Here is a 288,358-nt window from a genome sequence, read left to right as displayed (position 1 = left end):
CATAATCTTGTAAACAATGTGCTAGTGTGGATGGAGATAATTTTCATTTATAAATGGCATTTTTAAATTAAAATTTAGAAATTTGGACATAGCCAAAGATATCTGTCAGCTCCAGCAGCCACACCACATCATTTCAGAAGAGGTCATCCACCTAAAACTAAGCATGTTTGGGCCTGGCTAGTATTTTGATTGGAGACCATTTAGGAAAGGGTTGGGTTGCTGCTGGTGTTGGTGAGCCCAGCAGGGAGTGTTTACCCTGTGGACTGAATGTGGATCCCAATGCCCCAGGTGTAGTGACAAGGACTCTGTACTATAAAATTGGTGCCATCCTATGGATGAGATGTAAATCCAAGGTCCTGACTCTCTTTGGACATAAAAGATCCCTGGGCATCCTTCATAAAGAGCAGGGTGTATCCCGATGTCCAGGCTAAATTGCCCTCAATGGCCTGGTCATTCTGGCCCACTAATCATCCCCTGCCTCTAACTGGCTATTTCTCACCCCTTTACCACCTAACAGCTAATGTGTGTGGTGAGCATACATACACATATACTATAGAATATAGAATTGTATATATATATACTAGCTGTCCCCTGCAGCTCCGCCCACATAGTAGTGAAACAGGAGAAACTTTAAAAATCAATTAAAAAAAAGTAATTCTGGCCAAGCAGAAGGTAGGCGCACTCCAACTTCAAATGCTGGCACTATATCTGATCGTGTTCAGCTCTGACAGGAGAGCATCCCCAGCGTGGGGAGAAAAGCATGTGGCCGTGATATCTCCAGCAATCAGCACCTACCCTCTGAAACACAACGTAGCTGTGATCTCTCTCTCAAAAACATCTTATGTTACTCCTTAACAATCTGCAGATGATAATGTGTGTTGAATAAACAGGTATCGCTAGCTAAGCTGAAGCAAGGTATGCTCCAACACATTGTGAGAGGTAGACTGACTTGAACAGAGGCTGGTGTGTGAGTGAGTAGGGCCCCACCACCCTCCCCTCGGCCTGCATCCTCTCTATCAGATTTGTGCAAAGAAATCTTTACCGCAAGTAAACTTTAATACTTAGCGCGATGAGGGAAGTCACGAAATCAACCCGAATGTTCAAGCAAATTATAGAAAAAAACCTGATCTAAGTCATTAAGTAGTTCTCTCATGAAAAGTGGACAGACAGACAGACAGACAAAAACTGGATTATATATATATATATATATATATATATAATATATATATATATATAGATGTATATATCTCTCTGTTATAAAAAAAAACTTTTGAAGAGAGACAGAGAGACATTTTCATGTCCCGCAAGAGGGGCAAGTCACGTCATACTTACTTTGGAAGCAAGTCCTGTGATACACATGCAGAGCAGGTTAGCGATACAGTAATGGAAGTAGGAAAATTCAAAAGTCTCATGAAAATGAGAGTAAAGATCACTTTAGCGCAAACAAACGGAAAATATTACTCTGTGAAATAACAGCGAAAAGAGATCGAATAGTGTTTGAGGATGTCTGGGGGAGAAGAGAGACAAGACAGTGACTTTAAAATATTTGAAGCGCTGCACGAAATGCAGCTCACGTGGCACAGCAGCAGCAGCAAGCCAGCAACTGATTGAGCAAAGAGGAGGTCAAAAAAAAGGAATTTGTTTCCCATTGTATCACTGTTTAAGAGAGGTTTCGGAGGAGCGGCTGCATGTCCTTGGGGTGCATTCAGCCCCCTCTTCACAACGGCGTGTAGCACTTAGCGGGGGGTAGGGAAGGGGTTGGCGAGCAAAGCGAGCAGGGGAAAAAGTCCATCCATCCATCCATCCATCCATTTTCCAACCCGCTGAATCCGAACACAGGGTCACGGGGGTCTGCTGGAGCCAATCCCAGCCAACACAGGGCACATGGCAGGAACCAATCCCGGGCAGGGTGCCAACCCACCGCAGGACACATACAAACACACCCACACACCATGCACACACTAGGGCCAATTTAGAATCGCCAATCCACCTAACCTGCATGTCTTTGGACTGTGGGAGGAAACCGGAGCGCCCGGAGGAAACCCACGCAGACACAGGGAGAACATGCAAACTCCACGCAGGGAGGACCCGGGAATCGAACCCAGGTCCCCAGGTCTCCCAACTGCGAGGCAGCAGCGCTACCCACTGCGCCACCGTGCCGCCCGGGGAAAAAGTCCCCTAGTATATATACATATATAGATATATATAAATTGATAAATAATAGTTGTTAACACATCATCCAGATGAATGCTACACATTAGTGGTGGTTTAAATGGCTCCCCATTCAATCTGAAATTCACTTTGCATTTTGAGAAAGCAGATACATAAATGTAAAGAATTCTTCTTATTATAGCTCACTGATAATTATTTTTTTCAAAGCACACACAAGACCAAAAAATTAAGGGGGGATTTGTACATAAACATGGACAAACAAAATCTTCAATAAATTTTAAAAAAATGTGCAACTACCCAGCATGCATATGTCATGAGAATGGACAGGAGTAGCCAGCACATGACTACCTCATGCATGATAAGAAGTGGGGAAAACAGACGTTAGACTACTAGGCATTCACTCAATGTAAGGAGCATTCTAATAACACCAGAAGTCTACAGGAATACAACACACTCACAACCCAAGTTTCTAAAGGCTCTGACATACCAAAAATCTAAGTATCAGTCAGCAACTTGTAATTGTTGAGATGTGTCTTTGACAAAAGACAATCTGGAAAAGGTTTCTGCCATTCAAGATCTAACTACTAACTGTCATGTCAGAGAAGTCATCAGATTATAATTATGTATCTCAGAATAATTATGAAAACTCCTCAAGAACTCCTCATCAATAAAGATCAAACATACTCATAGGAATCAAAACACCAGTTGGGCCTGCTTGAGTGGAAAGAACATTACTGATGAAGCACACAATTGCTTATTTTGATCAAGCTTAGCATTCAGTGGTATTGGTTGACCTAAGTACAGCAGGACTAGGAATTTCTACCTAACCAATACCTTATTAATGAAAACGAGAAACCTATTGTTACCTATGATCTTACTATGGTAGAACAACGCTATTCACATAGATAGGCATTTAGTAATAATTTGAAAATGCACAAAGTTTCTTATCTATTGGCATGGATGACACTTGTATCACAACCAGAAGCACCTTCCGGGTCTGCCTCCGCTGTGTGGTGTGGACGTTTAACTGTCGTTGTTTCCGCCTTTATATTCTGTCCCTCGCTTTGCATATGTTTCGTGCCTAGGTTTTTTTGAAGCTGTTGCATTCCAGTTTTCATCATCTGTAACCTGCTCTCCATGTGTTTGGCCCCGTTCTTTAACCTCTTTATGACGTTTTACTTTGTTTCCTACTCTGTCTTTTATTTCTGACCTCGCTTTATCCTGCTTGCGGCATGTCAGACGGTTCGTAGTCTGTCCCGTTTCGGTCTGGGGCAGGGGGGCTTTGTGTGGCGCCTGCACACTATGTCTCCTGTGTCCATGGGCAGGTCCCTGCGTCCATATCCGGTTTACCATTCTCGTTTAGTAATATGGATAACTGTCTTTTAGCAAAACTAAATACACACGAGGTGACATGTGATTCAATTGACTCAGTAGTAGAGGTTGAAGAGTCTGTACACTATGCAGTGGAGCTCTTGTATACGCTCAATCCTCCAGGCATTCCTCCACACAAACTTATTTTGAAGATAGGAGCACCAGTTGTGCTTTTGAGAAACTTCACACTCCTAAACTGTGCAATGACACAAGACTGCAAAAAAAACTTTACAAAAAAATGTAATTGAAGATTGTATCTCTACTGGCTCTGGTCAGGGAGAAACTGTGTTTATACCACGTATCTGTTCCTCTTATACCATCTGACTTTCCTGTTCAATTCAAACGCCTCCAATTTCCAATTAAGTGTGTTTTGCAATGACTATGAATAAAGCACTATGTCAGTCTCTAAAAGAGGCAGGAGTGGATTTGAGGGATGATTGTTTTTGTCATGGCCAGCTTTATGTGGTGTGCTCCAGAGTGAGTTCATCTCACTCTCTTTTCATATCCTGGGGAGTGCTACTGTACATCTAATGTTGTATACAGAGACGTACTGTAGTTGCTTGCCCAACATATTTGCTCCTTTAGTGTGATTTTCAGATACAACACACACCTAGTACAAAATCAAAAACTGAAATAAAATTGTGTCCATATACAGTATCACCCAATTTATTAAAAGAGATCTTTGCAAATGAAGTCACAGGTATTAGCTAGTAAAATATATAAAGGTATCAACTGGAACAGTATTTGAGTGTGGGTGTATGTGTGCACCTGTTACTGTTAAGGTACACTTCAGGCCCACTTCAACCAATTGAGTGGGTGGGAGAATTATATTTCATAATATATATTGAATGATATTTTTTCTTTTGAAGTTATAGTATATGTTCTGATTTAGTTGTTTGTCATTTTTTGTATTAAACTACGTTATATTCATAATTAGTGTATTATGTTGTGGATTTATAAGTGGGAGTGTGCTTCCTAAAACTAAATCAACCTGAAAATAAAAGCGGTTGTTCGTCAGCAAAATTCTAATTTACTGCTCCCCGCGTCTGGATACCTTTTGTAACTGTAGATCCTTAGTGCAAATAAATGCTACAGTAAAGAACTGTGACACTGCACAAAATAAACTCAACAAAAAAACAGTAAGACTGGAAGTGTTACTTTAAATGAAGTTGCCTGTAAGAAATGGTAATCCACTTTACGACTATATAAAAACTGAAAAGGCAATTGTAATACAGTAATGTCAAACAGATCCACATGACAATACTAAAAATACAACTTACCTCACAGATTTGCAAACCCAGAATGAGAACAAGTGCTTTGGATGAGTCCTTAGTGTAGTCAGGAGCTACCAACTGTGATATAACCAAGGGGAAAATGGCAGCAGATGACTGCCAACAATGGTTAGCTGTCAATAAAGGCAAAACAACTGATAGTGCATTAAAAGAGACTGCCATGTTACATCTTCAGATGGTGTCTCTATATTCCTTCATTAGGTGACTGTTGAATTTTCTACATTGTGTCAGAGCATTTACCTTTCACACTCACAATAATATTGTCAGACTTGCCAATCTTTGACTCCATAGTTCTTCCACAGCTTCCATAAGTCCATTACAAATGTTAGAACTATTGACAAGCAAAGCACAAAATTGGCTTCTACAGTTAATGAGTTCACTGTGATGTAGTACAGTGACAGAGCTGCTAAATTAAACTCTTCTTGCCGTACATCAGTATTTCTTGCTGTGGACAATAAAATTTTGGCATCTCTTCAATACTGAAGCATGAATCTAAGGGATGAAAACAAAGATTTCTCCTTGTCACTTTATAAAAAATCAAATAGAACAAGTCAAATTTTCCGTTTGAAAAAGTTTCAGCTGAAAGCTTTGGTACTGTTGAAGTGAGCATCATCACTGCTATAGCGAGCGAGTTGCCAGCTCCTGCTTTCCTACATTGATATTTGTGCGAGTAGTATGGAAAATGGCTGTTCTGCGTATGTCTAGCTAGAAGTACAGGGTAGTGTGTCTTTTCGTTTTATGAATTGTGTATCCATGTGTGGTTTAATATTTCTGCTTGAGATATGTATATCATAAATGTAAAGGGCAAGCAAAATTACATTAGCCATTACTAATTGTATGTTCAATAGAACCAAGGAGTATTTTGCACATTGTGCCCATTTTCAATTTTTGGTGGATTTTCACTGTGGTGCACCTTTATATCATTTGTATAAGATCTCCAGCTTGTCCACAAGAACTTTATGGTAAATTGAAGCATCATGGAGACTACAGGGAAAAGGGCTATGTAACTTTTTTTTTTTTACAGTTTTGTCCTTTATCACCTTTGGCTATAATCCAAGAAGTCTTCTGCTTCCGAGCCTTTTGGACGTTTCTTTATTGCTTAGAAACAGGAAAGAAGCTGAGCAGTAATTTCAAGTAATGATGTATCACGAATGGTGGAATAGATGCTGTCAAGTGAAAAAATTCAAATACCTGTACTATTCTGATTTGAAAAGTAAGCCATGAGGGTCTGTAGACTGGTATTGCAACACTGAGTGCAGACGAGAATGAATAGATGATATACTTGATTAATTAGTTTGGTAAAATTGCATTTTTTATCACTAGGGGGCTTCGCTCACCCACTCCCAGGTTTGGTTTACCGGATATACAATTTAAAGAGATTGTTATTTTCATGAGAGTTGTTACATATGCATTATTTTCACTATTACTTTAAAACTTTTGTAAAAACAATATTTGTCCTTTATTTCCGGCCCCGGGCATGGTTAAATCTCTTTCTCGCGGGATGTGTAATGCTACTCGCGTTGTGAAGGGGGCGCTGAACGCATGCTGCTGCTTCTGCTGGCAGCTGTGTGTTCTGCTTGTCGGTTGTCGTTGTTTTAAGAGCTGGGAGCACATGAAGTGTGTCTGCCAAAAGCATTCCAACAACTGCTAGGTTAGATGTCAGTGAACTTGCTTTAAATTGTTTCTAAGTAGGGCATGACGTGCAAAAGTCACCGTCTCATGGGTTTTGCTTCCTAAGGTTGTAATGTCTAGTCTCACGTGTCGTCAAAGTGTCTCTCTGAGATGATCAGGTCTCGATCGATTCGTTCATCCCCCGCGGAGGTGCGATGCGCTCCTGCCACTTCGCGTCTCTCCCGCTTGCGTTGTGAAGGCAGGGTAGTTGAACGCTCGCTAAGGAGATGCAGACGGATCAGCTGCTGGCTTTGTGCTGCTGCTGCCGAGGTGCGTGTTCTGCATGTCGCACTGTGCATCGATCATTTAAAAGCCTGTACAGCAGCTGTCCTTTTGTCTCACTGCCTTGTCTCGCATGAAGTTAAAGTGTCTCTAGAGGGATGTCAGATAGTCTTCTGAGAAGATCACGTCTCGTCTCCCTCCCAAGATTTCCCAAGATTTTTTTTTTATAGTAGAGAGATATGTTTGAAGTTAAGGTCCATGTTTGGAAGTAACACTTGCTGATCGTGGTGGCAATGAACAGTAACGTACTGTATGTTGTTCAGACATAACAAACCATACCATTTTCTGAGCCTGCTTAATCCTGAGCAGGGTCATGGGGAGCTGGAGCCTAACTCAGCAAGCAATAGATGCAAAGCATGTGTTTGGACTGTAGGAGGAAGCCCACGCACACATGAGGAGAACATGCAAACACCATGCAGGGAGAACCTGGGGTTGGAAAGACATACAAGTAAGAATTTCATTGTTCTCAGTACTCATAATAATATGTGAACTTGAGCTTTGATTTGAACATAATCTGAAGGACAAGTGGTGAGCAATGCTGGTCCTGGAGGGCCACAGTGGCTGCAGGTTTTTATTCCAGTCCAGTTGCTCAATTAGAAATCAGTCCTTACCAATAACAGGTTTTATTTAATTTTATGGCTTATTAGTGTTTTTATTTTGCCATGTCTTGTCGTTCTTATATTTTGGATTGTTTTTCTTTCCAAGGATGTCATACAAATTATTTGAAGCCTAAAATGGATGAGTAATTCTCAGTCCTTCACTTTTTTTTATTTTCAGTGTCCTTCCAAATATTTTATTAAACCAGATAGTTCATGATGAACACGCGCAGGTGTAAATAGAGATAAATTACATGGAGAATTGCTGGTTCCTTTGTCATTTAAAAGCAATTAAAGACAGAGGGGAATCTTAGCAAGCGACACAACTGAAACAAAGCATAAAAATGTTATTTGAGCAATAAGTGCTTCTTTAGCACTAATTGACTTCTCATTAAGAAATTCGTAGTCACTGTGGTTCTCCAGGACCGATGTTGCTCACCCTTGTTACAGGCAGTGCTTCAAAAACGTTTGGACTGTTTTGTGTAAAAAACATTTTTGTGAGGTATCTCTCTGAGAGTTTTCACCCTTACAAACTTAGCCTGATGGTTCAGTACCCTGCCACTGCTGACATGATTTGCCACTGAGATGTTAAATTTGCTGCACATCAGACATTTTGCAGAAAAAAAACTGAGAAATATTATATAGTTGATGTGGGCATTAGGTGATACAGGAGCTGAAACTTTTTGTATTCAATATGGGGACAAACCTTATCAAAGTGGATGGAAATTCCCAAATATTGTTTAACAAATGTTACACCCTTCAACATTAACCATTAATGAGAAGCAGAAAGAAGCTGGGATCATCATTCTCACCAAAAGAAGATCAAGAATAGAAGAAATCAAACTAAAATTTAGAGACGTCATCAATTAGGTGAAAGAAGTAGTTCCTTGCACTCAACTAAAACACCTCTTCCTGAAGGCATACAGGAGCTTGTGAAGAGCTGACATAATGTGAGTTAGGAGTCTCAACAGCACAAGAATCGTACAAAAACTTCCAAAAATGGCCATTAGTGGAGGATTTGCCATCAAACCCCAGCTAGTAATGAGGGCAAACACAGTATCTTCATAAAATAAAACCTTTATTTACACAGAAAATGACTCTGCTCTGAAGAGCACAAAGGGAATAAAGGAGTTGCCAGCTTGGCAATCCAAGGCAAACAAAGCCCCAGTACAATTATCCAAAAATAAAGTCAAAAAACACAGCACAGGTTCAAAAATCCAGTAGGCACAATAGCATAAGCACAGCAAAAACACAAGAACTGACTAATTCTTTAGCACATTTGAAATGAACTGGAAGGAACTGTGGAGGACCCTCCAGATTTATAGAGCTGAAAGCTATTCCTGGTTTTGATTGGCAGGTGAAAACATCCTTTGCTCCTGGTCATTGCTCATTAATTTTTTTTTTACTGACTAACTTTTTAGTCAGTACAGATGGAGGATAGCAGGCCAGAAAGTCAACCAGAAGGTCCAGGATCAGAAGTTTGATCATCCAAAACACTAGCAGCTACTGTTACCAGAAAGGATAAACTAATGTGTCACAAAATCCAAAATGTGATCAAATGATCATGTTCAAAATTCAACACCAGCAAAGTCAAAATACTAGTAGTCAAAAGAAAAAACACTAGTAGAAGATTTTAGTAATTGTTTGTGTCACGCATGTGTGAGTAGGTACCACCTGGAAGGCTCAGGTAAGCCAATAGACACCACTACCGGGCAGCAGGGGGCGTTGGCACTAAATGTCTCCTACATTTTCTGCAGCACCAAAGGAGAAGAGTGTCAGAGGGGGACACTTTTACATTTTTTTGTGCACTGGGTGGTTCCATTAGGCACCCACTGTTGGGACTGGGGGGTGAGAAGTTAAAAGGCTATCTGTACTTATTAATGGTATTTGCTGTCTTGCCAGGGAGTCACTGCTTTGAAGTCTGGCCTTGATAGAATGTCTGTATTTACCTGGCTTGAAATATTGGTTCCTAATCAGCATATCTGTACTTATTAATGTTTGGTAACCATACATTTTGTCAACTTGTGTTTTTATTAATTGTTAAACCCAGGCAATTTAGATGTGCCATTGATTAAACTGTTTGTCCAGGACTGACAACAGAGGGGTGAAGTAAATATAAACTGCTGGCCAGCAGAAGGCAGGAGGGAGAGTCCACAGGAAACGCTGCCAAGACACTCGGACAGGGCACAGGGGCTCGCAGGCAGACAAGGGTACCTGGCTGGCACGACGTGAGGCACAAGGACGGCAACATTTCCAGGGAGGAAGAGACAGCTCCACAAAGAGACGCCGGATGTGGGTTCAGCGAGAGAGGGAATCTGCTTGAAAGGACCCAGCAAAGCTGACAGACGAGAAATGAGGCGTGCCTAGGTCCCAGCAACACAAGGAGCCCAGAGTGGAAGAAAAAGGAACAACGAAGAGACGCTGACAGGGAGTCAACAATTTGACACAACTTCTGCCGGGGAACAGAGTGCATCCATGAACAATTAAGTGTTGGGGTAACAAAGTGCCCAAACTGGACTCTGCACCACTAAAGGTTGTATCCTCCAATTCTTGTTTTTACGGACTTTTAGAGTGTGGACTGTGTATTTTCCTTTTAAAAAAAGGAAATTAATTCCTGATGTGTTTAGGTTCTGTTATGTTCGTTTATCTTTTTAATGTACCTTATATTGTCTTGTACAATAGAACTTACTGTTGCCTTTTTCTGAAATTACTGTTGTGTCTTTCATTGTGTGTTTACTCACCGCCCAATTTAAAGAAACCTGTGTGCTATTATTGGTAAATTTCAGGAGTTCCCAGTCTCTTAATAAAACTGGGTGGCGTAGTCGGATATTTTAATGGTGTCTAAGTTAGATTACCTATAAGTGTGACCAGACACCTGTGACAAGAGACCTAGCCCTAGCCCTGGTAAGTGATCTAATACCTACTCCTTTCTGGCTTAGGGCCTACAGTATATAATTGGATGATCCAATAAGGACTGTGTCTTTTGACCAAAAAAGGCAAAGGAGAGTAAGCTCTCTGCTTATTTAATGACAGTGCAAGCAGTACTTGCTTTTGTTTGACTGTTTATTTTTAATGAAGAACTAGGGGGCTTTGCCCCCTTTACACTTAGCTAGCCAACCCCTCCTCTCCCCCCGCCTGAGCTACGCACCAACCACTTTGCATCTCTGCCACTCGCATTGTGAAGAGGAGGGCTGAACACAGCCCAAGGACACACGGTCGATCCTCCGACACCCCTTCTTAAACGGTGATACAATGGGAAACACATTCAGTTTTTTTTTACCTTCTCTTTGCTCAATCAGCTGCTGGCTTGATGCTGCTGCCGTGTCACGGAATCTGCATTTTGTGCAGCGCACTTCTGTCATATCACTTATGTCCATATATTCGATCTTTTTTCGATTTTACCTTTTCATCAATATCGCATGGAATTTTGATTCCGTGTTTGGAATTACATCATGACAACGCAACATATAACTGCCTGTGAGTGAATATTGCTTCTTTCTCTCTCCAAGAAATGTGTCTGACATAACCACACAGGACTTTTCCAAATTTCTTTGCATAAGCTCTTGTCTTGTGGGGCTTCCGGCCTCGGGCGTGGTTACATTGCTTGACACGAAGAGTCATCTCACAGGACGTGAAAGTGTCTCTGATACAATCACGTCTCGTCTCCTTCCAAGATTTTTTTTATAATAGAGAGAAATCTTAAATAAGAGGGGTTTTTGCTGGTTTGCCACTCCAACAATTTGCACCTTTGTCTGGAGATTATTCCACAATTGTCAAACTTACGATGTTGACTTATTTACCTGAGGACATCATATGTCATAACTTCTGGGGCAACCCCCCTAGCAATTGTCAATCACGTTTTGACAGTGGAAGCACAAAATTTTATGGCCATAAAAACAAAAACTGTAATGTTAAAATAAAACATCCCAAAATAAAATATATAAACAAAACAGACATATAATTGAATTCAACTAGATTCAAACTTTAAAAGAAAGAATACAAAGGTTGTGTTAAATGGCTGGGGACCTTGCCCCACCGGGAGTCCTAGAGAAGCAGGGGACCGGGACAGGGCAATTCCTATCCCAGGACGTAAGATGGGAGCCCTCCGGGATTGTGTGGGAACCACGGAGCAGGGAAGCTGAACCCTGTGGGGACCCATGGCCACCGCCAGCAGGTGCCTGGATGGTCCTAGAGCCATGGACTGCAGGACTTCCGCCAAACCAGGAAGTGCTGCAAGAAGGTCATCAGGGAGCACCTGGAGCACATCCGGGTGCATTATAAAAGGGGCCGCCTCACTCCATTTGAAAAGCTGGAGTCGGGTGGCAGAGGAAAGAGCTTGTGAGAGAGGAGTGGAGGCAGCAGAAGAAACAAAGAAAGTAAAGGAAAGTAAAAGGACTGAGTTATTGTTGTGACTGTTTTGGGCATTGTGTTGTGTGCAAGAAAGAACTGTAAAATAAAAGCATGTCTTTGGACTTCCATGTGTCCTGGTGTCTGTCTGCAGTTGGGCTGAACGCAAGGTTTAAACACAAATTTATATAGTGAAATTAAATTTTAATAAAGCTGTTAACATTATAAAAACAACAATTTAATTATGTATTTTGATTTTGACAGTTTGATTTATTGATTTTTTTTGATTTTGACTAAGCTTCATCTCTTGGTGTTTTTTCCTCAAAAAGTACAAATAAGACCATTACTGTCACCTTGCATCAGTTCGACTGCATGTTTCCCATACCACTGAGTTGTAATGGAAGTACTAGATTAGCTGTCAGCCATAGTACCCTTGTGGATTTTACACTGCCTTCTACAGGTCAAGATAATATTAATGCTATTAAAAGCATGATCATTTATTTCTGGGAATTATCTAAACCACGTCCACAGTGGCAGAAGCCTCTGCTGGCTAATCTGGGTTTCACTACTCTCAATCCTTAGACATGTGTATATGTTATTAAAATTGTGAGAAGCTACTTCTTTGAGGCTGACCTTCCATAGAGTGAGTTGGGCATTCGTTTGTGTTATGAAGGTGTTGTGACATGAACCTAACTACAGGTAGGCTTTCCCATGTCAACTCTATTGTGTTGCACAGTCATTATAAATAGTTATAGGTGGCTGTCCAGTCAAAAAAGAGCCCATTCCATTGATTGATATTTGGTGAGGGGAAAGTCACAGTATTAAGTAAACTTAGTATCATGCTGAAAGAAACATTGTAGAACTTTTCTACCTACAGTAGATGGCTTGAAGAATTATCCCACAGAAATATTCTTTTGGGTACAGTACTGCCATGAAGGGATGTGGCTGAAGAACAAAAATGTCCAGATATCCTGTGGCATTGAAACATTGCACAAGTTATATCAAGGGATTCAAGGTGTAACACAAAAACACACTCCACACTATTATATCTACACTGTCAATCTGCATTGTCAACGCCTGGAAGGAAAGACTCACAGATTTCAGGGTTTATTTGTCATATTTTGCTAACTTGCCTTAGCATGAATGACTAAGAATCAAGATTCATAGGATCCATCAGATCAGTCAGTGCTTTTCTCTAATCCCTCATTGTTCTGAGTGTATGCCATTTGGCCCACTAAGACTACATTATCTTTTTTTCACTGATTAACTCATTTTGGGTAATTGGCTACCATTTCTCTGTAATTAGGTATATTGAGGTGGGTGTTCTTTCAACATTCAGCAGTTAGATGACACAATGTAACTTTGCCCAAGTCAGGTTAGCCTTCTTCACCCTCCTTAACCAGTTGTCTTCTTCTGCAATAGGGCCATTCTTGTCTGGATGACTTCTGGGCTATGAGCGATTCTCATATTGCCCAAGATACTGTCAGGAATGAAAACTCCAGCTAGAAGATATTTCTGATGTAATCGTGGTGGACCATTAGATGGTGTATCCAGAAGGTGGCACAGTAACCAGCTGTAGACAATAGTAACCAGAAACATAAAACCAGAACATTCCCAATGAGATACACTCATAAACAAAGAAAAACATGTTAAAACCATAAGACAACTGCAAATGTTTTAACCTGTTCCCATTAATGGTGATTGCTAAAATTTTTGAACAAAAACAGCTGAAAGAAGCCCCAGATTAAAAACAGATTATTACGGTATGGTGTGCTTATGATCTTGACACCGATGAAAACAACAAGATGGTTAAATTTGCAGGTGATACCAAGTGAGATGGATTGTCCATTAATCTCAAGTCCATAGAATCACTACAGAATTGGATAAAATACAGGAAGCTGAGGGTTGTGATGAACCTGAAGAACCTTATCAGAAATGGGTGTTGTTAAGACTGGTGTCCCTCCAGGGTCAGTGCTAGGGCCACTGCTATTTTTGCAGATGAAGTGGCAGATAATCTAGAATCCATTGACTCATCATGGTCAGACTTGGACAGTATACAGGCTTGGGGAGATTTGTGGCAGATTAAATTTGGTGTTACATGTAGGAAGTAAAAACGTTAGGTTTAGATACACAATGGAAGGTCTGAAACTTGAAAGTGCACCTTATGAGAAGGATTTAAGAGATGTAGTGGACTAATCTAGGACAGCATTTTTTCACTTAAATATAGCACTTATATATTCACTTATATATTATATATACTTATATATTCACTTATATATAGACCTTTCATAACTTTGCAAGATGCTGAGAAATTAGTTCACGCTTTTGTTTTCAGTCGGCTAAATTACTGTAACGCACTCCTCTCAGGACTACCAAAAAAAGGCATCAATCGATTGCAACTAGTGCAGAATGCAGCTGCTAGAATCCTAACTCAGAAAAGAAAATCCAAGGACATCTCTCCAGTTTTGATGTCACTACACTGGTTACCTGTGTCATTTAGAATTGACTTTAAAATAATGCTTATAGTTTACAAAGCCTTAAATAATCTCGAGCCATCCTATATTTCAGAATGCCTTTCGCCTTACACTCCAAATCATAACCCTAGATCTTCAAAGGAGTGTCTGCTTATTACTCAAAGAGCTAAACTTAAAAGAAGTGGTGAGGTGGCTTTCTGCTGTTATGCACCTAAAATCTGAAATAGCTTGCCAATAGGAATTCGCCAGGCTAATACGGTGGAGCACTTTAAAAAACTGATAAAAACACATTTTAACATGGCTTTCTCATAGCTTCATTTTAGTTTAATCCTGATATTCTGTATATGCATATATATATATATATATATATATATATATATATATATATATATATATATATATATATATATATATATATATATCAATTATGGAGAATCCACTGCATCCACTAAATAATGTCATCTCCAGACAGAAGAGCAGCTTCAGTGACAGACTGCTGTCACTGTCCTGCTCCACAGACAGATTGAGGAGATCGTTCCTCCCCCAAACTATGCGACTCTTTAATTCCACCAGGGGGGGTAAACGTTAATATTTAACATTATACATAGTTATTGTCTGTTTTTTTCACCTGTATTATTATCATTCTTTAATTTAATATTATTTATTGTATCAGTATGCTGCTGCTGAAGAATGTGAATTTCCCATTGGGATTAATAAAGTATCTATCTATCTATCTATCTATCTATCTATCTATCTATCTATCTATCTATCTATCTATCTATCTATCTATCTATCTATCTATCTATAATTATCATTATCATTCATGGTGGCTCCATAACCCATACTAACACCTACAGTACTTTCTCTTCTGTTCTTTTTCTGTTTTTCTATCGCCACCACCACCTGATCAGAGCACCGTGATGTCCCTACACTGATGGATTGATGGCCAGAGGTCCACATGACCATCATCATCAAGTTCTTCCATGTGAAGCCTGAAAACCATGAGGACTGATTGAGGTCATTGATGTTAGGTAGAATGCCTAAAGGGGTCTGGGTGGTCTCGTGGCCTCGGAACCCGTGCAGATTTTATTTTTTTCTACAGCTGTCTGGAGTTTTTTGTTTTTTCTGTCCTCGCTGGCTATCAGACCTTACTTTTACTCTATGTTAATTAGTATTGCCTATTTTTATATTTTGTTTTTTTTCTCTTTCTTCATCCTGTAAAGCCATTTGAGGTACATCATTTTGTATGGAAATGTGCTATATAAATAAATATTGTTGTTGTTGTTGTAATCTCTGTCTTCAAGAAGAAGTCATTAAGAAGGCTAACCGAACACAGGGACACAGTTAGAAACTCAATAATGGTAAATTTCTTGCAAACGTTACCAAGTTTTTCTTCACACAGAGAATCATAGGCATAGAATAAGTTATCAAGTACTGTAGTGTGATATACAGTGAGACTTTAGGGACTTTTAAAACTCGACTTGATGTTATATTCGAAAAATCAGGTGGATAGGATTGACAAGTTTTGTTGGGCTGAATGGCCTGTTCTCATCTATTTTCTTTCTAATGTTCTAATAAGGATTAAGTAAAATGAATTAACATTAGAAAGGAGCCCCATGCTGGTTTGGATTGCATCAGTTATATTGTTGGAGTCTCACAAAATGTCTCCATTTTCCCCTGTAATATTTCATATATGCTCTTCCTTAACTTCTTTCATTTGAAATCTTTCTCTTACTCACTCTCTATCACCCCTTTTTGTCAGTCAGCTTCCATAACTTCATTTTGCATTCTTTTTTTAAGAATCTGGCATTACCAGATACTACACTATTTTAATTTCATACAGTGCTTTTCTCAAGGTGCTTTACAAGATTGAAGAACTCTTTAAACGTTTTTTGGAGCACAGGCTGCATACGTAACTTGTAGGCTCAGACAATGGGTCAGAGAAAGGACTTGAACCACTGCTTTAGGGTTTCTTTGGGTTTAGAAGTCATTTCTTCTCTGTTAAGCCACTCTGTCTGCCAGGTCCTTTTCAACTAAGCCACTCTATCCAGAGCAATATCACTTTTGTCTGATTTAACTTGTATTTTAACTTTTTAACAGTCTATGGGGCTTCGCCCCCTGCTTGCTTTGCTCGTCAAACCCCCGGCCTGCGTTATGCGCCAGCCACTTCGCTTATTGTGGATTTCACTTACACCAAATCTTTTAATTCTCTCGGATACGCGTCTTCATTGGGAAGAAACACTACTTTTCCCTGATGACAACACGAACTAGATGATCTATGAGTCTCCGACTTAAAGTTTAAAGCCGGACAATATCTACATACTTCTGTCATATCACCTATGTCCATATATTCAATCTCTTTTTGCTGTTCCATTATTTCACCGAGTAATAATTTCCATTTGTTAGCACTAATGCGATCTTTACTATCTGTTTTTTGAGACTTTTGAATTTTAGTACTTTCATAATCTCTAACCTGTTCTGCATGTGTATCGTGCCGACGTTTTTGAACCTCTTTACTCAGTAGTATGACAAATTTTGAAAGAGCTCCAGCAGATTACTAAGCATGCAGTTAAAGTTAGTGGGGCTGATGTAGATGATCTGGCCAGTGCTGTGTCAGAGGGCAATGCTAAAAAAACTGGAAATCATCTCAACTGTTTAGGAAGGATAGTCGCTTTGAAAACCCTCACAAATTGCTCCAGAAATTCCTTTCTTCCTAATGCCATATGACTTTTTAATAAGGAATTTTAGAGAAAATTATTGAGTGTTGATATGTATCTTGTAACCATTTTAGTGTAAATATGCACTGTCAAACTGCCTTAACTTAATCTGTCTTGCCTCAGTTTCTTTTGTTTTATTGCTTTCTGTTGTCACAATAGATGGCACTATACCAGCGCTTAACCCGATACACTGACACTGACAACACATTTTAAAAGCACCAAGAAGTTGTTTTTGTCTTTTTGTATAGTGCCCCTCAAGCACCACCGCCACCAATAAACAGGCAAATAAATACAGTACACTAATAATTACAATTCTCTCCTCTACACCTCCCAGCAAGCTCTGTCCTCTACCTCCCAACTCTGGCTCACTTGCCGGGTCTCCAACAGTCCTTTAAATAGTCCTCCTACTCTTCCGTCCAAGTGACTTCTGGGTCAGACAGAGAATTTAAAGTTCTTTAATCGGCACAGAAGTACTTCAGGGCTCCCGTCCACGTGACTTCGTAGTACTTCTAGGCTATGGATGAGGCATGGCTCCTCCGGTCCTCTCACAGCTCCTCCTGGCAGCACCCACAGTACCCAAAAGGGCTGAGCAACTGAACTCCAAGTCCAGAGATGCCCTGTGGGAATCCGGGGCACCATTACACTCCAGGGGAGCTACTATCTAGCGTTTTGGGTGAGGCAGTGTCCTTGAAAATCCTTCCATTGCAGGGGCATCCCAGCCCAGGTTGAGCTGCCAGCCGTCTCTTACACTGTCTTGAGAAGGCAAATTTCATGTGTTCTTGTATAAACATGAGTAAAGAAACCATGGACCCCCTTGAGCCCCTTGTCTCTATATGTTTGTTTCAGGGTCACAACTGGGTAGGGTTTGTGTCACATTCACATACACACATTTACAAGATAATTGTGATTTATATGGGTTAAGGGTAAGTTGTGCGGAAGTGTGCATATAATAATCCATTACATTTATATAGCACTTTTCTCAGTAATCAAAGCGCTATCCGCACAGGGAGGAACCAGGAAGCGAACCCACAATCTTCCGCAGTCTCCTTACTGCAAAGCAGCAGCACTACCACTGCGTCACCTGGATGTACAAATTTGATTGATTTTTTTTTTTTTGGCTTACGCATTTTCCTGTTTTTCGGTGTATGTATATTTTTTTACATTTGTATCCATGCAATTTTTATAAATGAGACCCCTGGAGAAAAAAAAAAAAAATTGGTCAAGGTGCTGGTTCATGGCAGGGCAGGTTCGTTCACACACCCACACCCAGTTTAGAGTCCTCATTTAGGTTAGTTAGTTAACTGGGATGTAGGAGGATCATTTTGGTTTTCCAAGCAAACAAGGGAAGAACAAACTCCTAGAGAGCAACGTGACTGGGATTCAAACAGTCTCCTGGTGCTTTGAACTACCATGGCATCCATGTTTGGTTATTTCCTTTTCAAATAAGCTAAGTTCTTTCTTTAGAGTAATTTTCATGCATAAAGCTGCATTTGCTACATTAGTTTGTAACATTATGTTCTCAAATAAAGTAAAAAGCCACTCTTTTTTCTTGTTTTTTACATTATTCCATGATGGGTATTTGAAAGCTATAGAGATGCCCACTGTAGGCAGCATGTTATGACACAGCAAAATCTAGATATCAATTTAATTATAGATTCAGCACAACAGACTCAATGGCCTGTGTGGAAGTTGACGACTATGTGCTTAAGAATCCATCTCAAGTTAAGAGACTGCTGTGCTCAGTTCAGCAGCTGGACTTTTAACCCTGCCTTGCACATGCTGAATAGCAATGAATGGCAGTAATTGTATAAGAGTAGTTACTTTACCTCAGCTGGGTCTGGCACACGATTAGTGAACAGGAAAACAACTGCATGATGTGTCACTATGAGATCATTAGAAGGTCCAACATTTGGATATATTTCTAAGTTGCATATTAAGAGTATACTAAGTCTGATTTGTGACAGCTAATTGGGGGGGCTTCAAAACTCGAATCTCTTTTCATTGATACAAGTAAGAAGTACCATGTTGCACCAATTTTATATCTCACATGGATCTTCTTTGGCATGACAGTGTGTATTACTATAATGGAATCCAAATTCCTCTACTTGTCCAATGACAGATTGTTGGCAGGATGAGCAAATTTATACTGGCTTGGTGTCACACGTGCCATGATGGTTCACCTAATATTGGCTGTTTGGGTCCATTGCTGAATAGAGTATAAGTGAACCCTGCGAAATTTGTTTCACAGTGACCTTGGTGAAATTGCAGAAATGTTCAAGAACTTTGCCAAAAAATGGTGAAATGCATTGGGGAAGGTGGAAATTAATTAGTTTTGAGTGGATTATAATAGTGTGCTGGTCTTTTAAGTATCATAGAGGGCTAGAAAAGCATCTGCAAACTGTACTGGACCAATTATTGTGGTAAAAAATGTGATCTGAGCTGTTAGGCAGCGCCAACATGCCTCAAACAACAAAAGATGCAGATGGAATAATAACCACTAAGAAAATGCAACAATTGGCCACAAACTACCAATAAGTATATATATATATATATATATATATATATATATATATATATATATATATATATATATATATATATATATATATATATATACAGTGGTGTGAAAAACTATTTGCCCCCTTCCTGATTTCTTATTCTTTTGCATGTTTGTCACACAAAATGTTTCTGATCATCAAACACATTTAACCATTAGTCAAATATAACACAAGTAAACACAAAATGCAGTTTGTAAATGATGGTTTTTATTATTTAGGGAGAAAAAAAATCCAAACCTACATGGCCCTGTGTGAAAAAGTAATTGCCCCCTTGTTAAAAAATAACCTAACTGTGGTGTATCACACCTGAGTTCAATTTCCGTAGCCACCCCCAGGCCTGATTACTGCCACACCTGTTTCAATCAAGAAATCACTTAAATAGGAGCTGCCTGACACAGAGAAGTAGACCAAAAGCACCTCAAAAGCTAGACATCATGCCAAGATCCAAAGAAATTCAGGAACAAATGAGAACAGAAGTAATTGAGATCTATCAGTCTGGTAAAGGTTATAAAGCCATTTCTAAAGCTTTGGGACTCCAGCGAACCACAGTGAGAGCCATTATCCACAAATGGCAAAAACATGGAACAGTGGTGAACCTTCCCAGGAGTGGCCGGCCGACCAAAATTACCCCAAGAGCGCAGAGACGACTCATCCGAGAGGTCACAAAAGACCCCAGGACAACGTCTAAAGAACTGCAGGCCTCACTTGCCTCAATTAAGGTCAGTGTTCACGACTCCACCATAAGAAAGAGACTGGGCAAAAACGGCCTGCATGGCAGATTTCCAAGACGCAAACCACTGTTAAGCAAAAAGAACATTAGGGCTCGTCTCAATTTTGCTAAGAAACATCTCAATGATTGCCAAGACTTTTGGGAAAATACCTTGTGGACTGATGAGTCAAAAGTTGAACTTTTTGGAAGGCAAATGTCCCGTTACATCTGGCGTAAAAGGAACACAGCATTTCAGAAAAAGAACATCATACCAACAGTAAAATATGGTGGTGGTAGTGTGATGGTCTGGGGTTGTTTTGCTGCTTCAGGACCTGGAAGGCTTGCTGTGATAGATGGAACCATGAATTCTACTGTCTACCAAAAAATCCTGAAGGAGAATGTCCGGCCATCTGTTCGTCAACTCAAGCTGAAGCGATCTTGGGTGCTGCAACAGGACAATGACCCCAAACACACCAGCAAATCCACCTCTGAATGGCTGAAGAAAAACAAAATGAAGACTTTGGAGTGGCCTAGTCAAAGTCCTGACCTGAATCCAATTGAGATGCTATGGCATGACCTTAAAAAGGCGGTTCATGCTAGAAAACCCTCAAATAAAGCTGAATTACAACAATTTTGCAAAGATGAGTGGGCCAAAATTCCTCCAGAGCGCTGTAAAAGACTCATTGCAAGTTATCGCAAACGCTTGATTGCAGTTATTGCTGCTAAGGGTGGCCCAACCAGTTATTAGGTTCAGGGGGCAATTACTTTTTCACACAGGGCCATGTAGGTTTGGATTTTTTTTTCTCCCTAAATAATAAAAACCACCATTTACAAACTGCATTTTGTGTTTACTTGTGTTATATTTGACTAATGGTTAAATGTGTTTGATGATCAGAAACATTTTGTGTGACAAACATGCAAAAGAATAAGAAATCAGGAAGGGGGCAAATAGTTTTTCACACCACTGTATGTATGATGTTTTGGCTCTTTCTTACTCTATACGCCGAACCTGACTGCAGCTAAAAACTGTTAATAATCATTTAGGTTAGTTAGCATCTCTGCTGCTCATAAATAAAATAACAGCATCAACATATGCATGGATTGCAGAGAATTAACAGGAGACAGTTTGAGCTGCTTTCAGGCATGAATATCCTACACACATAAGGGTCAAGAAGCTAGAAGGTTCAAGGTAAAGTTACTGTTAACAATGAGAAAGACTTATGCTTTAAGGTAAAGTAGATCTACTCACTAATCTTGGCACCAGGAAGTGTTGACATGTTGCATTTTGATTAGCACATAGAATTTATTTTATATACACAACAAATTCTTTAAACATTTGCATCATATGATAACAGCTAGAGATGGAAAATTGATTATGTGAATCTGTCTTACCAATTGATGCCCACTAGATGGTGCTACAATATCAATCAGGTATGGAGTTTTTATTGCAGTTTTTGCAGTAGAAGATCCAGGGTTAGTGAGGTTGCTCTGATAAGCAGGTCTCCATAACCTTGATTTAAATTAAATGAATGGACAGGTGGATGTGCCGCATACTGTTAATGCACAAAAACTTACTGGAGCACCATTTCCATCTTTTGACTGACCAGTTTTACTTTAGCTTCGTGTTTCCACATATGGATCAGTAGGCACTACTTTATACTTTAAACAGAATAGCCATAACAAGAGGGGGTAACTGAAGACCTAATTTAGGCAGGTTACTGTTTCTGCTCACATTGTATTAAAGAAGAAACAGAAGATTTTGTAGTCTGCTTTTTAATGACATAGCAATGTCTCATTTGTATGCTTTTCACATTTATCTATTTATCTTAAACAGTATCTGTTTTTTGTATTTTTTATAGTGGCTGTTGCAACAGTAGCTTTTACATCTGTTATGTCCCTTTATGTTAATCAATTCATTTCTCTGTCTATGTTCTTGTATTAATTTTTTGATTTTTTTACTTATATACATTGAGTCATTCCATCCATCCATCCATTTCCTAACCCGCTGAATCCGAACACAGGGTCACGGGGGTCTGCTGGAGCCAATCCCAGCCAACACAGGGCACAAGGCAGGAAACAATCCTGGGCAGGGTGCCAACCCACCGCAGATTGAGTCATTCATTTTCCCAAATTGATTATTCCAGTAGAGGATCCAGAACTACACCCACACATGGCATCAGCTCCTCACAGGGCACACTCATGCTCTTTAGAGTGGCCAGTCAGCTTAGCCAGCACATCTTTAGGGGGAGTAGCTGCTGCTGGGCCAGAATTTGAAATCACTTTTGTGCATGTGGAATTTATTTTTGCAGCTGGTTTGATTATCCGAAGTCATTTTCAGTATGTACTGGCTGTATTATCCATATAAGACAGACTGAAATCTAAGTAGTCAACAAAGACCTCATCAATGATGATTAGAGTGCACATATCTCTGTTATATGCCATTTGGTATGGGATTTGTGAAATCTATGCAAATGTTTGTGATGCATCATCTATTGGAATGACAAATGCAATGCATTTTATTACTAAAAATGTTTGCAATGTAGCATATTTATGGAAGGAAACCAGTGAGACACACAACAAGATACACAGACACTTATTCTTTTATAAAGGTGGAAGAAATATATTTAGTCTTTTGCATGCCACTATCATGGGCATTGCCATTTTGAGCTGCTTTGCTTGTAGCTGCTCTGCATGTTGCGCACCACGTGGCAGTGGAGAGGCCACGACCCTTGACATAACTTGAACAATAACATAAATGTCAGTGTCAACCATCTTCTTGTCCGAATTTCAGAATTTGTCGTAGTTCTGCAAGTGGTTTTGTGAGTTTTCTTTATTTGGCAATTAATTCTTGCACGTTATTTTTGACTTTGAATTTGGTTAACAAATCGGTTTAGGTTTGCTATCATTTTGACTTCCCAGTACTTGACCCTAGCCTGCCTCAAAATTTTCTTTCAGTATTTTTAGTCTTCTGGGGCGTCATGTATAACACCGTGCATAGAATTCACACTAAAACATAGCGTACAGACAAAAACAGAAATGTGCATACGCACTAAAAAATCCAGATGCATAAATCTGTGTGTACGCCATCTTCCACGTTCTTCTGCTACATAAATCCCAGTCAGTGTGAAAAGTAATGCACGTGCACACACCTGCTGTCCCGCCCCAACTCCTCCCAGAATTACGCCTCTTTGAATATGCAAATCAATATAAATAGCCCTTAAGTTCAACATTCTGTGAAAAAACAATGGGAAAAACACAGGGAAACAAGAGTTTCAGCGAATACCAAGTGGAGGCAATATTTGTTGGTTTAAACACTGGTATAAATAACAAAAGGAAGTTGATTGAGTGACATAGAGTGTCGGAGAAACTTGAAAGTTCAAGTTCAAAAAGTCACACAGTGCCCAAAATAAAAATGAAGTTGTCAGATATCAAAAAGGTGAGTCGTAGCCCACCATCTGAGTATCATATGGAAGCTTATTAAGGTACAGAGAAAAGAAAAAAAAATAGGAACACAGTGGGGGAAAAAAGAACTTTAATCATGAAATTTCCACTTTAATCACGTAGTTTATTTTGTCATTTAAGTAGAACATCATAAACTTCATCTTAAAATTGTTTACTAGTTTCTCAAATCCATCGTAACTAAAGTAGCACTTTAAATGCTTCATATTCTATATGGTCTTCTATGTACTCTGTGTGTGATTCACTATGTGCTTCTTAAATGGGCTTTCTCTTATGCCAACAGGACACAGACTCCATTACATTCATGATATTACAGCTCTCTGAACAATTTGAATACTAAGGTGTATACTTGATATCAATTTCATGATGATGGGAATTAAAGCATGTATTAAACATGGGGGCATGTTGGTGCAGTGGTAGTGATGAGCGGGCACCCCGTCCAGAGATTGTTCCTGCCTCACGCAAGATGCTTGCTGTGCCATGTGCAACCTTCAATTAAATAATTTATTGCAGCAGTAGTGTCTCTTATAAAACGTACAATTCCTGTCCTTCCTTTTCTTTCTCCAAGTAACCAACTGCCACACAATCGGCTTGTAAGCTTAGAACGCAGATTCTTCAAAACTTTTAAGAAACATTGAAATATCTTCGGAGTACATTTTTAATTATTCCATCCATCTATCCATCCAGGGTCGCACCAGTTCCAACAAACATACAGAACAAGGCAGGAATAATCCCTGAACAGGGCACCAGCTCATCGCTACCGCTGCACCACCATGCCCACACGTTTAATTATTAACAGTATACATTATTTAAATTAAGTTAAAAATGTATCTGCATAATGCTGCGGTGGGTTGGCACCCTGCCCAGGATTGTTTCCTGCCTTGTGCCCTGTGTTGGCTGGGATTGGCTCCAGCAGACCCCCGTGACCCTGTGTTCGGATTCAGTGGGTTGGAAAATGGATGGATGGATGGATGTATCTGCTTAATGTAATATACATACTTTACTGTATTTCATCTTAAAAACGATATCAAGAGCTCAAAGAAGATAACGCTTGGAAATCTAAATCGACTTAGAAGCCAGTCGTCATCATCTGTAAATGTGTGCTCTCTTCAATTGAATTGAATTCCTTTATTGTTATTGTATTGTACAATCAATTTGCAAATCCTCCATAAACTTATTTTCCTATAAAATGATAAAATAACAACAACAATAATAATAATATATAAAAAAATGAAAAATATACACTATGAAAACATAAGTGGCTCAGGTTGTGCAATATTACAACTGCAGTGCAAGTTTACAGTGAGGTAATTGTACTTATAAGTACAAACAGTTCTACAAGGATCACTTGATGGACTGATTGTGTGTTTATAGCTGTTAATAACAGGGAGAAAACAACACTTCAATATATACGGTACCAATTTTGTAGCTATTGTCACAGCTTTTGCACTTAAGAGATGTTCAAGAACAGAAGGGATTCTGCTATTTTATGTGGATACAAATGCTTTTACAATAGCTCATACCCCCAAGAAAATAAATTTTTATCTGGCGATTATTTAAAATTTTCACTTATACTCGATGCTGTCAATTTTGAAGTACAGGTATGCAACCCTCTGAGGACACCTTGTAAGGTAACATAAAATCATTGCAGTGTACTGGATGCTGGCAGATATCCCAGTTACACTGCAATCTGTTTCAATGCCTGTTTATCCAGCCATTCTTTGTAAGGCAAATAATATAAGATAATATAAAAAAAATGTTTACACATTTAAAGAGTTTGGAAAATGAGGGTGTTTTTCTGATAGGTTTGGGTAAAATACTTAAAGACGCTGTGTTTAGTGTGTCTGCTCAAATTCTTGTAGTTCATTTAATTGGTGAGGTTTTTAGGGCAGAATGGTGGCTCTGAGGCTAAGGATCTGTGCTGGTATCCCGAAGGCTGCTGCTTCGAATCTCCGTCACTACCAAAAGAGATGCTACTCTGCTGGGCCCTTGGGCAAGGCCCTTAACCTTCAATTGCTCCAGGGGTACTGTACAATGGCTGACCCTGTACTCTGACCCCAAGGGGTATGCGAAAAACCAATTAATTTCCTTTGGGATTAATAAAGTATAAAAAATAAAAGTTTTATGGAGCCACACTTTTTATTTTTTTTTATTGGAGCGCACTCACAGATTCGGGACCTTGAAGTAAAAACAGCAAGTCTAAAAATGTAATGTTGGTGTAAGACAGCAGACAAACCTGAATTAAGCTTGTTCTTGTCTGTGTTGCTTTTGTAACTCAAATGGCAAGCATGGATAACATTACAAGTCTGTTACATCCAGGGAAATTTATACCTGAAACTGAAACTCTTTATCACATATTTCTTAATCCATTTTATCCATTATAGGATTGTGAAGAACTGGAGACTACTCTGGCAGTGTCAGTTGTAATGCAGAATTCAGCCAGGAATGAAATGCCAATAAACCACATTTTGGAATCTATTTTGTCTGTTTCTGAACCACGAGGTCCCCAATCAAAAGGATCTGAAGTGTTTGTCGAATGGGAGAAGTTCAAATAGACTGCAGCAATGGCTGAGGCAGTGTGTACTAGATGCTGCATCCTAATAATTCTATCCGCTCATGACACAGCCCGCCATAGAGTTTTCTGATCAGCTGCTGTACAGGTGTGATTCCACATTCAGATGAGTTAAAAAAAATTCTGAGTGTTGCACTGAGAGTAACAACACTAAAGCAGCTATGGTATATTGTTACAGGTCGATTACAATCAGATGCCTTAAACTAATAAACAATATTCAGTTAATTTCGGTGTATTTGAGAAAGTCATGTCAAGGATGTGAATATAAAAAATAAAGGGAAACCACACAGGAACCGTAGCATTGCTTTGATGCTAGGTTTCACCAAGTTTGCAAAACCGAGCCAAATACTTGCATACGCAATGAATTGTGCTGGCATGAGAATATGCGTGGCTTTACACCAAGTTTAGTTTTTATACATCACGATGTGAGCATGGAAACGGGCATATGCAACATTTTTGTTTATACATGAGGACCCTGGTCCTTCTCACATCTTCTTAGCTGTCTGCCATGCCAGACAGTACATAAACCTCGACCATTTAAAATGTGGGATCCCTGTATGAAAAAATGAATATCTTTGAAATTAAAATGCAGAACATAAATAAAGAACTAGAGTACCTAAACTCTGATATATCATTTAATGCTGAAAATATTCTGAAATTCAGTAAGAATGTTGCTAAAGAAAGAAAGGGTATGCCATAATTTAGACTCATGAAGCACTGTGAAATAGATTTGGCAGAATGTAATAAATGTTTGAAAAAGGGTAGCCTTTTGTATTGTGGCAGTTTTGGTTATTCTAGTATTTCTTGCCTTAATTTGGAGATACAGCAAGATACATTTTCTATATTACCTGGTGTAGCAGGCACTACTTTACCATACATAATATTATGTTTACAGATTGATGTAGAGTATAATGATCAGGAAACTGAATCAATATAACAACTTTAATAATATTTCAAATACATTGGCGGAGTGATGGCTCTGAGGCTAAGGATCTGCACTGGCAATTGGAATGTTGCCGGTTCGAATCCCGTAAATGCCAATAGGGACTCTGCTCTGTTGGGCCCTTAAGCAAGGCCCTTAACCTGCAATTGCTGAGCGCTTTGAGTAGTGAGAAAAGCGCTATATAAATGCAAAGAATTATTATTATTATTATTATTGGGCCAAATGAAGTAATAGACAGATTGGTAGCTTAATGGCTTTGTGCACATCAGCCTTTAAAGATCTGTTCCTGGTTTGTGTTTTCATCTCTTTCTCTTCATCATCACACATTTGCTCTGGTAGCATTAAGAAGTTCTCAGCTATCTTCACTTATACATTTCTGCGAGAGTATGTGTGAGTTCATATACAAGGGTAATTATAAAAGTAAAGGCAATTTGAAAATTATGCGGTAACCACCATGGATAGGAGGCGACGAAATATGACATGCTTGCTATGGTTTATGGGTAGGTTGAACATGCGCAGTTCAGCACTCAGCTGTTAGTCTAGTTGAAGCCAAGGTCAAATGAATATGGACAATCCGCTGCAGGATTGCACCATTGTTGAATGAGCCTGTAGTGAGATTTCTTTGGACAGAGGAAGAGAAACCTGCTGAACTTCACTAAAAGACGTTGTCTTGTTGATAAGTAAACTGTTTAAGTATCCATCTTGTGCAAACTTTATACTACCCGAAATCGTCATGCACTATGGCATGTACAGATTCATAGCTGATATCCAAATGTGTAGCAACAGCAGCAACATAATGTGTCGGTCTTCTCTGATGAAGGCTTTTGCCATGTCGATGTCGGCTTGTGTGCACAATGGTGATAGTCAACCAGATCGAGCTTCATCAGTTACACTTCTTCCAACTTTAAACCTTTCTACCAATTCATAAACTTTTCGTTGAGTAATTCTGTTTTCGCTTCTGTACTGAGCCAGCATCCTTCAGTGAATTTCAGCGGGTTTACCCACAGAAATCTCACTACACCACGTTGTTCAACAATGGAGTGATCCCACAGTAGAGCATCCATGTTCATTTGACATTAGCTTCATCTTGACTAATGGCAAAGCACTGAAAGGTGCATGTTCAAAATACCCATAAGCCATTGTGAATGTGTTGTGTTGCATCAGCTTCTATTCGTTGCAGTTACTGTGTAATTTTCATATTGCCTTTACTTTTTTGATTTACCCTCATATATTAAATAAATTATATATTTCAAAACCTACTCAAGCAAAATTTTGCAAATCAATAGGCTTGCTTCCAAGAGTAAATGGAACAGAATGCAAAAATTCTGGTTAAATCAAACAATAACAATGGCAATTATTGTTGGTCACAGGTTAAACAGTTTATGAAGGCTATGGAAATAAGTACTGGAACAAACTGGACCAAAAACATTACAGTATGAGCAAACATGATACAACTTGTTTGAGAAAGGTAGGTCAATTTTTTTTTGGAAGTTGTACATAAAGTATGTCTCAGTGTTTTGAGCAGATATCTTTGAAACCGCTTGTTCTAAATTTTTGTTTCTTTGTTTGAAATGTAGTCAACCAGGACCTTTGCAGAATTCAAAAAGATGCATCCTTTTCTAATGAAAATTGTCATTTTAAGATGTGTAAATCACTTCAGTTTTTGACAGACACACACACAGACATACATACAGACACCATGCTAAAATCAACCTTTCTTGACATTTTGAGCATTGTAGAATAAGAATCTGAACTCATTAGCAAATATTTGACCCCATCATTAAACTTCCATTTACATACAGTGGGTGGTCCAATGCATTTGGGAACCTAAAACCTAAAATTCACCTGAAAGGATGTTAGTCTGTTCAGCTCAGTAAGCTGTTTGAGTACCCATCTTGTGCGAAGATGTGATTCTCCTCTTCATCTTTAGCCTTTATCAATCACCCCTGTTGCTGCGAACAGAGTGCACAGTAATAATAATAATAATTCTTTACATTTGTACAGCACTTTTCTCATTACTCAGCAATTTGGTCTGGACATCGTGATACACCCTGCTTTTTACAAAGGATGCCCAGGGATCTTTTATGACTACAGAGAATCAGGACCTTGGTTTTATGTCTCATCTAAGGACAAAGCCATTTTTACAACACAGTGTCCCCAATCGAGGCATTGGGATCCACATTCAGACCACAGAGTAGATACCCCCTGCTGGCCTCACCAACACCTCTGGATGGGACTGAATACACTTACAGTGCATCCAGAAAGTATTCACAACGCGTTACTTTTTCCACATTTTATGTTGCAGCCTTATTCTAAAATGGATTAAATTCATTTTTTTCCTCAGAATTCTACACACAACACCTCATAATGACAACGTGAAAAAAGTTTACTTGAGGTTTTTGCAAATTTATTAAAAATAAAAAAATTGAGAAAGCACATGTACATAAGTATTCACAGCCTTTGCCATGAAGCTCAAAATTGAGCTCAGGTGCATCCTGTTTCCCCTGATCATCCTTGAGATGTTTCTGCAGCTTAATTGGAGCCCACCTGTGCTAAATTCAATCGATTGGACATGATTTGGAAAGGCACACACCTGTCTATATAAGGTCCTACAGTTGACAGTTCATGTCAGAGCACAAACCAAGCATGAAGTGAAAGGAATTGTCTGTAGACCTCCATGACAGGATTGTCTCGAGGCACAAATCTGGGGAAGGTTACAGAAAAATTTCTGCTGCTTTGAAGGTCCCAATGAGCACAGTGGCCTCCATCATCCGTAAGTGGAAGAAGTTTGAAACCACCAGGACACTTCCTAGAGCTGGCCGGCCATCTAAACTGAGCGATCGGGAGAGAAGGGCCTGAGTCAGGGAGTTGACCAAGAACCTGATGGTCACTCTGTCAGAGCTCCAGAGGTTCTCTGTGGAGAGAGGAGAACCTTCCAGAAGGACAACCATCTCTGCAGCAATCCACCAATCAGGCCTGTATGGTAGAGTGGCCAGACGGAAGCCACTCCTTAGTAAAAGGCATATGGCAGCCCGCCTGGAGTTTGCCAAAAGGCACCTGAAGGACTGTCAGACCATGAGAAAGAAAATTCTCTGGTCTGATGAGACAAAGATTGAACTCTTTGGTGTGAATGCCAGGCGTCACGTTTGGAGGAAACCAGGCACCGCTCATCACCAGGCCAATACCATCCCTACAGTGAAGCATGGTGGTGGCAGCATCATGCTGTGGGGATGTTTTTCAGTGGCAGGAACTGGGAGACTAGTCAGGATAAAGGGAAAGATGACTGCAGCAATGTACAGAGACATCCTGGATGAAAACCTGCTCCGGAGCGCTCTTGACCTCAGACTGGGGCTACAGTTCATCTTTCAGCAGGACAACGACCCTAAGCACACAGCCAAGATATCAAAGGAGTGGCTTCAGGACAACTCTGTGAATGTCCTTGAGTGGCTCAGCCAGAGCCCAGACTTGAATCCGATTGAACATCTCTGGAGAGATCTTAAAATGGCTGTGCACTGACGCTTCCCATCCAACCTGATGGAGCTTGAGAGGTGCTGCAAAGAGGAATGGGTGAAACTGGCCAAGGATATGTGTGCCAAGCTTGTGGCATCATATTCAAAAAGACTTCAGGCTGTAATTGCTGCCAAAGATGCATCGACAAAGTATTGAGCAAAGGCTGTGAATACTTTTGTACATGGGATTTCTCAGTTTTTAAATTTTTAATAAATTTGCAAAAACCTCAAGTAAACATTTTTCACGTTGTCATTATGGGGTGTTGTGTGTAGAATTCTGAGGAAAAAAATGAATTTAATCCATTTTGGAATAAGGCTGTAACATAACAACATGTCGAAAAAGTGATGCGCTGTGAATACTTTCCGGACGCAGTGTAGCTTCATGTGGATGACCTCTTCTGAAGTGCACGTGGTATGGCTGCTAAGAACAGAAGAGAAATCGGCTTATAGCAATACTGATATTGCATATAATCATATACCGTATATACTCTCATATTCTCCCAAGGATAAGTCGGGGCTTGATTTTACCGTATAATTTCCGGTATTTTATAATGTTGGTCATATAAGTCGAATGCAGAAAACTCCCGCTATTGGTCCAAGAAATTTTGATATGCTAACACCCACCTGAGAGAGAAACTACGGAGCACACTGCCTTTGTTTTTCATGTGTTGTGCCTACGTGACCACACGGTAATACCCGAACTATCCCAAAGCAGCTTTTGCACTGTTTTGTGTTTTTTGTATCTCACACCCTCATACACCTTTATTGTAAGAGCATCCCTTATCTATGATAGAGCGTTCGATCAGAAGAAAATATGAAGCTGGTTTTAAATTAAAAGTTGCTGAAGTGGTGAAAGAAATTGGTAACTGCACTACTGCAACAAAATTCGATATGTCTGAGAAACTGATGTGAGATTGGAGGAAGCAAGAAGATGTAAAAAAAAAAAAAAAATGAAGTGTCGTATTTTTGAACGGGCGTATAAGTCAGAGTCTGATTTTATGATCGATTTTTCGGGTTTCAAGACTCGACTTATACGCGAGTATATACAGTACATGTTTCTATTTTGTTTGTCTTTTCATTGATATTGCATCATTGCCACTGTTTTGAGGAGACATGCAACTAAGACGTTTATTGTACTTTGTAGACATTACAACAAACATCAACTTGAACATTTTAACCACTAGCACTCCAGAACATTTTTTGGGGTCTCTTTGCTTTTCATTAAAATGGACACAACAAACCATCTGAGGAGTAGACGAATGCAGAAATTTTCAACTATGCACATAAAATATTGCAGAAGAAAATCTATAGTGACTATAACTGTTTGTCATATGAAAAGGTAGTCGAGATTGTATAGGTGAAATAAAAGGGGCTTCACCCTACAAAAGAATTTGAAATGAACACTAATTTATTTCAGGAAATGGAAGTTACTTTCAGGTCAGCTCTATGCCTAAATAGCTTACCTTTTTTTCTGACCCCACCCTACCCTCACCCTCAAAATGGCCAGAGATGAGATTGAAAATTAAGGCATAGCAAACACTATGGAGGCAGAAATGTTTCTGTACCTCTGATTGCTGTGTTTTAGTGAAGACATCTTGAACAAATACATTTAGGCCAAAAGTGTGGCTGACTTAAAGGTCAAATGGTTTAAGCAGCTGTTGCAATAGGAAACGGTTTGTTAGTGCCAGTGCTTACATGCTTTGGAGCACCTGGTTGACAGGCACGACTTCGGACTTCTCTTTTTGGGGAATCATGTGTCCTCCCTTATGATTCTAATCTGCTTTCATTTTCATGTTGCTGCTTACTCATGCTGCTTGCAGTTGCTTGTTTAGTCATGCCAGCCATACACAACCACAAGGCCTTTTGAGTTCATTGAGACTGAAACAGCAGATTCTGCCACTAAGAAAATGACAGTGACGGGACTGACAGTCTTGCTCTGAACTTCAAACCAACATTCAGTTTACAAAATCATTCATTTTGCAGTATGACAGGATTAAAAAAACAATTGTACTTCCTGGAAGACACAATACTGGTTAACGCTCTTTAGATTCACTGGGAGATAATCACTTTTATTTTCCAAATTTACAGTGGGGCTTGAACTAAATTAATCTGGATGATACATCAGTGTAGACACCTGCACATGCAATGGATTCAGTTAGAGGTATCCTTCAGTATTCAGTTATGTTAAGTCTTTGAATTATGGAAGAATATTGTGAGGAACACAAAGAGAAGACACAAACTTCATGCAGAAAGAACTTGCCCAGGACTCAACTGTAGTAGCAAAGTTGTAGTGCCACTCATAAATGTTCTTAATCTCATAAATGTAGTGAATTACGGTTTATTAAAAGCAGATGAAGCTAACTATTGACCCCTTGTTTATATTTCATCGGCTAATAGACAAAGCACTAATCAGTGTTATCCAGCAGAAGACGCTCATATGGATTCTCTTCTTAACTTTAATGGAATAGTCCACCCAAATATATATATATATATATATATATATATACTGTATATATGGAAGTGAAGGTCTGGACATGGTTTGCATATTTGAAGCTAGAGATCCACAAAGGGAGAAACTTAGTCTTGCATCTTTAAAATAGTTTTAAAAAATAGTACCAGGTGTTGTCATCATCAGAGGAAAATGATTAGGCATATAGGAATCAAAGGCAATATATATGTGGGGGGGGGGGGGGTTCGGGGGGGGGTTGGTTGGTTTAGTAAGGTAGGGTTCGGAAGGTGTTTGTCTTAAAGTCTTTTTTATTATTTGAATGTTCTACTTTTTAAGCCTGCATATGCTGGGTTCAAGTCCAAGTGTCTGTTAATGGCATTTTCATTAGAGAGACACAATTCAACCAGCTCTCTGGCACTCTTGGTATTGGCCCTGAAGTTTACTTTCACAGTGTCCCAGTTAAACGTTTGTCCGGTGGAATTTGTATGTGTAAATCAGAGACCGTGAGTTTCTCCTTCTGACGGCATTTTGTGATGTTCGTGTATACGTGTTGCGATGTTTGTCCCACGTATACCACTGAGCATGCACTGCATGGAATGCTATAAACTGCGTTTCTTTTCTCTGTGGTCGATGTTTTGCTTTTGGCATTGAAAAGGACAGTCCATAAAGTGTTTGTGTGCTATCTTGATCCCAGAAATGGACAGGACACGTGCTGTAATTTCTGACATGCCACAGTGATAAGGGAGGGTGTGGTAAGTGCGGTGAAGGACCAAGTTGGAGTCGACTGTTTGCTGACTGTTTATATGCCACTTATTCCACGTAGTTTGTAGTGATGGGCAAGAAAAAACTTTTACCTCATGTTTTGATACAGAACAAGAGAAAAACATTTGTGATATAGTGGAATGTAGTTTTGCAGAATGTAGTTTTGTGATTCTCAAACAAGAAAACACAGCTATGGACAGCTTGTTAAAAATATTGTAGTGAAGAGTGTAGAAATCCACTGCTGCAAAGGCTAGGCCCACAGGTCTTCTTCCTAAAATCCCCACACCCAATCCCTCCAGTCTGTGTGTTTTAATTCCACCCTGGGTGTCTTTGAATGTCAATGTATGATTTGGTGCTAAAGAAAGGCTTTTCCCTTGCAAAAGGTTTTGTTTACTTTTAATAAATACAATGTGTTCTTTGCACATGTGACACACATACTTCCTTAGAAGGCTGGCGTCCTTCAACATCTGCAATAAGATGCTGCAGATGTTCTATCAGACAGTTGTGGCGAGCGCCCTCTTCTACGTGGTGGTGTGCTGGGGAGGCAGCATTAAGAGGAAAGACGCCTCACGCCTGGACAAACTGGTGAGGAAGGCAGGCTCTATTGTTGGCAAGGAGCTGGACAGTTTAACATCTGTGGCAGAGCGAAGGGCGCTCAGCAGGCTCCTGTCAATTATGGAGAATCCACTGTATCCACTAAACAGTGTCATCTCCAGACAGAAGAGCAGCTTCAGCGACAGACTGCTGTCAATGTCCTGCTCCACTGACAGAGTGAGGAGATCGTTCCTCCCCCAAACTATGCGACTCTTCAATTCCACCCGGGGGTGGGGGGGGGGGGGGGGGGGGGGGGTAAACGTTAACATTTTACAATATACAAAGTTATTGTCTGTTTTTTCACCTGCATTATTATTATTATTATCAATCTTTAATTTAATATTATTTATTTTATCAGTATACTGCTGCTGGATAATGTGAATTTCCCATTGGGATTAATAAAGTATCTATCTATCTATCTATCTATCTATCTATCTATCTATCTATCTATCTATCTATCTATCTATCTATCTATCTATCTATCTATCTATCTATCTATCTATCTATCTATCTATGTTTATATGTTGTCTTTTTAGGAGACTCTTCAGCTGTAGACAGTTCATCGCAAACTGCATGAAGTCTGTCAGACCAGGTTAATGAGAGCACCTCTGATCTTGGCAAAATCACCGCCTCTATTTGAAACAGGAGACAACTTATTATTCAAGTGATCAAATGCCATGGACGGGTGTCCCCCTTGTAGTTTTGTACGCATTGTTGAATGAATATTAAATAGAAAAAAGGGAGGATAGCCTTTAAAAAACTGGACACTTGATTATATATTTAAACACAGCACTCCTTTTTTTATAGATTAAAAAGACAGGCTACACACTAAGGCAATTCATATTAAGAGTGTACATTAGGTTTTACTACCAACACTGAAGACAGCTGCATTTAGACATAATAAGTTATAAATAAAAAGTTCAAGAACATTGGAATGTGAAATTGAAATACGCAACAAATGAGATTTTCTGTTCAATGCATTGTCCAGACACCTGGTGTCACTAAAATGTTAACACCAAAGAAGTCTGCATAGGACTTACAGATGTTTGAAACTTTCCACAATGCTAAGCCAATTTCTACGTCAAACTCCTGTTTTATAAATCCTGACTTTTGTGTAATAAATGGCTGATGAATGTTTCACAGCACAAGCAAGCTTTATACGTGAGGCCCCTGGCCTTTAGAAGACTATTAAGAGTTTGAGGCACAAATAAAGCAGGGGACAGAAGGAAGAGTTATAGCCATCTGCAAGCGACTCTGGAAATGACCTTCAAGAGCTTAAAGCCTCCTCAGACCCAAGAGCGCATACGTCTGAAGCTGAGAGGAGAGTTGGGGTGAAGACTTCCTGCTGGGAAAGCGATAGCAGCAGACAGAATCAGACAGGGAGAATGGAGTGGAGAAGAAAGTTGGGAAAGTAGGTCAGCTACCCCATCTAGTCTGTATAGTTAAGTCACAGGCCGTAGCTAGCATTTTCCCTTAGCACTTTTGACATCTTCCTGTTTATCCTTTCTTGTGTTCTTTATTTCAAACAGTAGATGTGGTACACTTTGAGAATTCTGGGCACTATGCGTGCAAGCACAATGGAAAAGAAGTGAAAACTTTACCAAAAAAAATTAGAATATGAACAAAGAACATTTATCAACAACTGGAAATGAATAAATGGTATTTTGTCAGATGAATTGATGCTTTGTGAGCTCACAGAGGTGGATTAATAGTGGATGATACATCACTGTGGTTTATATTATTTTAGCCGCCTAGACTACTACAGGCATATACAGTACAAAGGTATCAATAGAAACCAGCAGCAGTGGGATTTCTTCCCAAAATCACCCAACTATACAGTGTGACATCTGAATAATATGCTTGAGTTGTAACTGAGGGGCGATGAGGAAGCAGAAACTGGCATTTGGCTTAAGGAGAAAATGGACAGTTCTGCCTAAAACTAGAAGACACTGGTGTTTTGCTGAGTTTTTTTGACAAATGTATCCTGTTATTGACCAAGAATTTGGCAGATTTTGGATAATGGAGAGATAAGAATATCTTACCTGACTGAAGATGCAGGCAGAACAAAAATGACAACACAGATTCATAGGATTATCATCCATGAAGAGGATACATAATTGTTAGAGACCCTACTTAGACTAAGGGTAGGAAATGATGCTGTTCTGTGTTAATGGGAGAGTAATCTATGTGACGACACAATAATGGACTCTTCCTTTATTAACAGATTCCCCTGGGCGTTGGTGAGGAATTTCTGCTTTCCTATGGACATAATTCATAAAAGAATCTATTCTCAGGGATTTTTTTCAGCAGCTAGCACTTACCTCTGTGAACAGCACTGTACAGATGTCAGCTATGGATGAACAACTCTCGCTAGTGTAACAAGCCTGCTGTGTTGTCCCATCATTACTTGGGTTTTATCAGTGCTCATGGATTTTGGTCAGTCTTATTTGACACAACAAAAATAATTTGAAACATTAGAAATGCATGTGCCAGTTGAATAGGTGGGTAAAGGCTTTTCCATTGTGTTCATATGCAACATATATAAGGAGGCTGGAAATGATGGCTATATATGAGGGATGTTCAAAAAGTTTTTCGCAATTTTATATCTTCATTGGAAACGTTGAAGGCAGGAGGAGTGGTAATTGGGCATTAAAAATTTGGTATGACTCTGGGAAAATTGCATCACAAAGGAAGGTGGCTATGTAGAAAAGTGATGTAATTTGTTTTTAAAATTCTTAATAGAGTTAAAAAAAAAAGTGCGGAAACTTTTTGAACGTCCCTCGTGTGTATATTGTGGCACCCGGCTGGCACTTCAGGAGTAGGACCCGCTTCGGGGGTGTGCCGCCCTCACGGGGTGTGCCGCTCCTCCCGATTGGTCTTCGCTGGCTGTGGGGCACTGTGGCACCCGGCTGGGATTCCTACCCGGCCGGGATGCCCGGGGAGACAGGAAGAGGGTTTATACCTCCTCCAGAACACGAGGGGGCATCCGCCCTGGTTGTATTGGGGGTCACGGGTACAGTGCTTGGAAGCCCAACCCTGTAGGGGCCCGTGGTCACCGCCAGGGGGCATTCCCCCTGCCTGAAGGACCCTGGACCCCAGTACTTCCGCCACACCAGGAAGTGCTGGGGGGAAGAAGAGAGGGAACACCCGGAGTGCTTCTGGGGAGACAGCCGGCACTTCCGCCACACTGGGGCGTGTTGGGTGGAAGATTGCCGGTGCACACCTGGAGCACATCTCGGTATGGATAAAAGGGGCCGCCTCCCTTCATTCGAGGCTGGAGTCGGGTGGAAGTAGGACAAGGTCAGAGAAGAGAGAGAAGGAGGCGGTCCAAAGAAGAGGCCTAGTGTGGTTGGCCTGGACTTTGGGGAAGATTGGGGTTTGTGGTGCAATTATGGACATTGTAAATATTTAGTAGTGTAAATAAATGTGTGGTGGTGCAAAATAACATGTCTGCCTGTCTGTGTCCGGGGCTCGTTCCACAATATATAACAAAATATCCAGTGTCCACAATAGGGCTGCAGTGTCTGATGAACAAAGGCAACAAGGGACACAAGGACTAGCATTTCTAGTGAACAGGGATTCCCAAATGTATGACGTGACCAAAACAGATGGACTTAGCATTGTACCCATTTAATAAATGGGTGTTTTGCCTATACTAGTATCTATAAATCTGTTCAGCTGCAGCACAAAAAGGCGACTCTCACACTCTTTAGAAGACCTGAATTGCATCAGTAATCATTTAATTTTAGTCCTTTGTTGACCAATAACAATACAAAATTTAACTGCTTGTGGGCCTCATCAGCTAACATAACTCTGTTGGTGTTCCCCAATCATACAGCAGTTGTGATTGCTCTAAGCTGTGCTATTTCAAAGATTTCTTGAACCACTTTAGCAACTTTGCCTTCTGCACAAGCAGATTCACACATTTTCTCTTACTCTGGTATTCCATAACTTTCCATAAAAAAAATTTAATTGATTTGGACACATACTTGCTTGTTTATTTCCAGGTGTTTGACTTCATTTAATTGGCTTTAAAGCCTCATTTAACAGAATTTTGGAACATAACACAAAAGCATTAGTCACTCATTCTCGGGTCCAATATACATTAAGCCCTAGATTCTGGGACACCACAGGAACATTTTTGAATTTATAGTACATGCACTTGGAAGGACCACAAAACCACACAAGATTGCAGTTTACGGCACTCCTGTCAACTTTTAATACAATCGAGCCTCACATTTTAGGAGACAGTGGATATGTTGAAGCTTTATCGACCATCAACGATACAAAAAACAGGATTAAAAACAAATGAACCCTCACCCCTGAGAAAGAGAGCATGGCCAACTGAATAAAACTTAAAGCTAGTAAAAATAAATAAATTGAGTTTAATAGGCAGATAAAGGAAGAGAATCTACTTCCTTCGTGCTTTAAGAGCTTATTCTAAAATATTATTGATTATATCCTGCCAGGTTTTGAAAAAGTTCTAAACAGATCCTCTGAGAATTTTATTTTTTCCAATTTCAAATAATATATAACATCAGTTACCCACTGACTTAAAAGGGGAGAGTTAGGATTCTACCAGTTGAGCAAGATAAGTCTGTGTGCCAATAGTGTAGTGCATGCAATCGCAGTTTGTTTGTCCTTCTCCACTTTAACCCCATCTGGAAGAACACCAACCACAGCTGTTAATGGGTTAGGAGGGATTGTGACACCAAGGCTGTCTGAGAGGCAATTAAAAATTTTGGTCCAGAATGATGTTAATTTGGTGCAGGCCAAAAACATATGAGCCAGTGAGGCTGGAACTTGATTGCAGCGTTCGCAGGTTGGATCTTGCCTTGGAAACATTTTAGACAATTTTAAGTGAGACAGATGAGCTCGATATATAATTTTGAGTTGAATATTTGTATGCTTTGCGTATATGGAGCTCAAATGAATTCTCTGCATTGCTACCTTCCACTCCTTTTCTGATATGATGAGTGAGAGATCCTTTTCCCTTTGTCCTCTTGGATCTTTGAAAGGGAGGGACTGTAAAATAATTTTATATATTGCAGAAATGCTGTCTGAGCACAGAGGAAGGTGGGAGATGGGGAAAATCGGGCAGGTTCTGTTTAACAAAGTTTTTAATTTAAAGATAGTGAAAGAAATGTGTTGCTGGAAAATTAAATTTGGAATGTAATTGTTCATAGGATGCAAAGATGTTGATAACTGGGTAAACTTTGATCTTACCACAGAACAAATTTGCAAGAAGGGGCAGACACAACTTTTTTGTCCTGGGTATGACATTAAACTGCAACCGGCCCTGCAATCGGTCCTTCAACATGCAAGGAAAACATGGGGGTTGGTGGCAGATTTGACACTCCAGCCACTGCAAAAAAACTTCACACAGCTGTGAGACGACAGAAAAGATTCCTTTTTGCTCTCTGTGGGTGTAGCTCTGCTGCAGCCGCCCATAGGAAGGCTGCTTGCATCATGAAGGGGATGAGGGGAAAGCCCTTGGGAACCCCATCCACAGAAATGTCGAAACCATAAGAGATCCAATGGGGTCAGGCCTGTTGAGGATTAGAGCTGGTGTGGTGCTGAGGCGTTGTCCACTGCTCAGCAGCACTTGGGTCCCAATTTGAGGCGGCCCATCCAGGTAGGTGCATGGACTGTCTTGTCGCTCTGATATGATGATCATCTTCCTCTGCTGTCGGAGGAGCTGCATAAACTCTGCATTTCAGTGGCTCTGAAGTGAGCAGACCTGGGACTGGCCAGATCTCTGCAGGTGGACACACATTTTATTGGTCTGGCCACTCTGATGGCGGTCATACTCTGGGAGTAGCTGTTGCTTTAGCAGATTGGCTTATTCTGATGCTGTCCGCTGTAACTCCTTTCAACGAGCGTATTATGAGACTTAGATTACAGCACTCCCTGGGTGCCTTGTCTGTTGTCTCAGTGTATACTCCAACCGCAGTGAGTGATATCTCAGTGAGAGAGACAATTTATTCGCAGCTTCACTCGGTGGTTGATGGGTGCCTGCAAGGTGACACTCCTCTGGTTATGGGTGACTTCAATGCAACCACTGGCACTGACAGGAATGGCTATGAGGATTGTCTCTGATGACCATGGTGAAAGGGGCTCCATGTTCCTTGACTTTGCAAAAGGTCAGGGGCTACGTATTGCTGGATCCTGGTTCCTTTGCCCTGAGTCACATTGTTGGTCTTGGTACTCAATACTGGTGGTGTGGTGAAGGAAAGTGATCACATCTTCGTGGGCAGATGCTGGATGCTCTTAAAAAAAGCTGCAGGGTCTACAGAAGTGCCCAGGTTGTGAATTCTGACCACAGACCTGTTGTTGCTACTTTGAAGATCCAGCTTAGTTCCAGTAGGCTACCACCTACTAGGAAAATGAGGATGGACTTAGCCAAACTCCAAAATCAGGCTGTTTCTAACGAGTTTGCACAACGTTTGTGTGAGGAACTTGTGGATTTGGGTGCAACTGCCAATCCTAATGTGATGTGGGAGACCTTCCATGACAAGATTCGGAAAGTTGCTGAGGGTTGTGTTGGTGGTCCCAGTGTTCCATCTCCAGGGGACCCTGGATATCATCAAGAGGAGTTGCAGCGCACGGCTTAATGGCAACTCTGATCTGTACCGGTAACTGAGAAGGACAGCTGCGAGGGCTCTGAAGGCAGATAAGGAGGCGTTTGTTAGAGGAAGCTGTGAGCAAGTGACACACCATCTGTGGACTAGCGACCCACATCCTGCTTACAGAGGAATCAAACCATTACACACATCTGAATCTGTTAGTTGGAATAGCAGTCAGGGCGGCTGATGGAATGGTCCTTACAGATGACACTACAGTTGTGACTCGCTGGGCTGGCTACTTTGAGCAGCTGTCCAAAGCTGAACCTCCAGCTAGGATGTTGGATATCTCTGGGTCCACGGTTCTTGAGGCTGATCCTCCAATTAGCTGTGAACCATCCAATCTCACTGTGATAGCACAGGTGGTGAAACAGCTGAGGGAAGGGAAGACTACAGGGACCTGTATTACCCAGAGTGAACTTCTCCAAGCTGGTGGTAAGGCTGTCCTCCTGGCATTGCAAGCAATCTTTGCTTCCATTTGGGAGACTGCACTCATCCCAACTGACTGGAAAACGGGACTTGTCATCCCTATCTGGAAAGTAAAGGGTGATTGCCTGGATTGTGACAACTACATCAAATATAAACGTGGAAAACAATTTAGATCAACTAACATCATATTATAATGTGACCTTGAGAGATGCTCTGGACGCTGTGGCTCCCCTTAAAACAAAAGTGCTTAAAGCACATAGAAACTCTCCCTGGTTTAATGAGAACACTTGAGCTCTTAAATTAGAGTGTCGAAAACTGGAGCGCAGATGGTAAACAATAAAGCTATACGTCTTTCAAATTGCATTGACAGAGACTGTTAAAAAATATAAAAAAAGCTCTCTTTAAAGATTGCTCAGAATACTATTCTACAATAATCCATTCATCCATTGTCCAACCCGCTGAATCCGAACACAGGGTCACGGGGGTCTGCTGGAGCCAATCCCAGCCAACACAGGGCACGAACCAGTCCCAGGCAGGGTGCCAACCCACCACAGATTCTACAATAATAGATAGCAATAATAAAAATCCACGGGTACTGCTTAGAACAGTGGCTAAATTAACAAATGGGATTTCAGATCTACAGTGCAAAATACCAACAGATATTAGCAGTACAGACTTTATGAACTTCTTTAATGAGAAAATTAAAAATGTAAGATCCCAGATCTCAGCATCACAGTACAAACCACATACTAGCTTAGCAGACCCTGTCTCACATTGCATTCAGCACTTTAGTAATTTTAATCCTGTAACTGAGCAGGAAGTCTTAACTTTAATTTCTAAAATGAAACCCACTACTTGTTCCCTAGATCAAGTGCCAACAAAACTAGTAAAAAGTGCAATGGATGTTCTTGCAGCGCCTATTCTAAACATAATCAGTAGTTCATTATTGCATGGCACAGTACCTGATGCACTAAAAGTGTCAGTCATTAAATTATTACTTAAACAGTCAGACCTAGACCCACACATTCTTAATAATTATAGACCCATTTCTAATTTACCCTTTCTAAAATACTAGAAAAAGTAGTCGCCAATCAGCTTCAGTCACACCTTACGCATTACAATTTATTGGAGAAATTTCCAGTCTGGTTTCCGCACCGGTCATAGTACAGAAACGGCATTAACGCAGGTTGTAATCCTCTGATGAAGGAAACTCCACTGTAGTTATGTTTTTAGACTTAAGCGCAGCATTTGACACCATTGACCATACTATTTTACTGCACAGGCTAGAAAGTGATGTTGGGCTCACAGGCACTGTGCTCACTTGGTTTAGTTCTTATTTATCAAATCGATTCCAATATGTACAGAAATGTGCGGACAGTACTCCATCATTATACACCGAAGTTCAATATGGTGTCCCGCAGGGCTCAGTACTGTTTTCACTTTACATGCTTCCACTGGGATCTCTCATTAGGAAACATGTTAATTTTCACTCGTATGCAGATGACACCCAGATACACCTTTCTTTTAGATCAAATGAAGTTTCTCCAATGTTGTCTTTAATTGGTTAGTGAAATAAAGGAGTGGATGGATGAGAACTACTTGTCTTTAAACACTGATAAAACAGAGATGTTAATTATTGGAGGGAATGACGCTGATCACAACAATATTTTGTCATCATTTAACTCGGTTGTAATCACCATTAATTTTACTGAATCAGTCTGCAATCAAGGAGTTATCTTTGACTCTAGCATGTCATTTAAAGTGCACATTACAAAGTTGCTCAAATCATTTTTCTTTCATCTTAAAAATGTTGGGAAATTAAGGTGCTTACTAAATAAACAGGATTCTGAGAAATTAATTCACGCATTTATTTCTAGTAGGATTGACTACTGCAATGCAGTGTTCACTGGATGTTCAAACTGTTCTCTATACAGCCTCCAGTTAATCCAAAATGCGGCTGCAAGAATTATTACAAGAACAAGAAAATGCGAACACATAACTCTAGTTCTTAAATCCTTACACTGGCTCCCAGTTAAGTTTAGGGCAGATTTCAAAATCCTCATTTTAACATATAAAGCCTTAAATGACCAAGGTCCGGCTTACTTGTCTGAACTTATCATGACTTACAAACCTGAGCGCACATTAAGATCTCAAGATGCCGGTCTGCTTATGATTCCAAGAATTAATAAAATAACAGTGGGAGGTCGAGCTTTTAGTTACAGGGCCCCTAAACTGTGGAATGGCTTTTTCCTTGTCTTCTTAGAGAGTCAAAGCTGGGAATCTGTCAAGAGGCAAGGCCTGTTAAAGCCCTTTGTGGCACTTTTTGTGTGATTTTGGGCTATACAGAAATAAATTGTATTGTATTGTACAGGGGGATAACACTGCTCTCAGTGCCGGGTAAGGTCCTTGCTAGGATCCATGATCACTTGCTCACCTACCAGCGACTGGAGCAGTCTGGTTTTACACCTAAGAAGTCTACTCCATTGACCGCATCCTGGCACGGAGGGTTCTCATGGAGCACAAATATCGGCAGAGTTTCTTTGCAGCCTTTGTTGATTTTTGTAAAGCATTCAACTCAGTTGATCGAGTTGCCCTGTGGGACATCCTGAGGGTTCGTGGGACCCCCTCAAGGTTGCTGGATATTATGACTAGAGTGTACACTGGTACTGTGAGTGTTGCGCCGAGTGGAGGCAGAACCTGAGTGTTTTTCCCCAGTTGATTCTGGGGTTTGTCGGGTCTAGTGGCTGTAGGGCATCTGTTGGTGATGAAAGATTCACTGATCTTGACTTTGCTGACGATGCTGTGATCTTCACAGAGTCAATGGAGGCTCTGATCAGGGCTCTCGAGAGACTGAGCAAGGAGTCCGAGTGTCTGGGCTTGTCCTGGATAAAAACCAAGATACAGGCCTTTAATGATCTCTTGGGCACAGCCATCAGCAGTGTATCTGTCTGCTGTGAGAGTGTCAACCTTATCAAGAGGTTTACTTACCTCGGCAGTGGTATTCATGTCTCTGGTGACTCATCCTATGAAGTCAGTAGACGGATTGGGAGAGCATGGGGGGGGTGGGGGGTTGGGGTGTCATGAGGATGCTGGAAAGGGGTGTGTAGCGCTCCAGATATCTACCTAAAAGGACGAAGGTACAAGTCTTTAGAGTCCTGGGGCCTCATGTATAAATGGTGCGTATGCACAAAAATGTTGCATAAGCCCGTTTCCATGCTCAAATCGTGATGTATAAAACCTAAACTTGGTCTAAAGCCACGCACGTTTTCACGGTAGCTCAAACCCTAGCATACGCAAGTTCTTTGCTCGGTTTCGAAACTGGCAGCACCCAGCGTCAAAGCAGTGCTACTGTTCCAGTGTGGTTTCCCTTTCTTTTTTAGATCCACATCCCTGACGTGGCTTTATAAATACACTGAAATTAACCGCATATTGTTTATTAGTTTAATGCATCTGATTGTAATTAACCTGTAACAATATAATGGTCCACAGAATGGTCAAACTATTCTAAATACCATAGCTGCTTTAGCGTTGTTACTCTCACTGCACCTTCTTCTTCTTCCAACTGCTCCCATTAGGGGTTGCCACAGCGGATCATCTTTTTCCATATTACTCTCACTGCACCACTCGGAGTATTTATATCACTGTATCTGAGTGGGGAATCACAGCTCTACAGTAGCTGATCGGAAAGAGATTATTGGTATACACTGTATACCAGGGGTGTTAAACTCCGGGCCGCAGTGGCTGCAGGTTTTCATTCTAACCCTTTTCCTAATCAGTGACCAGTTTCCACTGCTAATTAACTCCTTTTCCTATCATTTTAATAGCCCTGTTTTTAAGGATTTGGTCCTCTGAATTGATTCATTTCTTCATTAAATGGCAGCCAAACAGAAATGAGATGTGAAACGAGCCAATAGATGATGAGCAAAACTGGGATTTCAAACTCCAACCAACTTCATTCCAACAAGTTTCTTAATGAGAAGCCAATTCTCTGTGTTAATTAAACTCGTTATTTAATCCCATAGCTTGTTGCTGCTCTCATTCTGCAACAGCAGACATTTACAAAACTGTTGATTTTCTGTTTTTTCTAAAATCACAGTCAAGATATTTTAGTGAGCTGAGACCTTCACCTTTCTTTATTTTCACATATTGGTGTTATGGGCGCAGGTGAACTGGTCATATGGCGGCTTGTTTTGTGTCTCATTATTGTTTGGCTGCTAATTAAAGAAAAATAAACAACTAAGTGGTCTGAGACAAGTTAATTATAACTAAGGCAAAAGAAGTTAATTAGCAGCAAAAACTGGTCACCCATGTAGAAGATGGTCAGAATGAAAACCTGGAGCCACTGTGGCCCTCCAGGACTGGAGTTCGACACCCGTGGTATACAGCATCAAGCACACGCTGCCTCAGCCATGTGGTCTATTAAACTGCTCTCATACGGCAAAACGCTTCAAAGCCTTTCCTCGCGGTACAGAAACAGTTTCATCCCAAGAACTATAAACGCACTCAATCAGTCCATCAAGTGCTCCTTGTAGAACTGTTTGTACTTATAAGTACAATTGCCTCACTGTAAACTTGCGATAGTTATAATATTGCACAACCTGAGCCACTTTATAAAGCGTGTATTTACATATGATGACGATATCATTTTTAAGATGAAATGCAGGAAAATATGTTTATTGTATTATATAGATAAAATGTTAACAGCATTTAAATAATTTATATTGTTAATAATTAAACATGTGAGGACACAGTCCTGCAGCGCTAGTGAGGAGATGGCGCTCCGTTCACGGATTGTTCCTGCCTTGTGCTGTATTCTTGCTGGGGCTGGCACAACACTGGAAGGATAGATGGATAGAATAATTAAACATGCACTACGAAGATATTTCAATGTTCCTTAAAAGTTTTGAAGAATTGGCGTTCTAAGCTTACAGATGGCTTAATGTCTATTACAGGGCTGATTGTGTGGTGATTGGGTATTTGGAGAACGAAAAGTAAGGACAGGAATTGGGGGGTTAGTACGTTTGAAAGAGACAATACTGCTGCAATAAATTATTTCATCGAAAGTCGGCGCAGCAAGCATCTTGCGTGAGGCAGGAACAATCACTGCATCATCGTGTTCCCATGTTTAATAACATGCTTTAACTCCTATCATCATGAAAATGATATCAAGTATACATCTCAGTATTTAAATTATTCAGAGAGCTGTAATATCATGAATGTAATGGATTCTGTGTCCTGTCAGAGGAAGAGAAAGCCCGTTTAAGAAACACGTAGTGATTTACACCTGTAGAGCACATAGAAAATCAAATACAAAACAAAGCATTTACCGTGCTACTCTAGTTACGATGGGATTTGAGAAACTAGTAAATTAAATGATTTTAAGATGAAGTTTATGATGTTCTACTTTAATAACAAAATAAACTATGTGATTAAAGTGGAAATTACGAGATTAAAGTTGACATTTTGTGCTTTTTTCCCCACTGTGTGCCAATTTTTTTTCCTGTACCCTAATAAGCTTTCATACGACACTCAGATGGTGGGCTATGACTCGCCTTTTCACGGCAACTATGATATCTGACAACTTTTTTTTATTTTGGGCACTGTGCGACTTTGTGAACTTGAGCTTTCGAGTTTCTCCGACACTCTGTCACTCGATCAACTTCCTTTTGTTGATTATATCACTGTTTAAACCAACAAATAGTATGTTTTTCCTTGCCTCCACTTGGTATTTGCTGAAATTCTTCTATTTTCCCCTGTGCTTTTGCCATTGTCTTTTCACTGAAGGCTGAGCTTAAGGGCTATTTATATTGATTTGCATATTCAAAGAGGTGTAATTCTGGGAGGAGTTAGGGCGGGACAGCAGGCACGTGCCCTTGTGTTACTTTTCACGCAGACCGGGATTGATGTAGCGGAAGAACGTGAAAGTTGGCAAACGCAGAGATTTATGCATCTGGATTTTTTGTGTACACGAACATTTCCGCTTTTGTCCGTATGCCATGTTATAGTGTGAATTCTATGCACGGCATTATACATGAGGCCCCTGGTGCTTCCTGTCTTGCTATTTGGTTGCAAGACATGGATGCTATCCAGTGACCCAAGACGAAGACTGGACTTCTTTGGTACTGTGTCTATTTGGAGAATCCTTGAGTACCGCTGGTTTGACTTTGTGTCAAATGAGCGGTTGCTCATGGAGTCCCCAATGAGGCACATTACCTGCACTGTGAAGGAGCGTCAGTTACGGTGCTCTTGGCTACGGTCATGTTGCACGATTACCCGAGGGTTGTTACAGCTCACAGGATCCTCATTGTTGAGGACTTGAGTGGCTGGACCAGGCCAAGGGGATGCCCATGCAATACCTGGCAGATAGAGAGTCATTTCCAGAGCGTGGGACTGGACTGCATGTCTGCCCTGAGGGGTTGCCAACCAGGATCCCGAGCTGTTCCATCATGTGGTGAGTGCAGCAACGCACTGTACCAGGGCATGCTCCCCAACCTGACCTGATACATCCAACATTGTGGTCACAACAAAGCTGTTATGAAAGACTATCAGATTTCATCATGGAAACAAAAAGCACCCAAATAGTCACGGACTGATTAATGATGAGCCTTCATAAGGGGTTTGTCATGAAGATTCGACAAAGTTAGGAAAACCTACTCACTCACTACAACAAGATGTGACATCACTTCAGCTAGAAGCTTAAAGCAAGTACAGTGCATATAAAAGCTGCTACAGGCTTTCAGCATTGTTTATTTTAAAACAAAAAAATAAGATAGCACAAAATATAAGTTTGTGTGCATTTATTTGACACTTTTTCAGAGTGACAAACATTTCACATGAATACAATTTTTGCAAAGCACTGGTGGTTGAGTTTGTGTCGGGCAGTTAACCAGCATGTTCAGGTTTATAAAAAGTCTTATAATCCAAAGCTTCTGGTAGCAAGACATGATACTTGCACATTCTGATTTAATCAAAGAGTATATCAGTTTTATTACATTATTAAAATTCCCCACACATTATCACAGAAAAATCACTTTGCCTACAAATACTGAACATCAAGTAAAAAAGTGCACTGTATATTGAGCTGTATACTAGTCACAAAAATTTTCCATAGTTTTACTGTGAAAAAAATGTTTTGAAAGTGGTGGTTTATATTAACTTGTAAAATAACAATTTAAATTAATATTCATGTAAACATGTACACAATCTTATTGTACTCATAATAATAAAAATATTGGACTAAATCACCCCATTCAGGTTCTTTTGTACCTTGCACCCAATGCTACCCTGACCCTGAATTGGATTAAGCAGGTTACAGAATGTGCATCACTTAACATATACATTTGTTATGAATAAAACTGCCCAGCACCTGATGAACACCATATAGTTTGGCCTCTACAAGTGTAACACAGAATGTCCCTTTTTAAGTCCTATGTCAAAGTGAAACAACAGAAACTGTAGTAGCTGCCAATAAAGTTTAACATAATAAAATGAAATTTGACTTTTGCTGGAACAAAACTAGAGAAACTAATAATAATAAATTATATTTATATAGTACTTTTCTTGCTGCTCAAAGCATTTTACATAGAGTAAAACAACTAGAACCACCACTGATGTGTAGCAGCCACCTGAATCATGCGACGGCAGCCATTATTGCACCAGTATGCTCACCACACATTAACTATTAGGTGGTAAATGAGTGAAAGAGTGTTTAATTAGAGACAGGGGATGGTGAGGGGACCAGAATTGATGAGGTTGTGATGCGCAATTTAGCCAGGACATTGGGAAAAATCCTACTCTTTTCAAAAGATGCCTTGGAATCTTTAATGACCAGAAAGAGCTAGGACCTCAATTTTAAGTCTCATCCAAAGGACAGTGTCATATGTACAACACACTGTTCCTGTTCCTGCACTAGGGCTTTGGTATCCACATAAAGATCAAACAGTAAGTGCCTGCTGTTTGCCTCACCAACACCTCTTCCAGCTGCAACTGTAGTCTTTCCTAGATGGTCTCCCACCCACATACTGGACGGACCCAAACATGGTTAGCTTCAGGTGGATGTCCCGCTCTGAAGCACAGGTGGTATTGGCTGCTGCATGAAAAATATGTAAAACTTTTATGATGCATCAGTGTAAGCTCAGTCTGGATCAAGTGCAGCTCCCTACAAAATCAGAATGTAATGTACAAATATTTCTCGTCTTTGCAATTGCACCTTTAAATGTGCAGACATTATCCTTAATGTTGACCATAAAAGAAAAATAAACTTTAATAAACTATTTTTTTGCTAAAGGGTCAATTCTAATTGCCAACATAAACCCTCTACTTGGAAAAGCAGAATGAAAACAAATGAAAGTTCAAATTAATAATATGGTCTATGAATTCCACTTTTGTTACAATGTTACAAAATACTGAATTTTATTTCACATGTATAGAAATGTATGTCATAACCTTAAGTTAAGACTAATAAATGCTTTTTAGTCAATTTCTTGACCAATCAATGAAATGCCTTTGACAGAAACTTCTGTTTAACAAAACTTGTTTTATAGAGAAAGTCGGGGGCCTGGTGTTGCCCCCGCTAGTGCAGTTGGTGTAGCTTTTTTTTTTTTTTTTTTTTTACAACTACGGCATAAGTAACCCTAGGAATCAAAGCATCATATGTAAAAATTTACAAATCTACTTCTTCTCTTTGAGTGAGAAAACAGCCTGAAAATGAGCAAATGTGGGTGAATCTGCTCAGTAATGGAATGAAGCTGCAGGGTTGGTCTGCACTACACACCAAATGCTGAAATTTATAACTTTTGGTAATGGGATAAAAAGGTCATAAAATAAAGAGATGTATGCATTATTTGTTTTTAGCGCACATGCAAATGATATTAAAGTAGTCACAATCCATTTACATATTCACTCAAAATCTGTTATTTAAAGCTTCTACAATATGAATAGGATCAACTCTTAAAAAAGAAAAGCAAAACATCATTAGTCATCTTAATAGACAAAAATGCATGCATCACTGATTCTGAAACATACAAGACAATTCTTCTTAACTGATGATTGTCACTAAATATCACTGCATGATTTATCAAGTAAAACAGCTGGGTCACTGATTTCATATGCTTTGATTCAAGAATATTTGTCATTAAATGACTCTGCAACAGCTGATTATTCATGTTGCTCCCTGAGTATGTTAAAAGAGCTTGGTAAGCCTATCACATAGCACACATTGTTTTCAGTAATAGTAATTGTTGCAACACTGTGTACATGGTGTCAAGAGTAAACACGAACAACTCTGGCAACTTGATGTTTTCCTGAAGACTAAACAACACCTTATTGTTACAATTTAACTCTTAAAGAGATGTTCAGCTGATATCAAGCACCTGAGTCACATTCTGCCATTCCAAGCATCTAAATTTATAGTTACTTAAAAGACTCAAAGCATGGATAACAAAATGTCCAAAAAGATTTATAAAAAACACACTTTATCCAATGCCAAATATTTGATATTGACACCCCAATTGTTAAGTCAAACTAATCCTTGCCTTTTACATGGAGGAAACTTGTAGATTTGTAGAAACAGTGTGCAGATTACAAAAATTATCAAAAGACACCTGCATGTCAACATTTTTAGATGGCATATACTCATCTAAAAAGGATTCGCAAAAATCAAACAATAGAGGAAAAAAAAACATATGTGATACTGCTACAAATAAACCAAGATTAATTACAGTACACTAAAGAAAAACACCAGAAATAATGTGTACGGCCATTAAACATTGATATCGGAGAACATGTCTGGCATAACATACCTCAATGTTTATAGGGGTTGTAGCATGGGGACTAAGGTGGCACAGTACCGAAAAAACCCAAATTTCAAAATGGTATAGTATCAGCATTTTGGGTTATTCGGTACAGGAAGTAAATGTCAGCTTTCCTCTTAGCTTCCACTCCTAATCCTGGGGCACCTGCTATTGCAGTTGTGGAAAAACATTCCTTTTGTAGATATGAAACAGAACTACACACATCAACACAACTGGAAGTTCATGGGTATCAAGTGGGAAGCTGGGTGTAGTGATGAGAGATGGCGAAGCCCACCAGGGAGGCTTGAATAAGACAACGGGTTTGGGAGTTATCCGTTATTTTGTTTAGAACAGTTTTGTACTGGTACTGAAGTCCAAAATCAAAATTTTAGTACCGATTCAATACTAAAGGAATACAGTGGTTAGCACCAGCATCCTAGTTTTGAATAGTTCACCTGGTTGCTGGCTATGGAGTTTTCACCCACTCCCTGGTTCCTGGTTTTTGTTAGAAGCTGCCATGATAAACTCCAGCACACTTCAACTCTGAAATGGATTACGCCGGTTTCAGAATGTACTGCAGTTTTCAAGGAAACTTTAAACTTTCTTCCAGTAGGGTTTAGTAAGCAAACTTTGTGGCACAGAAACTTTTAAGGAGAACACACATCAGGAGACGATTATCCTATGTAACCCCTACCAACATCCCATGACCATTCAACACTGCAAATAGTTCAATATATTTTGAATGAACTTTAAAGACTTGCATTAAAATTTGAATAGTTCAAAATAAGTCAGCTTCATAAACAAGATAAAATACTAGAAAGATAAAAGAACCTTACTAAAAACAAAGTGTTTTAGTAAGTGTCAAATTTGAATTTCAATATTCATTTTCATATGAAACAGACACGTTCTATTCAAATAAATAAAATTTAAGCAGTGACTTTGTCAAATTCATTTGCACCCATAAAGATGTGTGTTGTGTTTATGTCTCAAAGTTATTTTAAACTATTTAGGGAAAACTTAAAATATATAAGTAATATATCTTTCAGTTAACTCCATGAGAAGGTTCAGTGTTGACTCAAATGGAAGTGTGGGTAAAAAGTAAAAATACTAAAATCCCTCAAGTATAACATGATACTTATCACACACACACATTATATGACTTTTTATAACCTAAAATACACTTCTTTGGTTAGCATAGAAATGATGCATGGGATCTGCTTCTTGGTATTGAAGCCAGGAATGTTTGATGCAGACTCAAAATCCATAGCCACTCTGTTGTTAACACGAGTGAGTATCTGCATTAGCTCCAGCTCACTCCCATATTTATTCAGCATTTCACACAAAGACTGTATAAACCATGAGCCAGTGGTGGTGTTCCTCCAAGAATAATATCCTGAAACAAGAGGAACAAGTGTTACTTTTAAAGATCATATTATTTGGCAGGAAATTAAAAACAAGGCGGATCAAGAAGAGAGACATATTTAAGGGAAAAAAATTAAAACACACGACTTATGGTATTTAAATCATGATGTTGCAGGACATCATTGGCTGGGAGAGCAACTTCACTCCTGACGAAGCATTGTAGCACCTCTCCTCTGCACCCTGGGGGTTGGAAGCATTTGAGCAGGTACCCATTATCACCTGGCACATGCAATAACATGATTGCTCTTACAGTGAATAGTTTGGCTATATGGAAAAAAAGTGAGGGTTCAGTCAGTAACCTTACCAAAAAGTCAGTCACCAAATACAGCACCAACAGAAAGTCGTTTGCCAATGCTACTTCATCTCACTAAGCGAGAAAAAACACAAGCCACAAATTTGCCAAGGTTCAGTGCATTAAAGGAATATAACTGGTTAAGGTAAACAAAAGCAGCTTCGTTCTTGCTAGATGCGTTTACTGCAATATGAATGCTGTAAAGTGCTCCAATTACATTAGGAAAACAAGACACTGCTACAAATTGAATTTTGATGTTGGTGAAAACCTGTTATGTTTTAAGTATTTACAATGATACCAAACAAAACCAGAATGTAGTGCCTCATCCGTTGGTTAATGGCTTCCAGCACAAGCGGGCATTATGGAATGAAGCTTGGCTAAGATAATGCTAATCTCTCAGTCAGCTCTCTAAGAAGTGATACCAGGAAGCCAGTATAAACTGGGGGAAAAAAAAAGTTCTTTAATGCATATTTACAGCATTGGCACCCTTAATTACAACATATAGACTCCATTTTAATTACCTTATCACTTTTGCAGTGTAAGGTGTTAGTTATGTCAGCATATATTCTGATAATGACTTAATGATATGAATTATTATACGTGTGATTTGTTATCTGTTTCGGCTTGCATTTATGAAATTGGTCAAGGGGGTTGCCTTTTATCCCAATTTCTCTAAAATGTTGCATACAGATGTGTCAGAGTTGTACATTCTCCTGTCAAATTTTCTTTCATAAATCCTGACACTTGCGTGGAAAGCTCTATATGCACATTTTGAGCCTCTTTTTGTGTGTATGCAAGTTTTATAAATTTGACCTCCGCTGTACACTGAAATGGTTTACAACAGTCAGTAATGATCTCTTGCACTGTAAATGATCAGCTTATTTTTTTTTGCTGTATAATGGAGTTAACACAGCAAATCCCCGATTTATTTTGAGTTTTGTTATTAAAAATAGAATGCAACAGATTTTTACATTTTTAGAAGTGGTATTGTTCAGAGGCAAAGATTCATTTAAAATTAGGTGCAGTAGATCAGCAGTCTGCTTTGAGGTGTGACAAAGAAGAGACACAATGTGTGTCTTAACCAACTTAAATCTGCACTAAAAACTCAAATTTCTTGCCATACAATTGAAATTTGGTAAAGAAAATAAATTTCCAGGAACATATCAAGTTCAATTCTCTCTTGCTACTGGTCCAAAAACGTCCCTATTTTATGAGGTAATTTGCTTTAATTTTTTGTTCGCATTTTACATTTTGGATTTTTTTGGCTTCTTTTTTGTTTGCATTTACAGTAAAATCACAAAATAATATGGTTTAAAGCAATTAAAAAAACACATTCTTCTTTACACTGGTCATGGGATGTCTGACTATAGATTTTGTGTAAATCAGGAGCCTTACATTCCAAAACCTTTTGAATATTCAGACATCTTCAATTAGTTATAGAGACAGGGACTTTTCTATATTGGTTATACTGGATGGAAATAGATATTTAATTGCGCTAGTTCCAACATTGTAAAATGGGGTATGGAATTTAACACTAATGAGCCATTATAGTTTAAAATTCTACCATATTTTAACTCGTTATTTAATTATTATAATCTTAATCTTGCTGATGTTCGTAAATCTGACAGGATCAGCATTATTCATGTTAAGTGGTTCTGATGTTTACAGTAAGGTGCATCTATGATCACCATGGCCAATACAAGCACATGGAAATCCTCTTTACCAAGACGACAAATGCATGTGTGACATCCTACATCTACAAACTCAAACATGAACAGAAATGGGAAAGACTGAGCTATCCAGACAGGAATAAGCTACAAAATTGTTGAAAAGAAGGGTGCTTCATTGATTGTTTGGATTTAAAACTAACACCAAAGCAGAAAATGGTCTTCTGCCAGCTATGCCAGGAAATGATTTTAGCCAGAGACAGTAATACAAATCCTCTAGTGTTCCATGTTCAAGAATTTTAATTATTACATGAACTTATTTAATTTGTGTTCCTAAGTTTATTTTATGGTTTCAGCTCTCCAAAAAATGTTAACATGTTTAACTCCAGACCGTTTAATCTTATTACAGGAGTTTTGCACTGCTTTTCTTTCAAGTTCTATTGAAATTATGTGAAAAGCTACTGTATATCATTGAAGACTGTTACTGTCTGAAATTAAACATTAAATCAAGATATAATTTTTTGACTAGCCTTAAATGAAAGCTAGGTGAATATTACTTAATTTCTATAGCTTTTGTTAATTATTTAGTAAAATGGCTGTCCTAACATGATTCAGTGTTAAAGTATGTTTCCTGTGATGGACTGCTGTCCTATCTAGAAAAGGGATGGATATGTAGGAAAAACGTCCCAATTCTGCCTGAAGAAATGTATGAAAATGAATACTCTAAAATATACACTAAAAAAATAAATATTAGCCCATGTCATGAAGATTTAAAACAGAAAATATTACCTGGAGCAGTAGAAAATGCATACAAGAAGTCTGCCTCCACAGGAATCCTTTGGGCAGGACCATCACTTTCCATACTATCACATTCAATTCCTCCATCCAACTCTGTGCCTCTACATGCCTTAAAATTTACAATACAAAAGAGTATAAAAGATCAACAGGAAAGACATTACTGAATAATCATAGTAAGATAAAACAAAACATTCAAAACTTAAATATTTGTTTTTTTGTGAAGAAGATGGAAAGGTACTGTTGTCAACAAAAGAAAAAAAAATAGAACTATGGGTTTCTAAAATCATTAATCCAAACTAAACAAATCAAAGAAAAACACTGGAAGCACAGTTGCAGTTAAGGCTTACGTTAAGCATTATAACTATTTATTCTTATTTTGTAGATATAACTCCAGGGTTTAGGAGGATTAATTAAGTAGAAAGATGGATAATAATTAGTTGTTAAAAGTATGCATTACATAAAGCAATTTATTTAAACGAAGTCAGTATATTTTAAAGTTTACTTCTAATTTCATGATGGTACTAATAATAACAATTCAATTACTTATATACTTTTCAAGCTAAAAATATTAAGAAGGTAAATGCAGGTGAGAACTTAAACTACCCCAAAATCTTAAATATAACCAGAATGGTACGGTTTTAAATAAGACATAATTCATTGCTTTACCTGTATGAAAAATAGTTTAGGTTTACCAACCAGACTTCTACATTTATCTCCTTTGAAAAAGTCAGTTAGGATTTTAACGTCCAAAAAACCATCTGTGCCATAAATTTTCCCATCATCTCCATGGCTTAGCAGTGCACAGACAAGAGAGGCCTCATTCGTGTGGTCTTCCGAAGCCACTGAAATAAACACAGTACCTGGTTTAAATATTTTCAAAGTCTGTACATGCAAAATTTAAGTCACAAATATATTATCTGATGATGTCACAGTTCTGTGCTAGTGGAGTGCAAAGAAGTCAGAGAGCAGTCAGTGCATGTTTTAGCAACCCCGTAAAACAAGGTCTATAATCTTAAACACAGGATGCAAAATTTCAGTAAGAACCACAGAGAATACAAAGTTTACAGCAACCTAGACTTGATTACTGCATTGTGAGACTTTATGTGCAATACATAACTCCAAGGAGAAAGGTAAAGCTACTAGAGCTAAAAATAAAAACAGAAGACTTTGATGAATTATATTTAAATGACAATTGAGATAAATGCTATGCACTAAATTTGCAAAAAAAAGTTACAAAATACATTTATTCTATAATGTGCTAAACAGTATGTGATCAGACACTGCATTATATTATTTAAGGATTTATAATTTATGTAGAAACTGACCAGTTTTAAGATTAAGACATTTACATCTTTTAATTGAATTTCTATAAAACAAATTTAATTTCTACCTTAAATGAAAGTTATATTTAGGTTGCTGATAGTTTTTTAGACCATAAGAAAATGATCATTTACAATTTATGCTTCCAGCATAACTTTCTCATTCCGTACCCCCTGTGATAAAATCTGCCTAGGTATGCTGCTCATCAGAAAATTGGAGTTTCTTATTATATAAAAAAAAAAAAGAACAATGCTTAGTTTATCAGCATTATTTTTTGGAAAAGACTGTACATTTTAAACATAACTGTATGTAGTGAGATAATATACAATACAAGTTACTGCATAATATTCTAACTCATGACCTGCTTTCAGGGCTGGATGCAGGTTAATGTCATATCCAGGACGAAGTAACTGCAGGTTAAGTGCTTTGCTCAAGGTTCAATTGTGAGTTGGTGGCAGGATTGGCACTCCAGTCACTCTTTTTATTTTTATGTATGTATATTTTATTATATATAATATACACACACACACACACACAGTCATATGAAAAAGTTTGGGAACCCCTCCTAATTCTTTGGATTTTTGTTTATCATTGGCTGAGCTTTCAAAGTAGCAACTTCCTTTTAATATATGACATGCCTTATGTAAACAGTAGTATTTCAGCAGTGACATTAAGTTTATTAGATTAACAGAAAATATGCAATATGCATCATAACAAAATTAGACAGGCGCATAAATTTGGGTACCCCAACAGAGATATTACATCAATACTTAGTTGAGCCCCCTTTTGCAAATATAACAGCCTCTAGACACCTCCTATAGTCCTTGATGAGTGTCTGGATTCTGGATGGAGGTATCTTTGATCATTCTTCCATAGAAAATCTCTACAGTCCAGTTAAATTTGATGGCTGCCGAGCATGGACAGCCTGCTTCAAATCATCCCATAGATTTTCGATGATATTCAAGTTAGGGGACTGTGATGGCCATTCCAGAACATTGTACTTCTTCCTCTGCATGAATGTTTTTGTAGATTTCGAACTGTGTTTTGGGTCATTGTCTTGTTGGAATATCCAACCCCTGCATAGCTTCAACTTTGTGACTGATGCTAGAACATTATCCTGAAGAATTTGTTGATATTGGGTTGAATTCTTCTGACCCTCGACTTTAACAAGGGTCCCTGAACTAGCCACACAGCCCCACAGGATGATGGAACCTCCACCAAATTTGACAGTAGGTAGCAGGTGTTTTTCTTGGAATGCGGTGTTCTTCTTCCACCATGCAAAGCCCTTTTTGTTATGACCAAATAACTCAATTTTTGTCTCATCAGTCCAAACACTTTGTTCCAAAATGAATCTGGCTTGTCTAAATGAGTGTTTGCATACAACAAGCGACTCAGTTTGTGGGGTAAGTACAGAAAGGGCTTCTTTCTCATCACCCTGCCATACAGATGTTCTTTGTGCAAATTGCGCTGAATTGTAGAATGATGTACAGATACAGATGTACATCTGCAGCAAGATGTTCTTGCAGGTCTTTGGAGATGATCTGTGGGTTGTCTGTAACCATTCTCACAATCCTGCGCATATGCCGCTCCTGTATTTTTCTTGGCCTGCCAGACTTGGGTTTAACAGCAACTGTGTCTGTGGCCTTCCATTTCCTGATTACATTTGTTACAGTTGAAACTGACAGCTTTTTGTAGCCTTCCCCTAAACCAGGTTACTGAACAATCTTTGTTTTCAGATCTTTTGAGATTTGCTTTGAGGATCCCATGCTGTCACTCTTCAGAGGAGAGTCAAAGGGAAGCACAACTTGCAATTGACCACCTTAAATACCTTTTCTCATGATTGGACACACCTGTCTATGAAGTTCAAGGCTTAACGAGCTAATCCAACCAGTTTGATGCAAGTAATCAGTATTGAGCAGTTACATGCATTCAAATCAGCAAAATTGCAAGGGTACCCAAATTTTTGCACAGCCAGTTTTTCACATTTGATTAGTTTTTCCCAAACTTTTTCATATGACTGTGTGTGTGTGTATATATTTTATATGTGTGTATAAGAAAAAAAAAAAACCTCATACTGTTCCAGTGTGGTTCCGAGGCATCACCCACTGCACTTGGGTCCCAATACACGTGCTTTGGCATATGGTCGATGTTGCAATGCACCAACAGCACATGCTCCCAACCTCCTCCTCCAATTAACTCAGAGGACAGGTTTATCTGCACTTGATTTCTACTATTGATAGGGTGCTCTATGAGTTGCCTTGTTTTAATTAGACTGAGATGCAAGGAATTATACTTACATTAGATGATTCTAAAGGATATGAAAGACAGCCTTCAAGATGATCCTGGTTTTAGGAACTTCCCAACTATCTGCAAGTTAGCATAAGTGTCTTAATGCTATCCCAAACTGGGGGTTGCAGATATGTTTGTGTGTGCAGGCTACATCTGTTTTTTCTTTCATATACTGTACACAAAGATATGAATTCCTTTTTATATATACATAAAATGCACTGAAATGGATTTATGGGAACAAAACATTGAAACTTTGGGTCCATGGCCAGGAAACTCCCCAGACCATAATCACATTAAGAACTTGTGGTCAATCCTTAAGAGGCGGGTGGACAAACAAAAACCCCAAAATTCTGACAAACTCCAAGGATTGATTATGCAAGAATGGACTGCCATCAGTCAAGGTTAGGCCCAGAAGTTGATTGTCAACATGTGAACTGCAGAGGTATTGAAAAATAAGGGCCAACACTTGGAAATATTGACTGTTTGCATAAACTTAATGTAACTGTCAATAAAAGCCTTTGAAACTTATTATACTTCATTATACCATAGAAACAACTGATAAAAAGATTTAAAAACACTGAAGCAGCAAACTTTGTGAAAACCAATACTTGTGTCATTCTAAAAATGTTTGGCTACAAGTGTACATTTCTATCCCAGTCAGGAGAAACAATTAATGAATGGACAATTCGTCCCCCAGAATGAGAGGGGTCTGTGTTATCTCTGACTGGGTCATGGTTTGGAATACAGAACAGAAACACTTTCTGGGTCCTTGGAGGTCACCAGGGGTCAATATTGGCAGAGGACCTCCCTGTTATGGGCAGCCACTGTGCAACCCGTAAGTGCTTCCACCATGCATTGCCATGGCACAGGAAGAGCTCCCAAATCCAAGGTGACATCTCGCCTCACTCGGGGAGTGGGAGTCAGGAGGTAGAGGACGAGGCTTACCTAGAGGAGAGTGGAGGAAATAATAGTATTGGATTGTGCTTGTAATTACTGGTGCATTGGAGAATAATCTGTGAAAGTAATATAGTGTAATAAAATACATGTCATTTGTACCCTTGTGTTTGTGTACTTGTGTCTGGATCACTCCCTCTCAAAATATTTAATATTATTTTTGGTTTGAAAAGTACTCAACACCAGCTACCTTCTGCACTCACTCCTCCCCTAGTTATTCAGCAGATGCTGACATCTCCTCCCATGTGGTCACTCCTCTCTCTCTGAAACCAGAGTAGAGCTCTTGTTATCCTTCTCAGGTCTCGGCTTTTTCAAGCCCTCGCTCACTTCTCAATTTCATTTTCTCCTTTCTTACTCACTCCTCTCCTATTTGTTTGTGCAGCCAACCCCAGTTGATGCCATGCTCTTGCTACACAGTGTCACAAACGTGCGCATGGGAGGCAGCTAAAGGGCTTGAGTAAGGGCAGTTCCGAGTTATACTGGGATGTGTGTCACAAACGTGCGCATGGGAGGCAGCTAAAGGGCTTGAGTAAGGGCAGTTCCGAGTTATACTGGGATGTGGCAGAGTGCAATGACTCTTTTTCTCCCTTTCCTGCAGACCATTCACGGGAGATTCTACCTGGTCCTCTTGATGTCACTTCTGGGACGGAGCCTATGGAAGGAGTCCTTGCTGGCTCCGGCCCCTGTGATGTCACGTCCAGGCTCGAACCTATGGCTGAAGACCTTCATGAGCCCATCCCCTTTGATCTCACTTTCTGTCTTCCTCTTTAAAAGCCTCCACCTTTTCCCTCAGTTTTGTGCACATCAGTGCTGTATACAATTTTACGACTTTGCAGCCAGGGTAGCAATTACAAGGGTGGCTGCCACAAAACTTTGTGTCTCTGAGTCAAGTTTGTGACAACAACTAAATGGAAATTTGCTCATTATGGCAACTGCATGTGCATTCTAGCACCTGTTGAGCAGCAGGGTAAGAAAAATAAATAAATCAAAAAGCAATTGCATCAGTAAAATATCCCACTGTGACACACACCACCATAGTTGGGAGGCCTAAGTATCATTCACCAGTTTTCACATTTAAGGGGGTGTTCCACCCCTAACCCATGTACAGGTTACCCTTTCACATTCACTACTACAACTACTATATAACAACATTAGCAGATTGATATGATTTTAGGTGGTTGAGATGATTTACTTGCAATGTGCAAAGCTACATATATACATTTATGTATGCATGTGTATATAACTGGAATTTACCTACATTTTGTTAAAAGGGAAATTCACCTTTTCTGACTTATGGTCTCATTTTAACATTTACCCGAGTCTGGGGCCATGCCCCTAAATCCATTTTGTATCCTATGCTTGAATAAAAATATTGAACTTTGTATTCTCAACAGACATTCAATTCTACATTAAAACACTTCTTACATACCTTATAAGCATATTGCACATATCAAACATTAAAACAAACTAATTGAGATTATTTTGAAGTTTCATAATTGTCACAATTTGTGTAATTTGCATTTGGAAATTGTTGTGGTGTGTAATTTTGCATGTAAGTTGAGAAATATTTTGTATGTCTTTATTTGTAATTTAGACAAAACAACTGTAATAGTAACGTTTTACTGGTGAGAAGTTTTCAAGTTTAAAGTCTTTTATTACACATTTGGGGGAAATGCCTAAAACCAATTTGGCAAGATTCAGCTAACCAAATCACTACTTGAGGGTATGTAATAAAAAGGTAGTAAGGGGGTGGAAGTGCCTAAAACCAGTTTGGCAAGAATGACTATATTGGACTAACAGCCTGTGGGCCATCACAAAGCCATAAATACAGCAGTTGATGGATGTGTTGTACCAGAATTCTATTGGTCTAAAGTTGGCTGTTTGGCTTTGAATCAGAAACCATTCTGTAACACAATGCCCTGTTGGCCGTAGGATGTGAACAGAGAATGTATAAATTTGGCTGCTTTACCCCTTCTTCTCTCTCTCACCATTACCATGAAAAGGATAGCACACTGAAGAGCACAGCTCAGCAGCCATATTGACACAGGCGTGTGGCCTGTCTTGAAGAAAGCTAGAAATGATGGCTTAACTAGAGATATTTAAAGTAACTACAAGTCTGTGTGCCTCCTTAAACTACACATCTGCATTTAACAGGCTGTATGGTTGCCAATGTTGACTTGTACTTTGCTTACTGTTATTTTATGAATATTAGCAATAATACATTAACTAAAGTTTCAACTAACTCCTCCTTGTGTGCAATTGCCTGAGGTTATAGATTTAGAATGGTAGGTGGAGAAAATTTATAAAGTACAATACCTTATAAACAGTGGTAAGTCTATGGGATTTGAGGCATTCTGACAAAGGCTACACAATAAAGAATACAAAAGGGGAAAATAAAGTAATATAGAACTCTACCAAGACAAAACAATTGGGGTGGAGTGTTCTGGTGTGCAAAATCTTCAATTTTGTGTCTATATTTGCCAATGTATTTCACTCAAGCCAAACAAGATAAATTTAAATACAAGACACTTGCATGGGCAATTTTAACATCAAGGCATCCTCTTTTACCGAACTGTACTAGTAATCAATGCACAGTAACATCGGTTGCACTTAGGACTAAATTAGTTTGCAGCTTGGGACAGGAAAGTTCTTAAAACATCAAAAACGTTATTGTTTGGGAAACTGACACACTCACACAGATTAAAGAGTTTGAGCAAATTTATTCATCATATTGACAGCCAGCCAATCAGGTGTATGTAACAATCATGTGTTGCGAATTTTAAAATAAACATGATGGACTAAACATGTAGAGGGCGAGAACAGCGCCAGTAGAGGGTGAGAGCAACGTGCGGCAATTTTGATCCAATCGTCAGCTAAAGAATTCTATGAACACTGATTGCTAAATCAACACCGCCCTGGGACATTAATCTTTGACATCTTTATAATCTGTAGAAAAAGTTTATAAAAATATTATATATATATATATATATATATATTTTCAGACTTTGCTATCCACATTTTCTTTTAGGCTTTTCTCTACTATTACTACTATTTTCCTTACTATTATTGTTCTTTAATACATACCACGACCTTGAACTTTGTATACATATCTAGAGTGATTGAAGTAATAAGGTAAATTTAGAGCACCTGGAGCAGTGAGGAAGTGCCATAAGATCCAAACTGCAAGGTTTATCGAGCTGAGGATGAACAGTTCTGTCCAATAATGAACACTGCATTAAAGAATGACATTCATTGGTTGATAAATGGCCTACAGCCAAGGATGTTGAGCCTTTGTATGTTCAAATATATTCTTGGAGACCAAAAGTAACATTTTGGTCCAAGCCATATCTAAGACATTGTATGTTGCTCATGCCAATGATAAGTAAGTCACTTGGAGTACTAGGGAAAGCAGACAGTGCATGTGTTATTAACACGGTACATGTATGGGTTAAAGTGCTAGGGAATAATGTACATATGTATACACCTTTCATACGATATATTTTGTGGTTAGGTTGTGTGTGTATATCTATGTGTGTGTTTGTTAAAATTACGGTACAACAGTAAACCAACCCAGTAATGAACCTGATGAGTACACTTATCCTTGAAGAAAATAGGTAAAGGGTAAGTAGAGGGAAATATCAGGATAATATAGAAATGTAGGCAGAAACAAAACAGTAATGTATGAAACTGGACAGGTTATCTTCCAGTGATACATTTGGCCACCTGCTTCTTATTTCTTTGCTTTGTAGGTCAGTAGTAAAAGATAACTGTTTCAGCCCTCACACATTTATAAAAGATAGGGCTTATTAAATCCTTACATTAAAAATAATTTGACATTAAATAGGCAGTTAATAGAATGATAACTTAATGACTTAAGAGAATTTTTATAATTTTAAGAAGAAAAAAAAAAAAAAAGTTAGCTGACATAATTAAAACAGGTTGTAGTGTTTTGTCCTATATGTTTTCCTTGTGTTTCAGTTTTATTCTCTTTGACCTACAGTTTAATGCACCTGTTTAACAGTTCTCAACAAGGCACAGATGATCATACCATGATTCCAGCTAAACATTTGAAGTCTTCTTCTGATACTCACTGGTATTAATTTATTATTACACATTAAAATTTATAAATCGATTTGGAAGAAATCCTCAGACAGTACATCATTCATCCACCCACCCACTTTCTAAACCCACTTAATTCTGAACAGGGTTGCAGGGGAGCAAGTATAGGGCGCATCACAGAATAAAAATGCACACTAGGGCCAATTCAGCATTTCCAATCCACATTTCTTTGTAATATGGGGGGAAACCCACACATTCTAGGAGAATACACAAACTCCATGCAGGGAGGACCTGGCATGTGATCTATTATTTCCACTCTAAAACTCCAGTACTTAATTCACTCTCAGATAATCAATCAAGGCATGAGCTGGGAGAAGGTTGTGCACGGTCTGCGGCGGTGGCGGATGGAATAGCTGGCTGCTTGCCTTAATCGGCACATTTACAGGACAAAAGACGCTGAGGGAGGGGTGTGAATGAATTTAAGGTGGGCCGTATCTATGAGTTTTTTTGTAGGCTCTGGTAATTCTAGTGTTAATTCTAATATAAATAGTAAGTTATTTTTATTACTTAAGGGGTTAACAGTACCATTCAAGTGAGATCTTTAGAGCACCTCTTTATCTGGTTGTTCTGAAACTATGGAATTCCTTAGCTATAGAATCATCTGTGTCGCATTTGCAAGTTCTCTCTTGGATAAGGTTTCCCCTCAAATTTCAAAGAAATTTTGCTAATTGAGGATTCTAAATTAATCTAGTAGAATGAGTGAGAGTGTCCCATCATGGATGGAAATCCCATCCAGAGTATGCTCATATCTTGAGCCTTATCCTTTTTGGGTACACATCTGCTCTGCAGAATCCTATAATGAAATAAACCAGTTTAGAAAATTAATGGCAGAAGGTATTAAAAAAAAAAAAAAAAAATCAGCAAATTACCAAATATAGTAAAAAAAAAACCAAACAGCTAGACAAATATACATTAAGTTAAATACATTGTTCCAACTGTTCAATATGTCTAAATTAGGTTTCTTACCTTTTTTTAAATTATTTACAATCTCTGCACATTTAAGGTCATTATCAACTTTTACTTTGTACCCCAGCTTTTTAAATGTTTGACGCAGTTGTGCGGCATCTACATCAGTTCCATTTCGAACATTCATTCCTGTACAAAACAAGTTACACAAATATTTAATATCTATAAAAAGACAGACTGGATAAACTTGTATTGGTTTATATTTTGTTGAATTTCAATATAAACAAACAGAGTACATCTTCTTAAATTGCTAGCTGTTTAAAACAGACTTTAGGTACATATATAGGATAAATTCTATTTTAACATTAGATGGTGGTAGCATTTCCAAGGCCACATGTAAAACCCAAAATGTGAAAATTCTATTGCATCGGCAGATATTAAACTCAGATTTGTTCCAGGTTTCTAAGGAGAAAGAATTGCAAGAAAATGCTCATATCAGAAGCTTTTACAAATTTGCTAGGGACTGCAGCTGGTACATTATTTCAAACTTAAGTTATAAAAGCATTTTTTTGATGATAGCGGCCAGTGACGCAACAATGAGGACATTAGTTTATTTAAGATGGTGTCTACAATACTTTGAATACCTTCTGTCACCTTATTAACAGTATTAGTAGAGACTGCATTAAAAAAGGGAAGCAAAGACTTCTGGGGGTGAAAAAAACGAATTCCAAATTAATATACATTCCTTATCATGATATATACGAACCTTAAAATAGACAATCTCAGAAATTATATAAAGAATAATAAGACAAGCATTTAAAAACACACAGAGCACTTCACATCTAAACCTACAAGCACTATTTTCAGAACCTTAATCTTAACTACCTGTTTTAGGGTCAAAGTTCTTGTTGTTTATAATGTAGCACATGCCGATGCTTGGGTAATTCATATTATATCTGTAAGAATCTCCATGAACTGACTTGGCATCCACCTGCATACGCTCATCTCTCCGCTTCTCCGGTGTTCTAAAAGACAGAAATGTACAAGTAAAACAGTTATTTTAAATAATTAGATAATACTGCATATTCCTAACAGAGAACAGAAAAACGTTAATATCTAATTACTTAATTTAACACTAGAATCCCTGAAGCCTACGCAAAAAGTCGTAATGCCGGGTCACCTTAAATTCATTCGTACCTCCTCATCAGCGTCTTTGTTTTGCATATGTGTCAATCAGCACTGGCAGCAAGCAGCCTGCTGTCCCATTCCCCACTGATGCAGCTTAAGTTCTGCCAGATAAAAGGCTCTAAATCTGGTTGTGAGGTGCCTGGAATTGTATAGGGTAAATAATATACCATTATTTGGAATACTTGCATTTCATGTGTGTTCCGTAGTCTACAACGATATGGGTAAATGTTGGGTGACAGGAAATGAGAGGCGAAGAAATGTTGAACGCATAACTAAAACAAAGTTTTTGCATGTTATAGTACTAATGACAAAATGTTGACATGAAGTGTATAATGTGTGAAGACTGAAGTGCAAATATCAAACACACACTTTCACAAAAGGTACAAGTATAGCAAAACAAGTGCACTTTTATTCAAGAAAATAACCAAAGAAAAGGAAATTTGGATAGGGGGATGAGGCTGATACGTCCGCTTGGCTGGTGCAGAGGTAAGAACTGCCGACTCATAATCAAGAGGTTGCCGGTTCGATTCCGGGTGCTTCCTAGATTTTCTGTTTTGAGTAGTGAGCTGTTCTTATTGTTACTATTATAGAATAAAAACATACATTTGATTTGAGTCTGTAACAGCAGGTGTAAATTTATGGAACTCGTAAAGGTTAGCTTTCTTTTTTTTTTTGCATTATTCAGTTTTTTTTCTTTCAGTCACGTTCACACTTCTACCGATCTGACACTGTTAGTTTTCAAATAAAGACGTGGTGGTAGAACAGAGGTGAACTCTGATGAGGATGAGGGTTCTACATCAGAGAAAGAACAGAAGCCCTCCCTGCAAGAAACATCCACTCACACATAAGAACAACACAGCTGCACCAGGCATAAAGGCAAAAGATGGCACCGTTTAGATATAGTAATAGGGTAGGCATCATCCTGCCAGTGAATCTGCCACATACTGTATATGTCCTTCAACAAAAGAGCAGGACCTACAGAGCTCGCCAAGGTATTGTGCAAAGTTCTGTTTGCGATTATGTTTTTGTTGGTCTTTGTATGAAGAATATTTATATGTTACTTATATAAAAGTCACATGAAATGTTGTTTACCTATATTTATTTAGTTATCTTCCTACAGCATAAAGTCACAATAATAATAATAATAATAATAATTCATTACATTTATATAGCGCTTTTCTCAGTACTCACAAGTATACTGGAGAGCTGGCGGTGTTTGATCGACACAGGCATGGAGTGGAATTGCACATATACTTTGTCAGCATGCCTATGTCGATCAAACAGAGGAAGCTCTGCAGTCTACTTGTGACTTTACGCTGTAGGAAAATAACTAAATAAATATAAGTAAACAACATTCGATGTGGCTTTTATATAATTAACATATAAATGTATTTTATATAAAGACCATCAGAAAACATAATCACAAACAGAACTTCGCACAATACCTTGGCAACTTCTGTAGGCCTGCTGTTTCATTGAAGGACATGTATGTGGCCGATTCACTGGCAGAATGACAGCCAACTTGTTGCTGCCTCCAAACAGTGCCACCTTTCGCCTTTATGCTTGGTGCAGCTGCATTGTTCTTATGTGTGAGTGGATGTTTCTTGCGGGGAGGGCTACTATTCTCTTTCTCCGATGTACAGTAGCACCTTCATCCTCATCTCAGTTCAACTCTGCTTTAGCATGTCTTTATTTGAAAACAGCAGTGTCAGATTGGGGGGAGCGTGAACATGACAGAGAATAAAACTGAATTATAAAAAAAAAGAAAAAAAAAAAAGCTAACTTTTAACAAGTACCATAAATTTACACTGGCTGTTACAGGCTCAAAGCAAATTTATGTTTTATTCTATAATAGTAACAATAAGAACAGCTCACTACTCACAATGGGTAATCTGGGAAGCACCCGGAATCAAACCGGCAACCTCTTGATTATGAGTCAGTACTTCTTACTGCTGGCACCACCCAAACGGTCATGTCAGTATTATACCCTAACCTGATATCTTTCTTTGGTTATATTTTTGAATAAAAGCACACTTGTTTTTTATGCTTGTACCTTTTGTGAAAGTGTTTGATATTTGGACTTAAGTCTTCACACATTATACACTTCATGTCAAAATTTTGCCATTAGTACTATAACATGAAAAGTTTAGTTTTAGTGTTCAACATTTCTTGCATCGCATTTCCTGTCATCCTACATTTACCCAGATTGTTATAGATACAAAACACACATGAAATGCATGTGTTCCAAATAACAATATATTATTTACCCTATACAACTCCAGGCATCTCACTCCCAAATAAACAGACTTGAGCTGGGAGAACTTTTTGTCCAAGTTGAGCTGTGGCGGTGGGGGGATGGGACAGCAGGCTGCTTGCGCTGATCAACATATTTGCAAAACAAAAGATGCCAATGGAGAGGTGCAAAGAAATTTAAGGTGGCCCAGGATTACAACTTTTATTCGTAGGAAAAAAGCTCAGTGAATAGGACATGCAGCCAAGGTGATAGGCTGCAGGTTACGTGGTTTAAGTGGTACATTTGTTGGAACAATAGATAAGATACTTTATTAATCCCAAGGGGAAATTCACATACTCCAGCAGCACCTTACTAATACAGTAATCCCTCGCTACTTCGCGGTTCACTTTTCGCGGATTCACGACTTCGCGGGTTTTTAAATACAAGTGATTGTCCGCCTATCGCGGAAGTTATGTTCCAGACCCATCAGCAACAGGAGAAAATCCGCGATATAGAAAGACCATATAAATAAACATTTTTATAGTTTAAGCCTTAAAATACCCATCCCACATGCTTTAAACACATGTAAACTTATAAAACACACTTTGTTAACACATATGATGTGTGGATGTCGGGCTAAGGATATGAGTAACATCTCACTATTATAAAACATTTTAACTTCACGCAAGACAAGACAGTGAGACAGGAAAATTGGTGATGTACAGGCTTTTAAATTATTGACAGGCAGAGCGACAAGCAGCACAAAGCCAGCACAAAGTCCACTTCTCCTTAGCGTTCATTCAGCTCCCCACCCCCTTAACAATGCGAACTGCGCCTCCGGGGAGGGGGGTTTGAGCGAACATGCGTTCAGCCCTCACAAAACCACACCCCCACTCCTCCTCCTCCTTCTGAACGCGCAGAGCGACAAGCAGGCATTTTGGCAGAAGCAGCACAAAGTCCATTTCTGCTCAACGTGAGTTCAGCTGCCCCCCCTTCACAAAGCGAGTGCAGACACATTGACGTCTGATCGCTGCGTGCAGTGTGCAGTGTTGGTCTCCGGTGTTTAAGAATGTAGAAAGTGTTTAAGAGCATAGGAAGTGTTTATAAGAGTGTGGGAAAGGTTAACAAGAGAGTGAGAAAGGTTTATAAGAGTGTGGGAAGGGTTTATAAAGCCTTAAAATATGTATAAATAATAAAATAAATATAGGTCGCTACTTCGCGGATTTTCACCTATCGCGGGGGGCTCTGGAACGTAACCCCCGCGATAGGTGAGGGATTACTGTACAAAAAAACAATATTAAATTAAAGATTGATAATAATGCAGGTAAAAAACAGACAATATCTTTGTATAATGTTAATGTTTACCCCCCGGGTGGAATTGAAGAGTCGCATAGTTTGGGGGAGGAACGATCAGTCTGACATATGACAGTTTTCACCTTCCATTATGTGTAAAGAAATTGCATAAAACGTATGAAAAGTTATTTTTAGAAACAGATTATTTTGTCTTAACCTTCATCTGAGCCATACAATGGACAATAAACTTTAACCATTTATCATTTATTATTACCATGTAATCAAATTTTACGATTAGGATTTTAGGCCAAGTGAGACTCAGCCCTGACAGGAGAGAATACCAGTCCGCTGCAGGTCACACTTGTACACACACCCAAACTCATTCACACTGGAACAAAAATCAGTAGAGATTTCATAAAATGTGGAAAAAGTGATGCGCTGTGAATACTTTCCGGATGCACTGTATGAATGTGCTTTGGTATGTACTTTGAGTATAAAGTGTAAAGTAATGTTGATAATTATAGCCAATGACGATTTTCACTGGCTTGTGCCTGAAATTTAGATAGATAGATAGGATAAATAGAGATACTTTATTAATCCCAAGGAGAAATTCACATAATCCAGCAGCAGCATACTGATACAAAAAAAAAAAAAAAAAAAAAACAATATTAAAGATTGATAATAATGCAGGTAAAAAAACAGACAATATGTTTGTATAATGTTAATGTTTACCCCCCCGGGTGGAATTGAAGAGTCGCATAGTTTGGGGGAGGAACGATCTTCTCAGTCTATCAGTGGAGCAGGGCAGTGACAGCAGTCTGTCGCTGAAGCTGCTCTTCTGTCTGGAGATGACACTGTTTAGTGGATGCAGTTGGATTTTCCATAATTGATAGGAGCCTGCTGAGCGCTCGTCGCTCTGCCACAGATGTCAAACTGTCCAGCTCCATGCCTTCCTCACCAGTTTGTCCATGCGTGAGGCGTCTTTCTTCTTAATGCTGCCTCCCCAGCACACCACCGCGTAGAAGAGGGCGCTCGCCACAATCGTCTGATAGAACATCTGCAGCATCTTATTGCAGATGTTGAAGGATGCCAGCCTTCTAAGGAAGTATAACCGGCTCTGTCCTTTCTTATACAGAGCATCAGTATTGGCAGTCCAGTCTAATTTATCATCCAGCTGCACTCCCAGGTATTTATAGGTCTGCGCCATCTGCACACAGTCACCTCTGGTGATCATGGGGTCCATGAGGGGTCTGGGCCTCCTAAAATCCACCACCAGCTCCTTGGTTTTGCTGGTGTTCAGGTGTAGGTTGTTTGAGTCGCACCATTTAACAAACTCATTGATTAGGTCCCTATACTCCTCCTCCTGCACCCCACGATAGCAGTGTCATCAGCGAACTTTTGCACGTGGCAGGACTCCGAGTTGTATTGGAAGTCCGATGTATATAGGCTGAACAGGACCGGAGAAAGTATAGTCCCTTGTGGCGCTCCTGTGCTGCTGACCACAATGTCAGACATGCAGGTCCCAAGACGCGCATACTGAGGTCTGTCTTTAAGATAGTCCACGATCCATGCCACTAGGTATGAATCTACTCCCATCTCTGTCAGCTTGTCCCTAAGTAGCAGAGCTTGGATTGTGTTGAAGGCGCTAGAAACAGTCTAGAAACAGAATTCTTACAGCACCACTGCCTCTGTCCAAGTGGGAGAGGGATCGATGTAGCATATAGATGATGGCATCCTCCACTCCCAATGACACATCCGTCACAAAATTTGGGGTCAACTGTCTTGCAAATGTAAATGTTATTATGAATCTTGAAATTATAAAGTTTGAAGATGATTTTGTCATGTCTGTTATTTTTGACCATCAGATCTTGCAGAAGGCAATTCCATTCTTTGCAGCATAGTCTGCAGTAAATTGAAATTATTCATAATCTATTGCCGTTGCGCTCCAACAAGCTAATTGGTACCGATGACTTTTGCAAGTATGAAGCACTTAAGAGTATATTAATGGAATGTAAATTAAAAGAAAGTAATTGGAAAAATAATAACTGTGGTGCTATAACGTGAGACTTTGTAAGTAATTTATCTTACGTCTGAGTTAAGCTGCAAGTACTCAATAAGCAAGTCTATGTTTTAAATACTGTTAAGCAATTCACAAGTCACTAAAATTAAGATTCAAGTCTGACAGTAACCAAGATTCCAAACAGCTTACTATTGCTGAATGCAGAAAATACTTTAAGTAGAGACAGAATGGTAGTGTCTCTTTTCTTCAAATATAGGTCTGGAACCAATATTTGTGCTTAGTTCAACCTACTACTCTAGAGCTAAAGTCTCTGTTGATATAAACATAATGTAAACAGGTACTCAACTCTTGACCTCTCATTAGCTAGGAGAACTGATATTGTTATAAGTCAGAGTTTTAGAAGGATATTTCTCTTATTTAGAGTATCATCATGTATATTAACAAATACTTTTTCCAAAACTTACATTCAACTATTAGTCATTCATCCGAATGAAAATGATTAAATATATTAAAAGGTCAATATTATAAAGATCTAAAGCAAAGGGTGGTAAGCCATTACCTAATTTTCAGTTTTACTGCTGGGTTATGAATAAATGTACTTTGAGACAATGAAAGGAATTATAAAGTAGTAGAATAAAAACTGTGGGGTTAGTCATAAAAAAAGGAAGCTGTGATCAAATTCTTCCACTATAAACCTTGCACTCCAGTTGTCAATACCTATTGTCAATTTACCAGCACAAACCAGTGTGTTTCTTTGTGCCGGTCCCAAGCCCCGATAAATGGGGAGGTTATGTCAGGAAGGGCATTCCAGTGTAAAATTTTGCCAGATGAATATGTGGATAACAATACAGATTTCCATATTGGATCGGTCAAGGTCCAGGTTAACAGTGGCCATCACCAATACTGTTAAGCAACGTTGTGCTGGTGGAAATCGGGCTACTGTTGGCCAAAGAACAAGAGGGAGAAGGCGTGTCCAGAGGCAGGAGGAGAAGAGGAAGGTAAAGAGAGTGGAAGTGAGGGCAGGAACTTTGAATGTTGGCAGTATGACTGATAAGGGGGACAGAGTTAGCTGATGTGATGGAGAGAAGGAAGGTTGATGTATTGTGCATGAAAAAGACTAAATGGAAGGGAAGTAAGGCCAGGTGGATCGGAGGTAGGTTCAAATTGTTCTGTTAATGTGTATGGGAGGAGAAACCGGATAATGGTTATCATGAAGGAATAGTATGTCAAGAGTGTTTTGGAGGTGAAAAGAGTGTGAGACAGAGTGATGATTATGAAGCTTGAAGTTGAAAGTATGAAGATGAATATTGTTAGTGCATATGCCCTGCAAGATGGAAGGGCAATAGATAAAGAAAATTTCTGGAGTGAGTTGGATGAAGTGGTGGGGAGTGTACAGAAGGGAGAGACAGAGTGGTTATTAGAGCAGATTTCAATGGACATGTTGGTGAAAGAAACATAGAAGATGAGGTGGTGATGGGTAGGTGTGGTGTCAAGGAGAGGAATGCAGAAAGTCAGATGGTAGTGGAGTTTGCGAAAAGGATGGGCATGGCTGTGGCGAATACTTATTTTAAGAAAAGGGAGGAGCATAAGGTGATGTACAAAAGTGGTGGAAGATGCACACAGGCAGATTATATTCTATGCAAGAGGGTCAGTCTAAAGGAGATTGTAGACTGCAAAGTGGTAGCAGGGGAAAGTGTAGTTAGGCAGCATAGGATGGTCGTCTGTAGGATGACGGAGATAAAGAAGAGGAGGAGAGTGAGGGCAGAGCCAAGGATCAATTAGTTGAAGTTGAAAAAGGAAGACTGCAAGGTTGAGTTCAGGGAGGGTGTAAGACAGGCACTGGATGGCAGTGAAGAGTTACCAGACAGGTGGGAAACTACAGAAGTAGTAAGGTTGACAGCAAGAAAGGTGCTTGGCGTGACATCTGGACAGGGGAAGGAGGACAAAGAAACCTGGTAGTGGAATGGGGAAGTACAGGAGAGTATACAGAGGACAAGGTTGGCGAAGATGATGTGGAATAGTCAGAGAAATGCAGAAAGTAGATATAGCAGGAGTTTAAGGAGATAAAGCTTAAGGTGAAGAGAGCAGTGGCAAAGGCTAAGGCATAAGATGAGCCGTACTAGAAGATGAAAACTAAGGAGGGAAAAATGGACTTGTACCGACTGGCTAGACAAAGGGACCAAGCTGGGAAACATGTGCAGCAGGTTAGGGTAATAAAAGATAAAGATGGAAACATACTCACAAGTGAGGAAAGTGTGTTGAGCAGATGGAAAGAGTACTTGATGAATGGAGAAAGAGAGAGAGAGAGAGAGGGGGAGAGGAAGAGGGAGAGAGAGAGAGAGAGAGAGAGAGAGATGATGTGGAGACAGTGAATCAGGAAGTGCAATGGATTAGCTGGGAGGAAGCAAGGACAGCTATGAAGAGGATAAAGAAAGGAAAGGCTGTTGGTCCAGATGACATACCTATGGAAGCATGGAGGTGTTTAGGAGAGATGGCAGTGGAGTTTTTAACCAGATTGTTTAATGCCATCTTCGAAAGTAAGAGAATGCCTGAGGAGTGGAGAAGAAGTGTACTGGTACCAATTTTTAATAATAAAGGGAATGTGCAGAGCTGTAGTAACTACAGGGGGATAAAACTGATGAGCTACAGCATGAAGTTATGGGAAAGAGTAGTGGAAGTTATGTTAACACAAGAGGTGATGATTAGCGAGCAGCAGTATGGTTTCATGCCAGGAAAGAGCACCACAGATGCGATATTTGCTCTGAGAGTGTTGATGGAGAAGTACAGAGAAGGCCAGAAGGAATTGCATTGTGTCTTTCTGGACCTGAAGAAAGCATATGACAGAGTTGTGATATTGTACGAGGAAGTCAGGAGGAAGTGCTGCGCACTAATCATCACCTCACTTCTTAACCTAGCTTTCACTACTCTTTCCCATAACTTCATGCTGTGGCTCATCAATTTTATCCCCTTGTAGTTAATACGGTCCTGTACATCCCCTTATTCTTAAATATCGGCACCAGTACACTTCTCCTCCACTCCTCAGGCATCCTCTCAATTTCCAAGATTCCGTTAAACAATCTGGTTAAAAACGCCACTGCCATGTCTCCTAAACACCTCCATGCGTCCATAGGCATGTCATCTGGACCAACAGCCTTTCCATTTTTCATCCTCTTCATAGCTGTCCTTACTCCTCCTCTTGCTAATCCATTGCACTTCCTGATTCACTACCTCCACATCATCCAACCTCTTCTCTCTCGTTCTCTTCATTCATCAGCCTCTCAAAGTACTCTTTCCATCTGCTCAACACACTCTCCTCACTTGGGAGTACGTTTCCATCTTTATCCTTTGTCACCCTAACCTGTTGCACATCTTTCCCAGCTCGGTTCCCGTCAAGCCAATCGGTACAGGTCATTTTCTCCCTCCTTAGTGTCCAAACTCTCATACAACTCATCATACACCTTTTCCTTAGCCTTCACCGCCTCTCTCTTCACCTTGCGCCTTATCTCCTTGTACTCGTCTACTTTCTGCATTTCTCGGACTATCCCACTTCTTCCTTGCCATCCTCTTCCTCTGTATACTCTCCTGTACTTACTCATTCCACCACCAGGTTTCCTTTTCCTCCTTCCTCTGTCCAGATGTCACGCTAAGCACCCTTCTTGCTGTCACCCTTACTACATATGTTGTAGTTGCCCAACTGCCTGGTAACTCTTTACTACCACCCAGTGCCCGTTTCACCTTCTCCCTAAACTCAACCTTGCAGTCTTCCTTTTTCAACTTCCACCATTTGATCCTGGGCTCTACCCTCACTCTTTTTCTCTTCTTGATCTACAACGTCATCCTACAGACCACCATCCTATGCTGCCTAACTACACTTTCCCCTGCCACCACTTTGCAGTCTTCAGTCTACTTCAGATTGACTCTTCTGCATAGGATGTAATCTTACCTGTGTGCATCTTCCTCCACTCTTGTATGTAGCCCTACGTTCCTCCCTCTTCTTAAAATACGTATTCACCACAGCCATGTCCATTCTTTTGGCAAAATCCACTATCATCTGACCTTCTTCATTCCTCTCCTTGACACCATACCTACCCATCACCTCCTTGTCTCCTCTGTTCCCTTCACCAACATGTCCATTGAAATCCATTTCAATCACCACTTTCTGTCCCTTGGGTACACTGTTCATCACTTCATCCAACTCACTCCAAAAATCTTCTCTCTCATCCATCGCACACCCAACTTGCAGGGCATATGCACTAACAACATTCATCATCACACCTCTAATTTCCAGCTTCATAATCAATACTCTGTCCGACACTCTTTTCACCTCCAAAACACTCTTGACATACTGTTCCTTCAGAATAACCCCTACCCCATTTCTCCTCCCATCCATACCAAGATAGAACAATTTGAGTCCACCTCCGATCCACCTGGCCTTACTCCGCTTCCATTTAGTCTCTTGTACGCACAATATATCAACCTTCCTTCTCTCCATCATATCTGCTAACTCTCTCTCCTTACCAGTCATACCAACATTCAAAGTTCCTACCCTCAGTTCTACTCTCTTTACCTTTCTCCTCTCCTCCTGCCTCCGGACACGTCTCTCCCCTCATTTTTTTCTTCGGCCAACAGTAGCCCAATTTCCGCTACCACCCTGTTGGCTAACAGTACTGGCGGCGGTCGTTGTTAACCAAGGGCTCGACCTATCCGGTATGGAAATTTGTATTGTCCACATATTGATTTGGCAAAATTTTACACCAGTTGCCCTTCCTGACATATCCCTCCCCATTTATCCGGGCTTGGTTAGCCATGAAGAAACATGTCCATCCCCTGTGGCTGGGTTATAAATCCATATGGTAGTCTGCTCTCCTAAAAGATTTGCAAACTTGCTAGTACAGGTACGCTTTCAGGTAGCCCAGCTTTAGATACAAGGTTGAGGGTTAGCTGCAACATTATGTTTATTTGTAAATAGCACACTTCTACCACAATATAAACACAAACATCTTGAAAGAGAATATTTTAACAAATATATGATTTTTAAAGGATTATATCAAAGTTGATGTGTAGTTGTTTCTCCAATGTACACAAGAATATTTAATCAAAAATGAAATACTGCATTAATATTATATTCTCAAATTTTGTTTTTAGGCCTAAATTAGAACCCACCAATTAGTTTATCTGTCAAAAACCATCATCTGTTTGATGTTTAGGGTAATTTTGAGGTGCAAAATGTCATATACATTGACATAAACCTTTAGCTGACCAAGGCCAGTGATCTGTGTGTACAGTGGTGTTAAAAATGGTCTTGCTTGGACCATTAAGCAGGTCTTCATGATAGTAAAGATAAGATTTAGGCATGAAAAAAAAAAAACAGGTTCACACTCTGCAGTGTTTGGACTACCAGTAAGGAGCATTTTCAGAACCCCAGTATACTGTACCTTTCAAGTACATAATAGTTAATGGTGAGCTCTTTTTTTAATAGGTTTGATTTTTAAAAAGAAACAGCAATAATCTGCCAAGCTATCACATAGCTGTCCAGATGTGCAAATGGTTCATAAGATGAATTTTGAAAAAACATTACACACTGTTCAGGAAAGGATGAGGGGTTTTTATTAGTTATATAATGTAGCAGTGGTGGTCCACCGCTATATTTTCTATGTGGGGGTAAAACTGTCAAGAAAAGGGGGCAAGAAAGGCCATTACTGAAAGAAGAAAATTGTAAGATTTTGTAAGTGATTTATTTGGGTCTTTTTCTTACCACTCATGGGTATCCAGCTAATACAAAGCAGAGAAAAAAAGCTGCATAAATCAATGATTTTATTGATTACCAGGACATCTTACATATTAATTCAACAGCTATTTTCTGTATATATATATATATATATATATATATATATATATATATATATATATTGTGGCACGCGGCTGGGGGTGGTGCCCAGCCGGGACGCCCAGGAGGACAGGAGGAGGGCTCATTCCTCCTCCGGACCACGAGGGGGCGGCCGCCCTGGTTCCTTTGAGGGCCACGGGTGAGCCCAACCCTGTAGGGGCCCGTGGTATCCGCCAGGGGGCGCCCCCATGCCTGAAGGACCCGGAACCCCAACACTTCCGCCACACCAGGAAGTTTGGGAACACCCGGAGGGCTTCCGGGAACACAGCCGGCACTTCCGCCACACAAGGGAGTGTCTAGGGAGTGTCGGGGATCACCTGGAGCCCATCCGGGCACTTATAAAAGGGGCCGCCTCCCTGCAAAGAAGGACTGGAGTCGGGTGAGGAGTGGACAAGGTTTTGGAGGCAGGAGAGGAGGCGGCCTGACGAGCAGGCAGAGACTGAGTGAGAGCCTGGACTTTGGGGAGATTGGTGCTTTGGCACTGGGTTTGTGCACTTTATTGAGCTGTATATAATGTACAATAAACGTGTGGTGGACTATAATATGGCGTCCGTCTGTCTGTGTCCGGGCTGCGTATCACAATATATATATATATATATATATATATATATATAAATAAAATAACTATTTGGTGATTTATAAAAAAAAAAAAAAAAAATAATCACCTAGAGTATTGGTTTGATCTGTGGTTATCAACCAACACCTGAAAACTAATCTGTATTAAATTACAACATTACAATTTGCTGAATCTTTTAACATTAACAGAAAATGTTACTTATTTGCACATTTGAAGTAAAATTGAGTTGTTTGCAGCCTGTTCTTTTTGAAGTCTAATTGCATCTGTGTGGTTTTTCCTACTGCATCCTCTAATTTTAGTTTTATTAAATGACAAATCTTAACTGGTCCCAGTGCAAGAGTGAGCGAGTAGGACCTGTGATGAACCACTGTCCCCCACATGACTGTTTCCTGCCTTGATCGCTGCCAAGATAAGCTGTGGCTCTCTCCAGTCCCTAAAATGTATGAAATGGGTTCAAGAATATTGCTATACTACTCTTCAACTGTTAGTTGGGAATGTGACGATTTCATTATCAACTAGCTTCACAAACAGATATATACAAACCAAAGTATGTTTATGAGCTGGTACAAAAATAAATCTTGACAGGATTCTATTTAAAAAGAATAATAGGAATTAAAAAACGTATTTATTAATCAAAAATATATAAGTTAGCAAATATTTTCATACTGCCATGCATTTTTCATTGTTGTTCTTCTCTCTATGCTCCGAGGACAGTCTGACACCCAGCAAGTGTAACAGAGTAATGGGATAGAATTGTTTGCATATACTTTGTGTTTTTATTTACTTCTACTTCTTTGTGACAGTGAGTCTTTTTAGTAATTAATAATTTCTTTCTGCCAGTGTTTTCTTCAGTAAAAATTCCAAATGCATCTTTTATTGCATGTTTCCATCAATAATTTTTAAGAATTTCCTTCAAGTCTGTATCTTTATATTGTTTTTTTATTTAAACCATAATTTATTCAATCTTATGCATTGCTCCAAATTGTACCCTAATTAAAATTAAAAAAGGCAAAACACATATAATTTAAACCAATTCAGGGTAAAGGCGAGCCGGAGGTTATTCCAACAGAGTTATACACAATGCTGGAATCACCCTGGAACAGATACAGTAATTATGAGGCCCATTCAAGTACACTCACAAATTGTAATTCCAGAGTTATCAGTTAACCTAACCTACATGTCTTGAGGATGTAAGCAACATGTCTTGAGGATGTAAGCACCGGTTAGGGGGTGAGATAACCAAACATAGACATAGAGAGCATACTGAAAGCGCCACACAAACAATGACCATGCACAGAATTAAAACCCACAAAGCTGAATCTGCAACTCAAACTATAATTCAACACAGTATTTATATGTATTTTACTGTTTGAAAATGTATTAAACATTCAGTTCTCTAGTAGTAAAATCTACAAGCATGAATACTTTCCAATTGCAGATTTACTATGATAACAAAATTCTTTTGCAAATACTTTGCCTGTAATACTCAAGTTAATACACTTTGACTGCATTAAAAACAAAGACAATATTAATCAATATTTATCTTGAGGAAATTACATTCATAATTCATTCCTTTACCTATATAAATCCCTATTCGATATACCCTAGGTCTCTGCCAATTACTTTTATGCCATTTTATTCAACGTGAGAAAAGGTTAGTTGCAAGACAGCATTGCTATCCAACTAAACAGTTGGAAATAACTTAGAATAACAGAACAATGTCAAACAGCAATTTTAAACAAAGCACAACTGCCAAAAAAAATCCAAGAATGTCAAGAATTTTACTAAAAGGCTTTCAGAAGATCATGTTCTAAACAGTATTCTCCTTAAACAATTAAATATTTGGTGCATCTGAGAAAAAAATTATACACATTTTGCAAATCTAGAACTCTCAACACTGCTTGTGCTTGGGTGTTCTTCTTTGTCATATAGAAAAAACAATTTAAACACAATATATTTATAATATTGTAAAATATACGCTTTAAAGCCCACATATTTATCTTTTAAAATAAATATTATAAAATTCCCATATGCCTTACCTTTTAATATCTGGATTAGCATCCACAGTATCACCTTCCATTTCCAAAATACGTGGTGCGTCTTCCTTTGTTCCTGTAACAAAAAGCAGCTTCATTAAGCAGCGGATTTTTCAGACCTTGGGAGTTAGTGTGGCTAAAAAAGCTGCAGCTGTTACTGCAGAATGATGAGCTCACAAACAATATATGTCTTGCAGTCTATTAAATAACGGACATAACACATAACAGTATAATTCTCCAAGACAGCTGAACAAAGGAGCCAGCATGAGCAAGGCCCACAGCTTTACAGTTTACCCATCACATGTAAGATGTTCTGCTATAACCAACACCCACAGAACTGACAAATGCAGTTCTTAGAAAACAAAAAGCAAAATGACAGCTGAGAGAGGTGGTTATCGACATAAAAATGTGTTTTAATCTGGCAGATCTACACAAATTCTTGTTTACAGTATATGCCATTATTTGCTCAGATTCAGAAAATGTTACAGGTCATAAATTTAAAATCTATTTAAATGCTAGGCCATCATAAATGGGAGTATAATGCACATTTTATGAGAACAGAGGTTATGCACATACCTCAGGATCAGGAGGATGCAACACAACTATTTACCCATTTTCCTCTTAGGCCTTAGCCAGGAAGATCCTAGACAGTGACTTAGTCTCTGACCCTGCTTCTCCCAGCCAAACAACTTAAAGAAAATCAGAAAATGTTGTAATTTGCCTTCTCTAAAAACTTTCAAAAACACCCAGACCTGTAGTTCACAAAGACCTGAATCAAACAAGAGTAGGCCTCACCACTTCTGGGCAGCCTACCCTCAAACTCAAGACATGAACCATACACTGCCATGTGCGTTCTGGCTAGTGCTGCCTCTGGCAAGTTTGTGTGCTAGGGTAGCAAGTAGCCTGCTAGCTAAGCGAACATGAAGGCCAGTGGTGATTCTCTGGTAGCCAATTCCCAAGAATGGTAGTAATGTGAAGTCTATCATGTGGAATTGGTTTGAATATGAGATGTCTGATATTAAACAGACCCACGTGACACGCAAAGTTTGCAGAAAGATAGAGGCCACTAAAAGTAGTAGTACGACCCAATTACTTCAACACTTGCAGCACAAACATCCAGTGAAGTAGCAGGCATGCAAAAAAAAAAAAAAAAAAAGTAGCATTAGCAAAACTATTCTTGAAACTCAACCCAAATCTCTGGTTAGAGGGCAGCTAACATTAGTGCTATCATTTTCCAGTGTAATCCCATACGATAAATCCCTGCTCAAATGGGACTAAATCACAGGCGTGGTGGCATATTACATTGAAAAGGTAGGATCCCCATTTACAGTTTGGGGAAGGAAGTGTTGAAAGAGTGTTGCATTAACAGGAATGTTTCTTGAACGAGCATCATTTAACCACATAAAAACGACTTTTGATGTCTTCAAATGCAGCAGTTTGCATACATTTGCAACCCGAGATTTTTCTTCTTTTTTTTTTTTGCTCGGCCTTTCAAGAAAGTTGACAGTGTCGATGGCAAAATTCCGAATTCACTGGCAATGTCTTTTTCTTTTTTCTCCAATTGAGAGCTGCAAAAAAAGTTTTTTCTAATATGAACGGTTATCGTTTTTTCATGTCTGCCGTTTCTATAGGAGGGTGACAATGAGTTAAATTCCAATGGATGTTTTTTAAAATGTTGTCGAGCAATAAGCAAAAGGTATCACTGAAAACCACTGAAAACAAAATCAGCAAAAAAAAAAAAAAAAAACAACAGTATAATCAAAGTTCGAAGAAAGACAGTTTCAGAATCATCTGAATCAATTATCAAAAACTACCAAGTTTGATTAACACTAGAATTACCAGAGCCTACGAAAAAAATCGTAATTCTGCCCCGCCTTAAATCCCATCGCACCTCTCCGTCAGCGTCTTTTGTCCTGTAAATGTTCAGATAAAGACAAGCAGCCAGCTATTCCATCCCCCACCGCCGCAGACCGTGCACAAACTTCCCCCAGCTCATGCCTTGATTGATTATCTGGGAGTGAATTAAGTGCTGGAGATTTAGAGTGGAAATAATAGATTGTTATTTGGAACACATGCATTTCATGTCTGTTCCGTTTCTACAATAATCTGTGTAAACACATTGTTAAAACAGAAACGTTTTCATATTTTAGTAGTAAATGACAAAATGTTGGCATAAACTATATAATGTGTGAAGCCTAAAGTCCAAAGATCAAATACACACTTTCACAAAAGGTTCAAGGACGATACAACAGCTTCTGTGGTGTAACGGTAAGATTTGCTGACTTGTAATCAAGAATCCCCAGATCAGTCCTGACTGACTCCTATATTTGCCATTTTCAGTAGTGAGCTGCTCTTATTGTTAAACACGCATACATTTGGTATATGTCTGTAACAGACGGTGTACATTTATAGTACTTGTAAAACTTACCATTTTTTTTCACTTTTATTCTCTCAGTCACGATCACGACACATACTACCACCCCAGGGATTTGATGCTGTTAGTTTTTATTTGAAACTGGGAATAACTAAGATGTGAGTGGTGTTTTGAGGCAATGGAACTGGACATTCTCTGATCTGGATGGATAAAAGCTGACACACAAACGCTGGTGAATCTGCTTTCTTTGTATCTCACCGTCACTTGATTTTTTTAAAATTCATTTTTATTGAGTGTTTCTGCTCACACTGAATTAGTATGCACCATATGGTCTATCATGTCAAAGCCGCACTGACAAAAAAGACATAGGTATATATAATATTTGGAATTATTCATTTTATGACCTGTATAGTACATTTCGGAAAACATTGTGGCACAGATGCAACATTATTCATATTCATTCACATAACATCTTGCGGTTGTAATCAGTGACTGTGTGTCAAACCCCACCCCAATCTTGCCAGTCCACACGTTTCTTTTGGACTCCAAGACATGCAGAGGAAAGAATAGCACAGAGAGGTCAGATCGGCACTATATGCAATCATCAGATTCAAATGTTAACAGTTCACACACATGCAAGGACCATCCTTCCTACATTTACGTGTGTACCTGTTGCAATGTGCACACTTCTCTCTATGCTTTGGTTCCTATTACATTGAAAGGGAACCCGACATTGACTCAGTTTACTTTCCTGGTGAAAGCGGCTGCCTGGAACAGAAGCTTGTCGATGTTGCATCCTCCTTTTCTTTTTTCCATCGCCTTTTCTAGTAAGATGTAACAACGAAGTTCCTCTGCAAGGTGAGCCATGAACACTTCTTTTCTCAGTGGCCCCCGTACATGCCCTGCACAGTACATGTGCGTTGATCGCCGCCAGGTCAAGCTTGTTATAGCACATAGCAACTGGCCACCTGCGTGTTCCTGCTTACACTGAATAAGCTCACGCCTTCTGGTGCACGATGTCAATGCAGCACAGAGAAAAAAAGAAAGACAAATACAGTGATCCAACTCCAAGCAACTGACACGCAGGTAAACAGACTTGAGCTGAGAAAACTGTGTGGCGTTGGGGGGATATGATAGTAAGCTGCTTGCTGCTTATCGACACATTTATAGGACAAAAGACGCTGATTGAGAGGTGCGAAGCAAGTTAAGATGGGACGGATCTACGAGTTTTTTCGTAGGCTCTGGTAATTCTAGTGTTAAAGACTCATAAAACTTTAGTAATTTCTGATATATGAGAGCAAAAAATTAGAACACAAATATCAACCTATTCAATTTCAGGCTCAATTTTTCCTAATAAGGAAGACTATCCAGATCCAAATTTTTACAGGCTATTTCAGAATGATTTTCACCACTAAACATTAAAACAAAAAGCAAAATAAATAAATGCATTTATTAAGGTTTAGACTACAGGTGTCTTGCCATTTCTATATGCTACTAAATTGAAAACAAATACAGTGCATTTCATTTGTAATTTGTAAAATTTTAAAACACATGGTACTGTTAGGTGGATAAATTTAAACAAAAATTCAAACATCAATACCCAAAGAACCAAACCTGACAAGCTGAACATGAAAACAAGAAAAAGTGCACAAAATGAAAATGCGAAGTACAATATAAAATATGCTTTTGAATACAGATTGTGAACGAGATGTTAGAAGCACTTTATTTCCCATTTCTTTATCTCTCCTCAAAATTAAACAGAACAATTATTTTTGTTCCTGAAACGGTTATTAGGATCATACATGTGATAACTGATAATCACTACACTGGGAATTTAATTCATGTGACTGATCTAGTCAGGCCTGCTGATAAGATCACGAACACTAGTCTTCTCACCTCACAGGGGAAATTAATCGCTGACCACTCACATCCTGGCCACAATCTCTTTGAACTTCTCCCTTCAGCTAGGCACTATAGACTACATTATGCCAAAAGAACAGAACAGTTTCTTTCCACAGGCCATCAATCTCATAAATGTTTAGTTTGGCTGTTCTGTTCAGTCTGAGCACCTCCCTCATCAGTATCTTGCAATACTTTTTACATATAGATAATGCTTAATTCAGCATTTCAGTATTTCTTCCATTGCCTTGAACTCTGTATGCATGTTTTTATATTCTTGTCTTATTTATCATCTCAGGTGTGTAGTTATCGATTGTGTGTATGGCGGTCATGTAATACTTGGAGAGTTATCAAAAAAACGTTAAAACGTTAAGTTCCATGTATGCTAGCATACTTGGCCAATAAATATAATTCTGATATTTAACTTGCGTGCCTGCTAAATGAAGTTGCATTTACACACTATGACCTTGTCTATGTGAGCTTTTCTCTGGGTACTCCGGTCTTTTCTAGTAACCCGATGATGTGTGTTAGATTGACCAGCAACTCTAAACTGACATAGTTATTACAAGCAAGTATGTGTCACTGTGTATGCCCTTTGTTGCAGTTTTGTTCCATCCAGGCATGGATCATGACCCTGCACTTGATGCTGCCAGAATAGGATTCCTCCTTGAATACACAGGGTTGAAAAATTAATGAACATGCAATTATGTTGCCAGAATAGGATTCCTCCTTGAATAAACAGGATTGAAAAAATTAATGAACAGTCCTTGTTATTTATTAAATCACTAGTTTTGACAGAATTTATTTGTACATCTGGTCATGTGTTTTTAGAAAGCAGATTTTTATTATGCACATTTTCAAAATGTTAGGAAACCCAGATGTACTCCTTCCAGCATGTTAAAAAAAAGTTTAAATTAGTATAAGCTGTCCTAATTCTTGGGTTATAAGAAATGTAATGATTTACTTAATGAGGTCAAAGTACATAGTATGTAAGAACAGCTGCATCAGATACTTGGAATATTAAAATGTGTGCTTCAATTTAAATGTTTGAAGTCTAAATATTCTCAGTTTCAATAGAAATATGTCATTTTCAGCCTCCAATAGAGGACCATGGAGGGCCTGATCGCCAGTAAAGCATCATAAAGGCACAAAGAGAGTATATTCATAATTTCTTACCTTTAAATATTCTAAAACAATATCCCCACATGCTTAAGTTGCAAATATGTAATTTTTAATCTTCTGGGTGTGGTTCTTTGAAGGGTATGACCAGCAGAAAATAAATATCAAAAATATTATATTCTTGATCAGCAAGCTTGAAATAGCACCAAAATGATACTCTACATGCCTATACTTGTTATACAGATCTCCATTTTTTCAATGCTTTGTGAAAAGGAGTAACTATGATCCTTATCCCATTAGAGGGTGAACTCCTGGAGTTGGTTGATATGGCATGCCCAACTTCAAGTGCTTCTGATCATTTTTGCTAAATACACCTATTGGTTTACTATTTCAAATAATGGTGAAACTTCCTGTACAAAATATGGTTAGAAAATGGTCTAAAATTAGTGTTTATCTGGTCTGTTGGGAAAAAAGGGGAAATCCTTAAAAGCTAGTCGTCTTGCATAACTAAACATCAAGACAACTACACGTTTTATCATATTTGGGGCTTTTCTCTTACCAATGAGTCAGGAGGAGCCCGACAAAAACATCAAGTGATTTCAAAACGAACACAGTAACAAAAAATAACATCAACTATCACTATCCGTTTAAATGTAAATGTAACATTAACACAAATTCTAAATTCGCGATCATAGCTTCTGCTGTTCCCGTTGACCTTTACCTATACAGGGAGCTAATTGCAGATAAAAGCTATGCTTTGAAACGAACAACGGCACTGGATAAAAATGCACTTCCGCGAGAGGGTGTTTTGAATAGTCAAAGAAGCTTATGTGGCAAAGCCAAAAGTCCGTTTACTACCTTTATGAAGATCGGGAAAGAAAACTAGAAAAGTTAGGAACACACCTGTTTACTCCCACTAAACCGCTGTTCAAATATTTTTAAAATAAGTATTTGGAATGACTGTGTAATGATGATAGAGGACATCTGAACACCTGAAAAAACACCCAATTCTTTCCTCTCCAGGTTACCGATCTGGTACACTTCAAGCTCCAGTAAGTGTTTACCACCTTGCTTGTAAAAAGAGAAACATTCTGTCAGCCGTTTACAATACTAAAATAAATTATTCATGTTAGGTTAGTTTCGGTTTGCAGGTTTCCAATTTATGCTTAGATCGATCGCCGGATAATTTAGTAAACAAACAAGACTTAAAAGGATAACATATTTGGGCACGCACAGCAAAATTTTCCCACCAGATTTACGAATTACTAAACAGACGGACTAATTTACAGCAACATATTTTAAACGGACGGCAGTTCCTACCCATTCTAGTATTGGGCTCCGTGGGGGAGGCGACCCGGTTGCTTAATTTTTGGAGTTTAAATTATTAGACTGACCTACCCCAACCACAAATACTAACCTTAAAGTTAGTGGGGATGGAGCATAGTTGCCTATAGGTCGCAAATGTTAATGTCCCCTTTGGGTGCCTAATGTTAAATACGAAAATCCGATTTGAGTCACGATAATAGAAAAGGGTATTCAGCCGTCCGGGTAAGGCATTGTACAAGTTTAGTTTGAACTACGGGAACAAGCACATATTTATTTATTTACAAAAAACGCATCAGCTGCTTGTTTGCACTCATTTACCTAAAAGATACCGATAAACATGAAACCTTGCTGTATATACCACTATAAATATTGATCTTGTCGTTTAGAAATACCTCAAATATCTAAGCACCAAGAGTGGAATAAATAATTTAACTTTTGGAAAGCGTAAAGATATGAACATGATTCAAAATAGTCTCCTTTAATCCGTTTCAATTACAATTCACTGGACGGAGGAGCCCTAAACTGTCCCTAACAAGGAAACGGAAGACCCTTTAAACTAATTTACTTAACTGATCCTGACTAAATGGAACTTTTATTGACACCTGTTTTGAAGCGTCAGCATCTTTAATGTTTGGACATTTCAGATTCTACAATCACAGTAATTACATACGTATATAAAACGAAGATTTTTTTAAATTTTTTTTTTTACCATTAACTAAACAAGCGAAACAGTTTGATACCTGAATTGACAATACATGAACGTTACTGCCCTTTCAAGAGGAAAACAAAATGGACATTTAGATTTTACTGTAAGTCCCATCGAATAAATATTACAAGGTGGCACAAAACTGGAATATAAATCAAGATATTCATAAAACTACCCCATTAAATGAGCAATACAAAACTAATGTGTTGAACAATCAAACTATAAATCGCAAACGTAGAGAAACACCCGTCTGTTTTTTAAGCCAACAGAATCGCACTTGACTAAACAGCGTGCCCTTTAAATGCTTGATTTCTAAATAAGTTGAAAACAAAGGCAGCTTCAGTAGTCAGGAAAACTTCAATAAATCTAGTTCGAAAGTTATAGGAAATTGTTTGTTTCATAAACAACGTATTACTGACGGTTGATGAGTTCACTACTTTAAGATAAGCGACACCTGTCTAAAATTTCTCCAGCAATGTGCATACACTCCAAAACTACATTACATCTCTCACTAAATACACACATGGTTATATATTTTCCTTCTTAAGAAATCTTACCTTCAAAAATCTTTTTAGTTAATCAGCCGTTGTGTTACAAGCAGTTGAGTCATCCAGAAAGTCGATATAAACTCCACCTCCTATCTTAAAATACACACAAACACACACTCCCCTCCCCGAAACAGTCAGAACTCAAGACTTCCTCGAGGAAGTCAGGCCACTTCCTCCCTAAGATTGCTGGAACTTGTAGTTTAAAATAGCACAGTTTTATTGGTGGCATATATATACCTCAAACTACAATTCCCAGCTATTTTCGGCGTACTTGGCGGGGTAAGTTTGGGAACTTGAAAATGAAATGCTTCTTTTTTCCTTATGTGATTAGTTAAACGATTCGTTAATAACATGGTATGTGCGTTAATTTCTTTTAGGAAATGTGTTCTGATATGTTTTCCTTCCGTCACTTTGCATGCTCATATATATATAAATGTGCATGTGTGTGAACGAAACATTTATTAAAATGTCAATTCATGGCTTTATACACGTTTGACCGACAGCGGTAACTACTGTTTTTCAGTACAACACATTTCGAAAGTACCAGTGAGGGATTATCCCTTTATATGGATGGCGATGAATAGAACTGTAATTGTCAAAATTATTTTTACCTATAATAAGTACAGGGGAAAACTTGGGAGTTGGTGGCAGGATTGGCACTCCAGCCACCGTAAAAAACCTCACTGTTCCATTGTGGTGCTGAGGTGTCACCGCTGTACTCGGGTCCCAATCCAGGTGGTTCGTTGTGTGGTGGGTGCGCAACGAGCTATCAGCGAATGCCTCCCAACCTCTAAAATGGGATTCGTTTATGTTGTTTGACAGTATTTTCCAGTTATTGATTATTCATAACCAGTCAAAAAATTTTGGACACATTCCGAAATATTCAATTTCTTAAAAGAAATAAATACCTTTTTTGTCAAAATACCATTAAGCAAATTTAAAAATACTGCCAAGACATTACTATTGCTAATGGCTCATTTTTAAGTTATTATTCACATAATATTCACACATCAAGGAGTCATCTTTTCTCTGTTGCAGACAACACTGGTATGTATTATTATTATTTTGACCATAATGCACTTTTCTAGTCATCTTCTGCATGATTTCAGTGTTCGTTTACCCATTTTAATCATCTTTTTTTAATAACCAGTTTCAGATATTGCTTTTTCATTAAAACTCTACCTCTTAGAAAAGTATCCTGCTTGTATTTAAGAAAAAAACCAATTGAGGACATGTAAGGTCGTTTGTTTCTCAACGTACAGCTTTTGATGTACTTATCATCTTGTGCAGTTTTATATCTGAATTTTTAAAATTTGATTAAATCCAGTTTGCCCTATTCTTTCAAAACAATAATAAACACATTTGGATAAAATCTTCAGTTTCTTTGTGGTGTATCATACCCTCCATTCTGCCAAAAATACAACAAACTGATATGTTTCTTGATAAAGCTGTTTTTTTGGCCATTTTTGAACACAGAACTTAATTGAACTTTAGAAATGCCAGTACCCTGCAACTGTAGTGAGCAGAGCAACTGGTTTCTCAGGTTCCAAGTTAATTGCAAAGGTTCCTGTAATGACCAGTTAGCATTTAAAATGACTAGTTAAGGATATGCAGAAGGAGTTGACCAATAGGACAATAAAGGAATGGCTGAAAAAAATGGGGTTTTGCAGTCGTATGTGAATATAAATTTTTAAAATCAGCCATTTCAAGCAATAATAGCCTTTAACAAAACTAGAAATGTCTTGTCTGTATTTTTAAATCATTTTAGTGGTATATAGATCATCTTCTTTCGGCTGCTCCCGTTAGGGGTTCCCACAGCGGATCATCTTCTTCCATAACTTTCTGTCCTCTACATCTTGTTCTGTCACATCCATCACCTGCATGTCCTCTCTCACCACATCCATAAACCTTCTCTTAGGCCTTCCCCTTTTTCTCTTGCCTGGCAGTGCTATCCTTGGCATCCTTCTCCCAATATACTCAGCATGTCTCCTCTGCACATGTCCAAACCAACGCAATCTCACTTCTCTGACTTTGTCTCCCAACTGTCCAACTTAAGCTGACCCTCTAATGTACTCATTTCTAATCCTGTCTATGCAAATCTTAGCATCTTTAACTCTGCTACCTCCAGCTCTCTCTCCTGCTTTCTGGTCAGTGCCACCGTCTCCAACCCATATAACATAGCTGGTCTCGCTACCGTCCTGTAGACCTTCCCTTTCACTCTTGCTGATTCCCGTCTGTCACAAATTACTCTTCTCTACCCATTCCACCCTGCCTGCACTCTCTTTTTTACCTCTCCTCCACAATCCCCATTACTCTGTACTGTTGATTCCAAGTATTTAAACTCCTCCACCTTCGCCAAATCTACTCCTTGCATCCTCACCATTCTACTGACCTCCCTCTCATTTACACACATGTATTCTGTCTTGTTTCTATTGACCTTCATTCCTCTCCTCTCTAGAGCATATCTCCAACTCTCCAGGGTCTCCTCAACCTGCTCCCTACTATCACAACAGATCACAATGTCATCAGCAAACATCATAGTCCACGGGGACTCCTGTTTAATCTCATCTGTCAACCTGTCCATCACCATTGCAAATAAGAAAGGGCTCAGAGCCGATCCCTGATGTAATCCCACCTCCACCTTGAAAGCATCCGTCACTCCTACCGCAGACCTCACCACAGTCACACTTCATTCGTACATATCCTGTATAACTCTTACATACTTCTCTTATATATTTGCAGAGTATATAGTGGAATATAGATAAAATATGTTAATTTCTTTTAAAAATGTACCCATTTATGTCGGTGTGCAAACTTTTGACTCCTAGTGCTTTTAAATATGTATTAGCAACATACATCTAAATTGATGGCCATTCTAGATTTGCCAGTTAGTGCCCTCCTTAACAACCATATTTTGGGTTTTGTAGCTGGCAGACTCACCATTTGATGATTGTCAGAATTATGTCCTTCAAACTAATACTCAACACAGGCGTTCCATAGGGTAGCATGCTGAGCCCCTGCAGTACTTCTTGTTCACCTATTACTGTGTTGCCAAATCCTGTCATTAAATTTCCTGGTGACATCACTATCATAGACCAGTAACCAACAACAGTAATGAGATGGTTAACAGAGGAGATGTTTGCCTTCTGAAACAGTGTTGTCAGGACAATCTCTTTTGATGTCAGGAAAAAACAGAGCTAGTTATAGACTTCAGCTGGATTCAGACAACACTCCCATCTACTGTATACCAGAGGGTATGCTGTGAATTTGGTCAGCAGCTTTACATTTCTTGGAGTTACCACCAATAATGATGTATTGTGAGCACAACATTCCTCAGTCATAGTTGAGAAGGGGCGGCACGGTGGCGTAGTGGGTAGCGCTGCTGCCTCGCAGTTAGGAGACCCGGGTTCGCTTCCTGGGTCCTCCCTGCGTGAAGTTTGCATGTTCTCCCCGTGTCTGCGTGGGTTTCCTCCGGGTACTCTGGTTTCCTCCCACAGAGACATGCAGGTTAGGTGCATTGGCGATCCTAAATTGTCCCTAGTGTGTGCTTGGTGTGTGTGCCCTGTGGTGGACTGGCACCCTGCCCAGGGTTTGTTTCCTGCCTTGCACCCTGTGTTGGCTGGGATTGGCTCCGGCAGACCCCCGTGACCCTGTAGTTAGGATATAGCGAGTTGGATAATGGATGGATGGATAGTTGAGAAGGTTCACAGATGCCTTTACTTCCTTAGATATTTGAGGAAAGCCTAGATGTGTCCATCTCTGGTTGCCAATGTACAGTATATCTGTAGATGTAGAGTTTGTACTGACCGGTTGCGTGACATCCTGGTATGGCACCTGCTCAGTGCAGGACTGCAAAGCATTGGAAATGGTGCTTATGTTAGCAAGGAATTTTACTGGCTCACTGTTTCTTTCTGTTTAAGACATACAATATATAATGTACACTGTCTTCAAAAGACAAACTATTTTATTAAAGGTTTCAGTTATCCTGCACATTTTTTTCTGCTGTCATTTTATATTTGAATAAATATATTTTCAAAATTTCATGTTCATTTACATAGTATGCCATAATTTGGTATAAATGTATATCAGAGGGATGATTGAGAACATGGCTCTCAATTTGGTAAAAAGTGGAAAAAATAATGGTGTGCTAAGTTTTAATAATAAGCCCAGTGGTTGCCTTATCATTTCTGTATAAACAAATGAAATAAATGTAAAGGTAATAATATTTACTTTATGTTGTATTATATGCAGTCAAGTTATTGTGATGTTTTTAATCACAAATTCAAATCACATAGTGACAAATAGTAACGATACTTTTATTAGACATGAGAATGTCTAGGGTTACAAGACCAAGAAAACAGCTTTGACAAGAACAGTTCATCGAAGCATGCCTTGTTAATCATTATTTATGCAGCTTTTGTAAAATATCTTGAAGTTAAGACACCGTATGATGTATTAGTCCTGGAAAGTATGTAAACATGTCTGATAAGCCATTATTACATTTGCAAATTCCTTTTTTGTTCATTGCAATTTCTATTTTCAACAGCTTCATTTATATTTTGACTAGTTAAAATTCTTATTAGATTATTGCTGGTGATAATGGTGTTGTAGATTTTTGTAGAAGGAGTATTCCAGTTCACCTTTAGGCTGCTTTCAGTTAGAGATGCCTACAATTCCATTTTGATTGGTTAAGATTATCTTTAATGAGTTAAATGTATATGAAATCTAATTTATCATATATAATATTACATAATATTTTTTAAATCTACTTATTCCAATTCAAGGTCACAGGGGCCAAAACCTTTTCCAGCATCATTGGGTGCCAGATATGCAACAGCCCTGAAGAGGGCACACATGAACTAATTTGTATCAGCCATTTAACCTGTTTTGAATGTCTTTGGTGATGTGGCAGGAAAACAGCTTAAATACAGAGGGAATGCACATTTTGCTTGCTGTAAATCATTTCAAAAACCCCACAGAAGGTAATGGTAAAGTCTCTCAGATGTAAAAATATATATATATAATAAGTCAAAATTGTATTTTAGATATAGTGCATTATATTTTATACTAGAATGTAATTACAGATAGCATTTAATTTTAAAACAGCTTGCCATATGAGCCTTCAGTTCTTAAAGGGAAGACAGAATTATTTGAAGGACAAGCATACAAAGAATAGTAATTTAAAAGAATCTCAATTAAAAAAATAAGTAAAACTTGGTGACCTACAGTCCTGAAGGGAAAAAAATAAATGTAGTAATGATATAATCAAACATTGTACAACTCCTTGCTGCTTAATTACTTGTATCTTTACTTGCTAATCCCATTAAAATTTTAGTCTCCAAGAAACTCTCAAAACCAGGACACAGTGTTGCCTATATAGCTCAGGCTGCATGACTCTTAACCTAATTTATAGGAAGTCTTGTTGCTTAGAACAGTTCAACAAACCTGCAGGGACAACAAGAAAAGAGGGAACTACTGACTCCAATTAACAGGTCTACTAAAACCAGATAAAAAAGAAAAAAATTGGAGCTGCACTATTAGATGAAAACTAACATACAGTCATATAAAAAAGTTTGGGAACCCCTCTCAGCCTGCATAATAATTTACTTTCAACAAAAAAGATAACAGTGGTATGTCTTTCATTTCCTAGGAACATCTGAGTACTGGGGTGTTTTCTGAACAAAGATTTGTAGTGAAGCAGTATTTAGTTGTATGAAATTAAATCAAATGTAAAAAACTGGCTGTGGAAAAATTTGGATACTCTTGTAATTTTGCTGATTTGAATGCATGTAACTGCTCAATACTAATAACTTGCAACACCAAATTGGTTGGATTAGCTTGTTAAGCCTTGAACTTCATAGACAGGTGTGACCAATCATGAGAAAAGGTATTTAAGGTGGTCAATTGCAAGTTGTGCTTCCCTTTGACTCTCCTCTGAAGAGTGACAGCATGGGATCTTCAAGGCATCTCTCAAAAGATCTGAAAACAAAGATTGTTCAGTATCATGGTTTAGGGGAAGGCTACAAAAAGCTATCTCAGAGGTTTAAACTGTCAGTTTCAACTGTAAGGAATGTAATCAGGAAATGGAAGGCCACAGGCACAGTTGATGTTAAACCCAGGTCTGGCAGGCCAAGAAAAATACAGGAGCGGCATATGGGCAGGATTATGTGAATGGTTACAGACAACCCACAGATCACCTCCAAAGACCTGCAAGAACATCTTGCTGCAGATGGTGTATCTGTACATCGTTCCACAATTCAGCGCAATTTGCACAAAGAACATCTGTATGGCAGGGTGATGAGAAAGAAGCCCTTTCTGCACTCACACCACAAACAGAGTTGCTTGTTGTATGCAAATGCTCATTTAGACAAGCCAGATTCATTTTGGAACAAAGTGCTTTGGACTGATGAGACAAAAATTTAGTTATTTGGTCATAACAGAAATCACTTTGCTTGGTGGAAGAAGAATACCGCATTCCAAGAAAAACACCTGCTACCTACTGTCAAATTTGGTGGAGGTTCCATCATGCTGTGGGGCTGTGTGGCTAGTTCAGGGACTGGGGCCCTTGTTAAAGTCGAGGGTCAGATGAATTCAACCCAATATCAACAAATTCTTCAGGATAATGTTTAAGCATCAGTCACAAAGTTGAAGTTACACAGGGGTTGGATATTCCAACAAGACAATGACCCAAAACACAGTTCAAAATCTACAAAGGCATTCCTGCAGAGGGAGAAGTACAATGTTCTGGAATGGCCATCACAGTCCCCTGACTTGAATATCATCGAAAATCTATGGGATGATTTGAAGCAGGCTGTCCATGCTCAGCAGTCATCAAATTTAACTGAACTGGAGAGATTTTGTATGGAAGAATGGTCAAAAATAGCTCCATCCAGAATCCAGACACTCATCAAAGGCTATAGGAGGCGTCTAGAGGCTGTTATATTTGCAAAAGGAGGCTCAACTAAGTATTGATGTAATATCTCTGTTGGTGTGCCCAAATTTATGCACCTGTCTAATTTTGTTATGATGCGTATTGCATATTTTTCTGTTAATCCAATAAACGTAAGGTCAATGCTGAAATACTACTGTTTCCATAAGGCATGCCATACTGTATATTAAAAGGAAGTTACTACTTTGAAAGCTCAGCCAATGATAAACAAAAATGCAAAGAATTAGAGGGGTTCCCAAACTTTTTCATATGACTGTAGGTATGTTATAAAGATAGCTCAGACCACCATCACAAGCAACCTGGAAACCTCAAACACTGTATTTTCTTTTTATCATGCCATATACTTTAGACAATGCAGTGTAAGTGGATACCCTTCCAAATTATTGAGTTTAGGTGTTTCATAAAATAAGATTTAAGCACATACTGTAGCAATGTAATCTCCATTGACAAACATTGGCAGTAGAATGGGTCTTACTGAAAAGAACAGTGACTTTAAATGTGACTGTGTCATAAGAGGCCACCTTTGCCACAAGTCGGTACGTAAAATTTCTGTTTTGCTAGATCTGTTCTGGTCGAGTGTAAGTGGTATTATTGTTAAGTGGAGGCATAGCAACAACAGCTCAGCCCCGGAGTGGTAGACCGCCCAAACACACAAAGCGTGGCTGCTGAACACTGAAACACATAGTGAGTATTAATCGCTTGTCCTCTGTTGCATCACTCATAAATGCTTTTACAATCTGGTAGTTTGATACATGAATCTTAGTTTGGAAGATGTCAGGCAGATGCTACCTTCCAAACTGCATAGTGCCTACTTTAATGTTTGGTGGAGGAGGGATAATATTCTGGGGCTGTTTTTTAGGATTTGGGTTAGGCACCTTGGTTACCGTGAAGGGTACTGTTAATCCTACAGCATATAAAGACATTTTAGACCATTGTGTGCTTCCTGCTTTTTAGCAGTACATTGAGGAAGGTCCTTTTCTGTTTTAGTATGACTGTGACCCTGTTCACAAAGCCAGGTCTAGAAAGGTATGATTAGGCGAGTTTGGTGTGGTGGAACTTGAGCCCCTGCACAGGGCCCTGACCTCAACACTGTTAAACATTTTTGGGATGAACTGGAGTGGTGATTGTGAGCCAGGTCTTACTGTCCATCATCAATACTTAACCTCACAAATGCCCTTTTAGCTGAATGGGCACAAAGTCCCACAAACATACTCCAACGAGCCTGACTTATGCGCGAAATTCTGTTTAAATACATTTAAGCCCGAGTTGGACTCTGGGTGATGTGTAATGATCTGTTTTACAGTGTTAAGCCTGAATAACTCTTGGGCCTGTATTCTGCTGCCATTTAGTAGATGAAATAACAGCATGGTGCAAAAAATCACGAATATTTCTATGCATTCTGCCCTTTTATTGTAAGTCTATGGTAGCTCCTAAATATTAATGAGTGGGGTGGAGTGTCAACCAAAAGCACAATGGTAAATGAAAAATCATAAAGCCAGTTTTAGAAGAAACGGAATCTAAACCATTGCCCAAATTTAGCAATTATGAAGATGATGTGAAACTGACATCTGTTCAGTACTTTCTCACTTGCCAAGTTTTAGTTATTTTTATGTTTGGAATCCGCCTCATACTACTGCTGACAATCCTGTGCGTACTCATATAACCTTGGTGTAAAGATGTCCGTTGATCATTATTATCAGGACTATTTGTGATTAGTCAGTGATAGACTGGTGGAAAAAATAATTTTTGAAATGAACCACTGAGTTGAACAGTGTCAGAAATGTCGCAGTCACTGGCAGCCTATAACTGGAAATGATGTGTGGGTGTTTTTCAGTGGGCATAATGGTTAATCCAGTCCAGAGATGGAATTGTTCCATAAGCTGGTTGTTGCAGACACCCATTTTTTGCAAAGTTAATCCTGTATGTGCTGAAGAGTACGTTTTAATCTGCCAAGTTTAGGGACATTGGGAGCCAATGATTATTACAGAAGCACTGGGAGTAAGGCAAGAAGCAGATGTGGTGGATGGTGCATTAATCCTTTTCAGGGCTTAAGCAAACAGCCAAGTAGAAAAGAGTGTGTTGCATGCAATCCAGCAACAGAAATCCAGTATTTAAGTACCTGTTTAGTTTTAATTCAGTTATTTGCTAGAGATATTTTGAAACGGTGTTATGTGGTGGTGCATTGGCCGAAGTTCATAATTACTTGTTTTGAAAACTGTATATTAATTTAAGGCCCCCCCAAAGAAAATAGTTTTCTTTTTTCATTTTTTTTTGTAGTTTTAATAAAGAGCATGTATTGTGAAATTATATAATTTTCTTAAGTACTGATGAGCACCCTTGATAATATGGTTTGACACAGAGCAAAGAACACTTTAACTCTATGAATCAGTCAGTAGTACTGTATCATTGTGAATTTACGTATAATAAAAACGTAAAATTATTTTAAGATAGGTGCTTCTTTTATATGTTAATTTTGCTGTTTGTGCAAACGTAGTATTTCTAGACTGATGAGTCATTTCAAATAACTAAAATCCCTGGATTTGATTACTTTTGAATACGTGATTACATTTTACTTTTTAAGAAGGCTTACTTTAAAAGCCATTACTTTGTTGACCGTCCCTTTTTATTCCTCTAGCTTGTTGACTGATACAGCTTGTAGTTTTATAAATATTCTAAATTTCTGTTTTAGGGCATTTATTTTCAATTTTAAAAGAGTTAATATTAACATGAATTTTTTTCTCCTTTTTTACTATTTTATCTCTAAATATTAAGAAGATGAAGAAAAGATGGGAAGATAAGGTTAAAAGAATTGAACATTTAGAACAGCTATACAACAAATGGCCTTTATCACCTCCATATAAACCAAAGCTTTCAAAGCCATGGCAGCCCTCGTCTATCTGGAAGATTTTTTGTCGTCAAAACCTAGCGTTTAGTTTTGCTAAAGGATGTAAAGAGGTAAGTTACTTAAATTTAAGAGTGCCAAAAATGGTTTGAATAATGTTATTAATATTTTTCAAGAGGCTGTATGTAAACTATACCCAGAGTTTTTACTTTGTAGGAAGTTCATTTGTTTGCTCTCGAAAAAGAAGGAGATTGTGAAGGCCAAAGGATCTATTTAGTAACAACTTACACACAGCTTTGGCATTACTACAGGTATTTTTCATGTTGTTAATATTTTGAATCATATTGATAATTTGTTTTGTTCTTTTTTTTTGGTCCTCAAATTATAAATTGAACTGTATAGGGTTTTTAAATTGCTAACAGTTATGTTGTTAGTGATAGCAGTTGGCCATGTTAAAAAAAAAAAAAAAAAAGGTGTAAATTATCTTATGATCGGGTCAAACAACATACAGAGTTGGAGAGAAACAAATGGCAGTGCCCTGTGTGTCTGACTATCAAATCCAACAATCTTACACCACATGTGTATTGTGCACAGGTGGGGTATCCTCTCAATGTGATCACTCTTTGGGCAAGATGTGGACACCAGGGGCACATGGACTTTGATACTATATAGTAAATATTAATCAAACATTCCAGAATGAACATTATAAATAAATATGTACAGACCTAAAGATAGTAGGCATGTGATTACATTCAAATAGTAGGCCACTAGGGAGTACATATGCAACATCAATTGCAACTCACTTGATATGTCTATTGTTTAAATAATATTTTACCAGGTCACTGTACATCCTTGGAAGATCTTGCCATCTTTTGTAGACTTGCCTGGATGAAATGTGTGTTTTCTGTAGCATGCAAAGTAGCATATAATTGTCATGTAGTCTTCTAGTACCTAATTACAACTGTATCAGTGCATAAATGTTGCTGTGGCTTTTACATGATGATTTTTCCCATAAAATAAATGTTTCTGTTCAGAGAAAGTGGTCCACAACAAGTGGTGCAACTTAACTAACTGGTTATTGGAATAAAGTAACTACTTGTTTCCTGACAAAGGAAGCAGACGTGGGTTAAGGTATTTGGCTGAATATGGCAGTGCGTACATGACCGTTCTCTACCACTGACTTGCATCCCTTCCAAGGTATGATTCTCGCCTTGCATCCAGTGCTAGGCACCATCCTATTATGTATAAAACAGTTTGAGAAAAAAAAAAAGTTTTGGAGTGTTTCCTGGCAGTTTCCTTGACATTTAACAAAACAAGAAAAATCCCTGTTGGCTATTAATTCTGGAAGTATTAATATTCTGAAGGATTACCAAAATTATTGATTGAGTGTGCTTACATGCATACACATAACTAGGTTATGTTGAGTAACCCGGTTAAGGCAGAAACCTGGTTTCTTAAAAAAACACATTTTCATTGGTGAGTAATTTTTTTGGATTTCTTTTTGCCAAAATGCTCCAACATCATTAAACTTCGCAATAAAGTGTCAAACGTCATTATTGGCCACTGTAAATCCAAAAATAAGCATGACACACATGATAATTCATTTGTGTATTATAAATATATTTAGCCAAATTGATGCTTTATTTATATGTTTTTGTTACTGGTTTGTATACAGCATTCTCTTTTCTGCTTTGCTGTGTGATTGATCTCTGCAGAGGACTTGGTACATATTGTTCTTTCCTTACACTAAGTGCTGCTGGAATAATAATATTTTTACTTCAATAAGATAAGTATTGAGTTAGGCTGCTTGTTACTTGAAAAAAGAATCTATGTAATACACATTACTTTTAATGTGTTACCCTACTGCTCTTGAGTTTGTGTCTCTGTGTTTAGCACTATATGTTCAGCTCATCGACGCAAATTTAGTGATTTCTGAAATACTGAGGCAGATAATTTCAGCCAGGAGAAGGAATAATGCAATTGCCTGAACATCTGCCTGTGGAAATTTGTTTTGTGGGCACTTCTGCCCATGACTGCTGAACGTGTGTGTGAAGAAAACACATGTACAGATTACAAAACTTTTAATAGTAACCCGGTTGAGGGTTTACATAGCTACATAATCATGTTATTCACAGAGAAATCTACCTCTGTTAATCAGGTTTCTCAGAGGCCAATAATCTGGTTTCTCTAACCGAAATAAGGGTTTACATATCATTTTAGAAACCAGGTTTCTGTGAATAACTGGGTTATTGAGGCCCATGTAAACACGCCTATTGTAAAGAAAAGAGTTTTTCAATGAAGTGCTTTGAAAATCCCAATGCTATTTTTAGTGTAATGTCTTTATGGAATTCTCCATAATTGTCAGATCAATTGGATAGGTGGTACATCAAAAGCATGTGGTGATAAACACAAAGGGCTAAGCTTGATACTTGTGGTTTGTGTATGATGGTATGCTGAACTATTTAATGTGTCTGTCTTAGTTTTAATCAAACATCTCGACCCCCAAATATTCTTTGGGAGCTGCTTTTAATATCTCAACTCTCATTTGAGCAGTTCTTTCTTGTTGTACCTTCTGGTTCACTGGTAAGTTTTAAATTCTGCCTCTGCAATGGACATGTTTATTACAGCTTGTTGCATTCATGAAGCTTCTTCTATTGATTACCGTGTGTTGTGGTTAGCAGTACGGTTCAATATATAGTGCATTTGTGGTGGTAAAGAGGTCATGGGTTCCTTCTGAATGGGTTAGTCAAATGTTTCATTCTGACTATGGCAATAGAAGTAGAGGAGTAGGAATAAAGATGTGTAAAGGAATTCTTCTTGTCACTGTTTTGCAATGTGGGAGAATTGAATGAAAACAGACTAACACTAAATGATGCTTACGCAAATTACCAGGACTATAATGAATTTGTAGAGATTTTGCTTATACCTGTGCATGGCTGACTGATAAAACTTTACATTTCGCAAGTTTAAATCCTGCACGTATATTCCCAAGCAGTGTATATGATAAAGCTAAAAGTGCAATGCATTTTATTATTAAATGCATGACAAAATATAATACAATAGATGGCACATCGCAAATCATATGTGCTTACTATGCTCAAAAACAAAGTAATGACTGGATGGACAGAAATTTAATTATATATACAGTCAATAATCTTAATCCATGGGGGGTTATGCTTATAAAAAACAGGGCTGTGGTGTCAGTAGATAAATTCTTCTAGTTTCTGGTACTTCTGACTCCGACTCCCTGACTCCTCTGTGTTTAATATGCTAATGCATTTTCCATGTTGATTGAAGGAAGACAACATACGCATCATTTAACCACAGAACTATTAGCTAGGAAGCTGGCTCTCTACCTTATTGGCCAGTTAAACAAAAGACAAAAAATGAAAACAATAAGGTTTAATTTATTGTTTTTATCAAGTGGCTATAAAGTAGCAGCATGCATAAAAATCAGGAACAGGAACTTTACCAGTTCAAAAAATATTAAACACATTCTTCAGTAGTTTTAAAACAAAAACAAAGCTTAACTACATGAACAAAAAACAAAAACAAAAGCTGGAAAACCTAAAACAGTTTATATATTAAACTTGGAATACAGTTGTAGAGTAGAATAGCTGTTACATGCAATCCAAAATTAACTCCATGCAGTGTTCTAAGAAATAGAATTGCTTCTGCAAGATCCTCTTTCATAGAAGCTGTTAAATCTGACTTGATTATTAGAGCTGAAAATAGTCTTTCAACACTGACTTGGGTGGGTGGCATTGCTGTTATAGTTCTAGCCACATTACTGAATCTCTGGATCAACAAGGATGGCTTCTTCTACAGCCCATTTCGATAAGTGATCATAATTTTTAACTTCTTTTAATTATTTAAAAAACTCCTGCTGGAATCACTTTATTTGGATATTTACTGGTCGTTTATCTTTAACGCATAGGTGATGTCAGTTTGCTTTTGAAACTTCCATTTTGTCCAAGTAGGAATCAAAGTCTAATTCTTCATTTGAAGAGGATGATCCTTAGTTACCAGTAGTTATAGCTTCATCCAGTGGTGGTGTTTCAGGTAGTAGTAATCCCTTCATGCAAACTGCTACATCATAGAGTGCCTTTTTTCCATTAGCAATCTGGTCACTGCTCAACAAAATTCAGCTCATTGGATCAACATAAACAGCAGCTAACAAGATTTGATTATCCAGTGAGAGACTCTCTCTTTTCTTCATTGAAGATACAATGCCATCAGCTATTAACCCTCCACTTTTGTTCAGACAATATATCAGGCTCTTCCATTCCAAGAAAAATTTACCGGGTGTTAAATCTTCATATTGCAACCTCTTGGTGAAAGTAAAGAGGTAAGAAAGCAGGCTTTCGAGTTCTTTTACTTGTGCCCACTGGCTTTCAGTTAATAAAACATTTTCATTGTCCAGTTCTTCAAGTAAGTCTTTTAGTTCAAGCAAAAGCTTTACCATCAAATAAGTGCTTCCCCAGCATGTTGTTTGATCCAAAATGGCTCCTTTTCCTGCACGTCTTTTCAAAATGGCATCTGTTTTAGGGGCTCTGGCTGCAACAGTTACTTGCCTCAATTTGCCAATCAAGAGTAACTGCATGATAATCTTTCAATCCATGTCTTATTGCAAGTTGCATAGTATGTGTATGAACAGCACAATGCATATGTTGAATAGTAGTAAGCTAGCTTAAATGCTTCTTCAGCAATGTTATGCAAAATTTCACTATTCTCTTTGGTTTCACTTTCTCCAATACTTGCAGAACTGTCTTCCTCTAATATCTGTTTATCACTTTCTTCATCTACTTTATTACTTTTCTCAGTTGTGCTTAACATATTAGAAGCATTATCTGTCATAATACATAGAATCTGTTCCTTTTTAATTTCAAAATCTTCTGGAACAGGTAGTGTGCAAAGTTATGCTAAAGTTCAACCCTGGGTGGTAGCATATGTGGAGAGTGCAGACAGAACCCCTGAACACACATCAGGCCATAGCACACACCTACCCCTACATCATTACACTTGTTTACACTCAAATGAACTTGTTAAACACATTATATCTGAAATAAAATGAAAACACTTTTTGTAATGTACAAAAATGTACCTTAATGTACATTAATAATGTAATCCAGATTACAATATGTGAATGTCAGGTTGTATAATAGCTCATCTGAACTTCACACTAGTAGTAACACAGCTATGCACTGGGCTTTATTCTTACATTAGATAAGTAATTAATTATGACTATTGTTTGTGAAATGGGACATTTGAAATTGCTGTATTTTTTTTCATTACAATTTAAATTTATTAGGAGTCGGAGTCAGTACATTTTTACCGACTGTGACCTCGACTCCAGGTACCCAAAATTGTTTCCGACTCTCCGACTCCACAGTCCTAATAAAAAATCCTTTTGATATGGAAACTGAGATACTGAAGCATGGATGCTATGGGAAAATTAGGGTTAAGTTTCATGTATGTATTATTGAAATCAATTTAATGTTCAGGTGCATTGTGCTTTCAGTTTTATGTAAAAGAAATGTACAGTAGCTAGGGTAGAAAATTATAAAAAATTATAGATGTTCACTACACTTTAATCTGTGAATTTCCCATCGGGATTAATAAAGTATCTATCTATCTATCTATCTATCTAGTTACTAATCATTAACCACAAGGTCCAATTCTGGTTCCATTATATATTGATGGCATTGTCTCTTCTGTAACATCTTTACACAGATAATTCAATTCAACAGACTTTAAAGAACAGCATTAATTTCAAATTGATGACACTTCTACAGTTAAAGTGGTAGACAAATAGTCCATGATTTACTGTGAACTGGGCTGCTATTATTCTATCCTTATTCTATCAAAGTATGACTGACAGATGACATCTAAGAGTTCATAAATTTGAATCTGTCTCCTATATTCCTAAGCAGCATATGCCATAAAGCTACACGACATGGGGAAATGAATGCAATTAAGATGTAAATAGTAATAAACATGCACCAGAAACTCTAATTTGAACAACCCTAGTATATAATGTAGGTTTTAAGGCTGATGCAGATTTGTGTTTATAACTGTACTACTGCATTCATTTTTGTACTACAGTTCGGTGTGCAAGCACATGTGCTCTTTCCTCCATCTCCATTGTTCAGCCAATTTTATGTATCTTTGATGTTTATTTATTATCTCCAGTTTTTGTCACAAAGAATAAGTTACTTGATGTAAAGCAACCTTGAGAGGAAAAGCTAAAGTTCTTGATAGAGAAAAACAAGGAATACTAATTCATAATGAAGACAGTGTTTGCCCAGAAATATAGTTTACAAAGAATTATTTTCTACGTGAATGTTATTTAATTCAATAAGGAATTACATTATCATAGAAGCATATCTACAATGAGCATTCAAGCATACAATGTATACATAGAATCATGCAAGTGTACAAGTTCTCATCCATTTTTTGGGCTTACAGTCATAAGCGCTGTGCTCCTGTCCAATATTACAGCCTTCTTTCCATGGATGGCAAGACATGATGCTACGACTAGTTTCCTTTGGTTCTTACTATTTGCAAACAAAACCTTGTAAAGGCTTGAGGGTTTAAAGCTAAATCTGGCTTTGCATGAACATTCTGGGAAACACTCACTGGATGGATGGATAGATAGACAGATAGTTAGAATTTTATATGTTTCCAAGGGGAAATATGGCTTTTTACAGAAGCTCTTTAAATAAATAAATACATAAATAGGTAGACAAATAAATATTCATACACATTATGGTCTGAACACACACCAGAATGTGTAACAAGCAAGAAAATTAAAAAGAAAGAAAACTTCTGACTTGGATGTTGCAGTCACATTGAAGCATTATGGAGGCATATTGCTGTTGGTATAAAGAAACCGCAGCAGCGTGTCTTGACACACTTCTGATGAATGTACTCCGTGTTAGTGTGTCAAGGAGAGGATGTGCAGCATTGTTTATAATGGCACTCACTTTTATTTGTTTTAATTACCTTGTTTCAGGGGGCCTCTCTTGAAATGATGTTTCTAGCTCATCACACCACAGCGCAGAAAATTGCACTGGCCATCAGAGTTAATGATGTGAAAGATGTCACTTCCCACATCAAAGGATATTTGAGCAGACAAATGTTTTGTGTTTCATGTAAAATAATATTGCAAGCTAGAAGTAAAAGCAAATTAATTGATTATATTTTGAAACTTGATAACTACCATTGTATATTACTTTCCACAAAGCTTTACAAAGAAGTTGTCCTTTCAAACATTTAATTTAGTAACCTCAAGATAAAATACGTAGTTACTTCTTAAATCTTGTCATTGTTATTATGAATATAAAGAAAAGAAAAATATGATACTAGCACATCAAATACAGTATGTTAGAAAGACACTTGAAATGCAAAGCAAACAACAACAAAGCATAATACATCAATATAAAGATCATTGAACACAGAGCAATAAGGAGCATATTCAAGGAATATCATAAGATGCTTAAAGGCTTGTTTATATTTGATATGTCTGCATGAGGTATGAGGGCCACATGGTGAAAATTATGTCAGACACTATGTTTTCACTATGTTCAGAGAACAAAATTTTTTTTTAAAGCTACACTATATGCAAAGGGGTGAATTTCGTGGAGAGGCAAGTCATGTAGGTGCCAGAATGGTGCACGAAGGGATGAATATGATGTAACATCTCATCAAAGAGCAAGACAGGCTTGCAAAAATATCTGAAGTGCATCTCTTTATCACATAGGTCCCTCACTCACAAGAATATTATACTTACCATCTCCTTTTTTTCATAAGCACAACTCTTCTTCCATCAGCAAAGTCCCAGTTCCACAGCTGTGACATTGTTAGGCATGTGACATTGACCAAACACTGCCATCTTCTCTTAAGAGAACACAGCATGCCAATTGAATGGGCTACAGCAAGTATGAATGTGTTTTGGCCACTGACCATGCAAGTGTTTTGTAGCTGCAGTCTGCGTGCTGGCTTCATGTAATACAGTCATATGAAAAAGTTTGGGAACCCCTCTTAATTCTTTGGATTTTTGTGTATCATTGGCTGAGCTTTCAAAGTAGCAACTTCCTTTTAATATATGACATGCCTTATGGAAACAGTAGTACGGGGTGGTCCAGATCTAATTATGCAACTGTTTGACTGACAACCGTCTCCCCGCCATTTTGGAATGCAGGCCAGGTGCTGCCATCTATTGGTAACAAAGAATTTTAAGTGAAATCTCTATGTGCAGGGCAGGTGCTGTGAATTCTGTATGTAATAAACTTAAGTTATAGCGTAATGAAAATTGCATAATTAGATCTGGACCACCCTATATTTCAGCAGTGACATTAAGTTTATTGGATTAACAGAAAATATGCAATATGCATCATTAAAAAATTAGACAGGTGCGTAAATTTGGGCATCCCAACAGAGATATTACATCAATACTTAGTTGAGCCTCCTTTTGCAAATATAACAGCCTCTAGATGCCTCCTATAGCCTTTGATGAGTGTCTGGATTCTGGATGGAGGTATTTTTGACCATTCTTCCATACAAAATCTCTCCAGTTCAGTTAGATGTGATGGCTGCCGAGCATGAACAACCTGCTTCAAATCATGCAGTGATAATCAAGTCAGGGGACTGTGATGGCCATTCCAGAACATTGTACTTCTCCACTGCATGAATGCTGTTGTAGATTTCGAACTGTGTTTTGGGTCATTGTCTTGTTGGAATATCCAACCCTGGCGTAACTTCAACTTTGTGACTGACACTTGAACATTATCCTGAAGAATTTATTGATATTGGGTTGAATTCATCTGACACTCGACTTTAACAAGGGCCCAAGTCCCTGAACTTGCCACACAGCCCCACAGCATGATGGAACCTCCACCAAATTTGACAATAAGTAGCAGGTGTTTTTCTTGGAATGTGGCATTCTTCTTCCACCATGCAAAGTGCTTTTTATTATGACCAAATAACTCAATTTTTGTCTCATCAGTCCAAAGCACTTTGTTCCAAAATGAATCTGGCTTTTCTAAACGAGAATTTGCATACAAGCGACTCTGTTTCTTTCTCATCACTCTGCCATACAGATGTTCTTTGTGCAAATTGCGCTGAATTGTAGAACGATGTACAGATACACCATCTGCAGCAAGATGTTCTTGCAGGTCTTTGGAGGTGATCTGTGGGTTGTCTGTAAGCATTCTCACAATCCTGTGCATATGCCGCTCCTGTATTTTTCTTGGCCTGCCAGACCTGGGTTTAACAGCAATTGTGCCTGTGGCCTTCCATTTCCTGATTACATTCCTTACAGTTGACACTTACAGTTTAAACCTCTGAGATAGCTTTTTGTAGTCTTCCCCTAAACCATGATACTGAACAATCTTTGTTTTCAGATCTTTGGAGAGTTGCTTTGAGGACCCCATGCTGTCACTCTTCAGAGGAGAGTCAAAGTGAAGCACAACTTGCAATTGACCACCTTAAATACCCTTTCTCATGATTGGTCACACCCGTCTATGAAGTTCAAGGCTTAACGAGCTAATCCAACCAATCTGGTGTTGCTAGTAATCAGTATTGAGCAGTTACATGCATTCAAATCAGCAAAATTGCAAGGGTACCCAAATTTTTGCACAGCCAGTTTTTCACATTTGATTTAATTTCATACAACTAAATATTGCTTCACTAAAAATCTTTGTTCAGAAAACACTCCAGCACTCAGATGTTCCTAGGAAATAAAAGACATACCACTGTTATCTTTTTTGTTGAGAGTAAATTATTATGCAGGCTGAGAGGGGTTCCCAAATGTTTTTATATGACTGTATCTATAAACAAACTCTTACTCTTCTGAATGTAACAAGGAACAAGGAATACTAATTCCTAATGAAGAGAGAGTGTTTGCTCAGAAATATAGTTTACAAAGAATTATTTTCTTTATTTTTATTACTAGGGGGCTCCGCCCCCTGCTCGCTTCGCTCGCCAACCCCTGGTGTTGGGAATGACAAAGAGCGTGATGTATGAATGAGATATAGAATAGTGTGACGGTGTAGATGATGCAAATAGAAAGCACCCAATAAAGTGTGTGGCACAGTGTAAAGGTTTATTTGAAAATTTCTTTGTACACGCCGTTTAAGTGTAAAAGGTAATTCCAGCTCAGAACTTGTAAGGTCATTTAAGATGGTTATTGTTGTGATCAGAGTCAAGTTTGTCAGAGCTTAGAAAGAGTTGTGTCTTTCCAGGAAGTAATGGAATGACTTGGGTATTTATGTTTTCCACATTAATATTTTTTGGACATAATATAGTGCGTTATGTTAAAAGGGGCATTTGGTCTAATGAGATTGCTGTTCCAAATCTCTCTGTAACTAAGTCGTCGCAGATAAAGGCTTGAGGAATTGTAATAATATGTGGGTGAAGTCCATCTGTATTGGTGAGTGTACCATCTCTCAGTTGTAATAAGCAATTGTTATGATCTGGTTCTGGACATCGTATCTTTTTTACTAACTGTATCTTTTGAAAGCAATGCCAATTGTCTGCGTATTTTAAGGTGCACTGAACAATAGCTGAGTGAATGGCATCTGGAAGAATAGCTAATCACTGTCTAAAATCTCCTCCTCATAAAAGTACCTTTCCTCCAAATCGAATATTATTATTCATAAACGTTTGTTCATGCCATTGAACATTCATCAATAAACAACATTTTTTCAAGACGGATGTCACGTGCAGTGCCACCGTTAATGTTCATAGTGGATTCCGATTTGTAGGATCTAATGTAGTTGATAAAGATTTCACTTTCAGGTACATCGTCAGTTATAAGCTTCTGTAGATATTCAGTATATGAATGTAAAGAAGGCAGTCTAATTTGACCCTTTTGACAACAACGTGTAAATGTATAACTTGTATTGCCAGTTGTTTCTTCAGGGAAGTGAACTAAATGACAATGATTGCAAATGACATTCATTAATCCGAATGAATTTTCCTGGTGTATGTTTTGCTTGTGCCGTTTGAGAGGCGCGTTGTTGCATGTGTAGTATTCGGGACGTGTTGTTTTGGAGCTGTAATCGATTTGCCTGTGCTGTGTGAGAAGCCCGTTGTAGCCTTCGCTGCCATTCACGTATGTCTGAGACGGGAGGTGTTTCGTTTTGAATCCGTGCCTGTTGCGATGCAGCACTTTGATTGATAGTTTGCGTCATGTGGATCTAGGATGTAGATTTGTGCATATTAAATGAACTATTGTAGGATCTAATGCAGTTCATAAAGTTTTCACTTTTAGGTACATCGTTAGTTAGAAGCTTTAGTTGAGCTTTGCGTATTTGGAGTCGAGTCATTTTTTCTTTTAGAAATATGGATAAGTAATAAGGAGTATTGCACTCACTGTTAATATGGAGCCTTTTCTGCGGTTGAACGGTTAATAGTGCCTTATTGTAATGAGATCCACCTATGCTGCATAGCCGTCTATTTTGTTGTTTCTTTCGTGTTCGTGTGTTTGTTCCTGTTATCCTTTCCTTTTCGTTTTGTACTGCGTATTTTAAGGTGCACTGAACAATAGCTGAGTGCATGGCATCTGGAAGAATAGCTAATCACTGTCTAAAATCTCCTCCTCATAAAAGTACCTTTCCTTCAAATCGAATATTATTATTCATAAACGTTTGTAGAAGTTTATGAATGGTGTTGAGTAAGTGACTTCATGCCATTGAACATTCATCAATAAACAACATTTTTTCAAGACGGATGTCACATGCAGTGCCACCGTTAATGTTCATAGTGGATACCGATTTGTAGGATCTAATGTAGTTGATAAAGATTTCACTTTCAGGTACATCGTCAGTTATAAGCCTCTGTAGATATTCAGTATATGAATGTAAAGAAGGCAGTCTAATTTGACCCTTTTGACAACAACGTGTAAATGTATAACTTGTATTGCCAGTTGTTTCTTCAGGGAAGTGAACTGAATGTGACAATGATTGCAAATGACATTCATTAATCCGAATGAATTTTACTGGTGTATGTTTTTCTTGTGCCGTTTGAGAGGCGCGTTGTTGCATGTGTAGTACTTGGGACGTGTTGTTTTGGAGCTGTAATCGATTTGCCTGTGCTGTGTGAGAAGCCCGTTGTAGCCTTCGCTGCCATTAACGTATGTCTGAGACGGGAGATGTTTCGTTTTGAATCCGTGCCTGTTGCGATGCAGCACTTTGATTGATAGTTTGCGTCATGTGGATCTAGGATGTAGATTTGTGCATATTTGCGTTGTTGATTTGTTTCAGGGTGCACTGTTCCAATGCGATGCAGTATTTGTGCACATATGCGAAAGTAGTATGGGCCATTGCCTTTTGGTGGCCTGATATTTACTCCGGTATATGCAAAAGCAAATGAACCATTGTAGGATCTAATGCAGTTCATAAAGTTTTTACTTTTAGGTACATCGTTAGTTAGAAGCTTTAGTTGAGCTTTGCGTTTTTGGAGTCGAGACATTTTTTCTTTTAGAAATATGGATAAGTAATAAGGAGTATTGCACTCACTGTTAATATGGAGCCTTTTCTGCGGTTGAACGGTTAATAGTGCCTTATTGTAATGAGATCCACCTATGCTGCATAGCCGTCTATTTTGTTGTTTCTTTCGTTTTCGTGTGTTTGTTCCTGTTATCCTTTCCTTTTCGTTTTGTACCCGTGACCGTGTATTCATGACTTGTTTCTTTCTCAGCATGCGAAATATGGATAAGTAATAAGAAGGATCGCAGTCACTGTTAATATGTTTCTTTTTCTGCAGTTGAACGGTTAATAGTGCTTTATTGTAAGGAGATCCACCAATGCTGACACCTATGCTGTCTAGTGTGAAGGTGTTGACGTTCACTTTAGAATATGTGGCTTTGGGTGTCACTTCTTATGGATGTGTGTGTGTGTGGGGTGGGGGGGGTTGAGGATTGTTGTTGCGCGAGCGTCTTCTTTCTTTTTGTGTTCCTGTGTCTTGTTGAATCCCCCTCTTTGTGTGTGTCCCGTCCCTTGCTTGTAGGGTCTGTGGGGTGGTTTTGTGTTCTTTTTTTTGTGTTCCATGGGCTTGTTGAATCCCCCTCTTGGTGTGTGTCCCGTCCGGTGCCTGTAGGGGGGGGGGGGGGGGGCCTTGCTGTTGTGCGCAAGCCTCTTTTTTTTTTTTTTTTTTTTTTTTTTTGGGTCTAGTTTCGTGTGCAATGTGTTTCGTGCTTTGCTTGCGTTTGAATACTTTTTTATGTGCCGTTTCCTTTTTTCGGTGCTCTTTGCGCCTCATTTCTCAATTTTTCCTGTGCTCACTCCTTTTTTCTGTGGTCTTGTCCGCCTCTCGCGGCCCCTCATCCGCCTCTCTCGCCCTCTTCTATCCGCCTTTCTCGGCTCCTCAGCCGACCCTCACGGACTCTTTTTGCGCCTGCGCAGTACGTCTTTTTGCAGCTACGGCCCATTGCCGGATGTGCCTGCGTCCATCATCCGGTTTAGCATTCTCGGTTAGTAATATGGATTTTTAATTAGAATAATGGTCTAATTAATGAATTTCTTAAATAGACAAGGGCATAATGTGCTAACTACCTTGTGATTTTTTTTTTCCCCTCCTCAGAAGCTCATAACTCCTTACAAACTAGAAACCTATAAACCCAGATGGCTATTCATCAGAATTCTATAAAAAATGTTACATTAAGACCTGAAATGTGTTTTATTTTCTTTGGGTCCAGAGAGAGAAAAATTCTCTAGCTAAAAAGTTGTTCCAGATATCTGTTTTTGTCTTTTCCAAGAACGAGGAAAACTGTGCAACATATTGCACTTCTAAATACCAACATTTAATTTTTTGACAAGAGTTGATCTCAAGTAGAATCTATAAATACTTTCCTGTATTATTTCACAGTATCTGGAAAAACACAAAATTACTATCAAATCTTTGATGTATGTATAACATAGTTGTTTCTTGTTTTTATTCAAATTGCTTTTATTCAAACTGAGCATGATGAATTTTTCTTCCAGTTTATTTGACATTTGTCTGTAAGTTGTGTGTTATTGATCAAAATAGTTCAAGAATGTCAACAGTTCAAATTGTTCTTCATTTGTAGTCTTGTATTCAGTATGGTAGCATAGTCAAAAACTAATCAGTGACCTTCTTGCCATCATTGTCTTACTAGGTTTGTTCAAGTTCATTTTTTGGAGCTGGCACTAAAAGTTGTTAAATTTGTTAGGTGGTTTTAAGAACCTGGTGGTGAGGGCAGTGGAAATAAAACAGGTGCTAGGCTTAGCTTGCTTGATGGAGCAAACATGACATGGTGCTTGATATGGATGAGATTTGACATCACAGAACTCTTAACATTTCACTGTTGATGTTTGCAATAGGTAGCCTTCATGCACCTGAGTCATTGGTGGGCCTCACTTTAAACATGTTACAATACTGTTTTTAGCTATCTCGGGTATAGATATTTGAAACACTGTAAACTTATGCTAAAATTCTTAAATGAAAGTAAAAGTGTGATGCATGTGTTAACACTGCATTTCTGATACAGGCAAAAGGTCATATTTAAAGTGCTGTTTGAATCTTTTTTTTTTTTTTAATTAAAGCTATTATCTTAAATGTGTTTTTTCACCATAGGATGCACATGCAGTCTTTAATGCACTGCTATGAAGTAATACCAGAAGGATGCGTTTGTAAGCTATACTTTGACTTGGAGTTCCACAAGCCTTCAAATAAAGAAGCAAACGGAAAGAATATGGTGGCTGCATTAATCCAGGTACATGACTGGTCTAGTAATATGTTTTGGATTTTTTTATTCTGAACTGATTTAAGGTTTACCTAACACACAAGATCATTAGTTTGACCAAATGAATTTTATAGTACTAAATGTTGGTTGTTTTTGAAATCTTAGTAATGTTAAAACATGTGTCTATAACTATCAACTTCCGGAACTGTTAAGGTGAAAATCACTACCTTGCTGTTTTCCTATTTTTTTTTTATTATAATACAGCCATTGAGCTTTGAGAAATATTTAGAATATTATCCCAACCATACATTTTCTAGTCTATTTCAGAAGCTCAAGGAGGTGCCTGTTTTGGCAGCACTGAGAATACAGCCAGGATTGAAAGGCAGTCTGTCACAGGTCACAAATACCGACTCTCCATCATACTGGTCCAATTTTCATTTGCCAGTTAATTTAACCTGTCTGTTTTAACAATGAGGGAGGAAAACCCACGTAAAAAATGGAAGAATATATAAACTCCATTGAAATGGTGCCCAGGCTGACATTTGAACCCAGGACTCTGGAAGCAGCATGGTGTGTGGCAGTACTATTATTTATGTATGCACCTTGCTGCCTTGTATGGATGTTATATCAGAAATTACCAACTTTAACACTTCACATACTGTATAATGAAGTGAAACTGAAGCAGTTTAGGTATTTCAGTTATAGAGTATGCAGTATCAGTTATGTTACCTCGGTGTGTTTTTTTTTTCCACTCTCTAATATTCAGTCAGTCATTCTGTGCATGTATACCTTGAGCTTGGCCAGGATAAAGTGAAAGGCCTCCTTTGCCGTTATGCCTAAGTTGAGGTGCATGCACTGGATCTTAACCCAAGGCAAGCACAAATTGACACAACTTGATACATCCATTTTAACCATGCTGACACAATATGTTTATATTTTCTTTTTCAAATAAAGCAGTGGGGGCCTCTTTTTGGAGTGTGTGGAGAGGGTGTCCCCCCCCCCCCCAGAAAATGTCACAGCCATTTTCACAATATTTTATTGTTTACAGTTACATTTTTTGGGGGTTTATTCATACATATTTTTAAATCAATTGCTTAACCCTTTAACCGCCAACTTCCTAAATATTCCCCATGCCAGGAGAAATCTGAACAATTTTTCGTTTTTTTACTTTACATTTATTCAAGCAGTATTTACCTGCTGAAATACCTGCTGAAATGTTTCAAATAAATGGTCAATCAAATGACGTAGCTTGAACAAGCGGTCACGGTTTGGATCTTTCTTATCTGGCTCAGATAACGGGCAGCAGTCCAGTTGAGATGCTGGGGATACACCCACTCATCGCCATCATCCGATGCGTCGTCATTCACAGTATCATGCAGCGCACGTTGCTGATCATCATTGTCGCTAAAATCTTCTTCAGAACTGCTACAACCATGATCAGAATTATTGTCCAAAATTGCCTGCAAAACCTCACTTGAAGTCAGTTTACGTTTCGCCATATTCACAGCTTTCACTTTCGAATCACATCATGTGAGCGGCCAATACAACCGCAGAGTTGTCGAAATACAATGTAGTAATAATAGTCAGTTATACTACGCGCCAGGCATTCACATAACCACAGGCAAATGTGCCGGATAATTCCGGCAGTAAGGCGTCCGCAATAACGCTACGATGCTGGATATATCCGGCAGAGAGCGGTTAAATTAATGATTATGACAGTTATTACTATTTTGCATAGTGGTAATATGGGTAATTAAAAAAAGGAAATTTAACTTTATTAATGTCTATTAAAAAAGACAAACAATAAATAGCAATAAACATAAATGAATTTTCAGTTTAAAAAAAGTTAATATAAATAATTAAAGTTTAAAATATGGCAAACAAAACAATATAAAGCAAAAAGAAATGTTGAAATCCTATATTGAAAGTATATACAGTATATTGTAAAGACTTGGGTGTGAGAGACAAAAGAATGTAACCAACGCTTCATGCAAGACTGGTGGTGAGTGGCTCTGAAAAGGACCATTGGCATCTTCATTGATTGCTCCACTCCACTGCCTAGGTCTTCTGCGGCATCACACACTGAAGCTGCTTCATCCCTTTGCCTGCACATACATACATACCGACCTCCTGTGCTTCACTCCACTCACTCCACTAACCTGGCTACACTTTCACCCATTATAGTGAACCAAGTGAATGGCAGCGTCTACATATGAGACCCAGGACAGCAAAGGTACATGCCTGAAGTGCTCTCTTTAAGTGCTCTGTTTTACCACCCTATGCCCCCCACACCGTATCCATGCTCTCGGGAACTGCTTTTATGTCTAGCATCTCAAGGTGTCCCCATTTCCTCTGACATGCCCTCGGTCAGCTGAGCTACATGTCCCTCTTAGGTCTGGACTGAGGGGTGCTAACATACAGTATATATACAGTATATAATATATAAACACAGAATATATTGCCATTGCACTACCTTATCACTGCTTGTACAGCCATGATCCTATAATGGATAAGGCAGGTTTGAAAAATTCAACTAAATGCTTTGGGTATAAAAGTTGTTTGTGGAGACTTCAGCAATTGCTCTTAGTCCAGAAAACATTCATGACGTTTAGCTGAAAAATCATTTGCCTTAAGAGTCTGTTTAATAAAGAATAAATAACTTGACTGGTTTATCAGTACAGGAGAATGGCAAGGAAACCTAGGTGTCAAGTTGGTGGCTATGTAATCATATAGTACCGAAGACAATATCTAGATAATAGCCGTGTTTAAAATAGAGTATGGTGTTTAATTAATTTTATGCACTCCATTAAAACACCCAAAAAAATCAGTGAGTGTTTCCTTTGAAGTATGGATGTACAAAAGCTGTGACAAATTACATAAATAAAGTCTTAGTCATGTATAGTTTTCATGGCATGAAGTTCAGAAAGAGTTAAGTGCAGCTTCATAAATAGTTCTAGATTTTCTTTATATAATTTTGTAGCAGTACTGGTAGCAGAAAACTGATGCAGCAGCAGCTCGTTGCTAAATTTTCTACATGTGAGAAACACTGGGATAGTCTGAGCTAGGGGACAAATATATAATTTTTTTCATTATATTGAAACATAATGAAACAAGCCTCACGAAATAGCAGGATACTTTTGCTGATGAGCTTACTTCCTTAGCAGCGGAGTAAATGGGAGCTTTAAGTCACACATGCAACCTTAATGATCATATGTTTGGCTTCCTACTCAGTACATCCTGGTTGAAAACAGGGGCGTCTACCGAGCTGTCACCTGAGTCAAACTGACATGCATGATTTTCTTTGAACAAACTGCACGCTTATTTCAGGTCAAGGTCATTACTGTGAATACCTCCAGATGAGCTACTGGTTCTTTTTTTTTTTCATAAAGATATCATTCTTACAGAACTCTAAAATCTATAGCAAAAATTAAAGGTTATGTTTTCAGTAAAACAAAAAATGAAACGTTACTTGTATTTTCTAGTCTAAGATAAATAAAATACTTTACTGCTCCTGTACTTACTGTACTTATAGTTTTTAAACATTTACTTCAGTACTGATAAAAGTGAAAATTTTCAAACTTAAAACTGATATATTTTAAAAATATTTTCTGCTTTATTTTAAGAAAAGCTTTCACTCAACTTGAAATACTTAATATATTCTAGAAAAAGACCTGACCTGTGTAGTGTATGTTCTAACTGTTACTTGCTTTAGCATTACTACAAATACAGTTCAAAAAGAGGAAATGCTCAGAAATGCTCTAAAAGAACAAATGATCATACTGTGGGAATAAAAAAAATATGAAAATAGTGTGTACTGTACAGTATATACAGATCCTTGAGAACATTTGAACACCCCTGGATTAGCTTGTTAGGTGTTGGAATTGTCAGATGATGACAATTTCACAGCCTAATAAATTATTTGTCTCTTCAAACATCATTTCAAACCCAGGAACCTTGGGCTGTGCAAGCAGTTGACTGATGTTCTGAAAATGAAACTAAATGATGCTTACAGAGCAGGGGAAGGCTGCAAAATTTGATTGCAAGGGACCTGCTGGCAGGTTTAGCTGCTTTACTGTGTACGTTACTTACATCAGCATGGCCTTTATGCAAGAACCATCAGAAGGAAATCTTACTTGTAATCTCACCACAAAACACAGTGTCATGTTACCCTGCCCTGCTGTGAAGGTACAGTAGTATATGTCAGTCTAGGAGCGAATTAAGGGATGATCTTTGTTTTATGTGGTTTTTGTGTTGCCCTATTTTGAAAGAGGTCTATAAGCATTTTGAAACTTTGCTGTTTATTCTTGGTTCTTTTGATCTTTTTCGTTATTTCAGTAGAACCTTGAAGTTTGTCTGGAATCAAGTGTACCATATACCACAGAAATGCATTCAGTAAGAGTTAGCGTGGCCAGCTGCACTCATATAGGGTGGTATTGTATGCTGTGCAGATAAGGACCAATGGCTACCCTAAGAAGATATAGTCATGGCTGAAATTATCGGCACCCCTGGAATTTTCCCAGAAAACACACCATTTCTCCCAGAAAATTGTTGCAATTATAAATGTTTTGGTATACACATGTTTATTTTCTTTATGTGCATTGGAACAACACAAAAAAACAGAGAAAAAAAGCCAAATCTGACATAATTTCACACAAAACTCAAAAACCGGGCTGGACAAAATTATTGGCACCTTCAACTTAATATTTGGTTGCACGCCTTCTCCCAACAGCAATTTTGAGATCTCTCCATAAGTGTTCAATCGGATTTAGATCCGGACTCATTGCTGGCCACTTCAGAACTCTCCAGTGTTTTGTCTTCAACCATTTCTGAGTGCTTTTAGAGGTATGTTTGGAGTCATTGTCCTGCTGAAACACCCATGACCTCTGATGGAGACCCAGCTTTCTGACACTGGGCCCTACATTGCACTCCAATATCTTTTGGTAGTCTTCAGATTTCATGATGCCTTGCACACAGTCAAGGCATCCAGTGCCAGAGGCCAATCCCCAAAACATCTTAGAACCTCCACCATGTTTGACTGTAGGTACTGTGTTCTTTTCTTCGTAGGCCTCATTCCGTTTTCTGTAAACAGTAGAATGATGAGCTTTACCAAAAAGCTCTACCTTGGTCTCCTCTGTCCACAAGACGTTCACCCAGAAGGATTTTGGCTTCCTCGGGTACATTTTGGCAAACTCCAGTCTGGCTTTTTTATGTTTCTGTGTCCAGTGGGGTCCTCCTGGCTCTCCTGCCATAGCGTTTTATTTCGTTCAGATGTCGACAGATAGTTCGAGCTGACACTGTTGCACCCTGAGTCTGCAGAACAGCTTGAATATGTTTTGAAGTTGACTGGGGTTGTTTATCCACCATTCGGACTATCCTTCGTTGCAGTCTTTTATCAATTTTTCTCTTCCGTCCACGTCCAGGGAGATTAGCTACAGTGCCATGTGTTGTGAACTTCTTGATTATGTTGCGCACAGTGGACAAAGGAACATGAAGATCTCTGGAGATGGACTTGTAGCCTTGAGATTGTTGATATTTTTCCACAATTTTTGTTCTCAAGTCCTCAGACAATTCTCTGCTCTTCTTTCTGTTCTCCACGCTTAGTTTGGCACACTCAGACACACAACAGAAAGGTTGAGTCAACTTTTCTCCATTTTAACTGGCTTCAGGGGTGATTGCTATATTGCCAGCACCTGTTTCTTGCCACAGGTGAGTTCAAACGAGCATCATCTGCTTGAAATAAAACGATTTACCCACAATTTTGAAAGGGTGCCAATAATTTTGTCCAGCCCATTTTTGGAGTTCTGTGTGACATGATGTCAGATTTGGCTTTTTTTCTGTTTTTTTGTGTTGTTCCAATGCACATAAAGGAAATAAACATGTGTATACCAAAACATTTGTAATTGCAATAATTTTCTGGGGGAAATGGTGCATTTTCTGGGAAAATTCCAGGGTTGCCGATAATTTGGGCCATGATGGTAAGTGTAAATAACTTGGGGTCTTGGAGTTTACTAGTGAGTCATGAGACCAGTGCCCAAGCACTACTATAAAGCTGTGGTGAAGTGAGACCCGCGTTCTTAGACAAAGCTTTTAATTTATATGATTTTCCTTGTGTACACAAAGTTTTTGTATGACCAAAAGAAGAAGACTGCAAATACAAGTGACTAAAATGAGATTCTTGGGCAGTATTGCTGAATTCAGTGTCCACAATAGACAGAAAAGTCCACAAACATCTCTGCCTGAAACCATTGCTGCATTGAAGCAAAGTAGTCAACTTGAGGTTATTCATCAGTTAACGGGGACGTTTCTATGGCATGGCACACATGAAGGGGATATAAGAGCAAACTAGGACTTATTTAGGGAGAGATTAAGAAAGTTACATTAAACAGGGAAATCTGATTATTCTATGAAACCTGATTCCACCATGGCCTACATTCGGAGAAACAATGTTAATGAGTGTAATACTGTTTGTAAATAAAGACAATAATACGTCTTAAAAAGGGTTGGCTTTTCAGCTGGGACACCCAGATTAATTGTCAGTTGTTTTTTTTTCTGTCCCTTATTTCTTCCCTCCATTTTTAGATAGGAAGCAAAGACAGAGTGAATAACTGTTCCATCTCCCCAGCAGTTCCTTGGTACAGCCATGAAAAGGGTCTGTTGAACAATCTGATCTCTGTAATTGTAATACTTTGGTCCTGTGAGTTGTTTTTACAATAGCAGTGATGTATATCACTTATAATGAATATAATCATATATCAAACAATTTATCATTCTGAAAGTACTAAATTCATATGGGGTATTAAATTCTGTAATATTAAATTATGAAACATCGCATTGAACGCACGCTAAGGAGATGCACTCAGATCATCTGCTGGCTTGCTGCTGCTGGCGAGCTGCGTGTTCTGCTTGTCGTTGTTTTAAGAGCTGGGAGCACCTGAAATGTGTCTGTCAAAAGCATTCCAACAACTGCTAGGTTAGATGTCTGTGAACTTGTTTTAAATTGTTTGTAAGTAGGGCGTGACGTGCAAAAGTCACTGCCTTATGGGTTTTGCTTCCTAAGGTTGTAATGTGTAGTCTCGCATGTTGTCAAAGTGTCTCTCCGAGATGATCTGGTCTCGATCGCTTCGCTCAACCCCGCTGGAGGTGTGCTGTGTTCCTGTCACTTTGCGTCTCTCCTGCTAGCGTAGTGAAGGGGGGGGGGGGAGCTGAACGCACGCTAAGGAGAAGCAGACGGATCAGCTATTGGCTTTGTGCTGCTTCTGCCAAGGTGTGTGTCCTGCTTGTCGCTCTGCACATCGATCATTTAAAAGCCTGTGCGGCAACTGTCCTTCTGTCTCACTGCCTTGTTTTGCATGATGCTAAAATGTCTCTCGCATTAAGATGAGCCTCACGTCTGCTAGTACAGACTTCAGCCTGGGACTTAAGGGTGATATAATATTATATCAAGCAAAAAAGTTATGACGAATATATGAATTCTATTTACTTAATTCTTATAAGAAAACATCATTGATTCAGGACCGGCTTTGGCTTCTTGTCAGAGTACTGTTCTTTCAGCCAGTTGTAGGGATCAGTTCTTAGCTAGTTGTAAAATTTCTCAAATGCAATGATTTCTTCACAGACTGACTTCTCTCACTTACAGTCATCCTAGCCAGCTCAATGAGGATGTGTGTGCTTCTTGTGGTCGTGGACTATACTGCATTTTGCAGTCCGAGCTTTCAGAAACAGTGGTCTTCCCTTGTGGTCATAAAAATTGCACCTTCTGGTGCTAAGGCTGGACTGATTGCAGCACCCATGTCCAGCTCCATTACTGGTGTTCTTCCACTCTTATGATTGATCACTAGATTATCCTCTATAGTAGAAGAGTTCCTACTTTTGTTATAGCCATACCCTAGGTAGTAAGGGTTCTGCCACAGAGCAGAAGATAGAAGGCCAGACAGAGCTAGTCTTTGCATTGGATCATAAAGTAAGCAGTGAACATCTTGCCATTGTTTTTGAGTGCACATTAAGTCCAAACTTTTGTTTAATAATTGGAGCAATGTTTTTATAGAACATTACAATAGTTGCAACACGAACAGGCCACTTAGCCCAAAAAGCTTGCCAATCCTATTCACCTAGATCAGGGGTGGCGAACTCCAGGCCTGGAGTGCCACAGTGGCTGCAGGTTTTCATTCTTACCATCTTCTTAATTAGTGACCAGTTTTTGCTGCTATTTACTGTACTTCTTTTAATTAACTTGACTCGGGCCCCATAGTTGTTTCTTCTTCTTTAATTAGCAGCCAAACAATCATGAGACACAAAACAAGCCACCACATGACCAGCTCCCCTGTGCCCATCACACAATATCTGAAATTAAAGAGAGGTGATGGTCTTGGTAAGGTTGATCTCTCAGGTCACCAAAACATTTTGACGGTGCTCTTAGAAAGAACAGAAAAACAACAGTTTTCGAAATATGTGCTGTGGCAGAACGAGAGCAGCAACAAGCCATGGAATTAAATAATGGGTTTAATTAACAGCAAGAATTGGCTTCTCATTAAGAAAGTGATTGGAGTGAAATTGGTTGGAGTTTGAAGGCCCAGTTTAGCTGGTCATCTGTTAGCTCGTTTCGCATCTCATTTCTGCTTGGCTGCCATTTAATGAAGTAAGGAATCAGTTCAGAGGGCTGAACTCTTCTAACAGGGCTATTAAAGTGATGGGGAAAAAGTTAATTAGCAGTGAAAACTGGTCACTGATTAGGAACAGGGTTAGAATGAAAACCTGTAGCCACTGCGACCCTCCAGGCCTGGAGTTCACCACCACTGACCTAGATTGTCCCTCTAGGTGTTCAGTGTTGGAGTTATGGTTGTTTGTTTTCTGACCCAAGTGTAGCAAACAGGGCCACATTGAGTCGTCTTTAGAAGTCATTTGTCTGTGATTAATCAGTCCTATCAGATGAGATCCATAGTACTATGGTGTTGTAATGTTTTAACCATTATAGATGTAGTGAGAAGTCAAGCAAAATGACACCTTTTATTTGCTAACTAAAAAGATTACAATATGCAAGCTTTCGCGGCGCCTCAGGCCCCTTCTTCAGGCAAGACATAATGTAATGAATTGTTTATTTTAAGACAGTCTTTGCCTAGAAGAGAAGTTAATTTTTCAAGTCCCTTTTAACTGCTTCAGATGCTGTGTGGTTATATTTACCAAGAACCATCTTGAAAACATGATTTTGAATTACTGTTTGTTTTGCTACTCCCTATAGACATATTTGTTTAGGATAAACCTACCAGGAGCACAAGACCATCAGCAAATTAAGATTATTAATAATAATAATAAGAAGAAGACTGTGAAGACGTACAAAGTCACATAAGTTACAGTCTTACTAAGGGAACATACATGTTGTAAGATTTAAGAACAGGCCTTTATTTGCATCTTTTTGTACAGTGCACATTTCCAATATACAGTACTGTAAAATTATCACTTTAAATGTTTAATTATTAAAAATTATTAAACACTTATTTTTGTGGGTGGTACAGTAGTTACCGTGTCTACCTTGCAGCTCCAGTCTTGGATTTTAATTCCAGCACAATTACTGTATTGAGCTTGCAAGGTCCAAATCTTTGGTCTGCATGGGTTTTCCTCATTTATTCCAAAAGAAATGTAGTATATTATATATAATTAATCTGAATTGACCTTATATACAGAAGTAAAAGAGGGTGTGTGTTTGTGTCCTTTGTGGTGGTTATATAACTGGATGTTATTTACTGCTATAGACTGTTGCATCCGTCTAGCTGGTTCAGTAATAGATGAACGATGGGATTGTGTTATCTGAAAAGTATTTTACTGAAATAGAGTGGTATAATTTGAAGTAGATGACACAAATTATATATGTGATTGATAAATGCCATAAGATCTAGAGGTATTTTTTTATTAAAGCAGATGCAGTCAACTGCATTTTTAACTGGTTACAATATATAAAAAATATTGATGAAATAAACCTGGGCTAAAACTACCTAAGTGGTGGTAAAGATACTGTCAGAAATTAATAACAAGAACATCTAAAAATCCAGATGTTTTTTTCAGTATGTTTGCCAGAAACTTGAAGAAGTATATCAAATCAAATGCTGTACTGAAGATGTACTAAATTTGGATTCTAGTACTGAAGAAAAGTTCAGTCGACATCTTATATTCCTTCTTTGTGATGCAGCTTTTAAAGATAACTTGCATGCTGGTAAGTTTTTAAAGTACAGTATTTGAAAAAAATTCTATCTCATTAATAACAATGCTGAAAATTGCTGAACTGCTGTTAAAACTAAAGTGTTAACTTAGAAATGGATAGCTGCAAATGAGCCATAGTTTATACAAAAAATATGCAGATAATTAATATTAAAGATAATCTTACAACTCTCTCTGTATATGTATGTAATTAACTGCTGAAATAATTGTAAGAGGTTTGTGTTACTTGTTCATTTAGTTCTGGCATTGCCCGGGTGAAAACATGGAAAGGTGGGAAGATAAAAAGAAATTAGAAATGATATATTACCAGATTTTATTACTCTTAAACTTTTTGCACTTAGTAAATACAGTACTTTATTGCTGGCATTACAAAACCTCTGTTTACACAATATACTTGTCTTTTCTGCATCCCAAATTGCAACTGAATAACTTGATAACAATAATGCCATACCCAGGGTGGCAGGGGGTCAAAACACAAGTAGTGAGAGAAGTTTCATTAAAGAAAAAATTAAACCTAATGAGCAAGAATTGATCCCAGGTTGCTTGGTTTAAAGGCACGTGTGCTAAGTGTGAGTGGCACGGTTTCTCTATCGTAGAGCACATTGTAGCCTTCTGGAGGGCAAGGTTGAACATTATTCGTCAAAAACCTGACTTGCGATGAGAAGTACCATACCTCTGTGGCAATCTTTAAGTCTGTGGCTTTAAACACTGCTGTACATAAAGAAGAAACAAACAAACTGTGAATAGGTTTTATAGACACAGTTTATGTTTTGGCTGATTATCTGATGGCATTTATTGTGTAGAGTTATGTGTAGTACAGAAAAATCAAACAGTGGGAAAATTCTTTTTCAAGTTACTATCTAGTTCTAGGTCTGAGGTTGCAAGGTAGTGGCATTCCTAAAGTTCATTTCTGGATTAAAAAATGACCAAAATAAAATATGTTTCTCAAGAAACACAACAGTCTATTGTTGTTTTATGAAATTAAGGTTATTCCATAAAACAAATTACCAAGAAACTGAAGATTTTATGCAAAAGCGTCTACTGTTTGCCTTGGGAGAAGGCAAACTGGAACTAAATAGGATTAAAAAAGTAGAAGAACCTGATGCACCAATAACACAAGAGTATAAGTACATCAGAGTCCGCAGCCTAAGAAACAAGCAGTCTTAGTTGGCTGTTTCTTTAAACAGTACACACCAAATTCCAGTGCCATCTGCAACAGTAAAAAGAAAAGCTTAAAATGGGCTAAAAACACAGACATTGAGTGGTGGATTTCTGCATGATTCCAAACTTTTGACATTTTAATCTTTTCTTTTTATTTGACAGTTTTTGTTTGAAATCCTGCTTCTAAGGGCAGCATCCCGGAGTGATCTTTTCACATTTACACTTTTTTAATGAAGGGTACATTTTATTTGGTAAATGAGGGATGTTACCCATCTTTCTACTGAATATAGAATACTGAAGGTCCTTTCGGACAGCCACATGCAATACATGATGAAAATGTTCTTCACTACAGGCTTTATTCTTTTTATTAAAATGAAATGCTATCTCATTAACCCCTTCACCCAGGGCCTTGCAGATGCACTCATTCAACATTATTCTTCAGTTTGTACCTCAAACATACCTGCAAAGTCTTTATGTTGTGTTTTATTGAATGCTTTTTGGGTACCCCAGCTACATTTTGTGCAAGGCAGAAACCAACTCATTATGAAATGCTGTTGTACTGCACACATACATACATACACACGCACACACACAACAAATATTAATTATAAAGTTCCTGTTTAAATCTTGTGGATAAGGTGAGCACATTAAAAAAAAAAAAGAGTACACAGAGCTGGGATTTGCACCCTGGTAGCTAAAGCTATGAAACTGTCTTTTTTTTTTACTATATAAGAAACATGCAAATATATACAGATATTTGATAATATCATACAGTAATACATGTGTAATTTATTCTTTTATGTTAAATACTGTCATTATTTGTTAGCTACTATAAAACCAATGATTACTGCAGAGTATCTTCATTTGGAGTGAGAAAAATAGCTAAATATAAATAAATTGGGCATCTGTTTTTGAAACTTAAGGTAATTTTGTCAAGAGCGTCATGAATCCTGGAATTCTGGAATTGCAAAGACGAAATCCTTTACAAAGCAGCGGTATCACAAATACCCCATCTGCCTCTTATCTTCCTGAAAGTAATGAAGAACTTGAAAATTCAACAAGGAACAGACAGAACACCACTGCTGTGGATTTTCCTCCTATTTTCGTCAAGGATAAATCTGGGCGTGAAACTTTGTTTGTTGACCTAGGTAAACAGATTATTTGATAACGGAGTAATAAAGCTGCTACAATGTGTTTTTATAATGTATATTTAAGGACTAGTATATTTTATTTCCAGGACCTAAATGTTATCTTTGTGTGTGCGTTTCACATTATCAGGTGTCTATACCAAGAACAGAAATTTCCGTGTATACAAGTCCACTAAAGCAAAAAAGAAAGCAGCTCTGAACTTGGCAGAGGACAATATGTTTATGCTACATCCAAGGAAGGAGGTTTTAAAAGAAGAGGACATTTTCTTGTCTTCTTTGATCAGCAATATTAGGTAACATTTATTTACATGATATTTTTAACATGGTATATTTTAAAGTTCTAAAACCAAGACTTCCTGACATGAAGTATCACCCCACATAGTCTACATTTTACAGAGGACATGAAGATGGAAAATATTCTTAGAAAAAGTAAAAATTGTAGGCATTATGTACTTTATTTGTTAGGAATAATATTTCAATTATTACAATGAATGCAAACTTTAAATCTTAATCATTTATACAGCACTTTTCTCAGTGACTACTATCACATCATTATTTACAAAACAAACAAATACAATGGAAAGCAAGAAAGGATAAGATAATAGATTAAAATAATTCATTTTTTGTGATCAATTTTTATTGGAAAATAATGCAATACAAAGATTACAGTTAGAATAACAAACCAGTAAAATACACCTCCTCCAAGGCCCTGCTGAAACTAAACTAGAAACTTTAAGATTGTTACGTAGATACTGTACATACATACATAGACAGACAGAACTTTATTTGTCTTCAGGGTGAAATTTGGATTTTTACAGAAGCTCTTTAAATACATAAAAAGAAAGATAATTGAAAGAAAAAAACTTGTGACTTGGCTGTCGCAGTCGGGCATTGTACAGATGTTTTGCTGTTGGTATAAAGGAGCCCCAGTAGCGTTTCTTGACACACTTCTGCTGAAAGATTCATTGGCTGAAAGTACTTGGTGTTAGTGAATCACAGAGTTTTGTTTTAATTCTCTTCTTTATTACGACCTCCATGGGCTCCAGAGTGTGTTCCATAACTGAGCCTGTCCTTTAATTATATTGGTGGGCCTCCGCTGAAGTGATGTTACCAGCAAGTTAATAGTTATGATTTCTTGCAGTTGAAGCCTCAAGTAAAGTCAAATTTAAAAAGGATGAGTACTAATGCTGAAAAGGTAAAGGTTTCCACGTAGAGGCAAAGTTTGGCTACAATGGTGCCTAAATAAAAAACTTTTTTTTTTTTTTTTAAGAAAGATAATGAAAAAGATTGGACAAATCTTAAAGTAGGAAAAGCTGAAGTCTAAATGGACAGGGAAAGGGCAATGAGGAGGTAAAAAGAAACCGCCTAATAGTTGGCCATAATTTGGAGACTAAAGGACAGTGCCAAAACATGAGTGAATGTGTCTGCAACATCCAAGTCACAAAATGAACATTGTGGGCTTAGGGATAGGACCAAAATAAAGTGTTTTCTTAGAGTGAAATAAAGGCAGTAAATTATCTGCATCTGGGAGAACTGATAATTGCAACATAAAGAAGCAAATCTGAAAACCTGCATGTCATTCAAATTGCTATGAGACAAATTTAGATCCTTGGCCCATATATTAAGAACCAAGTGAGGTTTAATAGAGGATTTTATAAAATGTAAGCAAAATAAGGAAACAGCGACTTTAGTAGGAGGAAGTGTGGCAAAAAGATGGAAACTAGGATGATGTGGAGGGCTTGTAGAAAAGGGAAAACCAACTGATTTTATAGCAGCATGTATTTGCAGGAAGGAAAAAAAAGCAAGAAGCAGGGATGTTACATTTGGAGAGTGTATTGTGTGTTAGCACCAGTCCGTTGAAGCATTTATTACAGTAAGAGTGATTGTTAATGGTCTATAGTCATTGGGACGGCCCATTTTTGTTTTCTTTGGAACAGGAATAATTGTAGTTTTTTAGAACAAAGATTCTCTCATTGAGATATTAAAGATGACAATGAAAACAGCTAACATGTTGATAAAGGTTTATGAAATGCACTCTGAAATTCCATCCAGACCCCTTAGAAAGGTGATTCATATGGCGCTGCAGGCAGTCTGTTATTGCAGTCAAAACAGGTACATGAAGCATTAAATTCATTGGTGAAAGAAACAAAGATCAGATTAGGCTTTAGTCTTTAGTTAGTACCCCTTTACCATCAGTAGGTAGGTAAAAATTCAGGAATACCAGATTTAAAGTGCAAAAGAGAAATGTTAGGTGTGAATGCTTTGACTGTTTAAATCTCACAGGGTTAGTTCATCAGAGTAGGTGGCAGAAAGCTAAAGCAGCAGAATTGCATAGCAGGACCCCTGGCATGATAAGATGGTCAGCATCAGATGGTGTTGGATGCTGGAATGTACAATTGTGTGTTACACAATCTTTATATTTGATGCTATTTTCAAAAAACAAATGTAGTCATTTAAAACTAGCATAACCTGTGCAATACTAAAATGCAGATATTATGAAAGGAAACAAAACATACAGATAGATACCATTTTAAAGAAAGCTAGTAATAACGTGTTCTCATTGCATTATTTGAAGACCTCAAAACAATAAATGTTTATGATATATTGTGCTATTGTGTTTTACTACTGCTCTTTTTCAGATGAAATGATGTCTTAACTGTGTTGATAGTACATATTTTGTTTAAACTTTTGCCATAACCTTTATTTGATTGTTTTTATATTAGATGTCATAAAAAATACAGCTGATAAAAGCATTGTAGTGATAGAAAAAGTGTGCCAAAAATGAAGCACCATAGTTTAGACTTCATAATGTGCAGGCTTTGTGGCTGTCGAGTTAGAAGAGTGTAAAGTCACGCACTGAATATGAACTCCGTAATTATATGTGACTCAGAGTCTGGTCTCTTATTTCCTTGGGCCCCAAGTTTTTTTGCAGGCAAAAACAAGCACCAGCATCTCTGCATGCTGCACATGATACAATGGTGAGCAATAAGTCATGATGGACAGATGACAGCTAAATAGAAAAACACAAATTATATTAAGAGATAATCTGCAGATTTGTCAGCAGTTTGGGAGCAGTATTGTTTATTTTACACAACCACATTTTATCAAGAAATGGCTGTATCAAAGTTTGTGAAGATTTACATGTTTGCGCTACAGAAGCACACAGATTAAAAAAAAAAAGTATTGTTTGGAAGTAGGGAGGTGGAGAGGCCCGTTTTACAGAATTCCCATGTAGGAAAAATCAAACATCATACTAAAGAGTCGGTGTAACTTTTTTGGTTAAATTTATTGTTTGTAACTTCCTGAAAAGAATATTCCAAAAATAATGTATTTAAATATCAAGATACTTGTGAATTCCAGTTTTAGTGTATGAACTGTCAAAATGAGCTCACTGTGGCTCAGTGAATGCACTTGCCATCTCACGGATCAGCATCTTGGGTTTGCATTCTGCATTCAGTTGTCATCATTGCAGAGTATGAATTTTCCGCCAATGTCAGTATGGGTCTTTCTCCAGGTATTCAGTTTTTCTCATGCAGCCCTACAGACGTGAATGGCAAGTTAATTGCCTCTAACCTGCCTCTTGTGTGAGTGTTCTTGTAGGTATATGCATGAGTGGGACCTGCAATGGCCACTTCCTGCCTTGCATCTGCACTGTCTCTCTGTGACCCTGAATTAAGCAGACTTGGGAACATTATAGTATGTTTAAAATATTTTCAGTATTAATTATTTTAACCTACTCAATCCCATTTATTGTCATGGACAGGCTGAAGTCTATCCCAGCAGCACAAGGCAGGGAACAGGTCTAAGTGGGATGCCAGCCTACCACATCTCACAACTGTACAGAGTGAACTAAGGGTGTACTCACAGTAGGGATGTTTGTTCTGTACTGTGCCCAAGTGTGTTTGTCCCCCCTACTTACTACCCAGCACTCACACTGCGCGTAACGTCCTGGGCCCGGGCACACTGTCATCATGACCATACAACTTTGTGTAAAGCCAAAACAAGATCTGAGCACAAAGTGACATGCATGTCAAAATGATTTTACATATTTTATGGCTGTTTTGGAGTTGTGTGTGGCAGGATGACACTCTACCCTCTTACAGATTTACTGAGTGTGCAGCGCAGCATTTTGCTGCTGTTCATAATAATACATTTTATTTATATAGCGCCTTTCCCATGCTCAAGGCGCTTCACAGAGTCTAAGGAAAAACAGCAGGGTTTATGTAACATTGGATACAAATGTTTTCCTGAGTACAACAATGAAACAGATAACAAAGCATTAAATAGAATAAAGAACAATAAACCAGAGTAAAATACTAAATTCAATACTAAAAGAAAAACCTAACAAATAACCTAATTTGTGATATAACAGACACACAAATTATCCTGAGCACCTGGACAGAGAGGTAAACTGAAAGAAAGGACAGAATGTTAAGTTAAAAGCCTTCCTAAACAGATGAGTTTTAAGTTGTTTTTTAAAAGAATGAATGGAGTCAGCTGATCTAGTTAATTTCGGGAAGTCATTCCAAAGTCTGGGTGCTATGGAGCTGAAGGCCCTGTCACCCATAGAGTGCAGGTGAGTGTGAGGCACAACAAGATTACCAGAATCAGAGGATCTTAGTAGGCGAACACGAGCATAGTGATTTAGAAGGTCACTGATGTAGTCTGGTGCAAGGCCATTTAAAGCTTTGTAGAAGAGGGCCGAGGATAGAGCCCTGAAGAACTCCTTGTGTGACTGGTGCTGAGCTGGATCTGCTGTTGTCAAGACTAACAAACCTTTGCCTATCAGTCAGATAGGACTTGAACCACTGGAGAGCAGTGCCAGATACCCAGCATATTCTCCATTCTGGACAGCAGAATGTCATGTCTGACAGTGTCAAATGTTGCACTAAGATCTAACAGAATTAATATGCTGGTTTGTCCGGAGTCTGCTGCCATAAGCAAATCATTGGGTACCTGAAGAACAGCACGTATGAGAAGATTTTTATGGTGACAAATTATGTAAAGTGAGGAATTTGCAGCTTTTCTTGCCAACTACAATTCACATTCTTGTGTAAGGTGAGAATAAAAACCTGTGTTTAACTCAAAAGATATTGAATGAAGTGACAATTGCACTATCTGACTTCTTCCATCATTGACATCATGTCTGCTTTCCGTGCTCGGGCACGTTTAGCGATCACACTGTTCCCGAATGCTACTGAACTGTGCTTGGGCCCACCTCTTCCAAGTGGGCTAGAGCATGCTTTGATTGGCCTAACAGCAATCAAATTAGTCAAATGAACTAGACTTTGTGGAGTTACATGCGGACAAACATGCTCAGGCATGAAACAAATTGCCAACTCTAAGGGTGTACTCACACTGGCAATCTGTCTAAACTGCCCTAACCGTTGTGCCAGGTTGAAAGATACTAGAGTACTCAAAGAAATCCCACATGAATATAGGAAAAAATGGGATAAGAAGTCAATGACACCTAATTAAAAAGATTACAATATGCAAGCTTTCGAGGCAACTCAGGCCCCTTCTTCAGGCAAGATGTAGGCAAACTCTTCTCCAACTTCCCTGGAGCTATGAAGCAACCACACAAGCCATTGCTCCACTACATAGTCTTACAAGACTGACCAGATTATTATATGACAAATAACATTTTGTGAACATATTTTACATATTTGTTTGTTTTTTAACATTAGAATGAGGTAAATGATATTCTACATCATTGGGAAAGTGTGAGGACGCAGTGCTTTAAATTGTTTGGACACAGTATACGTGTTCAATTTAAAAACTGATGCAGGTGACTTCATATTTTAATCATTAAGCTTTGGCATTATTTGAACCTGAGACTGGAATAAAGGCAAAATGCTCTCTGCCAAGGACTGTACTTGGCAGAAAAACTATGTGAAAATGTATTGATAATAAACTTTAAAATTGTCTATCATATTGTAACATATAGCATAGTGCTTTGAGGCGTCCCCATAAGTCAGTTCAGTAACTTCATGAGGTTCAAGCAGTAAAATGGTTTAACTTTACGGCAGGACCAGAATCAGACTTCTTATAACTGACTGTGTTCAAAAGTCTGTGCTGAGCTGTGGAAATCTTGGTTGACGGAAAAGTATTATTTGTATTTTTTGATGCAAATGCATTTTCAATATTAAGTTTTGTGTTTGTTTTTTTTGCACTGAAATGCCTCGAAGTCTGGTGTTTTCCTGGCACCCTAGCTGTAAAGCACACAAATATTTAAATCTAGTACTAACTATCCCGCAGTGTCAGTTCTATCCAGAGACATTTATTAGTAGCTCCTCCACCTCCACACACAACCAGTTGCCAGTGCAATTAATATAAAAAGTCTGACCTATTGTTTTGTTTTCTTCGTGCTGTATGAAAAAATGATGAACTTCGTTTTGCAAAGGCCTCTTTCTGGCCAAAGCATTTGCTTATCTATGTTTATGGTTTTAAAAAAGATAAGATTAAAATATTTAGCTCAGCAAAAGAATTAAGTGTATGTTTGTAAAAAAAATGTTATAAAGACACATTAGATTAAGGAGTAAACATGCGTCTATATGTACTGCCAGGCCTGAGGTACAGCTATGGTTATTACACAGCTACTTCTATAAATTTTGGACACCACCCAAACATTATTTTTTTTGTTTTTAAGATGCTTTGTGGCCAGTGTTATGTTTGCTTAACACTTTTTAAAAATACAAGTACCTAGTATTTGATTTTTTTTTTATTTGATACAGTGATTTAAAATGTGTTTAATATTTTTTAGGTTTACGGACAGGTTACGAATTCTGACTTTTGAAGAGAACACAATTGAAAAATCGAAATATCTGTGTGGATCTGAAACTCCATCATGCTTCACAGCAGGTATCCAAGTACTAAAGCTTTATTTTTTGCAAATGAAATGCATGTAAAATTAAACAACTTGAATCTGGCCAGCGTAAAATAACAACTGTGTCAGTATACAGACATGGATTTAATTGTAGACACTTATGAAAAAGAGTCTGGATTGGGATCTGATGCCATGCAGATGGTTGAGAACGAGTGCAGGACTTATATATTTATGTGGGCCAGTACTTATATATATTTGTATGTATGTATGTATGTATGTATGTATGTGATCGGTGCTGCCCCATCAAATATACTATAGGCAAGTTGTCCAAAGATATTAGATACAAACAATTCTCTGACGTTGTTAGTTGTGTTGCTTTGACCTTTTGGCTTTGAATTCTTGGTTTTTGGTTAGCATTTGGGTTGTTCTCTCAGTAATGACTCAGTGATAACGCTCTGATGTTTGACATTGATTTCTGACGTGCTCATTCCCTGGCCCATAATCCTTTGTTGCCTGCCTTTTTGTTATCTGGCAGAACTCTGGGGAGGGCAGCAGTATACTGAATTAATAGTCCTTTTACCAAATGCAAAAATGCTATGTGCATGCTATTTACAACTAGAAGAGAATGTTCATTTTCCATTTTATAGTTATTGGCTACTGCAGGGTGTATGTAGTATTTTAATGAATGTGAGCAATGATTCCAAATCAACTCTTTTTGAAAGTACTCTCCACAGTCATTGGGGAGATTATGCAAATTCTAGATGGCGCTCTTAATTTGTTATTTTTGAAAAAGATTCTGCATGAGAGTTGATGTCTGTCTTCAGGATTATAGCTTAAAGGTGCTGAACAAGGGGAATGATGTATATTTAGCTTCCAAACATAAAACAAGTAGGAACATTGCCAGCCATTTTTAATATTGTTTTAAATTCCCAGTGCTTACAAGTGAATATTATTTTGATCTCAACTAATTTTTAAAATTAAGTGTTTCTTTAAAAAGAGTTTTTGCAATATTCTACCTTTGCACTTAAGCATATAGCAAGTGAATAATAAAACATACATTTCAAGAAAGTAACATCATTGTTTTAATGGTTTAAGATGTTGCTGGGCAGAATGTGAACTCACCTTATCCAGAAGTTGATAACTTCATCCTGTCTTTGGTAAATGGACATGGTGTTCAAGGAGGTAGGATATTTTCATTTAAATGTCACCTGGTTTTAGGATTATCAGGTATAACACAGAAATATCACTTTTGTTTTGTTTTCTCTTCCTTAGGCATACGAAGATGGAATTACTTCTGCTTGGAGGAACTTCTAGTTTATGACATTTCAAAATATCGATGGTGTCAGAATATACAGAGACACCACAAAAGCAACAATATAATGTGAGTGATATAACCTTCCTAGACCTGCTTAATCTAATTTGGGGTCATAGAGGGCCAGAGCTTGTTCTGGCAGCATAGGGCTTAATGCTGAACCAGTCCATTAGAAGGACCACCCACACTCGCAAAAGGCCCAATTTAGAAATGCCATTTAATCAACATTAAAAGAAATAAACATTTAAAATACATCAGTCTGTGTGTAATGAATGAATCTAATACAGTAATCCCTCGCTATATCGCGCTTCGCCTTCCACGTCTTCACTCCATCGTGGATTTTACAGTGGTGTGAAAAACTATTTGCCCCCTTCCTGATTTCTTATTCTTTTGCATGTTTGTCACACAAAATGTTTCTGATCATCAAACACATTTAACCATTAGTCAAATATAACACAAGTAAACACAAAATGCAGTTTGTAAATGGTGGTTTTTATTATTTAGGGAGAAAAAAAAATCCAAACCTACATGGCCCTTTGTGAAAAAGTAATTGCCCCCTGAACCTAATAACTGGTTGGGCCACCCTTAGCAGCAATAACTGCAATCAAGCGTTTGCGATAACTTGCAATGAGTCTTTTACAGCGCTCTGGAGGAATTTTGGCCCACTCATCTTTGCAAAATTGTTGTAATTCAGCTTTATTTGAGGGTTTTCTAGCATGAACCGCCTTTTTAAGGTCATGCCATAGCATCTCAATTGGATTCAGGTCAGGACTTTGACTAGGCCACTCCAAAGTCTTCATTTTGTTTTTCTTCAGCCATTCAGAGGTGGATTTGCTGGTGTGTTTTGGGTCATTGTCCTGTTGCAGCACCCAAGATCGCTTCAGCTTGAGTTGACGAACAGATGGCCGGACATTCTCCTTCAGGATTTTTTGGTAGACAGTAGAATTCATGGTTCCATCTATCACAGCAAGCCTTCCAGGTCCTGAAGCAGCAAAACAACCCCAGACCATCACACTACCACCACCATATTTTACTGTTGGTATGATGTTCTTTTTCTGAAATGCTGTGTTCCTTTTACGCCAGATGTAACGGGACATTTGCCTTCCAAAAAGTTCAACTTTTGTCTCATCAGTCCACAAGGTATTTTCCCAAAAGTCTTGGCAATCATTGAGATGTTTCTTAGCAAAATTGAGACGAGCCATAATGTTCTTTTTGCTTAACAGTGGTTTGCGTCTTGGAAATCTACCATGCAGGCCGTTTTTGCCCAGTCTCTTTCTTATGGTGGAGTCGTGAACACTGACCTTAATTGAGGCAAGTGAGGCCTGCAGTTCTTTAGACGTTGTCCTGGGGTCTTTTGTGACCTCTCGGATGAGTCGTCTCTGCGCTCTTGGGGTAATTTTGGTCGGCCGGCCACTCCTGGGAAGGTTCACCACTGTTCCATGTTTTTGCCATTTGTGGATAATGGCTCTCACTGTGGTTCGCTGGAGTCCCAAAGCTTTAGAAATGGCTTTATAACCTTTACCAGACTGATAGATCTCATTTACTTCTGTTCTCATTTGTTCCTGAATTTCTTTGGATCTTGGCATGATGTCTAGCTTTTGAGGTGCTTTTGGTCTACTTCTCTGTGTCAGGCAGCTCCTAATTAAGTGATTTCTTGATTGAAACAGGTGTGGCAGTAATCAGGCCTGGGGGTGGCTACGGAAATTGAACTCAGGTGTGATACACCACAGTTAGGTTATTTTTTAACAAGGGGGCAATTACTTTTTCACACAGGGCCATGTAGGTTTGGATTTTTTTTCTCCCTAAATAATAAACACCATCATTTAAAAACTGCATTTTGTGTTTACTTGTGTTATATTTGACTAATGGTTAAATGTGTTTGATGATCAGAAACATTTTGTGTGACAAACATGCAAAAGAATAAGAAATCAGGAAGGGGGCAAATAGTTTTTCACACCACTGTATATGTAAGCATATTTAAATATATATCGCGGATTTTTCGCTGCTTCGCGGGTTTCTTAGGACAATGGGTCTTTTAATTTCTGGTACATGCTTCCTCAGTTGGTTTGCCCAGTTGATTTCATACAAGGGACGCTATTGGCAGATGGCTGAGAAGCTACCCAACTTACTTTTCTCTTTCTCTTGCGCTGACTTTCTCTGATCCTGACGTAGGGGGATTGAGCAGGGGGGCTGTTCGCACACCTAGACGATACGGACGCTCGTCTAAAAATGCTGAAAGATTATCTTCACGTTGCTATCTTTTGTGCAGCTGCTTCCTGAAACGACATGCTGCACGGTGCTTCACATACTTAAAAGCTCGAAGGGCACGTATTGATTTTTGCTTGCTTGTTTTTCTCTGTCTCTCTCTCTCTTTCTGTGCTCCTGACGGAGGGGGTGTGAGCTGCCGCCTTCAACAGCTTTGTGCCGCGGTGCTTCGCATACTTAAAAGCCAAACAGCCCTATTGATTTTCCTCTGCCTTTATGACAGTCTCTGCTCCTGACTCCTTTGAAGAGGAAGATATGTTTGCATTCTTTTAATTGTGAGACAGAACTGTCATCTCTGTCTTGTCATGGAGCACAGTTTAAACTTTTGAAAAAGAGACAAATGTTTGTTTGCAGTGTTTGAATAACGTTCCTGTCTCTCTACAACCTCCTGTGTTTCTGCGCAAATCTGTGACCCAAGCATGACAATATAAAAATAACCATATAAACATATGGTTTCTACTTCGCGGATTTTCTTATTTCGCGGGTGGCTCTGGAATGCAACCCCTGAGCTGGAGGAGGGATTACTGTATACAAGTTTCACTTTTTGAATGGAATTACTGAAATAAATCAACTTTGTCATGATATTCTAATTTTATGACCAGCACCTGTACTTGAATGTCTCTCTCCATAATTAAATCAACAATATTGTGAAACTGAAAATATACATAAAAACAAATGAGCTTCAAGTAATATTACAAAAGAAGCACAATCACTACAGATAAATTAAAATGTATCAATTAAAGAGGAATCAATCACGTATCTGTACTTTAACCAATTATGTCATGTAGAACCACATAACATAATTTTTGATTTGGCTGTGCTACTTGAACAGAAAAAATAAATAACAAAATATGCAAAAACATAAATATGCACATTATAACAAGGTCCAAACATTAATGCTAATAATGCTGTCAGAATACTTAGAAGCAGTGCTTTCAGAAAGTTCAGCACAGACAGTCGTAATGAAACTGTATCATACATACTTTAGTAAAGGCTCACTGTGAGAGGATGGAATGTGAGTGCATTATTAAGGATGACTCAAGATTGCATTGTTACAGAAAAGGCAACAAAGCTATGACAACTTCTGTTTGTTGAACTTTCGAGAAATATTCGCTGGTCTACTTCCGCTGGCACGTCTCCTTTGGAATATCAGTATGGCAAACTTTTAAATTAGTGCCTGCTTTTACTGGATATTTGAAAACATTGAGACGGAACAGATTGTTGGTTTAGGAGAACACAAGATTCTCTACCAAATAATTTGCAAATGCTGACTGGCTCCTAATTTTAAAGAAGAGCAGATGATGCGAGTCTCTACACAAGAAGGATGTTTTTACGAGGGCCTCCTATCCAACAGTGTCTGCCTCACACTTAATACAGCAGGGATAGGCTTCACTCCCAGTTATCCTGAACTGGTAAAGCTGGGTAGATGCTGGGTCTGTGATATCACAAAGTATAAAAGTGAAGCCTTTGTTGATTTATCACAACTGTGTATAGTGCTGTATTAAAAGGCGATTCATTTGGTCATCAAATGCTCAACAGTACAAGTTAAAATGACTGTAGCTGACAGCAGATTGGCTACTTCATTACACTCTCAAACTAAGAATGAATCGGGTATTCATTTATTTATGAGCCAATTCCATAAACAGATAAAAATGTTCATAATGAAAGCTTTTTTGTTGAGTGGCTCGCAATCTCGAGTACCTGAGGAGTTAATGTGGTGGTACGCTCAGGAGTGGCAAGTGTGAGTGAAAGTAGAGAGGGAGAGACATATGATGTCACAGTAGCAGCTACAGTTAGGTCCATAAATATTTGGACAGAGACAACTTTTTTCTAATTTTGGTTCTGTACATTACCACAATGAATTTTAAATGAAACAACTCCGATGCAGTTGAAGTGCAGACTTTCAGCTTTAATTCAGTGGGGTGAACAAAACGATTGCATAAAAATGTGAGGCAACTAAAGCATTTTTTAACACAATCCCTTCATTTCAGGGGCTCAAAAGTAATTGGACAAATTAAATAACTGGAAATAAAATGTTCATTTCTAATACTTGGTTGAAAACCCTTTGCTGGCAATGACAGCCTGAAGTCTTGAACTCATGGACATCACCAGATGCTGGGTTTCCTCCTTTTTAATGCTCTTCCAGGCCTTTACTGCAGTGGCTTTCAGTTGCTGTTTGTTTGTGGGCCTTTCTGTGCGAAGTTTAGTCTTCAACAAGTGAAATGCATGCTCAATTGGGTTAAGATCAGGTGACTGACTTGGCCATTCAAGAAATTTCCACTTCTTTGCTTTAATAAACTCCTGGGTTGCTTTGGCTGTATGTTTTGGGTCATTGTCCATCTGTACCATGAAACGCCGCCCAAACAATTTGACTGCATTTAGCTGGATTTGAGTAGACAGTATGTCTCTGAACACCTCAGAATTCATTCGGCTGTTTCTGTCCTGTGTCACATCATCAATAAACACTAGTGTCCCAGTGCCACTGGCAGCCATGCACGCCCAAGCCATCACACTGCCTCCACCGTGTGTTACAGATGATGTGGTACGCTTTGGATAATGAGCTGTTCCACACCTTCTCCATACTTTTTTCTTGCCATGATTCTGGTAGAGGTTGATCTTGGTTTCATCTGTCCAAAGAATGTTTTTCCAGAACTGTGCTGGCTTTTTTAGATGTTCTTTAGCAAAGTCCAATCTAGCCTTTCTATTCTTGAGGCTTATGAGTGGCTTGCACCTTGCAGTGCACCCTCTGTATTTACTTTCATGCAGTCTTCTCTTTATGGTAGACTTGGATATCGATACGCCTACCCTCTGGAGAGTGTTGTTCACTTGGTTGGCTGTTGTGAAGGGGTTTCTCTTCACCATGGAAATGATTCTGTGATCATCCACCACTGTTGTCTTCTGTGGACGTCCAGGTCTTTTTGCGTTGCTGAGTTCACCAGTGCTTGCTTTCTTTCTCAGGATTTACCAAACTGTAGATTTTGCCACTCGTAATATTGTAGGAATTTCTTGGATGGGTTTTTTCTGTTCTCGCAGCTTAAGGATGGCTTCTTTCACCTGCATGGAGAGCTCCTTTGACCCCATGTTGTCTGTTCACAGCAAAATCTTCCACATGCAAGCACCACACCTCAAATAAACTCCAGGCCTTTTATCTGCTTAATTGATAATGACATAACGACGGACTTGCCCACAGCTGCCCATGAAATAGCCTTTGAGTCAATTGTCCAATTACTTTTGAGCCCCTAAAATGAAGGGATTGTGTTAAAAAAGTGCTTTAGTTGCCTCACAATTGTTTGCAATTGTTTTGTTCACCCCACTGAATTAAAGCTGAAAGTCTGCACTTCAACTGCATCTGAGTTGTTTCATTTAAAATTCATTGTGGTAATGTACAGAACCAAAATTAGAAAAAAGTTGTCTCTGTCCAAATATTTATGGACCTAACTGTAGCTGCTACTGTGACATCTTTTGTCTCTCCCTCTCTACCTTCACTCACACTTGCCACTCCTGAGCGTACCACCACATTAACTCCTCAGGTACTCGAGATTGAAAGCCACTGCTCTGATCAATCTGTGGATAACCCACACCAACACAGAGAAAACATGGCAAAGTCCACAAGGGTACAGGATTTCAAACTTGAGGTCTTGGATCCTTGAGACAACAGCACTACCTTCTGTGCTCCCGGTCTACCCACAGAAATATTTCATAATGCAAAACTAGATACAAGGAAGAAGTGAACAAGTAGGGTCACTGACAGTGACACCATGGAGTCCTTGAAATGCAAACGTGTGGAGCAGGAAATGACACAATACAGAACCTGTTGTTTTTTAAAACTTGTTATTGAGGGACCTCACTAAATCTGGTGTACTTTTTGATAGGCAAACATGGTTATATGTGGGGTGGGTATAGGATCACCCTGACATAACCATAAGTCAAATGTGAAGTGGGGTATCCAGTGTATGTCACATGCCCCTACCCCATGTGTTCTTTTTCTCCTTATCCTCCCATCCTTCCTAGTTCTGTACCCCATGTGATCAAATACATTTTCTTTAACATCTGTCATCCTCAGTTCCTAACTTTGTCAATGCTGTTATTGTCTCCATGCAGCCTAAACGTTACCATAATTTAGATTTCTCCTTTGTCATCTATCCAGTCTGACTTAACTACAAGATCAGTGTTTATGAGTTGCCACATTCTGATTTGCAGCCATAGACGTGCTTCTACAGTTCCAGAATCTGTTTAATCCCTCTCTCTGTTGCCTCGATCAATGGTGTCTTTGTTCTTTTTGTCTTCCTGTACTGGTTTCATGCCATTTGCATGCTTGAGTGGATAAACCTGGCCTGTTCCGCTTTTACAAAGTGATGTTCTTTGTGCCTTTGTGTTTAGTTCCTTTCTCATCCCTTGTATTGTCACGATACACTGTCTTCGGTCAGTGTCCGCTAGTAGTATATATCCGGACGGCACTCAAGGTACCCCAAAACCCAGATAAAGTACAAAGTTTCTTGAAATCAACGTCACCAATATTTATTGGAAGAAAAATCATGAACCAGTATTTGTGGGTGAGATAAAGGACAAAATCCACAAAAAAAATAATGAAAGAAATAAACAATCCAAAAAAAAAAAAAATAGAATGCAACAATCCAGCAAAACAAAATAGTCGCATCCAACAAACAGGATGAATTCAATGAATTATTGAAAACATTTATGGCTAGTAATTATAGGCAAGGGCTCATAAAATGCACATGGTTCAAAGCTGCCAAAAAAAATAAAACGGTAGAATAAAAAGGTCAACTAACTTCTCCAATGGCTCTTTAGCAGCCAAAACCTCTCTCCCCAAGTGCTGAAGTTCTCCCTGAAATCTCACAGTAGAGTCACAGACTTAAAAAGGTTGATAAAAATACCTTTAAGACAACCTACAGAATCACCTATCCTCAACACTCTCCTTGCTACTTATGGCATTGAGGCGTTTTAAGTATTTCCTACATGCTCACCTAAAGGCAATGGGCTCCTACCATTCAGACTGGGGGGGGTCCATCCCCTTATCACTTTATTCCTACACATATACTACATCTAAACTCTTAAACAACAACAAGACATAACAGACATGAACAAGTACAGTAAAACTACTACCATCCCTGCACTGCGACTGCTTTTCCCCTTTCCTGTTTCACCTGACTGTTGTGAAATCAGCTGCTTGCTGGCTTTTAGCAGCATAATGGGAGTATGCAGCCACGTGTGTGTAGAATGAAAACTGCCCGTCAACTGACCACTAATGCAGCTAGTCTGCTTAAAAAGATGACTCTGCCAAGCCAGTAAGTGAAGGCAATATCTAAAATAAAAAAAATCTGACATTTATCGGAATGATGCGCTAACATTAAGTATCTTATGGGGATTCATTTAAATTTACGAATCTTTCAGCACTGCACCTGTGACCTTTATTGTATTACATTTGGCTAAATCGTGGCTGCTGCTGGTTCTTTTGGCTCCCCGCACCGGCAAAAGACCCGGCGACGGTTCTACTCCCGTCACACGTATTAACAAGCAGTTTCATTCTTGTCCCTGTTTACTGGTTCTGCACAAAAGCGGCTGAATTTGAGGATCCCTTCTCAGATATTTCCCAGCTTGCCTCACACACAACAAACAGTAAGGTGGTTATTAAGAATAAAACATTCGAATGTGGTATATGTTGTCCCATTTACAGCAGCTTCCACAAAATGTATCCAGATGCTGGAGCTTTACCATTTTTTCCTGTTCTGATGCATCTGACTTTGTGGCCTAATGGACAGTGGTCTGAGTTGGACTACTGCCTGTTTTATACCTCAGCTTGTGATTGTAATGTTTTAGGGGCTTTAGCTGGGATGAATGCAACTCTGCTTTACTTTTGAACAAACCTCTCCATCTGCTGGCTACTTCAAGCACTGAAATCCATCCTTTCATCCTTCAATCCTTGTCCTGACACACCAACAGCTACAGCCCATCTGAGGAACAGTGGCAAGAAAGTAGCCCATCATAGTGTCTGCTAATAGTATGCCAGTTTAGAGTCGGCCAATCAGAGTAAGTTGCTTGAAACACACACACACACACACAGATATACTGGGAAGTTGCAAAGTCACATGGATAATGGCAGAGCTGGTCTCTGTGAACCGGCAACACGAATGCCATGCTGCTTAAAAAGGAAGAGAATAGAAGAAACATTTTTGAAGGAAGTTAAATAGTAAAGCAGTTCCTCTTAAAAGAAATGGCTAAATGCAGAACAGGAACCAAAGGGTTAGTGAAATGGAAATTGTTATAACTGTTTGTACTCCATTATAACAGAGTCTGTAATCGTATAGGTGATGTGAAACCGATCTTTATTCATCTGTAATTGGCCTGTTTGATTAATCAGATCCATTAACACTAGAATTACCAGAGCCAAAGAAAAAAACTCATAAATCCGGCCCACCTTAAATCCCTTTGCACCTCTCCGTCAGCGTCTTTTGTCTTCTAAATGTGTCGATAAGCCCAAACAGCAAGCAGCCTGCTATACCATCCCCCCCCCCCCCCCCCCCCTTGCCTCAGAATGGGCGAGAAGTTCTCCCAGTTCCTGCCTTGATTGATTATCTGGGAGTGAGCTACCCAGAATTGTAAGGGGAAATAATTTGATGTGTGTTTTGTGTCTATAACAATCTGTGTAAACACATAGTTAAAATAGAAACGTTGTTCATTTTTTAGTAATAAATAACAAAATACAGACATGAATTGTATAATGTGTACTAGTGCTGGGCGGTATACCGGTTCATACCGAAAACCGTTTTAAATTTTTTTTATGATATGGATTTTTCTTATACCGCAACACCGGTTTAAATTGCCTAAACGACGTTCGGAACGTGGCGCAGCAGGAAACTGTTCAAGTGGGGACCTTTTTCACTGCTAAACACAGATTTGTTGCACTAGGGCTCTTTTTCACTGCTACACCACCAAACAGGTAGCGGGTAAAATAGGTATTGCACGGTGAAAATGGACAGAGAACATTCCGAAACTGAAGCCGACGATAAAGTTGAACATGATGAACAGAAGAACTTTTGCCGAAAAAAAGGAGTCACATCCGTCGCCTGGAGATACTTTTGTTTTAAAAGGTCAGATGTGTAAATACTGTTTCTATACTACTGGATAATACTGCAAGCCAAGTTGTACTTGTTTTATTTGTTTTCAATACAGTGTAATGTACCTGGGTACTGTGTAATAGTGTGACGACATGTTGACTTTATTCTCGACATTTCTACTTTATTCTCGCCATTTATGTCAAGATTAAAGTCGACATGTTGACTTTATTCTCGTAATTTGTCATTAAAGTAGAACATCGTAAACTAAACTTCATGGTAAAATGAATATTTAATTTACTAGATTTTCTCAAACCCCGTCATAAGTTATATAGTACATTAAATGCTTTGTGTTAAATGTTCTCCGAGATTCTTAAACTGACTTCTTGCACTAAGAGGAGGTGCCAGCAGCGATCGCCGCACAGAATACATTCACTTCATGATCTTCCTGCTCTCTGAACATTTAGAATGCTAAGATAAATACTTAATATAATTTTCATGGTGAAATGCATTAAAGCAGTGGTCCCCAACCTTTTTTGACAGCAAAGACCACTTTATTAGATGCAAATTTTTCCACGGACCGGTGGTGGGGGGGGCAGTTTTATACACAATTTACATAACATTTCTATTATTATTAAGTTATTAAGCAGTTCGCATACGTTTGCAACCTGAGATTTTTCTTCTTTTTTTGCATATAACAAAGACATATGCTTTGCATTTGCCATTCCAACAGATTGCACATCACAAACATTAACACTGTTATCGTTTTTTTCGTGTCTGCCATTTCTATAGGAGGGTGACAATGAGTTAAATTTCAATGGATGTTTTTCAAATGTTGACAAGCAATAAGCAAAAGGAATCACTGAAAACCACAGAAAACAAAAACAGCAAAAAAAAAAAACAGTACGAGGAAAGTTCGAAGAAAGAATTTTTTTTACAATGTTTCTGTTTGGGGATCGTTGTGCAAACGTGCACAACTGAGGTGCGACCACAGATCTAACTGCTCTGTGGATGATTCATTCAGGCATTTCAAGGTCACTTCGTTGTAATGAAAGCATCTGCTGAATGTACTTCGTAGTAACGTGATTTCTATAGACTCGCGTCATATGGAGAAACTGTCGGGACCATAAAAATACTTTGTTTTAATTAGTCTCTCACCTCTCTCTGCGCCGCTGCAAAGCCCCGCCCGCCAAGCGTTCTGAAAAGTCTGAGTGAGTCTCTGTTGCCGGCAGTTCTCTCGCGGCCCGGCTGTCAGACGGCTGCGGCCCGGTAGTGGGTCGCGGACCGGTGTTTGGGGACCCCTGCATTAAAGCATGCATTAATCATATGGGGGCACGGCGTGCCTGCCTTGCATTTGCATGTTTTTCTGGTGGATTTACTCGGCGTGCTTCAGTTTCCTTTCAAAGTCATGTAGGATGTGGGGTTTTGTTGTGCTATATTGACTCTGCTAGTGTATGTTTTGCTTGTATTCATCCTGCGATATGCTGGCGACTCGTTCAGAGATGGGCGCAACTCTGAATGGATGGCATAATTAAACATGTATAACGAAGATATTTTTAAAGTTCTGAACACTCCGTGGGCTAAGTTTATAACTAGTTTTAATTTCACAAAGACGTTTATCGTGTGGTGATTGGTTATGTGGTGAAAGAAAAAGGAAGGATAGGAACTGGGGTTTTGGTACGTCAGACAGAGACAGCATGCATGCATGCAATAAAGATAGCCCGCTCAGAAGAACATGCATTGAATTCTGTGTTCTTGTCTCCGACCAGCAGAACACAAACCCAACATTTACACAATATTTAAGTTAAACCGATAGCTATTCATACATCCAGTTTTTTGGAGCCTCGTCACACCTGCCATAAAGTTCTCTACACTGAACATACACCTGGGGACCCCTTACTGCGAGGGAGCAGCACTACCGCCTCACTACCGTGCATGCGTAATACCTGCTTTAATGCATTTCATCATGAAAATGATATCAAGTATTTATCTTAGCATTCTAAATTTTCAGAAAGCAGGAATATCATGAAGTGAATGGATTCTGTATGGTGATCGCTGTCTTCTCTTAGTGCGGAGGAAGTCAGTTTAAGAAGCGTAGTGATTAACCACTGGGTCGGGGAACGTAACACAAAGCATTTAATGTGCTGCATTAATTTATGACGGGGTAAATTAAGTAATTGATTAAACATTGATTTTAGGAAGAAGTTTAGTTTACGACATTCTACTTTAATTATGAAGTAAACTATGAGAATAAAGTGGAAATGTTGACTTTAATCTCAACATAAACGACGAGAATAAAGTGGAAATGTTGACTTTGTTCTCGACATATAGTTTGTTTTTTTCTTCACAGTATAGCTTAGCTTGAAACAAAGTCCATATTAATGCAGTTTGACTAAATGATGGTTCAGCTGGTAAAGATGTCATCACCAAGTTGCACTTGTTGTATTTTATTTTAATTTGGTGAATACTGTGTAATGCACCTGGGCTTGAAGTCTTGAAGTAATAGTGCAACTATCAGTAATAATACAATTATTTATTTTATTGTTATTATTTATTAGTTTAAATATTATGCAGTTTAATGATGAAAGTTGTTTAAAAAGTCACTTTAACGTGTCAGTGGACAGAGATTGTTAACATTAACAGAAAGTGTAGTTGGTTTACAAAAAATATTTACTATTTATTCCTATTCGGTGCAATACAATTTTTGACAAGCACTTCTGGATATTTTACTAAGTCTAAATGCCTCTTTGTATGGTTGAAAATATGTTGTCAAAATTATAGTTGTTTTTGCAAAATTTGTTCAATAAAAAGGTTCTATATTTTGACTGCATCTGTCATGCAATGTGATACCTTCTCCATTAGTGCCACCCCCTTGAAAACTATCACTTTATGGGGCAATGCAAAACTGTATTAATACTTGTGTGCACATTAAAATGTTTTTTTTGTACAATGTACAATACTCTTGACAGTGGAATAGGTTATTCTTAGCCAGTAATTGCAGTGGAAAATGTGGTTAACATCCACTCATGCATGGGGAAAAAAATACCGTCGAATACCGTGAAACCGGGATAATTTAGAAAAATACCGTGATATAGAATTTTGGTCATACCGCCCACCCCTAATGTGTACCAATCAGAAAACATCATCACACTAATGCAATATTATTTGAAAACGAACAGCGCCAGATCAGCTGTAAGTGTATGGCATTTCTAAAAGTTAGCTCTTTTTCAGTCTTATTCTCACCTCCCCCCCCCCCCTTTGATCTTACTCTAACTAACAGCACCAGCATAAATTCACACTCGATCTGATGCTGTTCGTTTTCAAATAATACTGCATTAGTGCGATGATGTTTTCTAATTGGTACTATTCAGGTTATACAAGGATTTCTTCAAAATGTCACATGTATTTGTCTGTTTCTTTTTTGCCCGGTGCTGCGTTGACATTGTGCACCAGAAGGCGTGAGCTTATTCAGTGCAAGCAGGAACACGCAGGTGGCCAGTTGCTTGTGCTATAACACGCTTGACTTGGCGGCGATCAACGCACATGTACTGTGCAAGGCCACTGAGAAAAGAAGAGTGTTCTTTGCTCACCTTGCAGAGGAGCTTCGTGATTGCTTCTTACAAGAAAAGGCGACGGATAAAGCAAAAGAGGATGCAACATTGACAAGCTTCTGTTCCAAGACCACCGCTTCCCCAGCCCCTTCAGTGTAATAGTAACACAGCACAGAGAGAAGTGTGTACATTGCAACAGGTGGACATGTCGTAAACATAAAAAGGACGGTCCTTATGTGTGTGTGTGAACTGTTAACATTTGAATCTGATGATTGCCTATTGTGTGGAACTGACCACTCTGTACTGTTTTTTTTCTCTACATGTCCTGAAGTACAAAAGAAACACCCCAATGCACCCAAAAGTGGACACTGGCAAGATCGGGAAAAAAAAAAAAAACCCGGTTACTGATTACAAATGCAAGATGTTATGTCAATAAATATGAAAAATGTTGCATGAGTGCCACAATGTTTTCAGAAATGTACTATACTGGTCATAAAATGAGTTATTCCAAATATCATATATACATATGTCTCTGTTTTTTGTCAATGCAGCTTTGACATCATGGATATATGGTGCATACTAATTCAGCGTGAGCAGGAACACTCAAAAAAACTGAAAAGAAAAAAAAAAAAAATCAAGTGACGGTGAGATACGAAGAAGGCAGATTCACCAGCGTTTGTGTGTCAGCTTTTATCCCTCCAGATGAGAGAATTTCCAGTTCCATTGACTCAAAACACCACTCACATCTACAGTTATTCCCAGTTTCAGATAAAAAGTAACTGCGTCAGATCTGGGGCGGGGGCGTTAGTATGTATTGTGATCGTGACTGAGAGAGTAAAAATGAAAAAAAAAAAACCCTAATTTTTACAAGTACTATAAATTTAACTTAAATTTTTAACTGGCTGTTACAGACACAAATCAAATGTATGTTTTATTGTATTGTATTTTTATTGTATACAGCTCACTACTCTAAATGGTAAATTTGCTGGGGAGCCGGTTTCAAACTGACGACCTGGATTATAAATCGGCAGTTCTAACCACAGCACCACGAAAGCTGTCATATTATACTTGCACCTTTTGTGAAACTGTTTATTTGATATTTGGCCATCCACCTTCACACATTATACAGTTCATGTCTACATTTTGTTATTTATTACTAAAACATGAAAACACACATCACATTATTTCCCCTCACAATTCTGGGTAGCTCACTCCCAGATAATTAATCAAGGTAGGAACTGGGAGAACTTCTTGCCCGTTCTGAGGCGGAGGGGGGGATGGTATAGCAGGTTGCTTGGGCTTATCAACACAATTAGAAGACCAAAGACGCTGACAGAGAGGTGCAAAGGGATTTAAGGTGGGCCGAAATTAGCAGTTTTTTCGTTGGTTCTGGTAATTCTAGTGTTAAGTGTTGAAAAGAAAGCAAGGCCTGGAACTCCAAAGCATAAGACGTGTCTGTCACCGTTGTCACATTGCAGTGTCACCAGCATGAAGAAAATCTGACCATGCACTCCTGGCCATCCTACCAACAAAACTGCTGCTCAGCATACACTGAACAAAATGTCAAAAATATGAAAAAACACAACAGCATTATCCACAGCACTGCATGTGAGTGATGACAAGTTTTTACCCACTTAATGATTTCCTCTATCATTGCAAACTTTTGATACTGTTTTTTTTTTTTCATATGTTCAGCCAGAATCTAAGATTAGATAAAAGACACCCTTCTGGCACATTTTGGTTTACTTGCATTATTTGTTGAGTGAGCAAAGGTCACTTAAATCATATTTCTGGATTTGTTTGTTTGTTTTTTGACCCAGTGGTATGTGCTGCTAAATCAGAGCTACAGAAAATGGAGTCCTAATACAAGTTTGATTATTGCCTTCACTCTCTGCCCTTATATATCTGAGTTTTTTATCCTGATATTTTGATTTTCCTCCCACAATCTCAGACATGTTCAGATTAGGGCAAATTAGGATTATAAATTGGCCACATGCATGCCATAACCTAGCACTTCATCCACACTTAAGGTTTAAGAGGCGATTATTGTCCTGAGTAGAGTACAATGAAATTCTTATAACTATAACTGCCTTTCATTAAAACTTTTGTCTTGCACTCACTCTGTCGAGAAGGGTGCCTGAATTGGGCTCATTTGAAAACTAATATCATAAAGGCTTCCTGCAGAATTAAGACTGTTTCAGAAATCCATAAGATACTGACGGCAATGTTAGCACTTGGCTATAATAAAGTATACACGACATTAAGTGGAGTGCTTGGATTACACTGTACAGAGAACATCTCTCGAAAATACACCATTTCAATATATTCAAAAGCCATGGTAATATGTTATTTTTTCCTTATTAGGATTATGGTAGATCTGCGAAATGAAGTTTGGTATCAGAAATGCCATGATCCTGTGTGCAAAGCAGACAACTATAAGTCCAAAGGTTAGTGTGTAGCATTTCGTCTTGCATGTAGTTGTAAAAAAAACCTCGGTGATGTTGACTTGCTGGCTAACTCTGCCAATGTGTATTTCCAGCCTGCCCTCTACCACCAGATATTTGTCTGAGCTTCCTGCTGACTGAGGTGAGTTCTTGCACTTTCAGCGCTTATTTTCTTTTTCTCATGACATTTCCTTGCATGCGTTTTATGTCTCCACTACCATGGCATCAGATGAGCTGGTATTTCATACTGTAGTGTATTGTATGTTTTACTATCATTCATTAATGACAGTCTGGCCTCCCAGATGTGCCTCTGAATGCTGGTGTGACAATGTGTACAGTATATGGATACCTGCCTTTTATTGATATCAGTAAAACCTCCTGCTTTGTCTTCATTGTAATTGATTTTAATATTCACAGCTCTTAATGTTTTTTCCCCTGTAACTGCAGTCAAACAGTAATGATATGCAAAGCAGGCCAAAAGATGACCAGCTAACTTCATGCCATTTGAGCCTGTGTGTCTATTATGTCTGAAAAGAAAAAAATGGTCTAAAAATAGTGATCTGCTCAAATTCACAAAGTATATGAATGACGCTCTTAGAAAAGAAAGAAACAACAGTTTTGGAAATGTCTGCTGCGGCAGAATGAGGGAACTAAGAGGGCATACAGTTAAATAATGGGTTTCATTAACAAGATAACAACTGGCTACTAATTTAGAAATTTGTTGGCACAAAAATGGTGGCTGTTCAGGGTCGCAGAATTGGCTGGCCATGGTGGTTACTGCATAGTCTGTAAATGTGAACGCTGACACTCTGATGACAACAAAATGAAAGGAAATCTGATTTGAAATTTAACAGTTCTTTTATAATCTACCTGTCTCTATAATGTGCGTTGTTTTCAACCCATTTACTGCGGGTATTTCATGCCGATGAGCAAACAGCAGTTTTGCATACCTAAAGTGGATTTTGCTCCATTGATTTGTACTTTCTACAGTTTAAATGTGTGTGTTTTTTTGGTGGATAGGACCCTGAAGATATTCAGTATACAATGGACAGAGCTGGAAATATTGAACTGAGCCCCAATACAGTGAGACACGAGGAGTTCAAACGGACACCCCAGTTAGAATGGGATGATGGTGCTGATGATGAATTGTATTTGAAGGTTTTGGAAGATGTAGAGGAAGAAAGCAAGCAAAGTGAAAAAAGAAGAAAATATGCAGAAATTCCTGATGAGCTTTTGCTGGAAGCCCTAAATGAACACGAGACATTGATGACTTAATGTGCTCTGAGAGACAGCTTCTTCAGGACCACACTAACAGCATGTTACTTCTTCATAAAAGGTGCTGTGTAAGAGTATTCATTTGAGACTGGTCTATAAAACATAGAAAGTGAATATATTATGCATTTTAATAACATTTAACTTTTATTAACAGGACAAAGAATACACTTTTAAAAGATGGAACTAATTTATGAGATGTGACAAAAGTTAGTTGTGTTTTGCTCAATAAGCATTAATATAATTTTTAGTCTTCTTGCCAAAGTAGAAACTTTAAACTTAACTTTTCACTGAGTGTCCTTCTTACAGCTCAAATATTGTTCAGCACTTTATACTTTTTTTTTTGTTTTAAAAACCAGCAAAACCTTCTACTTCAGTAAGTTGTATAAAAAAACTGAGCTTTCTACTAAACAAATAAAATTCATAACATATCTACAATATTTTACAGCAAAATGTGCCAGCGCCTGTTTGCATGTCTCACGTTGTTTATGTTATGAAGTCAGACAGCAATGGTAGATGTTGATGGGTTCTGATGAACAGGCATTTTTGCCAATTTGTTTTTTCCCTTTTTGAGGTTTTCTTTGAACTGGAAAATACTGCGGAAGGGCCCCACATTACTGCTTATATATATATTATTTATTTAAATGTTATTTTCATGACTGCTGTGAAATTTCCCAAAACCTTCAAAGCAAGGCACACCACGATGACAAACCTCAAGGCTTCTTTGCACAGGAGTCCAGAATAATTGACTTTTTGAGTTTCTTGTTAATATTATGAAGCTTCGTTTCGGCTCCCATAATTCCTTCAGCTTCAAGGAGCAATGCTGGAAGGCTTGTGAGGCCATACTGCAAAATAGAAATTAAAAACAGTATTCAGTCAGCGGCTAATCTGGTGTACTAGACTATCACATGACAACACATCTTGTCCAGTGTGTTCTTAGCAGCAACAGATACTATTGGTTCTCAGTGTTTTGGAATGAGGACCACTTTGTCAAAGATCTGGAGAACCACCTATGGGCAACAGCCATTTATTTCTATAAATTCCACATTACAATCGTCACATACAATATTTTTCACATGAAAACCTGTAGAAAAAGGTAACAACCCAAGGTACAAAGAACAACAAGTTAGCATACAGAGTCAAATATTGAGTTAGCCTGAACAGCACCTTAAATTCAGTGTCTGTACTACTCCTGCTCTTAGTTATGCCCTGCCTACATTGCATTTATGCTCATACTGCTACTATATGAGCCAACATGCTGCCACTTTTATGTTGGTTTTACCCAGAGGTCTCCATTTCTCAGGTCTGGATGGCATGCACTGTCCCTGTTTTAATCTCATGCTTATGAGATGCTCAACCCTGGCTACCTTGAAAGAAAGTCTGCATTACAAGACTAGTATTCAGATCTTGTTGGGTTTACTTTTCAAAGTTACAGATTTCAACAAATGATCCATAATAAAGCCTTGGAAGTGGAACTAAGGGATTGATGTTGGTTGTTGAGGTGCACGTCAAGGTGGCTTTTATTAATAAAAAATAAAAAGTTCCATGTAGTGCAGGAGTTATGATAGACTGGCGAGAGAGGCAGAAGTTTGAAGAAATGGGAGGTAGAGAGTGACCAACCAGTACCGCCAAACATGATTAGAGCAGGAAGTAAAAGATGTGATGGCACCAGGAACGTCAGCCAAGGTGCTCTGTGTAGCTAAATGACTTCAAGCTTCTTCAGGTGACTTTATCAGCAAGAAAGTTCTTTTAAGAAAGATGACAGGGTCAGTCTAACAACCACACTTTGAGAACCACTGACCTAGACTCACTTTGTTTTGTACTTGTGCTGTTAAAAGATTTACAGTAGCAGATTCACCCTGTGTTCACTCATTGAAGACCTCAAAATCTTCATGTCTTCACTCCATACTGAAAACAGCAAATTACTGACATATTCTTTATTTAGTCCTCTCCTGTAGCTATTGCATGACTTGAAAAAAAAAAAAGTTAAAGAAAACAACCTCCTGCTGAATATTAAAAATGATCCCACAAGAATAGAGCCACCATATTATTAAAAACACACATGACAAGTAAGTTGTATATGACAATGTTCAGTGGCCAAAATTACCTCATTGTAAATATTAAAACATTTTGGTTTATTGTCACAATTGGATTTGTAAAATGTCAGCACACTAATATTATTACTGGCACCCTGCCCGGGGTTTGTTCCTGCCTTGGACCTTATGTTGGCTGGGATTGGCTCCAGCAGATCCCTCCACCATCCCCCTTGACCTTGTGTTACGATATGGTGGGTTGGACAATGACTGACCGACACTGACTACCATTAATTACAGTGGATTTAGTTTGGCATTACTGACACTGATCAAAAGAAAAAGCTAATGTTTATGTTGTGTTTTATATTTGTAGTTAATTTTGGTCACTATGCAGTGAACGATTTTCACATAATGTGCTGTGATTCAATATTGCATAATAATAAATGTGAAAAATTTGCAAAGAGCTGCGTAATCCTAGTAAATCAGAGATATTTCAGATTATTTAAAGGAAAAGATTACAGTGGCCACTGGGACCAAGTTTATATTTTATTCAGAGTATTCTTTGAGCTGACAGGACTGTGCTCCGACTCAAAACTGCTTTTCCAAAAGAGAGAATTTTATACAAACAGAAGCAGTTTGAGTAGATAAACAGGTTGTTATCTGAACATGTACATCAACAAGTTCCAATTATATGTCTGTCACACTCCTGTAGTTGTGAAAGACTTTCACAACAGACAGCATTGCATCAGAGGATTAACTGTATTACTGTCCCACAGGTAACGCCAAAGGCAGTTTACTAGATAAACGGGTTGTTCCAAAGAAATGATTTTTCTTAGCTATCAAAGAGTTCATTTATTTTGTTTTATTACTTTACAACAGTCCTACTGCAGAAATGAATGAGATGAATGCTTTTTATAGGAACTGTACAGGAGGCAGCCATAGGAGGCATTTTTGGAATTTTGCACAGGCATGCAAAGATGCTACCCACAGTTGGTTTTAGGCAGTAAAATTTTGGTTTAAAGCAAAATTTTCTAGTGAGATCTTTTTTTTTTTTTGTGACCACACCTGCTAGTAATGAAAGATACACACCAGTGTCCAACCAAATGTGTGTGGTACAGTGAGAGTCAGGGCTCAGGAGATGAAATGTATTAATTTTGTTTTTCTTCTTCTTTCAGCTGCTCCTATTAGGGGTTGCCACAGCGGATCATCTTCTTCCATATCTTTCCGTCCTCTGCATCTTGTTCTGTTACACCCATCACCTACATGTCCTCTCTCACCACATCCATAAACCTTCTCTTAGGCCTTCCTCTTTTCCTCTTCCCTGGCAGCTCTATCCTTTGTATTCTTCTTCCAACATACCCAGCATCTCTCTTCTGCACATGTCCAAACCAGCGCAATCTCGCCTCTCTGACTTTGTCTCCCAACCGTCCAACTTGAGCTGACCCTCTAACTCTATCTTTAACTTTGCCACCTCCATCTCTGTCTCCTGCTTTCTGGTCAGTGCCACCGTCTTCAACCCATATAACACTGCTGGTCTCACTGCCATCTTGAAGACCTTCCCTTTCACTTTTGTCTGTCACAAATCACTCCTGACACTCTTCTCCACCCATTCCACCCTGCCTGCACTCTCTTTTCACCTCTCTTCCACAATCCCCATTACTCTGTACTGTTGATCCCAAGTTGATCCACTTTCGCCAACTCTACTTTCTGCATCCTCACCATTCCACTGACCTCCCTCTCATTTATACACATGTATTCTGTCTTGTTCCTACTGACCTTCATTCCTCTCCTCTCTAGAGAATATCTCCACCTCTCCGGGGTCTCCTCAACTTGCTCTCTAATCTTGTTACAGATTACAATGTCAACCTTATAGGCCACCTCCTGTCTACTCTCTGTCAAACTCTCATCACCATTGGAAATAAGAAAGGGCTCAGAGCCGATCCTCGATGTAATCCCACCTCCACCTTAAAGGCATCCGTCACTCCTACCACACACCTCAACTGCTGTTACCCCTTGTACATACATACATCCTGTACAACTCTTACGCCACTCCCGCCTTCTTCATACAATACCACAGCTCCTCTCGAGGCACCCTGTCATATGCTTTCTCCTGGTCCACAAAGAAGCATTGCAAATCCTTCTGGCCTTCTCTAAACTCCTCCATCAACATCCTCAGAGCAAACATTGCATCCGTGGTGCTCTTTCTTGGCATGAAACCATACTGCTGCTCACTAATCATCACCTCACTTCTTAACGTAGCTTCCATTACTCTTTCCTGTAACTTCATGCTGTTACTGATCAGTTTTATCCCTCTTTAGATACTACAGCTCTAGACATCACCCTTATTCTTAAAAATCAGTACCAGTACACTTTCTCACTTTCCAAAATTGCATTAAACAATCTGGTTAAAAACTGTACTGCCATCTTTCCTAAACACCTCCATACTTCCACAGTTATGTTGCCCGGACAAACAGCCTTCCTATTCTTCATAGCTGTTCTTACTTCCCGGTTCACTATCTCCACATCATCCAATATTCCCTCTCTCTCTCTCGTTCATTCATCAGCCTCTGAAAAGTACTCTTTCCACCTGCTCAGCATACTCTCCTCGCTTGTGAGTGTGTTTCCATCATTATCCTTTATTACCATAACTTGCTGTTCATCATTCCCAACTCAGTCTCTCTAGCCATTTGGTACAGGGCCTTTTCTCCCTCCTTAGTGTCTAGCCTCTTCACCAACCTCTTCCCCTGTATACTCTCCTGTGATTCCCCATTCTGCCACCAGGTGTCTTTGTCCTCTGTTCAGATGTCACACCAGGCTGACAGCTTTTAGCTGTCTCTCTTACTACTTCTGTTGTAGTCGCCCAGCTATCTGGTAACTCTTCAATGCCACCTTCCATCATTTGGTCCTTGGCTCTACCCTTACTCTCCTCCTCTATGAATTTTAATAATGAACAAAATTCAAAGGTCATCCATTTATCATTAGGGTTCACCTAAAAGCACTGGGACTGTTAATCTAGTAATGTCCTTCTAAAGTATTTCTCAAGCACTGGGTCATTACCCACTGGTGTCCAATGGTAGTTGGTCACAGTATGTCTCTACTCCAACCATCTTGCTCAATTCCATGCCAAGCTACCCAACACCTTGGTGTTAATGATCTAAGTCGAATCACCAAAAGGCGGCCCCAATACCTCGAGTTGTGTTGCTATTTTGTCTTGGTAGAGTTATATATATTGCTCTACTTTCCCCTATTGTATTATTAATATGTAGCCTTAGAATGCCTAATCTCACAGACTTACCACTGTTATAAGGTATTATTGTATATAACTTATCCCCACCTTCCCTTCTATATCTATAACCTCAGGCAATTAGATGTAGTAAAAAGACAAGCAGAAGTTAAGTTATAGTTTAAACAATGTATTTTTGATAATATTCATAAATAATAACAAAATGCAAAGTATATTTGAATATTGGCAACCATACAACCTGATTAAATGGTGATATATAGTTCAGGTGGCACACAGTCCTCTAGTTACTTAAATGTCTCTAGTTAAGGCATCATTGGTGCTCAGCTTTCAGCCACATGTCTGTTCAAAATGGCTGCTGAGCTGTGCTCTTCATTGTGTTGTCTTCATCACAGGATAGCAAGAGAGATGCTTCTTTCAGATGTTGGTTAGTAAGAGAGAGAGTGTGAGGTTAAACAAGTAAATATATAGATTTTCTGTCCAACCCCTACAGCCAATAGGGCATCGTAGTACTTAAAGGCTTCCGAACCAAGCCAATTCCAAACAGCAATACAGTAATCCCTCCTCCATCGCGGGGGTTGCGTTCCAGAGCAACCCGCGAAATAAGAAAATCTGCGAAGTAGAAACCATATGCTTATATGGTTATTTTTATATTGTCATGCTTGGGTCACAGATTTGCGAAGAAACACAGGAGGTTGTAGAGAGACAGGAACGTTATTCAAACACTGCAAACAAACATTTGTCTCTTTTTCAAAAGTTTAAACTGTGCTCCATGACAAGACAGAGATGACAGTTCTGTCTCACAATTAAAAGAATGCAAACATATCTTCCTCTTCAAAGGAGTGCGTGTCAGGAGCACAGAATGTCACATAGATAGAGAAAACAATCTCTAGCAAACAAATCAATAGGGCTGTTTGGCTTTTAAGTATGCGAAGCACCGCGGCGTCAGGAGCAGACAGAGAGAGAGAGATAGAGAGAGACAGAGTTTGTTTTTCAGTCAAAAATCAATACGTGCCCTTCGAGCTTTTAAGTATGCGAAGCACTGTACAACATGTCGTTTCAGGAAGCAGCTGCACAAAAGATAGCAACGTGAAGATAATCTTTCAGCATTTTTAGACGAGCGTCCGTATCGTCTAGGTGTGCGAACAGCCCCCCTAGCTAGCAATCTAGCTTCTCAGCCATCTGCCAATAGCGTCCCTTGTATGAAATCAACTGGGCAAACCAACTGAGGAAGCATGTACCAGAAATTAAAAGACCCATTGTCCGCAGAAATCCGCGAACCAGCAAAAAATCCGTGATATATATTTAAATATGCTTACATATAAAATCCGCGATGGAGTGAAGCCGCGAAAGGCGAAGCACGATATAGCCAGGGATCACTGTACTTCAGACCAATGGGGGAAATAGAACATCTTAACACCTGCCCCCAAACCATATGTTAAAATATACCTTAGCCCATTTGTGGGGGTAGAAATGACTTTAGCAAAGAAACACTTGCCAAACTGGTTTAAAACACACATCCCCCAAATCCTGTCGTAAAATTCAAACAGACCCATTCCTAAGGGGGGTGGTGGGCGCTAAACACTAAATTACATTGCTTTGCCCAAATTAGAAATAAAGACATACAAAACATTTATCAAGTTATATGTAAAATCTCACATCACAACAGTTGCTTAACCAAAAAGGTTGAGTAACACTGTCCTAGAAGGTATGTCTGAAAGCAGCCAAGTCACCAGCATGTATCCAGTGGCCTACCAAAGCCTGAAACTGTTCACTGCCCTATCTGTGGTAAATAGAGAAGGCACTGCAGTCCTAGGACATCTGATCTCCTTCTGCTTTTACCTTCAGCTACATTGCCAGCTTATTATAATTTCTCCTTCACTGAAAATGGGTACCTTATTTTCCTATAAATATACTACCACATCACTACAAATTAGAAATAAAACATGTTTAATGGGTGCTTTGAGCATTCACTACATGTTTATTAGTCATTTATTACCAGAATAAACACAAGTCTATTTTAATTTATTCTTTCTTTGTCCAGTCCCATTTATTTCACTACTGCAGCCTATCCTGACAGCATCACTCACAAGGCAGAACCCCTGTGCTTGACAGCAGTCAGTCACAAAGTCTGCTCAGTCCCTCAGGGTCAGCTCAGAGTCCTCACTCAGTCTAATCTACAAGTCTGCAGAATGTATGAGAAAACCTGAAAACATGCAGAGAACATGCACACTCCATACAGCAGAACAAACATTTTCAATTCTGTGCACATCAATGTATTCAAAAATAGCGAGAGTGTCATAAAAATATGCCAAAACATACACACACTTTATGTGCTGAGATGCGAATCTTAACCCAAATATACCCCAAATCAGAATCAGGGAAGAAGAAAACCAACTGAAAAAAAAAAACAAAAAACCTTCCAGCATTAACACACGCTGGCAGAAAAGTTAATAAAGTATAAGAATCTCACATTGATCAGAACACTCCACTACTTACCACGGGTTTTGCTTGTTTCCCACGCTTATTTTTCTTCATTAACTCCTTCATGTTTTTCACTTCAGACAGAAATTTAGTGCTGTTCTTCAAATCACAATACCTTTGTTTCATTTCTGCATAATCTTTTTCTAATTTTTTCATGTAACTTTCACTCCTGAAAATATGAAAGAAAAAAAAAGACAAAGCATAAGGCACGTGACAAAAAGAGACTATTTGGTGTGTCAGGCTTGCCTGGCTGGCCAATAGCTAAACTGCCCCAATCTCCTCCTCATCCTGATACTTTTATGAAGTTGCCCAGTTTTTCATTTCCACTACATGACTCAGTAGTTTGCTTTGGATTCCCACAGATCTTTGGTTTGATGAAGTTCTTACTAGATGCCATCTTAAATGCACATCTATTTACACTGTAATTTTTATCAGTGTCCTCAAGTATCTAATTTCTTATTCAACTGAAAGAGTTCTTCTGAATCAGCCTTATGGATACCTTTGAGAATTTTAAACACCTGGGGCCTCATGTATAAATGGCGTGTATGCACAAAAATGTTGCGTAAGCCCATTTCCACGCTCAAATCGCGATGTATAAAACCTAAACTTGGCGTAAAACCATGCACATTTTCATGGTAGCTAAAACCCTGGCGTACACAAGTTCTCTGCTCGGTTTTGCAAACTGGCGGCACCCAGCGTCAAAGCAGTGCTACTGTTCCAGTGTGGTTTCTTTTTTAGATCCACATCCCTGACGTGGCTTTATAAATACACTGAAATTAACCACATACTGCTTTTTCTCTGTACCCTAATGAGCTTTCATATGACACTCTCAGACAGTGGGCTACGACTCTCCTTTTCACGGCGACTTTGATATCTGACAACTTTTTTTATTTCGGGCACTATGCGACTTTGTGAACTTGAGCTTTCAAGTTTCTCCGACACTCTGTCACTCGTTCAACTTCCATTTTGTTGTTTATACCACTGTTTAAACCAACAAATAGTACATTTTTCCTTGCCTCCACTTGGTATTCGCTGAAATTCTTCTACTTCCCCCCGTGGTTTTGCCATTGCCTTTTCACAGAACGCTGAGCTTAAGGGCTATTTATATTGATTTGCATATTCAAAGAGGCGTAATTCTGGGAGGAGTTGGGGTGGGGCAGCAGGCACGTGCACGTGCGTTACTTTTCGTTCTGACCAGGATTTATGGAGCGGAAGAACGTGGAAGTTGGCGAACGAACAGATTTATGCATCTGGATTTTTTTGTGTGTACGAACATTTACGCTTTTGTCCTTACACCATATTTTAGTGTAAATTCTACGCAGGGCGTTATGCATGAGGCCCCTGGTTAGGCCTTCTCAGCCCCACACTGAACACATTTACAGGTATTCTTCTGAGACTGCCTGAGTAGGACGTGCTGTTTTAACAGTGGAATGCACTTTGTTCCTAATTGCTCCAAACCTGCTAGTGTTGTGCACTCCAAATGTCGCCTGCCTAGCACATTTTACAGTCTCAGCATAACATTCTGTGGCTTACATTTAACAAAATGTTAGTTTACATTGTGAAAATTGTTGGTGTTTTTAAGTGCTTCTGTACATTTCATAGATGACGAGAATGTTGTGTCAATGTAAACAGGTAAACAAAAAAAAAAAAAAAAATGACACCAAGATTCACAACCTCTGGCCATAATGTTACCTGGCCATGTTCATGTCCTGTCATTTTCTAACTCGCTTAATCCAGACCAGGGGTGTGGGGTCTGTGCTGGAGCCTATCCCAGTTAGCATAGGGTGCAAGGCAGGAACAAACCCTGGACAAGGTGCCAGCCTATCGCAGAGTGAACACACACACACTCCAAGCACACACATAGGCCAATTTAGCATCACCTATCCACCTAACCTGCATGTCTTTGGACACTGGGAGGAAACCCACACAGACACAGGAAGAAAATGCAAACTCCACACAGGCAGGAACCAGGATACCAACTCTAATCTCCTGTGACACAGCAGTGCTAGTACTGCTTCTCCATTCTACCCATAATTATTAAATCAAAGTTAATTCCCGTACTTTCAAGGAGTCTTTCTTGTTCTTAAGAGTTAAATATGTTCCATCTACCTACTTTATTTCCCACTCTCAAACCACACCATATTACTCTATTCTGTAAGGAATTTTCAAACACAGTTCCCAACTGCTACATTCTCACTATGACGTATAAAAAATGAGGAGAAAGCATGCACTGCCAATGTGTGATATGGTTTATTAACATGCAGTATGTTCTAGAAGAGAAATACAATGTGAAATATGAAAGAATGGGAGAGGAGATGTGCCATTTTGGCACTTAGAATATCACAAGTAATTTGAACAATTCATGTTGTAGTATTTCAAAAGGCAGTCCTTGAGGTACCTTCCTAGTCTTAAAATTCTTGTTAGTTCATTACCAATTTGCACATGCACTGAGCATACAGCAGCAGTATTTTTAAAATATATTTATTGCAGAAGAAACTTCAAATTCGCTGCAGATTTCGACTCTTTTAATTTATTGGCATCCCATAAACTTTGCTTAAGTCAAACCAAATCCAATTTGTTGCTGTACTTCTGTTCACTAGCTATCACAGATGTGGCTTTAAGTTATAATAAAATACAACGTACCTTATGAGCTCATATTTCATTGTAAGCAACTGCTTCCTCTTCATGTCCAGAGTGTTTACCACCTAAATAATAAAATAAGGAATCTTATTCAATGTTGAGCTGATGAACATTGTGGTGCCATTTGTGTTTGCTATACAATGGTACATCACACATGACATGAGATAATAAAGCAATTGCCAAAAAATGACCTCTTAAGTCATTAATAAATTGAAGATTTAAATCAATTCCCTTGGACCTTTAGAACTAACACACTTGCATTACGTGATGCTATACTTTATTACATATTCTACCTCTCCATCCACCATTAAATCATTGTATGTATAGCCACACTGAGCTTAGGCTTCCTCTCTCTTTAATGCAATTGTTCTATCTATTTAGAAAGCAACCCTAACTGTAATATGAGCAGAGCTGGCTGTAAAACGGACCAGAGCAGGACAAAGATCACACATTCTCATCAAGAAGTGTCAATTCTTCTTCAACCTATCTACTAAATTTTCTCAGTTCTTGATTCCATCCAATCTAATTCCAGTGAAGTGATATTTAAAGGCCTCTTACTGACACATTTCTTCTGCAAACATCTTGTGACTGTGTACACTTTTTCATCCCCAATGCCATTAGCCATCAACTGTCGTGTTTTCATAAAAATAATGGGACTAACTTCAGTACTGAGCTTCCCATGTTCACTATTGTTTGTCAGCTTTACTTATTTGGAGGTAATCACTCAAAAGTTTTCTTTTTTTTGCAAAAATAATAGGATTTCTATGATCTAATGCTTTAGATATGCAGAATATGGTCAAGTGATGTGTTACAAATGTAAGAGATGTCTCTTTATTTAATAGAAAAATCGGGAGTGGTCTCCCCCTAGAATTTCTCGTATACTCAGATATGGAGATGGATATTTGAGGAGTAAACCGCAAGACAATGATTATATTTTTTATATTATGTACATTAAAGAACCATCAACAACAAATCAAATCAAATTAACAATATATTGAAATATTATTATAAAAGTAAAGTTGACTAAATCGGATTCTGCAGCTGCATAAATAAAAGGTAAAGTATCACTTCCTGTTAATGGAAAAAGCCCAAAGGTTGATAAAAATCTACATTTTGTATCTAATACTTGTATGCAAAATTTGGTTGACCTAAGTGAAAGCGTACTGAAGTTATCGTGTTTACATGCACACACACGCACACAGACATAATTCCAAAAATGGTATTTTCGGACTCAGGGAGGTCTAAAACGTCGAGATTCATAAAAATCTGGAAATGGAATTTTTGGAGGATTCCAATACTTTTCCAACACGAGAAAGTAAAAAACTGAAGAAGGTTAATAAAATGTAGAAAGTAAGCACAGGCTTAACATTTCTAAAATTATATGAATTACTTCTCCAATAAAGACTTACATTTTCAATGTTTATGAAGATTTCGACATCCAGCTGACCAATGACAGTTATTCATATGTTACACCAAAAAGCCAAAGTTATCTCATCATAAAACGTGTCATTTTTCAAGTTTAATTGTTTGAATCTAATGCTAGCAAGGGAGGGGTGAAGCCATCAACAGCTACAATTTGGCAGTGGGCCAATGCTGCCCCCTCAAGGCACAAAGTAGTGAAACTGGAGACTTGGGGCTTGACCTCACTTGGCCAGTCGACAACAGTAAAAGCTCTTGCTGTACAAAAGTGAAACTTTTAAATTAGTGGGCTGGCACCCTGCCCGGGGTTTGTTCCTGCCTTGCACCCTGTTAGCTGGGATTGGCTCCAGCAGACCCTCCGTGACTCTGTGTTAGGATATAGCGGGTTGGATAATGACTGACTGTACATTATATATATGCGAGAGAGAGAGAGAGAGACACACACACACACACACAGGCACGTTAGAGACACACACACACACACACATACACACACACACACGAGAGAGGGGGCTGGATGCATAAGGTAGGAAGGCAGTTAAAGAATGTACTGGGCTTGTGTTTGTTTTCACTTCTGTTTACAGCGATCGGTTCGTAGTGTGCATTGTTGCAATGTTACTTTTCTTGGTGGTTTATTAAATTACAGATTTTTTCAAATGTTCATTTTTTTCCCTGTGCTTAAAACTCATTAAAAAAATGTTTTTAGCCAGCGGTTGGTAGCGCTATAGCGCAAACTATTGCAGTGTTAGTTTTCTCTGTTGTTCAAGGTTTTCTCAGTGTTATTATGTTTTTACATTTAGTTTACTATTACGCTGTGCATTCTATGGTTTAATTAACTATATTTGTGCTTAAAAACTTAAAAAAAAAAAATATATTTACATACAGTTTGTATGGTCTGGAACGGATTAATTGTATTTACATACAATCCTATGGGGGAAATTACTTCGGTTCACGACCAAATCGGGTTACGACCAGAGTTTTGGAACGAATTATGGTCATGAACCGAGGTTCCACTGTATATACATACACACACTGTGTGTGTGTGTTTATATAAATGTATTTAATGAATGTAACAGGTTACATTGAATCGATTAAAGCAATTAATCAATTGCATTCATGTATGTAATTAATCACAATTAACTGCATTTAACATTAAAACATGTAATTATAAAATTAATATATAAAGTATGAAGTAAATACACACTGAATCACAAAATTAATGTAGAATCAACACAAAGGAATACAAAAACTAATGGCATAGTTTAAACTTAAAGAATGAATGTAAACCAGAACTTTTAACAAAATACTACTTGAGCAAGTACAAACTGAATTTGAATGCCTTCCTAAAAGGCAAGTTGAAAAGGCCAATGTATTAATTATCAAATTGGCAAAGCATGAGATACAGAAGTGTCAAAGTAAAAAACAATCGAAACGAGTGTTGACTTTGAATTCACTTCTAAAGGCTGATTTAATCGAAAGAATAAGCATCTCTTAAATGGGCATACACTAAAACTTGTTTTAAAACTCCACAAATACTATCCTCAATTGTTCGTCACCATCAACGACCTGATAATTATACTCTACACAAGTGTTTTTTTCACCGGTCCGCCAGTGTAGTGCCCCTATGTCCAGACCTGAGAGAGAGACATGCCCCTCATGTGGTTGAGACCTGTCCGAGGAGGGTGGGACTACCAGGAGAAGCTGACATAAAAGCAGCTCTGTGATTTCCGTTTTGCAGACACAGCATTTAGAGAACACTTCAGCACCCAAGAGACGTGTCAGGGGTCCATCTGCCTGGGTGTGTGTTTGCCAGCGACTCTTGCAGAGAAGCACCTGTATGAGTAGGTAAAGGCACAAAGCAGCTGAGAAATGCGTGCGAAGTGCTCACTAATTGTTGTGTCAATTGGCAGTCGATTGGCAATCTCCGAGCTGCTTTTGTTGCCGCACCCTATCCCTCCCCTTTGGACAGTTTAGCACATGTATAGATTTAATGCTTTTGTGGTTGGTAGAATTTTGGTATGCCTTGGGATTTTTTGGGTTACAAAAAATGTACCACTACAGACATATGGTTGGAAAACACTGCTCTACCTACACCTTTGCTCCTGGCATGCCAAAAAACTATACAGTGTAGTAGCTATCTTGCTTAAAAACTGACACCATGCATTACTTGGATAGTAATGTTGCTTTCTTTGCATAAATTAGAGAAGATACTGCAAACTTGAATCATGGGTATGAAAAATCATTACACTTCTGTTTCGTAGAATTTTGTCATTATATTAGGGCAGTCAGCACTGTAAGCTAACTGGCAGACAAACAAGTTAAATATAGAGGTACAAGGGGACTTATTTTGGTTTTAGTGCCACTCAAAGAAACCTTATTTAGCATTTATGTCACATGACATTGATTTGATCTTCATACAGATGCATGAAAAGAAAAAAAAAGAACGTAAAACCACCTTCCTAATATAGTACAGGTCCTCCTCATGCCTTCATAACAGCTGTGTCCCATTGAGGCATAGACTCCACAAAACCACTGAAGGTTAAGTTGTGAGGTGCAGCCTCTGTGGATTGGACATGTTTTTGCACCACATCCCACAGATGCTCAACTGGATCATGTTCCTCAAACAATTCCTGACATTGGCGGGACACATTATCCTGCTGAATAAGGCCTTTGCCATCAGAGAATACTATTCCCATGATGGGCTGTACATGGTCAACAACAATCTTTAGGTAGTTGATACGTGTCAAAGTAACACCCACATGAATGCCAGGACATTGCCCAGAGCATCACACTGCTTCTGCCGGCTTGCCTTCTTCCCATAATGCATCCTGCTGCCATTTCTCTCTGAGGTAAGTGATGCACACACACCCTGCTGTCCAAATGATCTAGAAGGGAATGATCTTTCAGTGGTGTAGAGGGGTCACCATGGGCACTCTGACTGTCATCAACTACACAGCCCCTAACACAGCAAGCTATGATGCACTGTGTGTTCAGACACCTTTCTCTCATAGTCAAAATTAAGTTTTTTTGAGCAATTTGTAATACAGTTGCTCTTCTGTGGAATTGGACCAGATGGGATAGCCTTCACTCCCCACGTACATCAGTGAGCCTTGAGCACTCATGACCCTGTTGCTAGTTCACTGGTTGGCGTTCCTTGGAGCATTTTTGGTAAATACTAACCACTGTATCCTGGGAACATCCCACAAGACCTGCTGTTTTGGAGGTTCTCTGATCCAGTTGTCTTAGCCATCATAATTTGTCCCCTTGTTAAATTTGCTTAGATCATTACGCTTGCCCATTTTTCATGATTCCAACACATCGCATTCAAGAACTGACTATTCATTTGCTGCCCACCTCTTGACATGTCCCACTGTAACAAGATAATCAATGTTATTCATGTCAACTGTCAGTGCTTTTTAATGTTGTGGCTGATCAGTGTATATTGGCTGTCTCACTGTGTGAGGTGTTTGTGCTAAACCTTGCTGTGCTAGCTGTACATGAATTGAAAAAGGTCCCGATTCCACCAGATTCTCCTGCTGCCTTCTTATTGTCAATGTGTTTTTTTAACCGTTTGCATGACTTGCTATCACAGCTTCTCTCATATTCTTCATGTCAATTATTTTCATGCATAATTTACATCTTTCACATTTTGAGTCTTCATTTTTTGGAATCATACTGTACCATGTATCTTTCATCTGTTAACCAGAGGTTACTAAAACACATTTACTGAGCAATTTGACACAGGCTCTAGAATAGCTTGGGGATCTGATGGCACAACATCAAGACACTATATAAAAGCGGTCGGGATTGTCCTTCTGTCCCGTGAGTGCAAAGCGTAGCGGTATTCCGCTTATCACAGACTTACTACTTGCGGTACGAAGCAATGAGATGTGAGCAAAGTTCTGGTGCTCCTATCGTTCCCTTGCTTTTGTGTGTGTTCTTGGAGATAAGGTAGGCTATTTTTAGATTTGTATACAAAGAAATTTTGTCCTGCCTTATTTCTTCTAACTTGGTCACTTTATTAGCAGTCATTCATTGACTTTTGCGACATGACAAAAGGCAAAGCCCTCACCTGACTCACTCATCACTAATTCTCCAACTTCCCGTGTTAGGTAGAAGGCTGAAATTTGGCAGGCTCATTCCTTACAGCTTACTTACAAAAGTTAAGCAGGTTTCATTTCGAAATTCTACATGTAACGGTCATAACTGAATTCCACTTACGTACATACTGTATATACGTCCATAGCCTGCAGCTCGGTCGCCGTGTGAGGCGGGGTTGCGTCCTGCGTCCCCTGGCCTCCCACGTAGTTGGCTGCCTGCCTATATTGCGTCCCCCATCCCCACGCCTCCCACGTAGTTGGCTGCCTGCCTATTTTACACGTTTGGAAAACCGCCAATGCCTCTTAAACATCTTAGATTCACAGGTGACGATTTGAGTAGTGGACACTTTGATGTTTATGAATGTTTCAACTCTCAAAAGCTGGATGCGAAGTTATCGATGAAACCGGTTGTATGCTTACAACGCTTGACAGATGCTGAATGTCACTTCAACACAACAAGTCATGCAAATACTAACGTAATTGAAACAAACCATGAAACTCAAACCGATTATGACAGCAGCAATCCAAGCTGTGAGAAAATAGTAAAAAGGAGGCATGTCAGACGTCGTGGTACATTTTCTGATGCAGCTAGGCGGAAACAACTTCGTGACGCTACCGCCAAATACTCGCAGAAAAATCCACAAGTTAATAGACACGCTGTCGCTAAATACTCACAGGCAAATCCACAAGTTTATAGACATGCGGTCGCTAAATACTCGCAGGCAAATCCACAAGTTAATAGAGACGCTGCCGCTAAATATTCGCACACAAATCCACAAGTTAATAGAGCTTCTGTTTCTAGGTACGATCCCAATAATAAAAAGCAGCTCATACAAAAACAACAGGTTTGGCTCAAAAAACCCGATTGTGGATTTGCGTACAGCCACTGAAACTTTGTAATGGCACAAGACTTCAGGTCACGTGTCTACAAAAGAACCTAATTGAGGCAACTATTTTTACTGGCAGTGGCTCAGGGGAGAGCTTTTTATTCCTCGCATTCCCGTTATACCCTCTGATCTCCCATTTCAATTCAAGCGCCTCCAATTTCCACTAAGGCTCTGCTTTGCAATGACAATTAAGTCTCAGTGACAAACCCTACAAAAGGTTGGCATTGATTTGAGGCAAGATTGCTTTTCACATGGCCAACTGTACGTTGCATGCTCAACAGTAAGCTCAGTGCACAGCTTGGTCATATTACAAACAGAGGGCCGAACTGACAACGTGGTATACAAAGAGATCCTTAACAAATAATTATTTGTATATTTTTCCTCAGTTTAAAAATGTTTACTTTTCTTCTTAAAAACAATTTTAAGGCAGTATTTCGCCGCTGTGAAACACGGGTATTTTGCTATAATATCATAATTTGTGATATAAGAAACTGCAATACTAGAAAATCTTTTGCCAAATTACAAGCAAAGTTACATGATAGAGTCATTATGAGCTTGAGTCAATTACAATGAAAATCTGAACTTCTCAAAAACATAATGGATATTTCAAAAGTTTTTCTGGACTGGAAAATTAACCTTTATTGTAACATTTCAAGTTTTTTAGGACCATGGAATCTTGGTCTTAAAATGGTAGTTAATAACTTTTTATTTGGGTAGAATATTGTGCTATTCATATTAAACAAATATGTTGATATGTGGCAATTAAAAAAAAAAAAAAAGAAACGGTACAGGGTTCAGACTTCAATATCACATCAATATGGGATTCTGAAGGATATTTACAGAACTAAATATAACACTTTCAAGGGCAAGTATCCATTAAAAAAAAAAAAAAAAACACAGTCACATAGCTCATAGATGGCTTATTCAAACACAAACTACTGAACCACAAAAACTTATAAATAAATCATCAGCTCTGTACCTACTGTTAAAATATTCATCATCATTTAAAGTATGAACACGTTGTTGAGAAACTCTAGATATCATTTCTGAGGCTGTCCATCAACCTCTGCACTTGTAGCTTATTAAAAACTGTACTGCATTTTTGTAATATGCTTTGTTAAGGGACCCCATGTGACAGACTGTACGTAAACAATACAATGAATGAGAAACAGTTAATCACCATCAATACAATGTTATTTTAGACTGACGCACCAATTCTATCAATCTGAAATTTACATTATATTTATTACATCCATCCATCCATTTTCCAACCCGCTGAATCTGAACACAGGGTCACGGGGGTCTGCTGGAGCCAATCCCAGCCAACACAGGGCACAAGGCAGGAATCAATCCCGGGCAGGGTGCCAACCTACCGCAGTTTTATTATCTGTGAATATTGGCATACCTTTGTAGTTTTTCTTCTGATATCTTTTAGTTCCTTCATTTCTTCAATCTAAACTCAAGTATAAAGATTGATTACAAATACATAAAAGATCATTGGGTCAAATATGCCACCTTTTTGTGTCCATATTACCAGAAATAAACATCTGTACTATTAAATTCACATGGGAACAAAGCTGTAACAAACATCCAAAAAATAAACAGTAGTGAAGAAAAATATATAAAGTTGTATATTGTGATGTAACACTATACATTTAATTCCAAAAAATACATTTGTCATTTAGAGCTAACATTTTGTTACTGACAGAGTCATATACTGTAGAAGCCAGAAATCCCTAAAACCCGTGTATGAATTTTGGGGTTTAGGGATTGTACAGCTAGCATTTTTAACATGGTACAACTTTTCTGTGTTCATATCACAGTTTTTTTTTTCATCTATATTTGTTACAGAAATAAAAGTCAGCAGATATTACCGTTTCAACAAGGTGATCTGAAAATCGTTTACTGAATCTCTCCATCATGCTCCTGTAGTCTCCGGATTGCAGCATCTCCCTAAGCAAAGTAAAATTATAATTTTTCAAATCACATCACCACATTATGCATCAGGAATTCTTAACACATACATTTTATAGCTTTTATATTAAGAAAAACTGAAATTTTATTAAGAGTGTAGAATTCAACACTGTAGTGCACTGTAAAATGAATTTTAAAAATATTTCTCGTTCTCACTCAGCTAATGTTTAAGCATGTTAAACACACATTACATTTTATGTAACTTACCCAAATTGAAAGGGGGGAGTTGCAAAACACACATGTACTGAACGATAGGCACACTGCTCAATAAAAAATACATGTACAGTGCTTCAATATACACTTGAAAACTGCAATTCCCTATTTACTGTCCATACTACTGTAGATAGCAACTACAGGGGAAGAGGTCATCACAATAATTATTTACATCTACTTGAATATCCACACACACACCTTTGCACCCTAAATACCCTTTTTCCTAATAAAAAATACACAGTGACATTCCATAATCTGATACAGGCAAATGGGGAATGTTACAAAAGTAAACAATAAATCACAACAATCTTGTATTTAGATTTCAGCTCACCTATATTCCAATGAGAATTTCTGGAATTCACTTAACACTACATCAAGCTCAGTAGCTTTTGTGGACTTTCTTTGAGGTACAACACGATGACCAGGTTTACCTACATTAACAATGAACACAGCAAAAAAAGTAATTGGAATCAATTGACAGCATATTTTGAAAACCCCTTTTATTTTTTTATATTTTTATTTTATTAATTTTCATTGAAAACCCCTTTTAATCTCTACATATATAAAATCCAATGTCAGTCTGTCTGCAGGTCTTTCCTTTTTTCCTGTCATTTTTTTGAACATTCCAGTTGATTTTGCGACATCTCTCATTGCACTATGTATCATAGTTCGCTTGCAGTACTAATTTATTCACGCGAATCCGAGAGACACGAGGGGAGAGGGGTGGGGCCCTCCTCACTCACGTGCCAGCCTCAGGGTGTTCCTCACCTCCACTTAGCTAGCGAACGACAGAATTACTTAACGGATTTGGATCAGGTTTTTTTTCTATAATTGCTTGAACATTCCGGTTGATTTTACGACTTCTCTCATTGCGCTAAGAACTATAGTTTGCTTGCAGGTGTGATATATGTGCACTAATCTGAGACAGAGGCTGTGGGCCGAGGGGAGGGGGAAGCATGACATCAGGAGTGGGAAGCCGGGCAGGACCCTCCTCACTGTCCTGTTTCACTACTACGTGGGCGGAGCCGCAGGGGACAGTTAGTAACACAATAACAAAACTTGTTGCTCATATGAGAGACTACATATCTAGCACTATTTGGATGTATGGTATGGATAGCCACCTCTGTTTCTGCTTTTGTTTATAGCACTAGTTATAGTATTAAAAGATTAAAACTTACTAAGCTTGTTTTCCTACTTGTACAATTTGTTCTATTTTATGTATCAGGAGTTGGGAAAGAAAGTCCTTTTCTCAGCTAGGACAGTCAAAGATGTAAGAAAACTATCTACAATGACAGTCATACCTAGGTAAAGTGTGAAGCAAGTGGAATGTAGTCCTGGGTGTATATCCCTAAATGCTGGTAAGTGTAAGAACAGACAAGTAGTAGTAGTGACAGAGGTGTAACATATAACTGTAGTCTTCATTAAAAGAACATGTGCATTTGATAAAAGGAGAGTTATATTTTAAGGATAGATGTCCCAAAAACCCTTTCCCACAGACACTACTATAACTCCCAGTCTAGGCTTAAATACATTTTATTTGCAGTAAATTGCAGTTCCTTGACACCTAAAATCAACTTGTTTCCCCAAGCTCTCTGAAGGCTGAACTTAATGAGGCTTTGTACTCACCACTTACTGTTTACTTTCTAAGACAAATTATCAATATCTTTATTTTTAATGTTAAATTCTGCCAACACCTCCATTAAAATTAATTCCTAAAATCAATTCAGCTATTACCACACTCATTTTAAAACAAGATAAAAGAGCCCCTTGGTTGTTCGAAGCTGCTGCAAAGCTGTAACTGGAACAAGTCATTCCTAAATTAATTCATTGTGATCAGACTGATTTCATTCATTTCCTGCCACATAGCAAACAACATTTGTTGTCATCTGCCTGTCACTGAGGCAGCTCCAGCTCTGTCATGTCCAGGTGCAATTCTCACATTACATGCAGAGGAGGAGTTTGTTTGTGTGAACTGGGCTTTCCTCTGGTGTGTATTAAGATGAATGGGATTTGGCGAAATATTTATTAATTTATTTAAGGTGACTCTTTACTATACTCAGTACATACGAAAATGACAAATCCATAAATCTATTCCTTCCTGTATGGTGATAGAAATACACCATCAGAAGATTATTTTAATAAATGTTCAAACGCACAATAACGAACTATGAATTAAATGATAGATTAAAATAGTACTTTAGAATGCAGATATTTAATATAAATACAAATCTGAACAGCAAATTTTACCTCTTACATGGAATGTCATTATATTAAAAGTGATTAAACAGCCAGCGCTCATCCCATTGGTAAAGGCATTTTGATATATTGATATCAACATTTCTTTATTAGTGCAGGGCATTTTCATCTCTAACAACTGCTGAGTCCTAATCAGTCTAAATGAGTCTGTTTCCTTTTTTTCCTCCCCTCCCTTCTCATCTCATTACTGACTCCCGACTACTAAAATGAACTTTTTTCCCTATTTTACTTTCATCAGTGCCATCCCCTACCTCAACCCTCCACTGGTAAAATACTTGTCTGACTCCTGGTCATTTGTTTCCTGTTTTTTGTGAAATACAAAATGCCCTTCTATTAAGCATTCTGTTTTAATATGTGACATGCATGATGGAGGAGTGTCTTTACTTGACTGAGAATGATATCACTGGGCATTTGCCCAATTTAAAGTTAGATTGTCCCTCCAACTATCCATCCTGGCTTCCTGTTAAAAGAAATCTGGTCTTCAACCCTGTTCTTTTCCATATCTATCTGTTTCCTCCCTGAAACGGAACCACATTTCCTTAATCTTTGTCCTCTTACTCCCTATGCCACTGAGACATAGGATCATGTTAAAAACCTCCTTGGGTCCTGTCCTGGCTGTCACGACTAGACGCCACTCTTTCACTGGTTGGTGCTTTGCCTTTTTTTCTCATCAAGGCATTACCACTCAGAAATATGTTCAATGGCTCAGTATGTTCTAGTGGCCACAGTCCCATTTCTCTATCCATCCTCTTTATTTTTCTTTCATCTCCAGCTAAGGTTTGTCCTTAGGACATTTGGGGTTTTTGTTTTCCTCTTCCTTCCCACCCTCTTTTTGATTTCTCTTGGTCTCTGTCTCCCCATCTGAAACCTGTCTGTACTCTGTATGCTGTTTTACACAAAATATGCTTACAGGCCTTTACCACTATACTCAATATAGAATAGTGACCTCTCTTCCTCTTGCCACATTATGCTGGAGCACTAAAACATTTCTCTCTCATCCAAAAACCTGAATCACCAATAATGCATAATTAAATTTGTAACCCTGTATCTTACTCCCACAAAACTGTTATGCTACGGGACTGGCCACCATTGCCTAATGCGATTTCTCCCATAATGCCCCAGGCACTTTTTTCCATGTGTTTTGACACAGTCCTCACATCTATTCCTATTGTTCCTTCATCTCTGAATTCCTTTTCTCATTCTTACCTACAGCTATTCCTTTCTAAACCCATCTTTTAATTTTCTGAACCTTTCCATTCGCTGTCTTTGCCTTTTTACAGTGGAGGCTTCTCTCACTAGGGGCGACTGCAGCCAGGCTAGCTCTGGCTTCTCAATAGAAACCCCAGTTCACTTTTTACAATATGGTTCTTTTCAAAATCTCTGTTCAGCAGATCAGTGGGGCATTTGGTTTCAGTGTTAACCAGAATGTTTTTGCAGTAGAGCTGGTTGAGGGTTGGGTGGCTGAGAATTTCATAATATACCCCGCAGCATAGGGGTGTATCTGGCGCTAGTCTTCATGGACATTCTGGTTCCACTCTTATTCTACTCCTTCATTTTTCTCTTTACAGTCATCATTCCTCGCAGGGATGGGGGTGGAGTGAGAGAAATCGGGAGTGGGTGCTTCTTTTATATTTACCCTTAGATTTAACTTTTAATTATTTTACATTTACTGGATCCAATAAAAAAACAACACAAATAAAAAGAATGTTTCAGAATCACCACCTTATTCTCTAACTCAATGCCTCATAGTTTGTTTCATATGAATGTTAAAATAGCACAACTGGGTTACATTTTCAAACAATAAAATTGATAATTGATTACCTGAAGAACTAGAAGTTGAAAATGTTGCTCTTTTCTTTCCAGGTGTATGACATCTCTTTTTATGAACTGGTCTCTCCTGGTTAGAAAAAGCAATACTTTATATCTTTTAAATAACTACAATGGGTATGTGCATTACAGAAACATAACCCTCACCTTTATTTAGGAATTCACACAATTAATCTATTCTAAAAAGTGTTCATAGAAGTTTGGAAGTAATGAAGAGAAGGATTTTCTGAACCTGAATATGTCAGTCCTTCCAAAAACCAAAAGGATTACTGAACTTTGGCAAAATTACTTCTTCACATGTTCTTCCAATATAAAACACGTTTGAATGTGTTCTGCAGTAAATTTGTGTTATTGTCAAACAAAAGCAAGAGAACAATAATCTTCTGTAAAATTCACTACTTAAAAACTAGGTTTGAACATTCAAAAATAAAACCAAATTTAACAAAGAAGGTTGAAATTGATGCTACTCCTTTAACGTAAGAATACAATTTTTGCCAGCCATGTCTGTATATGTATATTGGAAATTATTATAACAATAATGAAAAATAAACACTACATTTATAACTGACTACCACTTCCAATGAAGTGTTTATTTTTTTCAGCTTTTACATGAATACTACTAACACAGGCAGGGTCTTCATCACTTAAAGAATCTTCAGACGATAAAGGTGAATCGTCCATCACTGGCTGTTGTTGTCTTGATGAAGGACGAGCACTATTTGTCACACTTTTTCTTTTAGAAGCTAAATTCCCAGATGTGGATGGAATGTCATTGTAAATTGTAAGTCTTGAATTCATCTGCAAAAAATTAAATTAAAATCAAATAATTTCTTTACTTGACTTCTGTGTAAGTCACACTTTAAATCTTAAAACCTTAACCACGACTGTTCTGTTCTGTTATGTACCGTACCGTACTGTACTAGGGGGCTTTGCCTCCTGCTCACTTCACTTGCCAACCCCCGAGCCTCCGCTAAGTGCTAGCCTCATTACGTTTCTGCCAGTTGCTTATGGGGATGCAGATGTACAATTTAAACAGATGTTAATTTTCATGGGAATTGTTACATATGCATAATAGAACTATTTACATTACAGCGAGTAATTAACCATATTAAAAAATAGTAAAACATAATAATTTGAAAGAAAATTATGTTTCATGTTGTATTAGTTATTCATTGCATAATACTTTTTGTTCTGTTTGGCTTTGAAATTAACACACAAATACTTTTTAAACTTACACTTGTACTGTAAAACTTCAGTACAAACAATTTTTTGCATTAAATTTTCATCAATATTGCATTGAAGTTTGATTCTGTGTTTGGACTTTCATTGTTACAATGCAATTTATAAATACCCATGATTGAATTTCGTTTCTTTCTCTCTGTTTTTTCAAATGTTTGGCTCTGAGATTTGTTAATTGCCTTTGCAAAAGCTATTCTATTGGGAAACTTAATGTTTTAATACGAATGGCATATCAAGATCTCCTTTGTCAGTCAGTCAGTCATTATCCAACCTGCTATATCCTAACTACAGGGTCATGGGGGTCTGCTGGAGCCAATCCCAGCCAGCACAAGGCAGGAAAAAATCCCGGGCAGGGCGCCAGCCCACCGCAGAGATCTCCTTTGTTGTCTAATGTTATCCGCAAAAGATTTACTACATTACCTTTCTTGGATACATCATTCTTTTTACAGTAATTTGTGCGCTGGAAAACTGGACGGTGTTAACGGTTGTAGCTATAGTTCAGGATATCGAAAGTTGATGTTTTAATGTTCCACACGATCACCACCAACTGTTCCAGCATTGTCTATTGATATGCTTTTAACCAATTTGCTGTGTAACTGATCAACATTTTTGGCGTTCATTCGTTTGACTTCATCGTTTCTCTGTGCTGGGATTGCCCGTGTACTCATTTTTTCGGTTGATAATCCTTTGTGATGAAATTCTTCAAAAAGATTTGGATATAATACATCTTCTTTACTTGGGAATTTAAAGTGAGGATAATGTTCAAATTTATAAGAGCTATAAGAGTAGGAACTGTGTCTGTCAAAAGCATTTTCACGAATGATAGGTGAGAGTACCGTGTGCACGGTTGAATATGGTTGAGAGAAGGGTGTGACTTGAACAAATCTCATGGCCAAAGTCTCATCTCACGGGACTTGAAAAAATCTCTTGAAAAAAGTCTTGTCCCTTGCACATGTGTGTTACTATATCTATTATAAAAAAAAATCCTGGAAAGGAAAAGCAGGGCGACGATACGTGATCTTATTGGAAGACAATTAAAAGACCCGCGAGACGAAAGAGACTGGCCACGAAGCGTCTCACGGGGCACGTAAACATGACACTTGGTGCCAAGAGATTGTCCCAGGACCGTCTCGCGGGGACGTGGAACATGAAATTCTTGCAAGACACACCCTACTTACAACCAATATCAAATAAGAGCACGGCCAGCAAAACACTCAGTTGTGTAAAGGCACATAGCACACACAGATCCTGTGCTCTCAGCACATATAAAGCATATAAGGACAATATGTTCTAGATGAAACGTCAACAACTAAGCAAAGAAGAAAGAACAGCGCGGAGAAAAGAGACTTAAAAGCGTTGGAAAGAAAAAAAGGCAGATAGATTATGAAAGCAGTGGAATTCGAAAGGCTCAAACAAACGATGGTGCAATACACATGCAGAGAAAGGTAAAGAATATGAAAGCAGTAAAATTCTAAAGTATTGTAGCGTCCCAGCCAGGTTGAAGCCATTTTTGTTTTAAGTGACTGTTAGGTCTGATTGAGGGAGGGCGGAGTACAGCACGGAAGACTGATAGCGGGGTATTGATTGATGTAGTAAGGGGGGCAAGACCTGGGAGAGGAGGGTTTGGAGAGGGTGCTAGAAAGTTGTGTTTGGGGTTACAAAGTCGGCAATTGTCCAAGTAAAACTTTTGTGACACTTTATTATGTCAGTCGCTACAGTATAAAAAAAAAAAAAAGATAGTAAACTTTGCATTAGCGCAAACAAAAGGAAATTAATCATCAGGACCAGGTGCAATTGAAAAAATAGCAGGACGAAGCGAGGTCAGAAATAAAAGGCAAAGAGTAGAAAACAAAGTAAAACATCATAAAGATGTTCAAAAACGAGGGGGCTTAACACATCAGGTTAGAGATAATGAAAACAGTGGAATTCAAAAGACAAAAAAAACGTAGGCACGATACACATGCAGAGCAAGATACAGAAAATAAAAGCAGAAAAATTCAAAAGTATCAAAACAAGACAAAGATCACATTAGTGCTAAAAAAGAGATTGAAACAACGGCAAATAGAGATCAAATATATGGACATAGGTGATATGCCAGAAGTATGGAAATATTGTAAGGCTTTGAAGTTTAAGTCAGAGACTTGCAGATCGTCTAATTTGTGTTGCCATCAGGGAAAAGTAGTGTTTCTACATAATGAGGAGGCATATCCAAGAGAATTAAAAGATTTGATGTTTGGGAAAAGTGAAATCCACAAACAGTCAAGTCAGTCATTTCCCAATCCGCTATATCCGAAAACAGGGTCACGGGGGTCTGCTGGAGCCAATCCCACCCAGTACAAGGCGCAAGTCAGGAACAAACCCCGGGCAGGGTGCCAGCCCTCCGCACAATCCACAAACACTACAGGCAAAATATACGAGTCTACAATAATCTTTTCGCCTTCGCATCATTCAATGCACAAAACGTAGATTTACACAATAATGGACCATACGCTATGAGAATCTGTGGTCCCGCAACAGTTAAAACAACGACAAGTTTAATTTAAAAGAAAACACAATTCGGTCAGGTGTATATTTATGATCACGGAGAAGCGATGCAAATTTTAACAGGCGACAAGAAAGTTAAGTAGTATATATTCCACGAATAACATTAGACACCAAAGGAGATCTTGACATGCCATTCATATTAAAATGTTTACAGTTTCCCGTGAGAATAGCTTTTGCTATGACAATTAACAAATCACAGGGACAAACATTAGAAAAAGTCAGATTATTTATTAGAGAAAAAGAAACAATATTCACTCACGGGCAGTTATACGTTGTGTTGTCACAATGTAAGTCCAAACACGGAATCAAAATTCAATGCGATCTTGAAGAAAAGGTCATTAAAAAATTGTGTTTAATGAAGCTTTAAAGTAAAAAAGTGCAAATAATGAAATTGAAACAATTCCAAAGAAAAAAAAAAAGCTTTTAAAATTGTATATCCAATTAACCAAACACAGGGGGGTTTGGCGAGTGAAGCCCTAGTATATTATATATAAATAAATGTTATAATCTGTAGGTTGTGGTTAAGATTTAAATATTACTTTTAGTGATTATCTGATTAAAGAAACTGCACTAGAGATTCTAAAAAGAGAGATGTGTTCAAACCAAAGGAACACTATAAAACACTTAACAATCTGTGCTAACTCAGTGATGTAGGCTTTCTTCTTTTCCTTTTTTTAAAAGCTTTTTTATTTATATATTAAATCCAGCGGGCGGTATGGTGGCGCAGTGGGTAACGCTGCTGCTTCACAGTTAGGAGACCCAGGTTCGCTTCCCAGGTCCTCCCTGCGTGGAGTTTGCATGTTCTCCCCGTGTCTGCATGGGTTTCCTCCCAGAGTCCAAAGACATGCAGGTTAGGTGCATTGGCGATTCTAAATTATCCCTAGTGTGTGCGTGTGTGTACCCTGCAGTGGGCTGACGCCCTGCCCGGGGTTTGTTTCCTGCCTTGCACCCTGCATTGACTGGGATTGGCTCCAGCAGAGACCCTCTGTGACCCTGTGTTCGGATTCAGCGGGTTGGAAAATGGATGGATGGATGGATTTTACAGAAGGTACAGGGTATTACAATGTTCTCATTCTCAAACCTGCTGAATCCAAGTCTTGGAGGTAGAAGCCACAGCCTATACTGGCAGCATTTAATAAACTACACCGATACATTTATGGACATAGCAACTCTCAAACAGGGCCAAATTAGCCTAAAAGCAAATGATATTGGATGAAACCCATTTAGATAAGAACTTCCAAATTCCACAGGGACAATGACCTTATATAGTACTTAAATCCATATTGCCCCTTTGATAATGTTAGCATGGAATATAGTAAAAATTCTGCTACTTTGCTATTTCAAAGCTGTGTTGTGCATGAGTACAAGGGCTTTTCTGAAAGATTTCGGCATAAAATGTTTCTAGTTTTTGTTTTGATTCCTGACTTATAGCTTTGATTATTGACATTTAGGCATCCTGAAATCCCATTTGAACTGTGAAGCAGAAGTTTGCAAACCAAGAGTTCAGCTAACTGCCTCAATTCAAATTTCACCATTGTAAAAATAAATAAATAAATAAATAAATAAAATATTAAAAAAGAATCCGAATCATGTAGAAAAATACTGTGACTCCTCTGTTCAGTCTTATTCGCTTCATTTGAAGTGCTCTGGACTTCTCTGTAAACTTGTGAAAAAATGCATAAATACAGGTGACTGTCTCTCTTTCTCTGCTTTTTTGATATGACTTGAATATGCGAAAACTATATAAATATAGGACCCTATGCTTGCTTAAATTTCTAAGTTTGAGTAGGGTCATATGGTATACCAGTTTTGGAAAAGTCCAGAAAAACCCAAATTTTAAAACAGTATGGTACCAGCATTTTGGGATTTTTGGTACCAGACAGTGGCATAGCTAACTTGCTGAAGGCCCCTGTGCAGCACCCTGAGGTGGGCCCCTTCTGTCTAGGATAACTGTTAGTAATTTATTCGCAACTAGATCCTAGCGGGGGCTGGGCAGTGACATCCGAGACCTGTCACTATCACATCACATGCTGATGACAAACAAATCAGCTCTCTAAATGGAATTTGTATTAACGTTTTTAATCACTTTATTTCAGCTGCTGTAAGTTAGCAAAAATAAAATACATTGTAGGATTGGAACGTGGGAGGTGTGGGTAGTAGTATTTAAATATATGCAAAATTTGGACCTGCTTACTTTTCCAAGAAAACTTTGTGAAGGAAGATGATTAAAATGTAACATAAGCTAGAAGGTGGAAACTGTTCAGTGCTATAAAATTAAGCAATTTAAATTTGTAACAAATTAAAACAACAACACCGGCTGACAGGATACTACTACACAATCGACCTGTTTTGCACAAGTTCTGAGAAAATGGACATCATAAAGTGGTCGCACTCACAAATCATCACAGTAGTGACACTAATGCACAGTAAGCCACACAATAAAAAAAGATTACAGATATGTTAAACTGTTAAAGCTTACAAAAATGGAACTGACTCACACACAAGTCACAAATCATATTACTTATAAAATCACTATCACCTTAAAATACAAGCTTGCATGCCTACTGTTGCTCAAAAGTCTCAACAATGTTTGACACATCAAGTTCTCTTGCACGCTCGTTTTCAATTGAGAGTACAGCCAAGCCACTAAGTCTGTCTTGCGACATGGTGCTTCTGAGGTACTTTGATTTTTTTTTTTTTTTTTGATGACCCCTGCTTGGTTGACTTTAGTGTAATATGAGTAAGAGAAGCACTGGCCTTTTTGACTTGACTTTGAGATGGAAATGGTCCAGATGGCTGACATGGACCTACTGAAATCACAAATTGTTTATCGTCAGGTGTCAATGGTTCCAAGAAATTTGCCTTGTCGGTTGGAAATTGCTTTGACATATACAGTATATTGCTTGTTTGTCTTCAGTAGTTTCTCCAGTTTGAACGGTTTCCGCAGATAGCACCTGATCTGAAGCCATTGTATCGTTACTTCCAGACTCAGTAGTTGCAACCATTTCACTCACTGCACTGTCTGCAAACAGTAACCTGCTTGTGGCTTTTGCGACTATTCCCCAGCATCAGCATTCTCAGTTTTTACCACTAGCCCTTGCTCAATTTTGAGAAAGGTAGAAATCTTGGTAAGCTTAGCGTTTTTCAATTCCTGTTGCAGGTGTGCCTTACATTTAGCAGCACCACTCTTATGATGTTTGCAGGATCCGCTGCTACTGGCTGACATGGCGTATGGTGAGAATATATAAAAAAAAACGACAATTTGTTCAAATATTTGGCATTTGCCAACTAATGGGGACCACAACTTAACAACAGAATCACTATGATTTACCGTTTACGAGTTCAAACTTCGAAAAGTGATGACATCAAATCAAAGTACAAAAGTAATAATTATTTACTCTAATAATATATATTTACATTATTCATGTGTCATCCTTCAAAACTTGCTCTGTTCACATCTGCTATAGCACGGAAAACGTTGCCAAATTTGGGAATGTGCACTTTTCTGTAAGGCGGACAAAGCCGTGTTGTATCTCCAATTAGGCTCCCAGCCTCCGAACTACCGAAGTCTAAATTTGTGAAAACTGCAGGCCTGCCAAATACGTAATATCATCATGGATTGGAATGGACTTGCCTGGTGGTGGTGCAAACATGCCACTGAAACTGTGAATTATTAATGCAATGAACTGTGCAAGTGATTTAAGTTATTATAGACTAGGGGGCTTTGCCCCCTGCTCGCATCGCTCGCCAACCCCCGTGTTTGGTTTTCCGGATACACACTTTTAAGATTTTTTTTTCTTTGAATTGCTGCCATTTCATTAGTGTAACTTTTATTTCAGAACTTTTGTAAAAACACTATTTGTAATCTTGCGAGTCCCAATATGCTGAATCTTTTTAATGAGGTCAGGACAGGTTTCTCTGTTTGGAATTTCAGCACAGACAAAACGATCTACATCATCAGCAGTTAATAATTTTTTTTTTTTTACAAAGTAAAAAAGTAAGTAGAGTTCTGCATTGGACTCCTGTCTGTAAAGTGCTATTTTCCTCTCACAGTTCCAAAAGTACATGGGGTTACCAAGGTGATACCCCAGCTTTTGTCTAGGTTTTTGTACAAGGGCTAGGCACGTTTTTGACTCCTGGGGTAAATGTAGCTTTTTAAATAAGCAGACAGATAAATATATATACATGAACAAAGTAACCAATAAATGCATGTGCGGTAAACTCCGTTTTTGAAATTCTCAAGATTCTTTATTTGTCACATGCGTAGTTATACAGGACAACACGCAGTGAAATACATCCTGATCCGCTTATCAAAATCTGTGCAAAGTTAGAAGAATATCAGTTAAATTAACAAAAAGTCATAGATTGAAAGATAACAGTATAGTAGAACATAATAAATAAGTAAAATTATGTGAATAAAGTAGAATTAAGTGTTAAGGTGCAATAGTGTAGTAATTATTGTGCAAAACCAAAGTTAGACTGGTGCATAGTTAAATGAGGCAGTTTGTTTGTTTGCGCTTCTGCGATCTTTACTTTTTTTTATATTTTCTAATTTTCCTACTTTCATATCCTTTAACTTTCTCCACATGTGTATAGCGCCGTTGTTTTTTTTTTTTGAGCCTTTCTAATTTCACTGGTTTCATAATCTCTAACCTGCTCTGCATGTGTTTAGCGCCAACGTTTGTAAGCATCATTATGAAGTTCTACTTGTCCTTTTATTCATTGTCTTTTAATTCTGAGCAGTACAGTACAATACATAGAACAGAATAAATCCTCAATACAGTATAAAAATAAAAATTCTAGAAGTACGGAGTAGAATTTCACATTAGATGATATCACATAATATGATTTGGATTTGTTTTAAGTCCTGGAGACCTCATTCATCAAGCTGCCTCCCCCATTTTGCCATTCCACATCTGAAATAGCGCTAATCCGATGAAAGGACCTCTCATTCCCACGTACCCATTCATCAGGGATGACTTTACCTTAGGCAGACAATCTACAATTTAAAGAGATTGTTATTTTCTTGAGAAATGTTACATATGCATTATTTTTCTTTAAAAACTTTTGTAAAAACGATACTTGTTTCTTTATTTCCTGCCCCGCGCGAGGATACATCTCTTTCTTCCCGGACGTATAATACTGCTTGTGTTTTGAAGGGTGTTGCGGCTGAATGTATGCTAAGGATATGCCTTTGAATCATTTGCTGTCTTTTTGCTGCTTGGTAGCTGCCTCTTCTGCCTGTCGCATGTCGTTGTTTTAAGAGCTCTGAGCACACGATGCTTGCCTGTCAAAAGCAATTCAACAACTGCTAGCATAGAGGTCTGTTGCCTTGTTTTAAATGATGGCTCACTGCCTGGTCTCGCGTGACATTGTAAAAGCAATACCTGTCTTTTATTTCTGGCCACGGGCGTGGTTGAATTCTTTCTTGCAGGATGTATAACGCTGCTCGCGTTCGATTGGGATAGCTGCTGTCGCAGCTTTCTCTACATGTGTATAGTGCCGTTGTTTTTTTTTTGAGCCTTTCTAATTTCACTGGTTTCATAGTCTCTAACCTGTTCTGCATGTGTTTAGTGCCAATGTTTGTAAACGTCTCTAAGAGGTTCTACTTTGTCTTTTACTTACTGTCATTTAATTCTGAGCCAGATTGGACGTGCTTTTTTTTCAATTCCACTTGTTCTGGGCTGATAATTACTTTCCTTATTTTCTGAATTTGCACCTCGATTATTCTTTTTTGCTCTTTTTTCTGTCCAACGCATTTGAGTCTCTTTTCTCCGCGCCTGATTGGACGTGCTTTTTTTTTCCATTTCACTTGTTCCGGGCTGATCATCACGTTCCTTATTTTCTAAATTTGAACCTAGATTATTGTTTTTCTTTTTACCATTTTTTTCTCTCCATCGCTTTTGGGTCTCTGTTCTCCGTGCTTTTCTTTCTTCTTCGTTTAATCATCGACGTTTTATTTCTACCCTATTCATTTCATTTCTACCGTACTGACCTTATACACTTTATATGCACTGAGGGCCCTGGAGCTGTGTGTGCTACATGACTGCCTTTACACCAGTGATGGGTCGTTCTTGAACGATTCGTTCATTTTGAACGAATCTTTAAGGTGACTCGGGAAGAATGAGTCGTCTTGTGGGAGTGATTCGTTCAGTCGCGCAATGCAAAATCATAGTGACAGAAATTGACAGACCTTTTTTATTTATAAGAAAATGCGTTTTAGATATTTTTGATAATTTTATGATAATTTCTAAATATGATCCAACATACAACAAATGGAATTTTACGTTAGTATTTGACTGAGGTACTGAGCCAGTAAGTGGTCACATGACAAAAGAACGAACGACTCGAAAGACTCAAGGAATCCATCCATCCATTTTCCAACCCGCTGAATCCAAACAGGGTCACGGGGGTCCGCTGGAGCCAATCCCAGCCAACACAGGGCACAAGGCAGGGAACCAATCCCAGGCAGGGTGCCAACCCACCGCAGAGACTCAAGGAATAAACTAATCAATTCTCTTTCCGGCTCAGACTGCATAGGTTAAGTTTATGGGGTTGTCACGTGATGAACGAATGACTCAAACCCGAAGACTCGAGAGATGAACTAATCAATTCTCTTTCCGGCTCAGACTGCATAGGTTAAGCTTATGGGGCTGTCACGTGATGAACAAACGACTCGAACCTGAAGACTCGAGAGATGAACTAATCAATTCTGTTTCTGGCTCAGACTGCCTTGGTTAGCTAATTGGGCTATCACGTGATGAACGAACGACTCAAACCCGAAAACTTGTCAGATAAGAGGCGAGGTGAGCGAATCATAGACTAAAGACCCAGGTAAACAATGAATTAATATTTTCTGTTTCTTATAGCATTATAGTTTTGTCTTGTTTGTAGTGTGATCAACATTTGTGTAAGCAGTAGATGTGTTAGGGAGGTAACAGGTAACATTTTAATTATATTTTGCTAAAATGAACGAAATGACTCGAAAAAGGATTCGTTCATTTTGCTGAACGAGACTCAAAGGTCTAAGTCGGTAAAATGATCCGAACTTCCCATCATTGATTTGTTTTTTTTGATATTGCTTGTAAGTAGGGTGTGTCTTGCAAGACTCTCGTTCTATGTTCCAGTGAGACGCACCGTGGCAGGTCTCTTTAGTCTTGCGGGTCTTTAAATTATCTTTCGAGAAAGATCACGTATCGTAGACTATCAGGACAGGGGACAGGATTTCTTTTTATAATAGAGAGATAAATAAAAATCTACACGGCCCCGAGTAGGTCCCCCCCACCAAGCTTGTAGCCCCTTGTGCTTTGCACAATCTGCACAATGCATTGCTATGCCATAGGTACCAGAAGTAAAATGTCAAATTTCCCCTTAATACCCCCAACTTAACCCTCCTTCCCTCAACACTCTATACTAATTAATAATAGTCTTTTGTGATAATACAGTTAAAAGACAATCATAACTTATTTTCACATCATCCAATGAGGCAAAAGTGAATACCAAGGCTATGTTATACTTTATTTAATAAAAATATAACAACTAACATTTTTCAGCTCTTTCGAAACATACAGATGCCAGTCCTTACAATGTTATGCAAGGTTTGACTCGGCAATCTTTTCAGTGAGTATGCTTTTAAAACAGTTTTGCACAACAATGTGCTAAGGGTTTTCAATCTCCCTTTCTCAAAATCTTTACACATGGTACACTAGTTTTTTAAAGCAAAATTACTGTTTTGTGATCAGAGACACAAAGTGGCACAATAGTTAGGGCTGCTGCTGCCTCACAACTCCAGAGTAATGTTCCTGGAGTGAGTGGTTTTGATTGTGGGTGTTAGTGTGTACTGCAGTAGACTGGTGCCCATCATGAATCCACTGCTGCTAAGAAAAGCATCATCTTCACACGACTGGTTAAAAAGATTAAAAAATGGATGGATACATTCTTTTCTTTAATGTTAGCCTGGCAAAAACGTGGCCTGCTCAGTTGTTAACAGCCTATACCACAACACCTGCTATTTCTTTGCAGTGTATATTTCAAGAATGCTCTCTAGACCAGGGGTTTTCAAACTCAGTACTGGGGACCCACTGTGGCTGCTGGTTTTTGCTCCAACCAGCTTCTCTTTTTAATTGAACTCCTGGGCTAATTAAGTGAACTGCTGTTTCCCAGATTCTGTGTTTTGGGATCAATAAAGAAATTAAATAACTAAGTTTGGTTAAAAAACTTAATTATTAAAATATACTATGCAGTTATATAGGAATAATAATAAATAAATATTTAACAATATTTTCGTCTTGATTTTCCTTCTACTTTTCCCAAGTGTTCAAATTGTTTATTTACTTAATTATTTACTAATTAGAGGGTTATAGCTTATCACAATTCAGTGTTCTTTGCCTGGGTGTCTGCTCTGCTCATTTTTAATTGTTATTATTAAGATACAACAAAGGGAGCAAACTGCACAGAGAAAGGACAAAATATAATGAAATCAACAAAAACACAGTTAAGCATATAAATCTATAGCAAACATAGAAATATTTCTAAATGTCTTATAAATGTAAAATCATGCTGCTGTGCTTTTCTGAATGTAGAATAAGAGAAGAGGAAAAAAAATAGTTAATGAATTGAGATCAGTGTTATTAGTTCTCATCACAGATTATGAATCTGACTGGAACAAAAACCTGCAGCCATAGTGGGTCCCCAGGACTGAGTTTGAAAACCCCTGCTCAAGACTACACTATTTCCTTTATCATCAATGTCACCCTGGTATAGACAACATTTATTTACCCAGACCTCAAATTAAAGTCAGAGTTTCAATCAAGGACACCTATATCTATATAACTGTTAGCTCACTAACATTAAATATGTATAGAGGCTATAAAACATGCACGTGATAAGGAATAAACTGTTCTGGTTAGTAATTGTAACATATCATTCTTAGCATATAAATGTTTAATATTTGCAAAAGTCTGATTATAGTTCTTTTTTTACCACAGCTGTATTTCATGGCTTTATCGAGGAACTAATTACATTTTTGCTATATTTTGCCATTTGGAGAGGTCACAGTATTGATATACAGTATATAGATATCTATGCTGCACAGTTTACTGTCAAATAATGCAAAGAGTACGTGACATGTGTCTCGCCCCTAATTCTGGGCTCATCAGGCGTACACACTCACTGCACCCCCTCTCGGGGATCGAACCTCGGAAATCAGAGGCGAAGCCTCTTTACGTTGCGCCACGATGTGTGGTTCGTTTATTTGACGGCATGTAGATTGGGGTAATTACATGCAGACCAAGCACAAGCGTTACCTGGTAGGTAACCACCCATACAATCAGATTGTGATTCAGACTACGAATGTCATGAATGTAATTACCCTGTTCTACATGCTGTCAAATAAACAAACCACACGCCGTGGTGCAACGTAAAGAGGCTTCGCCTCTGACGCTGACATCCGAGGTTCGATCCCTGAGAGGGGGAGCAGTGAGTGTGTACTCACACTTATATACAGTATTATATATATATACAGTATTATATATATATACATACATACACACACACACACACACAGTTAGGTCCATAAATATTTGGACAGAGACAACTTTTTTCTAATTTTGGTTCTGTACATTACCACAATGAATTTTAAATGAAACAACTCAGATGCAGTTGAAGTGCAGAGTTTCAGCTTTAATTCAGTGGGGTGAACAAAACTATTGCATAAAAATGTGAGGCAACTAAAGCATTTTTTTAACACAATCCCTAACTGTAGTTGGTTTTGACATTTCTTCCCATAGCCATTAAGAGAAGATCCTAAGAGGTTAGTTGGTACCTTTCAATGTATATGATAACAAGCATTTTTTTAACACAATCCCTTCATTTCAGGGGCTCAAAAGTAATTGGACAATTGACTCAAAGGCTATTTCATGGGCAGGTGTGGGCAAGTTCGTCGTTATGTCATTATCAATTAAGCAGATAAAAGGCCTGGAGTTGATTTGAGGTGTGGTGCTTGCATGTGGAAGATTTTACTGTGAACAGACAACATGCGGTCAAAGGAGCTCTCCATGCAGCTGAAAGAAACCATCCTTAAGCTGCGAAAACAGAAAAAACCCATCCGAGAAATTCCTACAACATTACGAGTGGCAAAATGTACAGTTTGGTACATCCTGAGAAAGAAAGCAAGCACTGGTGAACTCAGCAACGTAAAAAGACCTGGACGTCCACGGAAGACAACAGTGGTGGATGATCGCAGAATCATTTCCATGGTGAAGAGAAACCCCTTCACAACAACCAACCAAGTGAACAACACTCTCCAGGGGGTAGGCATATCGATATCCAAGTCTACCATAAAGAGAAGACTGCATGAAAGTAAATACAGAGGGTGCACTGCAAGGTGCAAGCCACTCATAAGCCTGAAGAATAGAAAGGCTAGATTGGACTTTGCTAAAGAACATCTAAAAAAGCCAGCACAGTTCTGGAAAAACATTCTTTGGACAGATGAAACCAAGATCAACCTCTACCAGAATGATGGCAAGAAAAAAGTATGGAGAAGGTGTGGAACAGCTCATTATCCAAAGCATACCACATCATCTGTAAAACACGGTGGAGGCAGTGTGATGGCTTGGGCGTGCATGGCTGCCAGTGGCACTGGGACACTAGTGTTTATTGATGATGTGACACAGGACAGAAGCAGCCGAATGAATTCTGAGGTGTTCAGAGACATACTGTCTGCTGAAATCCAGCTAAATGCAGTCAGATTGATTGGGGGGTGTTTCATGATACAGATGGACAATGACCCAAACCATTCAGCCAAAGCAACCCAGGAGTTTATTAAAGCAAAGAAGTGGAAATTTCTTGAATGGCCAAGTCAGTCACCTGATCTTAACCCAATTGAGCATGCATTTCACTTGTTGAAGACTAAACTACGGACAGAAAGGCCCACAAACAAACAGCAACTGAAAGCCGCTGCAGTAAAGGCCTGGCAGAGCATTAAAAAGGAGGAAACCCAGCATCTGGTGATGTCCATGATTTCAAGACTTCAGGCTGTCATTGCCAGCAAAGGGTTTTCAACCAAGTATTAGAAATGAACATTTTATTTCCAGTTATTTAATTTGTCTAATTACTTTTGAGCCCCTGAAATGAAGGGATTATTTTAAAAAATGCTTTAGTTGCCTAACATTTTTATGCAATCATTTTGTTCACCCCACTGAATTAAAGCTGAAAGTCTGCACTTCAACTGCATCTGAGTTCTTTCATTTAAAATTCATTGAGGTAATGTACAGAACCAAAATTAGAAAAAAGTTGTCTGTCCAAATATTTATGGACCCAACTGTATATATCTTCCCATGGGCTCACCACCTATGGGAGGGGCCAAGGAGGTCGGGTGCAGTGTGAGTTGGGTGGTGGCCGAAGGCGGGGACCTTGGCGGTCCGATCCTCGGCTACAGAAGCTGGCTCTTGGGACGTGGAATGTCACCTCTCTGAAGGGGAAGGAGCCTGAGCTTGTGCGCGAGGTTGAGAAGTTCCGGCTAGATATAGTCGGGCTCACCTCGACGCACAGCTTGGACTCTGGAACCAATCTCCATGAGAGGGGCCGGACTCTGTACCATTCTGGAGTTGCCCCCAGTGAGAGGCGCCGAGCTGGTGTGGGCATACTTATTGCCCCCCGACTTGGAGCCTGTACATTGGGGTTTACCCCGGTGGACAAGAGGGTAGCCTCCCTCCGCCTTCGGGTGGGGGGACGGGTCCTAACTGTTGTTTGTGTGTATGCACCAAACAGCAGTTTGGAGTACCCACCCTTTTTGGAGTCCCTGGAGGGGGTGCTAGAGGGCATACCTTCTGGGGACTCCCTCGTACTGCTGGGAGACTTCAATGCTCACGTGGGCAATGACAGTGAGACCTGGAAGGGCGTGATTGGGAGGAATGACCCCCCGATCTGAACCCGAGTGGTGTTTTGTTATTGGACTTCTGTGCTCGTCACGGATTGTCCATAACGAACACCATGTTCAAGCATAGGGGTGTTCATATATGCACTTGGCACCAGGACACCCTAGGCCTCAGTTCGATGATCGACTTTGTGGTCGTGTCGTCGGACCTGCGGACACATGTCTTGGACAGTCGGGTGAAGAGAGGGGCGGAGCTGTCAACTGATCACCACCTGGTGGTGAGTTGGCTTCGATGGTGGGGGAGGATGCCGGTCAGGCCTGGTAGGCCCAAACGTGTTGTGAGGGTCTGCTAGGAACGTCTGGCAGAGCCCCCTGTCAGAAGTAGCTTCAACTCCCACCTCCGGCAGAACTTCGACCATGTCCCAAGGGCCTTGTTCCGTGCCTCTATTGTTGATGCAGCTGACCGGAGCTGTGGTCGTAAGGTAGTCGGTGCCTGTCATGGCGGCAATCCCCGAACCCGTTGGTGGACACAGGCGGTGAGGGATGCCATCAAGCTGAAAAAGGAGTCCTACCAGTCCCTTTTGTCCTGTGGGACTCTGGAGGCAGCTGATAGGTACCGGCAGGCCAAGCGGAATGCGGCTTCAATGGTTGCTGAGGCAAAAACTCGGGCATGGGAGGAGTTTGGGGAGGCAATGACTTTCGGACGGCTTCGAGGAGATTCTGGTCCACCATCCGGTGTCTCAGGAGGGGGAAGCAGTGCAGTGTCAACACTGTGTATGGTGGGGATGGTGCGCTGCTGACCTCGACTCGGGACGTTGTGGGTCGGTGGGGGGAGTACTTCGAAGACCTCCTCAATCCCACTAACATGCCTTCCAATGAGGAAGCAGAGCCTGGGGACTCGGAGGTGGGCTCCCCCATCTCTGGGACTGAGTTCACCGAGGTGGTCAAAAAACTCCTTGGTGGCAGGGCCCCGGGGGTGGATGAGATACGCCCGGAGTTCCTCAAGGCTCTGGATGTTGTAGGGCTGTCTTGGTTGACACGTCTCTGCAACATCGCATGGACATCAGGGACAGTGCCTCTGGATTGGCAGACCGGGATGGTGGTCCCCCTCTTTAAGAAGGGGGACCGGAGGGTGTGTTCCAACTACAGAGGGATCACACTCCTCAGCCTCCCTGGAAAAGTCTATTCGGGGTTTCTGGAGAGGAGGGTCCGTCAGATAGTCGAACCTCGGATTCAGGAGGAACAGTGTGGTTTTCGTCGTGGAACAGTGGACCAGCTCTACACCCTTAGCAGGGTCCTGGAGGGTGCATGGGAGTTCACCCAACCAGTCTACATGTGTTTTGTGGACTTGGAAAAGGCGTTTGACCGTGTCCCTCGGGGAATCCTGTGGGGGGTACTCCGAGAGTATGGGGTACCGGACCCCCTGATAAGAGCTGTTCGGTCCCTGTACGATCGGTGTCAGAGCTTGGTCCGCATTTCCGGCAGTAAGTCGAACCCGTTTCCAGTGAGAGTTGGACTCCGCCAGGGCTGCCCTTTGTCACCGATTCTGTTCATAACTTTTATGGACAGAATTTCTAGGCGCAGCCAGGTTGTTGAGGGGGTCCAGCTTGGTGGACTCAGGATTGGGTCACTGCTTTTTGCAGATGATGTTGTCCTGTTTGCTTCATCAGGCCGTGATCTTCAGCTCTCTCTGGATCGGTTCGCAGCTGAGTGTGAAGTGGCTGGGATGGGAATCAGCACCTCCAAATCCGAGACCATGGTCATCAGCTGGAAAAGGGTGGAGTGCCCTCTCAGGGTTGGGAGCGAGATCCTGCCCCAAGTGGAGGAGTTCAAGTATCTCGGGGTCTTGTTCACGAGTGAGGGAAGAATGGAGCGTGAGATTGACAGGCGGATCGGTGCGGCGTCCGCAGTGATGCGGGCTCTGCATCGGTCAGTCGTGGTGAAAAAGGAGCTGAGCCGTAAGGCAAAGCTCTCAATTTACCAGTCGATCTATGTTCCTACCCTCACCTATGGTCATGAGCTATGGGTAGTGACCGAAAGAACGAGATCGCGAATACAAGCGGCTGAAATGAGTTTTGTCCGCAGGGTGTCTGGGCTCTCCCTTAAAGATAGGGTGAGAAGCTGAGTCATCCGGGAGGGGCTCAGAGTAGAGCCGCTGCTCCTCCGCATCGAGAGGAGTCAGATTAGGTGGCTCGGGCATCTGATCAGGATGCCTCCTGGACGCCTCCCTGGTGAGGTGTTCCGGGCACGTCCAACCGGGAGGAGGCCCCAGGGAAGACCCAGGACACACTGGAGGGACTATGTCTCCTGGCTGGCCTGGGAACGCCTTGGGATTCTCCCGGAAGAGCTAGAAGAAGTGGCCGGGGAGAGGGAAGTCTGGGCATCTCTGCTCAAGCTGCAGCCCCCGCGACCCGACCTCGGATAAGCGGAAGAGGATGGATGGATGGATGGATATATTATATATATATATATATATATATATATATATATATATATATATATATATACACACACACACACATACAGTATACATACATACATACTTTCTTTAAAAGGCCAAGCTGTATATATTATCCATCCATCCATCCATCCAACACAGGGCACAAGGCAGGAACCAATCCCAGGCAGGGTGCCAACCCACCGCAGCTGTATATATTAATAAAATCAAATTGTATTTTATTAAGAAGCTAACTGCTTTACTGAGGTGAAACTGAATAAGTGAAAAGTACTCATCCTTACATTGAGAAAATAAATATAAATGTTCTTTAAATGTTAACTTTGCACAGAGCAGGACATTACTGAATTCTCAGAAACTGATGGCCTTTAGATTTACTTTAATTAAATATATATTTACTCATCCTGCTATTTATTTAAAAATCATCTATGAAAAAACAAATTCCCCCTGGGGGCAAATAAAGTTCTATCTATCAGCCATCATAAATAAATAGTGTCATTAACAATTTCCTCTCAAAGCAACAAGTACTCTTCCCTTTAAAACACATATGGCTCATGTGTATTGGTTGAAACTAACTTGCTCTTTATTGTTTTTAATCTTGTTAACCTGAAATAAGATATTTATGTGCTTGTTTGTATGATATTTATTTATCAAGCTCTCTGTTACCTGTATGGAATTGTCATTCATAACCAACTCAAACTCTAGCTTTATCACTTCTGCTGCTACATTTCACATTGGGATCGCCCTTGTATTTTCAAAGCAACAAGTGGCTTGGCAATGACTTTAACCCTTTTTTATACAGAAGGCCAACAATCCAGTTACAGTCTAATTTGTAAAATAAATATGTTAATGTAAGGTGACTAGTGGGTGATATGGAGAAGAAAACTTTGTTAACAAAGTTTATGCCATCTAAAGAAACTGGATTTTCTGTATGTGGGTGATGCATTTGCAACCGTAATATAACTGTATATTTCACATGGTAGCAGCATTGATGATAAATATACTGTATATATTTGTGCAGAATGATGAATCATTTCAGAATAGTTGAAATAATTTATGGAGGGTAATACAGAGAATACTTTAAGGACAATATGCAACAGTTTGCAGAATACTCAAATAAGGAGCAATCATTCATAATCAGGTAGCACAATGATTCTTTGCATACAGTGAAAGGCTGCAAAACATTTTGGAGATTGCTACAAAGGAATTTAGTCAATGCTCAAAGTTAAATTCTACTAAAAATCTATTGAAACATCGTAAAAGTAATTCAGAGGTAATCCCTATTTGAAGGTGGCATTTTGGGGTGGTTAAAAAAATAAAACACAGATGTATAAACACAGCTCTTCAAAGTACTGTCCTATAGATGTGAACACTTTAGATTGGATGCCATAGGGAATGCATCCTAAATTATCTAAAAACTAGCAGGGACAGGATTATAACTGCAAATGGAGTCTGAACTTTATGTTTAATAATTTCCTGAAAAAAAATTTTTTGTTGACTGCCAACTAAAAGCTGGGAGAATTTTCTGCTACATGTGCCAACAAGTAGTTAACTGGAATTTTAGAGAGAAAGGAAAACAATTATTGTGAGTTTTGCACAATAATAATGCATTTAATTAGCATTAAAATAACATCCTTATTTTATTTTGACATCAGTAACAAAGTGTCACTGTGGCAATCAATATGTGAAAAATTATTGCCCACAAAATCTCTCTCTCTAACCCCCAATACATTCCTTGGTTGGCTATGTATACACGCCTTTTATAGCAGGGCTGTATAGGTCAAATGTCACTAATCACATTCTACTGTATATCAGGTAGCATGGTAATCTGTCTTTAACATATATTAGCTGAAGTGATGCCAAATAGTCCTAAATATAATTATCTATTCTTGCAGGATCCCACTAGGATTTTTGGTTAGATGATGCTAAGAGTACCTTGATTACAAAGATTTAAGAACAGGCCTACAGGATATTATTGTAGGCACAGATAGGTACAGATCATGAAATAGATAAAATGATTAAAAAGGTCTGACATGTTCTTTCTTGATTTCATCCTTGAAACATTTCAGAATTCTACATTTCCATTTAACTTTTGTGTTAATATAGCTTTGATAGTCATTCAAGCCAAGACTGTGGAAATGATTTTCTATTTTATCCCCCACAACACAAAAGTAGAGATCTTTCTTAAACATAAGATTATTTTCTTTTTTTGGAATATATTTCAATGTCAAGTCTAAAATTACTTCAAGTACAAAATCTGATGGCTTTGGTGTTTTCAAATGAGTCTAAGTCATATTAAATTGAAATCTCTATTGTAAATATCAATATAAATGACTGCGTTTTGTTTGTACACAGACCAAAGACCATGGATAGTTAACAAGTATGTTATACATATCAAAACTGTTCATTTTAAAAAACAAACATCAAGGATGAATTCAAATGTGACACATACATTACCCATGGTGTCTCCTGAGTCGTCCTTTTCTAATTGTTTGTAATCTTTGGGCACATTTGGCAATCTCCAAAAAGAGCTACAAATTAAACGTAAAAGGGTTAAATTGTTTGTTATTTGAAGCTACAATACCTTGATGGAACATTTAATTACTTTTATTACACATTAGATGGCCGCAGTCCTGTATACCAGTTATTTTTAATTAGCTGTTTAGTTGATGTTCAGAACTCTAAAAATACATCAATAGAACCCTGTTTCATGTTAAGCAACTTTCAAGAATTAAAACATATAGAAACTAATTATCCTTACACAAAATATTGTACTTCTTATGTGGCCAATGAAAACTGATACATTACTCGAAAATAAGAATTATTTTCAGGAATTTAAGTTAAAAAAACAACATCAATTATATCTGTCCATTGTGCAAATAATCAAGTAAAACCTACAGAGTACGCTGCAAGAACCAAAAAAAGCTAATTATTTTGCATTCTTCCTGCGGTGGGTTGGCACCCTGCCCGGGATTGGTTCCTGCCTTGTGCCCTGTGTTGGCTGGGATTGGCTCCAGCAGACCCCTGTGACCCTGTGTTCGGATTCAGCGGGTTGGAAAATGGATGGATGGATTTTGCATTCTTCTAAGAAGCTTCATTTTTAATTGAAAATAATGTGTCAAGGTTCAGTTTTCATATATATATATTTTTTATTTTATACAATGATTTAATAAAAATACTTTATTGTCCAGAAAATTTTCCCTATGATTTTTATCCTCTGGCATATTTTTGTGTTTAACATACTTAGTTTTTATGTCAATACCAAAACACCATCATCATACAGTTTAGTCAGCCAGTTTAGTTTGCCTGCTAAATCCTGATGTGTGTCCTTTTCTGGCAGATGATGTGAAAACACAACACTGGACTTGCAAACAAGCTACCACATGAGCCGTTGACTCTCAGAAGCTTGTCTCCTGATTCTGTTGTGGCTTTGAGTCTGCCTAGTCTACCTGAGCCAGATGTATAATATATACGTACATAGACGACCATAAGTGAATTTTGCTTAAAACTGAGTGGGAACAAGTAGAGAATCGACTGTCACATTTCTAAAGCAATTCAGTACCTCAGGAAGGCTGTGCTCAAAGTAGAGTGTGGTGATTTTGAACTGCAAAGATCAGTGGTGCTCTCATTAACCAGATCCAACATAGAGTGAGCTTCTGAATACAATAAACTATCCACAACAAAAAGGCCACATATAAATGTGTGCCATCAGTGCAGAGAGCACATTGCATGTGTGAAAAATAAACATAACCCGTTGCAAGGGAAATCTTTTCTTGTAAAATCAAATTATACAGTGGCCTTCAAAGATATCAATGGACTAATGTTAAAAGTGAACAATATATTGTCAGTAACGACAATATATGTCAGAGTCAATGTTAGGTTTAAAGAATTGTCTGCTATGTTTGTGAAAAATTGAATTACAAAATATGCATTCAAAATAAACAATGTGTTACACCTCATCAAAAGGAAATGAAAAGGACTGCCATTATGAGAGTTGATAACGAAGAGACACCGGAGATGCAAATTCCAGTCCTCAAAACACCCAACTCAATGACACCAGTACAAGCATGTAGGAGGCTGCACAGCATTCACCATCTGATGGCACATCTAAACAAATAAGTAAAGTAAGTTAAAATTACTGTTTATTTGGAAATGTAATCATGCCCTACCAAAGTATACCTAGACCACAATGGTTATCTAAACTCTATTTGCTGTTATTATGTAATACAGTTAATGCTAGGATATCTTTCTCTCAAAAGGACAGAAAGATATCCTAGTAGACAGAAGCACTTTTCAAATGCATGGAGCCAAGTAGCTGCAGTGGTCTGTCTGTGTGTGTGTGTGTGTGTGTGTGTGTGTGTCTCTCTCTTTTGTCACCATGCTCATTACAATGTACAAATTAATCACTAAGCTGAAGTTAACCTTGTGCTACTGAGCTTCTGAATTGAAAGTGGCAATTTTAGCTTTTTATTTTTCATTAGTCTTAATTAACTTCTATTGCTGTAGAAAAATTGTAATTTGATAACCCAGTACTTGCTTTCTGATAAAGTCCTTTTTTCATAAGTCCAAAAATTGCATTCTTTTTCTTTTTTTGGAAACCTAAACTTTTTTTTTAACCTCTGGCAGTTATATTTATACCATGTCAGGTTATTCAATAGACTTGAACTGCTTAGATATCAATAAAAGCTTGAAAAACAGGGTTTTTGAAACTTTTGACCTATATATTATCTTATAAATTTCCACTGATATTACACATGCAGCAGGACAAAATTAGCACTAGGCATATTATGGGAGTAGATTTAACAGGGATGCAGGCATCCAGCTGCACAAAACCCCCACTTGCATTCCAAAGTAAGTGACTGAACTAAGGCTTGTACCAGGACCTGTCTGATAACAAAGGTATAAATCACCTACAACGACATGTCTTCAGAGGCCCCTCTGCAGACTTCTTGAGCCAGAAGGCATGGAATGGACTCAAGTAAGGACAAGGACCTATAATTCAATGGATTACAACTAAAATGGACTGGAGACCCTGCCCTTTAAAAGACACTGATTTTGGAAGTGGAAAATGTGGAAGAGAAATTAGAGTTAGTGGTAGTATAGTCACTGTGCATTACGTGTTGTGGTATGATTTCCATATTAAAATAAATATATAGCATCTATCTCTGAAATAGTAATAAAGAGCTAACAAATGTCAGAAACTTGTTCAAGCATATCATGAAACCAGATAAAGGTCAAGTGAACAACAAAGAACAAGAAGGTTCTGAGTAGTGGTTCAAGCAAGAAGTTGGCTAACTAAAATGTACACAGTAAAATCTCAAAACTTAAGAAGTATTAGAAAGTATTGTAAGGACCAAGAATATAGTAACACATCATTCAATCTGCTGAGGAAGCTGATCATATTGCTTTTTAATAAATGAATCAATAACCTTTAATGGACTTTACTACATCTTTTCCATTCTGTGTTATTGAGTGGCCACAATAGTGTGGCTATTTTCTCCTTCCTGATCTTGGAACACAACCTAAGGACAGATTTTTTTTTCTTTCTTCCCCCCCAACAAAAGACAATGTTGGATCTTCACTGTATTCCATGGCAATCAACAACATTGGACTCAGCAACCATTTAACTACACATAGTTGGAATCTGGGACCATATTTTTGTCTTTGTTGCCGTTTGGAGTTTTAAGAAATGGTAGTACAGTACTAAAAAAAGAAAATCTGTCAATTTTTTTGTTCTCATATTGTATGTTGTTTTAGTGACTAGCATTTCGGTTTTAGTTATACAGTATTTGTAACAGAGTAAAGGATGCCGATTAAAGAAAATGTACTGTATTTAGTATGTATAAGCTGAAATAAAAAAAAAACTGAAGACACTTTTTAAATAAACAGTAAATGGTTTAGGCATGGGAGTCTTAGGTTGACATATGATGATATAACAAAAACCATATGCAAAGATTAGCAGGCATTGAAATCAAAAACTATCTGGATGTCAGTATGTACTGTATGTGAACATATGAGAGAAAGACATCTCTGAATAAAAAATAAAAATGAACACAAACAAAATGTGTGAAACTTACCTTAATTTTGCACTCTCATTTGATCCATCAATCCTCACTGTCTTTTTACTTTGCACCTTCCGAGTCAGTTTTTGCTTGCTGTTCATGCCATTTTTTGAAATTGTTTTATTTTTCTTTAAATTCCACTTGAGGGTCTTGTTCCTCATTTGTGTTATAGGACCATCATTCCTATTTACTTTTGATGATGAAGGTAAATTGGGTTGAGCAGTCTTCAAAAATGAAAGATTGTTTATTTGTGGAGATGTTACCTGAACCCCTGAAAATGACTTGCTAGTTTTAATATTTTCTTCCAGTTCAGTGCTATGAAGCAGAACACCTTGAAAAACAAAAAGTTTTTATAAGTTTTTGCAGGAATTCCGAACTAAAGACAATTAAGCAAAAACAGGAAATGGGCTTCATATAACATCATTCATTCAGTTATTTTTTGTTTGATTATGGCCTGATAAGGGTTTAATTAATTTAATATATACAGAAGTACAATAAAATATTCAGCAAAGTTGACAGCCTTTCAAGAGAATAATTTTCTTCAGTGCTACAGACAAATAATTTCTTAAGTTTACTCGTGTTTTATCTAGTGAAACATTCCTGCTGCAGCTGATAACACCTGTGCGTGTTAATCCACAACTTGCGCCCAAAATGCGTTCATTTCAGGACACTGACAGTTGATTAAAACAAGTGTGGTTTTGACTTCCTTGTCTTTTTGACACTAACATTTCATTTCTTGTTTCTTTTACTTATGAAATGCATAGAAAAAGTTAAAAAATTGGTTAGTTTAGGTAGATGTTTTACATGTTCACGACCAGTTTTCCAAATAAATGCAGATTGTCAATTTGTAAATGACTGACATGTGTGCAGTAGCTAGATTATGCTGTCAAAATGGTCACCATCACAGCAGCATATCAACTTAATTTTTGTTAGAGTCAATAATGACACTTGCCTGCTTAGTCTATGAAACCATTTCTCTTGTCCTATACAGATATAGTCAAAACTATTAATAGGTCCGAAAAATAATCCAAGACATGTTAAACTATGAGCTTTCTCAACAAAGACTGAGGTGTTTCTTAATCTTGTGTCATGGACGTGTCAGGAATGTCTCACTGGTGTGGGGTCAACTAAAAATATGGGGAAGTTTATGGTGTGACACCACCACAATGTGTTGCCTGAAGAAGGGGCCTGAGTTGCCTCGAAAGCTTGCATATTGTAATCTTTCTAGTTAGCCAATAAAAGGTGTCATTTTGCTTGGCTTTTCTCTACCCTTGGGATTAATAAATTATCTATCTATCTATCATTAATAATACAGTTTCCATTTACTTTATATTGTAGGAGAACCCACTGAAAGACTTCTGACATAATTTCTGGTCTGGATATTGCCAACTCTGCCTCTTCCGCTTCTTGTCCTACTTGAACAACCTCTACAGTGGCCACTTATTTAGAACCTACCTTCCAACAAGGACAGACCTTAGCTTTTTTAGAAGCTTACTCATATGCTACAATAAACCAAGTATACATCATGTGACATTTTTGCAACATTCTTTTGCTTTCTTTCACTCAGCCAACCTAGACATTAAATGAGGGTGCACACTGGAGATCCCACCCTTGTTTTTTGTCTTTCTGATTTGTTTGCACTGGATTTGCAAATCAAATATCAGACCCAGTTCTATCATGCAGCACTTCATATTTAGATCTGAATGTTCATTAAAAAAATGACAAATGGCAACAAATTTCACATCTCTAAATTTAATATAACCTTTCTTATCATAACATAAGACACAATATTCGAATACCTCATTACAGGAAATTCTTCACTCACTATGCTTATACTACTCTATTACACATGCATTTGTATTATATTTATTGTATTGCTATCCATATGTTCAGAAGGTTAGATTTGGCATCACTCAGGCTTAAGTACTGGAATTACTGGACAATACTCCATTTTTTTTCAAACCCACTTAATCTAATTTTAGTGTTGTGGGGGCACTTGAGCTTCTCCTGGCAACACTGGGCATAAGCCACCAACTCAGGACAGAGCAACAGTCTAAGTAAGGGCCTATACATACTCTGACTTACACTGACAAAGGGGTGGTTTTGAATAACCAAATCTTTACACCTTTGGGAACACCCATAGAAAAACCAACGCAGACATGAAGAAGTTGTGCAGTTGTGACCCGCTGGGCTGGCTACTTTGAGCAGCTGTTCAAAGCTGATCCTCCGGCTGACATTGGATATCTCTGGGTCCACGGTCCTTGAGGCTGATCCTCCAATTAGATGTGAACCACCCAGTCTCACTGGAATTGCACAGGTGGTGAACCAGCTGAGGGGAGGAAGGGCTGCAGGAATCTGTGGTATCCAGGGTGAACTTCTCCAGGCTGGTGGTAAGGCTGTCCTCCTGGCATTCCAAACAATCTTTGCTTCCATTTGAGAGATAGGCATCATCACAACTGACTGGAAAATGGGACTTGTCGTCCCTATCTGGAAAGGGAAGGGAGATCACCTAGATTGCAGCAACTACAGGGGGATAACACTGCTCTCAGTGCCTTTTAAGGTCCTTTCTAGGGTCGTCCTCAATAGGATCCATTATCACTTGCTCACCTACCAGCGACCGGAACAGTCTGGTTTTACGCCTAAGGCTGGGTTTATACTTCACGTGACGCAACGCATGCTGCAGCGGACACTCCTGCTACACAAGTGTTGTACTGTTTATACTTAAGCGCATACTTCACGGAAATCTGGAGGAATCCACCAGGTGGCAGTGCGAGATATTATCATGGTGAGAACCGGTTTAGCTTCTCTGTGTTGTACACCTTACTGCAATATCTCTGAAAAGGATGTTTAATGATTAAATCCATCAATCCAGGGATTTGTCCATTCCAGTAAACATTGGGCACGAGGCTGAAACAATCCCTGGACGAGCATCAGCTCATCGCAAGGTGAATACAAGCACTCACATACACTAGTGTTATTTTAGTGTCACCAAATCTGTATATCTTTGGAAGGAAACTGGAGCACACTGTGGAAACCCAGAAGGAAAACATGCAAACTCCAGGCAGAGAATACCAGCGACATGACTCCCTGCGAGACAGCAGTGCTACCGCTCTGCCACCGTGTCACCCCATGTGTGTAATTATTAACAGTATTCATTATTTAAATGAAATTAATGATTTATCTGTAAAATGTAACATACATACTTTAATGCATTTCATCATGAAACTAATATCAAGTATAAATCTAAGGATTCTAAATGTGCAGAGAGTTGGAATATCATACATTTAATGTGTTCTGTGGCACAGAAGACAATATATGAGAGTTTTAAAATGTATCGTGTCATTACGATAAGGAATATAAGACACTTGAATATAAAAGCACCACGAATGCATCTGTATGTCGGCATTTTGCTTCCCTACATCGAACCATTTATCAAACATTGAAGCGCACACATCGATCTTGTAGGATCCGCAAAGCGGCTTTCTTTCAAATGTAGATAGTAACCAGAGACTCCGACGTCACATTTCAACTTTTAGCACACTGCACCTCCTGACTTTTTGCCGGTACTGCAACTCGCGCATGCGTCGCAATTACAATTTTGTATTTAGATTTAAGCTCACCTATATTCCAATGAGAATTTCTGGAATTCGCTTAACACTACAACAGGCTCAGTAGCTTTTGTCGACTTTCTTTCAGGTACAACACGATGACCAGGTTTACCTACATTAACAATGAACACAGCAAAAAAAGTAATTGGAATCAATTGAATTTTTGAAAACCCCTTTTAATCTCTACATATATAAAATCCAACGTCAGTCTGTCTGCAGGTCTTTCCTTTTTTCACAAGAGAACTACTTAACGGATTTAGATCGTTTTTTTTTCTGTCATTTTTTTGAACATTCCAGTTGATTTTGCGACATCTCTCATTGCACTATGTATCATAGTTCGCTTGCGGTACCAATTTATTCACGCGAATCCGAGAGACACAAGGGGAGAGGGGTGGGGCCCTCCTCACTCACGTGCCAGCCTCGGGGTGTTCCTCACCTCCACTTAGCTAGCAAACGAGAGAACTACTTAACAGATTTAGATCGGGTTTTTTTCTATAATTGCTTAAACATTCCGGTTGATTTTACGACTTCTCTCATTGCGCTAAGAACTATAGTTTGCTTGCAGGTGTGATATATGTGCACTAATCTGAGACAGAGGCTGTGGGCCGAGGGGAGGGGGAAGCATGACGTCAGGAGTGGGAAGCCAGGCAGGACCCTCCTCACTGTCCTGTTTCACTACTACGTGGGCGGAGCCGCAGGGGACAGTTAGTAACACAATAACAAAACTTGTTGCTTATATGAGAGACTACATATCTAGCACTATTTGGATGTATGGTATGGATAGCCGCCTCTGTCTGTTTCTGCTTTTGTTTATAGCACTAGTTATAGTATTAAAAGATTAAAACTTATTAAGCTTGTTTTCCTACTTGTACAATTTGTTCTATTTTATGTATCAGGAGTTGGGAAAGAAAGTCCTTTTCTCAGCTAGGACAGTCAAAGATGTAAGAAAACTATCTACAATGACAGTCATACCTAGGTGAAGTGTGAAGCAAGTGGAATGTAGTCCTGGGTGTATATCCCTAAATGTTGATAAGTGTAAGAACAGACAAATAGTAGTAGTGACAGAGGTGTAACATATAACTGTAGTCTTCATTAAAAGAACATGTGCATTTGATAAAAGGAGAGTTATATTTTAAGGATAGATGTCCCAAAAACCCTTTCCCACAGACACTACTATAACTCCCAGTCTAGGCTTAAATACATTTTATTTGCAGTAAATTGCAGTTCCTTGACACCTAAAATCAACTTGTTTCCCCAAGCTCTCTGAAGGCTGAACTTAATGAGACTTTGTACTCACCACTTACTGTTTACTTTCTAAGACAAATTATCAATATCTTTATTTTTAATGTTAAATTCTGCCAACACCTCCATTAAAATTAATTCCTAAAATCAATTCATGCTATTACCACACTCATTTTAAAACAAGATAAAAGAGCCCCTTGGTTGTTCGAAGCTGCTGCAAAGCTGTAACTGGAACAAGTCATTCCTAAATTAATTCATTGTGATCAGACTGATTTCATTCATTTCCTGCCACATAGCAAACAACATTTGTTGTCATCTGCCTGTCACTGAGGCAGCTCCAGCTCTGTCATGTCCAGGTGCAATTCTCACATTACATGCAGAGGAGGAATTTGTTTGTGTGAACTGGGCTTTCCTCTGGTGTGTATTAAGATGAATGGGATTTGGCGAAATATTTATTAATTTATTTAAGATGACTCTTTACTATACTCAGTACATACGAAAATGACAAATCCATAAATCTATTCCTTCCTGTATGGTGATAGAAATACACCATCAGAAGATTATTTTAATAAATGTTCAAACGCACAATAACGAACTATGAATTAAATGATAGATTAAAATAGTACTTTAGAATGCAGATATTTAATATAAATACAAATCTGAACTGCAAATTTTACCTCTTACATGGAATGTCATTATATTAAAAGTGATTAAACAGCCAGCGCTCATCCCATTGGTAAAGGCATTTTGATATATTGATATCAACATTTCTTTATTAGTGCAGGGCATTTTCATCTCTAACAACTGCTGAGTCCTAATCAGTCTAAATGAGTCTGTTTCCTTTTTTTCCTCCCCTCCCTTCTCATCTCATTACTGACTCCCGACTACTAAAATGAACTTTGTTCCCTATTTTCCTTTCATCAGTGCCATCCCCTACCTCAACCCTCCACTGGTAAAATACTTGTCTGACTCCTGGTCATTTGTTTCCTGTTTTTTGTGAAATACAAAATGCCCTTCTATTAAGCATTCTGTTTTAATATGTGACATGCATGATGGAGGAGTGTCTTTACCTGACTGAGAATGATATCACTGGGCATTTGCCCAATTTAAAGTTGGATTGTCCCTCCAACTATCTATCCTGGCTTCCTGTTAAAAGAAATCTGGTTTTCAACCCTGTTCTTTTCCATATCTATCTGTTTCCTCCCTGAAACTGAACCACATTTCCTTAATCTTGGTTCTATTACTAACTATGCCACCGAGACATAGGATCATGTTAAAAACCTCCTTGGGTCCTGTCCTGGCTGTCACGACTAGACGCCACTCTTTCACAAAGATGCACTTTTCACTGGTTGGTGCTTTGCCTTTTTTTCTCATCAAGGCATTACCACTCAGAAATATGTTCAATGGCTCAGTATGTTCTAGTGGCCACAGTCCCATTTCTCTATCCATCCTCTTTATTTTTCTTTCATCTCCAGCTAAGGTTTGTCCTTAGGACATTTGGGGTTTTTGTTTTCCTCTTCCTTCCCACCCTCTATTTGATTTCTCTTGGTCTCTGTCTCCCCATCTGAAACCTGTCTGTACTCTGTATGCTGTTTTACACAAAATATGCTTACAGGCCTTTACCACTATACTCAATATAGAATAGTGACCTCTTTTCATCTTGCCCCATTATGCTGGAGCACTAAAACATTTCTCTCTCATCCAAAAACCTGAATCACCAATAATGCATAATTAAATTTGTAACCCTGTATCTTACTCTTAACTGTTATGCTACGGGACTGGCCACCATTGCCTAATGCGATTTCTCCCATAATGCCCCAGGCACTTTTTTCCATGTGTTTTGACACAGTCCTCCAATCTATTCCTATTGTTCCTTCATCTCTGAATTCTTTTTCTCATTCTTACCTACAGCTATTCCTTTCTAAACCCATATTTTCGTTTTCTGAACCTTTCCATTCGCCGTCTTTGCCTTTTTACAGTGGAGGCTTCTCTCACTAGGGGTGACTGCAGCTAGGCTAGCTCTGGCTTCTCAATAGAAACCCCAGTTCACTTTTTGCAATATGGTTCTTTTCAAAATCTCTGTTCAGCAGATCAGTGGGGCGTTTGGTTTCAGTGTTAACCAGAATGTTTTTGCAGTAGAGCTGGTTGAGGGTTGGGTGGCTGAGAATTTCATAATATACCCCGCAGCATAGGGGTGTATCTGGCGCTAGTCTTCATGGACATTCTGGTTCCACTCTTATTCTACTCCTTCATTTTCTCTTTACAGTCATCATTCCTTGCAGGGATGGGGGTGGAGTGAGAGAAATCGGGAGTGGGTGCTTCTTTTATATTTACCCTTAGATTTAACTTTTAATTATTTTACATTTACTGGATCCAATAAAAAAAAAAACACAAATAAAAAGAATGTTTCAGAATCACCACCTTATTCTCTAACTCAATGCCTCATAGTTTGTTTCATATGAATGTTAAAATAGCACAACTGGGTTACATTTTCAAACAATAAAATTGATAATTGATTACCTGAAGAACTAGAAGTTGAAAATGTTGCTCTTTTCGTTCCAGGTGTATGACATCTCTTTTTATGAAATGGTCTCTCCTGGTTAGAAAAAACAATACTTTATATCTTTTAAATAACTACAATGGGTATGTGCATTACAGAAACATAACCCTCACCTTTATTTAGGAATTCACACAATTAATCTATTCTAAAAAGTGTTCATAGAAGTTTGGAAGTAATGAAGAGAAGGATTTTCTGAACCTGAATATGTCAGTCCTTCCAAAAACCAAAAGCATTACTGAACTTTGGCAAAATTACTTCTTCACATGTTCTTCCAATATAAAACACGTTTGAATGTGTTCTGCAGTAAATTTGTGTTATTGTCAAACAAAAGCAAGAGAACAATAATCTTCTGTAAAATTCACTACTTAACAACTAGGTTTGAACATTCAAAAATAAAACCAAATTTAACAAAGAAGGTTGAAATTGATGCTACTCCTTTAACGTAAGAATACAATTTTTGCCAGCCATGTCTATATGTATATTGGAAATTATTATAACAATAATGAAAAATAAACACTACATTTATAACTGACTACCACTTCCAATGAAGTGTTTATTTTTTTCAGCTTTTACATGAATACTACTAACCCAGGCAGGGTCTTCATCACTTAAAGAATCTTCAGACGATAAAGGTGAATCATCCATCACTGGCTGTTGTTGTCTTGATGAAGGACGAGCACTATTTGTCACACTTTTTCTTTTAGAAGCCAATTTCCCAGATGTGGATGGAATGTCATTGTAAATTGTTAGTCTTGAATTCATCTGCAAAATATCAAATTAAAATCAAATAATTTCTTTACTTGACTTCTGTGTAAGTCACACTTTAAATCTTAAAACCTTAACGACACGACACACATATTATATTATATTATGTTATATTATATACTAGTTAAGTGCTAGCCTCATTACGTTTCTGCCAGTTGCTTATGGGGGATGAAGATGTACAATTTAAACAGATGTTAATTTTCACGGGAATTGTTACATATGCATAATAGAACTATTTACATTACAGCGAGTAATTAACCATATTAAAAAATAGTAAAACATAATAATTTGAAAGAAAATTATGTTTCATGTTGCATTAGTTATTCATTGCATAATACTTTTCATTCTGTTTGGCTTTGAAATTAACACACAAATACTTTTTAAACTTACACTTGTACTGTAAAACTTCAGTAAAAACAATTTTTTGAATTAAATTTTCATCAATATTGCATTGAATTTTGATTCTGTGTTTGGACTTTCATTGTTACAATGCAATGTATAAATACCCATGATTGAATTTCGTTTCTTTCTCTCTGTTAAATAAAACGACTTTTTCAAATGTTTGGCGCTAAGATTTGTTAATTGTCTTTGCAAAAGCTATTCTAATGGGAAACTGTTAATGTTTTAATACGAATGGCATATCAAGATCTCCTTTGTCAGTCAGTCAGCCAGTCATTATCCAACCTGCTATATCCTAACTACAGGGTCATGGGGGTCTGCTGGAGCCAATCCCAGCCAGCACAAGGTGCAAGGCAGGAAGAAATCCTGGGCAGGGCGCCAGCCCACCGCAGAGATCTCCTTTGTTGTCTAATGTTTTCCGCGGAAGATTTACTACATTACCTTTCTTGGATACATCATTCTTTCTACAGTAATTTGTGCGCTGGAAGACTGGACGGTGTTAATGGTTGTAGATATTCTTCGGGATATTGTAAGTTGATGTTTTAATGTTCCACACGATCACCACCAACTGTTCCAGCATTGTCTATTGATATGCATTTAACCAATTTGCTGTGTAACTGATCGACATTTTTGGCGTTCATTCGTTTGATTTCATCGTTTCTCGGTGCTAGGATTGCCCGTGTACTCATTTTTTCTGTTGATAATCCTTTGTGATGAAATTCTTCAAAAAGATTTGGATATAATACATCTTCTTTATTTGGGAATTTAAAGGGAGGATAATGTTCAAATTTATAAGAGCTAAGAGAGCAGGAACTGTGTCTGTCAAAAGCATTCCCACGAATGAGAGGTGAGAGTACCATGTGCACGGTTGAATATGGTTGAGAGAAGGGTGTGACTTGAACAAATCTCATGGCCAAAGTCTCATCTCATGGGACTTGAACAAATCTCTTGAAAAAAGTCTTGTCCCATGCATATGTGTGTGACTATATCTATTATAAAAAAAAATCCTGGAAAGGAAAAGCAGGGCAACGAGACGCGATTGTCTCGGAAGACACTTAAAAGACCCGCGAGACGAAAGAGACTGGCCACGAAGCGTCTCGCGGGGACCGTAAACATGAGACTTGGTGCCAAGAAATTGTCCCAAGGATATCGCGTATTAGTCGAGGTATGGCTGCGATTCTTGAGAGACAAACTACCAAGAATTATCATAGAGATCCGGGTTCGAATCCCGCTCATGGCACATTGCTGAATTCAAGAATATATCTCTAAAATATATATTTGTTTTAAACTTTCTCTTCGATGAACGGTGCTTTGAATTCTACTTTGCAGATTCAGTTATTTTTATTTTTTGATTAAACAAAAACTGTTTATTGATTTGTTAAGGAACACATGGACAACAAGCATAGTTAAAATCACAATTAAACAAACTGCCTGCAAATTCTATTGAATCTATAATAATAAAAGGCAAAGCCCTCACTGACTGACTGACTGACTCACTCACTGACTGACTGACTGACTGACTCATCACTAATTCTCCAACTTCCCGTGTAGGTGGAAGGCTGAAATTTGGCAGGCTCATTCCTTACAGCTTACTTACAAAAGTTAGGCAGGTTTCATTTCGAAATTCAAAGCGTAATGGTCATAACTGGAACGTATTTTTTGTCCATACACTGTAATGGAGGAGGCGGAGTCACGTATCGCGTCATCACGCCTCCTACGTAATCACGTGAACTAAAAACAAGGAAGAGATTTACAGCACGAGTCACACGCGGGAACGAAGGTAAATGACGTTAATTTTTGACTGTCTTTTAATACTGTGTAAGCATACATATTAACACATGTGCAATTAAACGTGTGCATTTACGGGGTGATTTCTCAGGCTTAAAAGCTCACCTTTTATCAAACGCGGGAACAAAGGTAACTGACGTTGTTCACTGTCTTTTAATACTGTGTAACCATACATATTAACACATGTGCAATTAAACGTGTGCATTTACGGGGTGATTTCTCAGGCTTAAAAGCTCGCCTTTTACTAAAAAGGTAAATGCAAAACTATTTTCAATCAGTTTATTGAAACGCTCCCGTTAAGGATTGCAATAACATATTCGCGACATAAAAGAACGAAGTAGGGGGAAATGGAGGAAGAGCCGCAAACGGCGAAGAGCAAAAAATAAATTAAACAATTGAGAACGGAGCGAGTTAAGCATACAAGCATGTTCATAAGGGAAACAAAGCACGGTGTAAAACGTAAGTTTAAATTAAGTTTATAGAAACGCTCCCGCTGCGGATTGCAATAACATATTCGCGAGATAAAAGTTTAATGAGAAGACACGAGGTATAAACGAACCACACGCCGTGGCGCAACGTTAGGGGCAACAGTTTCAACCATTCTATGATCTGCTTCTCGCAACTGAAAGACGGCACATGGCGGATGTTAGCCGACTTGCTGACCGCAACGTTAGGGGCTTCAACTATGGCGCTGACGCCACATCTCAGTGCCAACACTTTGCAGACTGTACTTAAAAGACACGCCCTCCTCACTGGACAGTTAAAAAGACCAATCAAACTAACGATGACATCAAGTATTACCCAATCAAAAGTAGGAAAGGAGGCATCTTCATAAAATGCGTGTGGGATGATTTGAATGAGACGCTGCTTTAAAAAAAAAAAGATAAAAAAAATACGGGATAAATCCCATCCAGTATTGATTCAAAACGGGACGCGCAATTTCATTCTCAAACGCGGCACGATTCCGTATTTTAAAGGACGGGTGGCAACCCTACAGTGCCAGGTAACCACCCATACAATCAGATTGTGATTCAGACTAGGAATGCAATGAATGTAATTACCCCGATCTACATACAAGGCGAAAGTCTGTATGTGTATATATATATATATATGTGTGTGTGTGTGTGTGTATATATATATGTTGATATGTGGATGTGTATATGTATATATATGTACATATATATATATATATATATATATATATATATATATATATATAGATATGTATATATATGTATATGTATATATATGTTTATATGTGTGTGTGTGTATTTTATATATATAAAACACAGCAACACTCATAACAATGACAACACAATTACATTGACAATCATGTCACGTTATTTTTAAAATTTTTCCTTTTTTTTTCATAACCTCTTTAACACACTACTTCTCCGCTGCGAAGCGCGGGTATTTTGCTAGTCATAATTATAACAAATAATAACGCATTTCACTTACTTATATAGCACCTTTACCATGGTCTCAGATGGCCGCAAAGATAATCAAGAGGGGTACAATAAAAATGAAAGCACAATAAAAATGAATAAATAATAGTTCACAGCCTTGTGTTTGTATGTATTTATAAAATTTGGGAAGTAATATATTCTAGTTGATGCTGACATTTAATTAATTTGAAGTAGGTAAAAATAAATATTTGGAAATATTGCAAAGGGAAATGTTTATATACTTATAATAAACAGCACACACCATTTAGCTAATTATATATATCTTCTTCTTCTTCTTCAATCGGCTGCTCCCGTTAGGGGCTGCCACAGCAGATCATCTTTTATATACTGTATATCCTGGCAAAATCAGGCATCAGAATAGCACACAAACCCACGAACAATCTGCGCACTGTCCCATTTCAACGCAAAAAACATGAAATCGACAGCAGAAACACGAAATGAAGTTTATAGTAGTCCATGCAGTTCTTGCTCAGCGGTATACATAGGACAAACATCAAAAAGAATTGCAACTCGCATACAGGAACATCGCAACGTCGTCAGAAGGAAGGACTCACGATCACAGATCTATACGCATACAAAATCAACAGGACATACATTTAACTGGGACAATGTATAAGTAAGATTTAAGGCCAGTATTAAAAGTGCCAGAGAGCTGGCCGAATCCTGGTTATCAAATGAGAACGCCATCAACAGACACTTGGACATAAACCCAGCATATGCAAACTTAAGTAGAACATGTTCATAATAAATAAAACGTTATGATCTGTACCCCATATATATGCTGTTCTACAGCACGATTACAATCGTCTGAGTATTAAAGGTGTAGGTCTATTTTATAAGCATATTTTATAACATCAATGTTAATATCGAGTATAACTATAATTATTCTGTATTAGCATTGATATGAACGATTTGTGAAATTAGTGTTAAGTATAAAAAATGCAACTATGATTATACAATTCAGTGTTTATTATATTTATACATTATTATATCTGTCTTTACACGTTTTGCACACATATTTAATAAATGTAATAAACTGCACCAAGAATGGTTAAAAAATCATTCAAAAATGTGTACGTGAATGTAAATATATCTGCAGAAACTGACACTCGTGAGTAACACTTTTAGAAAGTTCAAAATGAAACGCAAATCGCAAAGCGTCTGTGTGCAGACTCGAACAAGCTTTTGCAGAATACATTAACTGACAAGAGGCTGGCCCGCCCTTTATGAGTTTTGGTAGCCAACACGAGCCGTGATTCGCCAATTGTTGGTAGCCGACCGAGCCATCATTGGCCAATTCTTGGTAGCCGAACCAGGCTGTGAATGGTCAATTCTTGGTAGCTGATACGGGCCGCGATTGGCCTGAGCTTTCAATTCTTGGTAGAATCTTGGTAGCAGAAAGCGATCTGATTGGTTTTCACTACCAAGTATTACCTCGACTCATGGCTGCTCGGAGGCGCCAGGACCGTCTCGTAGGGACGTGGAACATGACATTCTTGCAAGACACGCCCTACTTACAACCAATATCAAATGAGAGCACGGCCAGCAAAACACTCAGTTGTGTAAAGGCACATAGCACACACAGATCCTGTGCTCTCAGCACATATAAAGCATATAAGGACAATATGTTTTAGATGAAACGTCAACAACTAAGCAAAGAAGAAAGAGCAGCGCGGAGAAAAGAGACTCAAAAGTGTTGGAAAGAAAAAAAGGCAGATAGATTATGAAAGCAGTGGAATTCGAAAGGCTCAAACAAACGATGGTGCAATACACATGCAGAGAAAGGTAAAGAATATGAAAGCAGTAAAATTCGAAAGTATTGTAGCGTCCTAGCCAGGTTGAAGCCATTTTTGTTTTAAGTGACTGTTAGGTCTGATTAAGGGAGGGCGGAGTACAGCATGGAAGACTGATAGCAGGATATTGATTGATGCGGTAAGGGGGGCAAGACCTGGGAGAGGAGGGTTTGGAGAGGGTGCTAGAAAGTTGTGTTTGGGGTTACAAAGTCGGCGATTGTTCAAGTAAAACTTTTGTGACACTTTACTACGTCAGTCGCTACAGTATCAAAAAAAAAGATAGTAAAGATTGCATTAGTGCAAACAAAAGGAAATTAATCATCAGGACCAGGTGCATTTGAAAAAAATAGCAGGACAAAGCGAGGTCAGAAATAAAAGGCAAAGAGTAGAAAACAAAGTAAAACGTCATAAAGATGTTCAAAAACGAGGGGGCGAAACACATCAGGTTAGAGATAATGAAAACAGTGGAATTCAAAAGACACAAAAAATCGTAGGCACAATACACATGCAGAGCAAGATACAGAATATAAAAGCAGAAAAATTCAAAAGTATCAAAACAAGATAAAGATCACATTAGCGCTAAAAAAGAGATCGAAATAACGGCAAATAGAGATCAAATATATGGACATAGGTGATATGCCAGAAGTATGGAAATATTGTAAGGCTTTGAAGTTTAAGTCAGAGACTTGCAGATCGTCTAATTTGTGTTGCCATCAGGGAAAAGTAGTGTTTCTACACAATGAGGAGGCATATCCAAGAGAATTAAAAGATTTGATGTTTGGGAAAAGTGAAATCCACAAACAGTCAAGTCAGTCATTTCCCAATCCGCTATATCCGAAAACAGGGTCACAGGGGTCTGCTGGAGCCAATCCCACCCAGCACAAGGCGCAAGTCAGGAACAAACCCCGGGCAGGGTGCCAGCCCTCCGCACAATCCACAAACACTACAGGCAAAATATACGAGTCTACAATAATCTTTTCGCCTTTGCATCATTCAATGCACAAAACGTAGATTTACACAATAATGGACCATACACTATGAGAATCTGTGGTCCCGCAACAGTTAAAACAACGACAAGTTTAATTTAAAAGAAAACACAATTCGGTCAGGTGTATATTTATGATCACGGAGAAGCGATGCAAATTTTAACAGGCGACAAGAAAGGTAATGTAGTATATATTCCACGAAAAACATTAGACACCAAAGGAGATCTTAATATGCCATTCGTATTAAAATGTTTAGTTTCCCGTGAGAATAGCTTTTGCTATGACAATTAACAAATCACAGGGACAAACATTAGAAAAAGTCGGATAATTTATTAGAGAAAAAGAAACAATATTCACTCACGGGCAGTTATACATTGTGTGTTGTCACAATGTAAGTCCAAACACAAAATCAAAATTCAATGCGATCTTGAAGAAAAGGTCATTCCAAATATTGTTTTTAATGAAGCTTTAAAGTAAAAGTGCAAGTAATGAAATTGAAACAATTCCAAAGAAAAAAAAAAAAAAAAAAAAAAAGCTTTTAAAATTGTATATCCAATTAACCAAACACAGGGTTTGGCGAGTGAAGCCCCCTAGTATATTATATATACAGTAAATAAATGTTATAATCTGTGGGCTGTGGTTAAGGTGTAAAAGATTACTTTTAGTGATTTTCTGATTAAAAAAACTGCACTAGAGATTCTAATGAGAGAGATGTGTTCAAACCAAAGGAACACTATAAAACACTTGTAACAATCTGTGCTATCTCAGTGATGTAGGCTTTCTTCTTTTCCTTTTTTTAAAAGCTTTTTTATTTATATATTAAATCCAGCGGGCGGCATGGTGGCGCAGTGCATAGCGATGCTGCCTCGCAGTTAGGAGACCCGGGTTCGCTTCCCGGGTCCTCCCTGCGCGGAGTTTGCATGTTCTCCCCGTGTCTGTGTGGGTTTCCTCCCACAGTCCAAAGACATGTAGGTTAGGTGCATTGGCGATTCTAAATTATCCTTAGTGTGTGCGTGTGTGCACCCTGCAGTGGGCTGGTGCCCTGCCTGGGGTTTGTTTCTTGCCTTGCACCCTGTGTTGACTGGGATTGGCTCCAGCAGACCCTCTGTGACCCTGTAGTTAGGATATAGCGGGTTGGATAATGGATGGATGGATGAAATCCAGCATTATGGAAAGACCAAGCAAAGGATCATAGAAGAATGAAGAATAAATAATAACATGCCACAGATATTCATTAAAGTGTGATTTATTATGAAATATGAAGATCTGAAAATTTATCTCAACATTAATCTTTGAATAACTTTTCATTTTGTGTTAGTTTATTCCTCAATCCATTTAGTGAAGCTGTTTAAGTCAATTTCAGGTTTGCAAAGAGCACATAAACTTGTCTAAGCAGTGATGTGTACAAGGCAGGAAGCAATTCAGGATAGGATGCTAGTCTAAAGCAGCAATATTTAATTTTTTTTTAATTTCATTGTTAGTCTAACTGATATATGTTTATTTTCTGAATGTAATGCACTGACATGCAGCACATAACAGCATAAGATGTCAACCAACAACACAAGAACAGTGCTGCCTAAGAGACTAAACACTTAGCACTATCAGGACGTATTGCGTGGGTCATCACATCTTGATTTGCTTTTGCTTAGGGTACATATATCCGATTGTGTAATATTAATATTCTGAACACTATAATATTAAAATGAATTAGCTGCCTGCTTCTCTGGCTAGCATTTCTATTAAATGTACTGCTGGGAACTAAGAGGAGACATTAATTAGGTCAGTAAAAGAGGACACTCCAATCAACTTCTATACGATGGCACAATATAAAAAACAAAGTGAGGGTTATATCAAATTTATAAAGTATAATAAAGTGCACGCTGTATGTATGTATATATTAGATATAGATACAGTAATCCCTCGCTATATCGCTCTTCGCGGCTTCACTCTATCGCAGATTTTATATGTAAGCATATTTAAATATATATCGCGGATTTTTTGCTGGTTCGCGGATTTCTGCGGACAATGGGTCTTTTAATTTCTGGTACATGCTTCCTCAGTTGGTTTGCCCAGTTGATTTCATACAAGGGACGCTATTGGCAGATGGCTGAGAAGCTACCCAACTTACTTTTCTCTCTCTCTCTCTTGCTCTGACATTCTCTGATCCTGACGTAGGGGGTGTAAGCAGGGGGGCTGTTCGCACACATAGACGATATGGATGCACGTCTAAAAATGCTGAAAGATTATCTTCACGTTGCTCCCTTCTGTGCAGCTGCTTCATGAAGCGACATGCTGCACGGTGCTTCGCATACTTAAAAGCTCGAAGGGCACGTATTGATCTTTGATTGTTTGTTTTTATCTGTCTCTCTCTCTTTCTCTGCTCCTGACGGAAGGGGTGTGAGCTGCCGCCTTCAACAGCTTTGTGCCACGGGTGCTTCGCATACTTAAAAGCCAAACAGCCCTATTGATTTGTTTTCTCTCTCTTTCTGACAATCTGTGCTCCTGAAGCGCACTCCTTTGAAGAGGAAGATATGTTTGCATTCTTTTAATTGTTAGACGGAACTGTCATCTCTGTCTTGTCATGGAGCACAGTTTAAACTTTTGAAAAAGAGACAAATGTTTCTTTGCAGTGTTTGAATAACGTTCATGTCTCTCTACAACTTCCTGTGTTTCTGTGCAAATCTGTGACCCAAGCATGACAATATAAAAATAACCATATAAAGATATGGTTTCTACTTCACGGATTTTCACCTTTCGCAGGGGGTTCTGGAACGCAACCCCCGCGATGGAGGAGGGATTACTGTATATATTGTGAAAGATAGAGGCACTGTCGTCCCCTTGAACTCTCCGATCAGACGTCAGACACCAGATAAAAATCCAATTATTATTTATTTTATAATAATAATTTGCACCAAGCACCCTTCTCTCCACAATACTCATAAATAATCACCAATAATAAATACAATACAGTAATCCCTCCTCCATCGCGGGGGTTGCGTTCCAGAGCCACCCGCGAAATAATAAAATCCGCGAAGTAGAAACCATATGTTTATATGGTTATTTTTATATTGTCATGCTTGGGTCACAGATTTGCGCAGAAACACAGGAGGTTGTAGAGAGACAGGAACGTTATTCAAACACTGCAAACAAACATTTGTCTCTTTTTCAAAAGTTTAAACTGTGCTCCATGACAAGACAGAGATCACAGTTCCGTCTCACAATTAAAAGAATGCAAACATATCTTCCTCTTCAAAGGAGTGTGTCAGGAGCAGATCATGTCACAGAGATAGAGAAAAGCAAACAAATAAATGTTTGGCTTTTAAGTATGTGAAGCACCGCGGCACAAAGCTGTTGAAGGCGGCAGCTCACACCCCCTCCGTCAGGAGCAGACAAAGAAAGAGAGAGAGAGAGAGAGAGAGAGAGAGAGAGAGACAGAGTTTGTTTCTCAAGCAAAAATCAATACGTGCCGTATGCGAAGCACCGAGCAGCATGTCGGAAGCAGCTGCACAAAAGATAGCAACGTGAAGACAATCTTTCAGCATTTTTAGACGAGCGTCCGTATCGTCTAGGTGTGCGAACAGCCCCCCTGCTCAATCCCCATACGTCAGGGTCAGAGAAAGTCAGCGCAAGAGAAAGAGAAAAGTAAGCAATCTAGCTTCTCAGCCATCTGCCAATAGCGTCCCTTGTATGAAATCAACTGGGCAAACCAACTGAGGAAGCATGTACCAGAAATTAAAAGACCCATTGTCTGCAGAAGCCCGCGAAGCAGCGAAAAATCCGCGATATATATTTAAATATGCTTACATATAAAATCCGCGATGGAGTGAAGCCGCAAAAGGCGAAGCGCGATATAGCGAGGGATTACTGTAATCCAATCCTCCTCTCCCAGACGCGTTGCCACCCTTCCACCCAGCTCAGCGTCTGGGATTTCCCATAGTCCTTTTATAGTCCTTGACCCGGAAGAGTTTCCATCCCAACAATCCATAAGTCCTCATCACTTCCGGGTCAGATTAAAAGTCCTTTTCTTCAACCCGGAAGTGAGTCATTCGTTCTGTCGCCGTGACTAATACGCACTTCCGGGTTATAGGTGAAAAAGTCTCTGGGCCTTCCTGCAGCATCCCCTGGAAGTTCCCATGGTATCCAGCAGGGCTGTGATGAAAAACTCCACTGTCCATGATGCCCTGCTGGAACTCGGGGCACCTCTATGTTGCAGGCAGGGCTCCACCTGGCAGCTTGGGGGTATTGGCCAGGATGAATGGCCGGCCATATTCCACTATATATATATATATATATATATATACATATATATATATATATATATATATATATATATATATATATATATATATATACACATACATACATACATACATACATACATACAAAGTAATCCCTCCTCCATCGCGGGGGTTGCGTTCCAGAGCCACCCGCGAAATAAGCAAATCCTCGAAGTAGAAACCATATGTTTATATGGTTATTTTTATATTGTCATGCTTGGGTCACAGATTTGCGCCGAAACACAGGAGGTTGTAGAGAGACAGGAATGTTATTCAAACACTGCAAACAAACATTTGTCTCTTTTTCAAAAGTTTAAACTGTGCTCCATGACAAGACAGAGATGACAGTTCTGTCTCACAATTAAAAGAATGCAAACATATCTTCCTCTTCAAAGGAAACAGAGAGTAAAGCAAACACATCAATAGGGCTGTTTGTTTTTAAGTATGCGAAGCACCGCCAGTACAAAGCTGTTGAAGGCGGCAGCTCACACCCCCTCCGTCAGGAGCAGAGAGAGAGAGAAACAAAGTCAAAAATCAATACGTGCCCTTTGAGCTTTTAAGTATGCGAAGCACCGTGCAGCATACTTAAAAGCTGCACACAGAAGGTAGCAACGTGAAGATAATCTCTCAGCATTTTTAGACGAGCGTCTGTATCGTCTAGTTGTGCGAACAGCCCCCCTGCTCACACCCCCTACGTCAGGATCACAGATAGTCAGCGCAAGAGAGAGAGAAAGAAAAGTAAGTTGGGTAGCTTCTCAGCCATCTGCCAATAGCGTCCCTTGTATGAAATCAACTGGGCAAACCAACTGAGGAAGCATGTACCAGAAATTAAAAGACCCATTGTCCTCAGAAATCCGCGAACCAGCAAAAAATCTGCGATATATATTTAAATATGCTTACATATAAAATCCGCGATAGAGTGAAGCCGCGAAAGGCGAAGCGCGATATAGCAAGGGATCACTGTATATATATATTTATATATTTTTGAAATTGGGGGTGTGTGTGTGTGTGTGTGTGTATGTGTATATATATATATATATATATTATTATTACTTTTCTTTCTCTCTCTCTTGCGCTGACTATCTGTGATCCTGACGTAGGGGGTGTGAGCAGGGGGGCTGTTCGCACAACTAGACGATACAGACGCTCGTCTAAAAATGCTGAGAGATTATCTTCACGTTGCTACCTTCTGTGTGCAGCTTTTAAGTATGCTGCACGGTGCTTCGCATACTTAAAAGCTCAAAGGGCACGTATTGATTTTTGACTTTGTTTCTCTCTCTCTCTGCTCCTGACGGAGGGGGTGTGAGCTGCCGCCTTCAACAGCTTTGTACTGGCGGTGCTTCGCATACTTAAAAACAAACAGCCCTATTGATTTGTTTGCTTTACTCTCTGTTTCCTTTGAAGAGGAAGATATGTTTGTATTCTTTTAATTGTGAGACAGAACTGTCATCTCTGTCTTGTCATGGAGCACAGTTTAAACTTTTGAAAAAGAGACAAATGTTTGTTTGCAGTGTTTGAATAACGTTCCTGTCTCTCTACAACCTCCTGTGTTTCTGCGCAAATCTGTGACCCAAGCATGACAATATAAAAATAACCATATAAACACATGGTTTCTACTTCGCGGATTTTCTTATTTTGCGGGTGGCTCTGGAACGCAACCCCCGCGATGGAGGAGGGATTACTGTACATACATACACACACACACACAACCCCAATTTCAAAAAGGTTTGGATGCTATGTAAAATGTAAATAAAAACAGAATGCCATGACTTGCAAATCTCATAAACCCATACTTTTCTCACAACATAAAAAACATATGAAATGTTAAAACTGAGAAAATGTACCATTTTAAGAAAAGAATAAGGTCATTTTGAATTTGATGGCAGCAACGTGTCTCAAAAAAAGTGGGACAGGGCCATTTTTACCACTGTGTAGCATCCACTTATCTTTTAACAACAGTCCATAAATGTCTGGGAACTGAGATAACCAGTTTCTGGAGTTTTGGGAGAGAAATGTTGTCCTCTCTTTTCTGATATAGGATTCTAGCTGCTTAATAGTCCTTGGGTCTTCTTGGTCGTATTTTTCGTTTCATGATGTGCCAAATGTTTTCAACTGGTGAAAGGGCTGGACTGCACGCAGGCCAGTTCAGCACCCAGACTCTTGTACTACGAAGCCATGCTGTTGCAATAGATGCATTATGCAGTTTAGCGTTGTCTTGGAGAAATATGCAAGGCCTTCCCTGAAAAAGATGTCTGGATAGGAGCATATGTTGCTCTAAAACCTGTATATACCTTTCAGCATTGATGATGCCTTTCCAGATTTGCAAGCTGCCAATTACGTGGGCACTATTGCACTCCCATAAATCACAGATGTAGGATTTTGAACTGAGCGCTGATAACAAGCAGATCGTCCCTCTCCTGTTTAGTCTGTAGAATGTGGTGTCCAGGTTTTCCAAAAATAATTTCAAATTTCGATTCATCTGACCACAGAATAGTTTTGCAGTTTGCCTCGGTCCCATTTTAAATGTACTTTGGTTCAGAGAAGATGGTGGCGTTTCTGGATCATGTTTACATATGGCTTCTTTTTTGTATGATAGAGCTTTAATCTGCAGTTGTGGATGTCACAGTAAACTGTGTTCACAGACAATGATTTCTGGAAGTGTTCCTGAGCCTATGCAGTTATTTCCATGGCAGAATCATGCCTGTTTTTAAGACAGTGCTGTCTGCCTTCAAATTGGTCAAACCAATTTGCACAAAAGTAAGAATATTAAACCAGATAAGTAATAAAAACTGAAAACAATTGGATTTTACAGAAGGTACAGGGTATTACAATGTTCTCATTCTCAAACCTGCTGAATCCAAGTCTTGGAGGTAGGAGCCACAGCCTATACTGGCAGCATTTAATAAACTACACCGATACATTTATGGACATAGCAACTCTCAAACAGGGCCAAATTAGCCTAAAAGCAAGTGATATTGGATGAAACCCATTTAGATAAGAACTTCCAAATTCCACAGGGACAATGACCTTATATAGTACTTAAATCCATATTGCCCCTTTGATAATGTTAGCATGGAATATAGTAAAAATTCTGCTACTTTGCTATTTCAAAGGTGTGTTGTGCATGAGTACAAGGGCTTTCCTGAAAGATTTCGGCATAAAATGTTTCTAGTTTTTGTTTTGATTCCTGACTTATAGCTTTGATTATTGACATTTAGGCATCCTGAAATCCCATTTGAACTGTGAAGCAGAAGTTTGCAAACCAAGAGTTCAGCTAACTGCCTCAATTCAAATTTCACCATTGTAAAAATAAATAAATTAATAAAATATTAAAAAAGAATCCGAATCATGTAGAAAAATACTGTGACTCCTCTGTTCAGTCTTATTCGCTTCATTTGAAGTGCTCTGGACTTCTCTGTAAACTTGTAAAAAAATGCATAAATACAGGTGACTGTCTCTCTTTCTCTGCTTTTTTGATATGACTTGAATATGCGAAAACTATATAAATATAGGACCCTATGCTTGCTTAAATTTCTAAGTTTGAGTAGGGTCATATGGTATACCAGTTTTGGAAAAGTCCAGAAAAACCCAAATTTTAAAACAGTATGGTACCAGCATTTTGGGATTTTTGGTACCAGACAGTGGCATAGCTAACTTGCTGAAGGCCCCTGTGCAGCGCCCTGAGGTGGGCCCCTTCTGTCTAGGATAACTGTTAGTAATTTATTCGCAACTAGATCCTAGCGGGGGCTGGGCAGTGACATCCGAGACCTGTCACTATCACATCACATGCTGATGACAAACAAATCAGCTCTCTAAATGGAATTTGTATTAACGTTTTTAATCACTTTATTACAGCTGCTGTAAGTTAGCAAAAATAAAATAAATTGTAGGAATGGAACGTGGGAGGTGTGGGTAGTAGAAGTATATAAATATATGCAAAATTTGGACCTATTTATTTTTCCAAGAAAACTTTGTGAAGGAAGATGATTAAAATGTAACATAAGGTAGAAGGTGGAAACTGTTCAGTGCTATAAAATTAAGAAATTTAATTTTGTTAACAAATTAAAACAACAACACCGGCTGACAGGATACTACTACACAATCGACCTGTTTTGCACAAGTTCTGAGAAAATGGACATCATAAAGTGGTCGCACTCACAAATCATCACAGTAGTGACACTAATGCACAGTAAGCCACACAATAAAAAAAGATTACAGATATGTTAAACTGTTAAAGCTTACAAAAATGGAACTGACTCACACACAAGTCACAAATCATATTACTTATAAAATCACTATCACCTTAAAATACAAGCTGGCATGCCTACTGTTCATGCCTACTGCTCAAAAGTCTCAACAATGTTTGACACGTCAAGTTCTCTTGCACGCTCGTTTTCAATTGAGAGTACAGCCAAGCCACTAAGTCTGTCTTGCGACATGGTGCTTCTGAGGTACTTTGATGAGTTTTTTTTTGATGACCCCTGCTTGGTTGACTTTAGTGTAATATGAGTAAGAGAAGCACTGGCCTTTTTGACGTGACTTTGACATGAAAATGGTTCAGATGGCTGACAGGGACCTACTGAAATCACAAATTGTTTATCGTCAGGTGTCAATGGTTCCAAGAAATTTGCCTTGTCAGTAGGAAATTGCTTTGACATATACAGTATATTGCTTGTTTGTCTTCAGTAGTTTCTCCAGTTTGAACGGTTTCTGCAGATAGCACCTGATCTGAAGCCACTGTATCGTTACTTCCAGACTCAGTAGTTGCAACCATTTCACTCAATGCACTGTCTGCAAACAGTAACCTGCTTGTGGCTTTTGCGACTATTCCCCAGCATCAGCATTCTCACTTTTTACCACTAGCCCTTGCTCAGTTTTGAGAAAGGTAGAAATCTTGGTAAGCTTAGCGTTTTTCAATTCCTGTTGCAGGTGTGCCTTACATTTAGCAGCACCACTCTTATGATGTTTGCAAGATCCGCTGCTACTGGCTGACATGGCGTTGTATGTTGAGAATATATAAAAAAAAAACGACAATTTGTTCAAATATTTGGCATTTGCCAACTAATGGGGACCACAACTTAACAACAGAATCACTATGATTTACCGTTTACGAGTTCAAACTTCGAAAAGTGATGACATCAAATCAAAGTACAAAAGTAATAATTATTTACTCTAATAATATATATTTACATTATTCATGTGTCATCCTTCAAAACTTGCTCTGTTCACATCTGCTATAGCACGGAAAACATTGCCAAATTTGGGAATGTGCACTTCTCTGTAAGGCGGACAAAGCCGTGTTGTATCTCCAATTAGGCTCCCAGCCTCCAAACTACCGATGTCTAAATTTGTGAAAACTGCAGGCCTGCCAAATACGTAATATCATCATGGATTGGAATGGACTTGCCTGGTGATGGTGCAAACATGCCACTGAAACTGTGAATTATTAATGCAATGAACTGTGCATGTGATTTAAGTTATTATAGATAAATTTAAAAAATCTACACAGCACCGAGTAGGTCCCCCCCCCAAGCTTGTAGCCCCTTCTGCTTTGCACAATCTGCACAATGCATTGCTATGCCATAGGTACCAGAAGTAAAATGTCAAATTTCCCCTTAATACCCCCAACACTCTGTACTAATTAATAATAGTCTTTTGTGATAATACAGTTAAAAGACAATCATAACTTATTTTCACATCATCCAATGAGGCAAAAGTGAAAACCAAGGCTATGTTATACTTTATTTAATAAAACATATAACAACTAACATTTTTCAGCTGTTTCGAAACATACAGATACCAGTCCTTACAATGTTATGCAAGGTTTGACTCAGCAATCTTTTCAGTGAGTATGCTTTTAAAACAGTTTTGCACAACAATGTGCTAAGGGTTTTCAATCTCCCTTTCTCAAAATCTTTACACATGGTACACTAGTTTTGTAAAGCAAAATTACTGTTTTGTGATCAGAGACACAAAGTGGCACAATAGTTAGGGCTGCTGCTGCCTCACAACTCCAGAGTAATGTTCCTGGAGTGAGTGGTTTTGATTGTGGGTGTTAGTGTGTACTGCAGTAGACTGGTGCCCATCATGAATCCACTGCTGCTAAGAAAAGCATCATCTTCACACGACTGGTTAAAGAGATAAAAAAATGGATGGGTAGATTCTTTTCTTTAATGTTAGCCTGGCAAAAACGTGGCCTGCTCAGTTGTTAACAGTCTATACCACAACACCTGCTATTTCTTTGCAGTGTATATTTCAAGAATGCTCTCTAGACCAGGGGTTTTCAAACTCAGTCCTGGGGACCCACTGTGGCTGCTGGTTTTTGCTCCAACCAGCTTCTGTTTTTAATTGAACTCCTGGGCTAATTAAGTGAACTGCTGTTTCCCAGATTCTGTGTTTTGGGAACAATATAGAAATTAAATAACTAAGTTTGGTTAAAAAAATGTAATTATTAAAATATACTATGGGCGGCACGGTGGCGCAGTGGGTAGCGCTGCTGCCTCGCAGTTAGGAGACCTGGGTTCGATTCCCGGGTCCTCCCTGCGTGGAGTTTGCATGTTCTCCCCGTGTCTGCGTGGGTTTCCTCCGGGCGCTCCAGTTTCCTCCCACAGTCCAAAGACATGCAGGTTAGGTGGATTGGCGATTCTACATTGGCCCTAGTGTGTGCTTGGTGTGTGGGTGTGTTTGTGTGTGTCCTGCGGTGGGTTGGCACCCTGCCCAGGATTGGTTCCTGCCTTGTGCCCTGTGTTGGCTGGGATTGGCTCCAGCAGACCCCCGTGACCCTGTGTTCGGATTCAGTGGGTTGGAAAATGGATGGAAATATACTATGCAGTTATATAGGAATAATGTATTCTTTTTCTTTTTAACAATATTTTCGTCTTGATTTTCCTTCTACTTTTCCTAAGTGTTCAAAATGTTTATTTACTTAATTATTTACTAATTAGAGGGTTATAGCTTTTCACAATTCAGTGTTCTTTGCCTGGGTGTCTGCTCTGCTCATTTTTAATTGTCATTATTAAGATACAACAAAGGGAGCAAACTGCACAGAGAAAGGGCAAAATATAATGAAATCAACAAAAACACAGTTAAGCATATAAATCTATAGCAAACATAGAAATATTTCTAAATGTCTTATAAATGTAAAAACCATGCTGCTGTGCTTTTCTGAATGTAGAATAAGAGAAGAGGAAAAAAAATAGTTAATGAATTGAGATCAGTGTTTTAGTTCTTGTCACTGATTATGAATCTGACTGGAACAAAAACCTGCAGCCATAGTGGGTCCCCAGGACTGAGTTTGAAAACCCCTGCTCAAGACTACACTATTTCCTGTATCATCAATGTCACCCTGGTATAGACAACATTTATTTACCCAGACCTCAAATTAAAGTTAGAGTTTCAATCAAGGACACCTATATCTATATAACTGCTAGTTCACTAACATTAAAAACATGCACGTGATAAGGAATAAACTGTTCTGGTTAGTAATTGTAACATATCATTCTTAGCATATAAATGTTTAATATTTGCAAAAGTCTGATTATGGTTCTTTTTTTTCACAGCTGTATTTCATGGCTTTATCGAGGAACTAATTACATTTTTGCGATATTTTGCCATTTGGAGAGGTCACAATATTGATATATATAGATATCTATACTGCATAGTTTACTGTCAAATAATGCAAAGAATACGCGACACGTGTTTCGCCCTAATTCTGGGCTCATCAGGCGTACACATTCACTGCACCCCCTCTCGGGGATCGAACCTCGGACGTCAGCGTCAGTGGCGAAGCCTCTTTACGTTGCGCCATGATGTGTGGTTCATTTATTTGACAGCATGTAGATCGGGGTAATTACATGCAGACCAACCACAAGCGTTACCTGGTAGGTAACCACCCGGGTTCGCTTCCTGGGTCCTCCCTGCGTGGAGTCTGCATGTTCTCCCCGTGTCTGCGAGGGTTTCCTCCAGGTGCTCTGGTTTCCTCCCACAGTCCAAAGACATGCAGGTTAGGTGGACTGGCGATTCTAAATTGGCCCTAGTGTGTGCTTGGTGTGTGGGTGTATTTGTGTGTGTCCTGCGGTGGGTTGGCACCCTGCCCAGGATTGGATCCTGCCTTGTGTTGGCTGGGATTGGCTCCAGGTGACCCCCGTGATCCTGTGTTTGGATTCAGCGGGTTGGATAATGGATGGATGGATATATATATATATCTATATCTATACACATTACACCTACAATTAGGGTGTCAAATTGTACTTTATTAAGAAACTAACTGCATTACTGAGGTGAAACGGAATAATTGAAAAGTACTCATCCTTATGCTAAGAAAATAAAAATAAATGTTCTTTAAAATGTTAACTTTGCACAGAGCAGGACATTACTGAATTCCCAGAAAGTGATGGGCTTTAGATTTACTTTAATTAAATATATATTTATTTATCCTGCTATTTATTTAAAAATCATCTATGAAAAAACAAATTCCCCCTGGGGGCAAATAAAGTTCTATCTATCAGCCATCATAAATAAATAGTGTCATTAACAATTTCCTCTCAAAGCAACAAGTACTCTTCCCTTTAAAACACATATGGCTCATGTGTATTGGTTGAAACTAACTTGCTCTTTATTGTTTTTAATCTTGTTAACCTGAAATAAGATATTTATGTGCTTGTTTGTATGATATTTATTTATCAAGCTCTCTGTTACCTGTATGGAATTGTCATTCATAACCAACTCAAACTCTAGCTTTATCACTTCTGCTGCTACATTTCACATTGGGATCGCCCTTGTATTTTCAAAGCAACAAGTGGCTTGGCAATGACTTTAACCCTTTTTTATACAGAAGGCCAACAATCCAGTTACAGTCTAATTTGTAAAATAAATATGTTAATGTAAGGTGACTAGTGGGTGATATGGAGAAGAAAACTTTGTTAACAAAGTTTATGCCATCTAAAGAAACTGGATTTTCTATAGCAGCATTGATGATAAATATACTGTATATATTTGCGCAGAATGATGAATCATTTCAGAATAGTTGAAATAATTTATGGAGGGTAATACAGAGAATACTTCAAGGACAATATGCAACAGTTTGCAGAATACTCAAATAAGGAGCAATCACTCATAATCAGGCAGCACAATGATCCTTTGCATACAGTGAAAGGCTGAAAAACATTTTGGAGATTGCTACAAAGGAATTTAGTCAATGCTCAAAGTTAAATTCTACTAAAAATCTATTGAAACATCTTAAAAGTAATTCAGAGGTAATCCCTATTTGAAGGTGGCATTTTGGGGTGGTTAAAAAAATAAAACACAGATGTATAAACACAGCTCTTAAAAGTAGTGACCTATAGATGTGAACACTTTAGATTGGATGTCATAGGGAATGCATCCTAAATTATCTAAAAACTAGCAGGGACAGGATTATAACTGCAAATGGAGTCTGAACTTTATGTTTAATAATTTCCTGAAAAAAAAATTTTGTTGACTGCCAACTAAAAGCTGGGAGAATTTTCTGCTCCACGTGCCAACAAGTAGTTAACTGGAATTTTAGAGAGAATGGAAAACAATTATTGTGAGTTTTGCACAATAATAATGCATTTAATTAGCATTAAAATAACATCCTGATTTTATATTGACATCAGTAACAAAGTGTCACTGTGGCAATCTATATGTGAAAAACTATTGCCCACAAAATCTCTCTCTCTAACCCCCAATACATTCCTTGGTTGGCTATGTATACACGCCTTTTATAGCAGGGCTGTATAGGTCAAATGTCACTAATCACATTCTACTGTATATCAGGTAGCATGGTAATCTGTCTTTAATATATATTAGCTGAAGTGATGCCAATTAGTCCTAAATATAATTATCTATTCTTGCAGGATCCGACTAGGATTTTGGTCAAATGATGCTAAGAGGACATTGATTACAAAGATTTAAGAACAGGCCTACAGGATATTATTGTAGGCACAGATAGGTACAGATCATGAAATAGATAAAATGATTAAAAAGTCTGACATGTTCTGTCTTGATTTCATCCTTGAAACAAAAGGTAACATTTCAGAATTCTACATTTCCATTTACCTTTAGTGTACTTATCAAGTTTAGTATAAGATTTACAAAAAAATGCATTTATTAAGGTTGTAGAGCAAGATCAGGGTGATTAATATAGCTTTGAAAGTCATTCAAGCCAAGACTGTGGAAATGATTTTCTATTTTATCCCCCACAACACAAAAGTAGAGATCTTACTTAAACATATAAGATTATTTTCTTTTTTTGGAATATCAATTTTGCAAATTGCACTGTGTGTTTTCATATAATATTTCAATGTCAAGTCTAAAATTACTTCAGGTACAAAATCTGATGGCTTTGGTGTTTTCAAATGAGTCTAAGTCATATTAAATTGAAATCTCTATTGTAAATATCAATATAAATGACTGCATTTTGTTTGTACACAGACCAAAGACCATGGATAGTTAACAAGTATGTTATACATATCAAAACTGTTCATTTTAAAAAACAAACATCAAGGATGAATTCAAATGTGACACATACATTACCCATGGTGTCTCCTGAGTCGTCCTTTTCTAATTGTTTGTAATCTTTGGGCACATTTGGCAATCTCCAAAAAGAGCTACAAATTAAACGTAAAAGGGTTAAATTGTTTGTTATTTGAAGCTACAATACCTTGATGGAACATTTAATTACTTTTATTACACATTAGTTGGCCGCAGTCCTGTATACCAGTTATTTTTAATTAGCTGTTTAGTTGATGTTCAGAACTCTAAAAATACATCAATAGAACCCTGTTTCATGTTAAGCAACTTTCAAGAATTAAAACATATAGAAACTAATTATCCTTACACAAAATATTGTACTTCTTATGTGGCCAATGAAAACTGATACATTACTCGAAAATAAAAATTATCTTCAGGAATTTAACTTAAAAAACCAACATCAATTATATCTGTCCATTGTGCAAATAACCAAGTACCGTATTTTTCGCACAATAAGACGCACTTTTTTCCCCCCAAAAGAAGGGTGGAAATGTCTGTGCGTCTTATGGAGCGAATATTGCATCACAGACCGTGATGTGTATTACCTGACAAAAGTCGACATCCAGGGGTAGAGGACGACAAAACTCACTGTTACATTACAGGCATTCCCTCTGTGCTTGGAGGAATGTTAGACTCATTGACTCGGCATCTAATCCTTGCGTGTGCATGAGTTGCGAAATGTAAATAAAGGCAAGATGGCATCGACATCTCACGAGGGAGCGAAGCGAGTGCAGAAAACAAAATACTCAGCAGACGATATTTTGCGCATTATCACTGAATCGGACTCTGATTTTTTCAGAATCTGATTTTGTTGAGAGTGATCAGGAGATCGAACAAGAGAGTGAGGAAGTGGCATCAGCTGATCGGGACACCAGCCGATGCCGCCCCAGCTGAGCATATTCGTGCAGCCAATGCACCTATGGCAAGGTTCGTGTGGGAGGAATACCTAGACATTGATCCGTGGGAGCCAAACTGGCTACCAGACTTCACAAGACAGTATGGCTTGCTGTTGGACTCGACAGATTACCAGCCGCTGGACTACTTCAGGCTGTTCTTTCCTGAAGCTGCCTTTCAGCTACTGTCAGATGAGACAAACAGGTATGCAGAACAATTTTTTTGAATCGAGGGCTGTGCTTGCACAACATTCTCGTTTTTCAAACTGGAAACCCACAACAAAACATGAGATGAAGGGCTTTGTGGCATTACAAATATAGATGGGACTAGACTGGCGATATAACTTCAGGAAGCATTGTGCAAACGTGCTTTGTCCCCTGGTGGCTTTGGACAGGTTATGCCGCGTGATGATAGGTACGTGCTCCTGCAAAGTGATTGTGAGAAACTGAGCTTCATAAATTCTGAGACTAGTGATGAGGAGTTCTTGGGGTTTCCATAAAACTAGAAGAGTGCTTGAATCTTAAAGTCTCTCCTTATTTGTTAATGACAGTGATGATGTTTCTTAATACCGCTGTTGAATTTACATGGTTGAAATATTATTCTGCTATATTTTATTAAACATATTAGTACACCATTTGGTTCAGAATATTTTTTTTCTTATTTTCCTCCTCTAAACCTAGGTGCGTCTAATGGTCAGGTGCATCTTATGGTGCAAAATACGGTAAAACCTACAGAGTAAGCTGCAAGAACCAAAAAAAGTTAATTATTTTGCATTCTTATAAGAAGCTTCATTTTTAATTTAAAATTGTGTGTCAAGGTTCAGTTTTCACATATATATATTTTTTATTTTATACAATAATTTAATAAAAATACTTTATTGTCCAGAAAATTTTCCCTATGATTTTTATCCTCTGGCATATTTTTGTGTTTAACATACTTAGTTTTTATGTCAATATCAAAACACCATCATCATACAGTTTAGTCAGCCAGTTTAGTTTGCCTGCTAAATCCTGATGTGTGTCCTTTTCTGGCAGATGATGTGAAAACACAACACTGGACTTGCAAACAAGCTACCACATGAGCTGTTGACTCTCAAAGCTTGTTTTCCGATTCTGTTGTGGCTTTGAGTCTGCCTAGTCTACCTGAGCCAGATGTATAATTTATACGTACAGAAACGACCATAAGTGAATTTTGCTTAAAACTGAGTGGGAACAAGTAGAGAATCGACTGTCACATTTCTAAAGCAATTCAGTACCTCAGGAAGGCTGTGCTCAAAGTAGAGTGTGGTGATTTTGAACTGCAAAGATCAGTGGTGCTCTCATTAACCAGATCCAACATAGAGTGAGCTTCTGAATACAATAAACTATTAAACATATAAATGTGTGCCATCGGTGCAGAGAGCACATTGCATGTGTGAAAAATAAACATAACCCGTTGCAAGGGAAATCTTTTCTTGTAAAATCAAATTATACAGTGGCCTTCAAAGATATCAATGGACTAATGGTAAAAGTGAACAATATATTGTCAGTAACGACAATATATGTCAGAGTCAATGTTAGATTTAAAGAATTGTCTGCTATGTTTGTGAAAAATTGAATTACAAAATATGCATTCAAAATAAACAATGTGTTACACCTCATCAAAAGGAGATGAAAAGGACTGCCATTATGAGAGTTGATAACGAAGAGACACCGGAGATGCAAATTCCAGTCCTCAAAACACCCAACTCAATGACACCAGTACAAGCATTTAGGAGGCTGCAGAGCATTCACCATCTGATGGCACATCTAAACGAATAACTAAAGTAAGTTAAAATTACTGTTTATTTGGAAATGCAATCATGCCTTACCAAAATATATCTAGAGCACTATGGTTATCTAAACTCTATTTGCTGTTATTTTGCAATACAGTGAAAATGCTAGGATATCTTTCTCTCAAAATGACAGAAAGATATCCTAGCAGACATAAGCACTTTTCAAATGCATGGAGCCAAGTACAGTCATGGCTGAAATTATTGGCACCCCTGGAATTTTCCTAGAAAATGCACCATTTCTCCCAGAAAATTGTTGCAGTTACAAATGTTTTGGTATACACATGTTTATTTCCTTTATGTGCATTGGAACAACACAAAACAACAGAAAAAAAGCCAAATCTGACATCATTTCACACAAAACTCAAAAACCGGGCTGGACAAAATTATTGGCACCCTCTACTTAATATTTGGTTGCACGCCCTTTGGAAAAAATAACTGAAATCAAGCGCTTCCTATAACCATCTACAAGCTTGTTACACCTCTCAACTGGAATTTCCAACCACTCTTCTTTTGCAAACTGCTCAAGGTTTCTCAGATTTGAAGGGCGCCTTCTCCCAACATCAATTTTGAGATCTCTCCATAAGTGTTCAATCGGATTTAGATCCGGACTCATTGCTGGCCACTTCAGAACTCTCCAGCGCTTTGTTTTCAACCATTTCTGAGTGCTTTTAGAGGTATGTTTGGAGTCATTGTCCTGCTGGAACACCCATGACCTCTGACGCAGACCCAGCTTTCTGACACTGGGCCCTACATTGCACCCCAATATCTTTTGGTAGTCTTCAGATTTCATGATGCCTTGCACACAGTCAAGGCATCCAGTGCCAGAGGCAGCAAAACATCCCCAAAACATCTTAGAACCTCCACCATGTTTGACTGTAGGTACTGTGTTCTTTTCTTCATAGGCCTCATTCCGTTTTCTGTAAACAGTAGAATGATGAGCATTACCAAAAAGCTCTACCTTGGTCTCATCTGTCCACAAGATGTTCGCCCAGAAGGATTTTGGCTTCCTCAAGTACATTTTGTCAAACTCCAGTCTGGCTTTTTCATGTTTCTGTGTCAGCAGTAGGGTCCTCCTGGCTCTCCTGCCATAGCGTTTCATTTCGTTCAGATGTCAACGGATAGTTCGAGCTGACACTGTTGCACCCTGAGTCTGCAGAACAGCTTGAATAGGTTTTGAAGTTGATTGGGGTTGTTTATCCACCATTCGGACTATCCTTCGTTGTAGTCTTTTATCAATTTTTCTCTTCCGTCCACGTCCAGGGAGATTAGCTACAGTGACATGTATTGTGAACTTCTTGATTATGTTGCGTACAGTGGACAAAGGAACATGAAGATCTCTGGAGATGGACTTGTAGCCTTGAGATTGTTGATATTTTTCCACAATTTTTGTTCCCAAGTCCTCAGACAATTCTCTGCTCTTCTTTCTGTTCCCCATGCTTAGTGTGGCACACTCAGACACACAACAGAAAGGTTGAGTCAACTTTTCTCCATTTTAACTGGCTTCAGGTGTGATTGCTATATTGCCAGCACCTGTTTCTTGCCACAGGTGACTTCAAACGAGCATCATCTGCTTGAAATAAAACGATTTACCTACAATTTTGAAAGCGTGCCAATAATTTTGTCCAGCCCATTTTTGGAGTTCTGTGTGACATGATGTCAGATTTGGCTTGTTTTCTCCATTTTTTTGTGTTGTTCCAATGCACATAAAGGAAATAAACATGTATATACAAAAACATTTGTAATTGCAATAATTTTCTGGGAGAAATTGTGCATTTTCTGGGAAAATTCCAGGGGTGTCAATAATTTCGGCCATGACTGCAGCTGCAGTGGTCTGTCTCTCTGTGTGTGTGTGTGTGTGTGTGTGTCTCTCTCTCTCTCTCTCTTTTGTCACCATGCTCATTACAATGTACAAATTAATCATTAAGCTGAAGTTAACCTTGTGCTACTGAGCTTCTGAATTTAAAGTGGCAATTTTAGCTTTTTATTTTTCCTTAGTCTTAATTAACTTCTATTGCTGTAGAAAAATTGTAGTTTGATAACCTAGTACTTGCATTCTGATAAAAGTCCTTTTTGCATAAGTCCAAAAATTGCATTCTTTTTTTAGTTTTTGGCAACCTAAACTTTTTTTTAACCTCCAGCAGTTATCTTTGTACCATGTCAGGTTATTCAATAGACTTGAACTGCTTAGATATCAATACAGTGCATCCGGAAAGTATTCACAGCGCATCACTTTTTCCACATTTTGTTATGTTACAGCCTTATTCCAAAATGGATTAAATTCATTTTTTTCCTCAGAATTCTACACACAACACCCCATAATGACAACGTGACAAAAGTTTACTTGAGGTTTTTGCAAATTTATTAAAAATAAAAAAATTGAGAAAGCACATGTACATAAGTATTCACAGCCTTTGCCATGAAGCTGAAAATTGAGCTCAGGTGCATCCTGTTTCCCCTGATCATCCTTGAGATGTTTCTGCAGCTTAACTGGAGTCCACTTGTGGTAAATTCAGTTGGTTGGACATGATTTGGAAAGGCACACACCTGTCTATATAAGGTCCCACAGTTGACAGTTCATGTCAGAGCAAAAACCAAGCATGAAGTCAAAGGAATTGTCTGTAGACCTCCGAGACAGGATTGTCTCGAGGCACAAATCTGGGGAAGGTTACAGAAAAATTTCTGCTGCTTTGAAGGTCCCAATGAGCTCAGTGGCCTCCATCATCCGCAAGTGGAAGAAGTTCGAAACCACCAGGACACTTCCTAGAGCTGGCCGGCCATCTAAACTGAGCGATCGGTGGAGAAGGGCCTTAATCAGGGAGGTGACCAAGAACCCGATGGTCACTCTGTCAGAGCTCCAGAGGTCCTCTGTGGAGACAGGATAACCTTCCAGAAGGACAACCATCTCTGCAGCAATCCACCAATCAAGCCTGTATGGTAGAGTGGCCAGACGGAAGCCACTCTTTAGTAAAAGGCACATGGCAGCCCGCCTGGAGTTTGCCAAAAGGCACCTGAAGGACTCTCAGACCATGAGAAACAAAATTCACTGGTCTTATGAGACATAGATTGAACTCCTTGGTTTGAATGCCAGACGTCATGTTTGGAGGAAACCTGGCACCATCCCTACAGTGAAGCATGGTGGTGGCAGCATCATGCTGTGGGGATGTTTATCAGCAGCAGGAACTGGGAGACTAGTCAAGATAAAGGGAAAGATGACTGCAGCAATGTACAGAGACATCCTGAATGAAAACCTGCTCCAGAGCACTCTTAACCTCAGACTGGGGCGATGGTTCATCTTTCAGCAGGACAACGACCCTAAGTACACAGCCAAGATATCAAAGGAGTGGCTTCAGGACAACTCTGTGAATGTCCTTGAGTGGCCCAGCCAAAGCCCTGACTTGAATCCGATTGAACATCTCTGGAGAGATCTTAAAATGGCTGTGCACCGACGCTTCCCATCCAAGCTGATGGAGCTTGAGAGGTGCTGCAAAGAGGAATGGGCGAAACTGGCCAAGGATAGGTGTGCCAAGCTTATGGCATCATATTCAAAAAGACTTGAGGCTGTAATTTCTGCCAAAGGTGCATCGATAAAGTATTGAGCAAAGGCTGTGAATACTTATGTACATGTGATTTCTCAGTTTTTTTATTTTTAATAAATTTGCAAAAACCTCAAGTAAACTTTTTTCACGTTGTCATTATGGGGTGTTGTGTGTAGAATTCTGAAGAAAAAAATGAATTTAATCCATTTTGGAATAAGGCTGTAACATAACAAAATGCAGAAAAAGTGATGCGCTGTGAATACTTTCCGGATGCACTGTAAAAGCTAGAAAAACAGGGGTTTTGAAACTTATTATCTTATCTTATATTATCTTATAAATTTCCACTGATATTACACATGCAGCAGGACAAAATTAGCACTAGGCATTTATGGGAGTAGATTTAACAGGGATGCAGGCATCCAGCTGCAGAAAACCCCCACTTGCATTCCAAAGTGACTGACTGAACTATGGCTTGTACCAGGACCTGTCTGATAACAAAGGTGTAAATCACCTACAACGACATGTCTTCAGAGGCCCCTCTGCAGACTTCTTGAGCCAGAAGGCATGGAATGGACTCAAGTAAGGACAAGGACCTATAATTCTATGGATTACAACTAAAATGGACTGGAGACCCTGCCCTTTAAAAGACACTGATTTTGGAAGTGGAAAATGTGGAAGAGAAATTAGAGTTAGTGGTAGTATAGTCACTGTGCATTACGTGTTGTGGTATGATTTCCATATTAAAATAAATATATAGCATCTATCTCTGAAATAGTAATAAAGAGCTAAGAAATGTCAGAAACTTGTTCAAGCATATCATGAAACCAGATAAAGGTCAAGTGAACAACAAAGAACAAGAAGGTTCTGAGTAGTGGTCAAGCAAGAAGTTGGCTAACTAAAATGTACACAGTAAAATCTCAAAACTCAAGAAGTATTAGAAAGTATTGTAAGGACCAAGAATATAGTAACATATCATTCAATCTGCTGAGGAAGTTGATCATATTGCTTTTTAATAAATGAATCAATAACCTTTAATGGACTTTACTACATCTTTTCCATTCTGTGTTATTGAGTGGCCACAATAGTGTGGCTATTTTCTCCTTCCTGATCATGGAACACAACCTAAGGACAGATTTTTTTTCTTTTTTCACTGTATTCCATGGCAATCAACAACATTGGACTCAGCAACTATTTATCTACACATAGTTGGAATCTGGGACCATATTTTTGTCTTTGTTGCCGTATGGAGTTTTAAGAAATGGCAGTACAGTACTAAAAAAAGAAAATCTGTCAATTTTTTTGTTCTCATATTGTATGTTGTTTTAATGACTAGCATTGTGGTGTTTTTGCTGCAGGCATTTCGGTTTTAGTTATACAGTATTTGTAACAGAGTAAAGGATGTCGATTAAAGTAAATGTACTGTATTTAGTATGAATAAGCTGAAATAAAAAAAAAAAACTGAAGACACTTTTTAAATAAACAGTAAATGGTTTAGGCATGGGAGTCTTAGGTTGACATATGATGATATAACAAAAAGCATATGCAAAGATAAGCAGGCATTGAAATCAAAAACTATCTGGATGTCAGTATGTACTGTATGTGAACATACGAGAGAAAGACATCTCTGAATTAAAAAAAAAAACTTATTAAAATAAAAATAAACACAAACAAAATGTGTGAAACTTACCTTAATTTTGCACTCTCATTTGATCCATCAATCCTCACTGTCTTTTTACTTTGCACCTTCCGAGTCAGTTTTTGCTTGCTGTTCATGCCATTTTTTGAAATTGTTTTATTTTTCTTTAAATTCCACTTGAGGGTCTTGTTCCTCATTTGTGTTATAGGACCATCATTCCTATTTACTTTTGATGATGAAGGTAAATTGGGTTGAGCAGTCTTTAAAAATGAAAGATTGTTTATTTGTGGAGATGTTACTTGAACCCCTGAAAATGACTTGCTAGTTTTAATATTTTCTTCCAGTGCAGTGCTATGAAGGGGAACACCTTGAAAAACAAAAAGTTTTTTATAAGTTTTTGAAGGAATTCTGAACTAAAGACAATTAAGCAAAAACAGGAAATGGGCTTCATATAATATCATTCATTCAGTTATTTTTTGTTTGATTATGGCCTGATAAGGGTTTAATTAATTTAATATATACAGAAGTACAATAAAATATTTAGCAAAGGTTGACAGCCTTTCAAGAGAATAATTTTCCTCAGTGCTACAGACAAATAATTTCTTAAGTTTACTCGTGTTTTATCTAGTGAAACATTCCTGCTGCAGCTGATAACATCTGTGGGTGTTAATCCACAACTTGTGCCCAAAATGCGTTCATTTCAGGACACTGACAGTTGATTAAAACAAGTGTGGTTTTGACTTTCATTGTCTTTTTGACACTAACATTTCATTTCTTGTTTCTTTTAAATGCATAGAAAAAGTAAAAAAATTGTTTAGTAGTTTACATACAGTGATCCCTCGCTATATCGTGCTTCGCCTTTCGCGGCTTCACTCTATCGCGGATTTTATATGTAAGCATATTTAAATATATATCGCGGATTTTTTGCTGATTTGCGGATTTCTGCGGACAATGGGTCTTTTAATTTCTGGTACATGCTTCCTCAGTTGGTTTGCCCAGTTGATTTCATACAAGGGACGCTATTGGCAGATGGCTGAGAAGCTACCCAACTTACTTTTCTCTCTCTCTCTCTTGCTCTGACATTCTCTGATCCTGACGTAGGGGGTGTGAGCAGGGGGGCTGTTCGCACACCTAGACGATACGGACGCTCGTCTAAAAATGCTGAAAGGTTATCTTCACGTTGGCTACCTTCTGTGCAGCTGCTTCGTGAAGCGACATGCTGCACGGTGCTTCGCATACTTAAAAGCTCGAAGGGCACGTATTGATTTTTTTTATCTGTCTCTCTCTCTCTGCTCCTGACGGAGGGGGTGTGAGCTGCCACCTTCAACAGCTTTGTGCCGCGGTGCTTCTCATACTTAAAAGCCAAACAGCCCTATTGATTTGTTTGCTCCTTTGAAGAGGAAGATATGTTTGCATTCTTTTAATTGTGAGACTGAACTGTCATCTCTGTCTTGTCATGGAGCACAGTTTAAACTTTTGAAAAAGAGACAAATGTTTGTTTGCAGTGTTTGAATAACGTTCCTGTCTCTCTACAACCTCCTGTGTTTCTGCGCAAATCTGTGACCCAAGCATGACAATATAAAAATAACCATATAAACATATGGTTTCTACTTCACGGATTTTCTTATTTCGCGGGTGGCTCTGGAACGCAACCCCCGCGATGGAGGAGGGATTACTGTATGTTTTACATGTTCACGACCAGTTTTCCAAATAAATGCAGATTGTCAATTTGTAAATGACTGACATGTGTGCAGTAGCTAGATTATGCTGTCAAAATGGTCACCATCACAGCAGCATATCAACTTAATTTTTGTTAGAGTCAATAATGACACTTGCCTGCTTAGTCTATGAAACCATTTCTCTTGTCCTATACAGATATAGTCAAAACTATTAATAGGTCCGAAAAATAATCCAAGACATGTTAAACTATGAGCTTTCTCAACAAAGACTGAGGTGTTTCTTAATCTTGTGTCATGGACGTGTCAGGAATGTCTCACTGGTGTGGGGTCAACTAAAAATATGGGGAAGTTTCTGGTGTGACACCACCACAATGTGAATTTCCCCTTGGGATTAATAAATTATCTATCTATCTATCATTAATAATACAGTTTCCATTTACTTTATATTGTAGGAGAACCCACTGAAAGACTTCTGACATAATTTCTGGTCTGGATATTGCCAACTCTGCCTCTTCCGCTTCTTGTCCTACTTAAACAACCTCTACAGTGGCCACTTATTTAGAACCTACCTACCTTCCAACAAGGACAGACCTTAGCTTTTTTAGAAGCTTACTCATATGCTACAATAAACCAAGTATACATCATGTGACATTTTTGCAACATTCTTTTGCTTTCTTTCACTCAGCCAACCTAGACATTAAATGAGGGTGCACACTGGAGATCCCACCCTTGTTTTTTGTCTTTCTGATTTGTTTGCATTGGATTTGCAAATCAAATATCAGACCCAGTTCTATCATGCAACACTTCATATTTAGATCTGAATGTTCATTAAAAAAATGACAAATGGTAACAAATTTCACATCTCTAAATTTAATATAACCTTTCTTATCATAACATAAGACACAATATTCGAATACATCATTACAGGAAATTCTTCACTCACTCTACTTATACTACTCTATTACACATGCATGTGTATTATATTTATTGTATTGCTATCCATATGTTCAGAAGGTTAGATTTGGCATCACTCAGGCTTAAGTACTGGAATTACTGGACAATACTCCATTTTTTTTCAAACCCACTTAATCTAATTTTAGTGTTGTGGGGGCACTTGAGCTTCTCCTGGCAACACTGGGCATAAGCCACCAACTCAGGACAGAGCAACAGTCTAAGTAACGGCCTATACATACTCTGACTTACACTGACAAAGGGGTGGTTTTGAATAACCAAATCTTTACACCTTTGGGAACACCCATAGAAAAACCAATGCAGACATGAAGAAGTTGTGCAGTTGTGACCCGCTGGGCTGGCTACTTTGAGCAGTTGTTCAAAGCTGATTCTCCTGCTAGGACATTGGATATCTCTGGGTCCACGGTCCTTGAGGCTGATCCTCCAATTAGATGTGAACCACCAAATCTCAATGAGATTGCACAGGTGGTGAATCAGCTGAGGGGAGGAAAGGCTGCAGGAATCTGTGGTATCCAGGGTGAACTTCTCCAGGCTGGTGGTAAGGCTGTCCCTCCTGGCATTCCAAACAATCTTTGCTTCCATTTGGGAGATAGGCATCATCACAACTGACTGGAAAACGGGAGTTGTCATCCCTATCTGGAAAGGGAAGGGAGATCACCTAGATTGCAGCAACTACGGGGGGATAACACTGCTCTCAGTGCCTTTTAAGGTCCTTTCTAGGGTCGTCCTCAATAGGATCCATGATCACTTGCACAGCGACCGGAACAGTCTGGTTTTAAGCCTGAGACTGGGTTTATACTTCACGTGACGCAACGCATGCTGTAGCGGATGCTCCTGCTACACAAGCGTTGTACTGTTTATATTTAAGCGCGTACTTTACGGAAATCTGGAGGAATCCACCAGGTGGCAGTGCGAGATATTATCATGGTGAGAACCGGTTTAGCTTCTCTGTGTTGTGAATTGCCTGGAACACCCATTAAATTCTGATGACACCTTACTGCAATATCTCTGAAAAAGATGTTTAATGATTAAATCCATCAATCCAGGGATTTGTCCATTCCAGTAAACATTGGGCACGAGGCTGAAACAATCCCTGGACGAGCATCAGCTCATCGCAAGGTGAATACAATCATTCACATACACTAATGTTATCTTAGTGTCACCAAATCTGTATATCTTTGGAAGGAAACTGGAGCACACTGTGGAAACCCAAAAGGAAAACATGCAAACTCCAGGCAGAGAATACCAGCGACGTGACTCCCTGCGAGACAGCAGTGCTACCGCTCTGCCATCGTGTCACCCCATGTGTGTAATTATTAACAGTATTCATTATTTAAACAAAATTAATGATTTATCTGTAAAATGTAACATACATATTTTAATGCATTTCATCATGAAACTAATATCAAGTATAAATCTAAGGATTCTAAATGTGCAGAGTTGGAATATCATACATTTAATGTGTTCTGTGTTACTGTTTGTCGCTGCTGTCAGGTCCGGAGGAAGCCCTAAAAAAAAAAAAAAAAAAAAAAAAGACAGCACAGAAGACAATATATGAGAGTTTTAAAATGTATCGTGTCATTACGATAAGGAATACAAGACGCTTGAATATAAAAGCACCACGAATGCATCTGTATGTCAGCATTTTGCTTCACTACATCGTACCACTTATCAAACATTGAAGCGCACACATTGATCTTGTAGGATCCGCAAAGCGGCTTTCTTTCACATGTAGATAGTAACCAGAGACTCGGACGTCACATTCCAACTTTTACCACACTGCACCCCCTGACTTTTTGCCAGTACTGCAACTGGTGCATGCGTCGCATTAATTTCTGAGGACCTGCTCAGAGGACGTGTCAAATGAGCGCTGGGAATGCGTGGCAGCCATGATGTGGGTGCGTACGCGTTCTGAGCATGAAGTATAAACGAGCCCTAAGAAGTCTACCATCAACCGCATCCTGGCACTGAGGGTTCTCATGGAGCGTAAACTCGAATGTCGACAGAGTTTCTTTGCAGCTTTTGTCGATTTTCATAAAGTGTTCGACTGCCCTGTGGAACATCCTGAGGGTTCGTGGGATCCCCTCGAGTTTGCTGGATATCATGGCCGGTCTGTACACTGGTACTGTGAGTGCTGTGCAGCGTGGAGGCAGGACCTCTGCGTTTTTCCCAGTTGATTCTGGGGTTCGTCAGGGGTGTGTTCTTGCTTCTACTCTGTTCAATGCTTGTATGGACTGGGTGTTGAGCAAAGTTGTGGGGTCCAGCGGCTGTGGGGCATCTGTTGGTGAAGAAAAATTCACGGATCTTGACTTTGCCGACAATGCTGTGATCTTCGCGGAGTCAATGGAGGCTCTGATCGGGGAGCTCGAGAGACTGAGCAAGGAGTCTTAAGTGTCTAGGCTTGCGAGTGTCCTGGATAGAAACCAAGATCCAAGCCTTTAATGACCTCTTCGGCACAGCCATTAGTAGTGTGTCTGTTTGCAGCGAGAGTGTCGACCTTGTAGAGGGGTCAGCAGACAGATTGGGAGAGGATGGGGGATCATGAGGTCACTGGAAAGGGGTGTGTGGTGCTCCCGATATCTATGCAAAAGGACGAAGGTCCAAGTCTTTAGAGTCCTGGTGCTTCCTGTCTTGCTATATGGTTGCGAGACATGGACGCTATCCAATGACCTGAGACGAAGACTGGACTCCTTTGGTACTGTGTCTCTCCGGAAAATCCTTTGGTACCATTGGTTTGACTTTGTGTCGAATGAGCAGTTGCTCATGGAGTCCTGAATGAGACACATTACCTGCATTGTGAGGGAGCGTCAGTTACAGCACTATGGCTATGTGGTGCGTTTCCCTGAAGGTGATCCAGCTCGTAAAATCCTCATTGTCTGGGACCCAAGTGCCTGGAACAGGCTAAGGGGTCGCCCACGTAACTCCTGGCTGCGGCAGGTATAGGGTCATTTCCGGAGGGTGGGATTGGACCACGTGTTTGCCTGGGGGGTTGCCAACTGGGATCCTGAGTTGTTTCGTCGTGTAGTGGGTGCGGCAACGCGCTGTACCAGTGCATGCTCCCCTAGTTGACTTGACTTGAGACTTGAAGAACCTGTAAACTCCGTAAACCCTGGATCCTGATTCCATGCAGCAGTGTGTGTGTGTGTGTGTATAATTTATAGGTAAAATGTTTGAAATATTATGCTTTCGCATTCTAGACAATGTTTAGTTTCAAAGAAAACACATTTTTATGGAGATATTTGTAAAAGACATGCAGGATCAGCTGGATATCAACTATCTTAATTAACAACTTTCATATCTCACAGAAATAAAAGTCTTTAAAAAAGTTTCTGTCTTGCTAAGGCAATTAGCCTTCCCTAAGTGGGCTGCTTCTCTCTTTCAGATCTGTCTTGAAGCTAGAAGTTAAGTCCCTCTCCAGGAGCCTAATGTATAAAATGTGCTTATACTCGGAAATGTGTGTAAGACATTTATTACTCAAACTCTGGGATATGTAATACATGAACTTGGTGTGAAAATTGACGTAACGTTAGGGCAAATTTCAACTATCATAACTCCTACACTGACATTTTTGGTGTTGGCATTGTAGCAGCTCCAAGAAGCAGGACAATCTTCTTTCATTGTGCATTTCAATGATGTGTCAGTCACATTCCAATGTTCTTGTATTAAATTATATCACAGTTAATTGAAATATTCTCCCAATGCAGTTGTCTTCAATGTTGGTAATAACTTCTAATGCATATACTTAATGTTTATTGTCTTAGTCTGAAGTGTATCTAATTAGTCTATAAAAAGGGTGTGCTGTGTGTTTAAATGACATAACTGGCAATGGCAACATTAGTTTTCTAATAGAATATCAGCAATTAAAGGCTACACAAGGAGCAAGTTTTCAGGGATCGCAATGACTTTTTGGCTTATAATGACAAATGACTTCCTAGAGTTATAACTGTTGGAGTTATGTGCTGAAATAGAGCCTACATTACAGACAGCATAACGTAGAAATCACGCAAATCCTGTTCTGTTACAGGTTCTAACAACGAAAGGGTAATTGGCAACAAGCACTTTTCAGTACTAACTGGCTGACCAGGCAGGAATCTCACAATTATCCCTGAGCCATGTCATGACATCTATGTGGGATGGTATAATTAAGATGCTACCCAGATAGCAAATGTGGATTTTCCTAATGTAATCGTAATTGAATGCACACAACTTGCAATTCAGGCACCAACACAAAATGAATCTGCTTTTGTAAACAGAAAACACTTTCTTTCAAATGTTTCCGACTAACTTTGTTGCAAGGTGACCTGGCTCTATGTTTAATACATTACAAACCAGTTGTATAATGTTTCTTTCAGGTGATAGTGGTTACCCTGTCAGAAACTAGCTTCACACACTGCTCGCTAACCCACAAACACCAGATGAGAGGAGATATAATGAAAGGCATTCCTGCACCCGGTCGGTGATTGAATGGACTCACTGGTTCGATTAAAGGTACATGTCAGGGTTTGGACTTGTTGGGTGGTGTATTGCTGTACAGCCCCACAAAGGTTTTCCACATTGAGATGGTTTTGTGCAGTTCTGTACAACACAGAGCAGAAACAAAGACTGCCTCTGTCACCTGGAATAGGCCATGATAAGCACACGGATGACCCATACCCCATCCCTTAGGAAATCAACAAAAGGCAGCGCAAAGACTTCTGGATGTCGCACTGGCAGTGATCTGGGCACAGCATGATGGGATAGTGCTATTGCTCTTTCCACTGAAAAACTTGCAATATACAAAATGATAAAATAAACAAACATGTAAGGGTACATGCTGGCCTTGTGTGTTAACTGGAAACTTGTACAATTGTGCTATGTTTAATTTGGCTTATGATTAGCACAGTAGCCTACAGAAGTGTGATATTAAACGTTTTAAAGTGATGCACTATATCAAAATCCCTATCACAGTCTGGCAAACGGCCACCAATGGATGTTTCTCCAATGACCACTGCAAACTCACAGATCAAAAAGACTACTGGTGTCCCCACCAATAGAACACACACTTTGTCAGCGTTCAGTTATTCTATGACCTTTGTTATTTACTCTGACCTTTGTTTCAAAACTATTTTTTTCTGCAACATAATGCTGCACAGATGCTGTTTCAATTATAGTTACTGTCACTTATTATTTTTTTTTAAAAACTTTATGACTACTGCAAAGAGACTAGCAAAAAATAGTTTGCAATTCTCCACTTGAGTAAGTAATACCTTAAGTTAACATTCACTGAAGGTTTTGATTTCTGCCTTTTTTCCTTTGTCCTCCCAAGGTCTGCAATAAAGATGGCACTCAGGAACATGGCCAAATTTATACGGTGATTAGAACAACAATATTCAAAAGGTGTTTTTTTATGCCATCTGTGGTTACTGGTAGGAGGTGACAGGGGAGTTATTAAAAGCTTCTGCACATACTCAAAGTTTTAAGTTAATACGAGAGGAATAAAGGAACTTCCCATGGCAAGTGGCATACATAGTTTTACAAATTTCATTTTTTGTAGGTACAACTGTGTAAGAGCTATTTGTTAGTTAGGCTATGTTAAACTGATTAAGTATTTTGGTGAAGAATGAATTGATGAAGTATTTTTTTTAGTTATGCTAAAATGTTTGCCTATATATTAGTGCATAGTCAATGGAAGGTTTGATTATAACCCCTACAACCTAAATTGTAAATGGAACTTTCTAATTATTTCTGTTCATTCTGACTAAAGACTAGTACAGTTTATGATCTGCCTTGAAGTTTAAGGTATGGAGGGCAAACAGTTTCATACCGCAATGAACATATTAAAGCCTATGAAAGTCTGCCATAGAAATGTAACACAACTTTTAAGTATAGAAAGCAACTTAAGTTTAACATGAGAAAACTAAGATTGTAATGAAACAGAGAAGAAACCTTACGTTGCCTTTTTTTGTGTATAACTTTCTTCTGAATTTTTGCGATTTGCTCTTCTTAAATTTTCATTAAAAGTTTTTAAAATTAACCTTATTGGACTGAGGATTTTGTTTTGTTATACATATATGCTGGATCCTGCTTTGCCAACTAAGTAAGTGCTGTAGCCCTCATTCTCTTCCCAAAAGGATCTGGTAAGACCCCTGCATTTTGCCTACAGGGTACACCCTAGCATTTTTCAAAACTGATTGCACAGATTCCATCATTAATGGTTTTGGCTAAAGTTTTACAGCCAGACCGTCTTCCTGACTCTAGAACTCTCTGTGTATCCAGGCGGGGGACCAGCACCACGTTGGTGAAAGTAGGAAATACAACCACATAAATCCAGTTTTGAAACATCAGTACCGAGCTCCAGGTAAGAACAGAACATTAAAAGTATTTCTTTTGATAGAAATAGTTCTGATCAGTCTTGTCCCAGTGCTAGAAGTCAGTAAGCTGGATATTTCTGACCAGCATCAACCAAAATACAGTTAGGTCCATAAATATTTTGACAGAGACAACTTTTTTCTAATTTTGGTTCTGTACATTACCACAATGAATTTTAAATGAAACAACTCAGATGCAGTTGAAGTGCAGAGTTTCAGCTTTAATTCAGTGGGGTGAACAAAACGATTGCATAAAAATGTGTGGCAACTAAAGCATTTTTTAAATATCCTAGTTGGACATTTGCTCCAAGTCACTAAATGTAAGAGCCAAATCTTATAAGTTAATATTAATAGTAAATTTACTTTAGTTTTGCTTAATTTGAATAGAATATAGCTTTCTCAAAGATAACGGATGATTCTGTTTACCCCCCTATAAGCTAACAGTTTAATGGAATGGTATATTTCTGAATTTATTCAACAGAATAGAATGAGCTCAGACTGAAACAAGAAACATCAACTGTTGGACAAAAAGACATTTGGGTATATAGTATTCTGACCATACATACATATGTACATATGTCAAACATACAGTGCATCCGGAAAGTATTCACAGCGCATCACTTTTTCCACATTTTGTTATGTTACAGCCTTATTCCAAAATGGATTAAATTCATTTTTTTCCTCAGAATTCTACACACAACACCCCATAATGACAACATGAAAAAAGTTTACTTGAGGTTTTTGCAAATTTATTAAAAATAAAAAAATTGAGAAAGCACATGTACATAAGTATTCACAGCCTTTGCCATGAAGCTCAAAATTGAGCTCAGGTGCATCCTGTTTCCCCTGATCATCCTTGAGATGTTTCTGCAGCTTAATTGGAGTCCACCTGTGGTAAATTCAGTTGACTAGAGATGATTTGGAAAGGCACACACCTGTCTATATAAGGTCCCACAGTTGACAGTTCATGTCAGAGCACAAACCAAGCATGAAGTCAAAGGAATTGTCTGTAGACCTCCGAGACAGGATTGTCTCGAGGCACATATCTGGGGAAGGTTACAGAAAAATTTCTGCTGCTTTGAAGGTCCCAATGAGCACAGTGGCCTCCATCATCCGTAAGTGGAAGAAGTTTGAAACCACCAGGACTCTTCCTAGAGCTGGACGGCCATCTAAACTGAGTGATCGGTGGAGAAGGGCCTTAGTCAGGGAGGCAACCAAGAACCCGATGGTCACTCTGTCAGAGCTCCAGAGGCCCTCTGTGGAGAGAGGAGAACCTTCCAGAAGGACAACCATCTCTGCAACAATCCACCAATCAGGCCTGTATGGTAGTGTGGCCAGATGGAAGCCACTTCTTAGCAAAAGGCATATGGCAGCCCGTCTGGAGTTTGCCAAAAGGCACCTGAAGGACACTCAGACCATGAGAAAGAAAATTCTCTGGTCTGATGAGACAAAGATTGAACTCTTTGGTGTGAATGCCAGGCGTCACGTTTGGAGGAAACCTGGCACCATCCCTACAGTGAAGCATGGTGGTGGCAGCATCATGCTGTGGGGATGTTTTTCAGCGGCAGGAACTGGGAGACTAGTCAGGATAAAGGGAAAGATGACTGCAGCAATGTACAGAGACATCCTGGATGAAAACCTGCTCCAGAGCGCTCTTGACCTCAGACTGGGGCGACGGTTTATCTTTCAACAGGACAACGACCCTAAGCACACAGCCAAGATATCAAAGGAGTGGCTTCAGGACAACTCTGTGAATGTCCTTGAGTGGCCCAGCCAGAGCCCATCTCTGGAGAGATCTTAAAATGGCTGTGCACCGACGCTTCCCATCCAAGCTGATGGAGCTTGAGAGGTGCTGCAAAGAGGAATGGGCGAAACTGACCAAGGATAGGTGTTCCAAGCTTGTGGCATCATATTCAACAAGACTTTAAACATTTAAACATTTTTTTTTTGTTCTTTATTTCGTCTTATACGATTTCTCGTATTAGAAATTTGTTAGTTTTCGCATACCCCTTGGGGTTAGAGCGCAGGGTCAGCCATTGTACAGCGCCCCTGGAGCAATTACAGGTTAAGGGTCTGGCTCAAGGGCCCAGCAGAGTAGGATCTCTTTTGGCAGTGACAGGGATTCGAACCTTCAGGATACCAGCGCAGATCCTTAGCCTCAGAGCCACCACTCCACCCTATAAATTTGAGGCTGTAATTGCTGCCAAAGGTGCATCGACAAAGTATTGAGCAAAGGCTGTGAATACTTATGTACATGTGATTTCTCAGTTTTTTTATTTTTAATAAATTTGCAAAGACCTCAAGTAAACTTTTTTCATGTTGTCATTATGGGGTGTTGTGTGCAGAATTCTGAGGAAAAAAATGAATTTAATCCATTTTGGAATAAGGCTATAACATAACAAAATGTGGAAAAAGTGATGTGCTGTGAATACTTTCTGGATGCACTGTAGTTTCTAGTGTATGTGATAACAGATATAAACTTTAAGAAATGCAATGTAGACAATCCTTAAGAGGAACATTGCAGAGAAAAAGTTTTTTTTCTTGGTGTATTTATTATCAAGTTTCTTCTTTGTTTTTTTGTATGATCTGTTTGTTTTGAATTTCACTAAAGGGTTTAAAATGAATACATTTGCACTGTATTTTTTTTGGTACAAGTTATACTAACTGCTTGTACACCTTTCTGGTAGATGCTTAAGGAACTATTTGGAGACCCTTGATAAATCACAGCTACACTAGAAATAAAACCTTCATTTTCCCAACACAGTAAATTACTAATGTTCAAACTTAAATTATACCTGCAATTTTAGAAATAAAGGCACATTTATTAAATCATGAAATACAGACACTAAAAGCTTTTGCATTTTAACTAGAAGAAGAAAAAAAGGCATTACTAACCATTATTACTGCTATCAGTACTGTCATCATCTTGAATAAAGCTAGCTTTAGAGATTGAAGAGATATCAGTCACTAGGTTTGAAGGATATACAAAGAAGAATTGATGTGTGGGAATTTTCCTCTTCAGGTGATTTATAATCGCCTAAGGAAAGATATAGAGAATGGAGATTTTATTTCAGAAACAGCACTACAGGTACTATGAAGTTGTAATTCCACCAACAAAGTTAAAATGCTTCACTTCAAGTTTCAAACATTATTTCAAAATAAATGCTGCCAAATTTTAGCCACTTCCCTTTACTTTGACTTAACTGGCCATAACTTCATCATACTTTACTCAATATTCATGTTATATATATCAAAGTAGGGTAGTCATTTCTCTTGCACATTTTTATGACCAAAAATGTTGTTGGAATGGTATTTTTATGGTAGCACAACAAAATTGTGTGGGACAAATTCACACTACCATAAGCATGTAGTGACAAATACACAGAGGAACAAAAACGTTGTAGTGACAATTGTGCGCTCCCAGTAAATTTTCTTTTAATAAGCAAGAACAGAACTTCAGCTTGACATTTGCCAATTTTAAGAAACTACCATATTAATACACAAAAACACCAAACTTCAAACATAGTTTGATTTAAATTTAAAGGACAACACAAGATTTAAGCTACCTAGTACAAACTAGAAATGCAAATGAAGCTATGGAGTGAGAGAGTGCCAGTGAAGCTACAGGGTATACATACTGAATGTTACTTGTGTTTTGTGACTTTAAGTACCAAAATATTGCATCACTTTCATTTTATTAATAAGTTTCAAATGTTTTTCTGTAAAACAAGCAAAAAGGCAAAATCATGAATTAGATATAAAAAAAAATCAAACCATGATAGTAATGTTATATTCACAGTACCATGTGCAGAACTGTTTTTTAATCCTGTTCACATAGATACACTGCCCATACAGTGCGCAGTATTTAAATTCTGTTAACGGAGTATAAATCATTGCAAAATTTAAATTCTTAATATGAGTTTTTGACATCAATATACACTTTCATTTACTAAAATATCTATTTTGGCTTGTAAAATTAATATCCACTTTTGTTTACTTAGAGTTGATAAAGTACAGTAACATCTACATTTCAGAGCTGAAGGGAATTAAATGAAAAAAAAAAGCATACTTGTTTATACTTTATGATCAGTGCATTTAGAAGCATTATTCATACGTAGATGTTAGGGAACAGAGGGGATGAGGAGGTGATGGGTAGGTATGGTGTCAGGGAGAGGAATGAAGATGATAGTGGATTTTGCGAAAAGGATGGACATGGCTGTAGTGAATATGTATTTTATGAAGAGGGAGGAACACTGGATGATGTACAAGAGTGGAGGAAGATGTACACAGGTAAATTATATCTTATGCAGGAGGGTCAGTTTGAAGGAGATTGGAGACTGAAAAGTGGTGGCAGGGGAAAGCGTTGTTACGTAGCATAGGATGGTGGTCTGTAGGATGGCGTTGGATATCAAGAAGATGAGGACAGTGAGGGCAGAGCCAAGGATCAAATGGTGGAAGTTGAAAAAGGAAGACTGCAAGGCTGAGTTCAGGGAGGAGGTAAGACAAGCACTGGGTGGCAGTGAAGAGTTACCAGAGAGCTAGACAACAACAGCAGAAGCGGTAAGGGAGACAGCTAGAAGGGTGCTTGGTGTGACATCTGGACAGAGGAAGGAGGAAAAGGAAACCTGGTCGTGGAATGTGGAAATAACAAGAGAGTAAACAGAGAAAGAGGTTGGTGAAGAAGTGGGATAATCAGAGAGATGAAGAAAGTAGACAGGAGTACAAGGAGATAAGGTGTAATGTGAAGAGAGAGGTGGCAAAGGCTAAATATAAGGCATATGATGAGTTATATGAGCGGTTGGACACTAAGGAGGGAGAAAAGGACCTGTACTGATTGGCTAAACAGAGGAACCAAGCTAGGAAAGATGTGCAGCAGGTTAGGGTCATAAAGGATAAAGATGGAAACACAACTCACAAGCGAGGAGAGTGTGCTGAGCAGATGGAAAGAGTACTTTGAGAATCTGATGAATGAAGAGAATATATGAGAGAGAGAGATATGGTTGGATGATGTGGAGATAGTGAATCAGGAAGTGCAATGGATTAGCAAGGAGGAAGTCAGGACAGCTATGAAGAGTATGAAGAATGGAAAAGTCTGTTGGTCCACATCACATACCTGTGGAAGCATGGAGGTGTTTAGGAGAGATGGCAGTGGAGTTTTTAACCAGATTGATTAATGGAATCTTGGAAAGTGAGAGGATGCCTGAAAAGTGGAGAAGAAGTGTACTGGTGCCGATATTTAAGAATAAGGGGGATGTGCAGGACTGCAGTAACTACAGGGGAATAAAATTGATGAGCTACAACATAACGTTATGAGAAAGAGTAGTGGAAGCTAGGTTAAGAAGTGATGATTAGTGAGCAGCAGTATGGTTTCATGCCAAGAAAGAGCACCACAGATGCAAAGTTTGCTCTGAGGTTGTTGATGGAGAAGTTTAGAGAAGGCCAGAAGGAGTTACATTGCGTCTTTGTGGACCTGGAGAAAGTATATGACAGGGTGCCTCGAGAGGAGCTGTGGTATTATATGAGGAAGTCGGGAGTGGCAGAGAAGTACGTAAGAGTTGTATAGGATATGTACAAGGGATGTGTGACAGTGGTGAGGTCTGCGGTAGGAGTGACAGTTGCATTCAAGTTGGAGGTGGGATTACACAGGGATCGGCTCTGAGCACTTTCTTATTTGCAAAGGTGATGGATAGGTTGACAGACGAGATTAGACAGGAGTCCCCGTGGGCGTTTGCTGATGATATTGTGATCTGTAGCGATAGTAGGGAGCAGGTTGATGCGACCCTGGAGAGGTGGAGATATTCTCTAGAGAGGAGAGGAATGAAGGTCAGTAGGAACAAGACAGAATACATGTGTGCGAATGAGAGGGAGGTCAGAGGAATGGAGAGGATGTAGGGATACTAAGGTGTAGGAGTTTAAATACTTGGGATCAACAGTACAGAGTAACAGGAAGTGTGGAAGAGAGGTGATGAAGAGAGTGCAGGCAGGGTGGAGCAGGTGGATAAGAGTGTCAGGAGTGATTTTTGACAGACAGATACCAGGAAGAGTGAAAGGGAAGGTCTACAAGACAGTAGGGAGACCAACTATGTTATACAGTATGGGTTGGAGATGGTGGCATTGACCAAAAAATAGAAGACAGAGTTGGAGGTGGCAGAGATAAACATGTTAAGATTTGCATTGGGTGTGACAAGGATGGACAGGATTAGAAATGAGTACATTAGAGGGTCAGCCCAGGTTGGACGGTTGGGAGACAAAGTCAGAGGAGCAAGATTGTGCTGGTTTGGACATGAGCAGAGGAGAGATGCTGGGTATATTGGGAAAAGGATATTAAGGATGGAGCTGCCATGTAAGAAGAAAAGAGGAAGTCCTAAAAGGAGGTTTATGGATGAGGTGAGGGAGCACATGCAGGTGGTGGGTGTAACAGCAAAATGCAGAGGACAAGAAGATAGGAAAAAACCTGATCCTCTGTGGCGACCCTTAACGGAAGCAGCCAAAAGAAGAATATTCATACATAGATATAAAATCTGCAGTATTTAATAGCCTTGTCAACTGGATGGATGGATAGATACTTAATTAATCCCAAGGGGAAATTCACATACTCCAGCAGCAGCATACCGATACAAAAAACAATATTAAATTAAACAGTAATAAAAATGCAGGTAAAAAACAGATAACTTTGAATAATGTTAACATTTACCCCCACGGGTGGAATTGAAGAGTCGCATAGTTTGGGGGAGGAACGATCTCCTCAGTCTGTCAGTGGAGCAGGACAGTAACAGCAGTCTGTCGCTGAAGCTGCTCCTCTGTCTGGAGATGATACTGTTTAGTGGATGCAGTGGATTCTCCATATTTGATAGGAGCCTGCTGAGCGCCCGTCGCTCCGCCACAGATGTCAAACTGTCCAGCTCCATGCCTACAATAGAGCCTGCCTTCCTCACCAGTTTGTCCAGGCGTGAGGCGTCGTCCTTTTTTTTTTTTATTTTATTTATTAATTTTTATTGTAATCATTCCATACAAATAGATCAATTTATAACCTAACAAAATTGAAGACATATCAAACCCCACCCCTGAGAAGGAGAGCTAAGCCAAAGGAGAGTTGCTTAGGGCTTTTTAATAAGGCAACAATAAATAAAAGGGAGAAATAAACATATAGGTAAATAAAAAAATGGAGAAGGGAATTAAGTGCGGTAATAGTTATTTCTCTTATTCTAAAAAAATATTGATTAGATCCTGCCAGGTTTTGAAAAAATTCTGTACAGATCCTCTAACTGAGAATTTGATTTTTTCCAATTTCAAATAATATAAAACATTGGTTTCCCACTGACTTATCAGAGGAGACTTACGATTCTTTCAATTTAACAGAATAAGTCTGCGTGCCAAAAGTGTAGTGAATGCAATCACCGTTTGCTTGTCCTACTCCACTTCAAGTTCATCTGGAAGAACACCAAACACAGCTGTTAATGGGTTAGGAGGGATTGTGACCCCAGGGCTGTCTGAAAGGTACTTAAAAATTTTGGTCCAAAATGATGTTAGTTTGGTGCAGGCCCAAAACATGTGACCCAGTGAGGCAGGAGCTTGGTTGCAGCGTTCGCAGGTTGGATCTTGCCCTGGAAACATTTTGGACAGTTTTAGGCAAGACAGATTGGCTCAATATATAATTTTTAGTTGAAAAATTCTATGCTTTGCACATATGGAGCTCGAGTGAATTCTCTGCTTTGCTACCTTCCACTCCTTTTCTGATATATTGATTAAGAGATCTTCTTCCCAATGTCCTCTTGGATCTTTGAAAGGTAGGGATTCTAATAGGGTTTTATATAATGCAGAAATGGTGTTTAATTCCTCGAAATTGAGCAGTATTTTTTCCAACATTGTGGAGGGTGCAAGGTGGGGGAAATCGGGCAATTTCTGTTTAACAAAATTTCTAATTTGAAGATAGTGAAAGAAATGTGTAGCTGGGAGGTTGAATTTTGAACGTAATTGTTCAAAAGATGCAAATATGTTGTCTATATAAAGATCTCTGAGCATTTTAATCCCAAAACTTTTCCAGGTATTAAAAACTGGATATGTTTGCGAGGGTTGAAAGAGGTGGTTCTCTTGCAGAGGTGCCACAGATAAAAGATTTTCCATCTTAAAATGCTTTCTAAGTTGGTTCCATATTCTGAGTGAGTAAAGCACAATTGGGTTATTGGTATATTTGCGATAACTTGCATTTATTGGAGAGCAGAGCAGGGAGTATAAAGAAGTACTACAGGATTTTACTTCTATTGCGGACCAAGCCTGTGTATCTTCATTTATTTGTGTCCAGGTTTTTATGGCTTGTATGTTTGCTGCCCAGTAATAAAACTGAAAATTAGGTAAAGCCATGCCACCTTCTGCCTGAGGTCTTTGTAGGGTCGCTCTTCGGATACGTGGGTGTTTCGAGTTCCAAATGAATGAGGTTACTGTTGAATCTAACTGTTTAAAAAACGATTTATTGATATATATTGGAATGTTTTGAAATAAAAAAAGAAATTTAGGAAGGATATTCATCTTAACAATGTTAATTCTTCTGGCTAGAGTGAGATGAAGGGTTGACCATCTATCTAAGTCTTGCTTAATTTTTCCATACAGACGGCAAAATTTTGTTGATAAAGAGCTTTATGTTTACTTGTGATAATTACCCCTAGGTATTTAAACTGATCTGCTATGGTAAAAGGTAGGGTGTCCAATCGAATATTATATGCTTGTGAATTCACTTGAAAGAGTATACTTTTATTCAGATTAATTTTAAGACCAGATATCTTTTGAAATTCTGTTAGTGCTGTTAGAAATGCAGGGACAGTGTTTTCTGGGTCTGATATATATAAGACCATATCATCTGCATATAGAGAAACTTTCTGTTCCAGTCCTTCTCTGACAATCCCCTTTATCTGATAAGAATTTCGGCAGTGAACCGCCAGTGGTTCAATGGTGATTGCAAACAGCAGTGGTGACAAGGGACATCCTTGTCTGGTACCACGTTCCAGCTTAAAGTAATCTGAGCAAATGTTAGTAATACAAACTGAGGCTTCTGGATTGGTATACAGTAGTTTGATCCATGCACAAATATTCAGGCCAAACCCAAATTTCTCCAATGCAGTGAAAAGGTAGTTCCATTCAATCATATCAAATGCTTTTTCTGCGTCTAATGATAGTAATATCTCTGGGGTGTTTGATTTTGCTTGTGAATATATAACATTAAACAAGCGTCGGAGATTGGAAGATAGGTGTCGGCCTTTAATAAATCCAGTTTGATCCTGTGATATTACCGAGGGCAGCACTTTCTCCATCCTTCTAGCTATAATTTTTGAGAGTATCTTAACATCATTATTCAGGAGTGAAATTGGTCTGTATGATGCACATTGTAACAAGTCCTTATTTTGTTTAGGAAAGACGGTGATTAATGCTTGACGAAATGTTTGAGGTAGTATTTGGTTGTCTCTAGCTTCTGTAAATGTTGCCAATAAGAGGGGAGCTAGCCGAGTGGAGAATTTCTTATAAAATTCTACGGGATAACCACCAGGGCCTGCTGATTTCCCGCTTTGAAGTGATTTTATAGCATCTAGTAATTCTGTTAGTGTTAGAGGTTTATTCAGTTCCTCAGCACTTAAAGTGGTGTCTGTAATGTATCCAGAAATGCATTAGATTGTGTGTTGTCTTCTTTGAGCTCAGTAGAATATAAGGATTTATAATAATCTCTAAATGCGTGCATTATATTTTTATGGTCAATTTCTTCTCCATTCGTGTTGGTGATTACTGGTATTGCATTGCGAACTTCTTGTTTGTGAATTTGTTGAGCTAAAAGCTTATTAACGTTTTCTCCGTGTTCATAGTAATGATGTCTAGACTTATAAATAAGTTGTTCAGTTTCCTTAGTTGTTAAGATGTTAAGTTGTGTAGATGTTAAGTTGTGTATGCAGGGCCTGCCTTTTCCTGTGGAGAGCTTCCCTTGGACGCCTGTCTTGTTCTTCATCTATTCTAGTAATTTTGCTTCTTAGCTCTGACACTTTCTTGGTTTCTAATTTATTTCTGTGGGAAAGAAATGAAATAATCTGTCCTCTTAAGAAGGCCTTTAGAGTTTCCCAGAGTGTTCCAGCAGAAACCTCTGTGGGCATGTTTGTCTGTAGAAAAAAATTGATTTGTTTTGATATAAATTCTGTACAGTTCTTGTCTGCTAATAAAAGTGGGTTAAGACACCATCTGTGAGATGATTATGTGGGGCATAATGATTTTATCTCCAAGATCAGAGGGGCATGGTTGGAAATAACAATAAACGTTGTACTTGCAGGATTTAATCGTAGGCAAGAAATGGTTATCTACAAAGAAATAATCAATTCTTGATGTCTCGATGCATGCTCAATAATCCAGGTAAGGAAATCCTAGAAATTTGATTCTGTTCATCTGGACAAATTATTCAATTCTTGAGTAGCAATGATGCACTGGTGAGTAGAAGGAATATGTTCTTGAATTTGGGTTTAGAAATCTCCAGGGGTCTGATAGGTTGTGGTCAGTTACAAACTGTGTAATTGTTTTTGCAGTGTTAGAGGTCATCACCCCTGTGACAGGAGACCTATCCAGGTCTGGATTTAAAACACAATTAAAATCCCCAGCCATTATAATATTTTATGAGTGTTCACATTGGGAATGGATGCAAATACATTTTGCATAAATTCCCTATCATCCACATTGGATGCATAAACATTTATCAAAATCACTTTACAATTAAATAAATTACCCATGACAATCATGTATCTCCCTTCAGGATCAGATACAACATCTGATACTACAAATGAGACTGTTCTATGTATAAGTATTCCCACACCTCAAGTTTTTTTTTTTGTAAAGCTGGAATGGAACATTTGGCCAGTCCAGTCTTTTTGCAGTCGGAACTGATCCTTGATTAATAAGTGGGTCTCCTGTAAAAATACTATTTTACCATTTATACCTGTTAGGTGAGAGAATACTTTATTTCTTTTTAATTCGTGATTCAGGCCTTTAACATTCCAGCTCACAAATTTAACTGCCCCATCTTGGAGACATTGATTTTGAATTTTTGATGTCATCTTGTAGTCTTAACCGAAAGTTAAACAGCTTTGACATTAATTTCCAATTTTCCCAGGGGTTATTGCCATGCAGTCTATTGTTACGTTGGTAATTATAAGGATTAAAAGGATAGATTAAAGATAGCTTGCTCTCTTTCTCTCTCCCCCCCAATTTGGCCTCCCCACTTCACAAAGTCCCAGTCCTCTGACATACCTGGAGACAGAGCACGTCCAAAACAAAACAAGCCCCCCCCCCCCCCCCCCCCAGCAGCGGTGTATGTGAATTAAAATTGAGATATCTATTGCCAATACAGACTAAATACTAGAAGCATTAAAAAAAAAAAAAAAAAAAAAAAAAAAAAAAAAAAAAAACAATCTTCAACAGTCTTGAAATGTTAAGATAGTAAACTCAGGGAATGGTGTTAAATAGTGGCCCTGGATAAGCATAGTAAACCGTAATACAATAACAACAACAACAAACCAAGAGTATGATGTTTAACAGTCTCCTTTAGAATAGAAAAAAAAGGTTACTAATTTAATTTCTTCCACACATACATAAATGTGTATAATTGTAATTAAAACAAAAACAGATAGTGACCGAGAGGGGAAAAGGATGTATAATTACGGTACCAGTGTCATTGCAGGTGGATCAGACAGCCGGTGAAATCTTCTTTACAATGCCATGACAGGGTGCGACTCATGGTCGTGTTTCAGGAAAGTGTCGGGATCAGCTTTAACTCTTTATCTGCTTCCTCCGTAGTAGTAAACATGTAATGTTTGACTTGAATATCCACTTTCAGTTTGGCAGGATACAAGAGACTGTATCTGATATCGGGTTTTTGTAAGCGCTGTTTAATATTATAAAAAAAGAGGCACGCTTAGCAGCTGTTGAGGGTGAGAAAACAGGGAAAATACGAATGAGGTTATTTTCAAATATAATCTCTTGTTTCTGTCCAAGAAGTTACATTACATTTAATTTAGATTGTAACTTCAAGAAACCGCACAATAAAAGTCCTAGGTTTAGAGTTGTTCGACCCCCATATGCGATAAGCTACAGCTATCTCGGTGTCTGATTTAAAGTCCTCTCCAATTATTTTGGAGAATAGTTCAGCTACAAATTTCACTGGGTTTGGACTTCCACGATTCTCAGGTAGACCTTCAATTCTAATATTATTCCTTCTTCGTCCATCTTCCAGAGCAGCAAGTCTGTCTCAGAGTTATTTGCATTTGGAATTTGCAGCTGTTGCTTTTCCATCAGCGGTGGATGCTAAATTTTTGGCGGTTTCAATTCTAGTTGTGAATGTCTGCTTAACATCTTCCAGCTGATCGACAAGAGGAGCACCACTCTTAACTTTACACAATTCTGATAAAGTTTTTTACACCTTAGCCCTCTGCTTTATTCAATATTACACTCATCCACAATCTTATCTACCTCTTCTTTTTAGTTTGATGCCCAATCTCTTATGTGGGAACTTATCGAATACTTTCTGAAAATCAGGATAAATTATATCATATGCACCACTCTGATCATATCCTTTTGTTGCTTCCTCAAAAAATTCCAATGTATTAATAAACCATGACCTCCCTTGTCCCAACCCTTACTGACTGTTCTATTAAACTTCTGCTCATGCCATGTCCTGCTTAGTTTTCTCCTTAATAATTCCTTGTATTAAATTACCTGCAACAAGTGCTAAGCTTTTTTTTCTTTCTTGCTCTCCTATCCTATCTCAGCTTTTGAAAACTACCAATCACCAAGATAGCAAATGGTTTACATCTTTACACTTCCCGCAGAACAGCAGCTCTTAAAATAAAACACAAAAGACATACACATATTCTGGAAATTAAAAACCTTCTTAAACCTTAGCTCCCCACCAGCCAATCAAAGTGAGTCTGTCCATCAATCTATAGACACGATGGCTTTAAACCTAGGTAAGGTTATCAATACACACAACAGAATGACTGAAAATGAAGAAAATTTAACGAGACAAAAACCTCTGACTTAACAGTCATAGTCACAGTGAGGCATTATACAAATGTATTACTGTTGTTATAAAGGAACCCCATTAGCTTTTCTTGACACACTTCTGTTGAATAGTTCATTGGCTTAAAGTACTCAGTGTGAATGTGTCAGAGAGGGAATATGTAGCATTGTTCATATTGTCATTCAGTTTTGTATTCATTTTCCCCTTTGCTACTACCTCCTCGGGGTCCAAAGTGCATCCCATAACTGTGCCTGCCCTCTTAATTAGTATTAGAAGTAATCCAGAGATGATTTAAAGTATACAGGAGTATGTGTATAGGTTAAATGTAAATACTATTTCATTTTAAATAAGGGAATTGAGTACCCACATGGGGTCCTGGAACTAATTCTCCATAAACACAGAGTGCATACTGTAATTCCAAATTTTAGGATGTACTGCACCTCTCCTGCATCATATGTAAAATATTTTTAAACCTGTTCCACTGCTCTTCAACTGTTCCTACACCTAAAAGCTTATTCCAGTTTGTCCCTTTTAAATTTTCCCTACCAAAGTTAAACTTAACAGTTTTACTCTTTATATCTGTGTTCTTCCAAAACACTGACAACTGAATAATATTAGGGTCACTTGACCATAGTAATTCAATCACCTCTACACCCTGAATTCTATCCTGTTATTACAAAATACTAAATTTAGACAGGCTTTGTGATGGTTTTTTAACATATTGGGTTAAAAAACATTCACTGATTACAAGGGCTTTATATTAGTACCAACATTCTGATTCAATTCAATTTCAATTCACAATGTACCAGATTTAGTATCAATTTTTTTTCGATTTAATTAGCATGCACAGATATATTTGAAATGCTATCTTTTTAGTGATTACTTAGTCATGCATAGAAAATATAGTAATGTGACATATTTGAAGGGTGTTTACATAGTAATTTCATAACATGAACAAGCATTGATGACATTTAAGAAGCAATACTTGATTAGTAATGAACAGTTAACATCAGTATTTGCAAGATGTGGAAATAAATACTTTTGTTATTCATGTTGGTGAAGGGAACAGAGGAGACGAGGAGGTGATGGGTAGGTATGGTGTCAAGGAGAGGAATGAGAAAGGTCAGAGGATAGTGGATTTTGCCAAAAGGATGGACATGGCTGTGGTGAATACGTATTTTAAGAAGAGGGAGGAACATAGGGTTACGTACAAGAGTGGAGGAAGATGCACACAGGTAGACTACATCGTACGCAGAAGAGTTGATCTGAAGAAGATTGAAGACTACAAAGTGGTGGCAGGGGAAAATGTAGTTAAGCAGCATATGATGGTGGTCTGTACGATGACGTTGCAGATTAAGAAGAGAAAGCGAGTGAGGGCAGAGCCAAGGATCAAATGGTGGAAGTTGAAAAAGGAAGACTACAAGGTTGAGTTTAGAAAGGAGGTGAGACAGGCACTGGGTAGCAGTGAAGAGTTACCAGACAGCTGGGAAACTACAGCAGATGTAGCAAGGGTGCATGGCATGACATGTGGACAGAGGAAGGAGGAAAAGGAAACCTGGTGGTGGAATGAGGAAATACAGGAGAGTATACAAAGGAAGAGGATGGCAAAGAAGAAGTGGGATAGTCAGAGAGATGCAGAAAGTAGACAAGAGTACAAGGAGATAAAGCACAAGGGGAAGAGAGAGGTGGCGAAGGCTAAAGAAAAGGCGTATGATGAGTTGTATGAGAGGTTGGACACTAAGGAGGGAGAAAGGGACCTGTACCGATTGGCTAGACAGCGGGACCGAGATGGGAAAGATGTGCAGCAGGTTAGGATGATAAAGGATAAAGATGGAAACGTTCTCACAAGCGAGGAGAGAGTATTGAGCAGATGGAAAAAGTACTTTGAGAGGCTGATGAATGAAGAGAACGAGAGAGAGAGAAGAGGTTGGATGATGTGGGGATAGTGAATCAGGAAGTGCAACGGATTAGCAAGGAGGAAGTAAGGACAGCTATGAAGAGGATGAAAAATGGAAAGGCTGTTGGTCCAGATTACATACAGTCATATGAAAAAGTTTGGGAACCCCTCTTTTTGTTTATCATTGGCCGAGCTTTCAAAGTACCAACTTCCTTTTAATATATGACATGCCTTATGGAAACAGTAGTGTTTCAGCAGTGACATTAAGTTTATTGGATTAACAGAAAATATGCAATATGCATCACAACAACTTAGACAGGTGCATAAATTTGGGCACACCAACAGAGATATTACATCAATACTTATTTGTGCCTCCTTTTGCAAATATAACAGCCTCTAGATGCCTCCTATGGCCTTTGATGAGTGTGTGGATTCTGGATGGAGGTATTTTTGACCATTCTTCCATACAAAATCTCTCCAGTTCAGTTAAATTTGATGGCTGCCAAGCATGGACAGCCTGCTTCAAATCATCCCATAGATTTTCAGTGATATTCAAGTCAGGGGACTGTGACGGCCATTCCAGAACATTGTACTTCCTCTGCATGAATGCCTTTGTAGATTTCGAACTGTGTTTTGGGTCATTGTCTTGTTGGAATATCCAACCCCTGCGTAACTTCAACTTTGTGACTGATGCTTGAACATTATCCTGAAGAATTTGTTGATATTGGGTTGGATTCATCTGACCCTCGACTTTAACAAGGGCCCCAGTCCCTGAACTAGCCACACAGCCCCACAGCATGATGGAACCTCCACCAAATTTGACAGTAGATAGCAGGTGTTTTTCTTGCAACGCAGTGTTCTTTTTCCGCCATGCAAAGCACTTTTTGTTATGACCAAATAACTCAATTTTTGTCTCATCAGTCCAAAGCACTCTGCCAAAATGAATCTGGCTTGTCTAAATGAGCATTTGCATACAACAAGCGACTCTGTTTGTGGTGTGAGTGCAGAAAGGGCTTCTTTCTCATAACCTTGCCATACAGATGTTCTTTGTGCAAACTGCGCCGAATTGTAGAACGATGTACAGATACACCATCTGCAGCAAGATGTTCTTGCAGGTCTTTGGAGGTGATCTATGTGTTGTCTGTAACCATTCTCACAATCCTGCGCATATGCCGCTCCTGTACTATTCTTGGCCTGCAAGACTTGGGTTTAACAGCAACTGTGCCTGTGGCCTTCCATTTCCTGATTACATTCCTTACAGTTGAAACTGACAGTTTAAACCTCTGAGACAGCTTTTTGTAGCCTTCCCCTAAACCATGATACTGAACAATCTTTGTTTTCAGATCTTTTGAGAGTTGATTTGAGGATCCCACGCTGTCACTCTTCAGAGGAGAGTCAAAGGGAAGCACAACTTGCTATTGACCACCTTAAATACCTTTTCTCATGATTGGACACACCTGTCTATGAAGTTCAAGGCTTAACGAGCTAATCCAACCAATTTAGTGTTGCAAGTAATTAGTATTGAGCAGGTACATGCATTCAAATCAGCAAAATTACAAGGGTACCCAAATTTTTGCACAGCCAGATTTTCACATTTGATTTAATTTCAAACAACTAAATACTGCTTCACTAAAAATCTTTGTTCAGAAAACACCCCAGTACTCAGATGTTCCAAGGAAATGAAAGACATACCACTGTTTTTTTTTTGTTGAAAGTAGAGTAAATTATTATGCAGGCTGAAAGGGGTTCCCAAACGTTTTCATATGACTGTACCTATGGAGGCGTGGAGGTGCTTAGGAGAGATGGCAATGGAGTTTTTAACCAGATTGTTTAATAGAATCTTGGAAAGTGAGAGGATGCCTGAGGAGTGGAGAAGAAGTGTACTGGTGCCAATATTTAAAAATAAGGGGGATCTGCAGGACTGTAGTAATCACAGGGGGATAAAATTGATGAGTCACATCATGAAGTTATGGGAAAGAGTAGTGGAAGCTAGGTTAAGAAGTGAGGTGATGATTAGTGAGCAGCAGTATGGTTTCATGCCAAGAAAGAGCACCACAGATGCGATGTTTGCTCTGAGGGTGTTGATGGAGAAGTATAGAGAAGGCCAGAAGGAGCTGTATTATGTCTTTGTAGACCTGGCGAAAGCATATAACAGGGTGCCTCAAGAGGAGTTGTGGTATTGTATGAGGAAGTCGGGAGTAGCAGAGAAGTATGTAAGAGTTGTACAGGATATGTACGAGGGAAGTGTGACTGTGGTGAGGTCTGCAGTAGGAGTGACAGATGCATTCAAGGTGGAGGTGGGATTACATCAGGGATCGGCTCTGAGTCCTTTCTTATTTGCAATGGTGATGGACAGGTTGACAGACGAGATTTAGACAGGAGTCCCCGTGGACTATGATGTTTGCTGATGACATTGTGATCTGTAGCTTCAGTAGGGAGTAGGATGAGGAGACCCTGGAGAGGTGGAGATATGCTCTAGAGAGGAAAGGAATGAAGGTCAGTAGGAATAAGACAGAATACATGTGTGTAAATGAGAGGGAGGTCAGTGGAATGGTGAGGATGCAGGGAGTAGAGTTGGCGAAGGTGGATGAGTTTAAATACTTGGGATCAACAGTACAGAGTAATAGGGATTGTGGAAGAGAGGTGAAAAAGAGAGTGCAGGCAGGGTGGAAAGGGTGGAGAAGAGTGACAGGAGTAATTTGTGACAGACAGGTATCAGCAAGGGTGAAAAGGTCTACAGGACAGTAGTGAGACCACCTATGTTATATGGGTTGGAGATGGTGGCACTGACCAGAAAGCAGGAGACAGAGCTGGAGGTGGCAGAGTTAAAGATGCTAAGATTTGCATTGGGTGTGACGATGATGGACAGGATTAGAAATGAGTACATTAGAGGGTCAGCTCAAGTTGGACAGTTGGGAGACAACGTCAGAGAGGCGAGATTGCGTTGGCTTGGACATGTGCAGAGGAGAGATGCTGAGTATATTGGGAGGAGAAAAAGAGGAAGGTCTAAGAGAATATTTATGGATGTGGTGAGAGAGTACATGCAGGTGATGGGTGTAACAGAACAAGATGCAGAGGACAGACAGATATGGAAGAAGGTGATCCGCTGTAGCAACCCCTAATGGGAGCAGCCGAAAGAAGATTAAATGTTACCATGAAAATAAATGGTGGACTTTATAAATTGTCATTTCTATAGAGGGTAATAATCAGTCTGAACAGCCTGCATCTAGAGCAGCAGGATAGTCTGACCATGGTGTTCAGTAGGTGCAGTAACAGCCATAGACACCATAGAGGCACCATCTACAGGTGATTATACAGATGACTGCTTTTCTTAAATATGTTTAATTTATGCTGAGTTAAATATTTACATTTTGCTTGCTATACTTAAACTTTTCTTGACTAAAAATAAGCTGTACTAAAACAATACTGTTTGCAAATTGTCTAATATACAATTACTGGGCAATGTGACCAGCAGAAGGAAAACACAAATGTCAATAGCAGTTTCTTAATAATGCACAAACAATACAGAGGATTTCAATTTGTACTTGTGTATAGAGAAAACCATGAGCAGCAATTCCTTCAAACTCAAACCATTGCTTGACTACTTTTCTTATGCAGCTGATTCACATTTCAAAATTTGAAAAACACCCTGGGTAAGCCTACATGCATTAGACAGCTAAATCTCTGCGCTTTTATATTTGAAGAAAAAATAAAAAAAACTGTCCCCTGAAAGAAAACAGTTCTCAAAAGTAAAAATGAGTCAGTGACCTATAAAAAAAAAAGTGATTGTATCTCTCTAGAACAACATGTAAAGAGTTTTCAAAGCCTACCTGCTGGGGACTTTTGAAATCTGTCTGGGTAATGACCTGTCCATTACTTGATATAAAAGCACATGCTAGAAAAATGGACAGATGAGCATGCTCACAATTCAAGTGTTCAGTGCTACATATTAATAAGTGTACTTGTATTTGAAAGCTAAACTCTCGCTCTTTTTTACTAGATAATCTTTTGACCTGTGAAACAAAGACAATCATAGTAATGAAATCAATACCTCAACCCCACCCAGTCAGACTCAGATGCCCAGTAGCCAAAATGACACTGTGAAAACAAAGCTTAGTCACAGAAAAGCATTTACCACGCAGAAAGTACTGAAGATCAGCTATAAAAGTTAGTTAACAAATAATTTATCATATTTAGATTAGATTAGATTAGATTCAACTTTAATGTCATTGCACTGGTACAACAAAATACAGTTTAGCATCTAACCAGAAAGTGCAAATAGTAGGGTAACATATACTTACAGATAGTAGTATATACAAGGAAGAGTATATTGATATAAATACTGATCAGTAAGTACAGATGCATGATACGAATATAGATATGAAATGTTTTTATGTACAGAATAGATATATAAACAGCTGAAAATATACATAGAGTACAGTCACAAGTTATTGATATTTAGAAAGGTCAGCTATTAAGTGGTAAGGGTTGAGAGTTCAGAATGGTGATAGTGCTAGGAAAGAAAGCTCCTGTAGCACCTCCTGGATGGGAGGAGGGTAAAAAGTCCATGGTTGGTGTTTTGAGGCATTCTTGATGATGCTGTGAGCCTGTCACAGACACCATGTATGCTGCAGGTCAGCGATAGTCAGCAGCGGGATGCCGATGATGTGATGGGCAGTTTTCAGCACCCGCTGCAGGGCCTTTTTGGCAGATATGGAGCAGTTGCCATACCAAACCATAATGCAGTTAGTCAATATGCTCTTGACAGTGCAGCAGTAGAAGTACAATAGAATCTGAGGCTTTCTTTAGCCTCAGCAGAAAGTAAAGTTGCTGTTGCACTTTAACCAGATTGGAAGTGTTTATTGTTCAGGAAAGGTCCTCAGAGATGTGTATACCCAAGAATTTAATGCTGGAAACACACTTCCCCTCAGCCCCATTTATATGGATGGGAGCGTGTCTGCTGACTTTAGTTTTCCGGTAATCCACAATGAGCTTTTTGGTGTTCTTGGTGTTGGGGGCAAGGTTATTGTCAGCACAACATGTTGGTAAGTACTGTCCTATTATCAAGGTGTCACCTGCTAACGTTTGATTGAGGTGGTACCATATAACGGGAGGTAGTCACGGATGAAGAGGGAGTACAGAAGTGGGCCGAGTACACAGCCCTGCAGAACGGCAGTACTCAGGAATAGGGTAGAGGATGTGTGGTTGTTTAACCTTACAGACAGGGTCTGTTGGTTAGAATGTCTAGTGTCCAATTATAAAAAGACGTGCTGATGCCCTGGTCACTGAATTTGTTTGCCAGTTTGAAGGGGATGATGGTCTTAAATGCAGAGCTAAAATCAACAAATAATATCCTGACGTGGGAGTTGTAGTTATCCAGGTGTGTCAGGGCAGAGAGAAGAGCCGATGATTCTTTAAATGTTACCTTATTGTTAGGTGGCATATATAGGACCATATGAATAAGGAGGGGCTCAAAAAATAAAAGAATTCAAATGCAGAGCTGATGCTTAAACTAGTCCCCCATTTTAATTATATGACTAGAAAATTATTTTTTAAAGGAAACTTAGCAGCGCTAATCACACAGATATTAAAAAAAGTTCAAATTTACTTGAATAAGGGATGGACACATCATGAACTTCAAAAGTAACATAAATCATTTTAGAGACTTAATTTAAGTTTCAAACAGTACTTTCTTTAATATGAACTTTCACATATCATCAGAGATTAGGAAGTCCATCTAGTATCTTCAGACTGAAACAGTATATCAATTTTTCCCAGCTTAAATAGCTGGTAAATGTTTGTAATTAGCTGCATATACTGTATAATAATTAAATAATGTTCATTACACTATGCATCAAAAAATATGCTTGTCAAACAAATGCATATATAGTATGTAGCCTCCTTAGCGTTTGACTCGAGTGGTACTCAAGCTGCAAGTGTTACTCGGGCAACTGTACAGATGCGTCTTGCGCAAAGCGTTGGAACCAAGAATCACTCGGCTCTAAAAATGCTGTCAGTGCTGCCATTCTTTGGAGATACTATGTCCGAGTGTAGGTTTTCACTAATTATGAAATATCTGAACTTTAACAACAATGAAGACTTATGAGAATACCCATTCAGCACTCAAAATGAAGAAAATTTGGGAGATATACCAGGCCATTGTAGTAAAATTTTGGAGCGTTTACAGTCCGGACTGTCATGTCAGCATCAATAAAAGTCTCATGGCTTATAAGGGCAGTTCTATACACATGGAAAGGGACAACGTTTGATCCGAAATACAATCAGTATGGTGTTTCTATGTTATCTGTGCGGACTTTGATAGATGCCCTGTGTAATACTGTGTAACCATGGACAAATTTTATACTTCACCAGAACTATTTGACATTTTGCTGCAAAGAAAGACTGGCACATCTGGTAGAACAGTGCATTTGGAATACATTCATGTTATACAAACAAAAAGCTGGCAAAACTGTATCTCATGCAAACTTTACCAGCCTGCTTGTACAACAAATCATTGTCGCACATCCACCATCCACACTATCGCTAAAGAGACATGGTCAACCCAGCACATTGTGGATCAATCCAGAGTGTCTTATTGGTAGATATTTTATTGATTTTATACCTCTGACAAAAAAAAAAAACAAAAAAAACAGAATCCATACCTGTGCAGTTTGCTGGTTAAAAACTGATTAATCTGGAAAAAAAAATCTGAAAAGAAGCATGCTATTACTGTCCCGACTGTGACGTTGGATTGTGTCTTTCACTGTGCTTTTAGATTTACCACACATAGGACTCATTTTGAGATTCAATACTGTTTTGGCATCATTAGTAGTATTATTATTATTTTTGTTATTATTGTTCATTTCATATTATTTTTATTCATCATTACAATTATGATTTGTATCATTATTATACTTTTGTGATTTAATAAAAATTTAATTTTTCATGCCAAAAAAATGCAACGCTTTTTAACATGTTTTCTTGGAATAAAATGCAACGCTAAGGAGGTAAATCTTTGTCACTCAAACACAGTCTAATAGGCCCAAGTACAATTTATTATGTTGTTCTGGTTGCTTTAAGTTTGTTTTCTTTGGAAGAAAAAGTATAAACCTTTATTGACTCTACTGTAGTGCTATTTAATGCTTTAATTTTTCCTGACATAGCCTTAAAAATCTCATATTATAGCTTATACATTTCAAATTAAATAAGAAATTTGATATCGCAATATGTTTAAAGCAAGAGGTAGAAAAAAATCCCACAACTAAAGCAGAAGTACAATAAAACTTATTTGTGTAGTTGGAGATCCAACCCAAAAATCTTTATTGCTCTTTCTTGCAGTTTGGATTCGGTCAGCAAAAATATGCATGTCTATAGGCTACTCTGATGTCATCATCAATGGCAGCTCTATTGTTTATTCCCATATCTCTATAATAACCATCCATTTGTGCACTGAATATTTCCAGTATCCTAATTTACCTCTCCAGCTCTAGTAAAAGTTTTCTACTCAAAAGGACATCACAAAAGAGAACTCTTACTGTCATCTCCATTTTGGTGTTTCTCTGGATCCTTTCTGCCTTTTAATGTTTGCCTTGCACTGCTAATGTAAATAGAGAATATAAAGTTAGCATGGCAATTAGAATTGGAAAAAGTATATACTATACAAAATACAAAAGAAAACACAGTATAAAAAAGAAATTTCATTTTTCAGTCCCCCCCCCCCCAATATGCCTATTTAAAAATGTACTCAAATTATTAATATTTCTGAATTACCCACTGGGTGACTTGCTTAGACTTAATCAAATAAAAGTGTAGAATGAACCAGCAATCTGATCATCTATAATTCAGCAATCAAAAAAAAAAAATATGGAACAAACAGACTATAGACTGTAATACCTAAAATGCAACACACTCAGCTAACATACACCTTAACCCATTCCAAGTTGACATATGCTAAAAAAAAATGTTGATTTTTTTTTATTATTTCAACAGATTCCATATATAATAAATTCAATTTTAAAAAAGAAAAATGATAGGAAGTAAAAGATTGATAGAAGAGAAACTAATTACACTGGAGGCCTGACACATAGACGGAAATAGCTGGGGTGAAGGGTGTGTGTTTAGTCTATAACGGTTTCTAATAATCCATAGATTAACTTACACACTACAGAGGGGTGAGATAAAGTTTTCATTAATTGGTGTAATTCTTCAAAACTTTCAACTGATTACAAAACCTCACTATGTGATTGGGCTGCACGATTAATCTTTTTTTTCTCATGATAACGATATTTATGACCCACGATCAGTTAATAAATATCGTCGCGATTTTACAGTATAAAGACCAAACTGTTTTTTATGGGCTGAGTTTACGGATTGGACTGCGTCACTATGACGTTACTGCGTCTTGATTGCAAGCGCTTTCTGAAGCAGTAGAAGTCAATAGCAGCAATAACAGTCAGTCAGAATAAACATATGATGGCGGAGCAACGTGCAGAAGTGCGATCGTTAGTTCCTAAAAAGGGGTCATACTCAGTTGTCTGGAACAATTTCGATTCCGAGGAATATGATGTTGATCAGGTACGAGTCTTGTGCAAACTTTGCTCCTGTTCCGTCCAAACGTCCCAAGGTAACACAACAAACCTCATCAACCACCTTAAAAGCCACCACAAAGTACACTATCAAGAATTTCAACGACTGAAGGCACAAACAGCAACAACAAAAAATTACCAGCCATCCACAACACAGACAACAATATCAGGGACATTGTTCAACGCAATACCATATCTGTCTAGCCAGTACCGCCGCTCCCTATACGCAGAGTACGCAGTCTGCGTAGGGCACCAACTCCCAGGGGGGCACCATCCCAGCTGCTCAAAAAAATCGTTTTTATATATTATAATAATAAATTAATATTAATAATATACATATACAAATAAACAAAAATATAAACGTATATATTGCATTTTACGGTGAACGCAGAGTAGGCTAAGCACACGTGATGACGCGCGCGCCCTCACCTCTGTACCCAAATCTCTGTATTGCTCTGCACATAGCAGTGACGCTCCCTGTAACTGTTGCCTCTGCTGAGTGAAGTTTTTCTAAAATGAAGCTCATCAAAACGTACTTGCGCTCATCTATGGCACAAGAGCGCATGAGTGGTCTGGCAATTGTCAGCATCAACTCTGAATTAGCAAAGGCTTTATCATATGAAGAGCTCATTTACGACTTTGCCTCAAGAAAAAGCAGAAGTGTGCCTTTGTAAATTTTGAACTTTGGAAAGCTCCAGCAGATGACAGTGTTGATTTTATTTCAGTTTATTATTGTTTATTTTATTTATTATAAATGTTTTACTTAAAGTGTGATTTTAGTTTGTATTTTTTGCTGTAGAGCTACAATTGTAATTTATAAATGATACAATTTATTTATGTATTTAATTTTATTTGAATAAAGTTCTATTTTGGCCCCTATAGTAGGTGTTTTTTTTATTATTTTATTTTTACTTCCGTAATATTTGGGGGAGGGGGCACAAAAGTAAATTTCTGCTTAGGGCACCCATTTGGCCAGCAGCGGCCCTGTGCCTAGCTCGCAAAGACACCGGGAAATAACAGAAGCGATCACGTACCATATAGCCAAGGATATGTGTCCAATAACCACCGTGAGCAGTGAGGGGTTTAACAAAATGATCGCAACACTTGATAAAAGATATAGCATTCCCTCACGCAACCATTTTTCCAATGTTGCGCTGCCCTCGCTGTATGCGAAATGCCGAAAAGAAATAGAAAGAGAAATTCTCAGGCTCGGCCTTGAATATTTTGCTGCCACGACCGACTTATGGTCAAGCAGAACTGCGGAACCGTATTTGAGCTTGACAGTTCATTTTATTGACAGCGAGTTTGAGATGAAAAGCAAGTTTTTGCAAACTTCGTTTTTCCCACAAGACCATACAGCGGAGTTTATTGCAGTGGGCCTCAAAGAAGCGATGTCCGCTTGGGGCTTGGTGGAAGAAAGACTTGTGTGCATCACAACGGACAACGCAGCTAATATGATTAGGGCAGCATCTGTGAATAACTGGCCGAGGCTACACTGCTTTGGTCACAGACTTCATTTACCAAAGGAATAATCGTCATTATTAATCGTGATAAAAATTTTGAGCAAAATAATTGTGATAATCATTTTTTCTGTTATCGTGCAGCCCTACTATGTGAGCAAGCACAACAAATTGGAAAAAAAGTGAATTAGTTACTCATGTGGCTTTAATGATCAGATTAAGTAAAGAAGATAATTCTGGGTCAGATACAAAGGTAAAGTTGTATTTGGAGTTGCAAAATTATTGTGTTTTACACTCTGATTTGTGACAGTGTTATAAAAGGTACAAATGGATAGCAATCGATTAAACTCAAGTCAGTAAATAACTTTTTTAATGCTTTAGTAGATAGACAATACATTTTAAATAGTGGAAGGCAGGTGATCAAGGAATGCATTTATTTCAAAGTTAGTGTCTATATCCAGGTAAATCAAATATTCAATGAATTAAAAATCAAGTGTGTTTCATGCATGCTAAAATATACACCACCTACATTCAACATAATTAATGGCATTATTATCACAATCCCAACGATGTCTGTGGTCGCTGAAGCGGAAATAACACCACAGTATTTAGTAGTGAGTCTTGGCATGTCTTGAGATTACATGACATTAAACAGATTTATGAATGAACAGTAAATGTGGGCTGTGACTATCAGAGTTATTTGGAACAAGACCTGTGTGATCTATTGGTATGATGGCTGGTTATGTAATGATATCTCACCACCTCCAGTTTTTAACAAAAACTGCATTTACTCTTACATGTAATAGGTATTGCCTTCATCTTGATAATAATAATAATAATAATACATTTTATTTATATAGCGCCTTTCCCATGCTCAAGGCACCTGTTTTCACAGGATCTTCCTCTGTGGAATTTAAAGTGCCAATTGCCCTTAATCCTATGTCTTAAGAATTTATCATGGGGAAAACAAGAGGAGCAGCCATCAGAAATTAAAACTGTATGGAATGCCATTACTCTCTTACATGCAGGAAAATGCTCTCAACTCACTTTACTTTTACTATACCTTACATTACAGTACAATGAAAAGTACTGATTGTTATTTCCACTGGAACATTCAGCAACAATAATACGGCATAATGTACAACTGTCATCAGCACCCTGCATGACCTTTCCCCACAGTAACATCACACCTGTGGTTTCCAGCTCTTCTCCACTCTCTGGACTTTGTGTCACTGCTGACGAAGTGAGGAGAGAGCTGAGAAAACTCATAAGCATAAACAAGGCTTCAGGGCTTGATGGAAGCTGCCCCAGGGTGCTGAAAACATGTGCTAACCAGCTCTGCAATGTCCTACAACAACTGTTCTCCCTTTCCCTGAATCTGCAGAAGGTTCCCCAGCTGTGGAAATGTCATATGTGGTTCCAGTGGCAAATAAAGGTCATTCCAGTGATCCCAAGGACTTCAGACCAGTTGCTCTTATTTCATACGTCATGAAGACCATTGAAAGGTTGGTCCTAAAACAGCTACAGCCTCTGGTTTCAGAACATCTGGATCCTATGCAGTTTGCCTATCAGACACATATAGATGTGGAAGATGCTCTCATCCCTATGCTCCACACAGCCTATGCCCACTTGGTTAAAGACGGCACCTCAGTCGGGATAATGTTTTTTGACTTTTCCAGTGCTTTTAACACCATTCTGCCTCACCAACTGGGAGAAAAGCTCAAGGCTTTGAATCTTGATGCCCCCACAATCTTCTGGATCATGGACTACCTGACCAACATGCAACAGTATGTGAGGCTGTGGGACTGTGTTAGAAATGGTGGTATGTAATACTGGAACACCTCAGGGAACTGTCCTGTCTCCCTTCCTGTTCAACCCCTATACAATAGTTATCCAGCAAAATACCAGCGCTTGCCTATCTACAGAAATTTTCAGATGACTTGTCCATCGATGGCTGCATTAATAATGGAGAGGAGTCAGAGAACAGGAATGTTGTGGAGGGCTTCATCTTGTGGTGCAGAGACAACAACTTGCAACTCAACATTAGCAAGATAAAACAGCTGGTGGTGGACTTTAGGCATGCCAAGGAGACTCTGATACCTGTCATCATCTGGGGGAGGACGTGGAAGTGGTGCAGAGCTACATGTACTTAGAGGTCCATATAAACAATAAACGGGACTGGTCTGACAACACAGTGGCGCTGTATAAGAAGGGCACTTGCTAAGGAGATGCAGGTCTTTTGATGTGTAAAGAAAGCTACTGGAAATGTTCTATCGATCCATCGTGGCCAGTGTGGTGTTCTACCACGAGGAAGAAATTTGAGCTCAAAGGAAGCACAATGCCTGAATAAACTCATCAGGAAAGGCTGCAAAAATCACAGGATGAACCCTGGACACACTGGAAGCTGTTGTAGAATAGAGGATGGTGGCATCCAATTTTGCCAATATGAAAAATCCCCTCCATCCCCTCCAGAAGGTGCAGCCTTGGAGCACTTTTAGCCACATTCATTCCACCAGAGTGTGCAAAGTCTGTCCAGTGCTATCAGGCATTTCAATGCTTCCTCCCAGGGCACTTGTTAAGTTTATTTTGAAATACCATTTTGATATATTTGAACAATATACATTTATTTACTTATATTTGTATTTACCTATCGCTTTATTGATTGTCTATATTATTTGTCCTGTGGAGTCTGTGCCCTTGTTTTCATGTTTCTGCTGGGACTGATAAAGTTTATATAATCTCTAATCTAATCCAATCTAATAACACAGCAGGTAAAAAACTAAATAAGACTATATCCATAAACCATATCAATTAAAAATATCAAATACAGGACTTCCAATATGTATGAAACAGTACAAGTAACACTCTGAGTATATGGGCAGTCAGTATCTTTGAATCAATGTAATTGGTAGTGTAGGTTTGAATTCATATAGCCTGTTTATGAAATATTATTCTTTCATATACAATAAACTGTATATTTTATTTCTACTTAGTATTATGTTACCATGCTTGCTTTGTCTTTATTATGAATTCTTGCCTTTTGTTTTCATTATTATGCTTTATAGGTTAAAACAGCCTTTAATGTCACATTCACCGAGTACTGTGAAACTCTGACATGTCACCTCTTTTCCTCCTTAGTATCAGACTGTGAGAAAGAATTTACTGGGCTCTGCCAGAAGAAATGCTGATAAAATGTATATCTTAAAGTTACAAATAAGTGTTACCACACCCTGGCATTTGAGAACCACACAACCGCAGAAATCCAGAGAAGAGACTGTTGAAAAGTGTTGCAACATGAATGAAAAGAGGAAAAAAAAAGTCTATGCACAGAATGGGTTCTGGAACCAAACTCCAGTGGACTCATTTACAAAGTTTGTGTACATACAAAAACAGGTCCAAAATATGCATACTCAACTTCCCACGCAAATGTCAGGATTTAGAAAAGAAAACTTGATGGGTGACCTTGCAAATATTTACAGCAACTCCAACCCAAGAGTATGCAATATTTTGGAGAAACTGGGAAATGACTACAGTAATCCCTCGCTATATCGCGCTTCGCCTTTCACGGCTTCACTCCATCGCGGATTTTATATGTAAGCATATTTAAATATATATCGCGGATTTTTTGCTGGTTCGCGGATTTCTGCAGACAATGGGTCTTTTAATTTCTGATACATGCTTCCTCAGTTGGTTTGCCCAGTTGATTTCATACAAGGGACGCTATTGGCAGATGGCTGAGAAGCTACCCAACTTACTTTTCTCTCTCTCTTGTGCTGACTTTCTCTGATCCTGACGTAGGGGGATTGAGCAGGGGGGCTGTTCGCACACCTAGACGATACGGACGCTCGTCTAAAAATGCTGAAAGATTATCTTCACGTTGCTACCTTCTGTGCAGCTGCTTCCTGAAGCGACATGCTGCACGGTGCTTCGCATACTTAAAAGCTCTAAGGGCACGCATTGATTTTTGCTTGTTTGTTTTTCTCTGTCTCTCTCTCTTTGTCTGCTCCTGACGGAGGGGGTGTGAGCTGCCGCCTTCAACAGCTTTGTGCCGCGGTGCTTCGCATACTTAAAAGCCAAACAGCCCTCTTGATTTGTTTGCTTTTCTCTATCTCTCTGACATTATCTGCTCCTGACGCGCACTCCTTTGAAGAGGAAGATATGTTTGCATTCTTTTAATTGTAAGACGGAACTGTCATCTCTGTCTTGTCATGGAGCACAGTTTAAACTTTTGAAAAAGAGACAAATGTTTGTTTGCAGTGTTTGAATAACGTTCCTGTCTCTCTACAACCTCCTGTGTTTCTGCGCAAATCTGTGACCCAAGCATGACAATATAAAAATAACCATATAAACATATGGTTTCTACTTCGTGGATTTTCTTATTTCGCGGGTGGCTCTGGAACGCAACCTCCGCGATGGAGGAGGGATTACTGTATATCCTTGATTGTGTAGGGAAATGCAGCCAAACCAGATAAATGACGACTTGTACACATAATTTGTATCACCAAGCCATTATTATAATATGTGTTGATGTGACAAACTTATTACACTTCAAAAGTGACAAATATAATGAACTGACTATTTTACTTCTTATTTAATAAGGTCAATGCTGTGTATTTGCCTTGAAGAAAATTTTTGGTTATACTGTATGTCAGTATATATCAGCTATCTGTTGCAACTTCTCAGGGAACTGGCCAAAAGGTCAGGAATATCTTAGCCAAGGTTCATTCCATCATACCTGTTGTGCTAGAAGCCATTAACCAATCAGTGAGGCACTGCATCCAGTTTTCGTATGGTGTGGGTGCAATATATATTGCCAACATAAAAAGGCAATTTGCAGCAGTGTCAGGTTTTCCTAACGTAATTGGAGCAATTTACTGCACTCATCTATACAGTGGTGTGAAAAACTATTTGCCCCCTTCCTGATTTCTTATTCTTTTGCATGTTTGTCACACAAAATGTTTCTGATCATCAAACACATTTAACCATTAGTCAAATATAACACAAGTAAACACAAAATGCAGTTTTTAAATGATGGTTTTTATTATTTAGGGAGAAAAAAATCCAAACCTACATGGCCCTGTGTGAAAAAGTAATTGCCCCCTTGTTAAAAAATAACCTAACTGTGGTGTATCACACCTGAGTTCAATTTCCGTAGCCACCCCCAGGCCTGATTACTGCCACACCTGTTTCAATCAAGAAATCACTTAAATAGGAGCTGCCTGACACAGAGAAGTAGACCAAAAGCACCTCAAAAGCTAGACATCATGCCAAGATCCAAAGAAATTCAGGAACAAATGAGAACAGAAGTAATTGAGATCTATCAGTCTGGTAAAGGTTATAAAGCCATTTCTAAAGCTTTGGGACTCCAGCGAACCACAGTGAGAGCCATTATCCACAAATGGCAAAAACATGGAACAGTGGTGAACCTTCCCAGGAGTGGCCGGCCGACCAAAATTACCCCAAGAGCGCAGAGACGACTCATCCGAGAGGTCACAAAAGACCCCAGGACAACGTCTAAAGAACTGCAGGCCTCACTTGCCTCAATTAAGGTCAGTGTTCACGACTCCACCATAAGAAAGAGACTGGGCAAAAACGGCCTGCATGGCTGATTTCCAAGACGCAAACCACTGTTAAGCAAAAAGAACATTAGGGCTCGTCTCAATTTTGCTAAGAAACATCTCAATGATTGCCAAGACTTTTGGGAAAATACCTTGTGGACTGATGAGACAAAAGTTGAACTTTTTGTAAGGCAAATGTCCCGTTACATCTGGCGTAAAAGGAACACAGCATTTCAGAAAAAGAACATCATACCAACAGTAAAATATGGCGGTGGTAGTGTGATGGTCTGGGGTTGTTTTGCTGCTTCAGGACCTGGAAGGCTTGCTGTGATAGATGGAACCATGAATTCTACTGTCTACCAAAAAATCCTGAAGGAGAATGTCCGGCCATCTGTTCGTCAACTCAAGCTGAAGCGATCTTGGGTGCTGCAACAGGACAATGACCCAAAACACACCAGCAAATCCACCTCTGAATGGCTGAAGAAAAACAAAATGAAGACTTTGGAGTGGCCTAGTCAAAGTCCTGACCTGAATCCAATTGAGATGCTATGGCATGACCTTAAAAAGGCGGTTCATGCTAGAAAACCCTCAAATAAAGCTGAATTACAACAATTTTGCAAAGATGAGTGGGCCAAAATTCCTCCAGAGCGCTGTAATAGACTCATTGCAAGTTATCGCAAACGCTTGATTGCAGTTATTGCTGCTAAGGGTGGCCCAACCAGTTATTAGGTTCAGGGGGCAATTACTTTTTCACACAGGGCCATGTAGGTTTGGATTTTTTTTTCTCCCTAAATAATAAAAACCACCATTTACAAACTGCATTTTGTGTTTACTTGTGTTATATTTGGCTAATGGTTAAATGTGTTTGATGATCAGAAACATTTTGTGTGACAAACATGCAAAAGAATAAGAAATCAGGAAGGGGGCAAATAGTTTTTCACACCACTGTATATATAATTCACTAAGCCACCAGCGAGCAAGACACCCATGGAGCACGCAAGACAGAGCCACGCCCACCAAATGGGATAGGACGACAACTCACAGAGCCACGCCCACCAACTCAGAAGCGACAACTCACAAAACACGGCATCATTCGCGTTCGTCTCTGCTACAGTCCATATGCACCTCTGAGCCACGTTGACTTTTCGGTTACAACGCACGACCGCATCCACCATCGCAAACTGTTTTACATGCTACATACAGCGATTTGCATCCGCGACAAATATGCTTCTTCTTAGATGGTCCTGCAGGAACACGGAAAACGTTTGTTTACATAATACTCCTTATTCCCTGGCCCGCGTCCACCCTCGCTCTCCAGGCAACAAACACCACGAAAGTCGCTTTCGTCTCCATGGCACACGCACAACAGAGCCCTGTCCACCAACAATTCGCACAAGGGCGAAAGCATTTGCCAAGAACGTTTTCATTAATCAAGAACGAAAGTCGGAGGTTCGAAGATGATCACATACCGTCGTAAGTCTGACCATAAACGATGCCGACTGGCAATCCAGCAGCGTTATTCCCATGACCCGCCGGGCAGCCGGCATGTTTGTCGCGGATGTGAATCGCTGTATGCAGCGTGTAAAACAGTTTGTTTGTCGACCAGGGCACGCAAGAAGTAGTACACAAGACAGACCGTGTGATACGCACGATGGAGCCACGCACGCCAACTCACAGAGCCTCGCCCACCAACAATTCATTAAGCAGCCGACCATGGCACACACACGTTAGAGCCCGCCCACCAACAATTTGCGGGAAAGCAAAAGCATTTGCCAAGAATGTTTTCATTAATCAAGAACGAAAGTCGGAGGTTCAATGACGATCATGTACCACTGTAGTTCCGACCATAAACGATGCCGACTCGATGCTGAACAAGCTAAAAGCACGGTCGAGGCGGAGTGGAGTTCACAAGCAAAGAGTATGTGGAGGTGGGCTTTCAAGAGTGGTGTGTAAATGGTAATAGCGGGGGCGGAGCAGCTTAATTCAGTAGCAACAAGTATGGAGAGGTGGGTGGGCATAAGGGGGCTGTACATGCTAATAGTGGGAGCAGAGTGGCAGTTTACAAGCAAAGACAATGTGGAGGTGGGTGGGCGAGAGGACGACTGATAAAATAAAAAAACAAATGACTAGTGGAACCAGCCTGTCCGATATCAGAAAAAGGGTGTCAGGAAGTGACGTCTCTGTACTTAGTGTCAGTGCAGTCTGTGTAGTGCTGCTAAGCGTACAGCTGTTCTCTTCTTGTTCAGTACATAGCAAACCAATTTTTATATATTATTATATATATATATATATATATATATATATATATATATATATATATATATATATATATATATATATATATATATATATATATATATATCCATCCATCCATTTCCCAACCCGCTGAATCCGAACACAGGGTCACGGGGGTCTGCTGGAGCCAATCCCAGCCAACACAGGGCACAAGGCAGGGAACCAATCCCGGGCAGGGTGCCAACCCACCGCAGTATATATATATATATATATATATATATATATATATATATACATACAGTACACATATATATACACACACACACACAGTTGTTTAAGCATTAGGTGTGTTCTGTGTGAAAAAATCCTTGTAGCACTCACTGTGGTTCCTGTTAAAGTAACTCCCTCTCCCATTTTCATATTTGCTCATACTGAGGGTTTTGTTAAAGTGACCCAATCTGCCGTTCTTATATTTGCTCATATTTGGACCTGCGCCCATATTGCAAAAAGTGTGCAGAAACCCTTGCAGCACACACTGTGTCCTGAGCAAAAGTTTTGTCACTAAATTGCAGAGGGTTTTGTTAAAGTGACTCATCTGCCATTCCTTTTTTTGTTCATATCTTGCCCTGCCATAGTGCAAGTGTGCATTAAATATCCAACAGGCTCCTACTTTCCCACTCAAAAGTCTTATTCATAGGTACTTTTAATTTTTTCCAAACGTTTTACCAACATGAGTAAAAAAAGTGTTCAGAAAACAACACTGCTCAGTTATTTCAGAAAAGAGACGCCACAAACTAATGAAGGTGCAGCGTCAACTCCTGATGTGGCAATTTCAGACAAAGACATTGCAGAGGCTGGTCCATCAGGGGAAATCTCTTCAGCACACACTCTGCCAATTGATAAATCTGAGCACCACTTATCCAGCATAAACAAACAATGGTTTAAAGATTTTGATTGGCTAATGGTCAAAGAAAATGGTATGTGGTGCTCATTGTGCATGAAATATTCAAACAAACAAACCACCCAAGGAGGGAGCTACCTTGGGTAAGCGTGCCATGCACAAAAATTTGAAAAGAAAACTTGCTGGACCATGAAAAATGTAAAATGCACACTGAGTCTTCTGCTGACCTTTTAGGAAAGCGTGTACTAGATCAAACTGGAATTGGTCAAATTGAAAGATCTGTATCTGTGTTAAATAACTTAGAGTTATTGTGGGAGTTTTAAGATCCACGTATTGGTTGGCAAAAAATGAGTTGCCACATATAACGTTGTTTGAAAAGCTGTTTGAACATTGTAAAGAAATGGGTTGTTCCTTTTTACAACATCTCAATGTTGGTAAAAATGCACATTACACCTCTGAAAGAATGATGCAAGAGCTGCTGGATGTCTTAGCATCAGAAATAAAGTCTAACATACTGAAAAATATACACGTTGAAAATTTTTTCTGTATTCTATGTGATGAAACCACAGACATCTCAGTTGTAAAACAATTAATTGTTTACATTAAATATGTTTGCCAGGTCACTAAATTAGTTTTGTATCAACCCACAATATGATTGATGGCAAAGAGGAGACTATAACCAACACACTGAGTGAGACTATGGACACTCTAGGCTTGAAAAATGGTAATCTGGTTATACTAGGGTCAGATGGAGCGGCTGTTATGATTGGGAAACAGAAAGGTGTGGTAAAACTGCTTAAAGATAAAACATCTGGACTCTTGGTCAACTGCCACTGTGTAAACCACCAATTGGTCCTTGCAAGTGCCCAAGCAGCAGCTGCTGTACCTTATTTAACAAAACTGAACATCTTAATCTAGCTGTTCTATTTCTTCCAAAATTCTTCACTTAGGATGGCTGGTTTAACGGAAATTCAAAATATTCTGAACATTCCCCATATTAAGCTGAAAATGGCCAGTGACACTAGATCAGAGGTGTCGTACTCCGGGCCTGAAGGGCCGCAGTGGCTGCAGGTTTTCATTCTAACCCTTTTCCTAATCAGTGACAAGTTTTCACTGCTAATTAACTCCTTTTCCCTTCATTTTCATAGCCCTGTTTTTAAGGATTCAGTCCTCTGAATTGATTTGTTTCTTCATTAAATGACAACCAAACAGAAATGAGATGCGAGACAAGCCAACAGATGATCAGCTAAATTGGAACGCCAAACTCCAACCAATTTCACTCCAGCCAATCTCTTAATGAGAAGCCAATTCTTGCTGTTAATTAAACTCGTTATTTAATTCCATGGCTTGTTGCTGCTCTCATTCTGCCACAGCAGACATTTCCAAAACTCTTGATTTTGTGTTTTTTTTCCTAAGAACACCATTCAAATGTTTAGGTGACCGGAGAGATCAACCTTACTGAGACCACCTTCACCTTTCTTTATTTTCAGATATTGTGTGATGGGCACAGGTCTGCTGGTCATGTGGCAGCTCGTATTGTGTCTCATTAATGTTTGTCTGCTAATTAAGGAAAAAGATATAATTAAGGGGCCTGAATCATGTTAATTAAAACTAAGGGAAAACAAGTTAATCAGCAGCAAAAACTGGTCGCTAATGAAAAAGATGGTTAGAATGAAAACCTGCAGCCACTGCAGCCCTCCATGACCGGAGTTCAACACCCGTGCACTAGATGGCTGTCTCATGACTTTACAGTACAGTCACAACGTATAATTTTGTTTCCTCTCTTATGATGCTTTCAGACGTATTAACTTTGTTGTCCAACTTATCTAAGGCTTGGCAAAGGCAAGATGTCAATCTTACTGAAATTGAGCCAATTTTGCTTGCCACAAAATTGTCCATCATGGAGTTGAAAGACACTCCTGGGAGATATTTTCAAAGCCTTCATCGTTGTCTGGCAGAAGAATGGTCAGATCTTCGCATTGTTTATACACAGAGTGATGTAATGTCATTCAAAACTGCAATATATGATAAATGCCTAGAGACAGTTGTCAAGCACCTAGATGTAAGATTCCTTGGCATGCCAATTATTTCCAGCTTTTCAAAAGTTTTCAATGCAGAAACTCACGATTCAAGTGAGTCTGCTGAAATTCTTTTCGATCATTACTCTAAAAATGGTATCCCTCCAATTTTAAAATATAAAAGTAGCAGGCAAGAATGGACAGTTGCGTCAAAAATGATCAGAAGTCAATCATACAAAGACTTCAGTCCAAAACAGATTTTACTAAAAATGGCAATGACATCAGAGCTCAAAGAGTCATTTCCAAATTTTGCCAAACTAGCTCATATTGGGCTAGTGATCCCTGTGAGCACAGCTGAAAGTGAAAGGGGGTTTTCTGCCCTTAAAAGGATCAAGACATGTTTGAGAAATCGTATGAATCAAAGCACACTAAATAATCTCATGCTGATCTCCTTGGAGGGCCCAGATCCTGGGGACTTTGATTATGGGAAAGCTGCAGACAATTGGGCCTCTAGGAAGAAAAGAAGAATAAATATTTAACTGACGACACCTTCTGCATATGCAAGTTGGCTTTGAAGAATATTTTTTTTTAATTTTTCTTCATTAGGTTTCCCATAATTTTTTCCCCCCCATTGTTTTCACTTTTCTTCCTGACAGCGACAATACTTGTGCCTCTTGGTTTATGTCATAACAATTGTTATTTAAAATTTTTGTTAGGGTTGCAGGATCCTGAATTGGATCCATCCATCCATTCATTATCCAACCCGCTATATCTCAACTACAGGGTCACGGGGGTCTGAAGGAGCCAATCCCAGTTAACACAGGGCGCAAGGCAGGAAACAAACCATGGGGCAGGGCGCCAGCCCACCGCAGTCCTAAATTGGATACTTCTTAAATTTAATAAAAATATTCTGGCACAAGTGTCAAACCTTAAAAAAGGAAGTCATATTGAGCATTGGAAAATAATTAATAATGATTAACTAATAAAAAAATAGTGCACATTTAATTTTCCCCACCACCAAATTTCCCTGTTCCACCCAACCCGGCTACTATTTCATGCCACCCGGCTGGAAAAAATTTCTGGGGAGAACACTGTTGGGGATGAGATTCTACCTCTAGAAGAAGAGATTAAGTACCTCAGGGTCTTGTTCATGAGTGAGGGAAGAAGGGAGCCAGAGATTGACAGGTTGAATGGAGCAGCATCCTCAGTCATGCAAACATTATACCAATTAGTTGTGGTGAAGAGTGAGCTGAACCAAAAGACAAAGTTCTCCAATAACCAATCAATCTACATTCCTGCCCTCACCTATTGCCACAAGTTGTGGGTAGCAACAGAAAGAACTAGATTGTGAATACAAGCAGCAGAAATGAATTTCCTTTGTAGGATGTCTGGGCTCAGCCTTAGTGAATGGGTGAGGAGGACAGACATTCAGGTGGAGGTCAAAGTACAGCCGCTGCTACTCTGCATCAAAAGGAGCCAGTTAAGGTGGTTTAGTCATCAGATTAGGATACCTCCCTGGACACCTTCAGCTGGGAGGAGACACAAGACATGCTGTTGGAATATCATTGGGCTGGGTTGGTAATGCCACGGTATCCTCTGGAGGAGTTGGAGAAGGTGGTGGGGAAAAGGGATGTCTAGTCAACTTTGCTTACAATGCTGCCTCCACAACCTGGATCTGCATAAACATCAGAAAATGGATAGATGAATGGATAGAGAAAAAAGGAGAAAAAAAACAAAACTAACTTTTATTCTGTTTTGCCATTATCCTGTCCTTTTTCAAGTGAGCTGGGTTGGGGTCTACTTAAAAGTATACATTTTTTCCTTTCTGAAGTACAATTTTTTTATAAGAAGGGAACCCATTACATGCTAGAAAATTGAAACAAACATTTGTGCAGCTTCCTATTGCTTTGCTTTTGCGAAGTGTGATTTTTTTTCAGCCTCAGTATGAATCATTCTTTTTAAAATACAAGACAATGCATGAAGCATATGTGTTTGGCACTAGACCAGATCAACTTCAAATGAACAGGAGACATGAATTAGCTGGGCACAGGTAATCTCCTGCCTCTTGCTTCTAGAAAAGCTGCTGAATTTTAAAATATCCTGACTCTCCACAAACTGATCACAGCATCTTTACATCTATTTTCTGAATCCAATTCATCCAATTGCATAGGCACAGGCAGCCACAGCCTATCCCGACAATTCCATCTCTTAACAAATAATACATTCCAGTGTATTAACTCAACACTGCACACCCAATGAAAAAAAGGGAATGAAATGCTTACTGGTTACAACAACCACATCAGATAGGTGCAATCATCTGAGAAAATGTTCACAATTTATCAGAAAGACCCAGTGCCCCAAGATTTTAAAAAAGCACCAACAAAAACTGCAGTACAGTAGCTTCCAAGTACATAAAACTATGGTGCACATATGAAGCGCTACAAAACGACATATGCAGTGCAACTCCACAGTTGTTATTTTAGACATTTATCACCCAATACCAGACACTGTCACAAAGTCAGCGGCAGTCTTGTACACTTCCACAAAAAATAAAGGATTCCCTTCATAAGGAATGCTTGACATGCTGTGAAAATGGTACAGAGCATGGGAAAGGCGCTATATAAATAAAATGTATTATTATTATTAATGTATTATTTACACCAAGGCAGTAAGAAAGACATGCTTATTCACAGTAAAAAATGATTCTGCCTTTTCGCTTAAATAAATAAACTACATAGCCCGTCTTGCAGAAAGAAACATTTCTACCAGACATGACACTTCCCTTCTTCCTACCCACACTTTGAATTGATTTTCTTTAATAAACAGGACAGTACAATATATAGCTGGGTACTGGAGAGTGGAAGAGGAGAATCATAGGGCATAAGAAAACTCTTGGAAAATGTACTCGTGTCTCCTATCATATATGAGCTGTCTGTTAGTTGCACTTCAAAGCTACACCTATAAGATATCCCAGGACTACTATTATGGAGGTGCAGCTGCAGTACTGTTTTTTTTTTAAATAATTATTACGTTAATATAAACTTTCCAAGCACGTACTACCAAAGTCAACTTTCGGGTTCTGGATACTTCATATTTATTAGTTTTTTCAACTGTAGCAAAGAAGGTTAAGTGAAAAACAGTTAGTCAGACACGAGAGATGAACTAAGAATCTTATCAATTAAAATCCAGTTCTTTTGTCACTGTAGACTGCAGGTATTCCAGCGCAAAGTTGTTTTAAATGTATATTCTGCAAAAGTATAAGCACCTTAAGTATGGAATGTAGTACATAAAACACATACAGAATAAAATATTTTTGACCGCTATGTCAAATACCATTGATCTCTGCCAGATACGTTGCCGTGAAATGATAAAGTCACAGTGATAAGTAAGGTCTTTTATTATGTACATTACTGGATAAAGACTAATGGAGATCGTACGTCTTCATAAATACTGTACTGTATATTACCATAATGCATGCTTCTTGCTTTTATCAAAAATAATACCTGGATATGCAAACTGATGGGAAATAAAAAGAATCAGTTGAGCGAAAATTACTTAAAAGTCCACAATTTTTCGCCAGAATCAGGCTGTTCATCAGGCAAAGCCCGAACAACACTCAAACGTAAAATACTGTTCAGAGTGACCCTTACCTATAAGAAGAGAGTTGACAGAACAGATAGAAGGCGAAGACCCAAATAATACTCCCTCAGTTCTACGAGAACAGCGAAAACCTGATTCTTCGGTTGAAACTTTAACTACAGAGAAAATTACAATTATGTGAGACATACCTTTGAACTGTCCGCTCCGTTGCTTAAGTTGTTCAGTCTAACTAACTCCACATACTATTCTGTACCGTTCATAGTCAGATATTCTCCCGCTAAAAAGTGCAAAAACAAAGACACTGTAACTAATTCGACGGGGGGGGGGGGTCTTAATGTTACGTACAAAAGCTGTCCGATAAACGTAAGATACAGGGAAACACTCACTACTCATCGACTTCAAAATAAACTACTTGTTTACAAAAATAATTTCGGAAACACCAACAAGTGCAAACATGAAAACGTAATTATTATCTAGGACACTCCAAAACCCTTGAAGATGATCTCGTCCACTTTTCAACCAACGAGTAGCGGAAAGACTAGAAAAAAGATGACGTGAAGAGCGCATAGAGAATATTGCCCCAAGCGGCTTGGGGGAGTAAGAAGTCTTTTGCAAGGATTATGTAGCTTCAAGAAGTTTTTCTTTTCTCATAAACAACCTGCCTATAAAACCTAAACAGGCAAACGGAAAGGTAACGCGAACCATTTTTTAAAAAGTTAGGAAAAACAATTAATTATCCGTGCTCATGCTTTTTAATTAAAATAATTACACTTGTTAGTGTAAAGTTTGTATGTGTTGTTCACTTACAATGCAACTTTAACAAACAAAATGTTCTTCAGCACTAAAGAGGTAAGTTATGTAACCAGTACTAGTATTAACAATCCTAAAGGGCTCACATTTCTTGTCTTATTAAATGACAGTTTGGTTTCATTTGCAGTGTTTCTTCAGTGATTAAACATTACATATCTTTTGTTCTGGAGTTCTGTTAGAGGTTAGTATTGCAACAAAATTTCTGGATTTCCTAGAATTCAGTCATCCATCCATCCATCCATCCATTTTCCAACCCGCTGAATCCGAACACAGGGTCACGGGGGTCTGCTGGAGCCAATCCCAGCCAACACAGGGCACAAGGCAGGGAACCAATCCCGGGCAGGGTGCCAACCCACCGCAGGACACACACAAACACACCCACACACCAAGCACACACTAGGGCCAATTTAGAATCGCCAACCCACCTAACCTGCATGTCTTTGGACTGTGGGAGGAAACCGGAGCGCCCGGAGGAAACCCACGCAGACACGGGGAGAACATGCAAACTCCACGCAGGGCGGACCTGGGAAGCGAACCCAGGTCCCCAGATCTCCCAACTGCGAGGCAGCAGAATTCAGTCAGGGCTTATTAATCAGTCTTAGCACCCACTACATCAGTTTTAGAATACCTTGTGATATATAATTTATTTTTTTAACCAAATCTTTGGATCAAATACCTGCATTCATTCTTTCTTTCTCAGCCCACTTTGTTTCCATTGTAATAAATATGGGACTTCTTATGGCAGACAGCAGATTCTGACATTATGTCTTGTTGTGTGTCTGATGGTTCTGGCATATTAAAAAAGCAGCAGGCCTGGACAAACTTCTGCACTCAGGCACTGTACAGACTAGTATTTACAGACATAGTCAACACTACTGGTGCTAGGTTATTTGGCATCCTAGGCCAAGCCTTTGAATGCGCCTACCAACTGTTCGGTAGCTAACCTATGCAGCTGGGCCATAATCACCCCCGCCCGTTACCTTATGATCCTCGCCATTGCCGAATGTCTAATTTGCCTTAAAGGTGAGTTGGCCCTGATCATCAAATAATCTGTGTCCAGTTCCTGCCTGCTTCAAGACCTCCAAATCAAAGATCACAGGGCCAAATGACTACAGACCAGTATTTTTAACCACTGTAGTCAGAAAGACTTTTAAAGCGCCTTATTTTAACTTACTTCAATAACGCTACAAAATACTTCCTGGATCCATTTCAGTTTGCAATTAGAGCCAACCAGTTTGTGAATTTGGGTCCAAGTATTATTTACCTGATAAGGTGCAAATGTGAGGATCTCGTTTGGGGACTTTTGATCTTCTTTCAATGCTATTATCCCAGAGCTCCTAGATAAGAAAGTCACCCAGTTCAACCTGCCATTGGATTAGAGAAGATTTTCAATGTTCTAATAGATTTCCTTCAAATGCACAAAATAAACAACATGTACTGAAACAAAAATATTACCATTATGAAGAAGTATTCATTTTAAGCTTCTTTTAGATGAGTCTATAAATAGTCAGTATTCTTCTGCATTGCAGTCTCTGCACTAGGCCACTTACATAAATGTAGTAAACCAAGAATCCATCTTTCTTGAAATATACTGCAAACCCTGATTCTCTGTTTCTTTACCACAAGAAAGTTGTGTCTGGATGTAATAAGTTTTTAATCAGAAACCCAAGAGCTCTGCAGCATCTTTGGAAAGGCCTAGAACTCTTACTAAACTGTTCTGTTCATCCCGAGTGAATGGCTGTGCCTCATTGCTTAAACACGCTGGGACAAATTCTTCACCTGAGGTACCTTCACCCTATGAGTGAATTTCTACAGAATAAGGACTGTCAGGTGAAGTAGAGATTAGTGCATCAGGTCCATGTGGTACAGGTCTTATTACTCAGAAGTGCACACTCTTTGTCCTGGGATCTCATGTATGAAATTTGCTTATGCTCAGATATATGTGTAAGCCATTTCTTATGCAAAAGTCAGGATTTATAAAACATGAACTTGAGAGGAAATTGGCTTAACAGTGCAGCAGATTTTAATCGTCCATAAGTCATATGCAGACATTTTTTGGTGTTTGCAGTTTAGAAACTCTAGGTGGCAGTACAATGAAGTGAACAAAAAGTCTCATTTCATTGCACATTTCAATGATGTGTCAGTCACATTCCGAAGTTCTTGAACTAATCATATCACAGTAACTGACATGTTCTCTCAATACAGCTGTCTTCAGTTTTGGTAATAACATCTAATGCATATGCTTAGCGTTAATTGCCTATGTATTTTGTCCACAACAAGGGTGTGATGTGTGTTCTATGACATAACTGGCAGTGGCAGCATTGGCTGTTTTAGAGGGTATGACCAGTGACAGGCTAAAGCAAGTTTTCAGGGATAGCAATAATCTTTTGGCTCATGATGATGTCTGGCTTATAAGACAATTTAGAAATCAAGGAGCCATTGTATTGTAGTTGTGTGCTGAATTGGAGCCTACATCACAAAGGCCATCACACAGAAATCACATCATCCCTGTTCCATTAGAGGTTTTAACAACCATAGGGTATTTGGCAACAGGTGTGCTTTTCAGCGTAAACCACCTGACTGGTCAAGAATTTTGTAGTCAACCCACGCCATGCCATCCTCATGGGTTGGTATACTTAAGATGCTACCAACATACACACAGTATCCTTATAGTCTGGGATGAAGGCCGAGATCAAAAGGCAATTTGCAGTGATTGGTGATTTTCCTAATGTAATCTACACAACTTACTGCACACATGTTGTGATAAAAGACAACATCACATAATGAAATTTTCTTTTGTAAGCATCCATCCATCCATCCATTTTCCAACCCGCTGAATCCGAACACAGGGTCACGGGGGTCTGCTGGAGCCAATCCCAGCTAACACAGGGCACAAGGCAGGAACCAATCCCGGGCAGGGTGCCAACCCACCGCAGGACACACACAAACACACCCACACACCAAGCACACACTAAGGCCAATTTAGAATCACCAATCCTAACCTAACCTGCATGTCTTTGGACTGTGGGAGGAAACCGGAGCGCCCGGAGGAACTATAAAAGACAATAAACCTGAATACAATAAAAAATACTACAAGAAAAATCTGAACAAAAACATAATTTGTGATACAAACCTAAATCTTCTTGAGCCCCTGGACAAAGAGTGTAAACTGAAAAAAAGGTCAGAATGTGAAGGTCAGTTAAATGCCTTCCTGAACAAAATATTGCCACATTGACATTTACTTGACAAAATGATTTCAACTTTTTACAAGTTCAATAAGATGGCAGTTCTGCACATACAGCCTGCTGCAGTTCACGCGGTGTACAGCTGGAAGTCTGGGTACTGTGTGACGGCACATTGCCTCTCTCTGTCAGTCTTTCTCTCACTCTGTCCATTCTGTAGCTCCCGCTTTCGTTTGTTTGTCATTTCATTTGTGACTCCTGCGGAGAGACCAGCAAAAAAAGAATGTTTTTGCGATTCTCCACTTCAGCCAGTAATACCTCAAGTTCATATTCGCTGAAGTTTTGTTTTCTTCTTAAGTCACAGATGAAAGTGAGCCCATGATCCAACTGAATTTGTACATTTTAGTTTTCTCTTGCTCAGCCGCACGTGTGAGCCTCCGGCCTTTTTCAGTGACCTGTGTGTTTTAATAGTTTATTTTTTACTCTGTTTTCATTTGTATAGCTCCAGAGTGTAGTGGGTTTGGGTGGGAACCTGTGGGATGGCCTCAGATTTATATAAGAAAATGTTTTTACTTTATTACCCTCTTCCTCTTTTTGAAACCAAACAAGAAACTCATCCCAAACAAAAAAAAAAGTTTCATTTTCTCCCTTTTTTCTTCTGTTCTTCCATGGTTTGTCGTAGAAGTCACATAGAAACATAGGCAAATTGTGATGATTACGTATATCTTGAATGTTTAAAAAAGATACACTTCTAACAGGTCGTGATAGGAGTGACTAAAAGCATGCATGCATGCTTAATTTTAAGTTGATCTAGGATTTATAATTTAATTTGGCATGAGATGTGGTGTACAAAAGGCTTTATAAATGCAATTTTTTGTGTTCATTTGTTGATTTCCCCCATTTAACATAAGCAAAATTTTAATATGGCACCTAGGCAAGGTTTTATACATGAGGCCCCTGGTCAGCAAGTTTTATTCCAAAGAATAAACAACAAAGAACTTGTTGTTCTCTATAGTTAGTTTCTTTCCTATCTGACCTGATCTAACCCACTTCGTTCCCTTTCCCAGACAGTCATTCTTCTTGGTGATTTCAACATTCATATTGACATTCCAACATGTAAACTGAGAAATGAATTCCTGTCCTTGCATCAAGTCAAAACAGTCCAGCAACATGTTGGTTTTCTACCCACTCTGGTGGTCACATATCTTAGACCTGATCTGCCTGCAACACTAATAGCAGTGATTTGAGCCACTCTGACCATAAAGCAGTACTTTTCACTGTCTCATTACCTCTCCTCCTCTTACCTGTAAATGTCAAATTTCTTTCAGAAACCTTAAAAATTTCTGTCCTTGTTGGATCCATTTCTGTTTTCCCCTAATTCCATCCACATTAGAAAGTCTTGTTGACTACTATAACAGCCCTTCTTTCAGCACTACATAAAACAGCAGTCTTTTAAAACA

The 288,358-nt window shown here is 38.8% G+C and overlaps 3 protein-coding genes across 4 annotated transcripts; 1 reads left to right on the top strand and 2 right to left on the bottom strand.

Annotated features, from left to right (window-relative positions):
- Positions 1 to 50,109: 50,109 nt before the first annotated feature.
- On the bottom strand, positions 50,110 to 88,439 carry LOC114651981 (caspase-3-like). Its single transcript, XM_028802117.2, has 7 exons — positions 88,303 to 88,439; positions 80,325 to 80,397; positions 65,973 to 66,112; positions 65,148 to 65,276; positions 56,166 to 56,341; positions 55,491 to 55,608; positions 50,110 to 52,713 (listed from the first exon to the last, which is right to left on the bottom strand). The coding sequence occupies exons 2-7, from the start codon at positions 80,363 to 80,365 to the stop codon at positions 52,484 to 52,486; spliced, it is 834 nt and encodes a 277-aa protein (XP_028657950.1). The 5' UTR covers positions 80,366 to 80,397; positions 88,303 to 88,439; the 3' UTR covers positions 50,110 to 52,483.
- A 9,575-nt stretch (positions 88,440 to 98,014) lies between these two features.
- Positions 98,015 to 150,220, top strand: primpol (primase and polymerase (DNA-directed)). Its single transcript, XM_028802115.2, has 12 exons — positions 98,015 to 98,197; positions 98,301 to 98,395; positions 112,683 to 112,821; positions 122,848 to 122,995; positions 125,085 to 125,309; positions 125,440 to 125,602; positions 132,073 to 132,170; positions 133,231 to 133,317; positions 133,408 to 133,516; positions 148,701 to 148,783; positions 148,876 to 148,922; positions 149,801 to 150,220. Exons 1-12 carry the CDS (start codon positions 98,018 to 98,020, stop codon positions 150,053 to 150,055), a joined length of 1,629 nt encoding a protein of 542 aa, XP_028657948.1. The 5' UTR covers positions 98,015 to 98,017; the 3' UTR covers positions 150,056 to 150,220.
- A 139-nt stretch (positions 150,221 to 150,359) lies between these two features.
- On the bottom strand, positions 150,360 to 283,410 carry cenpu (centromere protein U). Of its 2 annotated transcripts, XM_028802113.2 has the most exons (17): positions 283,095 to 283,410; positions 266,085 to 266,146; positions 246,509 to 246,650; positions 234,667 to 234,982; positions 226,735 to 226,813; positions 205,300 to 205,473; positions 204,672 to 204,747; positions 197,317 to 197,632; positions 193,692 to 193,770; positions 173,751 to 173,924; positions 173,121 to 173,196; positions 169,375 to 169,474; positions 168,731 to 168,809; positions 168,262 to 168,309; positions 160,454 to 160,515; positions 157,826 to 157,979; positions 150,360 to 150,897 (listed from the first exon to the last, which is right to left on the bottom strand). In XM_028802113.2, the coding sequence occupies exons 2-17, from the start codon at positions 266,094 to 266,096 to the stop codon at positions 150,766 to 150,768; spliced, it is 2,019 nt and encodes a 672-aa protein (XP_028657946.1). In that variant the 5' UTR covers positions 266,097 to 266,146; positions 283,095 to 283,410; the 3' UTR covers positions 150,360 to 150,765. The 2 variants fall into 2 exon arrangements, with proteins under 2 accessions (XP_028657946.1, XP_051784402.1); XM_051928442.1 differs by lacking the exons at positions 150,360 to 150,897; positions 157,826 to 157,979; positions 160,454 to 160,515; positions 168,262 to 168,309; positions 168,731 to 168,809 and adding an exon at positions 168,825 to 169,090.
- Positions 283,411 to 288,358: the final 4,948 nt, after the last annotated feature.

The sequence above is a fragment of the Erpetoichthys calabaricus genome, chromosome 5 (genome assembly GCF_900747795.2).
Source record: "Erpetoichthys calabaricus chromosome 5, fErpCal1.3, whole genome shotgun sequence".
Classification (NCBI taxonomy): Eukaryota; Metazoa; Chordata; class Cladistia; order Polypteriformes; family Polypteridae; genus Erpetoichthys; species Erpetoichthys calabaricus.
Note: the sequence above shows the minus strand (reverse complement) of the source record. Positions and strands in the feature narration are given on the sequence as shown.

What these genes read in the sequence shown, in the direction of transcription:
- primpol (XM_028802115.2), top strand. Translation starts at nt 98,018, where the DNA reads ATGAAGAAAAGATGGGAAGATAAGGTTAAAAGAATTGAACATTTAGAA. An exon ending in TTGCTAAAGGATGTAAAGAG is followed by an intron (nt 98,198 to 98,300) that starts GTAAGTTACTTA and finishes TTTACTTTGTAG; the next exon opens with GAAGTTCATTTGTTTGCTCT. An exon ending in TAAAGATAACTTGCATGCTG is followed by an intron (nt 122,996 to 125,084) that starts GTAAGTTTTTAA and finishes TTGAAACTTAAG; the next exon opens with GTAATTTTGTCAAGAGCGTC.
- LOC114651981 (XM_028802117.2), bottom strand. Translation starts at nt 80,365, where the DNA reads ATGGAAGGTGATACTGTGGATGCTAATCCAGATATTAAAAG. An exon ending in GAACTTTGACCCTAAAACAG is followed by an intron (nt 65,277 to 65,972) that starts GTAGTTAAGATT and finishes TGTTTTGTACAG; the next exon opens with GAATGAATGTTCGAAATGGA. An exon ending in CTAAACTATTTTTCATACAG is followed by an intron (nt 55,609 to 56,165) that starts GTAAAGCAATGA and finishes GTAAATTTTAAG; the next exon opens with GCATGTAGAGGCACAGAGTT.
- cenpu (XM_028802113.2), bottom strand. An exon ending in TTCAACTTCTAGTTCTTCAG is followed by an intron (nt 197,633 to 204,671) that starts GTAATCAATTAT and finishes TTGTTTTTCAAG; the next exon opens with GTGTTCTGCTTCATAGCACT. An exon ending in CAGGAGACACCATGGGTAAT is followed by an intron (nt 173,925 to 193,691) that starts GTATGTGTCACA and finishes AATTTTTTGCAG; the next exon opens with ATGAATTCAAGACTTACAAT.